The following is a 288,358-nucleotide window of genomic DNA, read 5'->3' on the forward strand; positions in this document are numbered from 1 at the left end:
TATAACAATAACCCCTTCTTATTATTCATCTTTTGTTGACTTCTCACGAAAGATCAGGTACACAGAAAAATATGCTATGAAAAACAAGAGCCACCTGCTACCTCAGAATCAATACCAGGTGCCATGGGTTTGCTGTATCACTTCTTGAAGATCTGCCAGCAGCTATATCACCCTGTGGCCTTCTCCCGCCTTAAAGCAAAGAGGGATTAAGAGCAGCAGGACCTTTTTAAGACTTGAATAGCAGACCTGCAAACAGGCCACTGCAGGAAATGGCAGCAGGTGACAGTATCTTGCCTAAATATAGTATCAGTGTCCCAGTACGGTAATGGGGGCACAATGATATAGGAGGTGCTAACTCTGAGGTTAGACATTAAACCAGAGCCCTGACTCTTTGAGGTCACTGTACTGTAGATTACTGTGGCATCTATCACCAAGAGTAAAAGTGCACACTGGTGACCAGGCCTCATTCCTTATCTGGCCTGAATAGAAAACCACTCCCTTGTTTCATACAGTAAATCATATTGGCTTGCGATTTCCGGTACATATTGTATTATACATGGGAAGCTTACTGGAGCACAGTCCCCAGGGCTGACATATCCCAGTGAGCTAAACGGGCTGCTGCCCAGGGACCCCACACTTTAGGGGGCACAGACTGGCCCCAGAATGAAAATGAAAATGTTATTAATGAAATAAAAGTGTTTAAATCCAGACTCAGCAATGTGACACCATATGCATTACCATTGTTTCCCTTTAGCATTTTTTGCCATAGTACTAGCAGCTTGTCACTGAGAAAGAAATGTGAAGAGTGTGCCACTGAGCCACTGTGTACTAACTGCCATAAGGTAGCTAGCAAAATGTCAGGACCAAGAAAACTGTGCGGTGCGACATCCACAGAGTGCATTTTTATGACCAAAAATAGTAGGCTATCAATTCATAAGCAAACAGAGATTTGTTTTTTGAAAGCCCAAAGTGGCAAAGGATATGCAAAGGATAATCAATGACTTAGTGTGTGATTATTTGATTTGGATGGCAGGTATGCCATCCCGCCAAGTTATGACTTGGTGTGGGGGCGTGCCCCATACCTGTAAAGCACAGACAGTTTGGCACTTTACGGGGTTCCCCACAGAAAAATCTTCAACAGCCACAGACTTTCAGCCCTTAAAAATATTAATTTCTGTACCTTCTGACCTCACAGAATTCACACATCCACACAATAAAACTCTGCCTGGAAAAGAAATGAAAAAATGAAAAGACCACATTCTCTTCAGATTGTAAAATGGAAAAAACACAGGGCCAAGTTAGGAGAAATTGGGTAGCAGCATTGCTTTGGAATGGCCTGTTAAATTTGTATGAGCTAAGATATCCAATATTGCTCCTTGTAACTTGGCCTAATTTTGATGTCAATACTTTTAGTGGCCGGCCTAGATATTGCAAGTGTGAATGGCTTATTGACAGGGCTTTGTATGTGTGAGTAACTTGCCATTTTTGCACGTTCAGATTATGGTATACCTAGGACTGAACAATGTCGTTCAAACCATGATAACGCACCAAAAATTTAAATGAGAATATTTCTGTCAAAGGTGTCATTTACCTGGCAATACATGAGGGTCAGACTTGGTTCACTGTCACTCACGTAACTTAAATTTAAAACACAATTTGATTTTAGGTCAAAATGGTCTCAGAAGGTAGGCCTAATATTACACATATTCACACCACACTTCTTAGCTAGCTCAGTGTTGATATAGCAAGATGTTCAATATAAAACAAGTGTTCTTTATCATACATTTCAGCTTCTGCAATCACAAGTGGATATTTTTTTGTATTGATTTATCTAGCTAGCATGGTGCACACACACCACAATTCAATGCAGTTCTCAAATTAGGTCATACTAGCTAGTTAGCCATCAACCACAAATGAGCCGCAGCAAGACGCAAGGGAAGGTCGCAATGAATCTTTCAGCATGAGCAATGGGCATTCCAAACTGAGAAGAAAAGGGGGAAGGAAGAGTCTTCCCAAAATAATAAATAAATACTCCTGACGCAAACCTTCAGACGAATGACTTATTGTTTTTTCAAAAAACACTGACAATTGGAATGATTCAAGCTCTTATTTCAGCATTCACAGTTTTGCATAACAGGTTAAATGCCCATCTAATGCATAGTAAGGAGGGGAAGATAAAGTGTGTCTTAAAACGAATGTAAGAAACACTTTTATGAACGGTCTTCATCTGTGAGGATTCATGAAACAAAAATAGGGTCTACTTAGGATATAGCCTACTCACCAAACACAACATATTACAGTTCAATACTGCAGATCTGCAACAATGGATATCCTCTTCTCCGCACTTAATCTTTTAAATTGTCACAAGATGGCTGAAAATGTAGATTTAGCTGAGCATATCAATTGTCTGCGGACCCCGAGGTTAACACTATTAAACTGATGGATTTAAATGATTCGCCTAATTTAGCCAAGGTCCTCACGGCATTCCAGCTAATAGGAGTACAAGGATACAGATGGTGCTAATTGACACCCAGAGTGGCACAGAATATTTTCATTACAGCAGTACGCTTACTTTTGAATCTGAGGGGAAGCAAAGGTGTAATTAGTTTCACAACTTTTAAAACACCTCACAGAGGGCAAACTGTCAAATCATTTTTTGTTTAAGTTTTTATCATTACATTTTTTGGTTATTGTTTTGACAACATGTCTTATGCTTGAATGAGCCATCTTGGTTCGACTCCTTAGATTATACATATTGCTCTACATAGAATCAAAAGAGCTCTAGTGTGGCTCCTTTGATTCTCTGTAAGAACAAAGTAAATAACTTATCACTGAAATCAGGGTCGTGTTATGTTAAGTGATACAGGCCAAACAATTGTATGCATTGTATCAATGAGCAGAATCCAACATCATTTTTTATATTATTTATTACATGCATAACATACAACGTATTCCTCATAATTATGGCTGTGCAGCAGCATGTCTTCAATTTCAATAATGAAATACTTATGGCGGTATAAAAAATCTGAATTTAAATCTACGTGAAACAAGAAATCTGAAACACATGAGAATTGTTTTCTTCATTTCCTTCCTTGTCACTCACTCAGTGTTCCCTGTCATGTATTAGAGTACATTGTTCTTGTTGTCCCATCCCAACATTCTGCTCCCACAACTAGGAAACTGCTGGGGTACATGTACGTACTATTAACAACCTGGAAACCACTGGGTACATGTGAGTACTATTACCTGACAGAAGACCACCAGCTCCTACCAGGTCCAGCCTCTTTGAGGCCTATTTCTCGACTATGCAGACCAAAGCCCAGATTCACTCCTTAAATCTGCGTAATGAATTTAAGCAATTTCATTCTCAAGAATTTCCGGATATTTTAGCAAAGTCTTTTTAGGATTTCATTTCAGAAAATCAAACTTGTCACAAAATGTGTGCAAATGCAACACTTCCTTCCTAAGTGCTGTTCAAAGTTAAGAACAAATCCCATACAAATGATATTCAAATAAAGCCCAAATAAGGATGGTTCTACAGAATAAAACAATACCTAAAGGGTTTTAAGCATAGGACCATTCTCCAGTATTCTTCTGATTAAAATATGAAAGAATATATGCTTTAATTTTATCTTGACTTTCACTGGCAGATCCTCTTTCACAGACTCGTATTGAGAAAAAAAATTAAGAAAAAAAAAATGTAAGTTTTTATTCATTTTATAACCCTTGGGAGATGTATGGTCTGACCGCAGTAATGTTAATATGTCTCAGGTGAAAAATCACATATACGTTCATGGCTACATATTCTAGCTGACATCCACCGGCAGAAATGCAGAGGCAGGTATCTGATTGTCCAGAGTGGTGTGGATGTGTTTAGCTTGATGGTAATCTTCACCCCCTCTGGCTGAACATGGCAAACATAAACAGTGCCTGAAAAAAGTGTGCTTGTTTCCCTGACTCAAAGCTAAGATTCCCATCTCCTGTAATCCTGTTTGGACTGGTTTATATTCTTCTGCACTCCGTCACCCGAGGAAGTGTAATTGATGTTATCGTGTCCATCTGCTACGGATTTCCTGGGAGGCTACCTCTCTGCGGCAACTGACCCCCGCCCCACCTCTCCTCGGGCTCAGCTGGTCCCTGTCTTTATCGGTCACAGCCACAGACAAAAGCACTGACACACAGAGACGCCCTGCGCTTACTGCGCTAACTCTGCCCAGCACGCAGTGTTCAAGAGATGGGACGGTACTAGAATTTTTGTTAGGCACTGAATGGATCTGCTTTAGGTAGCCTATGAAATGGGGCGGGGAGCACGATACATCTTCCCTACTAAATTGAAGGAATATCAACCCCCCCCCCGCCCCCCCCCCCCCCCCCCTCCCGCCCCCAGTACCTAGAAGCAGATCCAAAAAACAGGTGGACGCTGGGGTGGTGGAGGGCGAGCGCAATTCTGTGAACGGCTGGAGGCGAAGCATTCAAAATCAGCGCAGGAGAGATCTGAATGTCGGTTTGCAATGGTCGGCTGCGGCGCGAGTTTCCTGACTAAACTTGCTCTGCGCATTTCATTTGAGCAGCTTGTTTAATTAGGAGATTGGTTGGAACCAAAACCAGTATACACAAGCGTTCTCCAGGATACCGCATTAACACCAGGAAAAGGCAATATCTCCAGTCCTGACGAAATCTATGTCAACACAAAATAAAAAGTGAAAAAAGTTCTGAGACTAAGAAAATCTTCAGGCAACATGCTACTGTCTTATAAACACACGACTGTACACCATCACATTCACCACAAGTTCCCATCATGGATCATGGATCAGGATTTTACGCTAGCACACACACTACTCATCAGCAGAGGAGAGAGAGGGATTTATTTAACAAATTGAAATGGTTGCTGTGTGATTAGATTGCCAGCGTGAAAATTTAGCCAGGAAACTGGGGACCCGTGCACTTGCGATAAATGATATAGTATCTTTGATACTACCACTAAGTCAGGAACTTGGTTTGGCATCGGATACAACAGAAACAGCTAGCTATCCTTGGATTTATGCTTGCTGAAACTGTACTTGCAACTGTATCTCTTTTGTTTTCAATGCATTCCAGGTGGAACCAGGTTTATGTTATGTTACGGAACAAGAATGTTGAAAAGGACTTAATACCAACAGTAAATGTGATGGTGGCTTTGCATCAATGGGTTCTGGAGCTCTTGTTAAAAATAAACTTGGCCCCAGATGGATCTTCCTGCAAGCCAATAATCCCAAGTATATCTCACAATCAATCCGTAATTGATTAATCAATAATTAATCAATAACAACTGACCACAAAATTGCTGTTTTGCAAGTGCCATTTGAAATGCACAAAAAGTGTGGTGGAAATTGAAGAGGGCAGTGCACATGCACAGTTCAAAGGGTGTTGAAAGATTCTGTCTGAGAGTCTCCAATTATGTGATCACTAATCTCATGTAACAGGATCTTGTACAAAGTACGGAGAATAGGGGTACCGATCATTTTGACACCTTTTGGGGAAGAATATTTTTACTAGTTAAAAACAAATCTTCTTTTCTGAACAATTGTATTAAAACTAAAATATACACTTCTCCCATTTTGAGCATACAATATACAGTACCACACAACTGTGATGCATATTTTATGCAGCCTTTTTGTTTTGGTCATATTTGTCAAGAATTCCAGTTATTCTGGACCTAATTGTACTATTAATCAATGGACAAGTTACCTAGCACTATTTTTTTTTTGGAACTGAGTAATTCTACCTGATCACATGACCACAAAAAGATTATTTCTATTATGAGTCATTGTACATATTATGTTAGCACTGGCACTTATAATAGCTTATAATCGCTAATTATTTATAATTAGGTGTTGGTTATAATGAAATGCCAAATATTATTCTGAAGGTAATTTTTTGTACATTTGCTTGCATTGAGCTCTGTTTCATATCTCAGTTTTGTGAAGTGATCCTTGCTATCCCATGTTGTTTCTTGTTCCTTCAGCATCTTTATTAAATTAATAAAAATATGATTAAGCCTGAGTTTGTTGAGGTAGGCGTTATCATGTAGCTTCTGTCCACATTTCATTAATTAGCCATGGATGGCTCATTGGTGATGCAAGAATGAATGAATGAATCAATCAACCAGTGCATTTATATAGCACTTTTCCGAACACTCAAAGCCCTTTACAGTGATGAGTGGGAACTCACCTCACCCACCACCAATCTAATACCTTACCTGCAACTCTCTGCTGCTACACTTAACCTCAGTCATATCAACATCAATTCCATATGTTGGCAATCATGTTAGAATATATCGAGAGAAATTGTATTAAAAAAAAAATAACACACTGTATTACCCGTAAACAAATAGCAAAAAAAAACAAGCAAGTGGAAAAAAATGCAGTTTTGGCATTAAATATGCTCTCCATTGAGTTAAAAAAGGAAAATAAGATCCTTTTTTCGGTATTAAAAACCAACATTTACAGTCCCTCAGCTCCCGTTCTTATTTTTTTTCTGAAAGTAGTCTGAAAACCCGAGCCGGGTGTAGATGTGATGCTCGCAGTTTTATTTCGGAACTGCGTTGCTCATCGCAGGGCATCTGGAAGCAAGCTTTTCTGCCATAAGCAGCAAAGTGGCAGGAAAGCATTAAACTTGTATCTCTGCGGTAAATCATCGCATTACAACTGTCCCTGCTCCAGATGGGCTCTCCCGCCCCACAGCAGGAGGGGACTTTCGTGAGAGTCCTTGAGCTAAGGGCCCAGTTTATCATTCTGTCAAGGGACCCCTTTCCACTTCTTTCTAAGCTGATCTGGCCATTTCACACTGTGCGCATTTGTACACTTGGCACAATTAGTCACCGCGAGTGCGAATTTGGTTTTAGCGAAGCCTTTGGAACAAATGGCATGTTTTTTGGCTGCTGAGTGCTACCTTGACCCTCTCTTATCCTGCCTCTTCTCAATGGCTCAACGTTCACTCGCTGACGAGACACCACTCCACCCAGGCGGGGGCTGGTGTGCCCATATTTGGCTTTCTTGTTCACATGGTCATCTCCACTTCTGAGAATGAATTGGAAACACAATTGTGCGCATAACAAAGACTTATGTGTATCGCACTCAACGTAAAAAACACCATTCACCTTGAGGCTTAACTACTGCATACAACTGCTTTTCAGGAAGTAGAACCCAGTGAAATTATCCTGTGACTCACATAACCAGTAGCTCTCCTGTGTGAGCACCCGGCAGGAACATGCTGTTCAATACATTTCTCTCTCCAAATTCACCAGTTTCTTTCCTTTGAGTGGGTTGTGACAGCACTGACATAAATAGGCAGTTGGACAGTAGCAGTAGAGATGAGAGCAGTCTCCACAGGGCAATTTGTGAAACAAATGATGCAGGGGAGTTTTTGCATTACTCAAACTGATATTCATCATCAGCAGGAATGCAAGAAATCAGGTCACACTTAATAAGCAGTTAAATTGATGCACATTTGGAACTAGCTTGTCATGGCAAAACTAACCATATACTGTATATACTAACTCACAGCAAGCTTCACAGACAAGATCACCGCTCAAGGAGCCTGCCAGTCGCATTTCTGAGATGCTGATTCACACCTTTGTCACATGAACCAGTGACACCCAAAATATTTTTGCGTTTCAAAACTATCAAATGAAATTTGCTTTGCATGTCCCCAGGAATCGATTGGTGGATTGGTTTGTCCCACAGGTGGGTTTTTTTTTTTTTTTTTTTTGGGTGGGGGGGGAGGGGAGGGAGAAGACAGAGGTCACAGATCCTAGTTTGATCACAGGTGACTGCAGGGCCCCCTCAAAAATGCCTTTAAACTAACCAAGCATAGGAAAGAACAATTAGACTCAAAATACATAAATACTATTTGACAGTATAACTATAAGAAACACTGCTATGTTGCTGTTAGACAGGTGAATTCGCTTCAGTTTTTCCTATATTGTCGCTCTGGATAAGAGCATCTGCTAAATGAATGTAATGCAATACAATATTCCTCAGCAATATCTTCGCAAACAGAATGTTCCATCACAGTGGGGAGTCCCCCCAGGCAGGCTGCGGGGATTGTATTTGAGCTGTGATTGGAGAATAATAATCTGGCTTTAGAGGAAGACTAACAAGGCTGTTCCCCACCCCATGCAGAGCCGAGCCAATGCATAGTCAATGAATCTCATTGCCATTGTTAAAAATAATGGGGTAGGGCAGATGCTAGCCCCGCAAAGCGGTGGTAATCATTCGTAATCACATGTATGTGCGTTTGCAGCAAACAGAAGCAAAATCTGTAATCGATACAGTCAATTGGCTGGAGACGCTACCCCCTTTCCCATGAAGCAGACGCTTACATTTCCTGATCGCCTAATGCGTTCACAAAATCAGTTTGCAACATCAGCATTTATTTGTCTGTGCTCAGTAAAAAATATTCTCTGTAGATAGAACAAATAAGGAAGGCAAAACCACTGAGATTCAACTATAGCTATTGTAGCACATCTGTGATTAGAAGGTACATGTTACTGTTGCTGATCCTCCAGGTACATGGCAAAAAAATTAATAATAAAGTTTTTGGTTTTTTTTCGAAACAAAATAAATGGTAACATAGAACTTTTACAATATTCATGCAACTGTTAATGTTTCTGATAAATCAGATCGCTATGGTATCACTGCAGTGAATATAATGATCTACATGTTCACTGTGTCAATACTGAATTTAACATTAACAATTTAACAACCTCTTCTGTTAGAATACCTCCATTTTTATTTTTGCCTGTCTTCATTAGGAAAGCTTACAAGAGAAAATTGTCTTGCATTTATTTCATTTTTTATGAGTATAATAACACCTCTCATTCAGGAAATATTAATTCAAGCCTAATGTCATTGAGAAAAAAATTAAACTGATTGATATAATGTAAATGACACAATTGTTCTTAACATTTTGCAGTAAAGATGAGAAGAACATTACAATTCAAAATTGTTCCACATGCATTAAGAAGTTTTTCAAATACCATCATACTTTCTATTCTAAAATATTTTTTAAATCATTACAGAATGTAGTTATATTGCAGGTCCTTTAAGAATAGCTAATGAGGATATATTGCAAGGATCCTGTAACTTTAATCATTGGTCATTATTTTGTCAGCACAAAATACAGTAAGTATATTTTTTTGATTCCTGATTTTACTTACTGTACTGTAAGTAAATACTGCCCTCTAGTGATTTATTTCAGACTTCTCAGTCTGTTATTCCAAGTTCAGATGTTTGCGGTGTCTTTGAAATATTTGTCATTGGAAATCAGCCTGTGGATTTGCCTACACATATTTGGTGTTGTAATACCTGCAATAGCATGAGAAAGTTGTGATTCCATTAGTATTCATATTTCTACATAATTTTAAAATAATTTTATTTTCACTTTTTAGTGTACAATTTTACAATGTTCACAAAAGGTGACAATTATTCATATTTTTGTGATAATGAAATAACCAAAGTGATTATATGAATAATGCATAATAGTAACAGTTTCTACACATTTGACCTGAAATGAATTAAAAACTTCAGCTATGTCTTATTAATAGTGAAAATGAACCTCATTAAACAACACAAAAATGATACACTTTACTTATTTACTCTTTATTGCTCAAATTCACTTTCTTTGGCACAAAAAGAATATGAATCTCTAGGTTAATCAGCTCAGTTAAGGGGGTAATAGGTGCCACGTGTTCCAATCAATGAGATGACAATCAGGTGTTTGAGTGGCCCTGTCCTACATAAGTATCATAATTTGTCACCATCCGAGCCCACTCTTCATGACACATCTACAAAATCAGGGTTAAAAAAACATGTCTAAAGATTCTGGGGTCCACCAATCCCCAGTCAGACAGATACCTCTGAACAAGAATGGTGTGCATGGAAGAATATTAACAAGGAAAGCAGTGTTTTCCAAGAAGAACATTTCTGCCCAACTGAAGTTTGCCAAAAACCACTTGAATGAGCCAGAGGGCAGTTGGAAGATTGTTCAATGGACAGATGAAACAAAACTGGAACTTTTTGGAAGCTGTAGTGTTACCCCTGGCTCAGAACCCCAGCTCAGTCTATTGAATTCCTTGGTTAATCTCCTGCAAACTAATTGGTCTGAGCCAGAGGTGAACCTTTTCTAAGCAATTAGAAGAACCACTAACAAAATTATTTACAAAACAAATTGCTTTATTAAAGCAATTAGTAAAACCATTAACAGAATCAGTTCCATATCCATTGACAAAACAAATAGTTAACGATTAACAAAGTCATTTGCAAGTAGCTCAATAGATAGCAACACACACAGCTCAGCAAGTCATAAAACTGATATCATTGTGCAATGCAAGCGAAGACTGAGAGACTAACACAAAAACTACATCACCCCTCCCCCCCAAGAGATAGATTATAGTTAGCTGTCTAAGGCACCATCATTATGTGGAACTACCGTGTTTTGTTTTTCCTTTTCTGGCTTTCAGGAGGTACTGCTGTGTGTTCAAGAGAGGAACTGCACACTGCTGTAGTCGGTCATTGAGCAGAATTGCACTGGAATCCAAATGATTTCCCATGAAGCAAAGGTATCCCTCTTCTTCATCTGGTGAAGTTACCTGAAATTTACTTTCATGTATGAGCAGAATAAACACGTGATGTGCAAATATCACTCAATACCTTTTTTGCAGTATTGAGTCCAATTTAATCCCTTCCTAGGTGTCAATCTTCAGGAACATCAGGACATTTTATGTTCCCCTGCCTTTACGTATTGAGCTTAACAGGTCAAGCATTGCTCAATGACTGTTATTGAAAAAGAAGTGACATAGCAGAAAGAACAAAGGAGAGCAGAAGACACTGACGTATCTCTCCATTGTTATCTCCGCTATTCGATTTTTATCAATTTATTTTTTTTGACTGCGCCTTCGGGGAAAAGAAATTCAGAGCAGTGTCAGGTGGAATGTGAAAACAAGACCAGGTTAAAACCTAGTATACGGCTGGACCTAACACACTTGATCCGGCCGACCAATAGTGTAACTTCATCACTCAGTCACTCGGTCAGTCACAGACATTCGCGTTTGTAGGGCTGGCCCCGCTGTTGCGGTCCAGCCAAAAATATCTTACAGAGCAGTTGAGGAAGGTCAAAGCAGTCCCTGTTCATTCAAACCTGTGCGGCTGGGAAATGGGTGGAGTCTGTAAATATGGTCTTTTTTTGAAGTGGTCACACTGTAGTGGAATGCACTGAAGTTATAGTTGTTAGAAGTGGAGCTGGTTGTGGCTGAGACCGCTAGTTCAGCAGTCGCTACGGCTAGCAGACCTACACTCACTCGTGAAGCCATGCCTCATTTCACTGTGGTTCCAGTGGACGATAACACACGGTCCTGCTATGACAGCCTTGAAGAGATCAATTGTGTGGACTACAGAGACACAGGGCAAGGCTATTCTGGACATTATGACACTGTCAGCTGTGATGGTAAGTTTTAAAACAGTTTGCCCACTGTGGTTTTGATTAGAAAACACCACCATCTTTATTCTAAAAGTTGTTGTAACTCTTGCATTAGGGGTGGGAGTGTTTTAACTGTTGTATTGGAGGATGGGGGTGGGTGTAGCAATTGAGGGCAGCGAGGGTGATGCTTTGGTACGTAGCAGTTATGGACCATGGAACACCACCAACTGTCATGCAATGTGGTTTTTTATTATTAAATCCCCCCCCCCCCCCCCCAGGCTAGTTCGATCCATGCGAATGATTTCCTGAATAAAGACAATCTGTTTTATTTGGGACTGCCCTGTCCTTGAACTTGAATTGACTCTTCATCTTGCCATACAGTAAAATAATTCTGATGTGAGGTATCATTCTGATGCAATGCCAACAGAAACCGCTGAATCTTTCTTGACAGAGAAATTATATTGTGAGTATTAAGGGGTTCTAAGTGACGTTTTTGTTCAAAATGAGTTATAACGGAAAAACTACCACTGCAAAGCAAGGAAACGTTGACAAACACCAAAGCATATAACTAGATTTCCTCCACTTCTGTCAAATGAAAGAAGTGGGGAAAGAGCATTCTCAAAGACTGTGGATTGACTGGCAAGACAGGCATAGAAAAGCATATCACTAAGAAAGTAGGGGACAGGCAATCCTAAAACTGACAGTCTTCAGCTGCATGCCCACACATCAGTTGTACACTCACTTTGCTTTGAGTGCCATTCTGCTGTTTAATAGTGAAGGAGTATAAATTTTGGTCAGAAAATATGTGGTTCACTTGTGTTTTTAGGGTTGAAAAATGTGCATACACCCCTTTTCTTAGCAGGGTTGAAGATAAAGAGCACTGGGGGTTTGGGGGAGGTTTAGAGTAGAGAGGGCTTTACAAAGGACAGGCAGATTTTCAAGGTCAGGGATGGATGTTGGACAAATATGATGCTACAGGGAGGTGAAAGAGGGAAAAACATTTTCCAGATAAAACTCTGATGTAACAACATGTCCGTATGCCAAAAATATTATGTCAATTTTCAGCCTGAGAAACGACTTGTTCTCTGAATGAAGCAGGGAAGATGAAGGAGTGGACTCTGGACCGGGGGATGTTTGAGTCTGATAGACTGTGTGTGGGCACTCTGCCTCCAAACACTTGTAACAAGTGTCTATTAAGCTGAAGAGCCTGATGTACAAAGGGATTCAACTCAAAGCATCTGAAATCTCCTTTTGTGGGATCTGCCTTTCACCAAAAGTATTTGAGGGTTGAATCAATTGCAAGCCTGCAGCCCAGGTGCTTGTTTCACAAAAATAGCGACATGCGAGCTGCAAGATGCAATACATATCTCCTGCTCTTTTTGAAGCATTTCACTTAGAAATCACAATTTCAAGCCACGGACACATGTAGCAAACGCGTTAATGAAGTAAATCGGCTATCGTTCTCATCTGCCGGCCTCATTTTAGTTTTGTGTCATACTTTTGTGTTTGTGCACAGCATTTTAGAGCTCCTCTGCTATACATGGGCTGGCCATGGGTGTCAAAGGCCATGGTTTCGAGGGGTGGAAAAATTCAGCCTGCAGTCAGGTTAAATTTGAATTATAGGCCTACATTGTAATATAAAAATGTCGTTTTAATGATTTATTTTATTTGAACTAATATAGTCTACACTTTACAGTAACTTTAGGCAGTTTGCTATTCGTAATATCCAAATTAAACCTACCCACTGACATCTATAAGCCACTCATCAGTAATGTCACCTGTGATGAAACGGTTACACAAATCACAGTTACTCCAAATGTAGCTGCGGTGCGTGCTCCCAGGTTATCTGCCTACGGAATCTAATATTTGGTAGTATTGTATACTTATCCAACTTTCCTAGTACTGAAGCTGACATGTCTAAATAAAAAAATAAAAAAAACTTTTTTACATTCCATTGCTTGGCTTAAAAAGGGTTGCTACCCTTGTAAATGAGCATTTGTTGAAAGATACCAGTACAGATTGTGGTCATTCTAAAGAACAAGGTCATGTATCTTATATTACTTTGTCCCAAGTTATTCTGGAATTGGCACTGTGCAATCAAACATGCTTTTTGTAAACATCCTTTGTTCTCCACCAGGGAAGGGGAGATTCCTCAAATGATTCATTTTTTTGAATTTGAATACTAAATAATAGTTCCTCATCATGCAAGTCATTATGCAAATTTGTTAATTTCCCATCCATAAGGTTCTTAGATTTTCTTTATGTGAGAACTCAAACACGTATGCTTCAAGGTATGCAAAGTCGATTTCATGCGTTGTTGCATTCGAAAACGTGCCACCTGAAATTATTGACGAAACGCTAGCATGAGCTGCAATGTCAAGTGTCGCAGCGAAGAGCTCTATAGCAGGCAGCAACAGGATAAAGCTACCTTCTTTGATTAGTGTTTTCTTCCGCAACTGTCCTCGATCGCCCCCTTGAGTACTTATTTTTTATTACCTCCGCAGGGACAAAGAACACACGTTGAGTATGTACAACTTGGCTGTGCATTTGCAGAGCGTCAGCCCAGTGTCGTCATTTGTTTTTGCATACTTACGAAGGGTATGTTTGGGGCCTAATTTCTCCTGACTGAAAACAAACGTCTCTCTCAATGCCTGTTTCCCTCTCCCACTAGGTCATGGAAACCATAAAGAAGACAGTCCTTTCTTCAGTAATACCAATGCAACAAAGAGGAATGACTTCTACGAGAGGAACTTGGCTTTGTTTGAGGTTAATCTTGGCTTTAAAATTAGTTAAGCATTCACAATTCACAGTCACTAGTTCCTCATTTGAAAGGATGCTGTGCTCGTCTCATCCTCTAGGAGGAGCTGGATGTTCGGCCCAAAGTTTCCTCATTCCTCGGTCGGTTGGTCAGCTACACCAGCATCACACAGGGAGACATGGAGCACGAGGAAGAAGAGAATGGAAAATGGTGCTGGAAGAACACAACAAGGGTGTGTTTACCAGAGTGACAAAGTCTTTGTGTTTCTCAGCTACTATGCAAAGGTGTATAGACTCAATCTGGCCCTCGATGAAGAAGAAAAACATTTATTCAAGAAAACTGAACTATTGTGGTTTTCTGTCTCCTGAAGGCCAAACTACACTTGGATTGCAATTGATACCAACATGACAGACAGCAATGACTGGTTGGCTGGATTGACATGGCCCTGCTGATGACTGCAATCTGGTGTAGTTGCAAAATCATCACAGATTAATTAAGATATAATTATCTTGATAACAGTATTCCTGCCTGGCAAAGGACTGTTGGTGGTATTCCAAACAGGGCTCTGTTCTTGGCAATGTTAGTGGCAGGTGGATCTCATCCAGTCTCTAATTTGGTGGTATGCTGTGGTGACTTCTCTCTCTGGACGTAGACACCGGTTCCCTGCAATGCGTCCATGCAGATTTACAGGGACCTCAGTAAAAATTGTAAATACATTTTTAAAAGACAGCTTAATTAAAACTCTGCTTGGTTTCCAGATCATTCAGTCTCTGTCTTAAACTAAGACCGAAAGAAAGATATTAGTTTACGATCACATGTCCCTAAGTGACCATTTTCACAGGCAGAAAACAATTTGGCCTGAGGGACACGGTTCCTGCCTCAGTGCATTGTCCATATCCTGCCCCCGGTGGCAGTGTGATGTAATTGTCAGGTGTCTGCTGTACCGGTTCCTCTGCATGTTTCCCCCCAGTACCCCAACAGGGACACACTGACATTCAGCTCTACCCATTTCCCTGTGTGTCCCCAGTCCACCGGTATGAGCACCCTGATGGGTGTCTACCTGCCCTGCCTGCAGAACATCTTCGGCATCATCTTCTTCCTGCGGCTCACGTGGATCGTGGGCAACGCTGGTGTGATGCAGTCCTTCCTCATTCTACTGATATGCTGCTCCTGTGTAAGATTTCTTGCACCACAACACTGTGTGTGTCACAGTATTGTCATTACACCAACATTTTGTCTGTGGTACCAATACAAGCAACATTATGATTCCTAAGCTAAAATTTTACCACTGAAAAAGGAAAAACATTGTACTATCCTGGATAGTAAGGTGTACAGTGATGGAACAGAAGTAGCTATTGGATTGAATTGGAATTAGAAAATGATGATGGCGGGGAAATTTGCGAAAGGCACGATTAGGCATTAAAAAAAATGTAACCACTTTCATTATTCCTGAACTGCTTTTTCATTATTAACAATAGACCCACTTTGAATAACATCACACCAATCTACTCATTATTTTAAATCCTTGAAGAGGTTAGAATGCCTGCCACTTAAATACGCAACAGTAGTGTCGAATGACACATGCAATTTTCATATTCCCCTCAGATCAAAGAAAATATGGTATGAGACACTTTTGGTGACACAGTACACTGCTTATTATGAGGGAGATTGGAGGCCTTGATTCAATCAGTTTTATCTTTTAATGCAACATTATTGTGTTCTTTACTCACTATAAAATGTGTGTGTTCCAGTGTTTCTTCACAAAGAGTTTGGTGAGCTCATTTTGTTCATTGCAGAAAAAAATGAAACCTCGGTTTTACTTTTCAGTTTTGCATTGTCACCCTGCTTCTTTCCTTCTGGATTGTCTTTAGGATTGTGTCATAGGTATAGCTGTTTAAAGATGGGTCAGCTGTATAGTGGTATTTACTTCTGTTTACAATGCTAATTGATGGCTTGTTTGGCTAAGTTCACACTTATTGATTATAAATAGGCCTTTTGAGGCTTCTTTGTGATATTTTGTATTCCTGAGACAAGCACTCATGTTCTCCACTTTATCTGGCCCTCTGATTAAGAGCATATGCTAAATGATTGTGACAATAAGTACATTATACTGTATATAATAAAATAATATTTGGCATTTGGTGAAGCAAAGTGCACTTATTTAGCATATTTAGCCTTTAAATGAAACATTGAATGATTTTTAACTATGCAAATCTGAGTAAAATGAGTCATACCAAAAGGCTCAGTAGAATCATCATGTTATAGTCAAAGGGAAAACACAGCTATATCAGATTGCATCAGATATGGTCACACTTGATGGTTCTATTGCTCTGTTTGCAGACGATGCTAACCACAATATCTATGAGTGCCATTGCCACAAATGGAGTTGTCCCAGGTATGGAGTTTGCATGTCCTTGTATGACATATGGCTGTGCAGACATAAAAATAATCATATCATGTGATATTATAAATGAGAACATGCTGCTTCCTAATTGTATACCTGTACTGACCAGTCTAAAGAAACAGGTCAACAAAGTGTGTATTTAGTTTACATTATGTGTAGTAAAAGGTATTAAGATGTAGTTCGTTTACCCTGTTTATAAGCTTAGGTTTATAAGTGAGAAAGCCTCATTCTCCTAATTGATGACACAAGTCTAGGTCGATCTATGATTGGTTGATTACTGTAGCTATGCTGATGCTCAGTGCACTCAAGTTCTCCCGTGGCTTACAAGACTACAAGACCAGTTTTGAGTCCCTTTGTTTTCAGTTGCTCAGCTCATTGTCATGTTTTGTTTTCTAGCTGGAGGAGCATACTTCATGATCTCGCGCTCTCTGGGCCCAGAGTTTGGGGGTGCCGTGGGGCTGTGTTTCTATCTGGGGACAACCTTTGCTGGAGCCATCCACATTCTAGGTGCCATTGAAATCTTACTGGTGAGCTCTGCTTAAAAGTTCCATGTGTCATTAACATCTTCACTATGAAGATCAGCCCTTTTACTTCTATGGTATCTGAGACAGTTGTTTGCTGATTTGCTCACAGTATTTAGTTGTGGATTTATTAGCCTTAAAATGCATGTTAGACTGCCACTCTCCATTAAAATTACCAGTTTCTGTCTGTATTTTGTTTCTTGTCTGCAGAAATACATTATCCCACAGGCAGCCATATTCGACCCCTCTGGTGTACATGGAGGGCATGGTGCCATGCTTAATGACATGAGGGTCTATGGCACACTCTTCCTCTGTCTCATGGGATCTGTAGTCTTTGTGGGCATCAAATATGTCAACAAGTTTGCTTCCTTTTTCTTGGCTTGTGTCACTATATCGATTGTGTCAGTGTTCATAGGAACTGTGAATTCCATCTTTGACCCCCCAAAATTGATGTAAGTGGCCATTTCATGAATGGCGTGTATTGGACATTAGTGAAACAAATTTATGGATTATAATTCCCTTTGTGTGTGAACTTAACCTCTGTAAAAGGAGAGAGATTCTCTAATGACAATTAGTGTTATTACTAATTTTATAATTACTATGTTTTTTTAATGCATCAATTTTTTATCATTGAGAAGAAATAAAGTGATCATTATTCATAATGTTAATTTATAGTAAAATGATGTGTTAAATCAACACCAATTCTCATAAACTACATTATTGGACTCGTAGTGACTCTTGAGGTAGAATTAATGTTAAAAATCTTACTGTGTGGGATATTAGGATTATGCAACTGCTTTCAACATTTTTTATGTTTTCTACCTTTGACTGAATACACTGCCTGGCCAAAAAAAAAGTTGCACACTCTAATATTTTGTTGGACCGCCTTTAGCTTTGATTACAGCACGCATTCGTCGTGGCATTGTTTCAACAACCTTATGCACGGTCACAACATTTATTTCCGTCCAAAATTGCATTATCTTGTATTGACAACGGGAGAGTCAAACTACTTCGTAAAGTCTTCTCCAGCACATCCCAAAGACTTTCAATGGGGTTAAGGTCAGGACTCTGCGGTGGCCAATTCACGTGTGAAAATGATTCCTCGTGCTCCCAGAACTACTCTTTCACAATTTGAGCCCGATTGTCGTCCTGGAATATGCCGTCAGGGGGGAAAAAATCCATTGATGGGCTAACCTGGTTATTCAGTACATTCAGGTACTCAGCTGACTTCATTTTATTGCCGCATAACGTTGCTGAGCCTAGACCTGACCCATTGAAGCAACCTCAGATCATAACACTGCCTCAAGAGGCTTGTACAGTGGGCACTGTCCAAAAAAATCCAAATGGCAACTTTTTTTTTGGCCAGGCAGTGTATATAACTGTTTGAAAGATATCACATTGCGTGTTACATAATTTCAAGTGTGGAGGCCACGGGTGTTCATGCTTATAATATCCCCTCTTTAGGGTATGTATGTTGGGCAACAGGACCTTAGTTCGAGGGTTATTTGACACCTGCGGAAAAACAGTGTTTGTGGGCAACACCACCATTCCCAGCAAGCTCTGGGAGAATTTCTGTGGCTATGAAAATATGAGTGAATGTGATGAGTACTTCACAAAGAACAATGTGACTGAAATCCAGGGAATCCCAGGGCTGGCCAGTGGAGTTATCAGAGGTGAGATTTGCCCATACCTTTCCTGCTGGAATTATTCCCATAAACCAGAGAAGTGTCCTTTTCCTGGGCCTATGTTGAGAACAAACAACATTGTTTATTGTTTTGCTCTGAGAAATTTTAAATAATTGCAATGCAATGTGGTTTGCTGTTTTGTGAAAAACCAAAACATTTATGGTAAAAGGCATTTTTGAGACAAAGCCATTCTTTTTTTTTTTTTTTTTTTTTTGCATTATCTACCAAAAATTGAATAACCTGGGTCTGCATCTTTATGTGTCATTAATGTGACTCTTACACTGTGAGGAAGAGAACATGTGGAGTGCCCACCAGGGGAAAGACAGAATCCTGGAGAAGGCTAGCTTACCCTCTCTGGATGTCCATGGCTCTGCAGAGAACTTCCTCATGTACGTATCGGCTGATATGACCACCTCCTTCACAGTCCTCGTTGGGATCTTCTTCCCTGCAGTTGCAGGTGAGATGTGTTCTTTTTGCCTTCACAATGAAAGCAAAAACACTTTTTGTACTAATGTTAAATCACAGCCATGTCTTATGACAGGCTATTTTGCATTTTTTATTATACCTGTTTTGTGTAATGCAAGCACCTGAAGCTTGGTGGATGTCACAATGGTGGCTGGGAGGGTTTGGTATGAAGGAAACATTGGCTCTGATTTAATATAATTCTTTTTAAAACCTCTGCGAAAATCAGCCTTTGGTGTTGAAGATATAGCCCTCCCTCACTGCACTGTAATGGAACAAGGAAATTAAGGCCAATTAGTTGTGACTGATGGCTTTCCACAAGCAAGCTTTTCCTTTTCCTTAGGGATCATGGCTGGCTCAAACAGATCCGGAGATCTCAAAGATGCCCAGAAGTCAATCCCTTTGGGGACAATCTTAGCTGTAACCACAACATCTTTAGTCTGTATCCTTTTCACATCCATTTTAAATGCCATTTAATATGATTAAAATATATGAATATATCATATGAATGTAAAAACCATTTAGTTCATTTTCCAGGTGCATATAACTCAGACCGCAATATATTTTGCATTGTTTCCATGATTTTTAAGTGACATGTTGATCTTTGACAACTTTCTCCAGATTTCAGTTCAGTGGTGCTGTTTGGGGCTTGCATTGAGGGGGTAGTTTTGAGAGACAAGTGAGTGGTTCTTTTTATTACTCCGACAGAGCATCCATCCAGTCAGGTGTATCACAAGGACAGAATCCTCTGGAAATTTTACTACTTATTTATTTAGTAGACATCCTTATCTAGCTTAAATTTTTAGACCCCTTTTACTCCAGGATATTTATATATTTATTGAATCAATCCAGCATCAGCAATTCACCCACTTTGAGTAAATCTGCAACCCTTTGGGCAACAAACCTTAACTTTTATTAGTTACTCAATAATGTAATATATGTCAATTTGAAACTGATATGGACTAACAATTACAGTTTGGCATTCAAAATTGTGGGAGTAAAGAAAATAGGGGGAAAGTGCTGTTGAATAACAAAATGTTTCTTTTTTTGTGTTGACAATCTTCAGAATGAATGGTTAACTATCAGAGAACTGCCATAGTTCCTGTTCCTGACCACCAGATGCTGCCATTTCCCCAGTCCTAGTGTCTGATTTTCATTTAAACAGGCTCATCTTTTGATCTGCTTCACCACATTTATTGATTACCTGTTTCCCGATATATTTAAGTTCCTTGTTCTCTGACTGTCTTTGCTTGGTCTTAAGTCTTTTGTTTGCACGTTACCACCAACTGCTAGCTACTCTGTGTCTAGCTTTATTCTTAGTGTTATGTCGTGTTCTTTTGTTTTTGTTTGCAGAGTTCCTGGTTTCTGTAAACTGTAAACTACTTCTTTGTTTTATGTACCTCCGTTTCCCCTGTTTGCCTGGGTCCTAATTCTTCACTGTGATAATAACAGCTGCGCCAATTTTAGAGGGTGAGCAAATGTTCATGAGCACACAGATTCTCATGATGCTGCACCCTGCAGGTTTGGAGAGGCAGTGAGCAAGACCATGGTGTTGGGGACCCTCGCCTGGCCGTCACACTGGGTCATCGTCATCGGATCCTTCCTCTCCGCAGTGGGAGGAGGGCTACAGTCGCTAACAGGGGCACCCCGCCTCCTGCAGGCCATCGCCAAGGATGACATCATGCCTTTCCTTAGGGTGCAAATCCTCTGTCTTCTGCACCAATGTTCTCCCCCCGTGTTTTACCATTCCCACTGATGTGAAAACATTCTGCTCTTAAGAATTTGGTTTAAGAAATTCCTCCTAAATTGTTTTACAGCAATAATTCATTATTTGTGAGCTGAAACTGAATTTCAGACTTCCAGTAGCATGGAACTATAGATAGAATGTGCCTCATTACCATTTAATTAATTAAATTAATGAGGAATTTTAGTGGAATTATACCAAAGCATTCTACTATCAATATCTGTGACTAAATATCGAATAAACATACAATCTTACCATTCGTTTTACACGTAAAGATGTCCCTTTCAAAATTCAAAGTCTTTAATAATCCGTTTGAGAAATAAACACAGAAATAGAAAGTGGCGGTATTTACAATGACCACATGCAAATCCCCAGTCAATATTTACACTAAACTTCTTTCTGTTCTGATTTGATTTATAAATCCCACAGGCAGGAAAATGCGTATTTTACATTTATTGTTCAGTGTGTTTTTTTCATTTTTTATCACTTAAATTCCCGTATTTTTTCTGTTTTTAATATTTTATGACTGTTCTTATACTAAACTGTGGTCCCAGGAGTACAGTATTCCATTCTTTTTCTTACACCCACCTGTAATGAGAAGACTGACAATGAGGCAACGTGTACTTTAACAACCTTTTAGTTTTTATTATGTACCTGTTGTTAAAATGAATGTGTGCACCGCGATGGACCAAAAACAACATTCACATGAATATTTCAACAAAAAAAAAACTAATCTTCATAAAAGCCTCTTTTTTGAATCAATCTTAGGAGTTGAAAGATTGAGTCGTGCTAATTCAAATATTTTTTTTACCCCATATATCATAGCAGATCTCTATCAGTATAGCTTATATTAGTTGTGCTTTTCTTTATTTCCTGTTGCAGGTTTTTAGGCAAGGCAAAGCCAGTGGAGAGCCAACATGGGCACTGCTGCTGACCACAATGATTGCAGAGCTGGGCATCCTGATCGCTTCACTGGACAAAGTGGCCCCCATTCTCTCCATGTAAGCACCCATGCCTCGCAATGCATTTAATGCACTCATTTTACATCGGCAATGATATGTGAAAACATATATTTAATGCTGATGCTTCTCCAGGTTCCTTAGTGATTACTTGCTTGTTCCAAGTAATTAATTTGGTTGCAGTTATTCAGTATATACATTTAAGAACAGATGTAATCCTTTTGAACTGTGGAGTAAGTAGCCAGATTTAATTAGCTATGTTCTAACACTTTGAAAAATAGTAATATTTTGCAAAGTGTTGAAGGATAACAGCAGGCTACACATATGACCATGCTAAATCCAATTTATCTTTTAAAATATGCTTCATCCTCATTATATGTGTGTATGTCCGTACGCACATGCATGCCTTTGTGAATGTGTGAATCCATGGATGCGTACATGCGTGCATGCGTTCTCCTCCCAGGTTCTTCCTCATGTGCTACCTGTTTGTAAACCTGGCCTGCGCCCTGCAAACTCTCCTCTGCACTCCCAGCTGGAGGCCCAGGTTTAAATACTACCACTGGTGAGACGGCAGGAATGCACTCCAGCTGAACGAAGCGCCGTCTGCAGACTCCCAGCTCAGGGAACGTTATCTAACCTCATATTGACAAAGGCCGGCTTAAGGCCTCTCAGGTCTTGGGTAATACAAAGCCGCGTTTCCACCGCAGGAACTATACCCCGGAACTAGGAACCTTTTGAGGAACTCAGTGCATTTCCACCGCAGGAACTAGGGTCTAAATTTAGTTCTGGGGGCTTTGTTTTACCCGCCAAAACGTTCCTGCTCGGGGGGTAGTACTTTCCGAAAGTACAGGAACCTTTTGGGTGGAGCTTGCAGCGCTGAACATTTCTGATTGGTCGAGTACTCGTAGCATTTGTGTTTTTTGTTTTCAGGCGCCATGTTTAAAAATAAGCAGGCACAAACCAATTTATTTTCATAATAACTTCAAATCAAACTTGTATGTTATGCGGCACAGTAGCCTACTTTTGGTTATAGCCTGCCAACGTCTTGGAATTATAACGTGTGCTCTTCTGCTCTTTTCTTGCTTTAGTATTCATTTTATAAAATGCTAAGCATTCGTGCTGGGACAGCATATTACGTACTAAAACATTCAAACGGATTAATTCGGTTGCTGAATATTTTCTTCCGGATTTTCTTTGTTAGCCCGTTGTAATTGACTCAAAACGTTTGATACAGTTACGTGAGGTATGCGGTAGTTCTGCGTAATTAACATTGGTGATACAGTAAAAGCACACTGGAAATCACCTTCCGCACTTTTTGTCAGGGTAAAATAAAAGGTTAATTCTAGTAACCGTCCCTTTAGCTTTTTCAGACTGCCGTAATTTTACTCCATTTTACTGCCATTCTTCAATTCCACGAAAAGACCAGGAAGACTATGGACTTATTTATGGTGCATGGTTCGCATCTGGAGGGCACACTTCGCTGCTCGGCTAGCAGTAACTTCGAAGGAAAGCAAACGGTGGCTGTACCACTACTAATTTACATTTTCACGCAAGTCCGAGTTTTCGTTCTATTCTTGTCATTTTGCGATTAGCCTATATGGAATTGACGACGAGAAAGTAATCAAACAGCAAATTGTTTACAACGTGTGCATGTTTTCTGCTGTTGTTGCCAGCTATACATATAAATGTGAATGCATTCTGTCGCTTCGGATGTCAAGACATGAAAGCGAATGTTCGCATAAAAACATAATGAATGTGTTTGAGAGGATATATGAAAATCAATAAATACAAAAGTAACCATATATAGTCATTTTTGGTAACCCGTTGTATATAAGTGGAATAAACCCCTCCGGGCTGTCCCGGTTATTAGAAAGTAATGTAGGCTACTTCGGTGGTAGTATGGGGTTACAGAAGAAATCATATGACAGATGGACCGACAACAACTTTTTCATACGTCAGTGGGCTAATTTGCCTAATCTTCGCGGTACTTTAGACCCCGGTGGAAACGCAGACAACCATTGGCTGAAGGAACCTTTTAGTTCCTGGTAAAGTAGTTCCTGGGACTGAAAGTTCCGGGTAATTTTGGTGGAAACGCGGCTCAATTCTTCTGACAAACCAATCTTTGTAGTGGTATCTTGTTGGCCTTTTCTTGTCAGCATAGCTTGTATAGAGTGCTTAGCTTTTTTTGTCACACAAACTTTTCATAACCAAAACTATTTAAATAAACATTGAGCAGAACAGGATGAAGAGCATTTCGGAAATTAAGGAAATTACATGCACAATGTATACTGGTAACCTGTGATTACAAAACAGAGGCAGATCATGCCAGTTGGAATCCTGTTTGTGATAGCCTGTGTGTTAGTGTGACTTGTGTCATGTTAGATGAGAATTGCACAGACACACACTGGTTTTAGTGACCAACAACAAGAAATGGGAGTGGTCTGGTCTTAAATATTGTGTGGCTGCCCAACATTTTGATTTAACAATGTATATTTGTACACAGTACCTGTAAAAGTCAGAAGAAAGCATGTGCTATATAATACTCTTCACTGCATGAAAAACTGAGTTTCAGGAAAATATCCAACCTTTAAATTTCAGTGAAATTTGGGGTGTGTCGTGGGTGTGAGCAGTAGTTTGCCTGTGTCAACATGTGTACACTATATGACCAAAAGTATCTGGACACCCCTTGGTCTGGGGCTATTTATCATGGTTTGAGATAGGCCCCTTAGTTCCAGTCAAAGCAAATATTAATGCTACAGCAGAACTTTTGCAGCATCATACTCCAGTTAGAGCACTAAGGTCGGCCAACCAGATGCTCTTGGTTGTTCCGAGATCCAGACACAAAAATAGAGGCGACCGAGCCTTTGCGGTAGCTGCCCCGAATCTCTGGAACAGCCTACCTTTTCATATAAGAACTGCTCAGACCCTAGAATCTTTTAAGTCGCTGCTGAACACCTCTTCTTGTTAGCATTCAATTCAAGTTGAGCTTGTCACCTTGTTTTTATCTTCTATATAATTATTTTATTACCATGTTTATTGTTTCCTTTTATTCTTATTTTTATTACTTTTATATTCATTTTTGGTATTTTAAATCTGTGCAAGCACTTTGGTCAACTGTGGTTGTTGTGAATCTGCTATATAAATAAACTTTGACTTGACTTGACTTGACAATCACATTCTAGACGATTATGTGGTTCCGCAACAGTTTGGGGAAGGCCCTTTCCTGTTTCAGCATAACAATGTCCCCGGGCACACAGCAAGGTCGATATATAAATGGTTTTGTCAAGAATGGCGTGGAAGAACATGACTGGCCTGCACAGAGTCATGACCTCATCCCCATCCAATACCTTCAATTGGAAAGCCAACTGTGAGCCAGGCCTAATCGTCCAATCAGTGTCTGGCCTCACAAATGCTCTTCTGGCTGAATGGAAGCAAATCCCTGCTGCTATGCTCCAACATCTAGTATAAAGCCTTCCCAGAAGAGTGGAGGTTGTTGCAGCAGAAAACGGTAGACCAACTCTCTGAACAAGAGTTTAATATCCATAATTTTGGATTAGATATTGGGTGACAGGTGTCCACATACTTTTGGCCATGTATATTCCCAATTAATTCACGGACTCTGCCCACACTGAAATTTCACATGGTGTCCGTAGATATGCCATGCCTGGTATATTTGTGCCAAGTGTCTGAACAAGAACATCTCCGTGTATGAAATTATGTCCGTTTCCAACACTGAACTGTGCATTCTGACACTGACACATGCCGGACATGGCACAGAATGTGTCCGTTTTTGGATTTGTGTCCTTCCCGTCAATGCACATTTTCATGCAGTGATATCATTATAATATATTGTAATACCATATAATACCATTTCCTGGTACACTACACATACACGCATTGTGCATATGCATGTTAGTCTGCTACCTGTGTGTGATGTTACCCTGTACCTGTACCTGACATTAGCTTTGTGCCTCACTATTAGGTCTTTATCCTTTGTGGGCATGAGCATGTGTCTGGCACTAATGTTCATGTCCTCCTGGTACTATGCCATCGTGACCATGGGCATCGCCGGCATGATCTACAAGTACATCGAGTACCAGGGGTAAGGGTTAACACACTTCAGTCTCTAAATCCCAGATGATCTCCCAGTCTGAATCCATGAGTGTTGGTGTGTCTCTTTGGTAGAGCGGAGAAGGAATGGGGGGATGGAATCCGGGGCTTGTCTTTGCGTGCTGCCCGCTACGCACTTCTCCGATTGGAGGGGGGACTGCCCCACACTAAGAACTGGAGGTAAGCACTGCACCTGACACATCATCCATGGGAAGGTAAGATGTAGATATAAAATGTTTCTCTATGCTATAGGTGAAACCCTGCCTTCTGGTCATATTGGCAGGCTCAATTACACCAGGGAAGATCAGTAAAGCACAGAAACGTATTTGAATCCACAACAAATAGGTATTTCACCCAGATCTGCACGATTTGAACACCAGTTCTGATGGTAAAATGGCAGGCTTAGGCACGATATCAGGAATGTCAGGGATGTTTGAAAGGAAGTCTCAACAATCCGCACCAATAATCATAGCAGTAATGTATGAAGTTATGGCAGTGCTGCTACTTATACATTCCTGCTGTATGATCTTCAGACCACAGTTACTGCTGCTGCTGAAACTGGATGGGGACCTCCGTGTGAAATACCCCCGCCTGCTCACATTTGCCTCCCAGCTGAAGGCAGGGAAGGGCCTGACCATTGTGGGCTCAGTCATCCAGGGCAACTTCCTGGACAGTTATGGGGAAAGCCAGGCTTCTGTACAGGTAGTTACAACCATGTTCTACTCAAACTAAACAATGCAATATCTCTTTTTGTTGTCGTAATGAATTCCGAGGCACCATTTATCAATGCATGCACACAAATGTCTGTGCACAGACTCAGCTTTATGTCCTAAAAAACCCTTCTGTCCTTTTCTGAGTAAACCTGTACATTCATGAACATCTCAATCCTTTGAGTAGGAAAATTTATTTTAATTTAAATGATGGTTCTGCTGAGAAGAAAAACATCCTAAATTACATGCTGCGTTGAATTAAAGTGGTCTGCTTTCCTCCACCAGACAATCAAGGATATAATGGAGACTGAGAAAGTGAAGGGGTTCTGCCAGGTAGTTGTCTCAGCTAAGGTGCGAGAAGGCATTGCCCAGCTGATCCAGTCATGTGGCCTAGGTGGAATGAAGCCCAACACGGTGGTGATGGGCTGGCCATATGGCTGGAGGCAGAGTGAGGACTACCAAGCCTGGAAGACCTTCATCAGTAAGCCATGACCCATTGTGGTCTAGACAGGGTTCACTGGTGGGTTAGTCTCTGTCAACAGTCTGGGTACCGATGGTGCTTTTTTTCGGGCCTTCCCGATCATTCTTTCAAAAAAATACACTGCTTCTAAGGCTTTCCCAGACAAAGATTTTTTAAAACACTTTCAATAGATTAATTGGTTGGTTGATTGGTTGATTGATTGACTGACTGATTCATTGGCTAGCTGAGTTCTGAGGTAGTATAAAGAGTGAAAGGGTACATAACTGCTGAAAATAACATTTTAGAAATGTAAGTCATTCAACTCACCTTATTCAACTCCTTATTCAATTCCTTAAACACACAGGATACATTTTACCCAAGAAGGTCCTGTAGTATAATTTTTACTCCTTATGTGGATAATTGCAGTGGAGCATTCACACAGGATAAAAGAATCCCAGGTTTCTAACCCCAGTCATTGACCATGTTTTGGATGTGAATGTGAATTACTGCTTTTTGAACACAAAATTCCCATCCATTTCTACTGGGAGTTCCTATACAGTATAAAGCAACCAGTCTACCAAATGCAGAAACACATACAATACATCTCATGCATTTGGAACATATTCTTCTTCTGAGAGCCTCTCCTGTAAACTGGTTCTGTTAGAATCCACACCAAAACAGCAGAAGTATCTGAGTGGGGAAGGAATGTAGTAGACTTACCTGGTGCTACTGGAACAGGCTTAATTTACTGATACCCTGGTTATCTGACTCAAATATAATGTTTAACCTTTCCTCTGTGCTAACTGTTACACATAGAGGGAGACTTCAATTGAGGGGCTATAGCAGGGGTGCACAACTCCGGCCCTGGAGGGCCGATCTGTGTGCTGGTTTTTGTTCCAACCGATTACCATTTCTTACAGCTCTATAAACTACACTGCTTCATTCCTGTGCTTGAGCTCAGTACAATCTCTAGAATACACTTGCAGTCTGCAGCTGTAGCTGGTGCTTATACATGTCAGATCAAGATATGATTGGGCTAATTGAATAAATGTTGGCAAATGTCCGCACAACATCCTGAAATGGATTGGCCCTTGTTGTGCACCCCTGGGCTATAACCTCTTTCTGCCAGTAGTGTGCCTCTATATGGATCACTCACTATATTGGTAGAGACAAACGTGCCTCTGTCTTGTGTAGCCTACAAAGATAATTGTGTATCTTGCGACGGCACTAGTGTATAGGCAAGTGATTATTTGGTACAGATGAGTTCCTGAGCTCTATGTGTATGTTAGAACCTTAAAATCGCTATGTGTGCAGTGGTAAGAGTCAAAGAAGAATGCCAGGTTAAAATGAATGCAATTTATTGTACCATGTGTTCAATAATGGCAATACCCAATGGTGCCAACAGTGAACACTTGGTTAGTCTTGATACACGGTGCTGTAGTAACCTTTGGTGTCAGTTTTCATAAGTATTTTCTCTACTGCTGGCCATCTTTCCCGTTTCGCCACAGACACGGTTCGTTGCACGACGGCTGCTCACCTGGCTCTGATGGTGCCCAAGAACGTGTCCTTCTACCCCGGCAACGATGAGCGCTTTGATGACGGACACATCGACGTGTGGTGGATAGTCCATGATGGAGGCATGCTCACGCTGCTGCCATTCCTTCTCAAACAGCACAAGGTGAGAATCGACTTTAAAACCAGCCACTTCAAAGCTGACACATCAACATATTTATTTTCTCGTTTGCTTGAAGGTTTGGAGAAAGTGCAAGACGCGGATTTTCACCGTGGCCCAAATGGATGACAACAGCATTCAGATGAAAGAAGACCTGGCTGTGTTCCTCTACCACTTGCGAATAGAGGCAGAGGTGGAGGTTGTAGAAATGGTAGGAACAAATGCAGTAAAAAACATCACATACATACCTTGAGCTCCATAATGTTTGGGACATTTTTTTCTTGATTTAGCTCGGTACTCCACAATGTTATATTTGTAATCAAACCATGGACATGTGGTTACAGTGCAGATTCTCACCTTTTATGAAATGGTATTTTTACACATTTTGGTTTCATCTTGAATAAATTGGGCATGTAAACGACACACGTCTGACTGTCAACTAGTTGCTGCTTGAAACCAAATTTGAAAACCTTTTACCATGAGATTTATCATGAGATTAAAACATTTAAAAAGTAAAAAAAAAAAAGCATTTCTACATTTTTTTCCAGAATGATTGTATGCTGCTTCGCTCAATGCACAGATTAACACATGGCCCAATCTTCAATGAAGTGGCAAGTTATAGTCACGTAAGACTCAGTATAGTTAGTGCTGTCCACACAGATGGTTCACATTAATGTCGCACTTGGAATGGTACTGAGAGAATTGGCTGTTTCACTACATTCAAGTTGACCTGTGATGGTTTTTGAAGTATATTTGGGCTCAACAAGTGGCAGTAGGTCCCTCTTTTGTTACCATTTTAGCAATAAAATCTGTTGAGGTTTCAGCTGGAAAGCTGTCACACTGATGAGGTCTCATTACAAAGTTGCTTGTTTGCTGTGATCCCTGCATCACTAAAGATACTCAGCACCTGTTGATGTCTGTGTCAAACATCAAGCAGTCATTGCATGCACAGGATATGCAACAAAGTGCTAAACATAACTACTTTCATTTTACATAACATTAATATGTCCCAAACATCACGGTGTCCTGACATAGGCAGAGTATATATAAAAAGTGCTGTAATTTCTGCATGGTGAATCCAGAGTATATAAATACCCTTAAATAAAACCTGAGAATGTGCACTTAAATCACAAGTGAATTACAACTCAAAAACTGTGGAGTACAGAGTCAAATCAAGAAAAAATATGTCTGCCCCAAACATTATGGAGCTCACTGTATTATACATACCAAGGGTTAAAGCTCACACTAGAAATGCTTTAAGCTACGAATCTCATGGGTGTCATTATTCTTTGTTCTAAAACAAAAAAATATGTTCTATATACCACAGAGAGATTAAGTGGTTTAAATCCATAAACTTAGTTATGAGTTATAAGACCAGTTCCCTAAACGTTATACTACTCTACCAGGGATTACAAATCACTCTGGAAATGTATCATCATCATTCTCTCCATTCTGTTTCAGCACAACAGTGATATCTCAGCGTACACATACGAGAGAACCTTAATGATGGAGCAGAGATCTCAAATGCTAAGGCAAATGAGGCTCTCCAGTGCTGAGAGAGACAGGGAGGTATGTGTATATGGAGGCATCGTCCCCCCAACTGTCACACATCACGTTCCAGCTTCACATGAATGTTCAAAAACGAATTCCTTTGAAAGAGGATACTTGATGAGGGATACTCATTTAGATTGGATGGAAAACCTTTGGATCCAGAACTCCCCAAAGGACTAGACAAAAATATATCTAGTCCTTTTCGAGAGAGGACAGGATGAAGATGTGTTTTCATGACAACTTAAGCTTTGGAGAGCATGGAACTGACTGGTTAATAAACAGTTATGCTGTTTCTCTCAGGCTCAGCTTGTCAAGGACAGACACTCTATGGTCCACCTAGGAGGCCTCTACACAGACAAGGAGCTGTTGGAGCAACCAGAGGAGATAACGCAGATGACATGGACCAGGGATGACCACAGCACAGAGAGGGGAAACGGGAACAAGGGGCCTGAGAGCTTCTGCAAACTTATCAGCGTCAAGCCGTAGGTCCAAAAAGCTAAGCCACTCACTTTCAAGTTGATAATCTCATACCCTATCTTTGTGTTGAAAATATTAGACCACTATCTACACTCTGTGGAGCCGACTAACCTATCAGGACACAGGTTCTTTTTCTGGTGCACTCACTGAAAATTCAGTCCCTGTACACTCCGAGCGAGAGCTGTGTTTACACTTGGCATCAAGTCAAGCTCATTCAACGTGGGTGTTAGGCTCTGCCTTTGTCTCCCCTCCAGGTCCAGGTATTCATGGACAGGATCTCAAGGTGTCGCCAAGATCTTGATTGTGTCTGGTTGGGGGTCATAGAGGTGGCATCTCTGCTGTTTATCGATGATGTTCTTTTGGCCTCATCATACTGTAACCTATGATGCACACTAGAACGATTTGCAGCTGATCTTGATGTGGATGGGATGGGATCAACACCACCAAGCCTGTGGCCATAGTCCTCTCACTGAAAAAGATTTTGTTCCCTTCAAGAGAGGGGGGAGCAACTGCCCCATTTGGAGGAGTTCAAGTATCTTATTCACGAGTATATACAGGATCGGGAGATCGATCACCGCGTTGGTGCAGCGGCCACAGTAATGTGGGCATTGTATCAGATAATGGTCGTGAAGGAGCCAAGCCAAAAGGCAAAGCTCTCGATTTACGAGTAGATCTTTTTTTTTTTTAGAATATTTTCAAGGTAAAAATCCTGCATAGTATGCTTTTAACTCTTCTGTCCCTAAGCCTTCATGAGAACCGTTACCATTACAAGAATAGTTATTGTGGTCTGTCTCACAGTCTACCATGTGTAGTTGGTTTGCATGGCATTGTTTCTCCATGTTGCATGCCCCACTCTAAATGGCTGTAGGGTTGGGTGTGTGTCGCAGGGATCACTCCAATGTGCGGCGCATGCACACGGCGGTGAGGCTGAACGAGGCCATCATCAGCAAATCCCATGAAGCTAGGCTGGTGCTACTGAACATGCCCGGCCCACCTCGGGACTCAGAGGGAGATGAGAACTGTATCCTTCACAAGCTAATCAGTCGCTCATTCATTTAAACTGAAGTAGATGAGACACGTCTTTTCTCCCACAAAAAAGCATCGAGGGCCAATTCACTCAGCATGGGCTGGAGTGCGCAAAATGGAAATGCATTATGATGGATTCAGTCAATTCTGTCATTACATGCTTAATTTTGTGCTCACAAAGATTGGTTAGTTTGCATATATCTGCATTGCAATTGGCTAGATACATGGCACCCACATACTGTAGGGATTGGCTAGCTTAATTATGTCCAATTAGTGGTTGATTAGTTGACTTTTATCAATACATACGTTCCCAAAAGAAGGAAAACTTTGATATCTTTCTTTGCTAGTGAAGAAGGGATCATTTTCTCAGGAAACAAACAAGGGCAGCAGCATGGTGATCGATGGAGAGTAGAGAAACAAGCGGCAAGTAGAAAAAAGGTTGAACAAAGGAGAAAACATTTGGATGAGGTAAAGGGAATAGAAAGCAAGCAGCGGCAGCTCAGGAAAGGTTCACTGTTGATGGTATACTGATTGGAGAGAAGATCTGGAGAACATTATTGACAATTCAGACATTCAGGACCTGAAGAAAGACAAAATTATAATACAGCTGGTTCGGCTTCCCTGACCCCAGAACAGACATGGAGTTCCTGGAGGTCTTAACCGAGGGGCTGGAACGGGTGCTGCTGGTGCGAGGGGGAGGTCGGGAGGTCATCACTATTTACTCATGAGGAAACCTCCAGCCACAGGGAGGCGTCGTCTGAAAATTCATACAACCCACCTTAGCAAAAGGACCACCCACCCTGCCGGGAGGACAGAACTACACAAGACAGTTTAAAAAAATAATCGTCTGGATTAATTCTTTGATGGTTTTGCAAGACTTTTAATGCATCATGGAAGACAGTAGTTGCAAGTGCAACTCTAGTGTAGAATGTAGAAGAGCATGGCACATTTATCCAGGTCACAGATCATTAACACGAGAGCTAGCTGCTTTCTTTCGCTCAGTGAAATAATAAATAAAGAGTTTATATAAGCTAACTCATATGGGCAAAATCATTCTTAATATATCAGAAAAATCCACAACTATATATTGACACGTTTGCAATGTATAATGTAAAATGAACAGGATTTGCATGATTTGTGCGCAATACCTGAAGATAGCTGCTTATTATTTCAACAACCAACTGCAGTGATGTAGTCCATATTTTTTTATAGTATCCCTTAATAGAGATGTGCTCCATTAACATCCATAGCTGTCCAGTTTACTCAAATATAACTGGCAATCCTTCACATTAATGTTCCTGCAATCACTATGCCTATGGCCCACTGTTAATATCTGTAAATAGTGGTTCTATTAAATTTTTTTAGAATTATCCAACTGCACTGTTACTAAATAGCAAGCTGATAAGCAAATCAATTACAACACGTTGTTGCAGTTATGGTGACCGTAAAGACGTAAATGAAATATGACATTGAAAATGAAAAACTGAATAATTACGTTGAATATCAATGTTGGTGTTCATGAATATGATGGATATGGATGATTAAAATGTAATGTTTCATGAGTCTGGTGGTACGATTACTTATATTTACTACTTTCAAATACCTTGTACTGCAGTGTCCAGATCAAGAAAAATGCTATATATATATATATATATATATATATATATATATATATATATATATAAAGAAAACACAGTGATTTGGAACACAAAACTCAGAATAAATCTCAGTGGTTACGAATGGGATGTAATCAGTTCTGAATAAGTTTTGGTGAAAACCATCATGGGTATGACTCCTAATTAAATGTTCCTTTATTTAGAGTATGGGGGAAACAGTCACATATTTATGATTCATATTGTTTTTCTTCATAGTAGTGATATATACAGCTTAAAACTCATGGAAAGTAGGTGCACAATTGTGACGTGATTATTGAAAAACGTTTGCTTAATTTACATGTAGTCGTCAAGTAGATCTTGTTTTTAAGTTCTTGGAAACACTTGGGCTGTTGCACTACACATTCTTTAGAGTGACCAGATGTTCCGTTTTTCCGGGACAGCCCCATCTTTCGGTTGCACGCAAATCTTGATTTGTCCTATATTTCAGTCACACCGTAATTCAATTTGTGACTGCAATTGACATTACTGTAGAGAATCTGGTCACCCAATCTATAATCCAGCTTTTTGATCTACACCTTGTAAATCATAGCTGCAGCAATCAGTTCAAATCCATTCTGACCTGTGTCTATAAGGGTTGTCCATAATTGTCACTAAACTGACCTTGCTACCATTCGTTCATTCTCAGAGCATATCAGCAGAAGGGCAGTAAAACACCATTTTTCCTGAATTTGAAACTGAAATGACGTAACATTACCTTGGAAAAGTATGGGGATATATGAAAGCCGTAACTGCTAGCAGCTGCTGGTCAAACACATTATTTTCATATTTGCATGCGCAAAATTTGAGCCCTGAAGATAAAAGTTACAAAATGACTTTATATAATTCCAGGTTTCCATAATGTACACAGGGTTATAAATACCAAGACCAAGAAAGAAAGAAAAAAACAAAAAACAAATGCCAAGTATGCTTAAAAGCTTCTATAGTAGCTCAGTTTTATTTTGTACAGTAATTTCACATCTATAATACAGTCTTCATTACAAAATTATTTACAAAATCAGTCATTCATCCACTACTGAATAGAGGCACAAAATGATTTGTGTGTATAAAAAGCGATCCGATAAATTACTCAAATTTGTATATTAATTGTTACAGGTATGAAACCAAAGCGCACTCTTAATATTCAAAATGAAGGACGTTCAGATCTGGTGGACATTAATGATATTGCAAGGTGAATAAATACTGTTTAGAGGTGTGACCATGCAACCAAAGAACAGAGACTGCCTTACAATCCCATTGTTTACAGACACGGTTAAGACCGACAAATCATGTGTCTGCAGAAAGCTCCTTGGAAATACGTGTAACATGCAAAGTCATTCATGAAATTTACCACCACCCCCCACGCTCCCACCCCAAAGCTTCTCAATCTGGGTATGTGCATAGTCAAACCTACAAAATTCCCAAAACAATAATGTGTTCAAAAAATACAAACTGCACACATATTGCAATGCAACTGCATCAAGCACTAATGGTACTGGTATACACAGTTCCTGATATCCGGTTTTATATCAAGAGTCATATCAAGTGCTACATGTGACCAATATGGGGGACCGTTTTGTGTGTGCTAAGCAGCCGCTTCGTTCCCAGTGACACCTCAATATGAAAGGTGTTGAGGGAAGCGGGGCACTGTATGCGAGACCTGAATTCCAGACTGCTTGTGTGCACGCAGGCCTCGCAGTTGGTTGACTGCACGGAGTTTGCTCTTGCCGAATAGTACCATACTTGACCAACTGTTGGGAGCCGTCCCACCCTGCTACACCATAGCTCCCCACTGTTTTTTTAAATTGATTACTGGCTCTCAGGGGAGGGGAGGGTAGGATTGCATCCTTCCCCTCTCCCAATATAACAACATAATCAACTCAACATGCACGACTAACCTCTTAAAATGTTACAGATGAAAATGTGCAACTGAACAAAAACGGCTCACTTAAACTACATACATTTTATCATGAATAGGCTTACAAGGATACAGGTTTTGCTTCGATTTCACCAATCATATTTCATTCCTGATATTTTGAGATTTATCGGGTGCTCATCTTCTGGATTATGCCATACAATCAGGCTCCTATAAATAACCGATAATATAAATAACGAATCATAATCTTGCACAAATTTTAAAAACGGAGTATTCCTTAAACAGATAAAACAGAGCAACCGTCGCAATTGTACGTCTAAATCTTAAGCAATACTTGCCCAGAGTTCAAATAATTCCAGAGTTCAAACAATTCCACTTGGTCAAATGATGTATAAATCACTGACTAAAGTAATTTCAAAAGTTAAAGACCAATAGTTAAGAACTTCTTTCCAGTCACATGATGCTATCAGCTGAGCAATGACTGAAATTTATTGATTTAAATTTTTTACCTGTTGTGTCTTGCATGTGAGACAGTAGGCTGATAAAACCTAAATCCTGATAAGCCTAAGCATATGTTACAATACATTAAAACAAAACCTCCCCGAACCACTACAATGAACCGATTTAATAAATTAATCATATTTATTGTATACTGCCAACTGCCCCTCACCCTAAGAAAATAAAAAAATTGAAAAATAAAAACAAAATGTTTTACACAATATCAGTGATTGCATAACATCCTGGCTCTAGATGCTGCTACTTAGCTTGGCAGACCAGACAATCAGCGGTAGCAAAAGTTTCACAAGCCACACAAGTCTTGAGATGGTCTTTTTGTAACAGCAAACAATTACCTAAATCTTTTCAGAGTTAGCCTATATGGATACAACAATGATTTAGACTGATGTAGCTTATTAAACTATTTTGGTGGGGTGGGGGGGGGGGGGGGGGGCACTGCTACCTTGTGGCAGGCTATAACGGAAATAATCACTTGCAGACTGCTGGTGAGGCGACTACCATATAAAAACGAGTCTGCCTAGAGTTTGTAAAAATGGCAAAGTACGAAAACCACTCAAATCCTAAAACCGGTGTTCTCTAGAGCAGTGGTAATCAACTCTGCTCCTGGAGGTCTACCGTCCTGTTGGTTTTCACTTCAACCCTGATTTGGCACACCTGACTCTACTAATTGGTAGCTCAACAAGCTCTCTAGCTGTTGAATGAATTGCGCTTTGTTAGGGCTGGAGTGAAAATCCACAGGATGGTAGATCTCCAGGAGCAGGGTTGGTTACCACTGCTCCAGAGCAAAGGAAAACAGCTCTGCTCTCTAGAGTATTCAAACGGTAATGGGAACCATTAGAACCGGAACCTACACCACAACAGGAAGGCCAGCAAGACGAGAATCGTCGTTGCGTCGGACTAACAGGAAAAAAGATCTATACTCCAATGGACCCCAAAAGGATCCCAATACTCAAAATCTGACTCGCACCATGTTTTAATCATGGTAACTTCTTTATAAGCAGGGTGAAGCTCACTCTTAAAAATAGACTTAAAAATATAGACAGGAAATATGCTGAATACTGACTACTGCACTGTAAATACAGTTCCATTTCATTCTTGTTAAAAGGCAGAACCGTAAGAATGATCTTCAAACACAAGTGTGTGTATACATGTATATTTTTACACATATAAATTACATTATATACACACACACACACTCACACATACACACGCACACTCACGCTCGCGCTCGCACGCATACACGCAAGCAAGCAGGCAGGCAAGGACGCGCACACAGCTGACATGAAATGTTGCTCTGGGACCGGTCCAGTTGAAATGTATTAAGCATGTTCTCGCTCAACAGTTAATACGAAACAAAATTTCATCCAGCTTTTCCCAAAGTCACTGCTAAAACTCTTCAACCTGAACTAAAACGAGTAACACATTTTATATTCTCCGTCGGTTATTTTTCCTGTTAATACAACATGTAAATACAAAACCTGAAGCCAAACGAGCACGTTCGCGCTCATACCGCCAGCATGCCGCGATGCTCGTGCAAACTGAGCACACGTTTGTTTCGAGTAAACTCGAGCCGCTACGAGCACGGTTCAAACCCGCGCCCTTCACAGATGCGAGAACTCCAGACGAAAAGGAGAACGTCCGCTCTGAGCTCGAAAAGCGGTCGGGAATCGTTCGCCTCTCGCCGACGTGAAACCTTGCAGACGAATCAAATCAGAAACGAAGCTCAAAACACTATCGGAAACGACACTGAGGCTTCAGCGGGTTCTCGTAATAATAATTTCAGACGCTGTGAAACCGTAGATTTGAATGCCGTGCGGTTTCTAGTCAGGTTGGGGGAATACGGGAGAGAAACGGATTAAAGCTTTGACCTCTATGACATACGCAAGTCCTTCGCGAAAAAAAGGTCTCTTCTTCCTAAGGCAACGTAAAACACCACGCGGCAGAGTCAGCTCAGCCAAATTCCATGCTCGCGATGCGTTAGCTTTCTCTGCAGATTTGATAATGCTGGAAAACGAGACGAATTTTCCTTCTCGCTCAGCAATTCTAAGATGGAACTCCAGGTGGGGCGAGAGGGACAGGAGGGAGGGGGGAAAGGCGGGGTCCGTCCGGGCTTACGGACACAAAGGGAAAGGGGGAGGGGGCCAGGCCCGTTCCCCGGCCCGACCTCACGGGGCAGGGTCCCACTGCCTCTGCATCCGCCGTTCGGCCGCGGCGGCCAGCATCCGGCGACGCAGCGTCATCGAGTCCGAGGCGGGGCCGTCCTCCTCCAGAGAGGGCGGCCCGTCGTCGTCCTCCTCGTCGTCCATCTCCTCCTCTTCCTCCTCCGGGCTCCGGCTCAGATAGCGTCTGAGGGAAGACGTGCGTCACAGCATCAGGCTATGCTTCCTGAACGATGAGTCCACCAAACCCACTATATGAGCAGACGTATTTACGGTGACCCTGGCTCCTTGTTAAAATAACCTGTTGTGTGTGTTCAGATACTCCGGCCTGGGCCTTTCTGTGTGGAGTCTGCATGTTCTCTCCGTGTCCTCGTGGGTTTCCTCCCAAAAATTTTTTTAAGTAACAGCAGGTAGGCTAACTGGAGTCTAAATTGCCCACAGGTACGAGCGTGGGAGTGAATGGTGTGGGGGGCGGCCTGTCCAGGGTGTATTCCTGCCCCTCGCCCAATGCAAACAGGGATAGGATCCAGCAACCCCCGTGACCCTGCCCAGGATAAGCGGGTACAGATAATGGATTGGATGGATGTTCAAGTATGGCGTTTAACATTTCTAACATGCAAAAACATCTGCGTGTAACTAGTGCAGTATCCCATTTGAATTGCGTGAACTTTGCTGTGGGGCAATTTCGCATTTGAATTTCCTTTTTCGTGTCCTCTGCGCTCATTTCTCACAGGGGCGTGAGGGCATTGCTTCAGTGGAAAACAGCGCTCGGTGCTCTGCGTAAGGGGAAGGGCGTGCTGCCCGCCTGCAGCCTCGCTCAAATTTCGGGAACAGGATGCACTGTGACTCACGCTCTAGGCGTGGCGGTCTGCTCGCTCTATGGTGAGCCAGCCTCCCTCCCTCCCTGTTTTTCAAAGGGTCGATTATTTTTTTTTAAATGTAAAAACCTATTTGACGCAGGAAACCTTTAAGATGTTTACCTGATGTTTGCCCGTACGTTACTGTGGCCAATATTCATTTCAAACATGAACTTGGACATATACTGCATAAGCTGAATTAACTTAAATTTGAATGTAACCATGTTCTCTCATGGATACAAAGAGAATATACCAAAGACCCATTTTAATTGATATTGTGCTTTTATCAATATAAACCAGTATGGGAAAAAAAGCAAGCTGAAACTTTTCCTCGTGAAAAGTACATTCAGGAGGTATACAACAGGATCCAAGTTTAGTCTTTATATAAGCAGTGCGTTTTACATTACCGCTCCACTCAGCATACGTACAGGCACCTGTTACTTGTCATAAAAATTATAAAGGGGTTAAACCAGCAGAAATGGGCTTAGCCACAAGATGAGGGTATAACCACAATAGTATGATTATGGAAACACTAGTAGCTTTTGTTCTAATTCATGCCACAGGCCTAACATATGTAAAATGAACGCTTATGCAACAGGACTCAACCCAGTCAAACTCCCGCTGCCGGGTAGAAAGCACTCTGTGTCCCTCTGGGATGGCGCAGTGCCGTTTCTGAATATACTCTATACTCCAATTCAAAGTGTGGAACTGAGAAAGATTTTTCTGAAATAGTGCAACTAGTGTACGCATGAACAAAATATTTTTTCATTTTGGGTATCGTGAATTTCTAGTCACAGTTGTGAATTTGAGAATTTCTAGTCTCACAAAGTCAATGAACTCATAAAGTGAGCCCCTGTATTGAATGCGGATGTAAAAAGCTTGCTGGCTAGCCAGGACAAGGAAGCATCAGCAAACAAAGGCTAACCTGCATATTAAGCCTATAAAGGTTAGAGTGGTGCGCAAGTGGCTAATTTTCTTAAATTACTTGTTGCTATAAAATAGTGTGCTAGAGAGAAAATATTTTGTTTTTGGGTTTCCAATACAGTTGAAAAACAGTCGATGCCCTCCCCCCTGTTTAATTTGCTTTATTCAGGTAGGCAGAAAGCAGAGACTTCTGCACTGGCAGACATGTACCATCGTGCAGGGTGACCAGACAGGGAATGTTACATGAGTGCTTCCTGGGAGGGTGGGACATGTTACCTATATGCTTGTTCATTGGTTGGGGTGGGTTACCTGCATGTTTGCTGATTGGTTGGGGAGAGATACCTGCATGCTTGCTTATTGGTTGGGAAGCGTGACATTCATGCTTGCTGATTGGTTGGGGTGGGTCACCTGCATGTTTGCTGATTGGTTGGGGAGAGATACCTGCACGCTTGCTTATTGGTCGGGGAGCGTGACATTCGTGCTTGCTGATTGGTTGGGGTGGGTCACCTGCGTGCTTGCTGATTGGTTGGGGAGAGATACCTGCACGCTTGCTTATTGGTCGGGGAGTGTGACATTCGTGCTTGCCGATTGGTTGGGGTGGGTTACCTGCGTGCTTGCCGATTGGTTGGGGAGAGATACCTGCACACTTGCTTATTGGTCGGGGAGCGTGACATTCGTGCTTGCCGATTGGCTGGGGTGGGTTACCTGCGTGCTTGCTGCAGCAGCTCCTCCTTCCTCTGCAGGAGCATTCGCTGCCTCTCCTCGGCCGACTTGGAGAAGCGGCTGCCCCTGACCTCAAAGTCCTCCGGCTCTCCGGGCGTGGCCTCCGCACCCCCGCTGGCTCCTGCCGGCTCGTCCGCAGCGGGGCCCCCCAGCAAGGTGGGGCGCTCGGTGGGCTGTGGGGGACGAGTCACAACACAGGGTTTCAGTACAGCTCCCGTGCGGCCTATCCCATAATGCAACACAGACTATTATGTCAGCTCGGGTAATGCATCCATTTCTCCAAAAATTTCATCCATTGTGGCTCAGTTTGGTTTCTCTTATTTTTGTCCTCTCAAATTTGTTCATTGTCATTTGTTCTTCCTGAGCTACTTCTGTGCCATCGGCACCCTTGCAGAAGCAGAAACCCCCCCCGAGCTCTTCTGCACAAGGCCAGGCAGAACTACAGGACACGCCTCAGCCACGAAGCTCTTTTACTGAAAGCAGCTGCTAGCCTTAAGGTAACCGGCACGCCGTGCGCAACGAAAGTATCAGTAACCCGAGGAATCCTGCCGCAGGCTCCTGATCATAGCCAACAGCGAAGCCCGCATCCCTTTGACGGCAGGTCCCGTGCCCTATCCGATGGACCCTGTCCACAGCGCCCCCGTGTGGGCCGGAGGGTGCGGGGGGGGGGGGGACGCTTGCCTGGAAGGGGACCTGGATTCGGCCCTCCAGGATGTTGTCGGTGGTGATCTCCACGGAGCGCGTCAGCTGGAGGTCCTGCAGCACCAGGTGGTAGGGCACCTGCGGGAACATCTCCTGGATCTGATGGGCCTGCGGGGCGGAAGAACGAGCAGCGCGACACGCGGCCAGCCGTGAGACGTTTCTCCACACAGAACAAGAGCAGAACAGAACTGCGTTCCCACAGTGTGGCAGCGCTAGTTTAGATTTCGCCCGTACCACTGCTAAAATAATACTCTTAAAGCGGTACCAGTGCCTAAACTGTGCTAGAACAAAATACGTTCGATAAAATAAAGAACAAACAACAAAATAAAATAAGTCTTTTTTTATTGCAAAGGAAAATAAACTTTATTTAATTGTTTTGTTTAAATTACTGTTGCTTCTAATAATTTACACCGTTCTGCTTTTAGCATTTTGACCGAGTTTAACGTTAGCTGCTTTGTTAAAGGTGCCCGCTGTCACAGAGTTGACAGAGCAAGTGTAACATTAGCTAGTGAAGGCGTGTGTCGCCAAATTGGTCAGGCAGGTACGGGTCACACGGGTACCCAACCCAGGCACGAGCTGTTCAATGTTTTGCTGAAAGCAGGCCAGCATTGGGCAGCTACGCCGCCATGATTCTAGCCAGACCTGACACGGCTGGGAATTCTACACGTCGGCAGTGCCAAGTCCTTCCCTGCGGGCTTGGTGCGTATCAGAGCGGGCGCTTTCATAGCAGCGCGATTTGCTCCTCTGACCTTTTAAGCGATGAAAATGGCGGCTCACCATAGCATTGAGCTGGGAGTTGTTGGCCTGCGCTATCCCCATGATGTTTGTGGTGTGCATGACTTCCACTGAGAAACTGGGCAGCCAGCTGGCAATGCGGGAACCTGCAGAGAAACGAAAGGGGACAAACCAATGAAGCTTTCCAACTGGCCAGAACATTCCCTAATAAGACACCTTACAACCGTTTGGCTGAAATTACTCAGGAAATGCTAAAAGATAATCTGCTAAGCAGCAATCTGATTAAGATGTGCTTTTTATACACTTTAGTTCTTGCATTACACGCTTTACATATCTGACACAGTTATGTAGACCAAAATGTAACTCGTATCCAGTAATAACTTTCCGAATGTGGGTGAAAACGGATACTTCTAAACTGACAGGAATCCACAGGGGTTTTCCCCAGTGTCTAAGGTACCGGAGGGCAGAAAGCGTTTCAAACGGCCCAGATCCGGTCGCAAACACGCCTGACCGTGTGAAACATTTCCGCGTATAACGCTTTGGCATTCTTTACCGTCGAAGTGGAAGAAGTGGTTGTGATGGTTGAGGTGGGGCCGGGCCTCGGCCCCCGGCCCGGGGCCCATGTTGTCGTCCAGCGGCTCCCTCTGGCGGTCGTCGCGGGCCCGCCCGCCCTCGCTGATGTTGAGCGACATGCGGCAGGTGGGGCAGGAGGTGTCCTGCTCCAGCCAGGACCGCAGGCACGAGCTGTGAGCGAGCGAAAACGCGCCGCGACCGCGCGGTCCAGTTCTCAGACCGGCTCCTTTCACAACCTCACGGTCCCTTTTTAGAACCGGCTCAGAAAATCTTACACTCGGGGTCATGTTTATTTAAAAAAATACAATTAAAGACACTTTTTTTAAATCACTTTCTTTCCTTGAAGTTAGCGTCCAATTATCAAATCAAATCTGTAAAAATGGAAAATATCTAAATTTTATTTTGGATGCAAAGCGTGTTACTCCTTTTACTTCTAAAGTATGTTCTTTCTAAACACAAGGTCTGAAGGTCTGCCACGCTGTTCTGTGTGGATATTCGGTCTGGAATAGATCTGTTCTGTATGGATATTTACTTCAAGTTACAGTGTGAAACTCCTGAACGCAGTCCCTTCTCTATCATCAGCATAGTGAAACTGTGGTTTCGTTCATAGCTGTACAATCCTGACTGAGGCGGCGGCTGCAATGGCGGGCGTGTTTCAACGCTCGTCGGGCGCTCACTTGTGGAAGAGGTGCCCGCAGGGCAGCTTGCGCGCCGCCTGCATGGAGTCCCAGCAGATGGCGCAGTCGTCGTTATTGGCCGCCAGCTCTTCCGGGGTGGCCACCGCAAACCTGCGGGTGGAAACGGGGATACAGAGCAGCTCAACAGCAGGCCCACGCACCCAGGTGTTTAAGTCTAGACTAAAAGCCCGCTTTCGCAGTCAGGCTTATAATTAGCTCTAAGAGTAAGACATTAGAACTGGTCCCTGTTGCTACCCAGTAGGAATCTTCCCTTATTGCCTCTTCTTCACTAGTGGGGGGTGCTTGTTCCGAGTCCCCAGCCACCTCCTGGGCAATTTTCTTTGCCTAGGATTGCTTTCGTTGGGGGCTTTGGTTCAGGGTGTGCTGTGAGGTGCACTGTGAGTAATGCATTGTCAACTGTACTATATTAATAAACACGCGGTGATTTGAATAGAAGACCGGTTTGCTGTGGCACAAAGAAGAATGTGACTCGCACGTGAACGCTAATGTTTCTGAGATGCCTGACGACTGGAGCGCATAGGAAATAATAAATAACAAACCAATGAAACGTTCCGATTTCATATCACGTGTTACACGGGCGCACGGTCCATAAGCAACACGTCACCCGCTAGCAAGGCGAAACGAGGCCGCGCACCTGGCCTCCATGTTGTCGATGACGCGCAGGTAGTTCTTGTGGCGGCGGATGCGGGTTTTTCTTTGCCTAGGATTGCTTTCGTTGGGGGCTTTGGTTCAGGGTATGCTGTGAGGTGTACTGTGAGTAATGCATTGTCAAATGTACTATATTAATAAACACGCGGTGATTTGAATAGAAGACCGGTTTGCTGTGGCACAAAGAAGAATGTGACTCACACGTGAACGCTAATGTTTCTGAGATGCCTGGCGACTGGAGCACATACGAAATAACAAATAACAAACCGATGAAACGTTCCGATTTCACATCACGCGTTACACGGGCGCATGGTCCATAAGCAACACGTCACCCGCTAGCGAGGCGAAACGAGGCTGCGCACCTGGCCTCCATGTTGTCGATGACGCGCAGGTAGTTCTTGTGGCGGCGGATGCGGCGCTGCACCTCGTGGAAGAGGTAGCGCAGCTGCATGAAGATCACCAAGCTCGCCATGGAGAGCCAGATGTTGCCGTAGAGCTGTCGGGCACAGAGCGCGAACGTGGTGAGCCTGGCGAATGTAGTACCAGGCAGCCCCCCGTAACGGCAATGCTCCCTGACCCCCCTTAAATATCCTGTCTTTTTTTCCTTCTTTCCTTGGATACACTTAAGGGGTAATTTTATGGGTATATAGCTGTGTATGATAGCTGTTAGCGGTCATCTGTCTAATCGCAGCTTCTTGTTACAATACAACTGTTTGTTAGGTAAATATCACACTTATAAATGGGCCTCTTTACCGTCTTGGTGATACTGCACTTTTGTGAGAGAAGCACTAATGTTCTTCACTACAGTTTGTTGCCTGCCAATTGATTTTGATGTAATGTAATGTACCCTTCATAGTGACACACTCATGACTCGACTACGGGGAGATCATTGTCTGAACAGCGGTGGCGAGGCCCGTGTGCGTGGACAGTTCTGACAAGAGCCAGGCCAGCAACCCAGTGCGGGCAGGGCTCTCTCACCAGCATGTGGATGTGGTGCATGAGGTCCAGCGACAGCAGCACCAGCTCCATGACGAAGTCCGTGTAGTACACGTAGGTGCCCTTGCTCTCCCAGGTGCCTTCGTGGTTCAGGTCCCACAGGTGGATGGTGTACCTGCGGGGGGGGTCAGACACGGGGTTCGTTAACTCCCGACCGCACGGGAACACCCGAACGCTGTTTCGGAAACTCTCTCGGGGGCTCTCCAAATGGGCTGAATGAACGTTTTGGCACACTTTGACCAAGGTTATCAGAATACTGATTTGGATAGAATATTCCTTAATTGCAACTTTATTCAACATATTTGCACAGCAACACCACTGAGCATCCAGCAGAATCTTTAGATTTTTCAAAAAAGGTCATGTGACCACAGTATAACTTTACTATGAAACCAGAAATACCGCCTCGCGGTTGTATGCCTCCGCCTTTGACCACCAAAATCTAATCAGTGCATCCCTGAGTCCAAGTGGACGTTTGTGCCAAATGTGAAGAAATTCCCTCAAGGCGTTCCTGAGATATCACGTTCACGAGAATCGGGACGGACGGGCGGACAGACGGACAACCAGAAAACAATGCCTCTGGCCACGGCTGTGCCGTCACGGAGGCATAAAAACAAGGTCAATTCTATATCAACTATATTGACACTTTTTCTACAATATAAATATGCTAATTTGGGTGTCAGTTAATGCCTCCAAGATTTCAGACTTATTTCATGGGATACAAAAGGGAAAAAGAAATGCATTGTGGGAAATTGTTCTTTCAATAAGCAGAACAGGATGTTGCAATGAAAAAAATCAATTTTTATTAATTTTAACTTGAATAATTCTTGTATCTGTAAAACAATAAAGAAAATGTGTATACCAACAATGTGTTTTCTTCAACATTTTAAGAATGTTTATAATTTGTTTATAATTAAGAATGCAACATAGTTTTGAATAAAACATGACATTTCTTACACAAAAAATTGAAATGTGTATCCCTGACAAAAAAAAGCAGATCAGTATTCAATTAGCAGCTCTATCAGGCACAAAGTAAACCTAAACAATAACAAACTGTCTTCCCAGCACCATAATTGAGTAACGTGTGCCCAAATCATATTGCCGGACTGCGTGGCTTCTTCATCAGCTTAAAGTTTTAAAAATAAAATTTTTAATTAACGAGCCCTGCTTCTCTGACAGCTCAGAATAATCCTAATCCACACCCCCCCCCCCCCCCCCCCCCAACCACAATGCAGCCCTTTCTGTAACGGCTGCATGTAGGGGAAGGGGATCTCTCTGGTTTCCTGCGTGACACGCCTGTGGAATTACGCGGGCCGGGCGGGGGGGGATGGGGGGGGGGGGGGTTCGCTGGGGGGACTTACCGCATGATGACATGGCCCGTGCGCACGGTGACCAGCAGGCACTGGAAGAGAAGGACCCAAAACGGGGGGGGAAACGTCACGCCGTGCTTTCAGATAATCACCTGGCCGTACGCACGCAAATACAATACTGAACATTACAGTTTTCAGCCTGGTGTGCATTTACTGCGCTGTTCTGTACCAGTTGATCCTGTGATGGGTATTTAAGAGAATTTGCATGGATGGGTTTGTGCCCTTGTAAGTGAATGCCAATAAATAATGGTTGACATTCAGTGTACATAATAATAAAAAAAATCTCTAACTTTAAGACTGAAGAGTGTTCACATTACAGACACATTTGCTACTTTGTCTACAGGACTTCATATGAAAAACGGCGTGCTGGTCATAATTTTAGTTGATAAATGTTACTGTGAACAGTAGCGCAAAACGATGAGCTTCTCCAACAATCACAGGCCTCCCTTCCCACTTTAAAGTACGGCTGGGGGAATAAACCCTAGGGATAATAAACCGTAAAGATTACACAAAAGCTATCTGGTAGCGCTCCTCGTGATTTAGGGTTGTCCCCACTTTAAAGGGAGTGGGGTGAGAGACGGCAGGCCGAGCTTCGGCAGCGCGAGCTCCCACCTCGGCGGCCATGAAGGACACGGTGTGCATCCCGTGCGGCCGGCCCGCCATCCCGCAGACCAGCGCCAGGCCGCAGCAGCACAGCAGCATGGACACCAGCAGGGACAGCACGCGTACGTGGCTGCTCATCGGCGTGGTGGGGGAGAAGGAGAGCTGAGAGGACCGCACGCACACAGACACGCACACAGACAACAACATTTCACTTTGTATGACATCACTAATGTATAAAGCTACTCAAAAGTACAGCAGTTGAACAGCAGCATGGACACCAGGGGAGAAAGTAGCATAGCATGGACACCAGGGCAGTATCACAATTATTATTAGGGCTGCAGCTACTGAATATTTTAGCAATAACAATCAATTTGATTAAATAATCTATTTAAAAAAATTAAAAAAACAGGTCTTTTCAAACAACGCTGGAAAATGTATTGACACAGTGATGGATCTGAAAAATGCTCTGGCCAACATTTCATTCCAAGACACAATTTCTTTGTTTAGCTTCTGCTATGAAGCAAATTCTATTAGACGCCCACCCACCCCCCTAAATAATTAGCCACTTATCTGCAACAGTCGTGCTGTTCTAATCACTTCCCCAGTGCAATCAGCAGTGCTCATTCACTGACGGACACTTTGGGGGATATTATGCTCTTAAACGGCTATGGAAGTTAATATCAATGTCAAACTGTTTTCATTTTTATCCTTGCATTATTTTGTTGATTAAACCTATTGACTAGATCGTTGCCATTTATTAACGCAAATTTCAAATCGTGAACACACAAAAGCCTGCTTTTGCAATATGGGAAACAAACTTTTCTTTCACCTCGAATGAACGTGACTCGAATACATGTTCAGACGACTGCATGTGTTTTTTCAGTGTTCCAAAGTTGCTGGGTGAAACCGGGAGCCTAAGACTGTGCATGAATGCGCGGCTATTATTAGCGCGGGCTCTGAAAGAGATACGGGCCTCGGTCATCGCCGGAGTGATACGAGGTGATCTCATTAGAATTCCGGGAAAGTACGCATCCGAGGCGTATATAAATGCGCTAAATATTACATTACACGTGAGCTCAAACTTGGGGACGCACGACCTGTGCCGAAACGGAAGCGTTCGCCCTCCGGCCTTGTTTTAAGACCAGTATAAAGACCAGTATAAGTGCAGTCGTAACCAGCACTGACAACACAGTTACAGATTTGTACGGACAGATCGGTTACGTGGCAACGTTCTGAAATTCTTGCAGCTTCAGCATTTTCCGCAGCAGTACCGAGTCCGGGCAGGCCGTCTTGAAAACACAAGGCCACTCCTGGATAAGCAAATTTGGTGTACGTGGAAAAATGTACACATTTAATATGGTAATAATGACCTGTTGCCCGATCAGCTGACTGACAATGTGAAATCTCAGGCTACCAAATAAATAAAAACTCCTACCCTAGCAATAAAACATAGTATGCAGTAATTAGGACACTAGCTTGTTAATTAGTTAGATTGTTAAGTAGATTGCACCCTCCCAAACAATATTCTATTTTGAAAACTAATATGTTTAATATGGGTTTCTCCACCAAAAAAAAGTTTAATAAACGACTGAAATTGGCTCAGTAGCATCACTACACTGACAAAGCCAGAATCAACGAATATAAAAATTCACAATGCTTGCTGCAGTGCTCCTGGGATATATATAGTAGGCACTATGACCGGATTAAAAATGAATTTCTTTGCGATACCCATTGCCAGTCAGATGTAAAATGTGTGCTACAAACAGAGATTCCCTCTATGCTGTCAGGTACATCCACGTGATTTTTATAAACACATTCCGCCCTTATTTGTTTAAGAATTGGGCTCCTTCGGTAATGTGTGGAATGGAGTTCCTCCCTCAGGACTGCATCCTAAAACTGCACGGTCGAACATGTTAAACACAACAACTGTCGCAACAATGTCACTTTCTGTGCACCAAGGTTTCTGTTAACCACATTGCTCTTCTTTGCATAGCGGGCCATAGGTTCTACATATATTGGTGATGTCACAAATTTTGCTCGTATGTGCACGTTTCAGGTTTCAGGGAAGCACAAAGGAGCTGTCGGTCTACAGTGGAAAAATGTGCTCTGGTGACAAGTTCTGCATCGAAATTAATTTGCACGGCGAAAGGCATGCTTCCAAGAGGAGTTAACCATTAAAAAGACATATGTAAAGCGATATGGAAAATTAGCCATTTAAAACCTTCAAACTTTTCATTTGCATTCAAAGTTACACAGATCAATATAATGCCAAGTGGAATGAGCCTCACTTTACTATCGCTGTCACAACAGAAGACAATGTTGGTCAGCGACTCAGTTGAATCAGGACTCCCAGTTCGGGACACCTCAGTTATAGACCTTGTCCCAAGGCCTTTGTTTCCACATTTCATCACAATCGCCAAACCCATGCCTATCTCCACGAGGCACTTGGAGGCCCAGCATTACATTCAATACCGTGTCCCAAACAAGAGGCTCATGGGCCCCAAAGGGGAAAACCAGGCTAGTCCTGCAGACGCTGCGCGCACACACACGCCTTGTGAGGGACTCACATATTCAAAGCGGTCCTTGCAGAGCTGGACCATGAGGTGCAGGAAGACGAGCACGGAGAACCACAGGCACCACGTGACCACCTCGCCCACGGTCTGCACGTTCAGCACCCCGAAGATGAATATGAACTTGTAGAAGATGAAGTTCCAGAACTTGTCCTTCAGGTGCTGAGTGACACAGAAAAGCCTTTAGACTTCAGCAACAACCAGGCCTGTTCTCTGAACAATCGTCACCAGCTCACTTTGCAATCATTATTTAACACGGACGACCAATCACAGTCATATTAGTATATACATTTACCCATTAGGAATAGAATTTACGAGGCATTTTTATTACTGCTTGTTAAGTCCAACCAAACTTTCTCGCAGAGCAAACAAGGATGCAGTGTAACAAAGCATGTAGCCTACATACGTTGTTCAATATTTGACAGCATCATTTTTTTTTAACAGCAGAAAGTACAATGAAAACTCCTACTCTTAGTGTGAAACAAACTGGGAGGTTAGAACGAATGTGATGCAACAGCTGATCTTCACTCAGTTGGTAAAGAAAATCATTCAATGTCATCCTGCAAACATTCCCAAATTAGCCCACTTGTATCATGAATGAATATTTATGATGCATGGAGCAAATATTTGGTAGACGCCTTTGTGCAATCTCATGGTTTTATGACATTGATCGTGTAATCTAAACAATTATGCTCGATTAATTATGCTAGTCTAATTTTAAACCTCACCTGTTTTTCGCTGACTCTAAGGGGTCCAAACACAATGCACTGGATCGTCTTAGCAATTAGCATCAGGCAACAACAAGCTGTATTCACCAGCACCTGAGAGATGAAGGAAACACGAAGAATCAGTGCACATTAACTCTACACCACACATCTCCCGCAAACTAAATGGACCGTACTACATAATGCAACATAATTTATAAAACACCGGAACTGAAAATGAATTTCCCTTAAAAAAATTTTTTTTTTTTTTTAAACTTACCCAAACGTAGAAGTTGTCGGACACGAGGTGCTGGAGCACCTTGGTGGCCACTCCATTACCGAGGTCGAAAAATTGAGATTCCGCTTCTTCATCGTGGGTTTCTACGGACTCGTCTGTCTCCGTGGCGAAACTCGGTTCAGTCACAGTGGTATAGACGCTCAGAACACTCCCGACGAGCAATACAGCGCTCAGAGCCGTGTAGGTCTGCAAACTGGGCCACGGAAACCTCTCCAAGAACATCAGCGGCATTGCAAAACCGGAGAAGATCGAGCAGCCCAAAACGAAATTAACTAACAAGAGTAGCAAGCGAACTACAAACACGCGAACTAGTTACTCCCCACTATTTTTACTATAGTTTAGCTAACAAACCACATGTATCTAACGTTAAATAGTTTGCAAGCTGATCTCAGTCGTGTTTTTCTGGTTGGCTCAATAGCTGACACTCGGCAGTTCAGTTCTCGACATCCGTACTCACTTAGTTGCATGCAATTAAATCGTTTGTTTGGCAAATTAGCTAACGTTAATGCTCTTAATACTCGACGTCACTTTGATTATTTACCGTCAACACAAGTAAGGTTAGCTAGCTATGTTTTCAACTGGTCCAAGGTGCTTTACTCCAGCAAGGTAATAGCAATAACGTTAGCTATAAACCTTAATCTCTCGGGTAACTGCTGTTTTTCCTCACACGTCTAACTGTCTGACGACTTTCATGCTTTTAAATAAATTTAGCTGACATTCCTTACTTGTACCGACAGTGCACTAACTTATAAAGTATTCTTTGCTCTCATTAGCATGCTGGCTTGCTAGCTGTTACAACGTCAACTTAACTATTTGTTAGCTCACTAGCTAGCTAGAGACGATTACAATTCAGGCCTAAATCTGCTATTTATCCGCCACCTGGGCGTACGTTACTATTAAGCAGCGGTTTACGTTATTCTCTAGATTTTCTTAATGTTGTTTCATGTCTCGCTTACTTCCAAAGCTATTTCAATTCCATACCCATTTGCCAGTGTAATTACTCCAGCCGTCAGTTCTAGGAGTTTCAGTTTCGACAGGTCCATAACCTTTCCGGTTTTGTCTGACGTCATTAAAGTTTTTCCGGTTATTACACCATAGAAATCCAACATGTAACTGTCTAAAATTGAAATTGTCTGCCGTGTGAAATGCTCAAGCGCTTCTGTTTTTCTTTTAGCCTATTAAATCCACTCATTTCTAAGATTTCGCGGACTGCATTTGAAATTGGCAATGGAATAATTAAAGGATTACTTCCCTTCTGTTAATATTATTTCAGTTCTAGTTTATGTTTTCAATATAGATGTGACATATTTAGAATATTCTGACGGCAACCATGGGATTTACATATCAGGTCTAAACAACTCCAGAGGAGCTAGCCTACACAGCTGTTTCATTTAGAACCTATGCACATGAATAAATTGATTTTATGAGTTATTCACAATTTAAACAAATGTCTGTGTTTAATATTGTGGCGACTGGGTCGCTAGCCTACTTTACTTTCCGTGAGCGTAGTGGTCTGGGGTTGCATTGCGCCATAGGACGTAGTTCCAACCGAAAATAATATTAGGCGTAAATGTATTATTTTAGAAATAAGCAAATAATGTAATTATTTAGGCTTTGCATCGCTATAGCCTACAATCTGCGATAGAGTTATGTTAAGTGTCCCCGCTCTATGCAGAGACCTACAGCCATAGCGGAACTGTTGTCATTGCTATTCCAAATATCAAATATTTTTTATGGCGCCCGAAACCAATCGGAAATAGCCTACACCAAACGGAAATATTTATTTAACCCCCACGAATTGAACTATCCCTTTAAAAATAAAATGAACTTCATATCACTAGCCTTGAACAAGAAAAATCTCCATTTGTGGTTTAATTTGAGGCAAAACAGACTCTACGCACCCAGTGATTTCAACCTGTCATCGTCTTTATCAAATCAAATGTATTTTTGTAACACATTTTATAAACATTTTTACTACGCCTTCCCTGGCCAAAATCCTCCACAAAAGCAAATCTAACGATGGTGGCAAGGAAAAACACCCTGGAAGGGACCAGACTCCAAAGGGGAGCCCATCCTCCACTGGGCCAGCCTAGGGTGTGGGTTTTAATGACCTAGTAAGGTGCACACAACTTAAAGTATGTGCAAGATAAGTGACAAAACGCTTCATATAAATATGGCAAAGGGGCAATGCTTTTATCACCTAATTGTATTGAACTTTTTCAGCATTTTTTTTTTTTTGGCTATGAATAATGCAGTACATAACATATTATCCACACAATTACTGTAAATCAAGCGCTGTGTGAATAAACAAACAAACAAAAACAAAAAAACAGGCAAAATAGTGGAAGTACTATGATACTGAACAACATCCATGTGATGTCCCTTGTCCCATATACATATTTCATGAGCTACATTCTGTGCCCACCAAAATTATTTGAAAATAATAATGGAAATATGAGCAAAAAAGGCTATAAGAATGTAGTATGACCTTACACAGGAAATATGAGAAAAATGCCATTTTTAATTTAGGAAAAATTATTCAAAGAAGGAATAATTCTTCATTAAGAAATGTTTTTTTTTTTTTTTTTTTTTTTTTTACCCTCAAAAACGTTATAATTAATGGCAACACCAGAAATAGTTACATACAACACCTAATTGCCGTATATTCCCATTCATATGTTACTTTTTTAAGCACACCTGAGTCTTTATGGAGCCATTATGTGGTCGTTCTCAACTTCCTTTCTTAGTGGGGTATAAATATGAGGTGACACACAGACCAAAACTCCTTAGTCATCCATCAACATGGGGAAGATCGGAGAACTCACAAATGAGAAGCGACAAAAGTTTGTTGACCTTCATAAATTCGGCAATGGCTACAAAAATAGCTTCATGTCTGAAACTATTTCCAGCATGAGGGTTAGGATATAAGAGGTTCAAAGCAAGCGGTGCTGTGATGAACCTGCCTAGAGATTCCGGAAGTGTATGCTTCACACACAATGAGGAGGGCGGTTTTTCGTGAGGGGGAAATTACTTCCAAGGATCTCCGTCGGAGAATTGCATAAGTCGGGTGCATCCTGGGGCCACTAAGTCTCAAAAAATTCATTTAGATACCATCTCTATATTTCCTTTGTCTCATATTACATTTTGTCTAAATGTAGTTGTCCAGAAAAGAGCCTTATCCCAGCTGTGAAGTACAGTGGTGGATCTGGGCTGTTTTATTCTCCAAAGGCCCTGGGAACTGCGTTAGGATACATGACATCATGGACTCCATCACATCCCAGGAGATTTTATACCAAAATCTGGCTGGCTCTGCTCAAAAGCTAAAAGCAGGTCATGGTTGGATCTTCCAGCAAGACAACGATACAGTAGCTCAAATGGCATACCTCAAACCTGATACAAAAATGGCTTGCTGAAAACAGAATTAAGGTTTTGCAATAGCCATTCCAGTCTCCTGACCTGAACCCCATTGAAGACGTGTGCGGTGAGCTTAAGAGGACAGTGCACAAGTGAAGAACAAGGACTCTGAAGGGTCTGGAGAGATTCTCTATGGAGGAATGGTCTCTAATCCCTTGCAGTGTGTTGTGTTCCTAACCTCATAAAACATTACAGGAGACGACTCCGTATAGTTATCTTTGTAAAGGGAGGGTGCACAAAGTGCTAAATACAGGAATGCCAATAATTGCAACACATCATCAAAATAAAAATAAAAAATTGCAATTAGCATTAAATATTTGTTTTTGAAAAACAAATATTTAATGCTAATTGCAATTTTTTATTTTTATTTTGATGATGTGTTGCAATTATTGGCATTCCTGTATTAGCACTTTGTGCACCCTCCCTTTACAAAGATAACTATACGGAGTCGTCTCCTGTAATGTTTTATGAGGTTAGGAACACAACACACTGCAAGGGATTAGAGACCATTCCTCCATAGAGAATCTCTCCAGACCCTTCAGAGTCCTTGTTCTTCACTTGTGCACTGTCCTCTTAAGCTCACCGCACACGTCTTCAATGGGGTTCAGGTCAGGAGACTGGAATGGCTATTGCAAAACCTTAATTCTGTTTTCAGCAAGCCATTTTTGTATCAGGTTTGAGGTATGCCATTTGAGCTACTGTATCGTTGTCTTATCAATGGAATCAAAACTGAACTGTTTAATTTTATGATTTTTCTGAATGTACCTTTGTACATTTAGTCCTGCACTTTGTGCTCATATTAATGGAGGTTGCCAACAATTCTGTTGGGCAATGTATAAGCATGGACACCACACATGCGTACATGCACACACATATTTGCATACAAACTAATGCCTGTTACTTGCTTGTATATAGCCTATTTGTTTATGTCTGCTAGACAAACATATTTTATACATTTCTTCATGTGTCATTTATCACTTCACCTTGCTTCAGTTTATCAGTATATACAGTACACTGTACATCTCAGTTTTCTTAAAGTGATGCAGCCACTTATTCCTCTCTTGTGACACAGAAATAAGAGGGATGAGTCACCAATTCTCTGCATTGAGATTCCTCCCTAAAATGTCCTTCCTGTTCTTTTCAGCAGTAAAAAGGAAGTGGGTGCATGCTTGTTCTTGAGTATCCTCAGTCTGCATTCACAAATGAAGAGGTGACAACATGAATGGCTCTAGCACATTGCCAAGCGAAGGGACTGAGCTGGAGGTCTGGGTCACAGGAATGGCGGTGGCCTGTGTGATCCTGGTGCTGTCCTTCCTGGTGGGGGCTCCAGGGAACCTTCTGGTGATCTGGACAATCCTGCGACACGTCAAGCAGCGCTCGCACACCCTGGTGCTCATCCTCCACCTCGCTGTCGCCGACCTGCTGGTGTTGGTCACCCTGCCTTTGTGGATCTACTCCTTAGCTCACTCCTGGGTCTTTGGGAAGGGCATGTGCAAAGCGATGGTCTACGTCATAAACTCCTCCATGTACGGCAGCGTGTTCATCATCACGGTCATGAGCGTGGAGCGGTTCGTGGCCATCCGGTACCCGTTCGCCTCTGTCAGCTGGAGGAAGAGGGACCTGCTGAGCAAGGTTCTGCTGGTCCTCTGGGCTCTGGCCTTCCTTTTCAGTGTTCCCATAATCCCCACACAAGCGTTAGGCGAGGTGGAGGGAAGAGAGCAGTGCCTGGTCAGGGAATACACCTCCAAGAGCCAGGAGGTGGTCTGCTTGCTGCTGGAGACCCTGGTGGGTTTCGTCATCCCCTTCTCCGTCCTCGTGGTCTGCTATAGCTGCGTGTGCAGCCGGATCGCCCAGATGACCATCAAGGCCAAGCAGAAGTCCACGCTCCTGATCACCAGCGTGGTCGTCGTCTTCGGCCTCTGCTGGACGCCTCACCATGTGGGGAATGTGCTCTCGCTCGTCGCCATCGCCATCGGCGAGTGGCACCCCGGCGCTGCCAAGAGTCTGGAGGAGGCCAGCGCCACCATGGCATTCATTGCAGGCGCCATGGCCTTCATCAGCAGCACCGCGAACCCTCTCCTTTACATGTTTGCCGCGCGCACCTTCCGAAGCTCCCTGCGTGACACCGGGATGCGAAAACTGTTCCGCCACATCTCCAGCTCAGCTACGGGTGAGAGGACTAAGGAGTTGTCCTTTGTATCAAAACGGCAAAGCTTGCAACAGGAGCCTGCTTTGTGCTGCACAGATTCGAAAATACAGGATACAGATGCAGTTTTGTTGAACTTATATGAACACGTTACCCCCTAAAGTTTTATGTAAGGCATTTGCCGTCTGTCATTTGAAAGGTATGTTGTTCTAGTTCTAGATGCACCTTGAGTATTTGTATTGAAAATCGTGTTATATTATGTCAAATTCATTTAATACTAATTTATGTGTTGAATTTGAGAACTGGATTATGAAACCAAGTGTTGGTTTTCTGGACATTTTAAGTATGTACAAGGTTTTGACTCTCGAGAGAATGTTCCTTTGCCTTTCATAACTGTTGATCAGAGAGGAAACTGAGGAAGCCTGCGTCTCGAGCTGCTTATCCAAGAGAGTGGTTGCTTAACCAGGTTTATTTTAGATCCTGCTGACATGGTGAGATAGGGTTTCACACTGTGCTCTGGATTGATGATGATGACAAGGAATTTTCCGTTTAAAAATCACATAAACTTTTACAATGAGGCTGAACACCTGCTGTACAACAGAATCTTTGTTATTAATATAACTGGTCTTATATTTGTTTTGTATTTTCCATATTCATGTATAGGCTCTGTCTTTACAGTTATTTTACATGGTATGACAGTATAACAGTATGATGCAGTATGAATCTTCAGACAGATTTATTGTGAAATTAATATTTCAGACAGCTTAGTCTGCCTCACAGTTAACACACCATGCTACAATTCCTTGGTTCACGGGTTTCACTTCCTTTTTTGATGAATTGCAACATACGGGGGGTTTCAAAATGTGCTTAAAGCTTTTTATTAACGATACTGAAAAATAGTAGTGCTGGGCTTTGTTTACCACATTCTTATAATGTCAAAGGGCAGGTTTTGCTTGACTGGGAACTTCTGTCAATACAAATCCTTTTTTTTTCATTAAAGGTGCCATTTCTGTAAATGTTTTTTGGTTTAGTTCAAAACCTTTTCTAGTTCTGATTGTTTCTCGTGTATAAACTTCATAAATATAGAATCTGTATCTATTCTGTATGACCAAAACAATAAAAACTATATATTAATATATTTTTAGGTTGATATGTTGGCCAAACTTGAAGCCATGAGTACTTTTTTATCATGAATAAGCTATCATCGTTGCTGAAACAGACAAGCTCCTGCAGGAACACAAAGCTAATGTTCATTTGCTTATTGGAAAAATATACCCACCTGCTGCAGTGGAAACAGTAGGAGGTGACAATTGATAAGGCTGGAGCTAAACAACAAAGTACCACGGAGTGTCTTTGCATCAGCAGCCTAGTTTTAGTGACTTAACTGTATTATCTGCAACCTGACTGACAAAACACAGGTTGCAGAGCAAGGTGTCTCACTCTGCATCCAGTTTTAAAGAGTCAGCCACACAAAACCACAGGAACCAACTGTTTTCATTCAGTTGTGTAAGTGTACTTAAGTAATTTATTTTGTATTGTTATAACATTTGCGATGAATAACCCTTGCTTGCTTGCTACAAAATTATTGTTGAACAGCCTTTCAGAAAAATTTTGTTAAGAATTTCATTATTTTAAATGTTTCTATGTCTATGCCCGGTGCCTTGAGAAAATAGATTCTTGCCACATATGCGTTTACCACACATAAATCACTCCATATTACTGGGAGCGCTGCCCATGCTGGTCACATGATGTAATGAGCATTCTGCATGTTATCCTGTCCTTAACATCAGAAGTTCACTGTACACCCATCTCATGTGCATCAAGTAAATTTAAAAATGTCTCTTCACAGAGATACTGTGTAGAATCTGAGGTGAGTGCTGAGTTGCAGAGGGATTTCTGACCTTTCCACTGATACAATCTTTGAACTTCTGTAAAAGACTGTAAATGGGAAACAAAAAATGTGTGGTTTTTCTTATAATTACTTCAATTGTAGCATGGTGGGATTTATATGTGGGAATTTATTTTGTGGACATTCTCTGTTTAAGAATGAACTTTTTAAAAGTTAATGTTAACCAGAGAAAATAGCATTCAGAATGCCATGTAGTAGGCTGGACAGGTATTCTCTTTTTCAAAGACATTTCTTCTTTTTGGGACTGAAAATATGTGTCCATGTGTGATTTCTAAAGTCTTAAAAATGTAAAAATCAAAAAGCAAAACTAGATTTTAATACCTGTCATTATATTTATAATCCCTTCGGGCCCCTGGCTGCTTTTTTGAAATTCAATGTATGGTCACCCTACATATAGTGCACTAGATCCATATATTTGTTGTATGACTCATCGAGGTTGTCAGTGAATTTCCACTTTAATTGACTGAAGCTGTGTTCATTTAAAATGGAATCCCTATAACAGAACTTTTGTTATAAGAAATGAACGTTTAGCGGCAAAATGACACTTTCAGTTTACATACTGTATATATTCAGTAGGTGGCTTATGCCATGCATTGAACCTTAGCCCATTGGTACAAATGTTGTCTTATACCCAGTATAGGAGTGACTCTCTAACCCATGAAAAAATGAAAGCGCTTCATGAAGCTTCTAGGCTGATCTTCAATTTGTTCATCCCTTTCTGATGCTGTTCAAAGCGACACGTATCAACATCTATTTTAGAAGTGATTATTGACCGGCCGAAATTCATCTGAACCTGCATTGTGTGCACATAAACATCTCTGTTTCTATGTGCTTATGCAATTGTAGGGCGGGTCTGCGTGCATGGCTGCATGTACGTGTATTACGGACTGTGGGAGAGAGCTGAATTTGTCTCTGTCCGTGTCGTAACAGTTGCAGCTCAGGGACGCGCTGAGCTATAGTATCAGGTTTCACTTCTGTTCCTCTGATCTTTCAACATTATAATGAATACTAGTCCTCCAATTAGAAGAGCTAATCACCAAATAAATGTCCTTCCATTTATTGGATTGTGTCTGCTGTTCACTTCTCTTCACTCACATGCTGTATCTCCATAGTACTCTGTGTGAGACCATACCCATTCACACAACATGAAATTGTGAAGCATTATTTCCTTTAACTCCTTGGGCCTTTTCAGGGAAATACTGTGAAATATTGAGCAAAATTGCCAGTATTATGAAGATTGTACGAGGTGACGGGAAACACATTCAAAAACCTCAGAATCCCTTTGTGTGAGGGCTTCCCCCTCCGATGGGGAAGTTGCTGTCACGATATGAAAAAGAACCAAAACAAAACCTCAGGGTGAAAATACCACATTGGGGCTCCCCTCATGGTGTCAGCCCTTCACAGTTTCCTATTTCATTAACTGCTCTACCGAAACAGCCTAGCCTCGGATTAGCCCAAAGTGCGAGGTTGACAAAGAGACACAGCTCAATATAGTATTTCTCCTTCACTTATGACTATCATATGATCATATCACTCGGGAAGGATCAATATGTTCTACCTGTTCTTCCAAATTAAAGAAGTATAACACTACTACTAGGTATGTGGTGCATGTTATGCTTCTGTTCTGCTCCTGAACTTTAAAAATGGAATAACTTTGAACATTCATTTCATCTACAGCAAACATATTTCAGTTGTTTACCTGTCATGTTAATTGTTTATGCTGCAAACATGTCAGATGTAATGAAGTACATATAAATAATAAAACTTGGCAATGTCCACAGAGGTGTGTGGAGTGAGATTTAAGAGAGCTACAGGTTTGGCTACAGGCTAATTAAATCCTTTGGAGGTTGTTATTTTCAGGTCTGGTTCTCAGTTGTTGAGTGGCTCGCAGTGAGAAAAGTGGTGAAGTAAAAAAAAAAAAAGGCTTTTGGCAAAAATGTGGTTCATAGGGTATTCTAGGATGATTCTAAAATATGAAATACTAAAGGCAAAACTGTTGAAAAACATGATTGTGCTACACACAACTACTATTACTAATAATAATAGCAATAATCATTGGGTAGGTATCACCTGACCAAAGTATAATAATAATAATAATAATAATAATAATAATAATAATAATAATAATAATAATAATACGTTTTAATGCAATAGACTGTGAAATCCTAATGCTGTTCTTTCTGGGACTACTCATTAATTAGAAACTGTAACTTAGTAACACAAAAATAAATAGATGGAAAACAACAGCACATGATGATGATTGCACAGACAGATCTTCAGCAAATTATTATGGTTGATGGTTGTGGCCAGGCTTGAAGTTGACCTGCTTGGCTCCGACCCTGCTGTAGGCCTGACGCTCCTGACTTTTATTCAGGCTACGTTTTCTGTGCCTGTTTTCTAAAAACTCATAATTAATGCATGTTGTGCTAACCTGTAGCACCACACGTCTCCTTTGAAGTTCATGGACGTGTGGCTAACATCTCTCATTAACAAATGTCTCTTCCTTTAATTGTCATTAATTTTTCATAGAAAACATCCTACTCTCACCTATTTTCAAAGCACACATTTAAATAGATGCAGCATAGGAGTTACCAACAGACTAGCATCTTGGCTATTTAATTGTAAATGTGTCTCATACTTTCCCCATCAAATTGCAGAGGAATCAGGGGTTAAGAGGAAGGATGTTAAGTGCACTGATGTCCTGAGGTTACAAAAACAAAGGCTGAAAAATCAACCCAGAAGAAAAAGGAGCAAACTTGAATATTCAAAACATTTTAAAATTAGAAATGAATTGTTCATTAGAAAGGTACAGGCATGAAGAAATTGTTGTACTTTTAATACTTTATATACGTACCACTTTTAATCAAGGCATTTTGTGAAGAATGCTATACCACTAAAGGAATTTATTTTTAAGAAAGTAGCACAAAAGCAATGTACTGTAAAGCATTTTTAAGAAGTCTTCCGCCTGAACAATAGACAGATAATTTATAGAAAATCTTTTTATATGACATTATCTATTATAATATAATCATTAAATATACAACAACTTATGCATTATTATTATTCATTCATTTATTTACTTTTTGATGTTGTTGTTTTACGTTGACTGATACATAGGGAAAGTGATAAATGTACAGTGCACAAGGTAAATGGTAAAAGCTCTGAGGTTTCCTGCTCTGCGATAATGGATCAAACTTTTAACAATACCGCACGTTGCTGTGCTGTGTTAGTTATTACCAGCAGCGTACAATGCCCGCAATGAAACGTTAAAGTTCACTAAATTAGAAATCACACATAATATAGGCTACGCACGTATTCAGGTGTATAAGACCTTTAAAATAGGTTCCCTCTGTGTGCGAGAGAGAGAGAGAGCGAGCGAGAGAGAGAGAGGTTGAACCTCTGTAAAGGTGAGCAGAAGAAATGCTCCTATCTCCGACTACTTCCTTTGAACAAAAGACCAATCAGATCGAGTTACATAGGTGTTGGAGCCATCGCGTCCCTCCCTCACCTTTTAGAAGCAGCCAATAAACTAACTCCCTAGAGAGATTGACTTCTAGTCAATCTGAGGCTGAGCCAAGCGCAGGTAACTTAGAAAAAAAGAGTTGTTGGCTTGTTATGGTATTGGCTTGAAAGAGACCCGGATTCTCCCCCCACCCTCCTTTACCAGTTAGACCAGTAACTCAGGAAAAGGCAAACACTCGAGTACTGGATCAGGTACAGTCTCTGGTCGCAAACTTTTTATTGTGTCCTCTTTAAAAATGATCCTCTTTCCTCTCGTTTACTTCAATTGAATTTCCATATCTTTTGTTTGTTTCTCTTATCACGTGGAAAAGGTGAACCCTCGTGCTACTTTATTTGATCTTTGCTTTTAATTGTAGTTTTTACCCTTGTGGTCCCTGATGGCTTCGCACAGTGATACTCTGGTGGTGTTCTTTGGGGCAACAGCTGGTGCAAATGGGGGTAAACTGGGTTCGGATGAGAGGGAAATAATTCTCTTGGTGTGGCAAATTGTGGATCTACGTGAGAAAAAGGTACGGACATGACCCGATTGAGGTTTCCTCTTGGAAATAATATATGTATTGTCTAGTGACGTGATATTCAACGCATTAAAGCTTGACAGCAGACAATTATCAACAAGGTACCCTTTAAATAAAAGTATTTCCTGAAATAGTTCGAACAATCTGCTTTTGGGGACTCAAATGAAGGGCGAGAAACAATTCGTGCTACCTTCATTATAGTTTCAAGAATTTAGCAGTGGCCGAAACAAAGCGTACCTTATTGGTAATACGTCTGACATGTGGGACGTGGTATAGTTCAACGACCCCGCGTTGGCAATTACCTGCTTTGCAACTCCCGAGTTTGTGTAATATTGTGTTCCAGTTTTGAAATCGATTCTTAATTTAAAAAATAATCAGGTGTTTTTGGCCTCAACGGTGAGGGTTCTACGACGCCCCACATCGTGTTCATCAGAACTGGAAACATCAACACTGCGTACGATGCTTCTCTTAACAGGTGGGGAAGCTTCAACGACGTCTCGTAAAACCAGACACTTTGGAATTGACAGATCAATGTAAAGAGGAGACCGGTTTAACTTTAGACGAACTCTGCAAAGCAGAACCTTTGGACCGAATTCTGCAACAGGTGAGTTGCATTTAAGTGATTATTCCTATTAGATGGCACAAGGTGCTGCAAGTATCATCCCGTGGATTAGGCCCACAAATATACACACTCCCCAGCAAGGCGATGCTCATTTTGCTCGCAATGAAAACTAGGAAGATGGGGAATCGCAGCGTCTTAATATGCATGCGAAAAATCGAACATTTTCTGAGGGAGCTATACGATTTTATTCTATGCAAAACAGAGGAAATTGTACAAACAGAACTGTCCATGTGATAGGCCAGAAACCAGTTATTTGCAGTCGGGCCTTTGCAGTCGTTAGTTTTTTAATTTTTTTTAATTTTTTAATTTTTTTTTTTAACAAATTCTTGTATTCTTTAAGTGACCCAAGACTATTGAAACTTAATCTACACTTTCAATACCATTTACATTACCATTTTGTGCTGTAAATACGCTTTGTGCAGAATTTGTCATTCTGTAATATGAAATATTACCAAAGTCTGGGATAATCATACCTGTTAAAGTTGTGTTCCAGATTTGCACTGCCTGATGTGGCTTCACAAGTGTGACTTGAGGCAGAATTATCAGTGTAATGACTTGGTGGGTAATGACTTGTCAGTGAGCTCCAGTGTATTAAATTGGGGCTGGCTGCAAAGACCAGCAGGTCGAGTCTTGTCACTGACTGATGTGCTCAGCAGACATTGTGGAGGTACAGCATTAGCCACCTACCTTTTTAATGAGGACCAGGCAGATGTTTACTCGAGGCCAATCTAGTCAGTGTGCTTTCAATGGCCATGGTGAGTTTCCCCTCCAGCTTTTTAAATACATGTGCAGATACTTTTGGACAAAAGAGTTTTACAAACCTTATTTTCCTCCAGTGAGCAGAGGAAATTGTGAAGTAGTTCCTCTCTGAGCCCTTCTGATAGGCATTGAAAAATGTCAGCATAACCATGAATATTATTATTTTTCTGGCTGGTTTGATGGCACCAATTGCTTGTCTTGGAGTTTCATTGTACCTGATGATGTATGGGTGTGCCAGAGACTTTGTCAGATGTTGAGCTTAACACTTGATGACTTGAAATTATATTCTTGAAACATATTAAGAACCACTGTAGTGCAGAAGGATAAAAATAGGAGTGATGTTTCTTATGCATTCTTGCACTTATGATGCAACATTTTTGTGATAACTTTCGAATCCATAACAATATTGTCTATTGTTGCTTCTATGTCTACCTGTGGTTTTATTATTGCTCAGTCATTGAGTCACATGACTGGTACCTGCCAATGGACTGCAGGAGAAAATTAGTTTACTGCGGTATAATGCGTCAAATGGTAACATTTAAGTTGAACATTGTACACTGTCTGTGACATAAATGAATAAGATTTCCCTGTCAGTACTCACAGAATAAACATGTCCTTGTTCTGGGATTGTAAATGTAAAACACCCAGGCAGGGCCAAAATATGGGCAGTGCTTCTCATGCCTGCTGCCACCCTCGCTATAGAGATGGGACATGTGTATGTTTTTCTCCAAAGATTTTAATTTAAAATGTCTGCATAATAAGCCCCAGTCACAATTATTTTCATGAACTGACGTTTGGATTTGTGTGCATGGTGTCTTGCAGGTAAATAATTGATTGAAATATTTCCAGGTGTGTCTAATTGTGGGCCTATTTAAGATCAGCTGTGCCTGCTGATGGGTGGTGATCTTTTTGCGATTAGGTTTGGGAAATTTTATTGTCACACATTCGCGGGACATTTACATTGAAGTCTCCGTGCCTGGAGTTCTGGCTTGCGGGTAAATAGACTTTTTAATATGTTTTTGAGCTCTGGCCATTTTAAAAGTCTTTGGTCGCATGAAGAATTGGCCAGCTTTGTGACAACGTTAAACTCATTTTCTTTTTTCTTTTTTTCCCTCCCCCTAGAGAGGGTTCTCTTTGTGCTTTAGTAAAGATTAACCAACCAATTCGATCCATGCTTGCTCATTCGTTTGGAATGCTTTCACTGTCTTGGGTTTAGGCAGGGGTCGGTCTGTCAGTTCTCTTGGATTGATCCTGAGGCGAGAAGGTGCCCACTGCTGTCGGACCTCTGGTTTCGGTAGCGGACGCTATGTTTGCTGTTTGCATGGCGGAGGATTGGAGCTACATCACGGGAGATACAAAACAAAAAAAAAAACCCAGAGATTAAATCTCACTCGTGGTATCAAGGACTTCTGCCTGTTTTCTTTGGTGAACTATTAGTACGAGAAGAGGGTACAGTGCACTCCCATTTGCCCACCAGGCATTGGTACATAATGACCAGCCTAGTTTAACTGTTTGCACGGAGAGTGTTCTTGTCAGTAGTTGTCATTCTACCCCCCCCCCCCCCCCCCCAGGGAGTAGAATGACACAACGTCGACGTGTAGGCAAATCGGACCTGGGGGCTGGCATGGCGCAGGTCCAATCCTGTCACTCCGTGACTCTCTGAACAAGGGTGGGTGGATGGGGTTGTGTGTGTGGGAGGCCCCAGCACTTGCTTTTGAACTGCTGACTGTCTCCCGAACCAGCGTTCAGTTGTTGGGCAGGATCGACAAGTGTGCTGACGTTAAGGTCACGTGTCAGAAACGGTTTGCTTTTCGCTTAATTGGGGGTCACGTTGCCCTCACATTTGTAGCCTTTGTGCGCTTCACGAATGTTAAATACAACTGCGGTCAGAATGAGTTAATGTAACTTCCTTTTGAGATTAAAATGACGTAACGCACAAGTATTTAATTTGATGTATTTGTACATGTATAGATTGGCGGCCTGTCCAGGGCGTATCCCTGCCTCTCGTCCAATGCACGCTGGGATAGGCTCCAGCACCCCCGCGGCCCTGCCCAGGATAAGCGGGTATAGATAATGGATGAATATTGCATATATGTATGCTAAAGTATACATGCAAAGGTAATGATACCAAGTTGTTACAGGGCATTAAAAAAAGAATTGCCCATTTTGAGTTGGAAATTTTGGAGCAATCCCTCTCGTGCTGTACAGCGCCTCCTCTCCCGGGGTGTGAATGCAGCATAAACTGAAGCACGTCCCTGTGACTGTAGCGGCCCCGGAGGGCTGCCAGTGGCTCCTTCTCACGTTATCTGTCCCGCCCCGCCCCCTCCCTCCCCCCTCCCCCCGTCCTGCGTCCCGGCCTCGCTAAGCAAACAGGCCAGCCGTGCTGCAGAACGAATGGCCCCATTCCAGGGACGGCGATCGATACCGCTGGGGCTAAAGATCGATTCGGCCCAGCCCCCACCCGCCGAACACTGGTTTCTCGGCAGAGGCCGGAACTTTGTCTGGGAGAGCCGGGTTTCTTCACAGTGAAAGGGAATGCCTGAAGCAATATTTAGACTGCCAATTTGCATTCTGGAATAAATTACCAGAGTTGGATGTTTGGAAGTTTTTGTGGTTGTTCTAATTGATGTTTTCTTCTCCTTAAGGGTATGAAAAAAGGAAAAATATTTTTGAGGTGCACCTACTCCACAGTGCAGCTTGACTGAAGTGATGTTCTAAGAAAAAAAAAAACACTATCCAAAGCATGTTCATGACAGCCCTCTGCAAAGTGCAGCTTCTCAGGAATTCCGATTTGTTTATCGCTGGACTTTATTAAACCACAATATGGTGCAAGTGACCTGCTCGATATTTTGCTAGCCGTGCCAGATACTCGACATTTGCATGGTGGGTGTCACGTGACGCCGTGTAGTTTTTACAGTGCAAATTCCACCTGGAGGGAAACGCATTGTTCTCTGGGGTTTCGCTTTTAACTGGACGTTGGACGTGTTGAAATACCGCGATCGTCGCACTCTGTTTTCGTTTCATATTCCCGGTTGTTACGTTGACGTGAGCTTCTGTCGCGTGGAGCTCGGTGCAACGTTTCTACCTCGGTGTTGTTCAGTCATCCTTGAATGTGAAGCATTAAATGTAGGGCGTGGCAGTGCGACATTAGGGCTTGTGAGCAAGCGGCAATTGTCAGGTCTGCTAGCTGTCACCCCCAGTGACGCATCCTATAATGGCTGCTCCACTTGTTTGTCCTGATGGAGCACAATTCATCGCACTTCAAAGGGCAAACCTCAAGAGAAGCTTGCAGACTGCCTTTCTCTGGGAGGGACGTTCCTGTTCTTATTGTGCGGTTTCTGAAGAGAAACACGGGCTTATGTGCAACTAAAAATGTTTGTTTGCTCAAGTAAAATGTAGGCAATAAATGTTGACGTTCAAAAATGTATTCATCTGCAAAGTATTCCAGTTTAACAAAGAGACACAAATTTTGAAATGAGGGAAAACAATGGTAGCTGCTAAAGCCTACTTTTGTGTTTATAAACACAAAAGATATGAGATACACCTATCTCCAGGTAGTAGCAGTTATCGCCAGCAGCTGTTTTTTAGGAGATGTCATATTTCTCCAGAGCAATGACTACAGTTAACAACCCTATAGATCTCCTGTTTCTCTAAAGAGCGTGTTCGGACTCGCAATGGGACCTCTCGTATGTTGGGGATAATTATTTATGGCTAGTGGCCATCCGAAATGACGTCTCCCAATGAATTATGGGCAGTTGCTTAGCCATATCCTGTGGTGGATATCCCCTCCTTGGATTTTTAGAAGCTGATTATTTCCCTACATGGTTTGAAGCTTATCTACGGAGATGAAAGTGGAATTGACTTGAAGCCTCAAACCTTTTTATTTTGAAATGAAATACTGTAGCAGTCAAAAAGGTAACCTGACAGAAGGATGTTACAAATATTGTCCCCTTTGGGGACAAAGTCTATTGCTTAAATATGACCCGAGGAATCACTGTAAATTAGAGCAATGGATTGTAGAGGGAGTTGTTATATTACAAGAAAAACAGTCTGAAAAAATGGCCCTCATAATGTTTAATGGTTATTAATGCACACAGGAATGCGTAGTTTTACCATTGGCTCAGCACACTCAGGAGTGTGTGGGCTCTGTGTTGGTGTATTTGACACAGCTTAATTTTCATTTGTGAACTGCGCTTGTCTCTGTTGCTTGATGATGCTGTTTGCTGATGATCTGTGCAGTAACTACCCAGTCAATATTTCCCCCATTCTGCTTCGACCAAAAACCGGTCTGACTAGCTCTCCCTGCCCTGACCACAGTCACTGTCACTCCATTACTCTGTCACTCTGTCACTCAATCTACTGACCTAGTTTTTGAATTCTAATGGGCATTTCCCCCTATAGCTTTCCTGTTGATGTATTCTAAATTCTAGTTATTTCTTTCTTGTAGGTTAAACTATTTTTATGTTTAGGATAAACTATTTTGATTATTATGGCACTGGCAGAAAAAGCTGAACTGTAGATGGTTCTAATGAAAGAAATGCTTATTTTCTATAGAACGTCTTAGCTAATTTGAGGTATCTTGAATGGTGAAGTTGTAGTGCTTTGATGCAGGCCATGGTCAGACTGACTGTCTGTCATATTCGAGCTGCAAGGGCCACAATTTTGAGCTGCTGGACCACTTAAGGGTCGTGATTGCAATCCCCCCTCCACCCCTACTCCCCTCCAGGTTGTCATTGAAATCCGCGATTGCGGAACTAATGGTAGCTCTGCGCTATCATTGTGATATCGCATGCATCTGAACATGCCCTCTTTCCCCTGAATCCCCAAACACTGTACTGTGTGCCATCATTCAGTTGCGCTCCTATTGGATTTTGCTTTATCACTGTTTCTGAACATCATCTCCTGCCCAGGGATCACAGCTGGAAAATTAGCTGCATAGCTAAATCTTAAATTTAGCATTGACACAGTTGCTGAAACAGTTGACTGTTCTGCAGTCACATAAGTAAATGAAATAAGTGAAATAAATGGTGCAATTGTAACCCCCCCCCCTCCTCCTCCAAACACAGTTCCAGCAGGCAGTCTCCAGTGAGCTGAAGGCTCTGGGCAGAAGCTCCTACACACTCTGCGTCGACGGGCCCCTCCTCATTAGGCAGGCCTTCCATCCAGAAGCTTCCAAAAAGGTAAGGGACGTGGCCGCAGCAACCGAGGTTAACCCTCGCAGTCAAGGGCCAGTAAAATTGCGGTAGGATTCGCAAAAAACCTCCATAGGTTCTACATTTCCCTCTCTTCGGGGCCTGGTCTCCCGGATTTTTACCTCTAGCCAGTCGTCGCCCAGAGCGGTTTTGGCGGTCTGAGTGACTGTGCGGCTCGACGGCGGCACTAGCGCCGAGCTGTACGTGTCATAATCCGCTCTGGCATGTCAGGTATTCTGAGGAATGACCAGGACCTCGGCTCTCCCGCTTCCCTTTTTCCACTCTCATCTTGTTCTCTCCTCTCCCATGGTTTCATAATTCTTCCTCGATCACTTGAAGGGATGTTTCACGGTCTAAGTTACTATGTAGGCCCTGTTTCTTAACCACCAGGTTACAGTGACACCAAGTTTCTTGTCCAGTTGACGGATGTTTGCAAGGTCGATTGAGGCGTTGAGGCGGACGTTGTTTGAGTGTGTTTGTGTTAAGTGGAAAAACATTGTAATTGTAAATTGGTTATGGTTATACACTTTGCTGTACGTCGCTCTGGATAAGAGCGTCTGCCAAATGCCTGTAATGTAATGTTATGTAATGTAAACCCCCTGAGCGCTGCTGATGCATTCGCTTGTCCGAGCGGTTGCGGCAACATCAAAGACCGCTCGTTCCGTCTCTGTCCCAGAACTTCGTCCTCCCCGACTGTTTCTTCTCCTTCGTGGACCTGCGGAAAGAGTTCCACAAATGCTGTCCGGACGCCGGCTCGGCCGAGGACCTGACCGTGGCCTCCATGCTGCAGCGTATCCTTGCTCCTCTGCGAACGGGCGGCGGTCTACGTCGCGCTCGGAACATTCCGCCCGCTGCGCGCCCCCCCCCCCCCCCCCCCCCCGTGTGCGCGGCGCCTAGCGTAGCCAAGGCAACCCTGATGACGTTCGGAAATCTTCCATTGCCCTTAACACCGCTCGTTCAGATGTCTGCGCCCCTCCCACAGACACGGAGCAGGTCGCCGGGGTGCGGGAGGTTAAGGGGATGGTGCTGCTGACGTTGCACCTGTTGTCTGATCCCTACAGTAAGTGCACCCGCCTGTCGAAGTCCCCCCTTGGTCACCCCCCCACCCCCCCCCGTGCAGTTTATCCCCTCCCTGTTTCTCTGTGCTCATTGTATGGTGTTAATTGGAATGCAGTGTAATGAAGTGATTAGTGTCAAACACGGTGCACACGCAACACAAAACCCTGTTATTGATATGCGTTTCTCTTCTCTCACACACACACACACACACACACACACACACGCACACACACTCTTTGACCCGTTCAGAGAGTGTTCAGTATCTCGTCCTTGTTTTTCCACTGTAAAGTGAGCGAGAGGGCAGGCATGTCAGCGAATGGGTCTGTTTTTGCATCTGTGTCTGCGCCCATATCTGAGTATCTGAGTCTTTGTTGTCCCAATCTAAAAGCAAAGCCTGAGACCTTGCGTAGTCTGCAAGTTTGTTGGTAACTTTTGTTTGAACTATTTTACAGATCACAAATTTACCGGTCTTGAAACCGTGAAGTACAAATTTGAGTCCGGGGCATGGTAAGCGTTATTTTAAAAAAGTTATTTTGTTAATAATTCCACTGTCTGGATTCTGCTGAATTCAGGTGTTGGAGTAGGTTTACAGGTAATTACCCAGATTACAGGGTGTCTTTCCCACAAAGATCAAATTTGCTCTGTCTCTTGCTGTCTCTTGCTATAAGTGCCCTGGGCCATCTTACCATTCAGTGTGGGATTTACTTCCCCCCCACCCACACTTTCAACTCAAGTTGAAAACCATCTCCTAATTACTCTTTCCAAATATTAGGCTCCATTCACTATTCAGTAGACATCTTCACTTAATCTTGGGGTCAGTTATAAGTTTACCATTGGTGTAGCCATAGCACGCTAATAGTCCAAAAAATCTCATACTTAAAGCCTTCAGTTGGTGCCTCGCAATTTTGCATTACCTAACCAAAAATTTAACACCCATAGAAAACCTTAAGCATTACACCTTCCAAGTCTTTGGCCCAAATGAATAGGTTTTTATGAAGTTAGCGCTCTCCGATTAGTCTACCTTTTAAGTATGCCAGAGGCTTCAGAGTCCAGTGCTCACCTCTGATATGTTTGTGTCTCATAGAGATTGTATTGCGCTAGTGCATTTGTGAGCTTATTATAGTGGAGTGTGCCATGTTAAATTAACTCATCTTTCCTTGCAGCAGTAAGATGGAGCCGGTGGACAGCGAGACTGTGATTCGAGCCAGGGGGTTGCCGTGGCAGTCGTCTGACCAGGACATCGCCCGATTCTTCAAGGGGCTAAACATCGCAAAGTAAGAGGGCTAAAAATGGCGTGATAAGTGTGCAGATATAAATGGTGTTAAGTACGATATGACATTTTAAACTAATGATCAAACTGATTGTTAGCCCTCTTTAGGAACGCTGGAAACGTTCAATACAATGCCTAATTTTTTAGCTGTTCAGAAGTCACGCGTGATGCCGTGCATTCCTCGTCCTGAACACCTGAACACCTCAGGTTCTGAAAACCTCCGGTTTAATCCCTTAGACCACAGAACTGCATTACATCTGGAACAGCTAATCCTTATTTCACAGATTCAGATAGCCGTTCCAATTGTAATGCACTTCTGGGGTCTAGAGATTTAAATCTAAGGGTTGAACTCCAGCTAAGCACACTGTAATTGACCCTCAAAGTTCTGTATTTTTCATTAACTTGTGCTTGTGTGTGTCTGGGCATGTGTGTGTGTGTGAATGTGTCTGTTTGTCTGTTTGTGTGTATGTGTGTGTTAATGTGTGTGTCTGTGTGTATGTGTGTGCATGTGTGTACTTGTACGCGTGTCTGTACGTCAGGGGCGGTGTGGCGCTTTGTCTGAACGCTCAGGGCCGGAGGAACGGAGAGGCCCTGGTGCGCTTTATAAACCCTGAGCACAGAGACCTGGCCCTGGAGCGCCACAAGCACCACATGGGAAACCGCTACATCGAGGTCAGCCATTTTCTCCTCTCCAGATACGCACTTACCCCTGAACCCCCTCTTAAACAGGGGGTTAAATGCAAACTTATTCCCCTAGTCTTACACTCTGTGTACACTCAAGAACACCTCCATTTGTCGGGTTTCTTTCATGCATTTTTTACTTTAGTTTTTTAATCAATTAAAAATTTTCTAAGGAAATCAAAATCAAGCGGTCACTAAGCCTACTGATGAGGAAATGCTTGATTTCTTCATTCTTGTTATGTTAGCTTAATTATTTTAAGATTCATTAGCTCCTTAAATGCATCCTCAACACACTGCCCTTTTTGTGAATTTATCTGAATTTTAGCACTGTATGCTGACTTCAGCTGCTGTTATACTTGCCTGTTTATTCTTTGCATAAAAGCATGGTGGGAAATGGAGTACAGAGGATGCTCTAAATGTGTTCTCTACCTGTGATTCCAGGTGTACAAGGCGACGGGAGAGGAGTTCCTGAAAATAGCTGGAGGTTAGACATTTAAGACATCTTAATTTCATACGTCTGGCTGCAACCCGGTTAATCGTTTCCGTTAGCATTTGGCTTTCCTGTACACGACCGAATGACAAAGTCTCCAATGCACTGTAGTCCCAGACTCGGTCTGATTCTGCGCCAGACCATTCGCTCCCTCAGCCCCTCTCATTGGAGTGAATGGCGCTTTGTGAGAGCGTTCGCTTGCCTCGAGGAAACCGTAGCCCCGCGAATAGCGGTTAGCCCCTTCGCTGCGGCCCTCCTAACTACAGCCAGTCAACGGGGCCGATACGCAGGGCATTGCGCGGGCAGGCGCCCAGCCCAGAGGTTTTTACGGCTGACAAAGAGCATAAAGGCACAAAAGGCAAAGCTGAGGGTTTCATCACATCTTTGAAAGCAACGGGGCCTTCGGTGAAAATGGGCTCAGGGGCGATAGAGAAATCGGTCTTTAGACTTTGAACGTTGAACAGACCTGTTAAGATTGGTGTATGCTGGCCCCAAAGGATGATGTGAAAACAGCGGGAGGGAACTAACTGTGCGTGTCTGCGAGTGTGTGTGTGTGTGTGTACGTTCTTGTATGTGTGCGTCTGTTTGTGCATGCGTGCGTACATAGGTAGGTACACACGTACATACGTACATATATACATGCACTGAAGAAATTCTAAGCAATTTGTTTAGCAAGCAATGTAGTTTTACTAGCTCAAGTGTGATTTGAAATTGAAGCGCAAAAAAATATATTGGAAGAAGTTTGTTGTCAGTGTGGTGAGTAACGCCCCTCTCCACACGCAGGAACCTCGAACGAGGTGGCCCAGTTCCTGTCGAAGGAGAACCAGGTGATCATCCGCATGCGCGGGCTGCCCTTCACCGCCTCGCCCGAGGACGTGCTGGGCTTCCTGGGGCCCGAGTGCCCCGTCACCGACGGCGGCGAGGGGCTGCTCTTCGTCAAGTACCCCGACGGGCGGCCCACGGGCGACGCCTTCGTGCTCTTCGCCTGCGAGGAGTACGCCCTCAACGCCCTCAAGAGGCACAAGCAGATCCTGGGGAAGAGATACATAGAGCTGTTCCGCAGCACGGCCGCCGAGGTCCAGCAGGTAGAGGGCCCCGCCTAACCCCCCCTGACCAATATGGCCGCCTTCTGCCACTTTTCATCAGCAGCTGAGCCACGATTCTGTATGACCACTGATTTGGGATGTGATTTCCCCGTTTGGATCAGTATGCCCACCAAATCTGAGACGCTTTGTGATTAGACGTACATAGGAATGTGTATTTCAGCCAGCTTTTATATATGATGGCTTCCGTCTGCTCTGCGACCCCGCACTCCAGGTCCTGAACCGCTACATGTCCACGCCGCTGATCTCCACCCTGCCCCCGACCCCGGCCCCCATGGTGCCGGTCCCCGTCATGGCCACGCCCCCCTTCCTGACCTCCAGCAGCAGTCGGGACTGCGTCCGGCTCAGGGGGCTGCCCTACACCGCCGCCATCGAGGACATCCTGGAGTTCATGGGCGAGCACACCGTGGACATCAAGCCGCACGGCGTGCACATGGTGCTCAACCAGCAGGTAAGAGCCGCCCGTACCATTAACAGCAGTTTAGCCCAACTAGCACGTTTAGCGCTCTTAGCGTATCACGATTAGCATCGCTAGTAACTTCTCATATCTGCTCTAGATTAGATTAGCCTAGCTGCCATATTCTCGGGTCTGAAACCCTGCCCACTCCCGCCGCCGTTTCAGGGCCGTCCCTCGGGAGACGCCTTCATCCAGATGAAGTCGCCGGACCGCGCCTTCATGGTGGCCCAGAAGTGCCATAAGAAGATGATGAAGGACCGCTACGTGGAGGTGTTCCAGTGCTCCACGGAGGAGATGAGCTTCGTGCTGATGGGCGGCACTCTCAACCGCAGTGGCCTCTCACCCCCACCCTGCAAACTCCCATGTAGGTCACCTGACCAACCTTCGACTTACTGACCAAAATAAAACACCTTTTATGAACAGGGAGACCTTACAATTAACCTTACAAGCTTTGATCAAAATATTGTGTTGTAACATGAGCTTTAAAAGGTTACATTTTGGTTTGCTGTCAGCCTGTTACTACAGTTATGTTGTCTTCCAGGCAATGCTGCAGATTTACGTAGATCATATTCTAAGAGTCATGGTACTGCCTTTGAATTATTTCAGATAAAAAGCACAAAGACAACAAGTGCTTAATGCGACCCTGTTTGTATCTGAGAGTCTGAACATCGTTGTAATTGTAGTGTCTGCTGACCTCCAAATTGGGTCAGATTTAACCCACTTGGGTAAAAATATGGGTGGTGTGGTGTGGAGGGGGGAGGGGTGGGGGAGGACACCTGCAGTCTGCAAAGTCACCTTTGTGTCGAGTCAACACCTTTTCCTCCTGGTCGGGGATCAGGGCTCCCTCGGGCTGTTCGTGCTGTTGCCTGTTTGTGTGTAAACATCTCCTGAGGGCCTGTGCTCTGCTCTGGCGTGTTTACACCAACCGCAGAACCCGCAGGTCAACGGTTAGCGCGTCAACGAGGACGGCCCCTGCCGCAGCTTTGCATAACGCGGATAAGACCAAAGGCTCGGCGGTCGGCTCCTATCTAGACACGGGAGATAAGCGGGGACAGCGCTAACGGCTGACACATCGCTAATGGTCGACGTACCGCTAACTGCCGCCGCAAGGCCCGTAGCGGGCGCTAACTCTCTACTCCCGGCCCCGCAGGCCTGTCTCCGCCCACCTACGCCGCGTTCCAGCCTCCCGCCGCCATGCTCCCCGCCGAGGCGGCCTTCTTCCAGCCCCCCCTGCTGGCCACGCCTCGCGCCGCGCAGCCCCCCGCCCACAGCGCCGCCCACGCCCTGGCCTACTACCCGCCCCAGGCCCACGCCCAGCTCTACATGAACATGAATATGAACTACACCGCGTACTACCCCAGGTGAGCCCGCCACACTGATCCGGAACTGCTCACACTACTAAACTATAGCAAAGCTTTTAGTGTTCCTCTGTCGCTCTCAGCTACAGTGCTGCTGTGTTTTATGGGTAATTCCTCACTTATCCCTTAATCCTGACAGAGAACATAACCAATTGGGCCATTAAGCCCACATAAGCTTGTCATTTTGCTAACTGTCTTGAGCAAATCTTCCTTTTGTTCATTCATTTTGTGTATCTGCGTTAAGCTTGAACACTGCAAGGCTAGTTGAGCTGATCCGTGGATTAATTATATAGACCTGTGTGGACAATTGATTTCTAGATTCTGTGTGAAATTTATTTGGCCCTTTTTCCGTTCTCACTCCACCAACTGATTTTAAGAAATCCACTTTAATAATGAAGTTCTTACCTTTGTCAAACAAAAAGCAAAGAATAGCAGCTGGAATTTGCATGTAACTGTTTTTATAGATTACAGATTTGCTGTGTATTGAATCACACCGCACATAAAATCCTGATGCTAATGACAAAGGCTGTTCGGTCACTATTGGCGTTGAGACATTTTACAAAATGGGAGTTTAAAAAGGAAAACGCCGATTTCAGTGACGGGGCAGGAGAGGACGGTCTCTCACGCGATGGGGTTTCGTTTCCCAGCCCCCCCGTCTCCCCGTCGACGGTGGGCTACTTCGCGGCCCCGCCCGGCGCCATGGCCGCGGCTGTGGCGGCCCCCCCTCCGGCCCCCATCATGCCCCAGACGGGAGCCCTGGTCAGGATGCAGGGCCTGCCGTTCAACACGGGCGTCAAAGACATCCTCAGCTTCTTCCAGGGATACCAGGTCAGTTGCCGCCATTTTGTTCCAACCCTCCTCTCCCCTCATGGGAGTGTGTGCACTGTACGGTGCTTCAATCACCTTGGTGTGCATTTACCTGTAGCCGTTTAGTTCTGCCATTTCCCCTTCCTGTCCAGCGAGAGGAAAAGCCAATATCCCCGTTTATTTATTTATGCGTTAATTTATTTTGCCGGATGACATTTGTTTCCAGGTTCATTTGCTTGCAATGGAGATGTGTACATTTTTCTGTCAGGTTTCCATTTGTTTTCCTGCCCTGGCCACAAAAAAGCATTTGAGTGAATCTGTAATCCTCTATTTATGTCTTTCATCAGTGATATGTCCCCCTCAGTCTCACCTGCTTCGTGCTATTAGTCTGTGGGGAGACGACCTCACACAATTTCATCTGTTGTCCGTTTCCTCACAGTTTTCCATTGAATTTCTTTGTGCCCTGCCACTATACCGTAAGCAGAAGTGTGTTATCTGTTTCTGTAAACCTTAAAATGAGGAATGTTTTATTACTGTTGACCAATGTGTGCTAATGTGCTAAAATAGTTAGCCACAGCAAGTTACAGGGACACGGTACGGTGTAGAGGTATGATATTGTGAAGCTTTCTGAAAACGCGGTGAAAAAAACCCGGTGGAACTGTGGGAATTCAAACCCTCCCTGTTTTTGTGCATCTCCCCTCTCCGGCCTACCCCCCCCAAACCGGCTGATAAACGCATAGGCGGAACCTTCCGTGGACGGTACTGTATGACCTCCAGTTTGCTGAGAGGGGAAAGGGGCTCCAGTTCATTTTTGGTATTGTCTGGTGGAGTGTGATTTGGTGTGGGGTTTTATTTCCTATGTTTTAAAATTCTTTGTTGATTTTTGAGTGGGTTGGTACATTAGATGGGTTGTTTTTTTTTTTTTGGGAGGGTGGGGGGGGGGCTGGTGTGGGGTGTTGATTGGCACTGGCACGGAAGTTACATGTCACATGGAAGGTCTAGCAACTGTTAACTGTCACGGGCAATAATGTGCTATGTGTCTGTCACATACTGCTTTTTGGGAGATATTAAATGAGTCGGATATCCGATTTTTCTGTGACCGCTTAACCATAGACTGAATCGCTGAATTGGTACTTGAAGACAAAATGGTCACCATTTATGGAATTTGTTTTTAATACTAAATTTCAAATTACAAAATGCTTTCAAATACTTTTGTTTAACCTGCTATTTGATATATCTGTAATTGACATGCAAGCAGGTTACATGCCAGCTGGCTTGTTAGCATTCTGTAATTTGCATGGTTTGTGCTGCTCCCCCTTATCTATATCCAAGCAACCAGTACTGTGAGTTATTTGCGGTCGTGGAGTACAGTCTGTACATAAGTTCTCTCTTCCAGATCCTTCCAGTGAGAGTTGAAACTCAATTCAAAATCCTGTATACTTCCGATACATATTTTAGTCAGTGCTTTAATATATTATGACAAAAAATGTCATTGTAAATATTGGCATTAATCTGTGTCTGTATATGAAATTACATTCGCAAAATCCCCACATAAATTCAGCAATTGGATAACAAGGTTCATAAAAAGTGTCATCCCAGTTCATTGGCCTTTTATGAAGTGGATTTAAAAACACATGGAGTGTTTACCACATCCTCTGCATTTGTTCCCTGAGAATTGCCCTAAATATCTCATTTTATTTTGGTCTCGCTTAAATATATTGGCAACTTAATAGTTCACAACCTAAAAATAAGAATGGGAGCTTGCAGGGATAGCAACTGTTTCAATGGCTCCATTGGGCCATGTACTTAATTGTCTATATTTCCATCTAGTGGTAAAGCAGAGGTACTGATATTTATTTTGGGGGAGCAGCTCACCATTTCCAGGGTGTTCCTGCTGCGGTCAAAACTAGGAAAATCGGGTACTCCCTGAAGCTCGTCTTTCAAGGAACCGTTGTAGTCACATCAAGAGTCAGTTTTAACCTTGGTTCCCACATATTACTTATGACAGTACAGTCATCGGCTGCTTTCATAAGTTGCTGAACTAGTGTGGCTATTATCGCCCCCCTGTGGAGAGCATGGGGAATGCTATGTATGAATGCTATGGCCTCGTGCAGTGGTCTCCAACCCTGGTCCTGGAGAGCTACAGGGTCTGCTGGTTTTTTGTTTTTACCTTAAAATCAGCACCCAATTGAGACCCAAGACACCAGGTGAGTTGAGTTAGCTGTGTAATCAACTGCTCTAATTGATTCATGATGTGCAGAGTCATTATGAAAACCAGCAGACGCTGTAGCTATCCAGGACCAGGGTTGGAGACTGCTGGCCTAGTGCCACCCATCCATCGCGAATAGAAAAGGCCTACTCTACGCGCAAACCGGCATGTGCTGCAGGGGGTTGGATAGCGCAGTGTGGATCTAGGGCTGGGGCGCTATGTAGGGGGAGTGGTGTTTGTGTGTGTGTGTATGTGTGTGTGTGTGCGCGCGTGTGTGCGGGCATGCCTGTGTCTGTGTGTGTGTGCGTGCGTGCATATGTGTGCGTATCTCTGTGTGTGTCTGTGTGTGTGTGCGTGTGTGTGTGAGGGCCTGACGCTGACCCTTGCCACTTGTGCTGTAGTACGCTCCTGATGACTACGGCAGCGTGGTGCAGCTGACTGATCAGGGGCGGGGCCTGATTCAGCCCAAAGAGTGGCTCTGTCTCTGACGAGCCGAAGGAGGTAAGACCCTGCATGGCGTTCTCTGGCTCGAACCCGATGGGGCTCGCGGGCGATGCTCTACTGAACTCCCAGAATCAACGGGGCCTTCAGATTGGGGGCCGTCGTCATCGTCTTTTCCTCTTTGCCTGCGCCCAAAATCGCTTCGCATCCGTTTTTTTCCCCCAGAATGCACTAACCTGGTTAAGGCTTCTCCTTTTTGTTTCCTGTAACCAGTCAGAACTGTGAATGTTGAGCGGTCCATCCTGTTTAACCCTCTAGCTTAAACCCAAGAGGATGGGAATGAATCGTTATCAATTGGGAGTGTTGTGGTTTAATCACTGGGGAAAATGATTTCCTGGTGACAAAATAGCCAGACTCCCAGTGTACAGACCAGCTTCAGCTGCTGTATTTTGTTTTATTTATTTTTTTTAACTCTGAGGGAGAAGTGGAGTGGCTTCCTGCAAATATTTGTATGCTCCATAAGAAAGATAAAACAGAATTATTTTTTTTTCCCAGTTTGTAATAAGAATTCTTTAAAATGAAAAGGAAGTTCCCCTGAAAAAAGAAACATACAGTATTAACCTACTTCTAAAGTAGGTTTCAAAGCATTTGTGGTTCCACCACTACTAAAATATTGCATCATAAATGTTGTCTCCATAAATACCAAAACCAAGAATACACCTTCCATTTATAAAAATAGACTCAGCTTGGGTGAAGTGTTGATGGTTTTCTGTATATAGCATACAAGCTAGGCAGCTGCAGTGGCGTACTCAGCAGAGTGAATCTGTCCAGGCTGTGAAAGAACAAAAAACATACATGGTTGATTGTATGTTTTGAGTCAAAAAAATATTCTAAAGGGAGCCACTTCGTTTCATTGCATTGTTTGCATAAGTATTTATGTTTTCTCTAATTATATCGACGCTTCTTTATTTTTGAGCGTTACGTTAAACATTTAACATTCTTCTACTCTATTGTTAAATGTAACTCTGTCCTTTTTGCAACCTTAAGTGTGTCTGTCTTTGCTGTTTGTTTTTGATTTCCCATTCCAAAATCATGCTTGGTTCTAATACTCTGCCAGAGGTGATGCATACTTGGGGCATACTTCCGCATACTACGGAACTTTTCCTTTTTTGACAGAATGCGTTCATTTCTCTCTCATTGATGCATGACTTCTGTTTATGAATAGCTCTGTTGGCTCCGCCTTCGAGGCTTACGGTAAAAGAGGGGCTGGCGCTCGACGCCCCGGTGACGCTGTAGCCGTGGCGACGGTAGTCAGGGCCTTTTGCTGTGCTGTGCTCTGTCGGCAGCTCCAGGCGGACGCCGTCCTCGTCCTCTACAACCTGAGCGGCCAGCGGAGCGGGGAGGCCCTGGTGACCTTCCCCAGCCGGGAGGCGGCCAGGCAGGCCGTGGCCGAGCTCTCCAGCCGCCCCCTCTCCGGACAGCCCGTCCACCTGACCTGCTGCGACTGACCTGGCAACCTGGCCAGGGGGCGGGGACAGCCCCGGCCCCTCCCCCCTCCCCCCCGCCCCCCCGCCCCCCCCCGCTCTCTGTCACTACGGCAGACTGACACGCCCCACGTGGAGGACTACAGGGAAAAAAGAAATGCTGCACACATTTAAACGTGTCATTCTGTCTCTCTCGGAAGTGCCTTTGTTTTGTACAGTGCCTTTGTTTTGTACATAGGAATATCTGTGTGCTCTTATGCAAGTCAATAAAAAAATGAAATGTGTATATAGACACTAAGCAGCTCAGTCCCCTGTAGATGTGAACTCAAATGGAACAACCACTCTAATCTGAGTTTGCCTGAACAAAGCCCTCCAATGGAAGAGCTTCCTGTCTTGAAAACCCAGCTTGTATCCAAAGTTCTCTAGGCTATGCATTATATATATAATTAAAGCCATATAAACTGCTTCTACCTTCAGCTGCCAATGGGAGTTAAAGGGAAGACAAATGTACTACTACTGATCAGTGAGTGTTCCTCGTTTATGCCAACGTGCTGTAGGAGTTAGGGCCAAGATAAGATTTAGCATTTGCTTTGTTATATGAACAGACCTCTCGCCTCATATTTGTTTGCTCTTAATGGACAGAAAATATGTGCAATTACTGTAATGACTTTCTTTTGGAATTTTTTTTTTTTCTTTACTCTTGTCAGAAAGTATTGTCTCAGCAACACCTCCACAGTAAAACTAGAATTACACGGCTCACGTTGATTTTGTTTAATCCACCAACGGCGAAATCACTTTGAAATGGGAAGAGGTTGTAGGTTTTATTGAGTTTTACTCAAGACTTGTCTACGAACCGTTTACACTGGAAAGGACTTCACTAGGACTTTTTTACTACTTTATATTTCTAAACCGTTCTGGTGTCTGCAGGGTGCTGTATATGCAGCAGTATTCACTCTGTCCATCAAAGAGCCTTCACCCTAAAAACCGACAAGTGGTTCTGACCCCAAGGAGCCAGGCGAGCGGAGTTCACCTCTAGCTTCTTTAACTGATAAATTATAAGGACCGGGGGTCCTTAAGGGCGGGACTGAGTACCGCAGCTGCAGGTTCTCATCGGACGCGTTCGTTTTTTGATGTGACTGGTCTCCGCAGAGAGCCCCAGCGGGTTCGCTTTCTTGTCTTCGTGCCTTCGTCAGAGTGCAATACCGGCAGAACAGTGGGCAGGCCACTAGAGAGGTGGACGTTTTTTTTTTTGTTTTGTTTGTTTTTTTGTTTTTTAATAAACAAGTTTGAAACTTGTATGACTTTGGAACTATGTAGCTGTTGTATGTAAAGAAAATTGATGTATTTTTTTTTTCCTGTATAGGAGGAATTGGTAAGTCGGGTTTAACTTGTGTATTAAAACGGTTTTACCAATTCTACACGGGCAGCCGCTGCCTTAATGATTTGTGTGTTTTGGGGCGATGCTACGTTGTGCGCCGAGCTGGCGAGCAATTATTCACAAAAATCACAGGCATCTGAAATTTGGAGTGATTCACCTTGAAACTTTCCTGGATAACACAGGTTGTGCATAGTGTAAAAGCTTTAGTCTGAGATGTCACAGAATTATTAGTTGAACAAAACAACCAGTAGGTGGAGCTGTTGCAAATGTAATGTTACCTTTAGCAAATTCTAATGGAAAGGCACTAAACCTGTATGCATACTACTACAGTTCAAAGTAATCTAACTACTCTAACTACAGTATCCGTGACCGCACAATAACACGTAATGAGCTCTGATGTCTCGGCGGATTCGTTCGCACGAACGTGGTGAGGACCCATCTGCAGGAGGGGAAAAACACTGCCCTGAGACCACAGGATGAGGTCTGTGGTTTCACTTGTGGGAGCACTTTCTACTCCCACTCTGCTCACAGGATAGCAGGCAAAGGCACAGCCACCACCTCCAGTACCCCAGCGAGGATTACGCCCTCATGCAGGGCTTACATTTGAACATACGCTTTTTAAAATGAAAGGAATAGTAATTCCCTTCCTACGCATTAAAATGTTCAGTGTTATACATCTACTTTTACAGAGTACATCTGGTCTCTATTGCACATACTGTTGGTGAACTAACACTGGGCTATTGGTTTTGATGGGTAGGATCATTTTTCCTGTCCCTCAATGGCAATTGTTGATGATGCTCCTGGGAGTCGACGTGCAAGCTCCTCTGTTCTCGCCCACGATCCTGTGACCGTTTGCGTTCCACACACCACACAGTGCTGCAGGATCGAGTGTGCAGTTATCAGTCCTCCACCTGCACTTTGGTCCTTTTGAAACCGCTTAACACAGCCAGTGAACATTGGCTCTACCCTTAATAGCTTTCCAATGGCACCCAGACACAGAAACCCACACCAGAAGCTGGTTCAGAATTTTGCTTTTAATGATACACTATTCAAGAAGACCCTAAAACACAAGGTATTCCCTTTGAATATCTCCAACAACAAAAAAAAAAGCACTGCATTCTTAAAAATTACAAAATGTTAAAATACAAAATGTACACCAAATTACAATACAAGGCTGTGTAAACCTCAGCTAAGTATACATTTTTCCCTTTTATTTTACAAAACCTTTTTTTAAAAAATATTTTACCGCACACCGTTAGGAATGACATCCATCTTAGAGTATCAAAAATAGAGTTCAACAGCAAGCCTTTCCGCCCTGTCTGAAAGTGTCAAACGCGTTGTTCAATCTTTGGTAACAGAGAAGCGCAGTGGAGCGTGCTGACAGGAAACCTTTGTGTCGTCCAAGTTCCTCAGGGCTGTGGGCCTAAACAGTCTCCACCCCGCTGTCCTACCTCAATAAAATTTTCACAAAATCTTTCTAAAAGAATCGCAAAAAGGGTTTACGTACAATGAGCAGTCTTTACATATATTAAGGCATCTCTACAGTATATTGTTTTAATAGTTTAAAACGAATGACCGTCAAGACATCGAAAAGCGCAATATAGCATCACTTTTTTTCCTCGTAAATTTCTGCATAATACAATCGACGTGTGAGAGAGTGAGCTCATATAAATAAGTACCTGCCAAATTTCACACCGTGTCGTACCCTCAGTTTGCATAGTCCAATGCTACCGTGTGCTTTTTTTCCCATTGAAATTCAACGAGAATTTCTTTTTTTCCAAAGAAGTCAAATCTACAATTTATTTGGAACACACACACCAATGTGCGCAAATATATACAAATATACGATGCACGTACTGTATCTTTACAAGGCAGATATTCCTTTAGAAGTGTAAGTTCTTGAGTATGTCTTGTGTATTTTTTATGTTAATAAGAATCTACACTTATGCTGTACGTCTGCAGGCATCGAGGTTCTTTTGAAAGGCATCAAACAGGTTCTGGTGCATAGTGGAATTCACTGTGATTTTGACATGACTGCACAGCATCAACAACCTTCCATTTTGGAGACTTGCAAAGCCTAAAATGGCCATGACGGATTATAAATGTAATGACAAGCAAGCCTCTTCATTGTCAATTAAAATGGAACAGGTTAAGGCAGAGCTGATGCAAACCTGCAAATATTAGTTACACATATTACTATGCCGCAGTATATATTACTGAGTCCCTGCTCATAATTCATCATGTCAGGCCGTAAGCAAATACGTCAGCTGACTATGGCTTGGATTCACTCGACATTTGTCCTCAGTTCTGACTTGCAAATTGAATGGAAGTTCCTTCTTAACCAACACTTTGACTCGCTCAGTGATCATGTCAATATTTCTTGGGCTAATTTTCAGAGCTTTCTTCTCTGTCATTTTGCTTGGTTTAGAAACACCCTACCCCCCAAACAAATGCTGTCAGGTACCATTATTCCATACGCTTTCATTTTGCACAATATCCACCCAAAATGCCTCCCGCATAACAAATGGTTAATGGACTGCATTTATATAGCGCTTTTATCCAAAGCGCTTTACAATTGATGCCTCACATTCGCCAGAGCAGTTAGGGGTCTTGCTCAAGGACACTTCGACGCGCCCAGGCCGGGGTTTGAACCGGCAACCCTCCGACTGCCAGACAATCGCTCTTACCTCCTGAGCCATATCGCCCCAAACAACTGTCTGAAGAACAGAAAGCGGAATCTGATTAGAAATGCATGGATTAATGTGAACCCAAGTGGCCCACACAGTTTTGCTTTAAACTCAAACGCAACGGCGAAGATCTGTGCCTTCTCCACAATCTGAGACTGAAATGAGACATCTAGGAGTGAGTTGTGGGATAGTTTGTTCTTTATGCTAAGGTTTAACCTTGTTCACTACAAATTAGATATATAGTTTCTTGTTTGGTTTCCACCAATTTGTGTCATGTCCCCTGCAAAAAAAATGTAGGTCGTCAGTAATCTTTATAATTTATATTCAGCTTGTAAATATGTACATAATATAGACATTTGTAATTTTAGTCGAAAAGGCACAAAGAGGCGCTTGTATATCAGCAATGCAGCAGGGCAATGCTCATCCTTATGGCATTATATGGCCCTCTTCAACACAATCCACTTGGAAAAACATCAGGTTACTTTAAACTCACTCTTCAAAAGGTGGTTAGACATCTGGAGATAAACAAGCACATACGAAAATGTTCTATTCAGACAAAGTGTTATTTGACAGCTGCATTTTGTATGTAATACATTTCTAAAAAGCTTCAACTTTTCTTCCCTCAGTTATATCCAAAATCAACTATATAAAACATTGAAACTTCCAATGAATCGCCTTTGAAATCGTCTACAGCTATCAAACATTTATAAGGCATTTGTGTAACCTGAAGTGGAAGAAATTATACACAGTAATCTAAGTTTAAAAAAGTGTTGGAATGTTGCAAACTACATTTCCCTTGAAGCTCCAGGAAGGACTGGCCTATTACTCCTAACCCGAGCCTAACTGATTTACTCCCTAGCGCTTAGTAGGCAGAATGGGGTGTTGTTCTGCGCGTGAGACCGTGTCATCGCACGTCATGACGCGTCGTGATGTGTTGGCGACCCCTGACCCTGGTGACGGGGTCAGGCGCCGGCGCTGTGCGTTTCCAGGTCGCTCCGGATCGATCCGGATCGATCCGCGGCAGAATGAGCTAATCCCATTTAGGACCCGTGTCGCCCTGTTATGGCAGGACAGGGACGCGCCGGCTATCGCGGCGGCCTGTGGGCGTTTCTCCACGATACCCAGGTCCTCTTCGCTCTAGAGAATCCCTCAGCCAGCTTCAAGCATACATCGGCGAGCTAGAGAAGCAGCTCCGTAACATAACAACGAGAAATGCGAAAAAGGATTGCGCTACCTATGAAAATCGAGCGCCTCGAACCACTCTTTTTCTCTCGAGGCAGTTGGGACTTTCTGGTGCATAGTACCTTCCGGAGTGTCCTCAAACTTAAACAGTCGTACCAACACGAAGTCCATTATATACAATAGCCATTTAATCCCTGAAAAAATGGGGGGGTGGGGTGTGGCAGGGACAACCTGCTCGTTTTATCACAGTCACACTTGCAGTACAAAAGAATACCCACGACACTGCCCACTGCCCGCCCCTGTGAGTGGACTTTGCCCATATCCTATTCTAGACCTGCTGGGTCTACAGAGAGGTTCATCTATATACACTTTTCTGGCCGTCCTCTCAGCCGCGCGTGTGTCTCTACAGCGTACGTGGATCTTGTTCTCCTCTGTTCTTGCTGGTGAAGGCAACGGTGGAAGTGCAGAAAGAGGGGGAACAGCGACGCGGTGACGGGCCCAGTGTTCGGAGAGAGGCGACGGGGTGAGGGGGGAGGGAGGGAGGGCCCTGGAGGCAAACCCCGGCTACAGACGTAGCTAAGACTGGGGCCCTGGGGGGGACATGTCTCTGCCGATGATCTCGTTCACTGTAAAGAAATAAAAAAAGGGAACAGACATAGAGACGTCAGTTTGCAAAAACACTGTGGGAGGGGCAGAATTTATAGGCTGGAATAAAGTGTGCAATTAAAACATACTTTGATGACGTGGGATTTTGAAAAAATTATGAAATCCATTGGCTCCCTGTGTTCGTGTGGGTTTCCTCCCACAGTCCAAAGACATGCGGGTTGGCTAACTGGACACTGTAAATTTCCCATTGATATGAGAGTGTGAGTGAATGGTGAGTGAATGGCGTGTGTGCCCTGTGACAGATTGGCGACCTGTGTGTTCCTGCCTCTCACCCAATGCACGCTGAGAGGCTCCAGCACCCTCCACGTCTCCGACCAGGAATAAGCAAGTATAGATAATGGATAGATGGATGGATGAAATCCATTGGCTCATCCAGATATGTTATAGGGCTAGGCTGGTATCACATTTTGACTATGCCATTGGCGACTTAGGCCAGGAGCCATGAGAGGCAGCGTGCGACTGTACAGTAACCCAATAAGGTAGGGAGTGACCAGCAGCACAAGCAGTGACCAGAATGAAAAATGGCAAAATGGGGTTAAAGCTTGTTAGGGACCGTGTGCAATCACTTTTTCTTGCATCTGATGTGCTAATTAAGCCACAAAATATGATTTTTTTTTACTTTTACTTTCAAATTTACACAGGAAAAAAACAAAACAAAAAACTAATTCCCTTTCGGTGTAAAGAATCAGAATGTTGTTTCCAAATATGAGTGCTGAAGATCTGACATGTCCATCCTGGATATTCACTTCAAATTCACTCCTCATTGGCAGCTCATTAAATGGTCACCTTGCTGATTGGCTAAAATGATCAATTCCATGTCAATTGCACAGTAAAAACAGATTCCAAATGACAAACCAATAATCTACCTTCAGTGGACCATACAATAACTTTGTTGCTTTCAGAATTAAAAACAAATTCAACTAAATTAAACTGGATTAATATCACAAATGCTCTTTGTATGTATAATATATATATATATATATATATATATAGTTATTTAAAAGGATTATTTTAATTGCATAGGGTCTTAAAAATAAGGGGAAAATTACTGATTGAACACTGATTGTGTTCCCCCTTTCAGCCAGCAGGGGGTGATATTGCAACAGCCTTGGAGCTCAAACTCTGGTTGTTAATATTCAACCAATTGCAAGAAGTAGGCTAAGGATGAATGATGGTTCATCGCCACACACACGCACACACACACACACAAAAACGTCTGTTTGAAATGAATAAATGGGCCAAAGGGGAGAAGAGAAGCACTTTCTCTTCTGCATAGCAATTTTTAAAATTTATTTTGGTACTGTACACTCCGTACTGTACATCTAGCACCTCCGCTTGGTACATTTGCTATGGGCATTTGTTATTCTGAATGACATTAGTTATTTTTAGCATTCTACCTTTGTTTGTGCTCTTGACTTTGAACAATGCCACTGTGACTGACATATTAAAACATGCTTTTATTATTATTATTATTTCTATTATTATTAGTTTTTCCTCTCCATTAGATATTGTGCAGTTCCGTACGGGGCCATCAGTTCCACAACTTTCACTGCATCATCCTTACAATAATGTGCAGTCGCACATAGACTATACATTGCCCTTTTTTTATTTTATGACCTGCAAATGCGACTGGTTCATTACTTTTTAATGGAGGGCGAGAACATTTCCGCAGTGCAATTACCCATTCTGTGAGCTTTGTGAAACGTGAAAGGCCTGAATGAAGCAAATCCATTGTGCTCCTATAGGTTCTTTTCCCTGGGGTGGTGCTTTTGCTATTTCAGTAATTACTTTGGCGGCCAGGTTGCCTGGCATAATATAAAGAATATGGCTGCCGTTCTAAAGTTTTTGTCCCTCGGAAACGCGTCCGACAGAAGCCCAATTGTCTGAGCAACGCTGTGCGGATTTTCTCCACGCATTCGACTGGCTCTGTCGCAGCAGGGTAGCCTAAACTGCGGGGAGCCAGTAAACCCAAACTTAATTCATAACACAATTTTCTTTTTTAAGTCCACATGCGCCTTATGCCTAATGTCAGGTGCTGCTGACTGCACGAAAGAAAGGAAACGAGAAGACCAATTCTGCATTTGTGGAAAAACAAATATTTTCCAGCGCAGCCGTTGTGGTTCGTAACTCTTGACAAGTTTCTACGCACCAACAATCTATTAATAGATTTACAGTGAAAACAGCGCAACTGGCCAATGGAAACGTAGCATTAGGATTAGCGACTTACTGAACTTTTTAAATGACGTGGAAGAATCTTGCGATTTTTGAGTTTCTCTACACTTCTGACATCAAATCTGAATCACAGGCCCAATGTGGTTTCTCAGTACCAATTAGGATTGCATATATTAAGATTGCATTATAATAAATTAAAAATTTAAATTAATAAATGTACTTTTATAAAATGAACAAGATTCTACAAAAACTGAATGATCATACAACAGCAGTCTTTGAAATACAAAAGTTTCTTTAAAGTGCCTGAAAGCGATGGCGGTTCGTGTTTCTGTGAGTTTGTGTTGCTTCTACTGATGATGTGAGACCGCTGTGGCAGATCATCCTGTTAGTGTGGGCGGCTTCCTTTCTGCATCGGCCGGTTTCTTCAAACGGAGAGAAACCTGCCACCTTGAATAGATTTTTCCAGGTTTACTCACCACCACGGCGACACACATTCACGACCGCGACCGTCATAAGCCATGCCCCGCCTGGCCCCCTTCTATCGCTGTTGTTCTTTTCTCGCACTTGTGTTATGAGCATTTCTTTAACCATTTCTTTTCCGGGTAAGATATGCGTCATGACTGGTTGAAATTTTCAGCACTTTCGTAATTTGTCACATATTGATGCCTCCAAACAAATCATTTCAGACTTAAACTTTAAGAAGGGTGCATGCACCCTACATAACATAAGCAGTGATGGGGAAGCTACTTTGAAAGCATAGCTTTGCAAGCTACCAATTACTTCACACTGGAAGAAGTTGCACTACAGCAAAGCTACCCTAGGGAGAAATCTAGTTTGGTTAGTTAAGCTACTTAGAAAAAGTAGTTCAAACTACTTTGTAAAAAAAAAAAAAAAAAAGATCAAATTTACAATGCACGTCATACGAAATTATTACAAAATATAATACAAAAAAGTCACATGCCAGCAAAAAATGGCACTCAAATGAGTTTATTGCAAAAGGTTCCCACTTGTTCACAGGTCATACATAAACCAAAAAAATAAAATACCACACTATTCATGGGAAAGTGCAAGGAATGTCAGCTTTGGTTTTGTATACAATGTCCACTGGTCAGACACCTGCCTTCCAGAAACTAGAGTCCAGGTGGGGGTATTGCACCAAGCAGGAGTACTCAGTTAGCCAGGTAACTTCTAAAATAGCATGCAACAACTTCTCTGAACATTTGTTAATAAATAGCAATAATCAATACTTATGACTAATTTCACACCTAATATATTCAAGTTTAGTTTTACAAATTCAGATTCAAAACATTAGAAACTATAGCCAAATATTTTTCACAGGTGAGCTGAAAATCCAGCTTCCTGGAATACCCCTGAGACCTAAACCAGGCCTAAACAAAACAATCCCATCTGTGCTTTTCACAAGGACAAAATTGCAAGGAATGTTATATTTTTGTTGCAAACAAATCTGGATTTTGTATTATCTGACTACAACTAAAACAGTAAAGAAAATATTTTATATTTTGTTTGTAGTTTCAGTAGTTAACTACATAAAAAATGGCAAAAAAGTAATTTAACTACTTGAAGCACTATGCAAATATGAATGTAGTTGAACTACCAGCAAGCTACTGCAAAATGTAGTTAAACTACTAGTTTAATTACATGTAGTTCACTCCTCCCCAACACTGAAAATAAGGGTACACATGCTCCTGCAATTTAACTTTAACACAAGTAAACAAGCTCCTCTAAGTTCACTTGTGTTCAGTAGCCTATCTATGCAAGGAAATTAACACTATCAGGTGACCTTACATTGTGTATCTTGTGGACATACTGCACGGCATATTTCAGCCATGCTGTAACTGGCCTGCCTTGTGTTCATTAAGCTGGCATACAAAACAAATGTCAATCCATTCAGTACAATATAAACTATCAACTTACTCCATCTCCATACTCCATATTTTCTATGATTTGGAGAAAACTAAGATGATAATGATAAGTTTACAGATTCATATATAACTATTTGAAATTTAGGTTCATTGTTAGGAATAAAAACTGGCTTTATAACAGAGAGAAAAAAAAATCTTCCAACTGCTTTTGGATGGCAAGTTATTTCTGAGCTTTGAACATCCGTGTAGAAAACTGTACACCATCCCTGTCAGATAATGAGAGTAAATACATGAATAAAGCAGGTGCTTTGGGTGAATTAAGTTCCCTGAGTCTGTTTTGGTTGTATATACTGGTGCAGAGAGATTCCACACACACGCGCGCGCTCGCACACACCCAGGGTCTGTCCTGTACTCGGTTTTTAACACGTGCCGTTGAAACATCGCCGGTGGTTGCCTCTCCGCCGCCTTGCTTCGGTAAAATTTTACGCGCTGTCGGGAATTCCCCATCAGCCGGACAGCGGAGGTCTTTAACAGCACCGGCGAATTAGCGCTTGACTTAGTCTCCGCTACACGCACAGCTCCGTCGCTTTAAACAGCAAAAAAAAAGAGAAAAAAAAAACCAATGCGGGGTGAATCATTTCTAAACTCGGAAGGCGGCAGAATTCTCATGCTCCGCTGGTTTTCAGAACTGAGTGTAAGTGGAATGACACTAACGTGTAAAATATTTGTTAAGGGAGGTTAAGGCACCTGCGGTCTATCACTCATTTAATGAACAGAGACCCCGAAAGATGATGCGGAGGGGACACCCCGAGATTATACACACTGCTCTCTAGAACATCTGAGAAAAGCTGAAACAGAAAGCCGGCGCTAATGTGTCTCAGTCACATACTTATCTTCTGTAGTCTGGCCACCGGTACAGGATTGGTAAGTCCCGAGATTTACACAGAGCACTTCAAAGCTAAGCGCTAGGGTTTCTGTTCAGGCTCTAGATTTTAGAAACTATATTTAGTCCCTCTTTTGGGTCACAGTTATAGGCCCCCGTACCCCCTCCTCAGAGAGGATCGGCGAGCTTATGATCATTATTAAAAATGATGTGACGCAAGTTTGGGGAGGAGAGAGAACTGCCTGTTGGCTTTCACGCTACACTGTGGAGCCAGTGGGCCAAGGACGTCGCTCTCTAATACCAACAGAGCTGGCCCTCTGTGAGCTGTGATCCCAAACTGCTCAAACACAAATCACTAAATCACATTTTTTTAAATGTAAAAAACCTGAATTGTGTGGCCCGGTGATGGTTGTGGCCCTAAATGACTGTGCTGAGAGTTTCTGCCAGTGGCCGGCAGCGAATGCTAATCATATCTTTCTACACTTAAATTTGTGCCCAACCGAATTAAGCGTTAAGACTACTGTAATTCCCTTTACTGGAGTGTAAATAGTCTCTTGTTACCGTGCCAGCATCTGGTACAAAATGGCAATGCGCTAACAAATAAGTGCAATCAAGCCACTCGGATCTTAGCCTCCTTGCACTGGCAGAATCCATTTAATTATTATCGTTATAAGTATTGCTATAAATAAAATGATTTTAAAGTGCCTTTAAAGAAAATGACAAGAACTTTTCATTTGCCATATTTGGTCCAGCATGCCGGGTTGGATTGTTTCATTAATAAAATATAGCCGAAAGCAGCGACTGCTGGGGTCCAAGCACAAGCACAGCAAAACCATACACATCATTTCGAGCTCAAGCAACAGCGATAGCAGTCCTGGGATAATACAAATGTCTCGTTAAAATGTATTCAGCCACCTGGTCGGGCATTTTACTTGTTCAACCTTCATTTGGCAATATCCATGTAACATACAGCCCAGTCATAATATGCACAGTTTCATCATAACAACTCGAGTGAGATTAAATAAGAAACTGCAGGTTAACGGTCAAAGTTCACTTGCCTGTGATGGGTATGTTTTTTAAAAAAAAACTGTACCTTGTGGTAAACATGCTCAATTTGAAAATGTCTGTTACAGAGTTTTATGATGAATGAAATACAATTTCATAGAACAGACATCATGACCCTACACTCTTGGTACAAGTACTTGGTACAGGCACTTGAAGTTGAAGTCACATATTATTTAATAATACTGCAACCACTTTCCATAATTTTATAAAGTAAATATATTGATTAATTTATTTTTTCAGTGTATGCACAAATTCTATAATTGTCTAATTAAGCTAACTTTTGACCATAACCCTGGAAATGAAAGCCATAAATTATCATTGTAGTGCACACCATTCATAATATGCGCAATGTCATACTGATAAAATAAGAACAGGTGCTGTTATTTAACATTGCATGCTAATCCACATATATTAAAATGTGATTGGCTGTCATTTTTCCATCATTGAACATAGAAGGTTTTCCAGAAAAACTTTGGTTAGGGCGTTGAACAAAGAGTGTCCTGCACTTTGCACCAATCAGCAATAACCCAAGCTGGCCATATTTTCACACATAAATGTTTGCTTCTCAATTCAGTTAGGGACTGTCACAAATATGGTATGTACCAATATTCATGCCAAGTGGACTTAAAGTTCATGATAAGATTTTAAAAATAATTTTCCAAAAAATTTATATTTTAAAAGATCTGATGGGGGCACAATGGGGGGATTGAAATCGAGGGACTATGTACAGTATAAAGGGTTCTGTCATTTCTGCAAGGTGAATGCAAAATTATTATTATTTTTTTAAAAACCCTTTAATAAAAGCTAAGAATGTGCACAAGTGAACTGTTCGATTACAAATCTAAAATTGTGAAGCAGAGCCAAATCACAAAAAACAAAACTGTCTTTGTCTCAAACATTGTGGAGCTCACAGTATATCTTGCAGTGTTTGCCATCCAGCCAAGTTTCAGGACTTTTTGCTTAACTGCCTAGGAGTTAGGGGTGTTTTAGCTTGAGAACAAAACAAATAAAAAATGGAACAATTATAACGGGGTTTCCAATAGCTTTGCTGCTTGGATCCCTAATGTGATAAATCAATAGACAGGCAGATACCTCAGAAAACATCTTTCATTAATCTCTCAATGAGTAAAATGTTAATCGTCAACAATTTTTAAAAAAAAGCCACTGATTCACAGGCTTCGTTGGAAATGTGACTTACGGCATTAAAATGATTCACCACAGAATCTCCCATCTGAAGTTGGAGCCATTAGTCTGTTTTGCTAAACAAGTTGGCCATCAAAGGCAGTTACTATGGAAATGATATAATTGCCTTGGAAGTATCCAAAGGGCAACAGACATTTTCTGCTATTGCAGAAGATCGCTATAAACAAAGAAAATACCATAGAGATACTGTAGCCTGGCACTGTTCATCCTTCCACTAAATGAAGGAAACGTGTTCAATGGAAAACATTTATGTAACCAATGGGCAAGATGAAGTTTGATTCCACCACACGGTGCCAGAGTTTGCTTTCGGTGGAAACTCTGGTTTCTACTTCAATTTCCGAATTTCCTGCTTATGAGCGTGCGCTATTCGCTCTGCGGAAAGCTTATAAACAATTTGTTTAACCTAAAATTTGTTTAATGTGACCGCTAACGTTTACTAAATATGAGCACGTGTAGCCTAACGGATTATGAATGTAGAATCTGCCCTGCTGTGCTAGTACTGTAAGGTACTGACGAAGGCGTTCACAGCCTGACTGTGTTCACTGATGGTCTGGCACTTTCATTTCCTATATGAACAAGCCAGACTAATAAAGGTAAGGTTTAAAGCAGCCGCCTGCATGCACTTAAGAGAACACGTGCTACTATGCTGAATAGTGCGCTAATATGACTCAGCATTCCAAACGGGAAAGCGAAAATAAAGCATGAAGTTGCAACAAAATAGATTATACCTCCTTGATTGAATAAATAAATAAATTACAACATCCACTCTCACACCTGACTAAATTCATAGGCCTACGTATTTATGCTACGTATTGCAGTCTTCATTCTAACATTCTGCACTCCATTGACCACTGGCTTCTGTGTAGTCGCTCTGCAATGGGCGCACTTCTAAAACCCAAACCCGAGTGAGCGTCGGCGAGAGTGCCTGCCTGTGCCTAATGAGGTAGATATGTAGCCGCACTCTGCGTAGCTTAAACTGGGAACTCGATGGTCTCAGTAAATCATTGTAGAAATTCCCATCTTAGGTCACCGGCACTGATTCACCGAGGCTGCTTTTGATTGACGCCACCGGGCCCCCTTTGCTTACAGGAAACCGACGCTAGCAGAAGGAGGGTGAGGTGACTCAGTAAAACCCGTGGCGCGTCGATGGCATTTCTGCTAGACGCCTTGCTGCGCGGTGAACAGGAGTAAGCTTCAGGTTAATGTCCATCTCCCTCCTTAAATGTGACTGTAAATCATTCTACGTTGGTAGAATTCTACTATGTGGTACACCGGTTACTATTTCTCAGTCAGTGGCAAGTCACTGAGGTGGCGCTTTAAGACTGATATAATAAACATAAAGAAAACTACAGTATTTAAAAAAGAAAAATATATATATAGAAAAAATGATTTGGGACCAAGACAAAATCCTAGAGTTCATATATATGTACGAGAACATTTCCTTTCTCTTACAGTAAAACAAGTTACTAAAAATATTTTTTCAGCAACATGACAGTCAAAAATACTTTGTACCTTCAAAGTACCGTGAAGATTCTTATCACTCATCTTTGTTCTCTATATCTTGACAAATGAAGCAGAATGACAAGAAAACTTCCCACTGAGATTACCATCATATTTCTACGGTGTCAATACTTGCAGGAATATTTAAGAATCCGTGAGCCGGTTCTCCAGCCGTTTGGGACATCAGGAATGTTTGGGATTGTGTTCAACGAGCTACATCCCTCTTACAGTAAGAGCATTATTCTACCCGTCCTGTTTCTTTTTCCATAGAATTGAGCGTGGAGCTGTGTCATTAATCACAGCTGGCTCAAGGCCGCCGTGAACAGTGACGGGTCTGGAGCGTCACGCCATGACGTCAGGGAGCTCCGTCGCCCACGGGCGAGCCCGACGGGCCGGCCCCCTACAGCCGTCCCTAAACGGGCGGCGGACGTGGAGCTCGCGCACTCATCCCGCCGTCGATTCCGTGAAGCGATCCGGAGGAAGTTCAGCAGAAGACTGGGGGGGGGGGGGGGGGGGGGGTGGGGGGGGGGGATTCGTCCGTCCGGTCTCCCCGAAAGCGCCGAAGACTCGAGCCAAAACCCGAGGCGAGAAACTTTACCGGAGCGTGCCGCTTTCTGAAACGCCGCGTCGCGTCTACACGAAAACCAGATCAGAGCATCCGATCGGTCCGAGCAAGAACGCAGTGCGCCCAAGCGAGGCTCCGTGGGGCGCAGAGACTTATATGGCGCACCGCCGAAATTCGTTCAATGGAGTTCATCTCTGGACGTTGAGTCTTCAGTTTCGGCTACGCTTTGCCCCAGCGGTGCTCAAGTCATCGGTTGCTGCAAGGAAACTTATTTGGTACTCAGTTCTGGGTGCTGTGGCCATAGGAGGAAGAGTTTAAAAACGAAAAAAAAGTGCTGCAGGTAAAAGTTCAAGGGCTTCTTCCTTCCAAGCGACTATGGCGGGCTGAGGCCCCAAAACGAGCGTTCCGGCTGGGCGGACGGCGACAGCTGTGCCGGGTTCGGGGGGCCCCCGCCACGGCGACGGATCGTATATTTAGCCTCGCCTGTGACGGCGTTAGTGGCGTTAGCGCCCTGCCTATTATTAACCGGGAGCGCCGCGCTCGCGCCGGGGCGACAGCTGCGGGTCTCCGCGGGGAGGCTCGGGCGTACGGCGGGCGTATGTCGCGCTCCACCTGGACGCCCCGTCGACCGGGGGGGCGGGTGGTTAATTAAACGCGCGTGTCCGCGCCGCCGGGGGGCGCTCGCGTTTGCCGGTTAGGGGCGTGTCGGTGGGCCTGCTCGAACGGAGAGCGCTGACTGATAACGGGAAGGTGGCCATTCGCGCAACTCAAAAACCCGACAAGTTCCAACTGTGACTCAATTAACTTCACACATCGGCCTATTTGCCTGTATTGGCTGAAACCTTGTGATTTGTTCAAATCAGCCAATCATCACTGTAGCTCCCCCCATGAGGTGGTCCATAAAACTGGGTTTACTTCTGCGGTATAACACATGATTATCAGACAGATAATCTTGGGCACAAACACACTCCCTGAATAGTTGCAGTAACAATAACAACCACAAAAAAATGAAAAACAGGAGCTGTTTTGACTGGCGACAGCAAATACCACATCAGACAGAAAATGTCCCCAGTAGTCAGTATGCTTCTCCTTTCTATCAGGTTAATCTCCACAGGGCCGAGGCAGTGCAGTAGTTAGAGCACGGGGAGCACACGGTTTTGAATGACAGCTAGGGAATTCGGCTGAGCTGGGACATTATTTGGTAGACAAATCTGACCAAAAACACTGAGCCAATTACGCAAGGAAAAAAGTGCAGGGGGCTCAGATTCAAATGGATACTGCTGTGGTTTCCACCGTAACCAACACATGCAAACACAAGCGTCTGGAGAAGTTGTCATGCACTGTAACCGACCTCTGTGGGCTCAACGTGTGCTCAACAAGTTGTGCAAGTTGTCTCTATATACGAGCACGTGCGTAGTGCGCAGACCTGGGTCAAACACGTATTTGTTTTGGATTCAAATACTTTTCTACGCTTTAGTGATCTTGTCTGGTGTATTGGAACCAATGAAATACTCTCAAAAAAACTGCAAACCCCACCTTGTGGTCATATTGGCAGGCTCAACGATACCAGGCGCAATCAATAGAGCACAGAAAAATATTTGAATCCAAAACAAATACGTATTTGACCCAGGTCTGGTAGTGCGTAAATAATTAAACGGGTTAGTTTAACCTTCCGGTCCACGTGGAGTGGAGCGAACACGGAAACTGAACAAGGCACCAAGAATTTCTTCCCTCACCCCTGTGATGAACAGCTGATTAAAAAGGCAGGGTTCCTCATCTTATTTTACACAGATCTTAGTTTATACAGTGCTATACTGAACCAAAAAACTGTTTACAATGGACAGGTGTACAGTAGGTAAAATTCAAGTCCCGAGACACAACTATGAAAAAAATGGTGTAAATACATCGGAGTCGCTAAATTGCTGAAAAGACATAAGAACTTAAGCTGCCTGTGGTAGTGCTCGGTACGGCAAAGGAAATCAGGGCAGTCCGCGACCACGCCCACTGGTTAAGTGGGCGCAAGCACCGGGCTTGTGTTCGCTGATCAGCCCGAGCTCTACGTGCGCATCTTTTTACAGTGGGTGTCTGAGACCGGAATCCACATGCTGAGAGAGCGAAACCGAGAGAGGAAAGAACCAACAAACAAAAAAACCTGGCTCAAAAGCTTTCGTTGCGTTTCGGTTGATTTTCAGTTTGTTATTTAAGCTCATTATTTTTACGCAGAGCATGTGAAGGTGGACAGATACGATTTTCGTTTGTTTATTTTGTTTTGATTCGTTTAAGCGGCACGTTCTCTCCCCGACAATAAAAACACGGGTGAAAACCGGAATTACCGGATCTCCCTGCGTCCGGCTATTCTGTCCCTCCCGATGGTGTCGCCCGACATGATGTGACACGGTTAAAATCAATAATATCAATAGCATCAGTGAAATCAACATCAATTCACACTGCCTCACTGACAAATCTAATTTTGTTCATTAAAGAAAATGTGTTATATGTGGAAAAGAATGCAACTAGTCCTGAAATGTCTACTATTGCCACTGTAAGTATCATACTGTTCGATTTACAACAGATGCATAAAACAGAGCCATACATTTTACTGCTCACCATCTGATGGGATTTTTTTTCTCACAGAATAACTTTGACTTGGCAGTTTTACAAAATCAAGACAGATTTTATGAATCAACTGATATGATTAGATAACTAATGGGCTAGATAATTATCAATGAACGTAAAGACCGCGTTATTAAGGATCTTAGTATTAACTATAAATAGCAAAATGAGACAAAACAAAACATTGAGTAATTTAATGCAGCCTACCCTCTCATGTTGGAAACAGATGCTAATTTTCTTAATGAACACAGCAAATGAAATTCAGACCTGCCAACCTAGGAAAATATTTTGAGTACCACAACAGTCAGTGTAACGCTTAGTTCACATACTTTCGCACCACTTCGCTTCGCACGCACACACAAGCCTTTCTTCATAATTCTAGTTTTGACTGTTAAAGTGATCTTTTTTTTTTTTTTGCGTAGTTTCAGCTGGCATTTCGTACCTGCGTATTTTGACCAAGAATTGCGTGGTTGGTACACAAAATGCGTGCAGGTTGGCAGGTCTGGAAATTGACTGATACATGTGCTGTATTAAAGAAAAAGAATAGTTAAAGGTTTGCGTACCTGAGTACCTGATCAAATTTCTGCTGATTCAGCCAGTTGCAAAAATGTGCAAAATAATGGTGTCCACTGAATAGCTTCTGTATTAAAAACAAACAATGCATCAAAGCAGCCTCAAGCCATCTGCTTGAAAGCTTTGGGACTCCAGAGACCTCCTGGGTTCTGGGGCAAAGCTTTCATTTCAAGTGGCGGCATAAACGCTTATATTGTGTGCACAGTCATCATCCGTTACAAACCCAGCTCAGAGAGGATTTGGGCCTGATGTGACATTTTCGGAAATCTCTGTACTTCGCAAAATGACCGCATTTTGAAGGGTGCTTCAGGGTATTATTATTTAACGTTTTAATTAATTCAGAAAAAGAGGATATGGATCTGTTCTGTTGAGTGTCGCGAACGCTTCATCACAGATTTCGAAGTGGCTTCTTTTCAAGCACAAGTGGAAATGACCCTTAGACAATACAGAGCTACAGGGTAATTACAGTAAAATACACAATGACGATGACATTTATCAGCTATTCAAATGCCCCTAAGAAATTCTGGTGCATTTAAGCTAAGATCACTTGCCACTAAAATGCTGTTTTTCAGTTCTTGCCTGCATCTAGATGCCTGCCTTCCAAGTTCATGCATTTAAAGTCCTTCCGTTCGTGTATCCCACAGCTATGATAACACACATATAATCAGGGTGCAGACTGACAGGGGGAAAAGGGAGACCCCCTTTTCAGAGCTCAAGTCGTCCCGTTCTCCGCCTGACAAATTGCCATCTTGTGTCCCATTCTGAATGTGTGTCCCAAACAACAAATAAAAGTGAATACTTCTATACTTATGGTTCACACTATAATGCTACTTTTTAGATTTTTTGCCATTGGTCTCCCGTTGTTTATTGGTATAACTCCCCCCCCCCCCCCCAGTTTTCTTCACAAGTTTCACCCTGCACGTAACACACCTCACACAAGACTCTGAACCTTACACCCACACACACAACGCTACAGTGAGAAAGCAGAGAATGGTTTGCTTATTCACTTGCCAAATCTGACTTGGCACTTCAAAGAACCCTGCTGCTGCCTGAGGCATCTGCACGCCTAAGCGACCGTAAGCACGGTCACCAGTGGCTATGCCGCCGAACCGATGACCACGTTTTTCCCACACGAGACGCACCACAGGAAGTGCTTTCTTAGCTCTGAATCTACGTCAGGAGTAAATTAAACTCTCTTTTCCTTGCTTTTGTCTTATCGGTCCAAAGTAAACGCATCAACGCTTTGCACACCACTCACTCCACAGATAGCGGAATTCATTCAGCTGGAATTCATTTAATGGTATCAAATAGCAGACCTGCCAACCTTAGGAAAATATTTAGAGTACCACAACAGTCAGTGTAACGCTTAGTTCACATGCTTTCGCACCACTTCGCTTCGCACGCACAAACGCACACACAAGCCTTTCTTCATAATTCTAGTTTTGACTGTTGAAGTGATCAGGCAAAATTGTATAATTTGACCTGATTCTAAAATATCACTTGCACTGCACTGGGCTATATTATGATATACTTGCAAGTCAAAAGTTTGAGTACACCTGCTTAAAACAATTTTTTCATGATAAATATTTCATTATATGATGTGTGTGCTTATACAAACTGATAACCATAAGTGAAATGCATTCAATTATTTAATAAAAATGGAAATAATGTATTTTGTATATTGTAACATGTGTTTTCATTTTCAAGTATTTACAGAAACTTATGCGATGTAAAACAGTCAATTATGAATAAAACCAAGTTTCTGTTCATGATTTCTATTTTTATTTAATAATTAAATAATTGAATCAGCTTATATAGGCACACATCAAATAGGCCTAATGAAAAAAAAAGTATTCAATTGAAAAATTATCTAGGAATGTAGTAACTAGAGGTTTAGCTAAATTATTACCTGAAGCTCCTTGGTGGCTAATGTCAAAATCATAATTGCACAATGTGCAGAATGCATGATGCGGAAGTTTTGAGGGGCGGAGGCACGGCCATTGCTCCTGATATTTTGCGAGGAACTTCTGGGGGGCATGAACTCGCTTCTTTTTAATAGGTCTGCTGCTCTCAATTTCAATTTTTCAATTTAAATTGCTTTATTGGCATGAAATACAAATGTGATTATTGCCAAAGCATACATATATAATATGTAAAATAATAATAATATTAAAATAATAATGATAAATGTAACAATATATAACAATAACAGCATTGACAGCAACAGAAGTACATCAATAAATATGTACAATGCTCTCTCTCTCTCCTTGTTAGTATTCTCGTCATCTGACGTCATGATTATTTTCTAACTGCAAGGCTGGTCGGGTGACTGGCTGCAATAATAGGAATTATTTGCTACGTTAGCAGTCTATAGTCAAACACCTTTGCAATGGTCACTTTGCTCCAACAGAGCTTGCGCGATTCAAAGTTTGAACAGGCAGTCTTCGTAGCGTTTGAGTTACTGCAGCTAAATTACTCCATCAGTTATTCACACGTCTCGTAACGAGGCTAAATCGTATGCAAGCTACTACTACGGCTAACTATATACACACATTTATCTCATTAGGATATACCCCTTGAAATGCATCATCTCGTAAAGTTAACGAACATGTTTTAACGTTTTATATGTTAACATTGCGGTCACATTTTTGTGCTTGATTATTACTCCCCACTTCCCATTTTACCTCAGCAATGCAGCGCTACCCCTCGGTGGATAATAAAGTACCGCTGCGTATCAGTGGATGTTGAGTGGGTCGGGGAGGGGTTACAGAACCTCAAGCAGAAGGTCGTAGCATCTGGTTCAAATCGAGGGATGTAGTTTAAATACCGAATAAATGTACGGTATTGATTTGTATTAATTGATTGTTTTCCGTAATTACATTACAATAATAATTTTTTATTTTTTTTTGCGTAGTTTCAGCTGGCATTTCGTACCTGCGTATTTTGACCAAGAATTGCGTGGTTGGTACACAAAATGCGTGCAGGTTGGCAGGTCTGGAATAGTTTCATTTATAAACTAACATTATTTATGACGCAAGACTAACAGACTGCTCGAGCTGCTAAACCGAATGCCTATTTGTAAGCACAGCCAATTTGCTTTGATTGATTTTTTAGAATACTTTACGCTGACTTGCTCACGTTGTACACTGGAAGTGGAGCCTGCTCCTGCACTGACAGTGTTTACCCTGGATAGGATCTCAAACGGTCCTCGCGTTGCAATCTCCTGCCCTCCGATTGGCTCAGTGTTCAGAGGGACAGCCAACCGACGACCTGCATGCAGACCTAGGGAAACGGCAGCACGCCGCGACCGTCCACGACCGACTTGCGGCGCAGCTGGTCTGAGCCAGCCTTGCTGTAGGTCATCGCCCGTTAGACGTTTGAAAACCCTCATTCCGCAGTGTTGACTGATACATGTTGACTGTTGACAAAAGACTGCTGACAAACTGATGACGGTTGAGTACTGTGAAGCATGAGGGGAAAGTCACCAGGAACCCTGAGTGGGAAGGGGGGACCTTACCGTCATCCAGCGTGATGTCCTGCAGTCCGATGGAGCGGAAGGTGGGCTCCTTGTCTTCTGGCTCCTGTTTGATGCTCGGTCGCTCCCCATCGGGGGCGAAGGGAGGCTGAGGGGCCAGGGTGTGCCCCAGGGGGCTGACGGCGGAGGGGGAGGGCTGGTGCATCAGGGGGCTGCTGGGGGTCGGGGAGGGGGTGGAGCCGGTGGGGGACCTGTACGGGAGCGAGTGCAGCTGCGGGGAGGAGGGCCCGGAGCACGAGGACAGCCCCATGGGGAGGGGCGAGGTGGTGGGGGAGGGGCAGGAGGCGGAGCTCTGGGAGCCGGAGTGGTAGCCCACGGAGTGCTGCATCTGGGAGGGGGGTGGAGCCATGGGGAGGGGCGAGGTGGTGGGGGAGGGACAGGAGGCGGAGTTCTGGGCACTGGAGTGGTAGCCCAGGGAGTGCTGCATCTGGGAGGCGGGCGGAGCCATGGGGAGGGGCGAGGTGGTGGGGGAGGGACAGGAGGCGGAGTTCTGGGCACTGGAGTGGTAGCCCAGGGAGTGCTGCATCTGGGAGGGGGACAGAGCCATGGGGAGGGGCGAGGTGGTGGGGGAGGGACAGGAGGCGGAGTTCTGGGCGCTGGAGTGGTAGCTCAGGGAGTGCTGCATCTGGGAGGGGGATGGAGCCATGGGGAGGGGCGAGGTGGTGGGGGAGGGACAGGAGGCGGAGTTCTGGGCGCTGGAGTGGTAGCTCAGGGAGTGCTGCATCTGGGAGGGGGATGGAGCCATGGGGAGGGGCGAGGTGGTGGGGGAGGGACAGGAGGCGGAGCTCTGGGAGCCGGAGTGGTAGCCCAGGGAGTGCTGCATCTGGGAGGGGGGCGGAGCCATGGGGAGGGGCGAGGTGGTGGGGGAGGGATAGGAGGCGGAGCTCTGGGAGCCGGAGTGGTAGCCCAGGGAGTGCTGCATCTGGGAGGGGGACGGAGCCATGGGGAGGGGCGAGGTGGTGGGGGAGGGATAGGAGGCGGAGCTCTGGGAGCCGGAGTGGTAGCCCAGGGAGTGCTGCAGCTGGGAGGGGGACGGAGCCATGGGGAGGGGCGAGGTGGTGGGGGAGGGACAGGAGGCGGAGTTCTGGGAGCCGGAGTGGTAGCCCAGGGAGTGCTGCAGCTGGGAGGGGGGCGGAGCCATGGGGTGGGTGGGGGAGGGGACCTGCGGCACGCCGTGGCAGTGGTAGCCCAGGGAGTGCTGGTGAGGGGGCGTGTGGGAGTGCAGGGATTGGCCGGGGGCGGAGCCGGAGGCCATGGTGGGAGGGTGATACACCATGCCAAGGCCCAGGGGATGAGAGGCGGCAGGGTCGGGCTGGTAGGTCATCCGTTCGTAGGCCGGGGATGAGCCGGCACTCATGGGAAGACTGGACTGGCCGTTGTACGCCAAGTTGTGCTGCATAGGCTGGTACGAGGGTCTGGCGGGCGGGGGCAGGGCCCGAGTGGGGGCGGGGTGGAAGGCGGGGGGCGGGCTCATCAGCTGGCAGTCGGAGCCTGGGCTCAGGCCGTGGCCCTGGAGACCCGGCAGGTGCTGGAAGGAGGCGGAGCCTGCGGGAGAGTAGGCGGGCTGGGGGTGTGTCAAGCCGGGGACCAGGCCTCGGGGGGGACTGGCCAGCAGGCTGTCGTGCACTTGGCCTGAGTCAGGGGGAGACAGCTGGTTCCTGAGCAGGTGGAGATTGGGCTGGCTGGGAGGCGGAGCCACGGACATGGGCGGGCGCATGGAGGGGGCGGCGGCCACATCCTGTTCGTCTCTCTGCTCCTGCTTCACCAGAACTGCAGGGAGCAAACAGGTGGACAGGGAGACATGTCACCCCCAATATGTTCACATGAATGAATGGCTAGTCCAGCTAGTATAATTACGAGACCTGATGTTTGACTATGAGAAACCATGGTGGTCCAGCAATGTGTCTCTCCCAAAGTTGGAATGATGAGCATTCCCTAAAGTACATTGCTGATAGGGAGGTGAATACCACTCCAATTGCACAGCAGATCGGTCAGTCCGGATTTTTTTAGAAGCAGGTTAGCATACCACCAGCAGGCAACTTCTTCTCAGTACACTACCCTGCTTCTCCTAAAACCTGGCATGGCTCAAATGGCGATGTTTCCACCCCTGAAGCAATTTTTGCAACATTAACAAAACAGCGGCCATTGGAAAGCCATTTCTTTGACATTGTAAAGCTACCTTTTCCACCGGAAATAGATTTTTAAAAACGTGGCTGCTTAACAGAAAGAAAACCTAGTTTTATGTTTACTTTAAGAATACTCTAGGGAACCAGACTGTAATAGTACTAATAAAACAACATCACGTATCCCAAGGTAATGTTAAAATCCTCAAACCAGAGAAATTAAACAATTAAATCATTACTGTGCAAGCAGTCTCACTGCACAAGGGCTAAAAATGACATATTATGGATGTTTCAGCATGTAATACCTGTAATACATTATAACCATGAAATACAGGAAAGCAGCCATGGAAACCAACCCTGTTCCTGGAGATCTACCATCCTGTAGGTTTTCATTCCAACCCTAACAAAGCACACCTCATTTGACGGCTAGAGACCTTGTTGAGCTGCGAATTAGTAGTCAGGTGTTCCAAATTAGGGTTTAAATGAAAATCTACAGGATAGATCTGCAGGAACAGGGTTGGTTATCACTGGTACACAGTAAATGTACATTCAGAAGTCACCTCCATTGCCCCTATGCTTTGTTGAAGTACTTCATGTGGACAGATTTGCTTGCAAAGTGAAGAGCACTTTTTGTGTTTCATCTCCAGTTTGGGAAGAGGGCACCGCAACAGTAGCCATTACCCGATCGGTAACCTATTTACCAATCTGGTGCTCGTCGGACAAATGTTTCGGGAGATATTTTTATCGGGCGATGGAGCCAAAAGGGGCATATGCTGTTTGTCCTTGCGCCATGCGAGGCAGATCACCCCAGAGCCACCGTAGCTTAGCAACAAACAGGAGGGGGAGAAACAGGTTTGGAACCCCCTGCTCCGTACCGCAGTTTGCCAGCTGGATTGCGAGACTAGCCTTCCGCAAAAAAAAAAAAAAGAAAAGAAAAAAAGAAGTCACCGGAGGACACGGGGAGCGCGTCCGCGTCCGAGCCCCCCCCGTTTCCAGGGCGAGGGGGGGGGGGGGGGGACGCGGCCGACCGCCGGGGATCGGCGATGCGCCGGTTATGGAGGCCGAGCGGGGCTTTCGTTGTTTTCGTGCCGCTACTGGATGCAACCAACCTCGCCCCCCCCCCCCCCCCCCGGCCATTCCAGGGCCCCCTCGCTCGGCGCTCTCCCGAGACGTGGGGGGGCCTTCGTTCTGAACGCTTCCTGAGCACGTCTCGCTGGCCGCGGTTCGAGGCGGCGGGTTTTAAGGCGACTCTGAAGCACGCCTCTGTTCCAGATCAGTAGGCCTGTCGACGCATGTTATATTGTATATTTAGTCAATGGCCACACTTATCCAGGCCAAATGAAATAGCTCACATTTCACATTTTGCCCATTTGTGCAGCTGCACGTTTGCTGAACCGGTCCAGAACCCTTGGCTCAACGGCAGAACTGCCACATCCCACCCGGTACTGTAACTTTGTAGATATGCATCCAGTTCTCCAAACACGGCTGCTCGATTTAAGATTAATTTCAATAAATACTACAACAGCATTTTCTTTTTTTGCAAAAACACCCCCCAAAAAACAGGAACGAGGACACATTGCCCATATACTCTTTCAAACCACCCTCATACTCCTCTTGGAAAGAAATGCAAATATATATAAATCTGTATGTATATATTTCCTTGCAGTTTATTTTTGTGTTTATTCACTATAAACAGAGAAGTTTGGATTGCATTCCTTTTGTATAAAGACTACTGGCAGACTATGTATGTAGAAATAAGCTGTTAAAAGCTCAGATTTCCCAAAGGCCCTAATCTGTATTTGGGGTCCTCGTTTGCCCTTACAGTACACATGAGTACACCCCTGCTACAGTATATAATCCTGCCTTTAACGTTTCTGAGCCTGGCTCACAGAGAGTACGCAGCGTCCAAGCAGTTCTAATGCAAAGTCCTACTAGATCTTCTGAAGCACAAGTTAAGGTTTCAAAGACCTTATCTGTAAATGAATTACATTATTCCGGACATTAAACAAAATTATAATTAAAATAATGAAATTAATATTCACAAAATGGAATATACCACATTCATAATAACCCACTTTCATGGTTTATCAAAGACCTGTTGTAACTTTGGTAATATTAATAAGAAAAGAGGTAGATAAATTATGTAACTTTGTAAAAACTTTATCAATAAGACAGGAATGAGAAAGACCTGTGGAAGCCAAATGCGTGTAATGGCATATGACGCATTTCCAAAAGCAATGGGAGAATCTCTCAAGAAACGAAACACTCCAAATCTCCATGTATGCGGGTAATACTCCATGCTTCTAAGCTTGATAACCTGAATGCGGAATGCCTGACATCATACCGGTTGACAGGGGAAAGTTTAACCACCAGTCAATGAACACATCGTCAAATGTCACACTATGGAAATGGCAATATGTCATAATGAGCCGTGGCAGGTGTGAAGTGAGCCCATGATTTACGCTACCTGACAGGTAGCTGAAGCGCTGGGACTGGCTTCGTTTCCTCTTCCCGTTGCACACGTAGAACTGCACCTGGACGGCCGACGTCACCGTCTTGCTGTGGTAGGGGGGCACCTCCACCACGATGTTCGCCTGCGAGGACGACGACAAACCCACACTGATCCCGTGCCGAATGCAAATTAAGTTACGCTGATGTCATTGGCTTCTTCTAATCTGCATCAAATGATCCTTATGGTCCAATCTGGTCTAATCTGGTTCCAAATGGTCTTCACAGAGAACAAAGTACAGTCGCTAGCGTTTTTGCACAGCCTGTTTCCGAGGTTACGGTTCGGTGGCAGATTGCGTCGTACTTACTCCTTGGCTCTTCTCCCGTATGATTTTCGCCTCCACTTCCCATTGAGGTCGCCCATCTGTAAAAGAGGAAAGGACCCCGGTTTAACTGCTGAAGGGCCCTCTCTCACTTGACCTCCTATGCGACCAGGTGTGAGGTACATACTAGAACATTCCAGCCCCCCCCCCCCATCCCGCCCCCCCCCCGCGGACACAAGAGCCTGTTTAAAAACCGTCTGACCCCCCACGAACTTCTGCGTGAACTGTAATTAGGCCCGAAATTTCTGAGTCCGCGACCTGCCGGACTGTCTGTACGCATCAGGAAAAATTCTTCGCGCCCTACCGTCCAACCCATTAAATTTTCAGTCCAGCCGTTTAGCAGGCGCTTTCATCCAGAGTGACTTGCGTGCTTTACAAAACCATCCATTTAAACGGCTGGATGTTTACTGAAGCGAATCAGGTTAAGTGCCTAGCTCAAGGGTACGATGGCAGAGCCTCACCTCGGCACTGAACCTACAGCCTCGTAGTTAACTGCTATGCTACAATACATTTTGATAGAAATTTGAGTCGTGTGTATAACACAGACTAATCTTAGTAACATTATACTATCACTGCAAGAGACTTAAAATACTCTGGGAAGGTGACTGGCAGCTTTGCTGCAGAGGAGGTGAACATAATTTCATCAAACTCCAAAAAACCAAGTCCTTCCAGAAGCACATAGGCCTATACAGTTACAATGGCAGAGTTAAAACACCATAATTTAAATCCATTACTTTCCATATAACATTTCAACAAATACCTAATGTTATTATAAGTGTACTTCCTTTTGGAAAAAAAAGTCAGCATCAGACTATTTTCCCCAAAAATTAAAGGTCCAGTTTCAGAATGGAATTATGCTCCTTCATCCACACTGCAGAGATGGTTCTCAAAAGCTGAAAGCACTTATGTATAACTTTCAGCCCCACTATCAAACAAAACCACTTCAAATGGCGGAAACTTCACATTTACAATATGACGGTACCATGAAAATGAATTCTAATTGTTTAAAGTTCCAAGGTTGAAAGTATATAGTGCAGCCCTCTTATCTGTATAGTGTATTTTATGGGGGACATACTGTAAAAGAGGCGTATAGGGTTGAGCAAAGCCCGCAGGCCGTCTTATAGCCTGCGTTGTTCCAACAAGATCTTTTTCCTGGAGCTCGATCGTCATCGTTTCTTTTCACGGAAACCGCACACATTTCCACAAACGGAAAGAGCTCGCTATTGCAAAAGCTTCTGCGAGCACTGGATTCAGCCAGCACCCGGATGTAAGTTACGATTGACGATACGTGTTTTTCTTCGTTTTTTTTTCCGGTCGATTAGGCTATGTCCCGAAGGAGAATGTGTTTTCAGCCATTAAAAATGAATCGGAGTCTGAAAGTCCCGCTGTTTCCACTGCAGTTAACGTTACGGAAAAAAAAGAGCCAAACAATTCCATTTTTCATTCCGACACATCCTTGACAGATTGTTGGCCAGGCAACATTCCATAATGTTCCATTTTCCAGCACCATCTAATTACCAGGCTATGAGTTTTGAGGAGCAACTTTGAAACATGCTTCAGAAACACAGGCAGGGAAAACACCGACTGACTGCCAAGCGGAAAAGGCATTACAGTTAAAATAATACAATAACACTAAATGTATATTTCTACTGGAGCAGCGATTTCCATGTTTATATTTTCATGCACAGCTACAGTATTATAAATATGTTTTTTTCTCTACTTGTTGAACTCACAGAATAGGAAAAAGCTAATCTTGCCAGCTGGTTGTTTCAGAAACCCTAAACCACGTGCAACATTTGGTTAAAACCTTCCACCACCTTCTATCACCAGGGCTCCCTAAAAGATAAGTATTATCCCCACTTCCATAAGCCAGCCAAGAAACACTAATAAGATGCTGGTTCTCCAGAGCTGAATAAATGATTAAATGACTGAACGAGTCTCCTACTTCAGTGGTGATCTCAGTAGGTTTTTACATGATTTTAGCGATTGTGGGACGATCACGGACACTCATAAGTCTGTAGCACATACTGACTTCAAGTATGCAGTACACAGAAGAGCCAGAGTAAACTGGAAACATGCCCAGACAAGAATCCCTGAGCAACCTGCACAAAACTTGCAGAGTGTCAAAAAACCTAGAGAAAAGCCCAGTGGAGAGTTCATATGCACCGTTGACTCATGGAAATGTCAGCTGAGGAAAAATGTTGAAGTGTGGACTTGTTATTAATTTACTGCCAAGCAATCATTTATCAACACTCTCATGCGAAAAATTCTCTCCAAGACAAGTCCCTGCTGAAGGTAATGGATTAATACAAAACCACCCATTATCCTCTTATGTTCATCCGCCTAGAAGAAGCGGTAGCACAAAAGGCGGGGATATTGAGGCAAAGAAGGTCAGGCCTAGGTCTTAAATGTGAAGTCACTGTATTTCCAAACAATGAAAAGCAGGAAGAGAAATAAGATTAACACATTGCCTTCCTCAGAACACGTTTACAGTACTGTGTTCAGCTCGTCACCACGTTATGAGGGGGCGGAAAACTTCAGAAGCTAAGCCGACAAACAAATATAAAAGATCTTTTAGTCTCAGCAAAAAGAGAACCAGTTTAACTGATGTTAAAGTGACAAAAAAAGTTCCATTTTAAGTTTAAGAATCTATTGTAAGTTTAGTTCTGCCAACTTCAGAAAAGACAGCATAGATGGAAATAAATTGTAAATAAGAGTCTGTGCTAACACAAGGAACACGTTTTTTTCACAGATTTATTCATGTTTGGAGTAGATTATCGGCCCTTAAAAGCTGTGACACTCATGGAGTTCAAGTTTGACAAAGTGCTTGATGCACCCTAACAACAAGAGGCCAAGTTGTTTTTCCGTATTGAACTTTCTGAAGTTTAAACATTGTTTAATAGTTTTCATTACATATGCGCTAACCTGCAGTCCGAACAACGCCCGCCTTTATGCACACGATGTTCCATTCCTCATCCCCAAAACAGTCCTTCAAGTTCCCTAAAACGGCTCCACTCATACACAAAAACCCACCCAACAGCCACCTGCGTGTCCCAGACACACATAATAGCAGTCTGCCATCCACTGAAGCCAGCGTTTACCAAAAGCAATCAATCTCTTCTTAGAAATCACAAAAATCTTTTCTTTCTCATTGGAATGGGGGAACGGAGTGTAGCACAGTGGGTAAGGAACCGGGCTTGTAGCCGAAAGGTCGCAGGTTCGATTCCTGGGTAGGGCACTGCCGTTGTACCCTTGAGCAAGGTACTTAACCGAAATTGCTTCAGTATATATCCAGCTGAATAAATGGATACAATGTAAAATATGCTATGTAAAAGTTGTGTAAGTTGCTCTGGATAAGAGCATCTGCTAAATGCCTGTAATGTAATGTAATGTAACTGATACACAGTCTGCAGTTATACAATATTTATGCTCAGAGCAAACAGAAAGAAATGACTGGCCGTTCTTCAACAGTGCAGGGGCACATGTAGGAGCGGGTTGGTGTCATACACACCCCTGCGTTACACGTACACGCGCTCGCATTCAGGGGCGTCTTATCTAACACCAATTAGCAAGGCAAGCCTTTTTTTTTATTTTTTTTTTCCAAACCGCAGCAGATGCACTTTACAGTTACAGGAAATCACTGTCTACGTGAGTTCAAACCCAGGGCCCCATAACACTCCGGGTGACACTCGTCTCTTCCTGGAAGGCGGACACCTTGGCGCGGCGCAGTACGGGCGGCGTGAGTCCAGTCCCCGCGCGATAGGCTTCCTGCAGGTTTTTTAGTTAACTTCAAATCGCCAGCAAGGTGCCAGCCTGCGGGGGGCCCCGGGGAGCTGACTTCCTGTCCCTTCATTTCATTTCTTTTATTTGCTTTACTAGGAAATCCTCGTCAGGTCATAAGCCTGCTTTCCAGGGAACTCTGGCCTAGACCAAAACAGGCCATCGCGCGAATATGCGCACGTATGCCACAAATCACTATTCAATATTGGCTACACATACCATTCTGTTCCATTTATGCTAGTAAAAAAGCATTTGATTACAAATCGGGAAATGGTTCATCCACCTCTGCACACCAGCACATTGCACGTTTGGTCCACTGAGGGCTAGGCACCTGCCTTCATATCAAAGACAGTTTGTTCCATATCTGGGATCCACTGAAGACTACTGATAAATGATACAGCATTAGTCTGTGATACGTTCAGTCAAAAGAGGCCCAATTTTTACAGTTAATTACAGTTGGCTTGATTATTGGTAAATTTAAATTTTGTCTAAATGAGAGAGATCAGAAAAACGTTCATTTCCTATGCTGTTGCATCTTAGATGTCCCACTATACATGCATATATTCATGACAGTCTTAACAGTCTTGTGTGATTGTCTGCCCCATTTGTTCCACGTTCGTACGTTCTACATTACAATTAAAACGTGATCTTGGCGGTTGAAAACTACAAGCGCATTATCCGACACCAAACGTAACAGCAGTGAATATATATATATTTTTTTTAATCGAGGCAGCCTCTATCTCCCCACCCAACCCACGCTGACGCAAACAGCTTTATTCCAGACCATGACACCACCGCACTGGGCAAAGATGAACAACGCAATTGCAAATGGACGAAAACGGCAGATTCGCACCACAGCTGTCACCAAAACAAGACCCAATGTGTTCAGGGCGGGGCTTGGCCCCAGCAAAGAGCCCTTCCTCAGGGGAGGAGAACTTCTTTTTGAACACGGCCGACATAAGGCACGCAGTGGGGAACTGTTAAAAAAAGACAAGCGCGTCGCGTTCGAGCCGTTCGGTCGGCGGCGCGGTTCTGGCCCCGGCGAGGTACGCCGTGGGCTCGGTTCCCGCGGCGAGCCCCGCGGCTCCGCTCGACAGCCTGTCCGGCAGCAGTGCGCGCGCGAGGGGTCCAAATAGCGCGCCGGAGAACGAACGAGCCCGTGTCAGAGGGACCTAGCGCCGCGCTTGGCCTTTCAGGACCGGAGTCGCGGTCGGGTTCGCTTGTGTGGCGTGCTCGCGCAGGTGAGCGAACTGGCGCCACGCTACGCTAATCAAACCTCTTATGCGTGGCTGACCCTACGAGGAAAAAAGCACACGATTCCACAGATCTCTACGGCCTTCGCCGCTGCTATTGAGCCATTTGTTTTGACGAAGTGCGTGAGCAAGCAGAGTCGGATTTTCGCAAATCCCAGCCCCGCAGCAGTTTCCCTACTCAGGAACGCGAGGCCTAATAATACTGCTGGGTGCGGCTCCTTCTCGAGCTACCTATGCAATGCAAGCGAAAGTTTCCCCTTTTCTCTCGCGTAGCGTGGGCCGCTGTTCACTGTGGGGCATAACGGCGTGGTTCCGTGCCCTTCCACTCGCTGCCTTTCAGCTGGAATCGATTCCTAGGCGCTAAGGAGACCGTGGTTCCGGTCCGGGCTCGGATAACGTTCCCCGACGTTAGCAGATCGGGGAGAAGCAGAGCGTCATTCGTTAGGTTGCGAACCCTCGTAAGGACACGCACAGACCGGTTAAAATGCCGCCTTCACAATGCTTCCCTCTCCGGGCTAGCCTCTACTTGCGTTCACTTGGAGGAGGGGAGCGACTCGAGATTAATTCAGCAGGGCTCTGGGGCACCGAAATCCCTAGAATGAACCTGGATCGGTTCACGGAGCGTTTCTGTCAAAAAAAACAAAACAACAAAAAAAAAAAAAAACTACGCGCCAAGTGAGTCACAGTGAAGCGTAATCCAAAAAAAAAAATAAAAAATAAAAATCATCTCAAACAAACAAGCGAGTGAAATCGGAATCTCGGTTCGCCGGGGGGGGGGGTGGCGCGAGACGCGGGTGACGCCGGGCGAGCGAGGAGGAGGCCTCCCGCCGTTTTCCACCGGGCGCGGCGTGCCTGGCGTGCGTGCGGCGGACGCAAGGCCCGAGCGCCGGCGGGGATCTGGAGCTGTCGCCGATAATTTACGGGGCCGTTTGTCTGAACGGAGCTGAATTCCTGGCTTTTTTCGGGGGAAGATCGTAAAAGGGAGTAGTCGACGCTTCCACCGCCATCGCCGTATCGCACGGGACCGGGTTCGACGGTTAAAACTGGACGTGAGTTATTACCCCGGCGCTTCGTTTTTAAACGCGGGGACGGTGTTTATCGTAGCGACGCGGCACAACAGCCCCGTGGCTGAGGGGGACAGGGGGGGGGGCGGGGGCGGCCCGGGTGTCCCGGGGGCTTGTGGGAAACGGGGCTCAAATACCAGGTGTTACACTGGCTGGCTTCTGTGCCCTGAAGCGAAGCGCTTTCCCTAGTTAAAAAAAAAAAAAAAAAAAAACAGCTGTCTGAATAACGAATGAGAACCACTGTTTTATGAGAGTGGCTGTTTTGGAGCAACGGAAACCTATTCATTGAAAAGACGGACCGTATAAGATCTTCTGTGCTCCTGCTCCACATCTCTAAAAAAGAACCGTGACGCAAGTTTCACCACCTTGTTTCACAGACCGACTTGATAATGAAACAAGGCTTCTCTTTGAAAAATGATGTAACACTAAATCAGACTGAAGAAGTCAAAACATTTATTTGTAAACAGTTGTTTATGACAGTTGGCCTTGCTCAAAATAGGGAAAATAGAAAAAAAAAAAAAAAACAATACATCAAACTGACGAGTTATACTTGGAAACGTCTGTGAGATAACATCACCTTTTCCGACACTGATATTCCACTCTGTCAAAGCTTTCTTGCCTCAGAACTATTCCCTCTGACTATCATGCTTCACACATATATCTTGTGAAAAAGTGCTGACCCTAAAAGGAGCGTGGAATACACTCAAAATAAGTCAACAGGTGTGTCATTGCTCCTAATACTATTGTGTATGAACTTTCTTCCCTTATCCACACACTTCTCTTGGGCATTTTCTGGCCTGGATACATGGTTTAAGCCTGAGCCTGGTCTTCCGAACATTTCGGAGGAACAAGAGCTGTAAACAAACTATAAATGCTAACAAGGCAGAGCAGATATAAATAATAATATAAATGTGTTGTTTTATGCACTTGCTGAAAGCTGGACTGGAACAAACCCTTCTCTAAAACCATCCCAATTTTTCACAAAAAAATGTTTGTCATTTGTCGGAGGGATTTGGTCACATGACGGTGGCGTTTTACATGCTGCGAGCCCTGTGCATGTGAATGTGAAACTCTGTGGCCGAACGTAAGAAAGTAGAAAGAACGTCGAAAGTTTTTTTTTTTGTTTCTTACCGGGTCCCTTCTCCAGGAACACCACTTTGGACTCGGGGCAGAAGTTGGAGCCCGTGATGGCCATCTCCTCCCCTCCGTTGACGGAGCAGCTGGTCAGACTGCACTTGTCCACCTGGGGCAGCTCTTGAGCAGAGCGCTGGGCTACAACAGCAACGAAACAGAGAGCAAGTCAAGCGCCGTAGGTCAAAAAGCACGCCGGCGGGCAGAGAGTCGTGACTTGTTCCGGACCGTTCCGAGGGCACGGAGTTGTTCATCGCTCAGACCTTTTCCACAGGCACTGAGTTCTGACTGTTCCGGATCTTTCCGCAGCATTTTGCACAGTCGCCTGCCAGTTCTCCTTTCCACCATTCGGGGGTTAGGGTTTCAGCCTACGGCCCTAGCGTCCCGCACACCGCACGACCAAGATCCCCCTTGGCAAGGGAACTGACTGCACGCCACGCTTCGCCGAGATCTTCCTGGATGAAGATGCAGAAGGCCTGAAGCTGGACCTCACAAAGTCATAATGGCTCTGCCTCTCTTCTCAAATGCGTCTCTGTGATTCCAGGAAAACGTCAGGCGGTCCCCCCCCCCCCCCCCCCCCCCCCCCCCCCCGGCTTTGGCAGTACGTTCGGCGCCTCCCTCAATAACCAGATCACGGGAAACTTTGTGACTGGCCTTGTTTTGTAGGTTTCTGCTCGGTAGCATTAGAACGTCCGACCGTTCCTCGCCACCGAAGCGGCTCGGCTGCTGGTCATCTGTCGCTACCACCGGGGCATTTCAGCTCTTTTACAAATGAGGCTACTCCGTCATGGACACTCAACCCATTCATCACATGTAGCTTCTGGCCAATCAAAAGGCGGAACTCATCCAGTGAATAATTAGGCTAGACCCTGAGTGCCACGCCAACCCTGGACACACCTTCCTATCAGCAAATGATCTGCACTCCAAGCCCATCTGTTTGGTTTCCTCACTGGTCGAGCCATCAGAGTTGCTGACTGAGTGCCAAGCCGTGACCACGCTGTCCCTGCTCTCCTGCCCAAACAGCCAGGCTTCTCACACGTTCGCTATTTAACATCCATGCTTGCGGTCACAGGGAACCCTCTCTGCCGCTCCACGTTACTGGGAACAACAGTCATGCCATTGCAGTGTGCGTGCGTGTGCATATGTATGTATGACTGTATGTATGTATGTATGTATGTATGTGTGTGTACATGTTTGTGTGCGTGTACGTGTGTTTATATGTGCCTGAGTGTGAGTACGTGTATATACGCATGTGCGTGTGTGCATGAGTGTGTGTGTGCATGGGTATCTGTGTGTGTGTGTGTGTGTGTGTGTGTGTGTGTGCATGAGTGCATGTGTGCAGGTGTCTACATGTGTGTGGTGTGTGTATACGTGTGTGTGTGTGCATGAGTGCATGTGTGCAGGTGTATACATGTGTGTGGTGTGTGTATACGTGTGTGTGTGCATGAGTGCATGTGTGTGGTGTGTGTATACGTGTGTGTGTGCATGAGTGCATGTGTGCATGTGTATACATGTGTGTGGTGTGTGTATACGTGTGTGTGTGCATGTGTGCATGTGTATACATGTGTGTGGTGTGTGTGCATGAGTGCATGTGTGCATGTGTGCATGTGTATGCACGTGTGTGGTGTGTGTATACGTGTGTGTGTGCATGAGTGCATGTGTGCAGGTGTATACATGTGTGTGGTGTGTGTATACGTGTGTGTGTGTGCATGAGTGCATGTGTGCATGTGTATACATGTGTGTGGTGTGTGTATACGTGTGTGTGTGCATGAGTGCATGTGTGCATGTGTATACATGTGTGTGGTGTGTGTATACGTGTGCGTGTGCATGAGTGCATGTGTGCATGTGTATACATGTGTGTGGTGTGTGTATACGTGTGTGTGTGCATGAGTGCATGTGTGCATGTGTATACGTGTGTGGTGTGTGTATACGTGTGTGTGTGCATGAGTGCATGTGTATACATGTGTGTGGTGTGTGTATACGTGTGTGTGTGCATGAGTGCACGTGTGCAGGTGTATACGTGTGTGGTGTGTGTATACGTGTGTGTGCGCGTGGGTGCATGTGTGCAGGTGTATGCATGTGTGTGGTGTGTGTGTGTGCATGTGTGCATGTGTGCAGGTGTATGCATGTGTGTCTCAGGCACGCACTCCTTTTTCGGGACACTCACAGCACTCCACGGGGATGGAGGCGGCCTGCAGGGACAGGACCTTGCCCCCGAGCTGGGGGATGTGCACGCGGAACACCACCCGCACGCGCGTGTTCTTGCGCCCGATGTCCGTCTCGCCCTTCCGCAGCTCGATGTCCGAGTTGCGCAGCTTCAGGATCCCGGCGCAGTCGATGCTGCCGGAGACAGAGGGGGGGTGGGGGGGGGCACGCTCAGACACAGGGGCTGACTTTGCTTCCACACACAGGTACCGTGTCATACAATACCGTGGATTCTCACAAATGGACATTAAACTAACCCACACTCTACTGTTCCGGAAACGGAGCAGCATGGGATTTTACAAGCACTTTTGGCTGAGTTATTTTAAGTGTATTTTCTTGCTTTAGACCATGAATCCCCAAATGTCCCAATACCTGCCATTGTAAAGCTGGCAGGTTGTCGGAGTATCTAAAATATCCCTCACCGCATACAAAAACTGTCTGGGCTAATATAAAACATACATTAAAATGAAATATAGCAATAATATATAGAATAATAGCAAAAAACTACAGCAAGTCGACTGTCACTTTAACAGGGGCATGCGCTGAACCAGCAGGGGTCGCTGGTGCGTGATGAGGAGCTGTAATCCCAGTCAACTAAAGCCCTTCCATCCCCTGGGCAATGCTACAGCCAGCTGTACAATGCCCTGTGGGACTGCCAGCCACGGCTGTAACCGGCGCGGTCCGGGTACGATACCAGACTGCGGGGTCCAACCACGCACTAGAACAGCACCTCAACAGGGCCATCCAGTAGCCCCTGTGTGTCCGAATAAGTGTAAAAAAATGTCCTTTTATTCTTCAGACTGACATGGTCTGAAATTCAGTTTTTTTTTTCCTTTTGGACTCACTGTACTGTTGGCTTGAATGAAAAAATGCATAATTCACTGTGTAAGGCATTAATGTCCCAAGTGACTATAAATTATTTTGAGCGCTGCTATTTTAGTGCTTGCGAGCAAAAAAATCGGTGGCACGTTGAAGAGAGAATAACGTAACCCCGAAGCGGTTAAGACAAGTACCTGGCTGACATGTTGTTTTCGGGAAGGAGAGGAATCTCGAGGACCTTCGTACTGGTGATGATGATTTCCTGGCTCGGGGTAGCAACCGTTTTCCCGGTGATTCTGTGCACCTGGTAGAAGGCGTGCGGTCTCAGGTAGCGGTCGTCGGCGGTTCCGATGAACATCTGCAGGTTGACCGGCTTCTCGTTGTAGCCTAAGAGCTGCAAAAGAATACGCCTTTTAGCTCACGTTCACCTGTTCATGTTCACCCCATTCGAAGTCACGCTGAAACCATTAGTGGCTCGTAGGTCTTAATACAAGGGAGTCAAGGCCCATGTAGAGACCCATGTAAAAAGGTTGAAACTCAGCAAACATGAACTGAAATGGTAATAATGGGCATACAAATAAATAAACTGGGTTCATTTTTTTCCACTCTTCTCTCTCAAATTTGAGAAAGCATCGTCCCGCTTGCCTCCTCTGACCAGACGGAAAGCCAGAAAATTCCGGAAAAAGGCCAACAGGGCCGCATCTTGCGCTGCGGCCTTCAGCAAGTAGCCTATCTATTACCACGTTTCTCCCGTATGAGCTTCCACAAGCACGTAACGGCTTCCAAATCCCCACCGTGATCCGTAATCTCCGAAGTTGGCCTCGCCTTTCCGAGGGAAATCCAAAACAAACCCCTGCCACCGCGAGGCCGAAGCCAAAGGGGATTCACTTTCAGAACTCGAAAAAGAACCTCTAAGGAAACACGGCAAAGGGAGCCAAGGAAATAAAGTCGTAAAAAATCGGCTCCGAGCTGGAGCGGCCAAGTCCGTTAAACGCCCCTCGACGGCATCCTCCGCTGTCAATAAAGCGTCCAATAAGGCGCCCTCCTGCCTGTCGAAGCCGAGGAAAACGTTTCAGGGTTAGCAATGCTACCGGTTGGACTGCGGCCTATCAGTTTGGGCCCCCGGCGGCCAGGTGGGCCCGCCTCCGGCTCTTATTCAGGCGAGAGCACGCGAGCACTGGGGATAATAAATAGGCATCAATGTCTACAGTAACCCACAGACCCTCTAATCATAGCATGGCCACAGCATACCGAAAGTTTATAAACGACAATGAATTCCCTGGACCAATGTCTTAAAAATACCGATAAACCCAGACACGGATAATGGAGTTGGGGGGGGGGGGGGGGGCGGAGCTGGTTGCCGAGGGGCGTGGCCTTTCCTGCCCGGGGGATGGTCGCCCGTCCCTTGCGGGAGGAGGAAGACCCCCCACAGTTCGGCTCGGGTCGGAATGTTGCGTGTAGCCCCGGGCGGATTCCAGCTTTCGCGCGGTGCGCGCGGGTCGATTAGCAGGCACCCCCCAGCCCGAGCGAGCCGCAGCTGCCGCTGTAATCTGCGGCCTTCGCCGTCTCGCTCGCCTTCGCGGAACGAACGCTCGGAGCGGCGGCGTAGCCGGCGAAGGTCAAGCGCGGTCACCTGCAGCTGGCCTGGACCGTCTAAATTATTTCTGGAAACGTGCGACTGACGTACGAATTTCAAACCAAATCCTGCTCGGTTTGAAAATATTGACTTTTTTTGCCAAACTCAATTATGAAGAAATAAAGTTTTATTCTGACATGCCGACTTTCCTTTCGGCTCGGAAAGGTGACGTCATTTTGTCTAGACTGAGGCTGGCAGGGAAAGCACAGGAAAGCACTTTTCGTCGGTTTGACATTTCCAGTCGACCATCTGCGGTGTCGACGCCGCACACACGGACTGGGAGGAAGCCAGCGGCGGGTTGGCCAAACGGGTCAGGGACTGGGCGCGGAAACCGAGCGCTGGCGCGCTTTGGCCGATCGCTTCAAAACCTCCCAGATTTCCCACCGTGCCTTGCAGCAGAGATTCAGGGCAGGCGAGGAGAAACGATAGTCTAAAAAAAAGGTAGCAGCATGCTGTCTAGTGAGAGCATGTTTCATTGTGCAGAACAGGATATTCTGCTTCAAACGACAGTGTCATCACAGGTGTGCGTGTGTGCAGGTAGTTCAGACCACACTTTGCCTGACAAAGACCTCGGTGTTTCGGTTCGTTCCGCAACATAAAATCTGTTCCTGTCAGGGAGCTCTCTCGTTATTAAGTGAATCTAATTAAATGTGCACCTGTGAGTGCTCTGGATGTGGATTCGGGCCTTGACTGCGACTACGCACACTAAAGGCTGTGGAACGTGGGCCGGTCAGATAAGTGCTCTGAGATCTGAATGGAAACAGGGGAAGGGGGGGCCCGGATGCTTCCTTCTCGCTGGAACTGGACTTACTATCCCGCATAGGCCCCGGCATGGCGAATCGCGGCTTGTTGGGGTTGGGGGGGGGGGGGGGGGACGGCAGTTCCCAGGCGGGTGCGGGCGTAGTAAAGAGACGCTTTTCTAACAGCGTACAAACGTCGCCGTGCACACAGCGCTCGCCCTGCTGCGAAGGAGACGACGTAACTCGACGCGGAGGCCCGCGGGTACGCAGCTCAGCTCTCTGTCGTTAGTCACCGGGGCGCGAGGGTACGGTGTCCCCCTTGGCCAAACACTCTTCCAGATTTAGGCTTTATTTCCTGCAATTTTCTTGTGCAGAAATGACTGTCGCTGCAAGTGGATTTGTATGCACGCTTAAAAAACACAGTAAATTGCTATTTAAAGAGGCTTTTACTCAAATGGAAATGACCAGATGACCCTGAAAAACCTAATGGAACACACAACGAGCTCTGCCTTTAAAACACAACATACCCGGTATAATAGAAGAAAACGCACAATGTGTCATACGTCCTCAGCTCCTAAGGGTTAATAAGGGGTTAAAATGGCTTTACATATAAGGCAAATGATCCTGGCAGCAAGCTCAAGGATAACGATCATTTAAAGCTTGTGCTGCTAATGGCAACAATAACAAAAAATATGATTCGTCGAACAACATAGTTCATGAAACACAAACATCATTTCGTTGTTGCATATTAGAATTTGTGGCTGGACAACCTGTCGATCTTGTCGAACTACACTCATCTTTTTGGCAGAGAACAAAAAAAAACATAAACATAACGAAATAAGTAATCACCTCAGAAAGGTGCGCTCTGCCGACTCAATGCTGTTTAGAGCAGAGTCCCAATCAGGAAGGACGTATTTGCTCAGTGGCCAACCACCACCACCGCCACCCCCCCCCCCCGTCCCCCGTCCCCCGTCCCATCAAACCGAGGGATTCCGTCTGCACCGTACCGCCACCGCCCCCCCCCCCCCGCCGTCGCTCCGGGCCGTTTGCACCTCCGTCATCGTTTTGCCAAAACCGAAACCCGTCGGTCCGCGCGAGCGTCAAAAACATTGGCGGCGGCGGCGCCCACACACGACCCTGTGCTCGCGTTTTTAAAAAAAACACTGCGGAGCGGGAGAAACCGGGGGGAGTTCTCTTTAACTGCCTCTCTGGCCAGCGCCAGTCAGCAGTTGCCGGTTTTTTTTGGAACCCTAAAAACCGAGCAGATTAAATATTGTTATTCCTCCATTGCCCTCGTAAAGGCACGGTTCTCGCTCGCTCGCTGCTTTACGTGCCAAGTTTCAGAGCAAGCACTGAGGATTTCCAGTGGGTTTAGTAATTCGGCATTTCGGTGCATTTGACTTATTGGAAAATAAAGTTCAAGACCTCCACAGGAACAGAGTGCGTCTATGGCACTGAAACATTTTTTCTTCCAATGGGTGTCTGGAGACAAGAACGGAAATATTGTGTCTGAAATCGCATTAGTCTTTATTTGGTCCATAAATTAAATACATGTACTGTATAATGCTATTACTCAAATGCATTACTCCTCGAGTACACTTAAATTCCCCTCTTTTCATGTTACCTCCTCTGCCAATTTCATGTTACAGCTACCTCCATCCAGCACTTACTGTACCTTGCATCATTATCTTCATGTTGCAGCTTGTCATGCCTCCTAGTTTGACTTAGCACAGGTTAGGTAGAGTAATGTTTACTGTGTGAACAGGACTTAATGTGTTCACGGCTACGAATACCTGTAACTGTACAAAATGAGTATTGTACCTTAACGGACCTGTGTTTTGTATTTGCTCCAACGACCTTCGGTATGCACTTATTGTACGTCGCTTCGGATGAAATCGTCTGCCAAATAAATGTACCGTAATGCAATGTAAGAAAGTTATACAATAGCCAAGCATGACAGACAATGACTTAAGACGATTAGCAACGATAACGGTGTGCGGTAGCCATGTTCCTGCTGCGGTAAAAATGAATGGTAAGACTGTAACGGTAGCCATGTTCCTGCTGCAGTAAAAATGAATGGTAAGACTGTAACGGTAGCCATGTTCCTGCTGCAGTAAAAATGAATGGTAAGACTGTAACGGTAGCCATGTTCCTGCTGCGGTAAAAATGAATGGTAAGACTGTAACGGTAGCAATGTTCCTGCTGCGGTAAAAATGAATGGTAAGACTGTAACGGTAGCCATGTTCCTGCTGCGGTAAAAATGAACGGTAAGACTGTAACGGTAGCCATGTTCCTGCTGCGGTAAAAATGAATGGTAAGACTGTAATGGTAGCCATGTTCCTGCTGCAGTAAAAATGAATGGTAAGACTGTAACGGTAGCCATGTTCCTGCTGCGGTAAAAATGAATGGTAAGACTGTAACGGTAGCCATGTTCCTGCTGCAGTAAAAATGAATGGTAAGACTGTAACGGTAGCCATGTTCCTGCTGCAGTAAAAATGAATGGTAAGACTGTAACGGTAGCCATGTTCCTGCTGCAGTAAAAATGAATGGTAAGACTGTAACGGTAGCCATGTTCCTGCTGCAGTAAAAATGAATGGTAAGACTGTAACGGTAGCCATGTTCCTGCTGCAGTAAAAATGAATGGTAAGACTGTAACGGTAGCCATGTTCCTGCTGCAGTAAAAATGAATGGTAAGACTGTAACGGTAGCCATGTTCCTGCTGCAGTAAAAATGAATGGTAAGACTGTAACGGTAGCCATGTTCCTGCTGCAGTAAAAATGAATGGTAAGACTGTAACGGTAGCCATGTTCCTGCTGCGGTAAAAATGAATGGTAAGACTGTAACGGTAGCCATGTTCCTGCTGCGGTAAAAATGAATGGTAAGACTGTAACGGTAGCCATGTTCCTGCTGCGGTAAAAATGAATGGTAAGACTGTAACGGTAGCCATGTTCCTGCTGCGGTAAAAATGAATGGTAAGACTGTAACGGTAGCCATGTTCCTGCTGCGGTAAAAATGAATGGTAAGACTGTAAACACGGCTTCCCCTGAAACAGAAACTTGCTGCGAAGCAGAGGTTCCGTGTTAAAACGAGTCCCAGCTCGCCGCGCACAACGGCGTGAAGACGGGTGGGCGGGGTCAGACAGCAGCGGGCGCGGACGGGCGCAGACGGGCACGTCGAACCGGTGCGTCAGAGCGGCGCGCCGGGGCTCTCTCTCTCTCTCTCTCTCTCTCTCTCGCCGGGCGCCGCGCGTCAGACGCGCCGTATGGCTCGCCGCGGAGGGGGGGGACCCGGTCCGCGGGCCAAGTCGGCTCGCTGCCGGGGGCGGCGGGAGAGGCGGAGCCCCGCCGGGCCCCCTCACTCGATGATGACGTTTCTCCCATCTGTGCCCCGCTTGCGCCCGACTGAAAAACGCACCTGGAGAGCTGCGGTTAAAAACGTCTTTTGTGTTACATGCGAAGGAACGCAGGTTAAACAGACTGACGTTTTCTTACAGAGGTTTTTATTAGGCTCCTCACCTGCACTAAAAACAGCTGTTTGTTAAGGCCCTTAGGTTCAGAGCCTACCGCTCTGACGCAGGGGGAAGTGGGCCTGCTGTGGGCATGGGATAGGGTCTGGGGGGAGTGGCAAAAAAAAACCAGAGGCTGCTGGGAGAATCAAGCGAGCCACCGGTTCATGACTCTTGAGCTTCAACCTTCACCCAGATAGGAACAGCAAATGCTATTACATTACATTACATTACATTACAGGCATTTAGCAGACGCTCTTATCCAGAGCGACTTACACAACTTTTTACATAGCATTTTACATTGTATCCATTTATACAGCAGGATATATACTGAAGCAATTTCGGTTAAGTACCTTGCTCAAGGGTACAATGGCAGTGTCCTTACCCGGGAACCGAACCTACGACCTTTCGGTTACAAGCCCAGTTCCTTACCCACTGTGCTACACTCCGTCCTCCGATAGGAACAGCAAATGCTATTAAATGGACGGGCGTGGTCTGTAAAGGACTCGTTTGGGCATACCGCATATACGCAGCTGTAGCGATGGTTAAAGCAATGAAACACCTGCACGATTGCCCAAACGCACTTTCTGAGATGGTTCGCGCGTTCTTTCGTTCAGATAAGCCTCGCTCATTCGACTTCCCCTCAGCGACAGTCCGAACAAAATATTTAAGAACAGAGCGCTACGGCCGTGGAGAGCGAAGTTAATACCTCCTCAAAGCCCTCTTAAACCAGAAGTCAAAAGGGCTGATAAACAGGCGGTTATATTAAACTGATGACATTTATACCGGGCCCTGCGCGGCGGTCGCCGGGCCGGTGTGACTCTGAAACCGTAAACTCGAGCTAAAATAAAACCGCTGGATAACGTTACATACAGGAGGCTCTAAATAAAGCCCGATAATTTTAGTCTGCATCTGTTCCATTGATCCGGTTATAGTAAAGCAAAAAAACCCGACGGACTGACCGACAACAGGGAGACATGGCCGGCGGTCCTGGAAAAAGAAAAGTTTCCGGAAGCCTCACGAGCTCTGACGCGTTCGGGAGGGAATTTCCACGCGACGCGCCCCCGCCGCGCCCCGCCGCTTTCCGGCAAAGGCCCGGGGCCGAATAGTTTCCACGTGTTTCTCGGCGGTTTCCATGGCGTGCTTTGGGGGGGGGGGGGGGGGCGGCGGCGGACCCGGCCCCTCGCTGGTCCCATGGGGCCGTTACCCGAAACCGAGCCGGAGGGCCCCCCCCGCCGTTCGAGAGCGCGGGCCGTTGGTCGACGCGAAGAGAGAACTGACCGCCACTGCGTTAGGCTTCGGGTAAAAGCGCTATACAAACGCAGTCCATTTACCATTAGGCTACATTACAGGCGCTGGGCAGACGCTCTGGAGTAACTTCTACTTACACAACCTGGTACACAGCATTTACACAGCATCCCGCTGGACATATATTGAAGCAATGCAGGTTAAGTACTGTACCTTGCTCAAGGGTACGACGGCAGTGTCCTACCTGGGAATCGAACCAGTGACCTCTCGGTTACGGCTGACCAGTGACCAGTTCCTTACCCATTATACTACACTGCCGCCCAGCGCTATATAAATGCAGTCCATTTACCATTAGGCTACATTACAGGCGTTGGGCAGACGCTCCTATCTAGAGCAACTTCAACTTACACAACCTGGTACACAGCATTTACATAGCATACCGCTGGACATATATTGAAGCAATGCAGGTTAAGTACTGTACCTTGCTCAAGGGTACGACGGCAGTGTCCTACCTGGGAATCGAACCAGTGACCTTTCGGTTACGGCTGACCAGTGACCAGCTCCTTACCCATTATACTACACTGCCGCCCAGCGCTATATAAATGCAGTCCATTTACCATTAGGCTACATTACAGGCGTTGGGCAGACGTTCCCTATCTAGAGCAACTTCAACTTACACAACCTGGTGCACAGCATTTACACAGCATACTGCTGGACATATACTGAAGCAATGCAGGTTAAGTACTGTACCTTGCTCAAGGGTACGACGGCAGTGACCTACCTGGGAATCGAACCAGTGACCTTTCGGTTACGGCTGACCAGTGACCAGCTCCTTACCCATTATACTACACTGCCGCCCACTGCACCTGCTCCAGCTCCTATAAGGCCAGCGGGACCTGATTCTGGGCAAAGGCTGCCGTAAGCAAGGCTTCAATCAAAGCGTGATGTGGCCTCGTCAGGTTTACATTAAATAAGGACGGAGTGTGGCACAGTGGGTAAGGAACTGTGCTTGTAACCGAAAGGTCGCAGGTTCGATTCCCGGGTAAGGACACTGCCGTTGTACCCTTGAGCAAGGTACTTAACCTGCATTGCTTCAGTATATATCCAGCTGTGTAAATGGATACAATGTAAATGCTATGTAAAAGTTGTGTAAGTCGCTCTGGATAAGAGCGTCTGCTAAATGCCTGTAATGTAATGTAATGTAAATAAAATACCCAACTTTACAACTGCTGAGTGAACAATCAGAACTGCAAACTGTACAGCTTATCCCGTTGAAGTCAAATCTATTAACATTTTCACAGAGATTCTGGATGTATAGTAACTAAATTTAATTTATATTATTTCAAAATATAACCGTGACGTGAATCATGACGGGTGGGCGGCTGGAAGTGACGCATTTGGGAGATAAGGCGGAGTTGGGTGACACGAAGGCTCGGTCGTGTTCAAGCCCTCGTGGGAGGTTCTGGGAAAGCGCGCAGGGGGCGCCGGCGCCGCTGCTGCAGGAGCGACGGAAGCCGGTCGGCCTCGTCACGAGAGAAACATCACCCCTCCGTCTTTTGGGAGACCTAATCAGCTCCTGGAAATCCCTGCGAGCAGAAAACCTGATCTTGTTTACGGCTTTTCGGGGAAATGAGAAGTGCGCGCGCGGTACGCACCATGGCAATTAATTAAAAGTTTATTTTTTTTGGAAAGTTGGCGCAATTGTATTCCGTGTGGGGCGGGGGGGGGGAGGGGGGGAGGGGGGGGGGGCGTGGCGGTGGGAGGAGGCTGCTAAAAGCGGCGCGGTCTTCAAAGCCTCTCACGAGCGTTTGCGCGCGCGCGCGGCCCACCTTCCAGACGCTGCTTTCTCTTCGTCGCGGCGCGCGGGTTAAGCCGATTAAAATGCCCACGAGGGGTGGCGCCGCCAGACGGGCTCGCGGGTCTCCTAGCAACGGGCGTGACGAAGCGCCCCCCCCCCCCCCCACCCCCCGCTCCCCGAAACGCTAACCCCCCCCAGCTGAGGTGCCCGCCCGCCTGGCCCGGCATGAATTTAGCGCTCCCGCGCTGGGAGTTCACCGCAGCTGAACGTGCTGCGCGTGGAGCCGCCGGCGCGAGCCGTATCTACTCCGCACTATAGACCTGGAGGGCTGCTCTGTTTTTATTCATTTAAGCTAGCGAGGCTTTCGCTAACGTGGCTTTCATGAACCGTTACAGGGTGGGTCCCGTGGATTTCATGGAATTATATCATGATATATTCATCTGTTGATATTCCTAGGCCCTTGTGAGGCTAATTCTTTTCTTTTTTCTCGTTCTATTTCCAGACGTTGTACATGACGTTGACAGGCTTGTGAAAGATTAGAACACTCGTTGAGTGTTGCTTGTTGTGTGCTGTTTGTGAAAGAAAAGCACAAAAGCATTATAGAAGTTGGCACATAAATGTAAATACTGACAACCCTTCAGAAGCCTGAGTTTATCAAATTATGATATGCACAATATTCTTAACCTTATTGCACATCCAATGAAACTGGTACATCAGTATAAATAAACAAGGTATCACCCATACCTAGGCTGATATAACAATAAATCCACCAGTGTTTTACTCTTTTTGAAGAAAGTGAAGATCATTACATTCACACGCTACACAATCCATTTTCTCCATAAACCATATACCAGTCAGGCTTTTTAGGGGTGTCCCTTAACCGCGGGGTCCCAGGCCGTCTGACCCACCGGATCAGATTTACGGCCGACCGGCCCGAATTCCACCGCTCCGCCACCTCGGCCCGCGGCCTCCCGACCTCCCTCCGTCTCGATCCGAAAACCCGGAGCGCCGACGCCTGCTCGTTCCCGCTGCCCGCGAGCTCCGCATCCGCAGAGCCGCCGAGGGCCAGCCGCGGGTGATTAAACGCCTTTAGCGGGGGGGGGGGGGGGGGGGGGGGGCTGGGCCGAAATCCGCTCGGTTCGAGCAGCCGCGTTCCTCTCGCCCGGACGACGTGAACGGAGGCGTTTAAAAACGACGGCTCGTCTATCGTCTCTTTTTATTTTCGTCCGGTGGCTTTGAGGGCAAGCCGGGACAAAGCCGAAGGCAGGGCGCGAGGCCTTCGCAATGAAGGAGGGATGCGCGTACAGTGCGTGCGACGCTCACGCGGAGACCGACCCGGAGACCTTTCGCCGGGTTCAGAACTCGGCCAAGCCACAATTTCAGCGCGATAAAGACGGCTGATAACCGTACTCGTCCCCACTTCTCTAAATACAACAGAAACCACAAAATAAAAAAAACTATCACAGCACACTATGGCGCAGTGCAGTCAGGCCCTTCTAATGAAATAAAGATGGCTTAAGAGCCATTTTTCAGAAAGTACACAAAATAATGATGAGACGACACAGACTGGGGCATAAATAATGCATTTCAACACTCGGGGGTAGCTCACAGACAGAGCGAGGGCAAGGCCTCTTTTCCAGCTTCACGGTCTCTTTGTTGCAGACCATATTGTAGTCTGTTGTAGACTATAAAATGCAGTCACGTGCTTTCAAAACGCAGTTAAAAGCCACATCAGGAAGCCTGGACCAGGCCCGACCGGCTGTGCTGTCACTTTGCGATGTCACTTGCTTGACCTTTGTGAAAGATTGTGTACTTGTTCAATTGGTGCTGCAGCACCACCTTGAACAGTATGTAGAAAATGCACGATTCTTCATTGCAGATAAACATTGTCCAATGAAATCACTTTTCAGGTTCTGGCGAACTCTCGTCATTACTACGGGGTGTGGTCACAGCCGAGGTTAGGTAAAAACAAAAAAAGAATCAGGCATAGAAAACAGAGCTCCAGCAATCACCGCAATCAAACGCATTGCTAGAACAGTAGAACAAAGTCGACGGTGATTGGTGGATGCTTTATGGCCGTACTTATAGCAGCATTATATGAGAAACCAGGAAGTAGTGTCATCTAACGACCATCAGTGCAGATCGACTGGTTAACAATGTACCTTGTGTTTCTACCTACTGCCTTATTCCAATTTTATTATCTCTGCTCTGGAACAGAATTTCGGAAATGATTACAATCCTTGAGGGAAAAAAAAAGTTGAGGTTGCTTTGAATCTATTGCATGTTTAAACTAAGGAGTTTCCGCGACAACAATTAGCTACTAGCCAAACTGAGAGACTGATTTGTGAAAGCAGACCTTAAATGGTGCATCCAGCAGACCATAAGCAGTACAGAAAGGCACAATCAGCGTTTGTACACACCAGACATCAGTAGACCGGAAGGGGCCCACTGAGCCAACAAAACCACGTTATGCAATTCAGGCACTTGAGCAATATGGATGTTACATTACATTACATTACAGGCATTTAGCAGACGCTCTTATCCAGAGCGACTTACACAACTTTTTACATAGCACTTTTTACATTGTATCCATTTATACAGCTGGATATATACTGAAGCAATGCAGGTTAAGTACCTTGCTCAAGGGTACAACGGCAGTGTCCTTACCCGGGATGTGTTACTCAACTGTCAGGCCCCTGGACACCAGACCTCCCAGCTGAATGAGAATAATCATGACGCATTGGGCTTACAGTTCAAAACTACGGCGGCTCACTATTTTTATTTGAAGAAATTCACAAGGTGAAGTGTAAAATCAGACGGCTTCCGGAGAGTTCCGAATCAATCCTATCTATGACTCCTGGGTTCTCAACCGGGGATCTGCAGACCCTTTGGGGGTCTTTGAAGGTAGTGTAAGGGCTCTCTGGCCAGACTTGATATGCAATGATTATACTTATACCTATACAACTTATGGATTTGGGAAAATATTTCAAAATATACATTTTTGAATAGAATTTTAAATATAAGCCTTCGAAATTTACAATTGCGGACTCCTGGATGCCTTTGAGCCTGGCTGGGGGGTTCCTGGATCAGAAAAGGTTGAAAAAAAACCCTGCTATAAGTTCAATTACGCATCTTCTCACATGGCAGGGAGAATCGGGAGAGGCGATCATAAGAGTGAATCATTAATCGTGGCTGATTTCCAAACCGGTTTATCAGGCGCGGGAACTCTTTGGAGAGCACAATAAATATTATATAATGACATGGAAACACTTTGAGATAAAACTGAAAATCAAGTCCAATTAATATGACGAAATGGCAACTTGAACACATCTAGGCCATAGCCTAAGACCTGGCAATTAATGTTTGTCCCCTGTAGGGGACACGAGCCTCTGCTCTTAATCGTAAGAACCCTACATTGCATATATGCCATGTACATATATACTATGCTGAAATCTACACCACAAGGGAAATTCAATTTAATGATGTTTTTGAAAATTTTCACTGCAACATGTAAATGGTTTTTTCATCCATAATACTTGTATTATGTCAAAATTTTTAATATTTTAACTTTTTTCTGCTGGGGGGTCTGGGTTGGATATACAAACTCTGGAAGTCCATTTAACTATGCAAATCTTCCTAATCTAAAATAAATGGCCTGTGATTTTGCCACCAATTTCAATACTGAAATTATTTTAGAGATTTTCATTTTAGAGTTAGTGGATTCACGTACTGAACAATCAAAATGTATCCTACCTGACAGTTTGGCCACTCTATGCAACCTCCGATAATACCCTCAAAGTATTTACTTCTTTTCCTTTTAAGTGAAAATTCATCATTTCATATCAATCTTATATTGTACAAAAATGTCAGCAGTATTTAAATCCAACCTGATGCTTGCTAATGTAGTCACAAATGATGCACTTACTAAATTCATCATCACACTTTCTCCAAATTCATTCAGTCACACTTTCACTGTACATTGAAAATGTAGCTTCACATGTTTAACTATATTATAACAACCCTATTGATAAAAAGTGAGCAAACCAAAATGTACAGATCGTAGTTTTGTTAGACAGGACATACATGCAGATTTAGAGCAGCAAATTTATCTTCAATTCAACCATGTCAAAGGTCAAACACCAGTCAAGACTAGGGCTGCCCAACCCTGTTAATGCAGATCTACCGTCCTGTAAATTTACATTTCAACCCTAATTTGGTGCACCTGGCTCTACTCATTAGCAGCTCAAAAAGGTCCCTAGCTGTTGACTGAGGCGTGCTTTGTTAGGGCCAGAATGAAAGCCTACAGGATGACAGATCTCCAGGAACAGAACTGGGCAGCCCTGGTCTAGATTGTTGCTTTAATGTTCCCTAGAATTTTAACACTTGCATCACGTGCAATTCCAAGCAGCCATGCTTGTTTTATGACTAATGCTTGAGTCTGACTACTTTTGGCCATCCCTAATTCAGAGGGAACTCACTGTTACAGAGCAGTCGCTCTCTGAATCACCGCGCAGAGACACACGATGAAGATTCCGCCTTTGTCAGGGTCTGTGCTAGATGATGTCACAAGATGGCCGCCGGACAAAAGGCCGCGCTCTCGTCGCACCATGAAATATTGAACGCCGCGCCGCGCCACGGACGTCCGCGGCTCCCCAGTGAGTGACAGCAGCGAGGCTGTAAATACGGCCACCCCTTCTGTCCCTTCTCCAGTGACAAAACAGAGGTGTGCTTTCAACACGTCCCCCCCCCCCCCCCCCCCCCCCCTCCCCCTTCGTGCGGCAGCGGTTCACGTGAAGCGAAACACAAGCGCCGGCCGCCGTACTGTCGGCGAAGCTTTTTTGGAGAGCGCGGCGAGCCGGAGTTACAGGCGGCATCGAAGCTCGGCTGCACGGGATCCGTAAATAACCGGCGCAACGTGCTACGAGCTACCCGCTAAATTAGCTCACCCTTTACGCCGACTTCGCTTACGTGCTCGTTAGCATAAAACGGTCTCACCTACGCGGTAAAAATAAATTAAACAATTCAAAACACTTTTTTTTTTTTGCTGAAAAGCGGGTCTTAATTTGCACTTTCCCGGCTACCTTCTGGTGATTTTAAGCAGAATAAAAAAAAAGTTTTAGTGGAGACAAAAGTGGAGACAGTTGACAGTTTCGCGTTAATTAGCAGTTTGCTTGTTTACGTCAGTGTTTCCCAATTACCTTTACATTCCCTTCAGCACAAACATAAAGTGCAAGCGACCCTGCTCACGGAAGGATTGCAGAAAAGACTTCGGTTTTAAATTTCTGCTTTAACCTCCACATGGCTCTGGTTCTCACAAATGCCACTGGAACTAGTTACATTATCAACAGGTCCTAGTAACGGTCCTACAGCTGCCTCTGATCTTTGCTTATTGTAATAACCTAATCACACTGAACCAGACATTTAACTTGCCTTTTGAAAACAACACTATTAGCAGATAATAAAGTTAGCAACTGTAGTCTTGTAATGAAGATTATGATGGAGAAAGGGCGCAGGCCCCGACGGCCTGGCATCGAATCCGGACCGGGCCAGCGGTAGCGCTCGGCGTGCGATTGGCCAGAGCTGCCCGAGGACAGAAGGTGACTTAGGTGCATTAACTGTCTTAATTACTACTTGTATTTTTTCCATAGACTGCATTGTTGCCGTTCTCGTTGTGTTAGTGTTAATCAGTTTAACCTTCAGGGTCCAAGTTGAACTATGCGGTTGTTCCCTGCACTTGGACCGGTACTTCTCTCTAGGGGTTTCGTCATACTTGTTCCTGGTTATGGTTTATACACTTTGTTGTACGTCGCTCTGGATAAGAGCGTCTGCCAAATGCCTGTAATGTAATGTAATTATTTCAATCCCACTCGCTGCACACCAGTGACCTCCCTCTGGCCACACCACCTGCACCAGCTATACGCATACATGCGTTCTCTTCTGGTTCGGTGTGTGTGTGTGCGCGAATCGAGCCAGCGAACCGTGTGGTGAAAGCACGCCTCGGCTGTCTTCACGTGTTAGCGCGCGTTTGTCTGCGCTCCTATAAATTTACAGAGGGGGGGCGTTATAGTGATGAGCACAAACACACACACACATTGAAAGAAGAACACAGAAAAAGCATATGAAAAAAAGGTGGCGTAAATAAGACTACATAAATAGACCGACTAAAACTTCCCGCGAAAACTCTTTTCGATTCCCACTTGGGAAAGCGGTGTTTTCAAGTCGCAGGTAGCAGGTGCCATATGCCAAGCGCGTAACAAAACAGCCGGGTTTTTAAGAATCAGCGAGCTTTCGGGCTTCGAAGTGATAACAGCTAGCGAAGCCCCGCGCCGCGAAGCCGCTATGACTTCACGGCGCGGAGCCGTGCCTAAACAATTTGGCAGGCGTTTCTGCTGAGGCGAGGAGTAAACCTCGGGGGAAAACAGCTCGGCCGCGAGGTCATAACCGACAAATCTAATCTCGCCGTCGTTAACGAGCCGCTATCCGAAACAAAAAAAAAAAAAAATTTATCAGTAAATTAATCACGCCGTGCGATCGGACCCGGGCTGTAATACGGACGGTCCCTCGCTCGATACAGCCCGGCTGCGTCTGACACAATCGCTCGAGGCGAGGTCACGGTCAGTTACGTTCCCCTCTTGCTCCATCTTCCCGCCGTTTACTTTTCACACTTGCTAGGTCGTCGTCTTCTTCCCCTGACAGGGTTGACAGTAGGGTCAATATTTCGACACGCTGATTCTTTTTAATAAGCCCATATCGATATTGACGATACGACAGTTTCACTAATATTGATATATTGAATATATTGAATACAGCTAATTTAAGCGAATGCTTAAAATGGAATCTAAGCCAATTCATCCCAATATAAACATATTGTTTTTCCTATTGCTCAATTTATAACCTCAACACTTGGACGATTTACCCAAGAGACTGTATTTCGCTTTAGCTGCACCGAAGCACAACGGGCTCAGTGACAATGATTGGCGGGTACACATTATTGTTCTTCCGTTCCTAAGGCCAGAATAAAACAGTCAGTGACACCGTGCATAACAGAGTCATTTTACAGGCCACCGGGAGGGTGTGTTTTATGCTTCGTCCATATTCGAAAATGAACACATTCAATCAATATTCAGAGGGTGCGTCACACTTGAGCTGCACAACAAGACTGACGCGGTTTTGAGACAATGTGCTTAAAATGTGCTGAAGCCTGCACGTAATTCCCCAAGTAAGGATTGCCCCCCGTATTATCAAATGTTACGTCACAACACAGTTTTTTAAACTCTCTCTGGTAACTGTAAAAGTGGGAGGGGAACATGATAGTAAAAGACAAAGTATGTGATCAAGTCAATTGCTACTGAAGCATGCAGTGTTTTATTTCCAGCACACGTAAGATCACATGCCGAGGTTAGTCATAAAATATTGAACGTATTCAATTATTTAAATATGTAAATCTGCTGAATGACTACCATAGAGGGCTCAGGACGCAAAAGAGGTCACCGGAGGCAGCAAACGCGAAGCTGGCAAGGTCACGTGACCCCGGTGAGCGAGCGTAACTGACCGACCGACCCGCGTAGTGAGACCGGTTTCGAGGCGCTCGCCCCCGGACGCGGGCCCCGCCTCACCTTGACCACGGGGTGGGCCCCGGATGAGGCCTTGACGGCTCCCCGGCTCCCCTCCGTCTCGTAGTGCGCTCTGTGGTGGGCCCTGGGGTGCACCTCGATCTTCAGCTCGTACTGGCCGAACTGGCTGGGCAGCGGCCAGTCCAGAGGAGGCAGCGATGACGTTCTGATGGGGGGGGGGAGAGAAAGGGGGGGGGAGGGCAGGAGGGAGGGGGGGGGGGGGGGGCGGATGACAAGGAGAGAGGGAGAGAGAGAGAGAGAGAGAGAGAGGGAGGCTCTGACCATCACACCGGGAGACGTTTCGCGCCGCGACTTACTGGCGCATTTTACGCGCGCGACTGAAACGAAGGTCACAAGCGGCAAAAAATACAAAATAAAAGTCAATGGACCACAGAAAAAAAAAAAAAAATTCTTGTAAGCAATTTAACAGAATATCAATTTAATATCAATTTAATTTCCACGGCATGTTCGGTAATCATACGAGGTCACGTTGTCGGACCGAAGCGCGTTTGGCCGACGCTACAAAAGCTGTTGCACTCGTCTGCTCCGGTGAGAATTCACAGAAACGGCATCCGTCCGCTTCGGCTTTTCGAAACGGCCTTAAAACGCATCCAGGAGAAGATTTTTTTCTCCACGAGAAGGGGGGGGGGGAATCGTTACATAAACGAACCGAGGGGAAGGGGGCGAACTCAGAGGGGCCCGCGCCGCCGCTCCCCCCCACCACACTGCCTCCTTTGTGCGGCTCTTCAAAAAGCCCTTTCTATTTGCCGAAGCCGGGTCTGTATTTGAACAGCTGCTTTCGGGAGAGAAAAGCGAAAGGCCGCACTCCTCCTCTCCCGACTCTGAACGACGGCCCGCGGTTTCGCCGTACATTCTGATGCACTCTCTTTGGCGCACCTAAAAAAAAAACGTATTTTTTAAATAAACCAGCATACAGCCAACATACGGCCTATAAATATACTCAGCCGCAGCTACGCGGTGCTCGATATGATATCAGGTGTTGTCTATTTGAGCCTAATGTAGCCGTGAAAAAGCTAAACCTGCTCGCGGAGAATGAGGCAAAACGAGTCACGATCTTTAATTAGCAAATGCGTCACGTGCGCGTGCGCTCGGATGACTCATTTTAATGCATGGGACAGAGTCATTTTCTAATCGATCCTCATGCGCTGTGCTGGTATGCATTGTGTATAAATTGCTGCGGGTATAAACTGTGTCGAGCGTAACGGAGTCTCAAACGACAACCCGCAGGAGTCGCTGGCGTTTCCTCCTGCTACGACGTTTCCTCCTGCTACGATGTTCCCTCCTGCTACGACGTCCCTCTGGCGCGACGGGGCTGGCGGCGCAGCGCAGAGGCTAGGGAGGCTAGGCTAGCGTTAGCACGCATTATTAACACGGCCCCCAGCGGTGCAGCTAGCCCCGCATTTCTAGAACCTTCCTCGAAGCTTCGATGCCCCCGTGCAGGGCGTCGGCGAAACGCCCCAAAACGCGAACGTAACGCTGCGGTATTGCGTTAGAATTTCGCTGGAGGGGGAACCACCTTCACAGAAGTTCACAGAAAAGGGGCACCTCTAAAAATATCCTAACCCGAGAAGAACCGGCGTGTGTGTGTGTGTGTGTGTGTGTGTGAACTGCGACGGCGTCTTAAGGTTTTCGAGAGTGTTGCGCTTTGATTGAAGTCGACATCTGAATTCAGACATCGATTTTTTCCCCTTCCAGGTTTCCAGGAACCGTTTGGGGCGCACCGTAGTCCCACTAAGTGAAATGTACTAGGCAAGGCGCTCGTTTTTGTTGGACCGCGTTCACGGTAAACGGTGCTTTGCTGAAAGGGGATGCCCGGAGGCTGGCATTTTCAGAGGACTTTCGACGATTCGGCGATTCCAGTTTGATCGACGCTCGCCTGTTCGCCGCTGTTGCTGAACATGGCTGCAAATCTGTGAAACCCCCCCTACCGCGTCAAAAAAAAAAGATTCCCTCCGTTTTTAGCGATCCCTTCCACTTTAGCGCCGAGCCGTTTCTGCGGCAAACGATCGACAGCGCCGCGTTTAAAAGACCAGAGCCACGCGCGCGACGCTACAGGACTGACGTAGCCCAGGAAGTGCGCGTACGCCCCTGCCCCGTATTATAAACGTGTGTTATTATTATTATTAACACCCTCCCGGCTGCGCAGCCGCCCTGCAGTCTAGAACCTTCCTTTGCAGGTTCACTGCACTCCGCTCGGCTAACGTCACGCCCCACACCCCAATTACATTACATTACATTACAGGCATTTAGCAGACGCTCTTATCCAGAGCGACTTACACAACTTTTTACATAGCATTTTACATTGTATCCATTTATACAGCTGGATATATACTGAAGCAATGCAGGTTAAGTACCTTGCTCAAGGGTACAACGGCAGTGTCCTTATGCGGGAATCGAACCTGCGACCTTTCGGTTACAAGCCCAGTTCCTTACCCACTGTGCTACACTCCATCCTATTACTCCCCCCCCCCCCCCCCCCCCCCCCCCCCCCCCCCCCACCCCACCACCACCACGTGCCACCCATCACTCATCGCTGTAACTTCCACGGAAAATCAGGCCGGCTGTAGCTTAAAAAAAACAGACGCGCAGCATTCTGGCGCGCGTTCGTTTACGAAACCCTTCCAGGCCAAAAGGCGCCCTTCGGCCGCAGCGTTTTTCTGCACCGAGCCTTCGCAGCTTCCCCGCGTAAAACACCGTTCCTTGGAAGTCGAAGTGCGTGCGTACGGCCTCCCGTCGAGCGGGAAACGATAAACAGGGAGCTCTCGACACGAACACGAACCCGGAGGCTTTCGCGAAAGCCGCCGAACCGCAGGGAGGTGTCGTTCCGGCACCAGCCACCCGCAGTCTGCGAGAGGACTGGGAGACGTCGTCGTGTGGCCCGCGCGATCGCTAGAGGATCGCCGCGCGCGAGCGATCGGACGCGACCGACGGCCGCCGAGCCGTTCGCTGGAGTTCACGCCCGACGACGGCGGCGGCGGCCCCCGAGGTCAACGCGCGGCCGCAGCAGCACGGCCCCCGCCCGCTGAACGAGGAGCGCGCGGCGACGCCGCGGTCACATGTCCTCACACCTCACTCGAGCGCCGCGGGAGGCGGCGGCCGCAAAGCGACGCGGCGTTTCCATCCGCCGCCCACGTCCTTCGAGGTTTCGCCAGTTCCAACCGTCCTTTTTCTCAGCGAGTTCGCCCGGCGGCGCGCCTCCCGCGATCGACTGGCGAGGAATCAACTCCGTCTCTCGCGCGTCAGCCCGTTCGCACGGACGTCTTAGCTCTTCGCTCTGGGCTTTACCGTTTAGCGTCGCTTTAAAACTAAATTTAAATTCCGATTTTGGAACTGTTACGCCGAAAATGAAGCCGTAAAAGACTTTTAAAAAAGTTTTAAGAGTTTGAAGACTGGCATGTTCCATTCTCCTGTCATGACAGCGAAAATCCAATTTCCAAAAAAATCCCCCTCTTCTAAAAAAAAACACCTCCCACCTCTCCCTCCTGCCTGTTACTGTGGTCTACACTAATAATATCCACTGACTCACTGCTTTGATCCTGACTTGACTATCCACTGACCTGGTAACATTTGACTCTCTATTCCACGCTCTTAAATAACCAGACAGGCTCTAGAATAACCATCAGGGCTTCCATGACTTATGTTGTCTGTGTATAAAATTGCAGCCCATGGTACCAGAGACCAAAACTTGTATTTAATAGCTTTGCCCTGAGGGCTTTTTTGGCATGTCTGTATATTTGTCAGCCTGTCTGTCTGTCTGTCTAAACAAAGGACAGATAGTAAGGACATTTTTACCACGCAAAGTTAAGGCTGCATAAAAGGAGCAAGGGTCAATCTCCGATTGAACTTTATTGATGTATTAATATCTCCGATTGAACTTTATTGATGTATAAATATCTCCGATTGAACTTCATTGACGTATTAACTGTGATTGTTTTATGCCGTACACTAAAGTACAGTCAAAAAAGGAGAGCTTGTAAAACATAAAACGTGGAAATACTGGTGACGTACCGGAAGATCGGCGTATGTCCCGGTTTGGGCTTGTTCCAGGTGAAATGCGAGGGGACGGAGAGGAACTGCTCGGCGGACCCGTCCTTCCTGAGGCCGTGGCCGCCGCCGCCGCCGCCGTCGTCGGAGAGGGGGGTCTCCCGCGAGGGCGAGACGCTGCCCGGGTCCTCCAGGCCCGCCGTGTCGCCCGTGCCCGAGAGCGGCGGCCGGTCCTGGGACGTCTTCCTGGTCTTGGAGGGGACGTCCAGCTCGGCGGCCGAGCAGCAGTGGAAGGGGGGGGGCGCCGCCGCCGCCGCCGCCGCCGCCGCCGCGGAGGAGGAGGAGGGGCTGCCGGCCCAGGTGTCCTCCGTCACGCTGCCCCGCGGGGAGTGGCCCGGCGTGGGGGCCGGGGAGAGGCGCGGGGAGGCGGAGCCCGGGTAGCAGATGTCGGCGCTGGAGTGGCGCCTCTTGCCGCAGGGCGAGGCGGGGCGGGACGACGGCTGCGACGGCGGCCGGGGGCTCAGCCAGTTCTCGTCGGTGACGCTGGCGCGCGGGGAGTGGCAGGGCGACTGGCGGGGGGAGAGCTGGCGGGGGAAGGCCGGGTGGCGCTGCTGCTGTTGCTGCTGCTGCTGGTGCTGCTGGTGCTGGTGCTGGTGCTGCTGCTGCTGCTGGTGCTGCAGGAGCCAGGGCTCCTCCCCGGGCGAGGCCAGCGGGGAGCCCAGCGTGAAGCGGGCCGCCGCCTCGTTCAGCTCCGACTCCACGTCGTCGTACGCCTGCGAGAAGGACTCGCACGACGAGGCGTCCGAGAACCAGCTCCGGGACGAGAGGCTGCTGCAGGGGCTGGGGCTGAGGGACGAGTCCCGGTACGAGGGGTCCAGCGGCAGGTACAGGTGCCCCCGGGACAGGCACTGGTCCTGGCCCTGGCCCTGGCCCTGGCCCTCCCCATCGGGCCCCGCCGCCGTCCCCCCCAGCCCGTCCTCGCCCGCCTCCATGTCCTGCGGGCAGCTGGGGGAGATGGAGGTGATCTGGATGCTGGGGCACTCGAAGACCCTGTGGCCCGCCGCGGGGCCGTACTCGTACCCGGGGTCGTAGGCCTTGTGGGCCTGCAGGCGGGAGGGCGCCGAGCCGACGGGGGCGTGGGTCTGCAGGCCATAGCGGGGGATCCCGATCGGCTGGTTGACCGCGGACTGGGGCTGGCCCACGTTGAGGATGTAGAAGGACGAGTTGTCGTCAGGCTCGAGGTCTGGGAGGAAACGAGAAGGAGAAGAGAAAATACGCTGATTATTTAAAAAAAGCTTCACTCACTTTCAGCTGTTCTATAACCATGAGGTTAGGTGTGCAGGTGTGCATTTTAAAATATGTCTCAGAATACCCTCTGCTGCTAACTTCTACATACGAATTCAGCACGAGGTAGTTTACTCATTTGACCTCATAGATGCAATATAAATTTACGCCAACATTCGTGATATACCGTGCCATACCATTATTATTGTTGCTGTTATTATTTCTATTATTAAATAGCTTTCTTGTGTATGAACTAATGATGCAAAAACATACATCTGGCCAAGAAACAGTTCAGCAGCCAAATGTCCAGTTACTTTTGCTCCCCTAAAATGGGGGGGGGACTCTGTATAAAGGGGGCTGTAATTCTTGCAGGGATCACCTGATGTGAATGAAAAATACCCACAAATTAAAGCTGACAGGTCCCAGACTTAAACCTCATATGCATTTGTTTCATTTCAAATCCAAATGCTGCTGGAGTACAGAGCCAAAACAAACCAAAAAAAAAAAGTCACTGTCCAAACACTTGCACGTGTCTGTATGTACATAAATATAAATAAATAATATGCACACATACTGCATGTATCAATGCAGTACTGATCAAATAATAATAATAATAATAATTATTATTATTATTATTGTTATTGTCATTATTATTATTATTATTATTATTATTATTATTGTTATTATTATTATTATTAAAATGTAAATAATACACAGAGACCTCTCTAGTGAAGTAGTGATCCCTGTCTCCGGCAGCTCGGCGGCGGACGCAGACAGGCGCTTGTGAAAACGTGTTCACACGCCCGCGCACGCTCGCGGCTGTCGGCGCTGCAGCGGCGGCTCGCTAATAATACCGCCCACGCGGCCGGCCCGCCAGCGGGGCCGCGCGGTAACAGCCGCCGGCCCGCCCGCCCGCCCGCCGTGGGAGGGGGACGCTGTCGGCGACCGCGCGGTGCGGGGGAGGGACGGGCAGAGACGGGCAGAGACGGATCCCTCCCCTGCCCCCCTGGACGGGCAGGAAGCCCTCCTCCGCACCCCCCCCGCGTTAGAACGTCACCGCAAACCCGACTGTGCAAGCGCGGTGCAGCGAAAGTGTGTTCGCTCCCTGTTCCTGACGCCCTGAATGGTTTCAGCTCTTTAGACCAAAGGTGATATTAGACAAAGGGAACCCGAATAAACACAAAACACATTTTTTTTTTAGACTGTTCTTTGTTTACTGAAAAATGTTATGAAACACCTATATCACCCATGAGAAAAGGTCATTTCCTCTTTAAACACAATAACTGGTTTCACCACCTTGAGCAGCAATAACTGTTATCAACTGCTTCCCATAATTTGATATCAGTCTTTTCACATTGCTGTGGAGGAATTATAGCCCACTCTTCTTTGCAGTACTGCTTTAATTCAGACAAATTGGTAGGTTTTTGAGCATGAGCTTCCTGTTTCAGGTCCTGCCACAGTACTTCTATTGAGATCATGCCAGGACTTTGACTAGGCCACTCCAAAACCTTAATTTAGTTTCTTTTCAGCCATTCAGGACTTGCTTTGTTTTGAATCATTGTTTTGCTGCATAAAATGATTATGCTTCAGCTTCAGCTCACTCACAGATGACTGGACATTCTCCTTGAGAATTTTCTGGTACAGAGCAGAATTCATGGTTCCTTCAATAATGACAAGTCTTCCAGGTCCTGAGGCATGTGAAATGCTGTATTTGCTTTACAGCAGACAAAACTAGACCTGTGCCATTCAGAAAGTTCCACTTTATACTCATCTGGGATTATCCAGGTGCTTTTTTGCAAATGTTGATTTTTCTGGTTAGCAGTAGTTTCCACCATGCTACTCTCCAATGAATCCCATTTTTGCCCTGTCTCTTTCTTATTGTGGATCATGAACACTGCAGTTCTTCAGATGTTCTTCTGGGATCGTTTGTGACTTCCTGGATGCGTTGTTGCTGCAGCCTTGGAGAAATCGTGGCATGCCAGCCACTCCTGGGAAGATTCACCACTGTTCCAAGTGTTCTCCATTTGGAGAGAATGACTCTCACTGAGGTTCGGTGGAGTCCCAGAGCCACCAAATTGGCTTTGTAACCCTTTCCAGACTGATATATTTCAACAGCTTTTTTCTCATGTCTTCTGGAGTTTCCTTTAATTATGCATAGTGTGCTTGTAGAGACTTTGTGGTGCCTACTTCACTCTAGTGGTAAAGTTCAATATGAGTGAGGTCTAGATTCAACTGGGTTGGCTGCAATCAAGTCTGGCTGTGTTCATAAAGCTGAATATAATAATCAATTAAATATGGATAAATAGTTGACTGAGTAACGAAGGGGGAAATGACTTTTTCACATGGGTGAAGGGTAATATGGGTGTTCAATAACATTTTTCATTAAATCAATTAAATGAACATGTTTTGTCTTTACTCAGTTTCCTTTTGTCTAATATTACATTTCCACTAAAGACCAGAAACCATTCAGTTTGACAAATATGTAATAACAGAGAAAATCAGGAAAGGGGCAAACACCTTTTTCACGGCACTGTATACAACATAAACAGCAGTATAACGGCAGCGTGGTAGCTTTAAAGGCTCCTGTGCTTAGTCATCTGTTTAAATCGTAAAAGTACTGGCAGCATACTCCTTTCCTCACACGACCTCTGGAAAAGACCAAATTGAGTTAGCGAATGAGCAAACGAGTGAGTAAGTGGATAAGTGAGGATGTTAAGTGAGTGAGTGAATGTGTACATGAACGAGTGAGTCAGGGACTGAGTGAGTGACTGAGCGCATGAGCGAGTGTGCAAGTGAGTAACCGAGCAAGGGGACAAAGTGAGGAAGTGACTCAAACGAGCAGGGGAAGGATTCAGCGTGCTCTCGAGCCTCTGACTGAATCCTGTTATTTAAATACCATACAAGCTGAGCTAAAATAGCCAAAGTCACGCAGCACTCGACTGCCAGTTCACCCTAGGGTTGAATCAATGAGATGTCTGACCGGCGCAGAACAGCCCAATGTCGGTGCCAGGACTGGGTTGTGGATGAGTGGGTTTTGAGTGAAGCCTCGGTTCTTTAACGGAACTGGACCCACTCAGTGTCACTTGCAGTGCCTCCCAGGCTCCCACTCCTATAAATGAAGCGGGCTGTCCCCCAGGAGTGGGTCACCCTTCGGGAGTGGGGTGCCCCCCCCAGGAGTAGGTTGCCTGTCAGGACTGCATGTTCCCAGGATTCCTCCACTAACTCCTTTATTAATAGAAACTCAACACGAATCCAGCGTGTCACAGGATGCATGTCCTCTCGCTGCAGGTTCTGAGTCACAGGAAATAGAACTGCAACAAAGCCAGTCACAGCAGCAACTGAACACGACAATAAAAAAAAACCATGAACTTCAATTTCCTATTATCGCTATGGGATTCATTTGGATTTCACATCCTTGCAATCGGGATGCAGTCTGCATCCATAATAAAGGGTTCAAAAACAGCCATCATAACATTGGAATAAAATGAACGGTGAAAAGTAGGCTGATGATTTTCTCCTTGGTAGCAAAAGAGAATCAGTCAGCAGTTCAGTATTCAGTCAGAACTCAGTGCAACTTTATTTAGTTACACCAAACTAAATTAAACTCAAGAAACCGACGAAGCAAAAACACTGGGGCTAAAAAAATGAGCTTTCCAGGAATCTCCAACTCTCCCAACTGAAAATGACAGTTTCACCTGTGACAGCACTCAAGAAAATGATTTTTGCTGACAATCCGCTTTTCTCTAAGAATTCTACATTTCATTTAGGCACGGAATCAGAGGGTAAAAATAGAAAATGCATCTCAAAGAAGCATCCATCCTGTCCGTGGACTAAGAGTGCCCTGCTACCACAGTACAAATATGACACAAGCAAACCCATCGGCCAATGAGCACAGACCAAACCACCATATAATTATTCCCATGGTCTTGCAAGTGGCCTTCACTTAAGTTAACAGGCTAAAGCTAATACCCTACCAGTATGCCTTATATTATCTGACTGTAACCACCATGCAACACACTGTACTGTCGGAGGCCTGTAAAATGGATGTGGAGATGCCGAGGATGATCTTACAATGAAGGGAGCCCTCGCCGTACTCGCTCAGCTCCTCCGTGGTAACGCTCGACATTTTCTCGTGCGGGAGTCGACGGAAGACCTTTGACGGGTGCTCCCACCTCCCCGGCGGGTCTCCGGGTTCAAAGCCGTGAGTGCTGAGGCCGCCCCCCCCAGAGCGCCGCGCCGCCTGCCGCCCGCCGCGCGTCTCGGCACGGGAACCCGAGCGGGGAATCTCCCTGTCACAGCCACCCCGCGTCCACCTGTTCTCAGAAGGCCGAGACGCCACCCCCCCCTTCCCCTCCCCTCCCCTTTCTCCTCCCCTCCCCTCCCCTGCTGTCGTCAAGGGGACAGCTCTGAGAGCCCGGTCACAAGGTCAGATCCCCAAATATATACCGCGCAGGGAGTCTACGGGCCAATCCGAGGCTAATCGTGCCAGGCCGATGCTAATGCGGAGGATTAATGCCATTACGAAACGGTGAGGGCGTCACGTTTAAGGCTCTGCTGTAGCATGCATCTGAAAATACGAAATAATAAATAAAACAATAAGCATATATGCATAGCTACATAAAATATGCCTATACATACATGCCTCCATTCCTTTCAATGTATTTATGCCTGCCTCTTATGAAAATCACTAAAATATAGGCTACCTGGAGTAGTACATTGTAATAACAACATAACACACTTAAATGATTTTTTTAAAAATAATTATTTTGCTTTGGGTTCAAAAAATCAGAGGTAAAACAGGTTCTCTCATTCTTATCATGGTAAGCTTGGCATACACTGAATTTCTTACTGCAAATTATATTACATGAAAAAAAAAACAATGAAATACCTCCTAGTAAAAACAGAAGCCAAGGGTCCATTCATAAAGTAGCCTACCCTGATAAATACAGATTTGATGACTTTCATGCATAGTGTAAGGCAAAAATGAGAGCTGTAACTGCAGCTGCCGAAAGCAAGGCGCACAAAGGATTATTCGTATCAATTAGGCTAACCGTTAACAATCAGAACGAACTCAGATGTCTGTCAAGCACAGTTAAGTAATTGTTGTAGTTGCACAGTAGATAAGAGCCCACAAGGCTATGACTGGCTTACGGGTTAGCTTGCAAACAAACCGCCAGTTTATTTTAACATTACTTAGCCTACAAGACCTGGAAAAACACTACCTATGGAGATGATTTTGAAAGCAGTCATTTTCAACTTGAACTGTTTTTTCCATTGATAAACAAAAAAACATTTTTCACATGACAGTTAGGTAATCGCGTGTAATTATAAACAGCACTAATGTTAGAAGTACCGGGAGTAACAGCAGCAATAGTAGTAGGGTAAATGTCCCTATTAAGCCCACGTACCATATAAGCCCACTTGCAACTTCTGAGTCAAATTTAAAAAAACTACATTATCATTTTTTGCTGTGTGATGTTTTTTCAAATTAAGCTGCTTGTTACGTAAATGACACTTTTTATTGTAAGTCAATCACATTTATCGATATTGAGTTATCGAAGCACATGTGTGGCATGTGCCTGCTGATCCCAGAATAAGTTGCAAAAAAACTTACAGAAAATAACATTTTTTGTATATTTCTACTCCTGTTTTTGGAAAGTACTCACTTGTTATCAAAATTTAAGTGATTAGTGTTTTGAATGAGACATGTGTTAGAATATTACCTGAATTAGAAATATTGTGTCTTTTGAAATCAAAATATGAGTTTTAGCACGCTAGCAAACAGACCACATGCTGCATCAATACAGTAGCTACATAGTATGATTCATTGCAATGACATAAAGCATGATAAGCATGTATAGTTTATATTTTTGTATGCAGTTTATATTATTATACTGTTAAATAGACAATAAATGTGTATGTTTATCTTTATTTATTTTTTAATTAACATTTTTACCTGGTGGGCTTAAAGGGGACTCTAGCAAAAAAATCACACTGACTGAGGTGGATGTAAATGAGTATAGCTAATTACTTCTTTACATGATCAATTAATACTTTTCATATTATGTTAGTGCACCATATATAGATTTATTTCATATAGTTGTTTTTTAATGTCATGTGACTAGAATAAAATATTCTGTCTTTTAACCATAAATTCACTGATGTTCCCTTTAAGCCCACCTGTTCCCATTAAGCCCACTTTACTGTGTTTCAGTGGGGATTTTCTCCCTTTTGGCCTTTGAACCATTTTCCTCCCTAATTTTGACCTCACCTGATGAATCAGCTCCATAATTCAGATAATTAATACCCACATTTAAATATCAGTGATATTGCATAGGTCAATTCATTCTGGATAGGCCTGTGTTCTATCTTAACATTAGCAATAATTTTTTAATCTTTACTTTTCAGATGAGTTTTAGTTTAAGATGACTAAAACACAAAAGAAATACAGTTCATGCCCACGCATGATAGAAACGCAAGTTCATCCTCTGCAAAGCAGGGCTGTAGGGACCTGGACCATTCTATTTGCGCAATCATGAGGTCATTGAAAATCTACAAAAACAAGATGAAAGCCATGAATGACTTGTTAGCGTAAGACAAAGACAACCACAACGTGGGCAAAAGACTGAAACAAACAAATAAAAGAAAGCTTAGACCACCCTATAACCTATGTTATGTTACACTACTAAGATGGCGCATGGAGCAAATGATAGCCTTACTAAAAACGATACAATCACCTCAAAGAGCATAGGCCTACGTTTAGTCTAGGAGAAAGTAGAAATTGCAGAAATGTTGACATCTTTCTTGTTTATTTTGTTTAAGTTATAGGCTAATGATACATGAGCTTCAATATGTTATGCCTGATGTCTCCTCATAATGAACTGTATGTTTTAATGTTACTCCACAATGAACTGAATGGTTTTAAAATGTGTTTTTACAATGTTTTCAAACTACTATCCTAAATGTGATTAACATTTGAAAAGTTATTGTTCAATTGTAAATCCTGAAATTGACTCATTTACTATCCTTAGAACATTAGTATTGAACCTGAAATTGTTTTTCGTTCAGTCAGTCGGTCTTCAGAAATCTTCATAAAAACACCTGCACTTTCAACCAGCTGACTGGACCAGAAATTTTGGCCAATTTCAAATGCCAAAAGCACACAGTAGGATAGAGATACAGACAAAATGACAACACATATTGAAAGATGAAGTATTGAAGAGTAATTTCCACTATAGTTTTGATTTTGTTCGTAAATAGTTTTTTGGCTACATTCCAAAGAAGACATGTTGTAAGTTTAGCTTTTTCTGTCTTGACAACACAGCAGAAAGGCTGGTCATGCCTATTTCAAATGCCATTTACAGGCCATAGTATAGGAGTGGAGACAAAATGAAAATAGCTATTGAGAGCTAAGAGATTACAGATTTGAATAGAACAAGTTTGTATTGTTAAGATTTTTTTAAATATATATTTATTTATCAAAAATCATGAAGTGGGCTTATTTGGAACACCCATGGGCTTAAAGGGTACGTTAGGTACCCATTAAGCCCATGCCAGACTTTTGACATATTTTGACAAATTAAACAATAAAAACATTAGAAATTGGTATAAATGAATTATTGACACTTCAAATGAGAGATTAGACTTTCATTTTAACTAAAATGTTCTCACTTAAATTGGGGCAGTATACATTAAAAATGTCTGAAAAGCGGATTTGGTGGGCTTAATAGGGACGTTTACCCTATTAGTGACAGAAACAAAAGTCGTATTATTCTTCATATTAGTACAACTCACATTCAAACACCTATAGATAATATTAAATAATGTTTATTACTTTAACATTAAATTCTGATTCTATTAAATTGCATCAATTAATAATTATTTCACAGCTACTTTAACAGACATGTTGAAAGTGTATGCATCTTTGACTGTGTTATAGCCTATTTGATTAAGTTTCTTAAAACTAGGAATTGAAAAGTTGGAAAACGGTGAATAGAAGCTCACTTCCTCTTTAAAAACTCTCACATCCAGGCAAGGCACGAGGGATTTCAGGCCACACCTTTCCCTCTTTCTAGGATTTTCAGTCCTTAAGAGCATAAGGGTAATCCTCGTGAGCATGAGAATAAGATGACTGAACAGCCTAACATAGGTAGCGTCAGTGCTGAATCCACCACAGGGCTAATACAAGGCTTCAGGCTATGGACCACACAATGAATACATTAGTGTGATCGAAAGTCCTGCATTGCTGAATTAAAACTGAATAAACCTTTGCTAACAGCAAATACTAAATGTTTCCTCCCCACAGCATACACCGTGCTTCAACAGAGTCAGTAAACGCAAAGACAAATACATTCAGATTACAGACGGACTGCATGATAACGCTGGATTCCTCATCTGGAGCACCTTGTCTGGTCAGCTGGCAGGAGACTTAACCAGCAGCGTCGTCCTGAAGTGCCCACATATCAGATAGCTTAGATGATCTGGTTAAATAAAGAACCCAAAGAGGCTTTGCGGGGCTAACGTTAGCCAGAAATGGCTCGGCGGCGCCATGACCCGGGCCGTGACACACTCACCCTGAAAAAAAAAAGCGCCAGAGGTTTCACAGTCAGAAGGTCTCCAAAGGGCTAGGGCAGGAGTACTCGAGGATTCGAGTGCACCCAAGGAAAAAAAATGACTACGGAATAAATTCGCGTGAACAGAACAAACGAGTTTAGTTTCACTTTTTATTTTTACGTTTCAGCTTCAGCGGTTTTTTTGCTTTATGGGTAACGATGTTAGTTTCAGGAAAAACTTGCTCCGTAGCCTGTAGCTAATTCGACAGGTGTTGTGACTTAAAAGTGGCGGAGTTTTCAACCTTGTGGGCCTCACAAATGATACAAACCCGATCAGCACCAATGTTCCTTGACTGCAGTCAGCGATTCTGAGCAATTTTGAGCGTTCATTCGCTTTCGAAAATTACACAAAAATGTAAGTTTAAAGTCAAGCCAAAATTGTGCATCAAATTAAAACTCCATGTAAGGATTTTTATCTACAATACGTTTATTTAAGGTTAACAATATTTAAAAAAATATTGCCCTGCCTATTGCTACATTTCCCCATTTTGATTGCCTACTATAATAGGCTATATACAATAAAAAATATTGCTTAACACAACCGTGGGTGCGGTATGATCTAATGATATGTCTAATGATTAAGGCTGAGTGTATGACACAGAAACGATAAATAGCCTATTGGCTAAACTTTAGCCTCTAAAGTCACTGAGCGGTCATGGCCTTCTTCCTTAGTGCGGCTTTTAACATTCTCTGCTGTTGGTTCATTTTTTTACGCTTCTGTTTTTTTACTCTGTAGCACTTTGAGATTTATGTCTAATGAAAAGTGCATTACAAATGAAATGTATTATTATTATTATTATTATTATTATTATTATTATTATTATTATAGTAAGGTTGTTGAAAATCACGGTAAACTGAAAAGAGTGGCAGCGTTTAAAAAAATTAACAGATCTCATACGCGAAACCACTGAAATAACATGCGCAACACGCGCAACAGTAGCACGTGCGTTCAAGTGCACTGTAATCCTCTGAGCTTCTGTAAACTAGATGCCCTATGTGAGCGTACGTGTTTTTGACCGTCTGTGTTACACGTCATTTCGCAGGCATGCGCACCATAAACGAGCGGGCATTACCACCTGACGGCACACGGGGAACGCAGAGCTTCATCTTTCACACGTTTCCGTCGCCGGGCCCCGCCACGCGGGTGCGTGTTTTCCCCTCGCTGGTCTCGCGCAGGGAGGCGCGTGGGCGGGTGGGGGAAGCGTCGGGGCCTGCTCAGGATGTGGCCGTGCCGCGGGCCCCGGGGCCCCTGCCGCTCGCTCGCTCGTTCGCACGGAAACTTTGGGCGGGCGACCGCGCGCGGCTCGGCCCCGCCCCGCTCTCTCCGAGGCCCGCCCCGCTCGCCCGCCGAGCAGGGCGCCCGGCATTCAGGTCTTACCGGCCTCGTGTTTACTCAACAACACACCTGTGGGTATATCTGGCGCGAGCGGTTAAAAATAATCACCACTTCTGTTTGTTTACATACACCCGCCGGTTTGCCGCAGCCATACTGCCGTATTCACTGCCAATTCGAACGGCTGCAATGACACAATGCAGCCCAGTCATGGGCTCTCAGAATAAATAGAGGCGCCTTTTCCTTTTTGATTCATCAACTTGAATAATTAAACTCTTTCGCATTTTCTAGCATTAATCGGATTTTCATGTGAATCATATACACATTTTCAATCATCACTTAGTCACAGCCGTATCCACGCAGCACTAAGTAGGGTCGGTGGCGCGTAAACGTGAAGTAGTAGCAGCACAGCGCTTCACTTGTGTCTGTACAATGGTCTGTTTGCCTTCCAGCACATGCAATCTTTCTGCAGTGGGCTTCCCAAAAGGCTGCGTTTCTCACGCGGTTGTGTTTTGCTTCAGTCATGGGTAAGACGTCATTTGTGGACTTAAATTCCAAAGAAGTGCAGATTTTGTAATTGATATCGCTCATTATATTTAGATTTTATCACAACATTACTTAGCCTACAAGATACAACAGTGGTTAGTGGATAACTTAACAAATTAATGCATTTTCATCAACAGATGCAGCTGTTTTTAATGTTGTGTGCATCATCTCATATAGTCAAAAAGGCCTTCGAACACTTGAAAAGAATACATCCTAAAAATTAAACGGGCTGGCAGCAACAGTTGAAAGTTTCGATTTGACTTCCTACATTTCCAGCTCACTAACCGTAGTGATGACTCTTCTTCTCTTCACCTCTACGCTCCTTCATTCGATCAGCACTTCTTGCTGTGTATTTTCAACATGGCCCTGCCACCTGCACCAAATCTGGAAACAGCTGCCTTTTTCCAGAGATTTCATTGTAATTGTTTACTATAATACAAAATCTATTCTTGTTGACCACAAAGGGTTTTTTGAGAAACCGTACCAAGGTGTCTCAAAATGAATCTGATCCCACAGATTCCTGGTACAGAACTTTCCAGAACTGCTGGCGGCGCGCCATCCACTCTGAGCGGTCTCTGACGCTAAGCGCACCAGACCCGGTCCTCGGTCGAGTTCGGAGCGGTCATGGGAGAAAGAGCTGGAAACTTGCCGTCATGCTCTCCGAAGCGTCCATCACAACAACGGCGGACAAGGGCGCACCACCTTAACCGTGCTGCCCGAAGCAGGGGGCGGCCATCTTCCTCGAGCGCCGTCTGAAGAGGAAGCGCTCGCGGCCGCGATCCGCAGCGGCGCGAACCGGCGGTTCGTCTCTCGTTAAGCGGGAGAGATCGCGTCGAGCCCGCTCTGACAAAAGAGGCCGGCCGTTGCGTCATTTCTGGAAGGGCCTCCCGCCGCACTTGCAGGCGGTTACGTCACGGGCCGCCCCGCCGACGTCCGCTAGCGAAAGCGTCGCCACCAGCCAACATCGACATATGTTTGACTTCTAAATAAAGCATCCAAATGAAGCGCGTCACGCCGCGGTGACGGCGTGGGGCGAACAAACTGCACAGTGTCCTTTCACACGTGATCTCTTCTATTCTTATGATTCAAGTATTTTTAGCTTGCTGTTTATCGCAGATTTACTCTAATAAAACGACTTCAAATTTTGAACTGTCGTTTGAACAGGAAATGAAATGGCATCTCAGCTTGTTTTTTAAATGTTTTTTTAAGCTATTTTTTAGGATAGTAATTGCCTTTCACAAAGAAATTAACAGCCTGTGAGCTACCTTTAACAACAGAAACAGTTTATTTCAACCAGATTTTAAACAGTAGTATAAGCACACTGCCTTGCCAGTGTATAGAAACAAGAGTCTCTTGAGGAGAGACTCTCAAGAGTAGGCTGCTTGTGTTCTGGTGTTTATGACAACAACACGCTGTAATTTTTTTTTTTTTTTTACAAGGGTCATCCACTTTCCCAAGTGCGTAGATCAGAAAATCCGTCCCGACGGCCATCTGCAATAAAACCTCAAATCGCAGATAACGTCCAAGGTTACTGCGCTAGCACGCTGGGTGACATTTAAGCAATCTGTCAAGGCCTCCTGTGCATCTGCCGACGCAGGTGGGGAAGGCCGAGGGAGGAGAGAGAGCGCCGCGGCTCGTTAGAGGGAGATTAGGGATATTTGGCTGGGCTAGAAACCCGGTCAAAAAAGCGCTTCGGATAATTGCGCGCTGGCTTAACGTAGCTCATCGCTTTTCCTCCCTACCTTAAGGTGCCATGTCGAAAACCACTGACGATGCACTCAATGTCAGTGGTTTCAGTGTATTGTATTCAGTCTTATTGTAGGCCCTCACTGCACAATAATGACTAAAAAAACCTACAGTTTTGAAAGGCAAGACCACTTTATAATAAACCATACCTCCATTAGCATTATAACAAAGCTGAAATACTGCCAGCGTTCACTCGGTGCTACGAAAGGCAGTACGGATATTTAGAGACACGCCTGATAGGCCGACGAACAGTGGCGGCTTGTTGGTCTGTGTTCTCCAAAATCAATCAAGAGAGGTACAATGATGAGACAGGCCAGAAAGGACTGAGCAATCAAGTAAAAAAAGGATAGCATCATTTTATTTGCATGTACAGCTTTAATAAAAAAAGTACACAGATTGTGGACATTTGATTGGATGCCTTATATTTGACCGCTACACTGGAGCAGCTATGATGTTTGCAAAAGCCCCACATCACCTCATTAGTCAAGCGAGGACAGTCAGCACTCTGCTTGATTATTTCGATTCATAACCCCAATTTCATTTCAGTTATCTTGCCCATAAAAAAATGCATGTAGCAAGTGGTACATAAAAAAAGTGTTTTGCAAATTAAGATTCACTATCGAGCTGCAGTGGTAATGAGGTCCGTGACGCCCGTTGTCATGTTTCAGCCTGCGCGAGCTATCTCCGCGAGTAGGCTAACTGTCACAGAGGACCGGCTTCCCCAACCAGGGTCGTCCGCCCTCCCCGTCCACCAATCACAGTTCGCCCCGCCCCCGCCCTTCCCTGCGCAGGGCCAATCGCGCGGAAGCGGCGCGGTCTCCTGGGGACGCCGCGCAGCTGCGAGTGGGAAGCGTGAGAAGTGGAAGGGGTGCGACCGGCCCGACTGCCTTCGCCACCGCCTGCTCACGAAAACTCCCCCCGGGCTTCTCCCCCTTGAAAAGGCCAACCGACTCAGACACAGACACCGGGAAGCACCAGTTTTCAAATTTGCAGAAAGTGGGTGATGGGCCTTTTACTCACAACGGGCCTCAATCACAAAACTTTTCTTAAAATTATTCTTACTTTTGTTCTTATAAATGTTCCAACGAAAAACCGATATGGGATTCATGACACGTGTGCAGACCTTTTGGTTTTGATGAATGCTAACTGTTTGTAAATTTTATGCACGATCCTGTTCATGTGATTAGCATAAGGAAACAAGCCACGAACAAATACAGATAAGAAAAAAACGATGAATGCCGAAACGTTCACGGAAACGTTCTTATATGCAGTTTACAATCAAATGTGATCGTACGCGTGCTTCGTGAATGAGGCCCAATGCGTTTAGCAAGCCCCTTAATGCGAACTTAAAGGTCAGTTTGATAGAGGAAAAGCTCATATCCTTGTCTATAAATCAGTTCCGTCAACGTGCATGTACAAGTATCCTGGCATCAAAATGGAAACGGGAGCGCGCACACGGCAAAGAGAGCGGTGAAGGCGGCTCTCTCCATTTGGGCTATCTATTACAGCAGCACACAGCGAGATGTGCGTTTAGCCTATAAAAGGCCTGCTCGAAGCATAGCAGGGCCTTCTGCCGTCCTCCATTGATTGGACCAATAAAACCTATAGCCTAAACCTTCCCGCGCACAAAAAAAAAAAAAAAACAGCTCGAGTCACAGCAAAACTTCAGAACGGCCGAGGCCTACTCCACCATTTTACCTTTCCATTTTGGTGCAAAATGCAGGCCTACTCTCTCGAATATGACCACTCATGAAATAAAAACAGGGCTGAGAACCCCAGTAAAAAAACTAACTAACTTTGTGATTCATCCAAAACAAAATGCCCCTTCAAACGAAACTGGAAAAAAAAAAAAAACAGGGAGTGACCGGCCATTTCCTGTCGCGGTGCTACCCATCCTAACCGTGGTCACGCTGAGGAAAACAGTAGATTCAGTTGCACTAAATTTAAACTGGACAAATGGCACGCATGGCTGCTCATGCTTTAGCCAGGAAACAGACCCTTGTCTCATTAGCTCTGAGTACTGGGGCCTCTCCATCTCAGCCAAATGTAGCGTATGGGGACAAGGGCTCCTGGGGGCCAAAGGGGTGGAATGGAGGGGAGACAGGTGGCTGTGGTAGGAATGCTTTGCTCTCTGAGGGACAGAGGGGCATCCCAGCTGTCTGGCTGCTGTGGGTTGGCCCGGGTTAAATGTTACCATAATACGTCAGCAGCCCCTTCAACTCAGATGACAGAGCTTTATCAGCCCCTTCAGCTCATACAACAGAGTGTCAGCAGCCCCTTCAACTCACACGACAGCATCAGCAGCCCCTTCAACTCATATGACAGCATCAGCAGCCCCTTCAACTCATACAACAGAGCATCAGCAGCCCCTTCAACTCATACAACAGAGCATCAGCAGCCCCTTCAACTCATACAACAGAGCATCAGCAGCCCCTTCAACTCATATGACAGCATCAGCAGCCCCTTCAACTCATACGACAGCATCAGCAGCCCCTTCAACTCATACGACAGCATCAGCAGCCCCTTCAACTCATACGACAGCATCAGCAGCCCGTTCAACTCACACGACAGCATCAGCAGCCCCTTCAACTCATACGACAGCATCAGCAGCCCGTTCAACTCACACGACAGCATCAGCAGCCCGTTCAACTCACACGACAGCATCAGCAGCCCCTTCAACTCACACGACAGCATCAGCAGCCCCTTCAACTCATACGACAGCATCAGCAGCCCCTTCAACTCATTAGACAGAGAATCAGCAGCCCCTTCAACTCATACGACAGCGTCAGCAGCCCCTTCAACTCATATGAGTGTCAGCAGCCCCTTCAACTCATATGAGTGTCAGCAGCCCCTTCAACTCATATGAGTGTCAGCAGCCCCTTCAACTCATACGACAGGGCATCAGCAGCCCCTTCAAATCATACGACAGCGTCAGCAGCCCCTTCAACTCATATGCCAGAGAATCAACAGCCCCTTCAACTCATACGACAGCGTCAACAGCCCCTTCAACTCATACGACAGCGTCAGCAGCCCCTTCAACTCATATGCCAGAGAATCAACAGCCCCTTCAACTCATACGACAGCGTCAACAGCCCCTTCAACTCATTAGACAGTGTCAGCAGCCCCTTCAACTCATACGACAGAGCGTCAGCAGCCCCTTCAACTCATACGACAGCGTCAGCAGCCCCTTCAACTCATACGACAGCGTCAGCAGCCCCTTCAACTCATACAACAGAGCATCAGCAGCCCCTTCAACTCATACGACAGCGTCAGCAGCCCCTTCAACTCATACAACAGAGCATCAGCAGCCCCTTCAACTCATACAACAGAGCATCAGCAGCCCCTTCAACTCATTAGACAGAGTGTCAACCTCGCTTTGGATAAAAGCGTCTGCTAAATAAATGGAATGTAATGTCAACAGCCCCTTCAACTCATTAGACAGAGCGTCAGCAGTCCCTTCAACTCATTAGACAACGTGAGCAGCCCCTTCAACTCATACGACAGAGCGTCAGTTGCCCTATCACCCATTCCCTAGCAGCACCATCCCAGGCGATGTGGTCTTACACAGCAGGTATGATGGTTTTTAGTTATTAGGTATACTGACAGAATACTTGTGAATATGACTCTCAATCACAATCTCCTCAATCGTTATAACAGAAGTTGTGCTAGTTTACAGAAATTAGCATTTCCAAAATGCAGGCCATTGAAAAATTATTATTATTTTTTTTTTTACCCATTTCACATGCATTTAAAGACTGCCATCAATAGTTATCTGTGAATTTGACTGCCTTACAGACTCTCTGCACTACAGAGATGCATTTTCAACAGCACAAATATTCATCAAAATTCAGCTGCTCCACTAAAAAGTAATAATTTCACAGAGACCATTTACTATTAAAGCTTTGAATCCTAATCTACAGCAATACCACACTGTGCTAAACTGATATGCTGAACATAAGCAGTGCCAACATGGTAAACTCTTGGGGTGGATTTCACAGATTTATTATCTGCGGTTAAAGTGGGTAAAAAGAGGAACATGGTGGCAAGCCAGATAGCAGCTTGTAAGTCATACCTTTTAAAAGTTAGTTCTAATGTACATTCACATTATTTTGTGCTCAGTAATATTAAACTAAACTGACTCGCACATGAAGTTTAAATATGAGTTCATGAACTAGCCAGCTAGCCACTTCAGCTAGCCATCATACCTTGCTAATGTTAGCGACACAATTTACGACATGGGTGAGAGAAGTACCCATCTCCCCGATGTTTGTTAATTTGTTGCATGAAGTAGCCTACAGTGTACGATTAGCACAACGTCAGCAATATGGAAGGGTACATTTTGGATAGTTCAGCTCTAAATTACAGAAGGCTCTGTAATAAGGTAGCTAGCTAACTCTTGTGCAGGTCTTATCAGAATCAGACCACAAAATCAAGTTACCTCTAGCACTGTCCAGATTTTCAGCATTCTTCAGATCATTGCACTTGTTTTATTTAGGCTCTATGCCCTCAGTCAAAACTGAAAGGCGTGCAAAACCAAAAGCTTGCGTTTTGTTTACAGGATTATTTAATGCAAACCATGTCAATCCCTATGCTTCCCGGCTAATAGTACACTCAAAACATTACAAAAAAGATAGCCTAAGAGTTTGCTCATGAACAGAGACATCTTTCAACTTGAAACTGAACTGAGATGATCAATACAGCAACAATCCTGCATTAATATGACTGGAATGACTTGTGTGCTAAAATTATACAAATTTTGCAAACAATCTTTCAGTAAACTCATATACAGTAACACATTAATATTTCACAAAAAGAAAATAAAAGTACATTTTTTTATCAATATTTTTTTGGTAGATTGTTTTTAACCTAAAAAAATCTTCCAAATAACCACTTTAGAAAAAAGAGGAAAAAAAGAGGCCCCACAGTGTGGGAAAAAGAGGCCCCATAGTGTGGTCACTGTTAACAGTCTGAAGGTTAAAAGTCTTCACGTGAATTGAAAAAAAAATTAATATAGTGTACAGCCCGAAACTATCAAAGGCGGTGGAACATTCAGCTATACTTCTGATCAAATTAAACAAGCAAGAAACATTTTTAAAAAAAATGAAGAGCAGGCCCAGGAGTCAGAAGTACTGAAGCAGGCTATAACCCTGTCCCTTTCAGTGACGTGAAAAGTAGAAAAAAACATTTCATTCAAAACTGAGCAGGTAAGATAATAGAACAGACCCCCGATCAAACTTGACTGGCACTGCTCTGTCAAATCCAGTTTCACCAGCTTTTAAAAAAAAATGTTTTTACCAGTTTTACCAGCTGTCAGAAGACATTCGCTTCATGCTATTTGCTACGCCATTCGATCAATTTTTAGACCTGTGAGCTTTGCCTAGTCTACAAGTCTATCACCCAGATGAGAGAGAGAGAGAGAGAGAGAGAGAGAGAGAGAGAGAGAGAATGAGGAATGAGAGAGAAAAGGTCCGCTCACCTTGTGATGTGACACACAGCATTCTTCCACTACAGCTTCCTGCCTGACAAAGACTCACTTCAGAGACGCTCCTCGACGCCTTGTTTAACAATATTATAAGACTCGCCGTCTCCTTGCTGGCAGTCTCCTAGAGAACTCAAAATAGTCCACCAGGCCGGCGATGTAATTTCAATCCTTCCATGATTCGTAAGTCCAGATACGGAAGTTTCTAGACACCACTTTTTAAAGGCATAAAATGTGATGCCTATAAAAAAAGCAATAAACTAAACAGTCCTTGAGTTCGGCTCCAAACTGTATTTCATACCTTTTTTCTAAACTATTCGACAGCCCGAGGCAGCCTTAGATTTGGTCATCTATAGTTCTGTTTTCAAAAAAAATGTACAATCTAATTTTGAGAACATGGGACATTAAACCGTAGGTGTTGTCTAGCCCGTTTTGATCTGCAGACAACGCAGAGCGGTTGCCGTCTGACAGACAGAGAGAAAGAGAGAGAGAGAGGGAGAGAGTGGGGGGTGGTTCACGTCTTTTTTCTGCTCCTCACACCACGGGGAAGAGGCTGTTAACTCCCCTCTCCTTAAATTCCACTGCCATCTGAAGCGCACATGGCATGCCTGGGCAACATTTGACAACCTGGACGCTGTGTAAGAGGCGGGGCTCGAAATCCAGACGCCTCGGTCTGCTCCTCTCCGACCCGAGGCGGGGAGACCCTCCCAGACGGCACCTCCTCCGCCACGGCAGAGCCTCCCGAGGGGACAGTGCCACCGTCTGGGAGACCGCCCCCCCCCAGGAGAACATCCCCAGGAGCCTTACCCTGGAAAACCCGCAGAGATGGGCCAGCGTACGAGGACACTGACACAGGAACTGAAACATCAACCTGCACATCTCGCCTAAGAATGCACGCTCATTGTGCCATTAAAGCAGGCCAGTGGAAAATCCTGTTGAACATACTGTAAGGCAGGCCCAACTCCAACAGTGTCTACACTAACCCCCAAAGACAAGTCATTCGCTTCAGATACGCACAACTACCACACACAAAATTATGTGAATCCCATGGTTACTGCTTAGCTAAAATGATACTGCAGCACTACCAGTTTAGGGAGAGGGAGAGAGAGACAGAGGCTGGATAGAGGACAGAAAGACAGATGACTATTTAAAACAGCATATGCCTAATCCAATTACTAGGCTTGGACTGAGAATTGACAGCTGCATAAACCATTGCTGTACATCAAAACTCAAAACTTAGAAAAGTTGGGATAGCAATGGAAAAGTAAGTTTTAATCACACCTTTCAAGGGCATCATTATATAATTACAAAAATGACAATAACTCATAAATGGTACCTTGCCAGTAGGGGAGTGCATCTTTACCTCTGAGAAGATGCTTTATAGTGGAGGCCTCTTACATTTTCTCTATTTTGAGGAAAAAGCTAGCTCTTGTCCTGAAATATAGTCCAATCATTTTCTTTTTTTTAATATTAAGATATTGGTATTGCTCTGTTGCTTTAAAGTCCTTGATAGTCCTTCATACTGTGCATTGAAAAAGAAGCTTTGACAAATGATGACTAATTTCCAGCTCGCTCCCTTGAATTTGCCGTAAGATACACGTACGATTAATCTCCACAAAGCATATTTTTATGATACAAAATGCACACTCTGAAGTGACTATTAACCACTGGCGTGCACAAATTGGTTATGGCCTGACTCGAAGGTGTAGCTCGTAAGCGTAATTCAGAGGTCATTCAAAATGATGAAATGAGCACCTCCAAGCACATGCAAAATAGCCTAATTGTAGGCTACTTGTCGATGGGCAAACGTTTGTTCTGTACAATGCTCCTACATACCAATTTGATAACCACAAAAAGAGAACAGCGAACCATGTATGTAATGTGGTGTAATTCAACTAGCCTATCTCCAGTGCGAGCCTAATCAGTGTCAATACCACAGACTCAAACCTCTTGCACTGCCTTGTTGGACAATGCTTAATGCCTAAGCTGAAAACCATTTTACTTAGATCAGCCTTTTAAGTTCAGTCCAACATTTCTTCACACCTGCTCCATTGCATCAGGCACCGCCCACAGTACTAGCATTAAAAGTAAGTGAGTCCCGAATCTGAGACCTCTCTGTTGTGGTTAAACATCTTGAATTTAGTCCTGGCAATTTAGCACTGAAACACGTCACCCCAGAACTCCGGCCAAGATCCCCAGTAGGCTGTTGCATTGAGATAAATATTTGGATGCTCCAGTAACAATATTCCTTTAATAAAAATCATTACTTTGAATTGGTTCAATTCTATGAATTGGGACAGTAAGCTGTTCCAAGAAGTACTGAAGAGATGCATTTGCTTGTCGTTCAGATGACCTCATCTGTGGCTCAGCGTCTCCTTTTTTAGCCATTTTGAGTTCTGCAACATTGTTTGTGCACCAAATTAAAAAATTAACCCTTGCTTAAGTACAAAACTAAGTATGACAAAAAACCAGCCTTTTATTGATGCATTCAGAGATAACTTGTCAAGAACCGTTTTTTAAATTTTTTTAAATTGTGCTCAGCCAACTGAGACGAGGCAATTTGGCCCGACCCTCCCTCAAAAAATTAGCCTATCTCATGGCCAAAACATCACATTTCACAGCTTAAAAAATGCCATATTATTGTACTTGTGAACTGTGATCGCTAACTATTTGGGAGTGGTTGCATGGTTACTTCATTTGCATCAATCATTTTGTGAATTTGCCAATAGTGTATGGATAGTGCTTGCAGCCGTTGCACAATAAGCAGCGTGAAAGACGATCAATATTTTTTTCTCAGTGGATTTACCCCTGAGTCATGGCCTGGGGGCTCTAAGATTTACATAAAGCAACAGTTTCACTGATCAGTTAAATAGTACCTTCACCCTAAATTTAAAAGTCTGTCACATACCATGGTTTTTGCCTATAGCTGGTGTCCATATCAAAAAGGTTATTTTGTTGCGTGTGTAACTAATAAAGCTGATATGGAATAACCTTTGTCTGCATTCGTAATTGTCTTTAAGCTTTCTAACCCTAACCCTACAGTAAGGCAAAGATGAATTATCAACCCTCAGCCTGACTAGCAAATCACATTTGCAAATCACTGTTGCTCATTATTTTTACGGTAACATTTTTATCACTCCAAAACACAAGCTTCCGACACGCACCTAAACTTCAAATATAGTCCACTCATTATAGACTGACATTTACTTTGTGGTTTGCGCTTTAGGCTATTTTGTGGAATTTGAGTTTCCATTTTAGCTGCGTACAAATCCCCATGCTTACAGGCCAATGAGGCCAAGTTAACAATTCAATCTGGTAAGTGTAGACAGACAAGAAGGAAGTGAAATTGACAGTTCTTGTTTCAACTCAAATTATAGGAAATACAAGAATTTCTAAACAAAATAAATGAATGAATAAATAAATAGCGGACAGCTTTAAATCTTTCAGAACTGCCACCTGTCGTGAACCTATAAAAACTGGGGAATTTATAGTAGCAGTTGCAAATCAAATGGCCTTAATAAATCATGCTTTAAACACGACTGTAAACCTAGTTGATTTTCCTCTTAACTGTAAGTCTGGGGGCAGCAGCAATGCCATTGTTTCAGCGTTTATATACACCTGAAATTAGCTTTGCCACATGAAGCCTGAATGGTACAGTAACTGAGATGGCTGACCATTGATGACAGGATGAGAGCACCATGTCAATACTAGCACATGGAATATGACAGCCATTTTCAGCATTTTATTGGCCGATGCAGCAGGAATAGACAATTCCTTATTGGCTGATATAGCTGGCTGGCTGATACAAAGATGGAGCCCGAGGATGTAGACGCAGGGGTGAAATGAAATGCATTCCGACATTGCTAACCTATACTCTGAGACAGTTTGCCATCTGTTTTGTAGCCTTCCCACCAGCTGACAGACCTTGAATCTTCAGGCAGGGAAACCATTTTTGTCAACCACAACCTATGAAGGTTGCTATGTTGGACACAGAGCCTTCCAATGCAATTCCCACTCTAAAATAACACCATTCGATAGGAACACTTACATACTTCGCACCGTCGTTACTTCATAAACAGATTAATCTTAGTTAGGCCTAAAACGTTCAGACCGCAAGCACACAACCCCAGTGAGAAGCAGATGTTGAAAGGAACACGTTTCTAGAAAAAGACAAGAGAGGAACACCCGTGTTGAATTTGGGATAATATCGGGTGATGGAAACCCCTCGTTCCACTGGATCCGACGTCCTTCTCTGTACCCCAGTAGATAATAAGGGCTGATTAAAGATCAGCCGAGGCAGTGCAGCACAATGGGATAAAACCGCACACATATTGACGCTGTTATTCCAATGTCGCATCCAAATTCGCTTTTTCCCCGGTCCTTGGATCCAAGTCCCAATCCTTATTTTAAATTCAGGAAAATTTGATCGAAGAGGCCAGTTGCACAAACCGTAGCTTTTGTCCCAACTGTCGTGAAAGCCATAAAAAAGGGAAGGTGTGAGCATAGGCTAAATGAAAAGGAAAAAATCTAGCTTTCAACTCACTGGAGGTCATACATGCTGTTACATGCATAGACAGCCTAATTAAGCAGGCTATGTTAATGTTTACACTAGTAGACATTACACAATGGCCAATTTTTCTGTTTCTTGGATATACAACAGGCAGATACAGACAATCACATCAGCAGGCTACATGCTCCACTGAGAAATTAAATTGCGGTTTATGAAATGCAAACGCTGCCACACATCGATGTGCTCTCTGGAAAAGACAGATTGCTAGGCCTGCTATTTTTTGGCCACAGTAATTTTGCCTGGAAGTCAGCGTTGTCCTCATTCAAACCACTGATCTGATGTGAACTACAAAGGGAGTCCAAATACCACATTTGACAATCTGGACTGTTTTTAACCAGTTGGTTGCTTTCACATAGCCTATATTTCAATCATATGAAAGGGATAGGCTAAATGTAACCATACCTAACTGATTTCCGACAGGACTGTCTTATGCACATGTGACAGTAGTCATCCATTCAGATGCAGCAGTGATAAAACAAAATTCACTATGATGACTGTATCTGAGGATAAATTACATGGCCTGTGCCCCTAATAACATTCAAATGTCCCAATAACTGTACCTACAGTAATAGCGCTCCTTCACCGGGACAGGTAGCCTAAGTGGAGAGAACGTGACCTCCCGTACGTGAAAGAAAGGGCGCGTCTCTTAATCGAGTCCGGGGTGCTGCGCTCCAAGAGAAAATGAGAAGACAGACCCGGCAGATGCACTGCACTCACACACAGAAGCGGGGCACGACGCATCACCAGATGACATTTTATTCTCCCCTTCAGCGCGACGCGAACGCCGTATGACACATGCCGGTATCAGTAGCAGCAGACAGATATTAGTGGGCACGCTTATGGTAAACCGTGCGTAATCCGCGCCGATGATTAAAAGGGAGTTCGGCCGCGCGCGCAGGCCCGAGTACGCTAACGACCAGGGACCCGTGAGGGGAATTATGCGCTATGATTCAATCGCTGGGGAATCAAAGGCACTTTTTAACCCCCCCTTTCACCAGCAAAAAGGGTTTGAGCTTTTTCACAATGTCCACTCACGAGCACACCCACACCCCCTGCCTTCAATTAGCTGTGACTTAAAATGGGGGGTTTTTCGGTGTTTCAGTTGGGGCAGAAGCGAGAAGCGATCGTTAAAACTATTTGAATAATTCAAGAACAAAAAGAAAATCATCAGTTGTAACAGATGAATATGTCTTAAGCTTTGGAAGAATTTCAAGCTGCTGCACACTCATCTCCCAAATTTCAGGCCTACATCTCATTGTTGGTTTAAAATAATAATGATAATGATAATAATGATAATAATAATAATAATAATAATAATAATAATAATAATAATAATAATAATAATAATAATGAGCTGCATACTGCGTAAAATTAGCCTGGCACAGCAGCTGAACATGTACGCAAGACCATTTTCAAGCACGGCAATTATGTTTTCACTGGCTGGGATCCAGATAATGTTATGTTATGTTATGTTAATGTTAAGTCTACCAATTCTACCAACGACTGAACAAGCTTAGTTATCCATGGGTATTAATTATTTTATTTTACATACAAAGACATTAATATCATTACAATGATAAATTATTGATGATATTTTATCATTGATGTTTTCTGCAGTGAAGCCTAAACTATGACCAGCTGATTTGCCATTCAGCTTCAGTGGCCAGCTAGACAGTTATGCTAGTCTTCAGTTGTGTATAATCCATTATATCTACCATTGTGTTTGGGTTACATAACCAAGCGAACCTTTGGAACTGTAATTGAGCCGCTAACCAAAATGTCCATATGAACAGATATCGTGATGAATATTGATGAAAATATATGCTCCTTTTAAAATGGTCAGTAATTTAGAAACTGCACTAGTGTCTAAAGGGTTAAAGAATGTGAAACAATCATTAGAACCAGTTTTATTCCCCAACAAGGAAAATAAATGCACTGCTCATTTACCAGGACTGTGAAATACATGTTAAATATTTGCTGGTGATTCACCGCTGTCGATCACTCACAGAACTCTGAGCATCACTGGATCACTCACAGAGAAAAACAAAAACAATATCCCCATTTACTTACTAACACTCCTTTTTAGTTTATGGATTTTTTTGCAATGGTTTTCTTTTGTTCAAACCGTTTAATACTGTCTGGTTGATTGCTTTAATTTATGCTTTGTTGTGCAGATTTTCCACAATATTACACCAAGGTTCACTAGCCTTTCAAAATCCTACAAGACACATAGTGCAAACTTTCGCGGTAAGTGCAAAACAGCATTACTAAGTGCAATGTCTAAAACTGATTGTTGTTACACCCTCGCACGAGAGAGCATCATGCACAAAATAAAACCTGTTAGGAGGAGATGTACATTCTTAGCCAATTAACCCTCAGCAGTGGAAACCAGTCATACCCACTAAATTCACTTTAGGAGCTGAATCTTATATCCTGCATCAATTTATTTATTTATTTATTCATTCATTCTTACTCATGTGGACATCACAATAACATTAGCAGCATGCAATACGCAGCAAACACCAGATGAAGCAGAGTGTTTGCAACACCCTAAAAGGCTCGCCCATAAAAGTTGATTAAAAACATACAAAGTAAAAGAAGAAAAAAAAACATAACAGGTTCAGGTTGACACAGTAAATCATTATCGCTTAGCTAAGTTACCAACTTGGGCAATTCAGGCTATGACACAGTTCACCAATCTGGACCTCTGTGGGTATGTATGCAAAATCTGACTTCAAGTCGTTTACACACAAAACAGGATATGTAAGGATCTTAAAACAAACAAACAAGTAAAAAAATGTCAAAGAAGAAAATGCTGGGGTTATGATCCGTCCATATCCATATCCGTCCTGCAGTCTTTATAGACAACATATTAAACGTTTTTTTTATCCTAATTTCTCAAATGAATGGACATATTTGTATTTTCTGAAGTGCATTCTTAAATACAAGAGTTTATGTTTCATCACGGCAGGTGAAAATGTATTTCACGCGGTCAGAATTTTAACCACAGCTCAACTTGTCCAACTGAACATGCTTGCGAAAGGTAATAAATGTATACAGAAACTTTCAGGCATGTAATTCACCAGTAGCATTGTTTGCTACAAAACGACAAAATATAGCCTATTCAGTCGGAATGCCAGCGTGCTTGCCTTGAAAGGCACTAGAATATAAGCTAATACAAAATAGTTATGTACTGCAAGATGCTCATTTTCCAATAGTGGCATTTATTACGCAATGAGGGTAGAAGGACACTATAGTGTTGTGAGAGGGTTGAAATGTAAGATAACTGTGGTGTATAGCTGTTTACAAAATAAAGAAATATACGGTTTAAATACGTTGTCTGTAACCTATGAAAACACTGCCTTAATTTATAAACATAGTTTTAGAATAAACCGCTGAAATCCAACATATTCTCGATGATTAACACCCACAAAAAGTGTGAAGAATACCTAATCAAGAATAATACAAAAAAGTAGCAATTTGGTTTATACAGCAATAGCAATGTTCCAAAAAAGATATTGCCCTGCCCACAATTAACAGAATACAAAAAGAAAAAGAAAACACTCTTAATTGCTATAGATTTCAACAAGAAGCTGTCACTTAGGCTTTCGGTATAAATTCAGTATTATGTGAAAGAAGTCCCGGCAACTAATGATCTAAAAATTATATTTAAAACGCTCCATTGAACCAATTGCTCATTTATATCCCAGCCTTGATTCAAATCGTGAACTGCGCGTGCTATGCTGCAATTGCTCACAAGAACGCTCTGTTGGCGACGCAAGTTCCTTGCAAACTACCACAATAATTAAATATTTCTATATTCTAATGTAATTAATGCAATTAATTGGCCAAGCAGAAGATAAACGTGCTTTTCTAGCTATAGCCATATAGTTAGCGCTCTTGCTGCTTATCGCTTTGTTACAATCGAAAGTGAGTTGGTAGCTTGTCAAGCTAACTCCCTATTTAAGTTCCAAGTTTCATTGTATCTTCCTAAGGTTAGCTAGCTATAGCATGCAGCTCGCTAACTCAAAACAACGCAAGCAGGCCGTCCATATACTTTAAAAGTTAATTTGACGTAATAGTTGTGGGTTAAATAATTTTACTTATAATGGGCTAATGAACGCTTCCCCAGCTACACAACTATCTGGCTTTTGTGCCGACAATTGGTACAGTTCTCGCCCGATGTGCGAAGGTGAGCAACGTCCACAAATGTATTTTAGCAATAGCGACTGTAGGCATATAATTTGCTCACCTAGCTAGTTAGCGACACATATAGACACGGCAGGGAAAAGGAGACACTGCCCGGCAAAGACACGAACCTGCAGGGCCTAGCGACTGCTGTTGCCCATCCTCCCCGAAAATCAGTCTGAAGTCCAGCTCCTCGTTACCGCTGCAGTTTGCAGTAGTCATCGGGTTTGACAGCTCGGGATGACCCGTCACTCTCTACGCCGGGACTTGCAGGATCTTCCTCGCGCTACCGCATTTAATTTAACTTTTCACTTTGCCGGTAGCTAATTCTGTAGCTACGAGTGACCAAGAGCCATACTGCATGTGTAGCCTTCACAGTGACGATTATCCGAAGTGGTATTTCCAGAGTTTATTGCTATAATTTCTGTGAGTCTAGTTTGCCTTTATTGCATACGTTTGTGTCCGAGGGATGAGTTGTGAGTTTCCGCTTGTTGGTATGGATACGACCGTGACAGGATCGTCCGTGGAACAGTTGTTTCTCTGACTCGAGCTTCTATCCCAACTTTTACTAACAGCGCGTGACAGGGCAGCTCCAGGGATGACGTCAGCAAAACCGGCAGACAATATTGAGACACGCACACGCATTTACACACGGGTGCACACTGTACATATACACATACTGACAGGAGAGAGTATTCATGGGAATTGAAGTTCAAGAAACAGATAGTGACGTTATACCATGAAGTGTTTCTAAATTTGTTTTCACTTGTTGCTCGCGAAAATTGCATACCTGCATTTGTATGCTGTTTAACGAAAACAATATGGACTTGAAGTTGTCCGGTGTCTGATGGTCCTTATATGCAACATCTTGGACGACATCAATCTGCTACCGTTTGCTTTACTTTATGCTCATATAACTCCTAGAGGTCCAGAGAATTCCACACAGAAAATACACCTAAGATTAAGATAAGTAATGTTTTAGAAACATGCACAGCAACTTCTGTGTGCTCTCTTGCTGTGGTAGCACCATCTTCACCATATCCAAGATAAATAAATATAAACCATTCATCTCTATTATAAATACATATTTCAGATTTTAAACAAATACACCTAGCGGTGCTAAAAGTGCTCATGACATCATCCCTGCTGTTCTCAATATTGTTTTCATCGCAGATGAATGTAAAATGACCTATAATTTAGGTTTGCACAACCTGTCCTTTTAACCAATTAACAAGTAGGCCTACATCACAAAGCTGCATTCTCTTCAGGAACCATAACAATGCACACAACTTGGTATAATCTCCATCAAGACTAATCTTAAACTATTCTTCTCGAGACGTTGATCTGTACAGCTACAGCAACAAGGGTTTTGGCCATTCACAACACAACTTCAGACTTCACACAAGATTCTTCAGAACTGCACCGGTGGCCATAACTGTTAGCCTCCACCTACTCAACTGAAAAAGGCACTCGGTCATCACTGCCTCATATCACATTCTTTTTTAATTCCACAGGCATATACTGCTGCCCACAGCCCTGCAAATAAAAGTGAGAATTCACTACTTTAAATAAATGGTCATTTATAAAGACATATAAATGACCTAAAACCCTCAATCGCAAGTCCAATCAGTCAGCTCAAATCTAGCCTTTTAAACCTTTATCATTTGCTTATCTAAACTTCTCGTGTGATTGGCAGTTTGGCTTGTGCTAATGCTTCCATATACTCCTGCTCCTGGTGATGATGGCAAAAAGCAAATAATAGCCAAGTGATGCTCTGTAATCACTGCGTTAGTGTCACACTGGTTCAAATGCATTTGGGTAATCTCCAGGGGCTACACAGGGGAAAAATACTAAATGTAATGAGTTATGTAGAGAAATGTAAAACAATTGTGAGTCAATACTGATTCATGTCATAATCTATAAATTGCACGACGGGGCTGGTACCACGACAAACCATCCAGGGCATTTTATTATGTGTGCTGGGAGTAGTAAATGGAAAAAGTGGGCACATCTGTATAAAGATATAAATGACAAGGCTTGGCAATCATCCAAAGTATAAAAGTCGATATTCTAACCGATAGGAGCAGACAACTGCACTCAGAACTGATGAGTAGGCAACTACATATACGGTGCCTAATTCAAAGTTTGCTGGATATGAACGAAAAGGAGCAAGTACACCACAAAGTTGTAACTACTGGCGCAAAAAACAGATCAAGAGGGCATGATGTTTCAACGCACCTGTAATAAAGTAATAAATTAATTTGTGACACAAAGTGATGCAGTATTTGTGCCGAATACTGATATGTTACAGATAACAGATTTAAAAAAAAAAGAGACCTTTTTTTGTTCAGCGACCGTGGGCGTTTCAGTTCGGTTTCGATGCAATAACAGCCTCACGTTTCCTGTCGTCTGAAATTCTTTTTTAATGCATTTACCCAAATCAGCAGCGCCAATATTTAAGACAGTCATGTCACCGGTCCATTTGCACAGACTGTACTAATCAACTCAGAGCAGTGCAGCGGAGCTGCCACTACACTGCCTGCCGGACACACCTCTCTGGGCCCTCTGACCAACAAGTTCACTCACGCAAAACAAATAGTCAGTTTGGACGACTTCACCTAAAAGTGAGCTTACAGCATACTGTGCATTCCACAAAACTGCTGTGTGCGTAAAACATCACGGAGAAAATGACTACCAAGCTCTTTTTTCCCTGTTCTCTTTTCCCTGTTGCTGCAAGCATGTCTTGACTCTCACTGTTTACAATTCAGATTAGCTCAGTGCCTTATCTTCTCTGATGACCTTTAAAAGGTGGAGATAAAAAACAAGATATCCGCAGATTGTGTAGGAGGGTGTTGGTGTGGTTTGCGACCGTGTTCTCATAAAGACAACAAACAGTTGTGAAAAGGGAAGAAAGCCACTCTCGTGTCAGGTTTTTCTTTCAAGGACTTAACCTTTGTTATACGCATCGCTTACAAAGACCTGCAATCTCCCTTTTTGGACAGCCATCGCAGTTTAGCCGTGGGGGCTGACTCACTCATGGCAGTTACACATCTAGGAATGAAATGAGAAAAAGGTTGCCCATCTCTAGCTTTGACTCACTTTAAAGAGTTAGTAACATTGCATGCAAAATATTTCTCAAAGTACATTGAAAAAGAAGAGGCTGCTAGCACACTGCAAAAAATAAGATGTTCAGGCCTAGCAAAAATAATTAATCAACTTGTGTAAATGGTGCTCAATTAAGTGAAATAGAAAAAGTAAGATGACAGCAAAGGTTACAGCATCAAGCTCATCAGTGCCAGATAATGTAAAACTTCAGTATATTTGACGTTATTTCTTCAGTTATTAGCCAGGTAAATAAAACCTTGTTCTTCTCCTTACTGGTGGTGTGAGGCTGCACTCCAAACAACCTTAATTCCATTATCATAGAGAACTCTGCAGTATGCCCTGCACCACATGCTCAATGCATCAAGTGTTGACATCCTCTTGCTGATTGGATGGTGCACAAAAAAAAAAAAAACACACAAATACTGAATATTTACCAGGAGGCTTGGCTGGACTAAAAACATACAGAGAATGTACAAAATGCAGTGTCCTTTCACTGTAGTGAACCATTTATTTTAACTGAAAAACCTGCTCACATAACAGAGGGCAACTTCATACATCACTTTATCAGCAGGCAGTTTACAAGCAACTTTTCAAACTGCATCTGCATACACACAGAGCAGGGCTGCCTGCTCCTGGAGCTCTCCTGTCCTGTAAGTTTTCATTTCATCCCTAATTTCACACACCTGATTCTACTAATTAGCAGCTCAATGAGATCCCTAGCTGTTGAATGAGGTGTGCTTTGTTAGTGTTGGAGTGAAAACTTGCAGGACGGTAGATCTCCAGGAACAGAGTTGGACAGTTCTGACATACAGGGTAGTTCCTTCTGCAGCAGGTGTTCCCAAACTCGATCCTGGTGCCTGTGTATGCTGGGTTTTCGTTCCAAGCAGTCGCAATCCCAGAATTTTAAGCAGTTATTTTTTCTTAGGTACTTTTCATGTTTAGAGGGATTATTTACCCTCTTAAGCCACATCGTTAGAAATAGCTATCCATGTCATAAAGAATAAAATTGTCACGTTCATATTGTCCTTGTTGTGTAATATTGCAAACAGTTGCATAAAAATAGGTAAAACTTTGAATGAAAGACTGAGGTGAATCAATAGGCTCCTAATTGGAGAAAGTGTGAACACCTGGCCATTAAGACTAACCATCTGGAAGATGATCAAGAATTCAAAGACAAAGCAAACGATGATGAGTCAAACCTGCATCGTGTTAATAAATTTATGAAAAAAAATATGAAAGGAATTAAACACGTGTTCAGCAACCTAATTAGGAGCCTAATGATTTACCCGTATTTCATTCGATCAAAAAAAAGTTCCCTCTTTTTATGTAATTGTTTGCTTGCAATGTAGCACAATCATCACAACGTAGTACAATATCAACAAGTGAATTATATTCCCTGTGGAATGCAAAGCTATTTCACAAAATTACGCAATATGGTTTAAGAGGATAAATAACCCTTCTAAACACGAAATTAAAAAATTAAGAGAAATCATCAGTTAAAAATGACGAGATTGCGATTGTGGTCAGAACGAAAACCAGCACGCACAGCGGGGCCCCAGGACCGAGTTTGGAAACCACTGATCTATAGGCGCAAAGCACATTTTCCAGTATTCGTTGGGTGTGTAAACACACGGGGGGGGGGGGGGGGGTTACCGAACACACCGGCCTCCCTGGTTCTGCGAAGGGCCAGGCTGCTTTGTCTGTGGCAAAATCTGATCTCGCTGCACTCACCCCTGACAGGGAGGCAGAATTTTGGCTCGTTAGGCAGAAGTACTGGCTCCAGGCCGCCGTCAGGCAGACACGCCGGTTTCTGGACTCCCCTCTCGGCGGGCAATGTCACGGGAAGGTCAGGGCCACCGCGGCTCAACCACGCTGAACGCAGTTTTCCAGAATGTTCCATAAACCATCCATGAAAGAGTTTTTTATTCAGAAACTTGTACTATAATCTGCTCTTGTATCTTCAAAATGATCAGCATACAGTATCAAAAATCACTGAGCATTTAATTATAAATATTACCTAGGATTTTATACGGGTGAGAAGTAATTCTGACATCAGGCGCAATAATAACCAGAGTTATTGGATTTAGAATGAAACCACAATGTTTTATTAAGATTTGACAGTCTTCTGCAAACGACCCAAGGAACAGACTCCCATATACCATTAATTCCAGTTTAACCCCACTCCTCTGAAATGTAGTACTCCGAAACCCTACCATGCTCACCTTTTCACCATCATAAAATCTTATTTGAACAAAATAAATATCTTTCTATACATGATGACCTTTTTCAAACAGTTTATTATCAATACAGTTATGTATGTTATTAAGACGCCAGTAATCGTTGTATTTTCTCCATTCAATAGTGGCCTATGCTGCCCTCATCTGGTTAATACCAGAAATGCAACCTATTATTGTAGAGAAATGAATGGAACCCAAAAAGGTCAAGAAAGATAATGAAACTGTGACATGCACACGTTAAGCACAATTCAGATGTCATTTCATTTCCTGGCAATGGCATGCATTTTTTTTTCCAAGGAATTTTTTGCACCTTTTCTTTCAGTAGAGGGGGAAAAAAATCAGATTGGTTTTGTAATCCTTGTGCATTTGTTACATTAAAAGAGTATCAATGCCAGCATCCAGACTTGGATTCCCTTGTTAGATGCCCCTGGTGAAAACATGCTCCCTGGGTTTTTACTTGCGGACGCATACTGGTTTTAGCATTTCTTTACAACGTGTATCTTTTCCTCAAAAAATAATTCCCGGTAATGGACCATAATCCTTCTTTGAGCAAAGGGGGGGGAAAGTATGATTAGAAAACTCAAAGGCTCTTGGTTTATTAAAACACAAACATGCTTCCTGAAGACATAAAATCAACACCCCTGGGTGTAAAACTACCTCGAAAATGAACCCGAAACAAAAACGATTGCATGTTAAAAGAAAACAGAGGAGAGAGAGGTCTTAAAATCTAGACTGGAGTTGTGACCTGACCGGCTCTGACGCTCACTGGAGGGTATTCCCAACGGCTAATCCACCTCTTCAGCTCTGCAGTCCAGAGGGCCTGTGGCCTGGAAGGAAGGTCAACCTGCATCGGACAGGCAGAAGCACCCGCCCCCCCCCCCCCAAACTCAGTCCAGTCCCAGGCGTCTGATCGCAGAGCGCAGGGTCTTGTTAATGAGAACGCAGTCAACAGACTGCGCCGAAGAGCCCGGCGACGAAGGTATCGGAGTTTCAGGAGTTCCAAGGCCGGGCTGAGGTGGCGGTTCGGTTGTACTGTTCCCCCCTGGGCGTTTGGGACCGAGGGGGGGGGGGGGGGAGGTGGGGGGAGGGCATTCGCTCCTACCCCTTCACCTCCTCCTGCAGAGTCTTTGACAGGTGCCTCTTCCTGCAGGCGGAGTCGGGGGCGTCGGGGACCCCGTTGGAGCTCTCCTCCGATTCGCCGGTTCTCTTCTCCTCCCTCTTGCGCTTGCTGACGAGCCCCGCCTCCGGCTCGCCGCTCCGCCCTTCCGGCACGCCCAGGGCGCGCAGGCACACGATGGCCGCAGCCTGCTCCGCAAACTTCTTTGACTTCTCCCTGCGCGGGGAAACGCGAAAGAAAACACACATAGGTGTGTGTGTGTGTGTGTGTGTGTGTGTGTGTATGTGCATGTGTGTGTGTGCGTGTGTGTATGTGTGCATATATGTGTGTGTGTGTGTGCGTGTACACGTGTGTGTGTGTGTGTGTGTGTGTGTACACGTGTCTGTGTGTGTGCGTGTGTGTACACGTGCGTGTGTGTGTGTGTGTGTGTGTGCGAGTGTATGTGCATGTGTGTGTGTGTGTGCGTGCATGCGTGTACACGTGTGTGTGTGTGTGTGTGTGTGAAATACTCACCACAAGGTAGACCTGTACTTCTTGTCACCCACTGTCACAGTAGATTGGAACCCCCTGTCAAGTGGTCGCTGGACCTGTTCGTAACATACACATAACACACACAGGCATGCGTATGCGCACGCGCACACGCACACACACACACACACACACACACAATTACATTCGACGTGGGGCACGCTTTCAGCCGAATCAATTGATGTGCATTTAGAAGAGAGCGTGCCGTTGCTTGTCAATAATTTGCCTTGGGCAATTCAGTACAGTCATCAAAGCCCATCAGTAATTCTTTACTTTCAAAATGTGAATTACAGAAGGCCCAGTTACAAACAGCCTAGCCTCTGATTACTTCCCAGTGACAATCTCAAAAAAGTGTGCGAAAATGAATGAAAGACACGGTGGCGTACAAACTGAGTGCCCTTTAAACATTCTGTGTAAAATGCACACTGTGCATAAAATTCAATCTTTTTTTTATAGTTAAGCACATTTATGGTCACTTTCCTGATTACGAGAAATGCACTGGATTGAGCGCTATTGCGATGGCCTTTTTTCTGCTTTCTCAGCGCAATCATATTTCAGCATTGCCGAGAGAAACCTAGACAGCCAACGCACTTCAATTAGCTCTTCAAGTGTTCCTATACAGCACTCAAGACTCATTTCATTTCAGTTTAGAATATGCATGTTTGTTGAGCATTTACGGTTTAATGCTTGCAAGTATTTAGCATATTGAAACAGTATATACAAAACGCAACGCAGAGGACTGTATGTTCAGATGTGTATTTCCGGAGAGTTCTATATAGCATGTCGCCAGTGGCTTCTCCTGTCAGGTTTGTGGCAAACGTTGTATTTCTTTTTTAGGAAAGAAGTTCTCTGGGCCAGGACGGGTCAGACCTTCAGTGCGGTGTTTCCTAAAGTGTGGGTCAGGACCCATTGACAGGTGGTGGGAAAAGTTACGCTGGGTTGCACGACAAGTATAATTTACCGTGTATCGTACAACTCCCATTGATACTCGCATACAAATTAAACACTTGACTTGCTACGTGCTCTGTGCTAGTGGGCATACAGCCAAAGCATTAAATCCACATTAGAATGTACTGTATAACATAGCATAATATAATGACGAGAACAGGCCATTCAGCCCAACAATGTTGCCATTTTCCTAACTAAATTAGTGCTCTGATTTCCTACAGACTAGTATCTAACACCGTATCAAGCCAGGTCTTGAAAATCCCCAGAGTGTCTGCCTCTACTACATAAATGGTAAATGGTAAATGGACTGCATTTATATAGCGCTTTTATCCAAAGCGCTTTACAATTGTTGCCTCTCATTCACCAGAGCAGTTAGGGGTTAGGTGTCTTGCTCAGGGACACTTCAACGCACCCAGGGCGGGGATCGAACCAGCAACCCTCCGACTGCCAGACAACCGCCCTTACCTCCTGAGCTATGTCGCCCCCATACGTGACCTGGCAGGCTATTCCACACATTGACATCTCTCTGTGTGAAAAAGTTCTTCTTAATGTCTGTTTGGAATGCTATGTTATATTTCACTCGTAGCTCAATAAGAGACTGGTGAGAGAAAACGCGTTTCCTCATTTAGCGGACTGCGTACTGAAAAAGTTTGGCGAGCGCAGCTTTAGCTCATGCGCGCCCGTAGGGGGCGTGGCTTCGCCGCACGGCGTCTCACCGTCTCGTACGCCGGCTGCTCCAGCTTCTCCCTCCGGCTCCACTCCAGCAGGTGCATCTTGGGAGTGATCTGTGGCGGGTACTCCCTCCTGAAACGCACGCGTCGCGGTGAACCCTGAGAGCAACGCGTCCTCTGCCCCCACCTCCCAAATTTGGACCCCATTCGCAACAGAGTTCCCCGCTTATTTACCAACCGTCTCCTATACCATTTGTGTGAAAACTGGCAGTGTAGTATGATGGGTAAGGAGCTGGTCTTGTAACCTAAAAGTCACAGATTCGATTCCTGGGTAGGACACTGCCGTTGTTACCCTTGAGCAAGGAACTTAATCTGCATTCCAGCTGTATAAATGGACGCAATGTAAATGCTACGTAAGTCGTGTAAGTCGCTCTGGATAAGAGCGTCTGCTAAACGCCTGTAATGTACCGTAAAGTAAAATCCAGCATACTGTTATTCGCTTTAATATTCCAGGCATAACACCCCAAACATTTCACCCAAAACCCCCCCTCACCCCCACCGTCCCTCGCCCGCGGGACTGACCTGTCGAACCGGACGGGCATGGTGGCGACGTCGCCGTCCATGGTGAGCCGGTCCGCCAGGCAGGGGTCGGCCCGGAGCGCTTTCCGCCTCGCCAGCAGACGGGCCTGACTCTCCTCGTAGAAATCCTCCAATCCGAACACCTCGCTGCGGGGCCCCCAGACACAACGGGCTCAGCCCAGTTTCCCTCTCTCTCTCTCTCTCTCTCAGCCTCCAAGGTTCCATAAAGCACGACGGTCACCGCCGCAGGAAGGCTGAAGGCCAGGCTCAGAACGCCAGCGGCTGTGACCGGGTCACTTTGAGCCGCTGGGCGGCCGCGGACATTGGCCGGTTGTCAGTACTAAGTCGAGCAGGACTTTTACCAGAAATCCACCAGCAGAGGGCAGTCACGTGCCGACATCAGCGTTCACGCTCTCTCCAGGTTAAAAAAATAAATAAATCTTCTCAGAACAATTATTCTCAATTTCCCCTTTAAAAGTGGCATTTAGAAAAGGAATAAAACCACAAATGTATGTTAAACATACTCCTCATTCAGTATATCAGTATAAAATTATGTTAAATTACCGTTCTAAGTGACACTGAACAAAAGAAACACGAGGACGATCGACATATAACGGTAGTACTGTGACATTTACTTGATTTAATAAAGGCTGCTTAGAGTCTGAGTGCAGCAAAAACAAAAACAACTAGAATTCTTTTAGCGTCACAGCATCATGGCAAGTGTCAACACGCCACCAGCAACGGGATTGGATTCGAGTGAAAAGGCAAGACCACCTGACTTTCTCTGGATCGATACATCGCGAGCTCAAGCTAGTAAAGAGCTTCTGCACTTAATGAGTTTCGTTTGTCATCAAGGCAGGTACGGTATGGGTGTCCAAGGTTGCATCTACGTGAAAACGACAATAATGGGCTCGTAAGCGAGCCGGAGAGATGGAGGGAGCGGGGGGTCAGAGGAAAAGAATGAGAAGGATAGGGGGATCCCCTGCAGAGAGAAAGATTGCACGCAGGGGCCAGTGACAGACTGCAGAGGCCTGTGAAACACAGGTGAGTGAGATACAGAGAGGAGGAGGAGGAGTGCGAGGAGGAGGAGTGAGAGAAAAGTAGAGATGGCAGGAGCGTGATAACGACAGAAGACAGGAGAGTGTGTGCGAAAGAGTGCGAGAAAGAGAAAGAGAGAGTGAGGGAGAGAGACAGAAGGAGGTGGGGGGGGTGTTCATATTACCCAGTTCAGAACAAGAGCGTGTATTTGTCTGTGTGATTAGAATAGATTAGAGGGACAGGGTGTACCAGATCTCCGCGCCGGTCTGGGCTGCGTGGAGCCGTTTTCCCAGGGGCGACTCCACCCTGTCTCTCAGCATCTGACACAGGCAGTACTTGGTATTGGAGGGATGGTTGTCATAGCGCACAGCCTGCAAACACACAGCAGTTATGGCAGCTAGCACAACCCAGTGTCCCCCGCTACCAACAGTCACATTCATACAGCACAGCCCAGTGTCCCCACTCACAACAGTCATATTCAAACACCACAGCAGAGTTTACCCACTACCAACAGTCATATTCATACAGCACAGCCAAGTTCACCCACTACCAACAGTCATATTCATACAGCACAGCCAAGTTCACCCACTATCTACAGTCATATTCATACAGCACAGCCAAGTTCACCCACTATCTACAGTCATATTGATACAGCACAGCCAAGTTCACCCACTATCTACAGTCATATTCATACAGCACAGCCAAGTTCACCCACTATCAACAGTCATATTCATACAGCACAGCCAAGTTCACCCACTATCAACAGTCATATTGATACAGCACAGCCCAGTGTCCCCACTCACAACAGTCATATTCAAACACCACAGCAGAGTTTACCCACTACCAACAGTCATATTCATACAGCACAGCCAAGTTCACCCACTATCTACAGTCATATTCATACAGCACAGCCAAGTTCACCCACTATCAACAGTCATATTCATACAGCACAGCCGAGTTCACCCACTATCAACAGTCATATTCATACAGCACAGCCAAGTTCACCCACTATCAACAGTCATATTGATACAGCACAGCCAGGTTCACCCACTATCTACAGTCATATTCATACAGCACAGCCAAGTTCACCCACCATCAACAGTCATATTTTTATAGCACAGGTCGATTCACCCACTAGTAACACAAAGTTCTTCAGCATAGCACAGTTCACCCACAACAAGCAAAGTCAAATACAGTTGGACTCAACTGCTGAGTGAACAAAAAAAGAACATTTTTCCATTAAGCGCTTCAAGTGACAACTGAAGACTCACCTCTTCAGGCTGCACCTCTCCCCATCCAGCCCCACCTCCCTGTAATCTCTAAATTGACTGTAAGCTTAGGGTTGTAACTAGGTAGCTGTTTCGTAGTTGACTTAGTTAATGCGCTCGTCTTAACTGCTGCTTGCATTTTTGCATAGACTGCGTTGTTGCTGTTCTTGATTGCGTTAGTGTTAATCAGTTTAACCTACAGGGTCCAAGTTGAACTATGCGGTTGTTCCCCGCACTTGGACCGGTACTTCCCTCTAGGGTTTTCGACACACTTGTTCCTGGTTATGGTTATACACTTTGTTGTAAGTCGCTCTGGATAAGAGCGTCTGCCAAAATGCCTGTAAGGTAATGTAATGTAATACGCAATGTTTACATCATCAATACAGAAGTGGAGATAGTCAGGGACAACAGTAACGGGCCCATGTCACGCTCGCGATGGAACCTGAGGCCGCGGCAGCCTGCAAGCGGAACTCACGTATCGGATGTAGTCCTCCATGACGCGCTCCAGCGACAGCGCCCCCTGGCTGCGGAACACCGACGGGTTCCACATGGCCGCCCTCGCCAGCATCACCGACGACGCCCCGGCGGCCTCCCGAAACGACCGGATGTCCCCGTGGCTTTTGACCAGGTCCAGAGAGCCCCCGCTGCAGGAGGGAGGGCGGGGGGGCGGGCGGGAGAGAGAGAGAGAGAGAGAGAGAGAGAGAGAGAGAGAGAGAGAGAGAGAGAGAGAGAGAGAATAAGAATAAAAGGGAGGTGGGCAGGTAAGAGTTAAAAGCAGACGATGAAATACAAGCATTCTTGGCTGAACTCAGAGAGGCTGACATAAAGACATGGTCACACAAACAAACAGGGGAAAGAATCAGATGCACATGCAGCCTCTGCTGTAGAGACAAAGGCACCTGATTACACACACACACAAACAGGCACACACACAAAAACACGCACGCACACACACGCCTTCGCTGACTAAAATTATCGACCACAACATCAACCTTAAGGCCCTTGTGATGTAGCAATGATTTTTACTGATTTCCTAGTGAATTGAAGGATACATTGGACAACCTTTCCAAGTTTTCACATAATCTGAATGAATAGTGATTTTCAATTCCATTTTTTTTTTGCAAAGTTGGAGCTGTCTAGCACCACCGTGTGAGCTGAGAAAGCCCACGCTATGGCCGTGAAATCCAGTAATATGAGCAATCATGTCAACCCAGTTGGGTGATATTTCATCAATCCGCCTCGAATATGCAAACATGACTGTGAGAATGCACAACCGGGTGCAAGTTTACGTAAGTCCCTAAATGCCTGTAATGTGATGTTTGTTAAGTTTGTCTTTCGATCATCCTTGGACATAACCACAAGAAAAGTAATACCCGTACAGGCTTACATTTTGTGTGAATCAGTCAATATTTGTTTGCGGAGATGCATTTTAAGTCCCCCCAAGAAAATGGTGGAAAATCCGATGTGCAAAAGCTTTTAGTCTTTTGGAGCGAACGTGTTCCTGAGGAGTGACCCATGTACCAACTTTTACAATTATTTGCCAAACGGGGCACATTTTTGTTAATGCGCACTATAGCTGAGGCAAGAGTTCTGCCATCCAAACTTGCCTACCAAGTTCGGCATGCTTCCGGCAAAACAGCTAAAATGTTATGCTAAAACGTCAAAGCCAAGAAATAAATAAAGAAAGAAATAAATAATCCAAGCAAAGCCCATAGGGTTTCCAGCCACTGCTGCGTTTCAACCCCCTAATTAGCAATCAGTGTGGCTCTGAGTGGAGACTTCGCCCAAATGGATGATACTGTCAGCAACAACGATCCCAAACACATTACGGATGTACAGAATCAATGGCGGCAGGCTTATCTTCGAAACAAGCCGCGACAAAACATCTGACTAAACAATTTGGGCTTGTGTGACTGCTGGAACCTGTCCGCAATTAGGCTTGATTAACTGAAATAGGGGCCGACCTCCCTCTCCCTGCCCCAAATACCTCTTCAAACGAATTCCCCGGGTAGATAAATCGGCTTAGAAGTGAACTGGCTTAAGCAAAAATGAAATAATGTCTCGGTAAGGAGGTGAAAACCACAGAGCTGACAGCCTAGAGTCTGCCTGCAGTTGAAAAAGTATGGGTTACCTGCTTTTAAAAACTCATATATGCTTCCAATCTTTTCTCCCACTAAGGTCTGTTACTCTATAACGCTCCAAGTGTGTTTTTCAGGGTGGGAGTGGGGTTAACCATTTTGTGAGACCAGTGTTTCAGAGAGGCTTTGAAAATCCTCTGTTCATTCAGACAAAAGCACATCATAAATTTGAATGCAGGGGCAATGAGAAACTCAGTGACTACAAATACGTCATTTTGGGTCTTAAAGTGGTTAGTGGACAGACAGTGACCAACTTCAATGAATGAAATTGAAACATTTTTGCTTTATAAATGTACTGTGCATGCTTTAAGATGTGACAATGATTCCTCAGAAATACGTACATATACAGGTTAAAACCACAATTTATTTAGTGACGTCTGTTTAAGGTCCTTTAGCAGACCATCACAGGTGACATATGCTAACAGCAAGGCATTGTGGGAAGACTCACTTGGCAATGACGGGAATGGACACGGCTTGAGCCACAGCCTGGATGGCATCACAATGGACAGGGTGCTGTGGCCGCTCCTCTTTGGTCCTGGGAGAGGAGACAACAGTCAGACACATTAGGATCACTGTGTATTATCACTACATGCAATCCTGAGGTTGTTTTTTAGTTTTATGTATTATTATTATTTTCTAAAGATTTTTGACATCCAACATAGAGCCGTACTTGTCCAATTCCCAACCTAATTTGCAATGTCCAATACACTATTTCCTACTGCAGCCATGTTCAGTGGTCCCTATGGCCCAATCTACCGTGTGAAGACATCCGCGGTTCTCCTCTGAAGCGTGTGGTGTGACCAGCCTGCTTCTTTTCACGCCGCAGCCCACAGCTGAGCTCGCAGAGAGCGAAGTCGGGGGAAGGCCCATCACACGCGGCTTTGGCCCTCAGCCCACTGGCTTCCGATCGGCCAGCACGGGGGTGCCCGGAGAGCGTCGAAACGAGGACCCCTAACCGACCGAACCCTCCCGTACCCCGGGCGACGCGATCCTCGGCACAGGTTCGGCCGACCCCGGCGAGGCGGCGTCAAAGTAAAATCGCCCAACCTCGAACCCGAAGCGGCGGCATCTGTCATCGACTCGTTCTGCCTCGCGGGCGGCTCCGGCGTTCCCGTCCCGCACCTGTGCGGCAGGCCGGATCTCCCTCCGGAGCCCCCCACCTCCCACCCCCCTCCGTTTCTGGAGTTGCGGTTTCCCCCCTGCGGGCCCGACAGCACAGCCATCAGAGCCAGGCAGGCCCACCGCTGAGCCAGTCATCTGCGTTCCCGTCGCCCGCCAATCACAAACCCGGCGCCGCGACCGCGGAAACCCGTTTCAGGCCATCTCCCCACAGTCTGGCGAAGTCTTGACACGAGGCCCGCCCGCAAACAAAGACGGAGTGTAGCACAGTGGGTAAGGAACTGGGCTTGTAACCGAAAGATCGCAGGTTCGATTCCCGGGTAGGACACTGCCGTTGTACCCTTGAGCAAGGTACTTAACCAAAATTGCTTCGGTATATATCCAGCTGTATAAATGGATACAATGTAAAAAAAAGTTGTGTAAGTCGCTCTGGATAAGAGCGTCTGCTAAATGCCTGTAATGTAATGTAAGCGCGTGCAAAATACGACGGCTTCGGGTTCGAGACCTTTTCTTTTTTCTGATCTTCCCCTTTTCGGTCAGTTCTAGCACTGAAAACTTCACCTGCCATTAACGGCAAGAACACAAAAAAAGGTGTCACACTAAAGTGTGAACACTTAAATGGAAAAGCCGGGCAGATTAAATTAAAACTATTTTAATTTAACAATTTAACAAGTTCGACTCAATAACTTCTTTAAAAAATAAGACATATATAGAGGAGTTATGACTCCACTTTTTTCCACATCTCTGTAGACCAGTGCCTATGGTTTTCGCATCACTGAACTCTTAATGTGGATTTGTCTTTGTAATGAGGGGTTTATGCACTGCAACCCAACTATAATATCCATCTCTACATATGTCGACATACTGTTCTTGCTGACAGTCTGATCACGTCCTGCATTGACATTCTCAGTTACCTGAGGAACAGTTGCTCTTCTGTATTTCCTGAAATATCACACTAATGCACGACAATCACAGACACTGAATGTGCGTTTTCAACCACAATGCCTGACCCTATTTACTGACATTTTTCCCATAGATCCAAATGCAGATGTCACTTTAGTCACTGTTCCTATTGAAACACTAGCCAATTGAGCAATCTTTGTGACTGCCATCCATGCCCCAATAATGAACCCTCTTTCAAAGTCGTCTTGATCCAAAAATCGAGGTTAACTGGGCCTGCTCAGTATTGTTATACATGCCACAGGGCATGATAAAATGTTATTTGCTTCATTATAGCATGCAGTGCACTTGTATGGAAGCATCTGCATTCGTTATGTTTCTTCACTCAATTATTCAGGTTTTCCATGCATTTGTCACCCGTCTGTATATTAAATGTAAATTTAATATGTTGGTTTAAAATTTTACAGTGCGTCATTAAGAAAAATATACATGTATAACCCAGCTAGGAATCCCATTCCCAGAAGAAAAGTTCCAACAGCTGAGACGTGGCAAGCTAGCAACTTGACAAGCAGCACTGGCTCAGCCCGACTGCTGGCAAGCTCGAGGATGCACCGCACTTCCTATTGCCAAACATAAGACCATCACCTGCGTGCCCATCACTTTCCAATCACAAACACAGCACCGTGACCGGGAAACTCGTTTCACACCACAAGCATCCAGGCATAAGTCAAAACAAAAACCCCAATCCCTAAACAAAGTTTCAAAAAAAAAAAAATAATAATTCAATGGCTTTTGTTTTAGGCTCAAAATGTCCCCTTGTAACTCGGTCAATAACAACAACACCTCGCATTCCCTCTCGTCTACCAGCAGGACAGTCACGGTGTTATCAAACCAATTCTAGGTTAATAGTAGACCTGTGCGCTTCATACAGCAGGTCTTCAGCCTCCAATTCGAGAAACGGCCCTGCAGTGTTCTGTGCCTGCCTAAAGAACACTCCAGCAATCACCGAAAAAGAAATTGTTGTTTTCTTTGTGTTTTGAAAAGAAACAAAAACCTGAAGGCCGTCTGAAAAGGACCGAGCGTAACAAAAACTCATCACGCGCGGACGGACGGGCAACGAGTTTTCCCTCGGACGCTAAATACAGACCCGAAAACAACATCGAAATACCAAGGCTGTGAGGAAAACAAGAGTTCTGACAGCCAGGGTTTCTCCTAAAAAAATTCCTTTTTTTCCCTTGAATGAACACATGGACAAAAGTCCAGTCAAAAGCTGTCGCTTTCAAACGGGCCCGATAACGCAGTCGTGCAGTCTGTTAATCAGCGTGCACTGGTGTGTGCTTGGTACGCAAACCAAACAAACCTGGCAAAGCTCAAATGCATTTTGCTGGAATCCAGGGAGCAACAGGGACCCAACGAGTAGCATGCAACGAACCGAGATGATAAAAAAAAAAATTAAAAAAAAGGACGGGTTACCTGCCGTGAACCGCGATGGCAGCCACGCCTGTCCTCTCGATCCTCCGAGCCAGGTCGACGGTGTTCTCCAGCTGAAAGACACGGCGCACGGTCACATGGTTTCCCTGGGTCAATCCCAATGCAACCGCAGTCCGGGAGAATGCATGCACATGCGAAATATTCCAACAGGTGCAGGATTAAAAAAAAAAAATAGTTAGTAAGAAGACGGAGTATATCTGCACACTGTTTTTTTCTGCTCCCAAAGTGATTTAATGGTACAACGTTTTGACCTCAAAGGTCTTCGTCAGGCACATCCAAATCCCAATGCAAAACACAGGTCATTAAAAATCTCAGAGCAGCCATGTTAATTTGCAACATTTTTTTTCTCTTTTTGGGTAGGGCAGATTAAATCTGAAGTACCGCAACTCAAATAACTGAATCGGCCTCTTGGGCTCCTTCCCGAAGACATGGTTTTGACTGAATGCTGCCATTTATAAATATTCACCCAAAAGTCCCGTTAAATAATAGACATTCCTTATCTTTCTGCTGCATTATACAGAAAAGATGAATAATTATCATTGGGGAAATAATAATGTAAATTTAATGGGCTTAAGGCTCAAAGAAAAAAATAGTCAAATAAAACCAGCATGGAATGGCATATGCTTTTATGCAAATGTATTCAGAAATTCTAGGTCACATTGTTTCAGAGGCATAGCAGACCAGCTGGCCTTTCAGGGGGTAGTAGTCCCATCCAAAACCTTGCCAAAGCACACACATTCGGAAGGAGGGAATTAAAGACAGTCAAATATACACACATACCTTATAGACAGCGTAGTGAAGAAGTATAAGCTCTCTATAATATTTGTACGTATGTGGCATTGTATCTATACATATGTTGCAAAGTCAAGTTAAAATATTAGTTTTTCTACTCTAATAAAAGCCCCCTAGAATGTCAAAATGAAATAAAGAATTTAGAAGCCAGATTCCATTTTCTTGAGAAACCACACTAAATAAGCTAACACCTATATTGATTTTGAATCCACCTATGTTTAACAGCATAAATATTCAACTGCAGGAAAATATCACTGACTTTGTGAGGTCTGACAGCTGATCAGATCAGTCTCGCAGTTACGAAGAGCAAGGAAGTGCCCACAGAATTTTGAGATGAGGTTGTAAGGTTATAAAAAGATTGGTAAAGCTTTGAACCTTACTAAGAGTAATGTTAAGTTCATTATAAAAAAATAAAATTAAAAAAACACAAATATATGGAACAACCCAACCCTACTAAATTGAGCAACTGGTTAAGAAAGGTAATTGCCCGAAAAGTGGCCGGGAGGCCAGCTACAACACCGACATGGTTGCAAAGCTCATTGCCTGAAATGGGAGTGACTGTCCAAAGATCAGCTATCTCTTCAGAGGTTCACGGAATACTTCTGAAGAAAAAAAATAGAATAAAAATATTTTTTGTATCATAAATGTGTTGAATTTACTCTGTTTACATATAAACAACTGATGAATTGAAGACACCCTTAAAAAAAAATAAACTAAACTGTTCAAAGTGCTTAGTTATGGACCAAGGGCTTCATGGTTGAGGACGTTCGTAACGTATTGCACAAAATGGCAGGATGGTAGCCGATAGAGGCCGCGAGGAACCATCGGCGAGAGAGGCGGAGAAACACAATGGCTACGGCCGAAGGCAAAGTGAGGGGCAGGGGACTCCGCGGCTGTGTTTTAGTGACCCCCTCACCCAGTCCACCGGGACGGTGGAGCCGTCTAATCTGCTACCGGGCAATTTGAGGAGGAGGAGGAGGAGGAGGAGGAGGAGGAGGAGAAAAGGAAATGAAACCACAAGCTTAGACCCCGTACGGGAGGGAAAATCCTTCTTAAGAAAAGGGGAGGTCAAGGCTGGCCGGATCGCTCGAGCACAAAATGGCAAGAGGTTTAGTGCCATTGTGAATGACGTCGGGCTTGCCAGCAGTGTCTACAGACTTGCACTTTTTTTGAGGGCGATACCTATGGCAAATGGCCTAAACTTTTGTTTGACCAACACTCTTGAGTAATTAAACTGAACCAGTATTACAGCAGGCCATTCCTAAGTAACAAAAAAAAAAGCTCCTCTAATTTATATTTGAATGGATAATAGCCAAGCAAGTTGTGTCTCTGCCTCTTGCTAAGCATGCCAATTAGCTAGCTGACAGTGCAACATCGATAAAGCAATACATTCTTAAAAACAAAAGTATTCACTTTTAAATTAGCTTTTGCCCGCCTAGAACCAAACTACAAATTAGATTTGTACAGCCAACAGCCATATAAAACCATAAAGCATGCTATTACGATCCTAAAACAGACATAAACAAAAATGATTAGTGGGGGGTTTCTGAAAGTTCAGGTCTTTGTTGCTGTAAAAAAGCTGTTATTACGCCCCGGGGGCACTACAATTATTCCCTCTCCGTTTTTGTTTCTTTGCAGGCTGGTGCGATATTTGACAGCAGGCACACAAAAGGCACGAGCGGCGGCTGAAGCGCTCCTCGGACGTCATCCCGAGACATCAAAGAATACGGCCGCGAGTGAGCTCCATTTCGGGCAACGTCAAATTAATTTCAACTCGAACTTGCTGTCTTGCATTTATAACAGCTGCTGTGTCTCACATTTAGCCTACCATCACTGTGGTATGAAAAATCACCAAAACCTCCTGAAACACAGCAGTTCCGCTTCAAGCACGGAAGGATGAAACGCATACCGAAGGCCGGCCTCCGTTTCTCTGTCCATATTTTCCTACAATGGCCTTAAAATACAGGATTACATTTTTCTACATTAAGTGGGACACTACACAGCAGGTGCATTGGGGGGCAGCTTAAAGCAATTAAAGACAATTAATGCTCCTTCTTTCAGTTTCCTGGATGATCTCCTCTTAACAACAGCGCTAGCAGGAGCCTGCCGTGTGTAATGCGATTTTATCGCGTCGGAAAAACTCTAGCGTGGCGTGTTGTAAACATAAAGGGCCTGCAGGAAAAATAGTTTGGTCTAAATAGCTAAGAGTAACTTCCAATTCTGGACAATTCTGAGCAAATTTTATCTTGAGCTGGCTTTCTTGCATTTTAATGGCTGCTGTGTCGTCTTACGCTACTTATCTTCTTTTATTTTATTTTTAGTAACCTGAACTTCTGTGCAGATTTACATTATAAAGGTTGTAATGTAGCATTTTCAAATGTATTTAGTAACTTAAGACAGTTTGGAAAACACTGAAGTTAACAGTAAATAATTCACGTAATGAAAATATTTGTCTTCTTATTCTTTTTGTCCTTGCCCAACCCCATCACCCCCAGTTATTGTAATTTCTACACATTATCTGAAGAATCCCTCAAGAAAATTTGTTTGTAAAAGTTACAAACCCGCTAACATCAGATCTAGGCTTGAAAACACCCAAAATAACAACTGAACCGTAGCGCATTCACTAGTTCTCATTGACTGCCAATTGTCAGTAAATTTCCACAATTTGTGGGAGATGTTTTGAGAGAAGCAGGGAACAGAGGAGAGCGAGACTGATAAACAGATGCTGATTTCCCTTCCCCCCCCCTGGGCTCCACTCCTCATAAGGACCGACTGACAGACACTCACCGAGGGCAGAATTCGGATTTTACACGTCACCGGTTTGGAAACTCCTTTGACCAGGGTGTTCAATATCTGGAAGAAAAAAAACATGGGGATCACAAGTTTTACATTTTTTTCAAACGTGTGGTTCGCAAATCAGTATTTGAATGATTGGAAGCCACAGCAACCACATGCTTAATATCAAACAGATCCAAGAATACAATCTGGACAACGATCCTCCACCAGTTCAGCGTAAATGTTAAAGCAGTGGTAAAGTAGTTCAACAGAAATACTGGGTACACCAGGGAACAGCGCCATAAATAAGTATGAATAAGTTGAGCGATTAAAAATAAATACAAGGTAACAAAGCAGTGCTTCTATAAATGAGGGAACATAGTCTGTTACTTATAATAGCAAATTAAATGAAGTGTTCCTGCTTCATCTATAACAAGGACGACATCACAAGCACGTTTTAAACAGCAAACAGCCTTGGCACTGTCACTTGAAGCAGAAAATCTCAGGCAAGGAGACCCAGTTTACCACCTCTGGCGTACAAAGCTTTCCTGGATTTACAAACTCAATATCCTCTCCCCAGCTAAATTTAAATGAAGGCTTTGACCGGTCCTACTTCCAATTAACTAGCAGTTACAAATTTCCGTGAAAACTTTTATTTCTGCTGCATTAAGTACAAAAGATTTTCACACAGGATAAAATAAAGTTGCATAAAGCACTCGTATCATGTCCTATGCAAGTAGATGTCACTCATTCTACATGGGAGCCTTGTTCTTGTTCGACTGCAGCTTTTGTAAATAATCTACAGTTTTAATAAAATATGACCAGACTCAGAAAGTAATTACACTTTCTCTACATTCATTAATGCCGTCCAATATATACTTAATTTTTGTAATAAACTTAAATAATGACCGCTAAGCATTTAATTATTTATGTATATCTGTACATAAAAGAACAATTTAATAAAACATCATTAATATTATACAGTGAGTTCCATAATTGTTTTGGACAGACACCTTTTCTTGACTTGGCACACATTTTATATTTTTTTTAATCAAACAATCCACAAGCAGCAGAAGTACAGATTTTCAACTTTTATTAAAGGCTATTTTTATACATTTTGGTTTCACCATGTAGAAATTAAAGTCTCCCGTCCGCACCCCCCACCCCCCACCCCTCACTCCAGTTTCAGGGCACCATAATGTTTGGAACAAATGGCTTCACAGGTGTTTCCAATTAGTCAGGTGTGATAAATTGCTTCCTCAGTGCAGCTGCAAGACAGCTTTCAATATCTAGTTTTGATTCTAGGCTTTTGATTGCCTTTGGAGTCTGTTTTAAGCTCCAAAAGCAATCAAAAGCCTAGAATCAAAACTAGATATCAATATGAGGACCACAGTTGTGCCAATGAAAGTCAAGAAAGATATCATGAAGCTGAGAAATAAGAAAAAAAAGAGACATAGGCCAAACCTTACCAAAATCAACTTCTTAGAACATCATTAAGAAGAACGAGGGCACTGGTAAGCTCAGTAATCGCAAAGGGCCTGGCAGGCCAAGAAAGACCTCTACAGTAGATGACCAAAGAATTCTGACCATAATGAGAAAGAAAATCCCCAAACACCTGTTTGACATAACATTAGTACATCCCAAACATTATGGTGCCCTGATATGGGGGGGGGGGGGTGTATAAAAAGTGCTACAATTCCTACATGGTGAAACCATAATGTATAAAGATATCCTTAAATAAAAACTGAGAATCTGTACTTTAACCACATGTGAATAAAACTGCTGCAGTACGGAGCTATTTTGTTTCCAAATCATATTCATCACATACATACACTAATTTCAATGGTGAGATATACAACATAATCCGAAATAAAGGATTGAAAAATTGTGAAAATCTACAAACAGCTCAATAGATCTGCATTTCTCCCTTTTAGAACTCCTTTTTAACGTCCTACGACACACATGGACTAATTTAAGTTTATGAGTGGAGAAATTAAAAGAGAGGTTGTTTTCAACTAATATGGCTTCAGCTTAGGGAATCCTTCAGTAAACAAAATCCTGGGAAAAACACAAACCTCTCTTAAGATTAAGAAAGTGTGAGCCAAACTGTTATTTCCCAAACAGCAACCCTGTCCTTGGGGTCTGCTCTTGCTGTCGTGCGCCTTACTTACTTGTGTGTGATTCAGAAAAAATGAAGTGAATTAGGCTGCTTTGCGGTAGCCGGGTAGGAATCGGCATCCACTGAGTCTGACCCACACAAGTGGATCTAGAAATAACCGTTCTCTCCATTGTTTGGGCTTTTCAGCTCAGGGTCTCTCTCACTTGTTGCTAGGGTTCTTGTGCTAAAAGGCAGAAGAAAATGCTTCTTCTGACAAAAATAAATAAATAAATAAAGTCGTTCCTCGTAAAATCCAGTCCGTTTGGTCAAAACTCCATCGGGTGTTCTTGAAAAATTTGCACTTATCTACCGCAGTTCTATTCCGTAAGGCTTTTCAAAACAACACCTTTTCTAAAAGACCTACGCGACAGAACAAATATTCTAAAACGTGTCACTCATGAGAGAAATGTGAGAAAATGCTATCCCAAGCATTGACACAATAGGTTTTCACCCAGGATTTACATGTGTAACATTGTAATTTAAAATGCTATTGCTTAAAAAGAAAAAAACTATTTCAATGTTCATCAACCAGCACTTGGTATAATGTGCGAAGGCCTCCTGTTTGTGTTGGTGAATCTTCATGTGCTGAGAGCCCCTAGGATATCAATATCAATACAATTCAACCTGAATGGGTGAAAAGTGTCCATTTACTCAGCATTTGACTACTGGATATTTATTCAGCAATACAATCAGGTTTCAGTTCAGAAACTGCACTTATGAAGAAATGTTTATCTTGTGTAACCCCATCCAGTATTATCCAGGATTCTGTAATGGAGCATGGTGGAGAGGGGCTGGCTTACAGGATTATATATAATACATAAATGCTTTAAATGGGTAGAGAAACATGGATATCTTTTATTCTGTTCGTTTGTGGTGTCTGACAGAAAGCAGGTTCTTCCTAACAATAAACCTATGCTGGTGTAGTTGGAGTGTTTATATTTTTCGTGGTTTAATATTAATGCTCGTCTGACATTTTGAGACAACTTCAATTTGAATTTAGACACCCAAGGCGTGACAAAGTATATAGACACTTCTTATTCATAGATATTTTTTTGCAGCAGCCACTAACCTTTCTCTTTGCTATGCCAAAAAAACTATGGAAAAGGAAAACAAAAAAAAACGTGCATTTAGTAGTGCACACGCAAAAATAAAAATAAGTACAATGTTGCAATACTGTCTGACACTTCTTAACAAACAATAAATAAACAGACAAAACAGATAAATCACTGGTTGAAATATTCAAGCATAAAATAGGCCCCATTTCCAAAAATACAGAAACAAAAATACAGCACAGCTTAGCTTGTGGCTATTTCACGGACAAAATTATGGTCAACTACATTTCCCAAGAGTACAAACGGCAATGGCCCACCTGAGTTCCGAAACTGCAACCAGTTGCAAACCCACACCCAAAATTACCTCACAACTCAGCGTCAGTTCAAAAGTTACAAATACACATTGCCTCTAATACGAAGGACATTACAATTAATGCATTTTCTCTCTGCTACTGTTACTGTAAAATACCAGGAGTAGTGGAGGAAATTACAACAGCAACATTCCGTTATGACAAATTAGAGCTGACAAACCTCTCACCAACTAGACTGCCCTTTACTCAGATTATAAATGAACACACCATTCATCTTGTGGACCGGTGGTTCTCCGAGCAAAAATTACATTCAGCTACACAGAAATGAGAAGAGTAATTACCTCTCATCAAATATTGAATATAATATTGACTGCAACCACAACCCATCCGAACTAGTCATCTCAAAGACAACATCCACCGTCAATACGTAGAGACTGGATGGGTGAGCGACTGCCTCGCTGAGAACGCGCATAGCAGAAAGAGAGCTGTTGCTGTTTTCGGCTCCCCGCTGTGATGTGATGATGGTGTGAATGCGAGGGAGGGGTTTGGGTGGGGTGGGGGGGGGTGAGGCACACTTACGGCTTCGATCTTGTCTGGGGTAGAGAGGAGAGCGGCCCCCATTCCTCCCTGCGAGAAAGACAGGAGACGACAGGTGACGCGGCGCATAATGAACATGACCCCCGCCTCCCCGGCGGGCTTCTCATCAGGCCTCTGGGCCCTCGTCGTTAGACGTCCCGAGAAGGACTCATCATTAACCGTGAACTTGGGGGCTCATCATTAAATGAGGACTTGAGGGTTCATCATTAAATGAGGACTTGAGGGTTCATCATTAACTGTGGACTAGGGGCTCCACCATTAACCGTGAACTTGGGGGCTCATCGTTAAGCGCGGACGAAGGACTTTACCGCAGGGTACGCGCAACTTCGACTCTCGGAAGCCTGTACGTTTTGCCATTCCTGGGGTCTACCTGCAGCTGACGGTCCCAACGGTTTGGCCGTGTTTCAAAGTGTAGGGTAGAACAAGCACAAAACTGTCCAGACCCACGGCGCACCAGTATAAAGTGTCATGAGTAAAACCTTGCTAACTATATAGCTTGGTAGCTATGGCATGTCCTCACCTCCTATAACGTTATTTGTTGTCCTCCGTGTGTCCATACATCTGTATCGGTGGTACGCGCTAACTAGGTTAACTAAAATAGGCGAAACGCTAACATGTTAGGGTTAGCTAAAGTAATGTTAGGCGATAAAGCTGTGCTTAAAAATCTTGTGCCGTTCGAAGTGGTGATTTTGGGAGATGCACCTGCGCATGCATCCTACTAAACGAAGCATCACCTGCGCATGCGTACCACCAAACGTCCCCCTCAGGTCGTCCATGAGTGAGTGAGTGACCACAATTTGCCATGCATAGCCCACGCCGGCAGGCAGTCGTGGGAAAAAGAGCGGGCAAAGAGCCCGTTCAGTTTGCCATTCTTGCACCAAAATACGTGTAAATGGAATTGTGTGTCCTATAACATCCCACTTCCCAAAGCTTGGCTTGTTATTTGCAGTGCCGAAAATATGCTCAAGCAACAATGGTGGCCGCACAAAAAGCATCGCTCGAGTGCGAGACTGACTGGGACCTCGTATCCAAAGAGGACATCAAAAGCCAATTTGAAGGAGCTGGAGCAAATTGAAAAGGATAAATGGGCAACTGCGGGCGAGAAAACTTTCCCTCGCACCGCAGTGGATGAGTGTGTCCGAACTACTTCTCACAGCACTCGACGTCTTTACAGAAAGGGCTTCATTAAACACAGCTAAGCAATCTCCAGACGGGAGAATTTGTTTAAGCTGCTGCCAATTGTAATTCCTGTTGGCAACACAAATAAGCCAATAGAAAAACAATTGTTCCAGTGAGTGGTTGAAGTTAATCACCGACTAAGTAAAAAGGAAGCGCATTTCTTTGTTTTATTTTTTTTATCAGAGCTGCTAGGTGGGTCATCCCGTTAAGGCACTGTTCTAACTCAAGGACAGGCCCCAAAGTCTGGTATCGATAGGCAATTGAGCAGTAACACAGCAGTAAAGTCAATTTAGTCACATATTAGTTGTTATGGGACAGACTGTTTGCTTCCTAAATGGCAGTGGTAATGCATGGATCAAGAACCTGACATTGGGAATTTGAAGCATGGAATCAATTCTTTGCATCTGTAAAATATAGCTTTCAGTGATAATTGCGAAATTGAACTGCATATCCCCATATTAACCCTGCTGGGATTAGAGGTTATGTTGGATATGTGAAAAAAAATCAATTGTGTCAATTCAGGCATCATTCGTTGAATACAGTGTAATGTCGAATTGTCGCCAAAGCAATTTGACATTTTAAAAGCCTAACGCATTTCTGAACTCCATTCGCTCAGGCTAGCAGCAACAATACTGCACTTCAGGAGTGCACGGCGTCTCCGCCTACTGTTCACCATTCGCTACATAGCTGGAGTGTAGCAGAACAGAACCCTTGATGAAGGTTTATTGGTAGGTGCTCTTTTTTTTTTTTTTTTCCGGTTGCCATGGTTACCATGCTTTGAACGGGCCCTGGATGAGTCAGCTGTGCTACTGTACCTGCCGTCACACACCGTTTTTTTTTGTTTTTTTTTTGTGTTCAGTTTGCAAATGGCCAGGGTATTAAACACCTAAGGTGTTTCCAATTTGGGAACGGTGAAATTTTGCACTGCTTTTACACTATGGAGTACTGTTAAGATTCAACACAGTCACTGCATGCACATGAGCACACGGGTTGGTGTGAAGACATTATTCAGTTTGTGTTTGTTATGGGAAAAAAAAACAAAATAAATGCAGGAATGACCCCAGAATGACAGTATGAGATATTTACATTCCCTACATCAAAAAGAACAAGAACACTGCAGTCATTTTCAAGATAATGATTAGATGTGCATGGAAAAAATAATGAATGTTATGTAAAATGATTTATGTACTTTGTAATGTAAACGATCAATACATGCTCTGTGGTTTCTCTCGGAATTAAGTAGCCCCATATTAAGTGTATTTGCAAGTTTATGCTTACTTTTGTTGTTATCCATTTCATGTTGAAATTGGAAAAGTAAGTGAACACTAGCCAGGCCATTTTAATGCGGAACAATTCTTCAATTTAAGACATACATAATGCAATAAGACTCCCCAGTACATTTAATTGAAAGGAAATTAATGCAAGAAATTTTTTTTTTCTTTCTTTTTTTTATTTTTTTATTTGTTTGACCCCTAATATATATGTCAATGAACCCAAAAATCTGGACTGGCTATTTTTCTTAAATTCAGGCTACAATTCCCACAAAATCTGGCCTTGATTTCTTTGCTCCTTTTTTGGCAGATCTATCATTTGCAAACACACCGCACAAATGAAAAACACTGTTCAGTTCATTTCTGAAGCGTTAATTGTACTCCTCAAATGCATCTAACGCGGCCAGACCTTGGCCTTTGGACAAAATGTCGGAATGCGGCGGAACAGAACCTTACCTTAGTAGAGTACTCTTTTGGACAGCCCATGTTCACATCAATGGCAGCTACATCATTCTCGCTGATCACAACAGCGAGAAAAAAAAGGATAAGAGGGTTAGACGCAGGAGATGAATCGGTCTCGGTGACAAAGAATAAATCCAGGGCCTTAGCGGCGATGGAGCAGCCTCGCTTCAAGCCGTTTACTGGCGTTCGATAAAGCACACAACGTGAAGGAGAAGCGGAGTAAGAGCCCGGATTGAAAGCTCAATGCCTGTCATTAACAATCCCAATTTGGCCATCCCGAAATTGACCATCGCTCTTTATGTATCATCAAATGCTTTTGACGATAGGCTACATAGGCTAATCAAACCATCCCCTTAAGATCATCAGTCCTGGCCAATTTCATGATTAAAAATCAGAAAAAATCAGGTTAAAAATCAGAAAAAAAAGAATAATCTTGTGCATTCGCCCTGTCCAGTCAGTTGTGTTTTACTGGGTTTTCACCATGAAACAAAGCAGATAAGTGGTACAGACACTTACAGAAGGCAAAGGAAAGACAGCGCAAGACGAGGGAAGGGGAGAGTGCTAGAAAGAGGTAGAGAGAGCAGCAGGGGGGCTGAGAGAGGTGACGGGGAGACCAGGAACGAGAGGAAGCGATGCAGACTCACACAAGCCGGGCGACGGTCAGCGCTCTTTGGGGGTCTGCGGTGCCCTGTAAGACAACCACACAAACGCAAATGAATGGAAACCGAGGCGGGCGCTAACGCTAAATTCAACCGCCTCGCTGAAGCCAGCACAGGCAAAAGGAACAGAATGTTAGCAGGAACAGTGAATGTGATAAGAATGGCTTATAACAATATATCATTATACAGAGCAACTTACCCAACTTTTTTTTTCATAGAATTTACATTGCATCCATTTATACAGCTGAAATGTCTACTGAAGTCTGCTGCTGGTTAAGTTCCTTGCACAAGGGTACAACGGCAGTGTCCTACCCGGGAATCGAACCTGTGACCTTTAGGTCACAAAACCAACTCCTTACGCATTATACCAAGCCGTATTAACAGACAGCACGGCTGCTGATTTAGAGGACTAATGACGCGAAACCGATCGTAGCAATCACCCAGGGACGGAGGCATCCAGTCGGCGGGACGACTGCGTTTCGTAACGCGGCATCCAACCCCTCCGCGAGCCGGCTGTGATAAGATAAGCTTCCCACAGCGACTTCCTTATTCACGCGTTTCAAGTGTCCAGTTCAAACTGAAGCTTATTCTGCTCCGTTTTACCATAGGCACTTTGTGTGCCTGTGCACAGTTGGAACCTTTAATTTCATCTGTGCATTCATTCACTAATTACATTTATTAATTCCAATTATTTAGGACTGCGGACATTCAGGAGCCTTTTGAAATTATACTCCGGGAATGTCTGTTTTTGTTTCAAGCAGTGAGAAATTCAATGAGAGCAGTTATACAAGGTAACTTGCACATGATTAGTTAAATAGCATTGATGAAAACTAGTTTGCAGAAGAAGTGCATAAAATGAATCAAACACCCAAATGTTGCTTGTCAACAGTAACGTCACGGTGGTAACTGCAACATCAGCATTGGTGACTGGAGTGGTGCAATCGGGATAAATATTTTACAAGTGGCTTGACATTACATTACATTTATTTGGCAGATGCTTTTATCCAAAGCGACGTACAATAAGTGCATACCTGAGGTCGTTGGCACAACTACACTGACCTTCGGTACGCACTTACTGTACGTCGCTTTGGAAAAAAATGTCCACCAAATAAATGTAATGTAATATAGTACAATATAATGCAGTTACCACAAAGTAAGCATAGATGAAGAGTGACGTTAATGTTGACAAGAGACAAAAAGGTTATGGCCCCCTTGTTGGTGGAAGTTGAAGCACATACGAGAAAAGATGAATAGAAACTGTTGGCCCTAGCAATAAGACCCAGTCATCCCAGCCAGGTAAACCCTCCCTCCAGCCAATGCAAAAACAAATTATGTATCACCCTGCTAGGTAACCAGCCACAGTAGACTCTGGAAGGCTCCAGACACGATTCCAGACCGTGGGGCCCATCCAGGCTCTGGAATGCTGCCTGAACAGGATGAGCCTCCCAGTTACCCAGAAATATTAGGCTACACAGTCTTAATCAATAAAAATTGCCCCTGAAACCGACAAGAATACGAAACACACAAATGTTAGTGATGGAAAACAGCGTGTGAACAAAGCGGAGCTGACGGTGAGTGAGGAGTGGAGCCAAATTCAGAGTCAGTCTTCTCCCACTTCATGCATCTCGAACAGTGTATACCCACAGCACACGCTCGGCTAGCCCCATCATGGCTCTAAATAAACTTAAATATCCTTTTCAAAGGTGGAGGTCCCCAACTATTTTTACCAAAGAAAATGACAAAAAGCATACGTACATAATAAAGGCTGACAATGGAAGGGATGGTGACTGAGAATGTGGAGACGCCGTTTCCATCAAAACGTAAATTTTAAGTAAAAATATCCATTTTTGAATTACCTTTTGCATTACATAAATAATACAGTCCTACTACTGCTCACTGTCATGCCATGTTGAAAAGCTTGGGCGGTCATTTAAAATGGTGTGGAGCCAGTGAATTCTGATAGCATTTTTTACACGTACAACTCCAGCGGATGACAGCTTCAACCGCTCCAGTCAGCGAAAATCGTCAATAAGAAAGGGTTCCAGTCAGACTGTCTCACTAGAGTGAAGCATGCAAGCAGGACTCGTTGTTCACTGTCCTGTTATTTTCCCTATCTGCAAAGCTGGGGTGTGACTCGTCACCAGATCTCTAACATTTCCCATCAGAGCTGCAAACATTTTTCAACCGGCCAGAGTTGCCAAGACAACGAGGAAATCATACTATTTAGAGACCTTGCTGGCACATAACCACCTTGCTTTAGTCACTCTTGCTTTAGAAACCCAAAGCCAAGTGTTTTTTTTTTTTTTTATGACATCCCTATCTACAAGTAAACAACAGCAATGACTAAGAATAATACTGACTATTGCAAACACCACAGCTTATGACAAATATATTTTTTGTAAGTTAATATTTACCCACATCAACATGCAACTATACATGGTCCCCTGCAAATATAACGGATACCTCTGCTTTACAGCACAGGCCCAGAAATACGAGTGCAGTGTTTATGACAAAGAGCACAAGGAATTTGAAACATTCCAATGTGGGGAAAGTAAGTAGAGAAAGCGAAGGTGTTTGTCAACAACAACGCGCTTTTTACATTTCATTTATCTAGCTGGATTGGTCCGTATTATTGTGTTCTGTCGGCGGGCCACCTATTCATTCACCCAGAGTTGAACAGAAGCGATGGGCCATAGAAACTAGGAGGTCACGGACTAGCTTTACCATCTGGAAGACGACGTGATCCTTCTCTCTCTGGCAGGTCCGAAACACCACTCTATCATCCGGAGCCACAAAGTCGACGGTCTCCAGAACGTCTGAAGAGATAAAGTAAAAGCATGTATTCAGCACAAGATTCATGGATTTAGTGGGCATTTTCTTCGAACTTTCACACCGTCTTATTAAGCTGGATTCAGCAAAGGAAGAGCCTTAATGGCACTTCCAGTGATTATAGGAAGAAAGACAAGCCCGCGGAACTTTCAAGATATCAACAGACCCTTGTATAATTGACAATGCTAACAAAGACTTGAAAATAATCCAAATCATTCAGCCTATAATTAAACCCTTTTAAAGTTAGACTTTGTGAACATCTGATTAGGATGGGTTATTTCACCAAGTGCTACTTCAAGAAGGAACTGTGAATAAACCTGAGGCATTAAGGCTATGAGTATCATCTACAATGTGTTTGTTAATCCCCCCCCCCCCCCCCCCATTCTGCATGCTTCTTTCATTTTCTCCACAATTCACTGGTTTTTTTTTTAGAGTGCTTTCATCCTGTTGTTGTAGGTAATGAATGGTAACTACGATTATTTGTAACATTACCTGGCTTTTATGGAAGATTTATTTGTACCAAAGTCACATAACTATGCAGATTAATGACTGAAAGCTTTTAATTTAGACCTTAATCATGCATGCAAATTGAAAGATTTCGTTTCTTCTTTAAATTGAGCGTGTGTGTGTGACACAAAATAGACAGAGGTCTACAGCTTTCTGGTTTCCTCCAATGAATTGATTCTCCACACAATTGCAACCGTAGTCTCGCCCGATCAATGCAAGATCCTCCATCAGTTCAGGATGGCAGGGACAAGCATAGGTGGAGTCACAGACGACACAGGCGGACCACAGATGCCTGAGTAAGGAGAATGGGGACACCCTGCTGACTAAAGTTATCTTTCAGTGGGTAGACTGAAAGCCAGCTACGCACTAGGGCCTTGGCTGGATGCACAACCTGACCGGCTGGCCACATTCCAACGCTGCCTGGATCGGCCAGCAAGCATATGCATGAAAAAAATTAATTTAATGCATTAAAAAGATATGCAAATAAATATGTAAATGAGAACACTGAAAAGCAATATGTGCCTGACCAATGAAAAGGAAAATCAAATGGAGTCATTAGGTAGTAGGCTAACTGAAAAAACTGAAAATCAAGGATGTCCTACATACCATACATTTCATCTTGCATAGGATCATTAATGACTAAAAGCCAAAGTTAATATATTCTATGCATTTTAATTATGGCAAAAAAAAGCTTCCATACTTGCTTGTATAATAAAATCTGAAAATTATACATAAAAAAGGGTTTATGGATCATTATACACTACACGGCCAAATGTATGTGGTCAAGTCCACCCCACCCTTTGTTGTAATAACAATCTCCACTTTTCTGGGAGGGCTTTATACTAGATGTTGGAGCATTACTGCAGGGATTTGTTTCCATTCAGCCAGAAAAGCATTAGTGAGGCTGGGCACTGATTGGGCGATTAGGCTTGGCTCGCAGTTGGCTTTCCCAAAAGTGTTGCATGGGGTTGAGGTCAGAGCTCTGTGCAGGCCAGTCAAGTTCTTCTACACTGTTCTTGACAAAACCATTTCCTTATCGACCTCGCTGCATGCCTGGGGACATTGTCATGTTGAAACAGGAGAGGGCCTTCCCTAGACTCTTGTGGAAGCACACAATTATCTAGAATGCAATTGTATGCTGTGGCATTAAGATTTGCCTTCACTGAAACTAAGTGGCCTAGCCCAAACGTTAAAAAACAGCCCCAGACCAAGTGGTGTCCAGATACTGTTGGTCATTTAGTGTATATGAGGTATGGTTAGTTCTCATTTACCATTCAGAACCCTTGTGCACTGCACCATTTTGATGTCAATCAGCTCCTGAAGAGAGGAAACAAAAAATAAATAAATCATATGGACTTTGACAAGATATTTGTTTTTCCAGGAAAAGGAACCGTTGCAGCATTCTTGTGAACACAAGTCTTCAATTTCAGTTCCTTCCCAAATGGAACTGTGCAGAATTGCCTATCCATGCATCGTCAAACTCTGTCAAAACAAATCAGAGACAGCCCTTAACTGCTTACTTTGTCAAGTCAATAACAAATTGACATTCTTTGTGCGCTCTGAACAGCTTGAGCAATTGTAGCAGAACTGTTTAAATCAGGAGCGGTTTAACAGGAGAGATCTTCGCATTCACCGTGGGACTGCAAACTAAATGGTCAGGCGGTGGGCAGTCGGTTTAAAAGAAACCTTTCGATTTTTCAGAAGCTTTCGGCTTTCAGGGATATGGCAGAAGCCACGCAGGCAATGAGAATCACAGCTCAATGCGCACATGCTTCTTAGAAATCCATTACCAAGGCCTAATGCCTTCTATGCTGAGACAAAAGAGACGCACAAAATGTCACTCGGGCGACCCGAGCCTTAAGTAGCCTTCGTTCAGAGGCAGACAAAAAGGCTTTGACGTATTCGCTGCCAGCACACATCCTTCCAGCCTTGGCCCCATATACGCTGTGGTGCACTGTAAGCTTGGGAAATGGCAAAAGTCACAAAGATTATCTGAACTAATGTGGGAGTACCAAACATACCAGCTTCCATAATTCTTTTTCCCCCAAGAAGTAAAACAAGCAATGTGTCCACAGGGTTCAGGAGAGATGCACCCAGAAATGTGTGCATCTGGCGCAATAAATGACTGCCATAATAATAAACATGTTCTTGTAATGATTTCAAATTGGTCCATTCATCATCGTCAGCTATATTTCTGTTGAGATGCACCCCTTTCAGAAAGAAAATTACTCCACAAATTGCAATCTCTCTGTGCCCAGAGAAACAATTAGGTTAGTTGTCGTGAACACACAGACATGAATCAGCCATCATAGTCACTTCTCTGGGGACTTAATCAAAAGAAATAATCAGAGATTCACACAAAGTGCACATTAACTAGTCATTCTGACACGCATAATAATGGTAGAGACGATTGGGTCATTCCGTTCGTCAGTGGTTCAGCCAAGGAAGCAAACATTTGTTGCCGTGTCTATTTTTCACGGAAAACTGCGAGCCCACCAAAGTATGAAAGCGGGATTTCGAATTGCTCTTCAAGCTTTAAGCTAGCAGCTGTCATCCTGTAATGAAAATGATGACAACAAAAAAGCAGTCAATTTAATAGATCGATGGAGTCAAAAAAAATATTACTTGAAACATATGAAATAATGTTAATTAAATAATTAGGCCGGTATCCATGATTTTTGCAACAAAGTATTGCAATTATAACTGATTGATGAGACAGTAATTTTAATTACTTTAACATTTCTTTAGAGATGCCCAAAATCTCAGTGTAGTAGAGGATGGGAATTTATAAGATTAAGATCTACATGATTAAATATTCAATATATTTGCAATACTGTGTTTTCACAAGTTAACATTAAAATGTTGCAACAGACATTAAGCAGCTGAGCTGGAGACTCAAGTGAAATGATGTGTCACTAAATCAACGGAGCTGTAATTTTTTTAAATGTAGCTTTAGCTGAAAAATGTCTCAAACGGTTGAGACAGAAAAATAATAGAGCTGCGTAGTCTGAAATTCTGAAGGGCGAGTCTGAGCCACAGGGGTCCAATCAGGTTGCATGGCTAATCAGTGCGATAATGGAGTTCATGGTTAAGTCATGCAGGGAGGAGAGAGTACTTTCCTCTAATGGCCAGGTGACACTGACATGATGAACAGTGATAAACAGAACCCTCCACTTGCATTGGCGCCTCACAGTGAACACATGTAACTGTGTTCCCATCTCCAAAACTTACACGCATTGATGAGCTTGCCAGTTAATTGCCTTAGATGGAAAGTTGTTATTTGGTAATCCAGTAGCATTTGTTCAGTGATTTCAGAGACAGATGTCTAACAGGAAAATAGCACACTCGTGGTTCTTCCACAAACTTTGACAATGCGCATCTACAGCAAAGCCAAGTCTAGAAATCTATTTGGGATTGCTTTATTGTGTGAGTGAACAAGTATTATGAATGTATGAATACTGTATATTCTCCAAACCAGTAAATAGTGGTCAAGACTATCAAGACCCACTGCAATTCCCAGAGTGACCTCTGTTCTATCTTACATTAATGAAAATTTGAGGTTTTGACATCATACCACTTTTGAATTTACTGTGCCAAAGATCTTAAAGATCAACCAGATGCTCAGTTCTATATTGAAAATGAATGCAATGTCTCTACTTCTAAAGGTTCTAAATTCATCTCAAATATATGAGTTATGTGCTTACATTATAGGCCTCTGCTCTCTGAATGACACAGCAACATAAAATTATCTTTGAATGTTGAGTGCTGGGAGAATGTTAACTTACCTCACAGTATACAATGTCAGCCCCATAATCCAAGGCCAGAAGCCTCATGGGTAATGTGCCCACACGAACCATTGGTGCCAGTGCCGTTTTATCACAGAAACACAGCCTGCGCACTGTCTGTGCCATCCTATCTTCTTTTGTTGTTTGTCGAAAGAATGAATGAAGTATCAGGACAGGCTAAGAGGCTGCACAGGTCTTGGCCAGTCGTTCTTCATCCTGAATGAAATGCATGTCGAATTGGACCAATAAGAATCAGTTGCACAGTGTGTTCTTTTATTTTCCCCCTCTTCTGACGCTAAACGGGGAGCTAATGAAAAAAAGACAGAACTTCCGATTGTGAATATCTCTCACTCACAACAGCTGGTAGCCTGTGGGTGCCTGTTAAAGTCAAGCTGAAGGACAACAATTCAGCAACCACAGACAATAACAGCTGACATATTTCTGACCTTGGTATGACTCAGCTTTACAGCAAGTCTGCACATTCCGTATCTGCTGGATTAAGAGGAAATGTCAGCACTTCGCAACCCTTTGCAGACTTCACATTTGCACAACAACAGGTATGCTCTTGGAGGGAGTACAACAGAACTGACTGAGTGCTGAAAGCTTTGAAAGCATAAAGATTAATTTAGGGCATGTGCACGACCCCACTGAATTAGAAATTAAAAATATGCACACCTGAAAAAAATGCTTATTTGGAGGTGTTTAAATATCATTGCGATTACCCGGACAGGGGTGATTCTGATGAACTTGCAGGTGTACCGGTCCCAGAAGTTTTGTTGTCCTATTTCAGCCTGGACCATCAATCTTACCGTGTAGTCAGTTTCATTAGCCTAAAAACATGCCTGAACCTCACTTCAGTTTTCTTGTGTACCAACTATGGATTCTCCCCTAAATTTTATGATGGAGTGGTGCTAGGATGTCAGGCCTACTACTTGAATAACCAGTTTTAGGCTGAAGCGAACTTTGACAAGGTGGACCCTAAAAAGTTTTACAAACAATAATATAGCATGCTTTCTTAAAATAAGAAAGTGTACTTGGGTTACTTTTTTAACTATTATACACCTCAGGAAAATATCCTTAGGCTTATACTTGAACTTCTTTGCAATTTTAGCAGATCAAGTATATTCAAGTAGGCTAAAGAAAACGATACTAAAATACTGAACTAGTAGTAAGCCATGAGTGCTCACTGGATGTTTAAGTTACTTTTGAGTTTTATTAACTAAAAACTGAGCCAGTTTAGTCTCAAAGTCAAACTAGTGGGTCTATATTTAAACGTCATAGCCTAGAGTTTTCTTTTTTTCTGTAAGTTGGTACCGTGCTATGATGGCATTAAAAACAGACTGTGCGGGTGATTGACGAGTGTTTGTTTCTTATGCAGGACAGGGTTTGATGATCTAAATGCACCGACAGCCTTTTCCCTCAAAGATGGTATTTCTCGATATAGGCTAATTGTTATGCAGTGGTAACATTTCTACGCTTGAAGGTCAGGCACTCTTCACGTAAAAGAAGAAATTTTAGGGCAGTGCTGCCGATATTGCTTGTGTCGAAAGTGCTGCGACAGAAACAGCGAAAAATTTACTTCTGCCGTCACATCTGTCCAGAGTGCAAACAAGTAAGGGATTCTTCACTGTAAGAAGAAATATTACGCCAACGCTACCTGCTGAAAACGTGTTACCTATTATAGCCAAACCTATTAAAGCAAACACTGTACACCACTAAGATAAGTTTAATTTAAAAAACGAATTCAGTTATGAGTGAATAAGAAGTTCGTGTATTTAAAATACATTCGCGAGCCATTCCTTTATAGCAACTTTCACGAATTGGCTATATCCAGGTGCGAAGGTGGCCGAATACAGATAGATAACGTTACATGGAACAAACGATTTTCACATGTTGTGCGCACGCCCTGTACATAGAGCGGTTGCTCATTGTACGAGCTAAATTGTCAACTCATATTACCAGTTCTATCTGAGACAACCCAGGCTAGTTTACCAATTGTGCAACTTTGTTAATGTAGCTAACGTACTCTCTATAAAGCCAGTGTAAGACGATGATGGAATGTATAGAGCCAGCGGAGCAATGGGCGAGTGTAGCTAAATGGAGAAATAGCTTTGAGCATAAAGGTTTCCACAAAATGATACTACCTCACTATGTGGCTATGTCCACGTAAAATTAAACACTTAACTGCAGTTCAGCCATCTCACCGAGGATCAAAGAGAGTATCTTCGTTTTCTTCACCGGTGTGTTGTGCTGATAGAAACATGTGTAGTGTTCAACTTTCCTATGCGACGAAATATACGTCATCAAACACCGCCGGATTGGCGTTCCGATTTGTCTACAAAACTGATTCTGGATCATTTTGAGGCTCATTCACTCAGTGGTTTTCTTTGGAATAAGCACTGTATAAACTGATTCCAAATCGGCTATAGGGAGCAGGAAGTGCCAGATGGAGACATTTCAAGGAACATACACGTGAATGCTATCATTGACTGTTAGTGGACGGATTGCATTTCAAACGAGTGGTTTCAGGGTCAGTTTGCTATTTAGGTAAGATTATTTATTGTCTCAAGCGTTTGACTATATCATGGTTACTGGCCAAGAGCTAATTACCAATCAGAGACGAACGTTTAGTGGTAGGGTTTTTTTAATACCTAGCAAGTTAGTTATATTGGAACTAGAATATTAGCCACGCTTAAGTATGCAGTTTTTAAGGATTGGTTACAATTCCGTCAGCACCTCCGGAAAAAATATTTTGTCTCGTCATGTTAGGGACTCCGTGTGCTCTCTTTTTGCTTTTCAGTTTACTGCCTTAAGCCACATGTCAACCTCTGCAGAGCCAGTGGTTATCAGGGTACCCCGGAGAATGCAAGAACACATTGAAAATGTTAAACAGATGAAAGGCAGAAAAGCTGAAAAGGTCAATACAGTCAAACCTGGGAAACTTCTAATAATGAGCAAGAACTCTCAACTGAACCAGGCTTCGGGCTATACGCTTGGTAAATTTGAACAACCGACCCTTGCTTCAAAAGGATGGAAACACAGTAAGTCATTTGGGGACTACTTTGTGATAAATAAAACACGGGACGTTCCACCTTGCGTTAGAGAAGCTGTACCGGAGGAGAACTTAAAGACCACAAGCAAAACGATAACATTTAAATCTCTGAATCTCTGTACAGATATTGTGGAAATCCTGAGACGTGATAATATCCTTTACCCTACGACTGTGCAGCTGCAAACCATCCCCAAGCTTCTCCGTGGTTGCAATGTCCTTTGTGCGGCTGAAACTGGAAGCGGAAAAACACTGACTTACTTGCTTCCTGTTATTCATAAACTGAAGGGAGAAATTGGGGCAGACAACTTCAGAGTGGTTGCACCACACACAGGCTGTGTGGTCCTCGTGCCATCCAGAGAGTTAGCAGAGCAGGTGACATCTGTTGCTAAGGCCTTGTGTCATCCCTTTGGGATGAAGGTGAAAGTGGTGGGAGGCGGAAGGGGTGTAGGTAATATAAAGCTTGCATTCGCCAGTGGTCCTCCGGACATTTTAGTTGCCACTCCTGGTGCACTGATCAAAGCTCTCCGCAGACACTGTTTGAGCATGACTGAGCTTAGCTTCTTTGTAATCGATGAGGCCGACACCTTGTTTGACCCGAGCTTTGCAGACATGGTGCAAACCATTTTAACCCATGCCCACATAGCGTCCAGCCCTTCGCAGACGCAAGGCCCAGGCCGTAAGGCTCAACTGGTGGTGGTGGGGGCAACGTTCCCTGGCGGGGTTGGAGATGTGCTCAGTCAGGTGACTGACTTGGGCAGTATCGTCACTGTCAAGAGCCAGATGCTCCACTTCCTGATGCCTCACGTGAAGCAGACGTTTTTGAAAGTGAAGGGCGAGGACAAGCTCCTGGAGCTCCACCAGGCCTTGAAGGCCGCAGAGCAGGGCAACTCGGCGGTGCTGGTGTTCTGTAACAGGGCGTCTACCGTGAACTGGCTGGGATACATGCTGGAGGACTTCGGCGTTCCCCACTCGCGCATTCAGGGCGAAATGCCGGCGACCGTAAGAGCAGGGATCTTCCGTTCCTTCCAGAAAGGCCTTGTGAACGTCTTGATCTGCACGGACATCGCCTCCCGAGGCCTGGACACGCAGAGGGTGAAGCTTGTCATCAACTACGATTTCCCAGAATCCCATGCGGACTACATCCACCGGGCCGGACGCGTGGGCCGAGCAGGGGGCGGGGGCGGGGGCGATGGGGCCGTCCTCAGCTTCGTCACTCACCCGTGGGACGTGGAGCTGGTGCAGACCATCGAGACCGCCGCCAGGAGAAGAAGCGTTCTGCCCGGAATGGAGTCGGCCATCCGCAAGTCGGCCCCGAAACCAGACACCGATAAGGACCCTGAAAGCTGAGCTGGGTGTGCTTTTTTTTGTCCTCCAAAATATTTATATGAATGAACTTTCCCCTTCCAAGGTGTTGCTTTTTTCAATGACCTTTACATGCGTAAGCTTACATTTAAGCAAAAAGCCTCCTTCGTGTCTTGTTGATCGCTGTGATGCCCAGTCAGAGCTCACTGAACTGCTCACTCAGTTCAAATTAGGTTAGGGTCCGTCCAGATTAAATGCAGTTAGTTCAGGAAATGAATTTCAACTCATGAATTGAAATATACCAATAATGTTGTAAATGATTCTTAAGTTCATTTGATTCATTTAGTTTCCAGAGTTGACTGAAGAACCTGGCCCAGATATGGTAATATTTTTCAGCAAGTGTTGTGTAAATAAAAATTGGACAAGGCATAACTTAATTAGATGTTTAAATGTTGCGCATGCATGGAGACGGTACATCTGATTAAACTGAATCCATTTTAAAATGCCAGGTTTCAAAAGTGCTGTGTCCTGTTCATTCACCAGTTGTGTGGAGGTCATGGCAATGGTTTGTGTGTGTGGCCTTTCCGGTTTCAGAAAAGAGATAACATACAGTAAACTGATTCATTAGATTTCCACAGTCACGGAACTTGTAAGTAAAGGGCAAAGGGGGTTCTGAAATTAAACACCATTGTAAAGGGCATCCATCACTGTTTGGTGGTCTACCCATGAGGGTTATTTTTTAAAGCTACATTTATGCAAGCCCCACTAGTAATTTCAAGCAAGTTGTCATAAGCAAGAACACAATACCGCAAAGCCTGTTATTGGCCTTTATTGTTAACTGGAAAATCTTACGTAAATATGTTACATTGCACAAAGCGTGACCACAATGCTTTTGATTTTATTTAGATGTAAATGTACAGTAGGAGTGTAACCCATGTTTTCTTAGTGCATTTAATGTATTGCTTTTGCTGGTGGGTTCTGACTTTTAGCCATATATGGTGCCTTGCAATTAGCAACTGACCTGTAAACACCTTGGCTGGTGTCGCCATATCCAGCAATGTTAAAATAATTAAAATAAAGGGTACTGCTTATCTAGTGTAAAAGATGACACAACACAAAATATCCAGTTTACACTTAAATTAGGCCTACTCAGTTTCATTTTTTTAAACAAGAGTTGACATGTTTCTTACATTGTTACAACATATTACATTATATATGACTAATTACAACAAAATAATTCATAATGCACAGTGATAAAACAGAAATGAATATTGTGCACGGTAATCCTTAGGCTATATGCAGTTTTTGTAATGGCAAAATCTGTACAATGCAATAGATAACATGGCAACAATAGGTGTTAGATTCAGATTGGTCATAATATAAGCCTGTTTATAAGCCAGAAATTGTGAGAACAGTTGACCAGTGTAAAGATGTGACATACCCACCGTGCTGCTTGCATTGTAGAATGTGGGTATATAGTGATGGCGGCAGGGGGGAATGTTGTGTGAGACAGCCAATAAACACCAATAACACCAACTATTCGGTCTGAGAATAGAGTGGGGAGTGGTTTAAAACGGTCAGTCTCTGAAATTCTACATGAGCCAGCTGTATAACAATAACGCATAACAAACACAGGATTTGCTGTAACACTGACTAGGTTTTCATTTGGCAAAGTGCACAAGCAATGTAATACTTTTATAGCATGAAGAGAAGTGTAGTGTTTTGGCCAAGGCTTGGAGAATACAGTGCGCCTTCAATGCTACCTTTCACATTTGATCTGTATAGTTTTTTTTTATTTATACAAAAACCCCAGGATGACACACACACATTTCAGGTTCTCTCAGTGTTGATTCATTCACAGCACATGAAAAAACAAATTCCATAGTGAGCAGAATGGCCTGTCAGTGGTCACCCAGATGGACTCCAGGAGGAAAATCGGAAATTGAATTTCATCCTGCCTGCTTTTTGACACCAAAAATTACTGCGATGTCCGCAGCTGGGCACAGGTAAATTCTGTTTGCAGCCCAAAATGCTATAATATATGGCCCTGCAGACAAAGGTCTCTTTTTGGTCCCCTGTTATGTTTTATGTTGACTCCCTAGGTGCCCATTCATGTTTCTGTGGTAAAGAGTGATGTGGAGCTGTTTGCACTGATTTTCACATTGATTGACATTTGATCGTTTGCTTTGACATATAAAATATCTGAATGGTAAATGCTACATAGTTTGTAATATTTACAGCATCCTTCAATGACCAGCCATAACTACTATATGTACAATAAAAAAGTTAGAGTACATACTATAATAGCTGTTGAGATTTGAACATCCTTTTTCTGTGATTTTCATTTTGGATATTATACCCACATACAGAGATCATGTGCCTCACCTTTTTACCGCAACTCCAAACATGGGTAGTCATGTTTTGAATATTTTTTCTACTTTTTTTTTCCAAAACAGTTGTTTTTTTCAAATGAACAGTGTGCTATATTCACTTACTCGTGCAAGTTCTTATTGGACCCCCATGGGCCATTTAAATTAAATATTGGTGTCTAATCATTTTAAACAAACGGAAACACATTTGCAATGTGTGTGAGAGTGTATAAAATAGAGTGTGTACAGAATCATGTGCTTTATTTTCATGTATAATAAGTTGACATGTTCTGTCAACTTTATGATACTTCGTTATTTACACTTCTGTAACAATTTGTAATTTATCATGGAGGAAAAACAATGTTTTCCAACTGATTCAATTAAATCAGATTGATTTAGTTTTTTTTTGTGAACATGAAAGGTTTAAGCCAGGTTTCAAAAGATAGCAAAATACCAGTTACTTGAGTGTTATAATACATATTTGCTTCAGGTTTTCCCCCCATAATCTTGCCAAAATTGGACTGATGTGAGAACAAAAGTATAATTTTGGCAAGTGTACAACTCAGCTGTTTTTTTTTCTAAATTTATATACATATGACCACATACATGCAGAGTATTTCTACTCATGGAAAGAAGCACAGTGGTGTGACTTAAGATGTATTCAAGGCCCTCTGTGTAGTGCTTTTGAGCTCATAAAATAGATGACACTCATCCATTAAAGCCTATCTTTCATACTTCCTTTGGACTCGACAGATATATAAGGTAGTAAGTAACCTTCATACGACATCAGAACAGATTCTGTGGCTTTAATCTACGATTTCAAACCAAGACAAAACCCGAGTTTTGTTTCATTTTAAGAGTGAGAGAGATGATGCTCATTGTTGACCAAATGCATCATAGTGCTCAGTGCTGGGTTTTTTTTCCATTTATAAAGAGCTAAGGAATACAATAAAGCCAGATAAAAGAACATCACCTATATTTAGATGCCGATAAGGGGTGCGTACGAAATGAAAAATGTGCTTTTTTTCTGGCACAGGATGAAGGGAGCCTTCCTGCTTCCCTTGTGGCTCTACTACACGTTAGTGGTGGAGTGAGTGGTGGAGAAGTTCTCCAGGCGGATGCGGACGACCTTCTCCACGGGCGGGGGAGGGAAGAGGAAGTGGCAGGTGAAGACCTGCTGGCAGGCCTTGCGGAAATTCTCGGAGAGGAACGCGTAGAGGATGGGGTTGACGCAGGAGTTGCCGTAGGCCAGGCAGTGCGAGATGATGCGGAAGGCGAAGGAGGCTTCGTTGAGGGGGAAGGCGCCAAACTCCGCCCACATGGCGATGATGTGGTGGGGCATCCAGCAGATGAGGAAGGCGGCCACCACCAGGAGCACAGTCTGAGCCGTCTGAGGGGCACAGAAGCAGAGACCGTAATCAGCACGTTGGAGGGGCGGCGGAAACCAATGTAATTGGCACCATCCGGCCCATGTGGGGGTGATAAAGGGAAGTGTTCACCTCTGTCTGCGCTTTCTAAGGATGAAAAACTGATATACAGTAATTGCAACTGTGTGGAGGTACCGGGGGGAGATACAGCATAATCACAATGCCCTGACTCCCACATCAGGATTTTATGTACTACAATAATAGCAGTATGAACACCGTTAACTTAAGTGGCTTTAACGGTGCTTTTCCCAAACACTTGAAGTACTATATTTATTCCAGTTGTGCAAAGGGCACAGATGCAGCTTTCCTGATTCTACATTTACTTTTGTTTCCCCCCTTGTTCCAATGTCTTGGATTGTTCATTTTAGTTTTTTTAAAATTCCCTCTTGACAAAGGTCGTTGTTAACCACACACTGTGCAAAAGCCTGTTTGTACTAGTGTGACACAAAAATCTGATTAAAGTGTGCAATGCATGTGCATCCTTTCCTCAAAATGAATTCATATGCAGGCCTTTCAGTGGGGAGTGAAGACTTTAATGTAGCAACATTATAATAAAATATTTTCATTCAGAATCAGTCCAGTTCATTATTCTGAGGTGACTGTTTACCTGCATACTGGTACATAAAATATAATTTTTTCCTTAATGTTGTTGTTGTTATTATTATCATTACCATTAAAAGAAAAATAAATCAGTCATTTGACATCTACAAACTATTTCTGGTTTATAAGATAGCTCAGTCCATTTTTAATGAGAAATGGGGGGAAAACTTGACCAGCGGACATCCGCCAAGCTCTGTACAGTACATGAGCAGGCATCGGTCTGAAAACGTTCTGAAGTCACCTGCAGGCCACCAGAAAACCGAGGAGCAAAATGCCCGTAAACCGCTGGCTGTTCCTGCACCCATACTTTGACAGTGCCTTTAGCTTGCTGTTGAGCTATTGAGAGTTATCAAACTGATCCAGCTGATGGCTATTCAGCTGTCTATAATAAACTCAGTTTCTTGGTTTACTTTGATAGCAAAAACATTTAGATGTAGCATTTTTTTTTTTTTTTTTTTGGGGGGGGGGGGGGGGGGGGTGGCATGCCTTGGCGGGGTGGCATGCCCCATACCTATATAGCACTGAGAGTTTGGCACACAACCACAATGACCACCGCCCTCTCAGCCCTTAAAAACATTGACTTCTGTACCTTCTGACCTCATGTCAAAAGGCAGAATTCACCAAAAAATCTTCACACGTCCACACAATAAAGCCGCAAACATTTAAAAAAGAGGATTTCGCTTTTTTCTTCCTTCTTTTTCCTGCCAAGTACATCCCAAATCCTCCAGGCCCACAAAGAATATGTTTCTCCATTGGACATTTAGCTACTTCAGCCAATAAAAATATTGACACGCAAATGGACATATGGAAAAGTGCACACGTTTTTTTCAACAAAAAAAAACTCATATTTCTGAAATCAAATTAAAATACACCCACACTTTAAAAGTTTTGCTTTCAGAATTTTGACGAGTTTAATGTTAGCTACACTACATGGCCAAAAGTATGCAGACATCCGAACACCACACCCATATGTGGTTTTTGAACATCGCATTCCAAAACCATCGGCATTAATATGGAGTTAGTTCCCCCTTTGCTGCTAAAACTGCTTCCACTCTTCTGGGAAGGCTTTCCACCAGATTTTGGAACATGGCTGTGGGGGAATCGCTTCCATTCAGCCACAAGAGCATTTGTGAGGCCGGGCACTGCTGTTGGGCGATAAGGCCTGGCTTGCAGTCAGCATCCCAATTCATCCCAACAGTGTCTGATGGGGTTGAGGAAGGGCTCTGTGCAGGCCAGTCAAGTTCTTCCCCACCAAACTCAGCAAACCATTTCTTTATGGACTTCACTATGTCATGCTGAAACAGGAAGGGGCTTGCAAAAGCTGTAAGCACACAATTGTCTAGAATGTCATTGTATGCTGTAGCATCAAGATTCCCTTCACTGGAACTAAGGGGTCCAGCCCAACCATGAAAAACCAGACCATTATTCCTCCTCCACCAAACTTTACAGTTGGCGCAATGCATTTGGGCAGGTAGTGTTCTCCTTGCAATCGCCAAACCCAGATTCGTCTGTCAGGCTGCCAGATTGTGAAGTGTGATTCATCACTCCAGAGAACACTTTTCCACTGCTCCAGAGTCCAATGGCGGTATGCTTTACACCACTCCAGCTGGCGCTTGCTTTTGGGCATGGCGATTTTAGGCTTGCGTGCGGCCTATTGCACCCATATCACTAAGCTCCTGACAGTTCTTGTGCTGACGTTGCTTCCAGAGGCAGTCTGGAACTCGTTAGTGAGCGTTGCAACCGAGGACAGACAATTCGTCCACGCAATGCACTTCAGCACTCAGCAGTCCTGATCTCTGAGCTTGTGTGGCATACTGCATCGCAGCTGAACTGTTGTTGCTCCTAGACATTTCCACTTCACAATAACAGCACTTACAGTTGACCGGGTCAGCTCTAGCAGGGCATAAATTTGACAAACTGACTTGTTGGAAAAGTGGCAACCTATGACTGTACCACACTGAAAGTCACTGAGCTCTTCCGTATGACCCATTCTACTGTCAGTGTTTGTCAATGAAGATTGCATGGCTGTATGCTTGATTTTATGCACCTGTAAGTAATGGTGTGGCTGAAGTAGCCAAACCCACAAATTAGAAGTGGTGTCCACATACTGTTGGCCATGTAGTGTACCTTTTGAGTCAACAGACCGAGTGTATAATGTTAGTACGGACAGCTCAGAAATTAAGCACCGAAATCTGCGTTGCGATTCAGTCCTGTGGGGAACAAAGCAATGTTACTAAATGTTCCCTAAATTCTTTCAAGTAACTTGGCCCTGTGTTTTTTTCATCTTACTATCTGAAGACAATGTGGTCCTTCAAACTTTGTGTCACATCGAATTGTCAAATAACAAAAAATTGCCTCATGGAAGAAGATATTTGAATGAATGTATGAAACCGCTGGTGAATACACTACAGAAAGTATCTGTTTATACTTCGTTGTCAAGTTAATTTTACAAAATGTACAAGTGTACAAGTATACTTGCATATTTGCAGATTAAAATAAATACTGATTGTAAAATAAATACGTGCATAGAGTATGTCATTATGCCCAAGGGGACATTTCATAGCAGCATATAACATTCACAATTACAAACAGATATTTATACCAAGAAACATGCAACCATGCACACTACAAAATTGTAAATATTGAAGGCTATTAAATGAATATTAAATCTTACAAACATATCCAGACATGTTTCACCCATGTACTGTATGCTTGTACACACAGGGCCAAGTTTCTTGAAATACTTTAGGAAACACTGGGTACAGTAGCATTGCTTTGAAATATAGCTTGTTTAATTTGTGTGTTATATTGTTTCTTGTACTGTAACTTGGCTTAATTTTGATATAAATACTTTTAATGGCATGCCTAGAAGTTTGAATTAATGATGTATAGACAGTGCTTTGTATGTGTGAGTAACTTGGCCTTTTTGTCCCTTGAAAGTGTGTTTTTCTTCTTTTCTTCTGAAATTTACCACACCGCACTGGCACGCACCCTCGAGAGTAGCTGGATATTCTGTTCTGTTAATCGCCCCTAGTGAGAGTGGGCTCTGCATACCCAAGCAAGATGCTTGAAATAAACTAAATGGACCCACCCACACTGGTCACGTCTGATCCCTAAATGTGCTGTCAAACTGTGTTTCAAACTCGCATCATGCATCTGCCCATAGAAAAAAGTAGTAGAGTGGGTGGCTTCAGGTTGCATTAACGGGGTCAGTTTTGCAAGCCAATCACACCAATTGTTATTGTGTCATTGCTGAAGGTCTACTTCATGTTAAATAAAGTTTTCGATTTATGCGACATCATTATAGTGGGCGTATTTTTATTTTTCAAATGGCCTGGCACATGAAAGTTCATGGTAAGCATGCAGACAACTGAAACATTGTTTTAGAATGGTAAGGCTGACATTCTGTCAATTATTATTATGTAAAAATCTAACTTATAGTCTTAAAATGAATTACTAATGGTAAAGAATTATAATTGAATGAAAATTAGTACATATTCTTATCCAATTTTATGAAAATCTGGTTTACAGTTCTGACAGTGTTAGATAAAGTGGGACACTATTTGTAAATAAAAAAACAGCAAAAAGCAAACTTTTCATCAATAAAGATGCTCAAAACAAATACATTACTACTATGAATTTGTTATTAAGGTGAATAAATACATAAAAATGTCCATAAATCCAGGCAAGGTTGTAACAGTAGCTCACATCTTAAATGAATTACACAATAGAAGGCACACACACAGCAAGAAAAGGGAAAAAGAGAGAGAAGGTGTAAGTGATAGGGGTATAAAGAAATTAAAGAAAGGAGAGTCGCATATCGGCAGGAAGAGAAGTGGAGGGAGGAAAGAATGAGAGGAGCTTCATATATATATATATATATATAGAGAGAGAGAGAGAGAGAGAGAGAGATTAGATATTTGACAAATTCTTACTGTTCTGCCATTTAGAAATGCAGCATATTATTATTACTGTGTTGCCATTAGGCTGATGAAGTACTTTCTAAAACCATTTTTGTGGGTGTTAATTCAATCAAATATGTTTTCAATCTTTTAAATTCAATTAATTTTAATCACTTTTCAGAGCTTGTTGTTAATTTGTTTCTGGAACATGTTCAACTTTTGAATACAATCAGTTCATTTACATAATTGTGATTTGATGCTTTGATGCAATTTGTTATGGAACTGTATGAATATTTTTTGATATATGAATAATAATAATTTTTTAAATATGAATAAACGTTTTTATCAAATGACCGATAATGAGTTTTTAATGATGAAATATTTTCCCATTTTTTCCACAGATGTGTCCCACTAAATCTGAAAGTTACACTTCTGGAAAGAAGGGTGCCAGATGGTGTTTAAAGAGATATATCATTTATTTAGAAACAAATTATTAACTTTATTTCGCCATGAGAATGTTCATAAGGCCCTATTTAAATAAAAATATATCATTTGAGTGGGTCTTGACTCACTTTGATTGTCAAACAGAACAATTTCCCCCGCCATAGATTGGCAGCCTGTTCAGGGTGTATTCCTGCTCCTTGCCCTGGGATAGGCTCCAGCACCCCTCCAGCACCCCTCGTGACTCTGCTCAGGATAAGTGTGTATAGATAATGGATGGATGGATGGATGGATGTCCCACTTCACCATAAAACGCCTCCGCAAACTCCAGGTTTGCAAGCCCATTTCTATGATTGTATTTGTTTCTATGTTTATATATCAGTCCTCTATATCAGCCGCATGTTGTCCTCGTTTACCATATGCAAATTCTAGCCCAATATGTATTGGTCGGACTCTACTATGCAGTAAATTAGTGCCTTGTAAATTGTGCTGCCTGATGTGAGGGCAGCATCTATCGAAAGTGAGAAACTTTTAATACAGTTAACAAAATGTAACACACTCCAATGAAAAAAATGGTTAAAACAGATATATCAGAATGCTGATTATATAAAAATCCAATACAAATCTTCAATTCTTTAAGCTGTGATAGATTTAAACATTAGGCTTTGAGTTGACCTTGTCGTATTTCAGTTACCATATGGTTTTACTGACATGAAAATGAGTGACGTGCATGAAATGCACACAGCAAGTTTGGTCAGGAAACTCTTGCTAGAGGCGACCACCGGTTGGCCTCAGTAACCACTTGTTCTCATACACAACCAATTGCATACACACATCTCTGCATATTCTTGTACTCAACCAATCGCATGTACACATCACTACCTGTTCTCATATTCAACCAATCACATACATACCTTTCTACATGTTCTCATTCTCAACCTATCACATGCACACATCACTAATGGAGCTCCTTACTTTAACCGACAGTCAGACCTCTTACGTGCTCTCCCCTGCTTTTTGCATACTAAAGTTCACATAATTGCACTCAATGAATTATTGCTCTAACAATAGAGCGCTATATACAGTACTGTGCAAAAGTCTTAGGCACCCTAGATTTTCCAATATAATATATAGTATATATTTGATCTTAGATGTTTATTTTTTGTTTTCTGCATTAGTGTGTCAGTAGAAAAGAGCAAATTTGAGATTTACAAACATGAATTTTCCAAAAAATTACATTTTACAGATACATTTTTGTATTTTGTTAAATAAAGTAATATTTTAAGTGACTCAGATAAAAACTTGATCAAGGGTCTCTGGGATTACCTGGAGAGCCAGAAGCAAGTGAAACAGCCAACATCTGCAGAAGAACTGTGGCAAGTTCTCCAAAATGCTTGGAACAACCTACCAGCCAATTTTCTTATAAAACTGCAGGACAGTGTACCTAAGAGAACTGATGTAGTTTTAAAGGCGAAGGGTGGTCACACCAGTGCAACCAGTTATTAAGTTTAAGGGGGAAATTTTTCACAAGGGTGATATCGGTGTTTGATAACTTTTTTTAATTAAATAAATGAAATAATAATATGTGTTTTGTGTTCACTTAGTTTTTCTTTGTTAATACTACATTTTGTCTGAAGATCTGAAACCATTCTGAGTCACAACTATGCGATGATACAGGAAATAAGGAAGGGGGCAAACTTTTTCATGTCACTGTCACTTTCATTTAAACATGTGAGTTGTCCTAGCTGAATTGCTGTTATGTTGTTCCTTTTGTTAATACTTTATTCACAGCAATACATTGTAATCAGCATGGATAAATATTCAGTGTCTTGTTATTGCATAAATGATTCATAAATCTATTTGTTTATGAGGATGGTAGAAAGCAACATCATTTGCAGTGTAACATCTTCTTAATGCTGTGCTACAGAGATGAAACATTACTTCATCTAGCATGCCAGGACTGTGTGTCCAAAACAGACACACTTAGCACAAGGAGGCAGGTATATTTGCTACTGCCTGGCCAACCAGATGCAGCATATGGTGTTACACATCACTCAGTAAAAGCTCACTTTCATCTGCAAAAACCTTTTACTTCTCATGCCATATTGACATGCAATGAGCAAAACAGGCTATATTAAGATAAATTCGCCTGGGAAGGCTTTTTCCGGTTTGACCGAATTGCACAGGCCCAAAAAGAGAGCACAATTGATTTATTCATGCCGTATGTTTTAGAGAGACAGACAATCTGTCCTCATTTCATATTTTTTGCTTTACTCAGAAAGCAAGGAAGCAGAGAGAAACAGATAGAGAACGGTTAACAGCTCAAAAAGTTATACGATGGGTTGAAATCTCCACCTGCATGGCTGCTGTCTTACAAGGACTGTGCCAAACACCTCACCAATTCACCCCACCATTATGATGACACTGTATTAATCCGGTAATTGAATTAATCTGGTTTGGAAAGATATGTTTTTAAGACATTAGACATTTGCGTAAAACAGGCAGTGAAACAACTATCCTGACAGATTTGGGAAGAACATTCCACCACTGGGAGACAAGGGCAGGGAAGAGTCGGGACTGTGACAAGTGGCTGCCAGGCGCTCAAAGAGATGGGACAGCCAGCTGGCAAGAAAGTGCCATACAGAGAGGTCAGGTTGGAGTTTATTGTGTATGTATTGTCTGACAATTGGAAGGGACAGTATCATTCCCAGTTTGGTATGCCAGTGTGGGTGATTTGAAATGAAAGCTGGAAGGCTCAAGAATCCTCAAAATCAGTGTGACAAGTAAACTTAGACAGGTTGATGATAAGGTGGGCAGCTGCATTCTGGACCGGTAGCATTGGCCTGATGCCACAGGCTTTTAAAATGAGAATTACTGTTCCATAGAATTACTATAGTCTAGAAAAGAGCTTATTAGAGCTTGCGCAAGTAGCTGTGCAGCCTATTGGGAGAGGAAAGGGTGGATTCTCCTGATCCTCTGAATGGAGAACCAGTAGGACTGGATGGTTGTTGCTGAGCGTTCTGAGAAGCTCAGCTGATCATCCAGGATCACACCAAAAGTCCTAAGAAAGACATTGCAGAGGCAGCGACAGTGATTTAAGCATCAGTCCTTGGAGAAATAGGAGTTCTATCACCTCCAGGTTGAGCTTCGTGTGGTGGATGGACATCCAGGCTGTCAGCCAGGCATACGTTTGTTGCCACTGCAAAAGCCTCAACCCTCTCCTCTGTCGTGATCCTCCAAGACCTGCAGCATTTGACATGGTCAACCACAAACTACTCATCTCCACTTTGACTGACATGGGCATTTCTGGGACTGCCCTCTCTGAGTTTGTTTCCTATCTTGCAGATAGGTCCTAACAGGTCACCTGGATGGGGTGTGTCTCTGCACCTCACCCCTTTGTTACAGAAGTCCCACAGAGATCTATACTGGGGCTTCTGCTGTTCTTTATATACACCACATCTCTTAGCTCAGTCATTAATTCACACAACTTCTCTTATCACTGTTATGCAGATGATACACAACTCTTCTTCTTTTTCCCTCCCATTGTCTTACAGGTCAAAGAGAGAATATCTTTCTGCCTGGCTGACATCTCAGCTTGGATAGCCAGGCATTACTTGAAGCTCAACCTCAACAAGACTGAGCTGCTGTCCATCCCCTACAAGACCTCCCTACTATGGGAGCTCTCAATCATGGTTGATGGCACCACAGTGACTGCCTCTAACTTCGCAAAGAGCCTGGGGATGGTCCTGGAAGACCAGCTGGACCTCAAGTAGCACATCAAGGCAACATCACGGTCCGGCAGATTCCTCCTATACGACATCAGGAGGATTCGACCATACCTGACCACGTACTCCAACCAGCTACTTGTCTAGGCTATGGCGACCTCCCAGGTGGCAGTGTAGTATAATGGGAACTGATCTTGTAACCTAAAGGTCACAGGTACGATTCCCGTGTAGGACACTGCCGTTGTACCCTTGAGCAAGGTACTTAACATACATTGCTTCAGTATATATCCAGCTGTATAAATGAATGCATTGTAAATTCTATGTAAAAGTTGTGTAAGTCGCTCTGGATAAGAGAATCTACTAAATTCCTGTAATGTAATGCAACCTCCTATCTTGATTACTGCAACTCCCTCCTTGCAAACCTGCCAGTTTGTGCCATATGGCCACTACAGATAATTCAGAATGCTGCTGCCTGACTTGTCTTTAACCTTTCTAAGTTTTCCCACATCACTCCCCTGCTGCGGTCACTCCACTGGCTGCTGGTCGCTGCCAGGAACAGGTTCAAGGACCTGACCCTCGCCTACACTGTAGCCAACAGGACAGCCTACTTACAGGACATTTAATCCTACACACCAGGGTGGCTTGCACTCCCTGGCATCCAGGTGAATAGTTCTCGCTTTTCCCTACTACAGAGCCTCTCCATTCACTGAAGCAGTTCTGTTTCAGTTTTTTGCTCAAGGGTACAACTGCAGTGCCTCACCTAAAAATCGAACCCACAACCTCGTAGTCACAAGACTGGTTCTCTACGGATTATATAAACTATACTACAATGAGTAGCATTTATTAAGTGTTTGTCATGGATCTCAAGGAACGTTCCTAAATTGCCCCACTCTTGGGGTTCATCTACTCCCTACTATCAAAAAAACTACATTTTTTAATGTTATGTTTAATCCCAAATTTAAGATGTTCAATTACAACTATAAGCCAATCAGTGTTGTAAGTGTTGCACTGTCCAATCAACACTAGCACATTCCAAATTAACTCCTGGATCACAGAGCACATCGTTGCACAAACGACACTGCACAAGATGGGCCATCTGGGAACAATAAAGAGGTGTTTGATACCTGTAGTACAGTACTAAATTGACTGATATTTTAGGCTGGAATATTTAAGCCTGAAATAACAGGCTTATACCTGCTGACTCAGCAATTGCATTGAGCAAGGTGACTAAATCAAATTCTGTACTACAAGATACAGATGTTTAAATGGGTATGAAAAAAAGTCATCTTATTGGATATTTGTAAAAAGGTAAATTATACAATTGCATTAACAATACAAGCAGTAGTCGTAATGCTTTGAGTAAAATAATATATATACCATAAAATTAAGATTAGCATTTATTATAAATGAAATGAGTAAAATGATAACCATAATCATCCCAATGATCTTAAGAATCTATGGTAATAGTAATAAAGGTTATAACAATCGGGGTTCAACGTGTTTGTATCTGTGATAGGTGTCAAGTGGCTGCTTATAATGGGATGTAAATAAGAGAAACTACCATTATACCTAATTCACTCGTAATTGCTATGAATTCCAGTGACAGGCTAAGCGGGTGTTTCTATGTAATTGGCTCCGGGCTCAACACAGTTTATTTTCTAATTAACTGCATGGTAAGTATGGCATTTAGCCTTACGTTGTCTGCTTTAAGGCCTATGTCCTGCTTATTAGGCCCAACACCAGAAATGTCCTATTGATGTAGTGTATTTTCTAAATGTTAATTTCTGTGCTATATTTTTGTTCTTCAATAAGAAAGTAGAGGCAGCGCAAGCCTGTCCCTTCACCATTAGAGAGGATAGGCATGCCCTTAAAGCAGAAGGGACAGTCTAGGGAAAAGATGAGCTATTACATGGAACAAAAGCCATGGTTAATGGAAAACTTTATGGTTTCAGAAACAGGAAAAGAAGAAAAGATTGCTACAAGGCCAGTATGATGCCTCTTGACAGAATTTGTATATAGCAATCCTGATCCACTTTAAAGTTCATATCTCCTCAGACAGAGGTGTTTGGTAGAGTGATCGTTGGAGTGATGGGAAAAACGGAGGTATTATGGGTAGATGACTGAATATATACCAACCTCGTGAAATACTACAGGATACTTAATGTGCTCTTTTCAGTTCGGAAGGACCATTTTCGCTACTGGCCCCGGAAATGGGACATATCTTCAACACCTTGATGTCACTGTGAAATCATGGTAAAAAATGGCGACAGCAGCTGAATGCCCCCTTCATTGACAAGCTGTCAAAACCAGGACAAGGGCAGGTGTGGGGTCAGGCCTATTACAAGTGGAATGTCTTCACATATCCGTGGATAATGAGGCAGTAAAAATCCAGTCATTTAGGACTAAAACAACATGAATCAATTTTATTGGAAAGGTTTCCAATCAGTGTGTTTGCTCATGGCATTGAAAACAACCATCAGCACATCCAGATCTATTCTAAAAAACTGTACTATGGCTGCCTGCACTTCTGAGACCCTTGTAATTTTGTTTTTCACCTATCTTAGTTCCTTAGATCAGTGGTTCTCAAACTTGATAACCTGAGGGCCCCTGTGTATGCTGGTTTTCGTTCCAACCACAATTGCAATTCAAGAATTTTAAAAAATTGTTAATTTGTCTTAATTAGGTGCTTTCATGTTTTAGAGCAGGGGTCAGCAATCTCATCCAGAAAGGGCCAGTGTGGGTGTCGGCTTTTGTTCCAACCAAGCAGTAACACACCTGATTCTACTAATCAAGGTGCTAAACAAAAACCACTCTAGTGGTTGATTAGTAGAATCAGGTGTGTTACTCCTTAGATCAATCTAAAATACATCACTAACTCAGTTGAGTGAGAGCAGAACCCAAGCAGTTGTCATTGCTGATAGAAGTAGATGGGATCTCTTTAAAGACAAGCTCCCCTGATTGTCATCAGCCCCTTTGAGTACAGTAAGAATTGTCGTTAAAAGAACTGCATCCTGAATGACTGGAGCAATGATCTTGATGTAAGCACACTGTATGTGCTACTACCAGATAAAAGGATGAATTCATTGTAAATGCTTTTGAAACTGTGCGAGTATGATGATCATTAACGTGACAAAAACTTTTGTTATTGTCAGTTGTCGCCAATGGACATGTCCATGAACTAGTGACTATTTTTCACATTACATTACAGGGATTTAGCAGACACTCTTATCCAGAGCGATTTACAAAATTTTTACATAGCATATTTTACATTGTATCCATTTATTCAGCTGGATATATACTGAAGCAATGCAGGTTAAGTACCTGGCTCAATGGTACAACGGCAGTGCCCTACCCAGGAATCGAACCTATGACCTTTCGGTTACAAGCCCAGTGCATTGTTATTAACTTTTGTGTACAATGAATGTTTACACAAGTAATGGTGCTTATATATATATATTTCCTTTTCTAAGCTTGACGATAATGCAGTGCTGTAACAACCACCGTCATTTCCCTCAATCCAATTCTATGTTTATGGCTGTGTCCATAAGTCTAGGATCAGATCCATTTAAAATATGATTAATATGACCCATTAGGTATTTGTGGTTAGCTGTAAATGTACGCAAGTAATTATCCTTTTTCCTTGAAAACAAAAAGTTATTTTTGGGTTGCGTGTCTGTTCCTTTAAGATGATGTGACCGTGCCTCACGGATGTGGGCGGCAAGATTGAATTCCAGCGGAGATAAAGGTCATCTGTTACGGCCACCTCAAAAAAATTGAAATTTGAGATTTGAAATGATGAACCTCCAACAGAGCAGTATGTGAGCAGCCGAGAAGACTGAGCGCTACCAGAGTATTGTTGTTTATCCTAAAGGAACAACGGAATAATGAAGATGCTCGCAAAAAGGATAAATCCTATGGTTGCTATTTTGTCCCTAGGGACACTGTATGAAGCGTTGGGCACGGCACATGGGTTTTTTGTGAAGCAATGAACTTAAAATCTCCTAGACATAAAACGGTGGCTTATTGACGTCTTTAATTTGACCTCTTGTGTGTGTCTTTAACACTGTGTTACTGTCTTTTCCTTATATCCATTCTGTACTTGCTCCACCTCACAAGAAAAGATGTTTTGCCAAAGCAAGATGAATATACTCACTTACAGTTTTCCCCAGCAGTGCCCTTATTGGTTTGCTGCAATGTTTTCAGGAGCTAATCATTTGATTCTAAGTGGAATAACATTCCCCACTTAGGAGATTAAATGGTTTATTAGCAAACAGGAGGCGCACTCCCCCCACCACCATCACAAGCTGTTATTTATGTGCAATGAACAGCAGTGTAGATGGGCCTTATTAACAGTTACATGTTTTCTTTCTGCCATCAAATATGAAACTTGAATATACGGTTAAAAATTAAAAATTAACTGTCAGTGCAAGTGGTTTTGCTATTGCAGTCAGAAAAAAATGAGCCCAGCAGTATGTTTCTTCAGTTTAACTTTCTTTTATAAAGGCTTGTTCATTAAAATTTTAGTCAGTTTTCAAAAAGTCAGTTTTCCATTTGGTTTTACTTGAGTACAGTAAAGGAACAAGGCACATCACCCTACATTTGAAATACACATGAAATAAATGCCTACTGTGGAAAAATACCATTAATTAATTTGAAAACGAATTTGCTCTACAAGATCCTCAACTAAAAAGTGCATTTTTACTTTCATATTCTTTGACACATTCAATACACATTTACATTTTAATGCAACAAGATTAGCCTCAAGATTTTATCTTTGAAAATTCTTAAGAATGAATGAAATTTTTAAAAATTCAAACTGCTTTTGATCTGCGTGGCTTTGAGCATTAGAAAAATCCCAAATTAGGCCATGTCTAATTTACATTACGTATTTTCCTATGAACATGCTGCTGTTTATTTAACCAAAAAAGTAAACTTAGCACTGTTAATGAAGGTTTGGTTTTCAAGCTTTCTGAGCTTAACGAGCAATACATTTTCTGTGACCTTATTCATAATGTAGAGTAACATACCGTATGATAAAATGTGTTTTTTTAAATAGGAACAATCTGGTGCAGTTTCTAGGGCAGCTGATTTTCAAGCCGTATATGAATCTTCCTGCATGGTTGGGGGTTTGATCTCCTGCCAAGGCAGCTATTGAGCGGTCATTACCCTCTCTACTCTCCCCCTGTCTGAATAAAGCAAAAGCATAAAAGGAAGATGGACTGTCTGCTCTCCCCACACAGTGATTTAAATTATTTCAGCATTTAAACAGACTTGTCAATGTAAATATTATGACAGTATTTTGTTGTTGTTATTGTTGCTGCTGTTGTTTGTATTTACCTCAAGACTCACCTCAGTCCCTCTTATAGGCCCATGGCAGTATGTCCCTACCCACAGTTCAGAAACACAACAGCACAATTTTGGTAACAGAAGGGCAAACAGGTTTCTCTCTTGACAGTGCAGGAAGAGATGTGATAGTCTGCACACGAGGTCCCCTAAGTAAAGTATGCAACCAGATTTCGACAGCTATGTAAATAGGACACAGAATTCACCAGCCACAATATCCCTAAATTCACTAGCTTCTTTAGTAGGTCAATATCAGGCACAAAACAAGTACTATGTAGCCTTATACAGTAATTGCCTAGCTGCTACAATAGCAATGTGCAGAAGTACTAATTGCTGCAGAGCACCTAACATGACTGGCTTGCAAGCTATGAGGGTACATAACATTCAGCTTATTTCTAGCTGTCTAATAGCAAAGCTACCAAATTTGTTTATTTCCAACTAGTCAATGTGGCTAGCTAGCCTCTGAGCTATGATGCTAATGCTTTAATTTTGATTGTTCATTAATATATTAATGATTATCAACATTTAAGATAATTTTATAACTATTTATTGGACGTGGATGACTAACCACCTTGTCCGGTCTTGTGTGCATACTTTACATCTATGTGAGATTTCAGCAATGAACAAGTTACTAATTAATAACTGTTGGAAAACAGGAGAAAACTTGTCAGGCAGAATAACAAAACAAACCTATAGAAATAATACCACACAATAATTCTTTAATGAAAAACTGACAGCGTCAAATAGCACTCTCGCTCACTTTCAACTCACTCACAGTATTTACATATTATTACAGTTTTGGCCTGCATTCAATGAACATTTGTCCTCATTTGTCTTAATTAAGTGCAGGTGCTAGGTTTATTCTTCACAAATCCTGTGTGGCAATCACTTATATTTTCCGTTCACTGATCTTGCCTGGTGGAAACTGAAGAAAGTACACTTAAATTGAATCACTAGCCAAAGGTAAAAAGTTGATTCAATCCAGGTCAGTTTAAGGTGTGTTTCTCCTGGATCTACCTCCAAAGCAGCTGTAAAGAATGCATGTTAACTTTTTTGGTTTAACAACAATCTTTCAAAAAAAACTCTCATCTGTTTGACTTGTAGTTGACTGTTGTCCAGGTATTAATTGTTGTCTTTGTCTTGAAAAGTGCTATTTGGTACAGCCAATTTTGATCAGAATTGATAAGCTGCATAAAGGGCAGTGTTAACAAGGATTTGAGATCATTATATGAGCAGGGAAATTCATGTATCGAAATAAGAAATGTACCTTTGATCAAAGTTTGTTATGAAATTGAGCTTAAAATGAAATGTGGTAAGGAGTCATTCATTTTCACTATTTTTTATATTGATATTTACAAAGTAAACAAAAATTGTTTATATATTCAATGTATGTTTTCATTATAGGCATACAGCAAGTGCAAGTCAATAACATATTCTTTCTTTTTGTTCCCAAAAATGTTCCCCTGTTTGTAATACACAACCAACTTCAGGCCAGAATGTCAGGAGCAATTTTATTCTCATCCCACTGCTGCAAGGTCCACCATTGGTTCTGGAGGGCAATGACCAGCAAGCGTGCCCTCTGACAAGAGTGCAATCAGAAGATCACATCTTTTAACTCTTTGCCAGCTGCCAACCAAGCACCCATATCCAATGCAACGGAGAACTGTGCATGGTTACACCACAGGCAGATTGCAAATGGCCATCTATCAGGGATGATGAGGCATTATGTTATCTCTTTGACTGCCTCGGCAAAGATAAAAGAATTACCATGGCCAGTTATTCATTGCTTCATGGGATTCCCCCCAGTTGGAACTGGTCTGGACTCAATCTTACAACTGCACTGCACATGTGCCTAAAGAAGAAGAAGAGACAGTCTACCCCATTTTGCATCATTCAAACTAAGGGAAAGCTGAGAGGGTAACAGACAGAATAGGGATCACCATGCCATGACAGGGGATAAAACCCTCAACCATGCCAAGGTATTTGTATACGACTTATGCCACCCTATGGACTGTGCCAAATATTTTGCCACGCTTTTCTACATTTTGAAATCCCTTCAATGTTCTTCAGTGGAGTGGGAAGGCTCACACCAATTGCCTTTATGCCACATATTGTTGAAAATATATGGTTCAATTTGTAATGGAAATATACAATGATGAGATTTTATATGGCTATGTGTGGTACATTATTGTAATCTCACGATGCAATTCCCTGTGTTGGAGATTTTACTCCCATATTAGTAGAGCCCGACCGATATATCGGTTTGGCCGATATATTGGCCATTATTTGACTTTTTTGACAACATCGGGATCGGCAGTTATGCAGCCGAGGTGTCCCGATTTTTAAATAAGTATAATAAACAAAACAAAAAAACATTGATTATTTATCCGTACTTGTCTGTTCGAACGTTGTAATTGCTATTTACTAGAATTATCCAGTAGAGGGAGCTCTACTACAAGTGTGAACTGCAGCAGCACACGCGCTACTTCTGTAATAAGACGTTTGTCACATCCAATAATCTCCACTGCAAGACTTGCCTGCACAGATTCGATTGCCACAATAAAGGTATGTATATTTAGTGAAAGTTTTTAATTAAATGCGTTTATACGCCCACTATGGTTATGAATCGTCATTATCAAGCGAGCGATCTAGCTAACATATTTGGTTCACTTTAGCAAGCTAGCTGGCTAGCAAGCCTTTATGAAGTGGCAGTGAGCACATAAGCAGCGTAGGATCTACATTTCCAGAGGACATCGCTGTATTCTCAAATAAATAACCAGCCAAAATAAAATGGTGATTGAATGCATTTTTGCATGCACATTTGTTTTTTTATCTGAGATAATGATATTAGCTACTATATGATGCTGTGTCAATAGCCAAAACGCCGATAAAACACTTCTAACGTGGATCATTTTAAGCCATGTTATCTAGCTTTGTCGTGATAACATGAGAGAAAGATTGCTGTTGGAGAAGTGAATCAACCAACAGTTAGTGCGGGTAACATGCACGAAAGCGCATTGTAGTTTTTCTCACGTATTTCATCCATTCAATTTAATTTCATCTAACATTACACTGAATTCACTCATTAGCTCCGCTAGATAATGTCTTACTCTTTGAGATCATGTAGTAGAAATAAAATAAGAAAATATAATTCATTTAACTTACTGAGAATATATAATAAGAAAGAATGAGGCTGTGTCAATAGCAAATGCGTTATTGCGAGCGAGTGTGTCATCTAGTCACGCGTCAGAGCGAATTGTAGTTATTTTCCCCACCGAATTCTTATGGACAGGGAAGCTCGCTAGATAAAGTCTTACTCTTTGAGATCATGTAGTAGGAATAAAATAAGAAAACATAATTAATTTACTGAGAATAGATACTAAGAAATAATAACAACAAATTAATAACAACAACAACACTAATAATAATATTCATAAAAATACATGTTTTAAACTGGAAAACTGATTTTTTTAAATTAATTTTTTAATGATGGCTGGAAAAGAAAGGAGCAAGGTGAGGAGTTATTTTGATTTCACACACTTAAAGATGGTGTTAATATATATATTTAATTTAATATAATCTTTTACATCTAAAAAGTTCTTTGTGTGTTTATTTTTATTTTTATTTGTTTGCTTGTTAAATGTTCTTAAATATATAAACTTTAATAAAATATGTTTTTCAAATTGATTTGAAAATGTTGCACTTTTTGACAAAATATCGGTCAAAACATCGGTAATCGGTGGGCTAGGACTCTCCAAAATCGGGATCGGCATCGGACCCAAAAATCTGGCATCGGTCGGGCTCTACATATTAGTGACTTATTGCTTTAGTTACTGGCCTCTGCTTTATATTCCAGTAAAAGGAATGTCACTCAGTCATACTAGAGGCCAATGTCCCATCATAATTATTATAATCAGTCTTCCATTTTCATTTTTAAGTCTACTACATTCGAGGGGAGGATATTTCTCTGCGTCTCTCTCCATGTGTATGTACAAGTGGCTATTACAGTTTGGTTAAAGCAAAATTATTTTCTCCATTTTCATTTTTGTAGCACTAACACTGGTCACTGGTTTTTACAGCTCTTCTATTAGAGTGGTGTCTATATCAAAAGTCTTTTAGCCAAAGAACTAGGAGGCCCACTTAGAGTTAAGTTAAAAGTCTTGTTTTATGCACATTTTACATATTTTATGCACATTTCACACATTTGAATTTTCAAAACATGAATTAGAATTAATGTTCGTCCAGTTCTTCTAGCAGTACTAGAGTTATTATATATTATATGCATCAGTCCATAAACATCACCTCTAGAATCTCTTGCGTTCTAGTGTGCGATTTCTGAGTTGACATTAATACTATGTGCAAGCAATAGTCTTTGTCTTTGTTTCTGGATTCTTACAGAAAGGCATTTACAAATATTAGAGTAGGCCTGTCACATAATTTTAGTGACTTTTTAAAGTACTACTTTCACTAAATGGCCAACACACACATTGGGCCTCATTCACAAAACTCTCCTTAAATTATTATTACTTTTGTTCTTAAAAATGTTCCCACAAAAAAAGAGATTCATGACACGTGCAGACCTTTGTTTGTGTCTATTTCCCTGGTGTATGGGATGATGAATTCTGGCTGTTTGTAAATTTTACGTGCAATCCTGTTCATGTGATTTGCAGAAGGAAACAGCCATGAACAAATACAGGTAAGAAAAAAATTATGAATGCCGAAATGTTTTTGGAAATGTTCTTATACACAGTTTATGATCAAATGTGATTGTACGCATGTTTCGTGAAAGAGGCCCATTGTTTGTGTATTTGTGTATGTGTGTATGTGTGCATGCGTGCGCTGGCATGTGTGTGTGGTGTGTATGACCGAGTTATTACCCATTTTATACATACAGTAATTAGCCACACAGACAAGTACAGCTAAATGGAGAGAATGGTACTGTATTTGTGATATGATTAATAGAAACTTGCACAGCATCCAGCCAACAGGAGCCATACTGAACCTTGTGCAACCACACTCTTCACGTCCCTGCAAGCAAAATACTGATAACCAAGCCGATTTTAAATTAAATTAATTGCCGGCTTGGTACTGCCCTTCTGGATTGATTTCTCGGAAGAAATCATGGCAGGTTCGTTTCATGTATAAATTTAATTGGAATGTGTATCATTCCAAAAAAAAAGAAGCAACCGCGGGCATTAAGGCACAACCACAAAAACCAGGACTCCTACCTTTTTCTTTGAGCGTTCCGATTTCTTGGACATGTTTTTTATCTTTTTATGGAGATGGTGCAGAACCTGAAAGTAGAGAAAAAAGTGTGCACGCTGTGAACAGATTCAATTTCATTACTATTTTTCATGCCCCATTTATTATAACAACAGAGTATGCCAGTTTTCGCCTTCCACCTGGAATGACAAATGTCACCTGACTCAGTGCAACCCTTTCATCATGAAAAACTTGATTTTAGATGTTGGACAATGGCCTTGCTGTCCCACGTTTATTATAGCAGGACACAGATCCAGAACAGGGGTGTTTCTGATGTCTGTGTATTGCTAACTCCCAAATATCCTCAGATATTCTTCTTATAGTTAATCTGAGATTTGTATAAATTCTACTTAAATGTGCAAAACTTGTAAGCAGCTCTCAGTGGCACAGCAGCGTATTGTCACTCATATGAATGCTGAGGAAGCAACACCCACATTAACTTAAGACCCACAGTAGCTAACTCAACGGGCAAATTTTGCTTTTGCAACATCCTCTCAGTCGTCTCATCTAACCACACTAAGAGGAGTCAGCGCTGCAATAAGTCATTTTGCTAGATATTGCTGAATACTGCTAGCTAGAACAATATATAATCAAATAATAGAATTTCAGCATCATTTAAGGGCAGCTGAGCAGTATTTTACCCATCTCTTTTCAAGACAAGTCCCAAATAGACGTAATCCAAAATGTTTCAGCCAAATTGGCATCCAGTGTAACATTCACAGGTAAGATATCCCATAAATCTTTGCAAATACCTTGAACATGTTTATTCCCATAAAAACAATGACTCTTGGTAGCCCTGTGATTGACCAGAAAGACCACAGACAACAGCAGAGGAGTGTGTTTACATGAGCTGTGGATCAACAGTTGATGTCGTTTTGTTGAAGGAAAAAAAGTCTAGACTGGATTTTTCACAACTCATCAATGTTTCCATAAACTAGCTAGCTAGCTAACTAACAAACCAGTCATTCTGTTTTCTTTCATTCTACCTACAGAGCATATCCAAAACAGCATTTCCTTTCGTGGTGACATTAGTTTCCAGCACTGTCTTTGGAGAACTGAAAAGGATGCAGACAGTCAACTTGTGACTGAGACAAAGTCTTTCCACACAGAGAAATCTGTTTCAATCTTATTATGCAGCCATTTATTACTAGATTCTAGACTTAACCAGATGACTAGATTTATAACTAGATCCTCTTAGGTTTGCTCTCACCTGTCTCATTTCCTCTGTCTTTTTGGATCTCAAGGGGGCTAATAAGAGGGGCTAATTGAGTATTTCATTCCCTTCCCTGTCCTAGAACTTTCAGGCCATCAGTTATCACAAAGGGGTGAAGGATTGCAAGAGTTATTGCAGCTATGTCTTTCCAGAATGCTCTGCAGTACTTTTAGCAGATCAAGGAACAGAGTTGATTTATTAGTTGAAAAGTGTTTTTAGACATAGAACTGGAATGGGATCACACAATATGCATCAATATTGGATCATAGTCACTAAGGTTCGGGCAACATGGCTCAGGAGGTAAGAGCGATTGTCTGGTAGTCGGAGGGTTGCCGGTTCAAACCCCGCCCTGGGCGCGTTGAAGTGTCCTTGAGCAAGACACCTAATCCCTAACTGCTCTGGTGAATGAGAGGCATCAATTGTAAAGCGCTTTGGATAAAAGTGCTATATAAATGCAGTCCATTTACCCTTTAAGGTGGTCTGAAGAATCTGCAGAGTATATTATATACATATTCTCAAAAAATGCTAGTTCATTCCTCAAAGTAATAAAATGTAAATATCAAAATCAAATAATTGATGCAGTGTTCTTAAAGGGGGGGTGTTGCTATTCTGACCTGTTCTGTAACTAACTTTCAGCACTAAGAACAGATATGTATATCGTTTTTTAAACATGCAAATGAATGGTTACCTCCAGCATAAAATAACTTAATATACTGAATTATATCTTTTCTAATTACAAGGTGATCACCTAAATGTGAGATCATGGATGTTAACTTCATATTCATTACATTTACATAATTAAATTTAGTGTATATTTATATAATATATGTATACACTACATTGCTGCCATTTAGCAGATGTCCTTATCCAGAGTGACTAACACTCAATCAATCACGAAACAAATTACACAAACTGGAACCTCTCTTTACAGAGAAATTATGGGGTCGGTTTTTGCCATTCGTAAATACTGATATACCTAGACCAACCATCGTTACTCAGGTCCAGTTATATTGCGTTGTAATCACTGGACAGATGTGACTAATTTTAAAATAATATATTGCCTCGCGAATAGAACAAACTTTAAAATTTAACCACAACAATATTCTTAGGCTTAAATGAATCCCACCTGTCTGAAAATCTGCCTCGTACGCAACCCCTCAATAATTTATAACCCCAAACCACGGCGTCCATATGACAGGTTTCCTTTTCACTTCAGCAATTCATATCACACACCTTTCACCTCAATATTCAGTTATAGTTGCACTTTGAAATTTCCCAAACAACTTTGGCATAAACGGGCTACAAAATACTGGCGCTGTGTAAATATACCACATTTGCAATTACCTTTCTATACCACTGACATTAGCCTATAGTAATGTTTTATATTAGCATCGCCATTTAACAGCATAGCTTGCCCATTATATGTTCGTTTAGATTAAAATAAAATGGAATTAACATTTAAAAACGGTGATAACATTTCTGTTTACATTATAATAGTGCATCCCAGTGTATCTGACCCATATTACGGCAGTGCATTTCGCTATTGCGTATAAATGTAGGGAATGAGGGACAGCAAAGGTTGGACTGATTATGTAATTACAACTAATTTGATATTTTACGCCGTCATTTTACACGGTTGGGGGGAAACTTTCTTTTTGCGCTCATGCCAAATATCCGTTTCATTCTAAAACGAAATAAATCCAACACGAAATTATCCAAGACTCTAATGTCATTCAAAGCTATCGCGAACTATCTAATACTTTCATTGCGCTTACTTGCAATGCGCTCGCGGAAAACCAGCAGGCGAACCTTCGGATGGGTTCTCGTCTGTACGGATACAGAGGAAAAGACGCGCTTGTTCCTTACCTTCGTATAACAGCATGTAATCAAAACCAACGGTAGCAAATAACCGATTATCAGTATTGTCACTTTGTAAGTGTGTTTGGACACCTTTTCGGACCATTCCTCCCAGCAAAATGAGCTGTTTGGAGCGTCTTTGTGTTCGAGCAACGTTTGATGTTGAGCCACAGGCACAGCAAAGACAAACGACAGCAGCCAAATAACGCAAACTCCAACGAACGCATTCTTCTTATTACGAATCCATGGGGACTTTTTTGCATGAACTACAGCAATGTAGCGGTCCACCGACATGGCCACGAGGGTGAAGATGCTCACAAGCATGCTCACCATCACAAAGTAGTGCACGAATTTGCACAAAAAGGCGCCAAACACCCATTCGGGAAGGGAATAAATTGTGGCTTGGAACGGGACACAAAAAAGAAGGAACGACAAGTCCGCTATACTGAGGTTGAGAATAAAGATATTGGTGGTACTTCTGGAGCGCCTGGACTTGATTCTCCCGATAACGATCATAACCAGAGTGTTCCCTATGATACCCAAGAGAAATATAAATCCAAAAATGACAGGGACAATAATAACCTCCGGACCCCCGTGACTCTCGCTTTCTGTTCGATTCTCAGTCCAAATAAACGTGTCGTTTCTATTCACCAGCATGATTTCATCCATCGTGGCAAACAGGCAAGAATCTCAAATTACTAATGCGTCTATTGCTTGAAACAGAAAGAAACTGACAAATATTTACAGTCTCGCATATTTTTCGTATATCCCACACATGCATACTGTGTGGCTAAATACTATCCGATAAATTGTGGACAGCTTCACCCAGTTTGGAGGGATATCGCGTTCAGCTTTTCACTCGCGAAGTTTATAGGTAGAGCCGCACACGGTGAATATACGTGTAAGTCGGTCTGTTCTGGAACACATACCCAATTTGTTCTTAAAGTGGTATACGCGCACTTCGAGCGCTGGCTTAATATTAAACTTTTTTCGGCGTGGTCGAGTCCTTGACTTAAAACTAAGTTCAAAGATCCTTGACACTTTAGTCAAGATTCATTAAACATTTGTTCTTCAAAATGTCCTTGATTCAGTTAAATCCAAGTATGTTCAGGTCACAAGTGTTGTTTTCACATGAGGAAATTAATTGTGGTTTAGGCTACATTTGAGAAAGTCAGTCACGTGAAAATGTAGAATTTCACATGCTTTCATGTAAGTTATGTGAAAACAATTTAAAATTTTATTTACACAACAGGCGAATCACACGTGAACATGTCCTGTTCACATGCCAATTTTGTTGCATGTTCAAATTTTTATTCACATGTGAAAGTATTAAGTTCTCATGTGAAAATGTCATGTGATTTTTTTCATAAGGGTTTGGAGAGTTCGTTTTTGGCCTTCTTTAAATAGTGCTTTTATTTTATTAGTTGCTTAGGTTACATGCGTAATTGTACTGTTTTTCTTTTTCTACATTGATGCAATCATAGAAAGGCTATATTAATGATCATCCATTAATACAGTTAGCTCGATATCACTGGAAATGACACACTGCGGCATTAGCCTAACAGGTATTGGGAAATGTATCTAAATGACAGTACTGTTTCATCTTCTTGAGTGGGAAAAAAAGGGAAAAATGAAACTCTGTAGCTGCATCAGTTTCTTGTAGAAACAGGTGTTATATATATCTACATATAAAATAATAATTTAGCAGGACTATCAACAGTCAAATGCATAATGTATATCCTGCAAAGCAGCAAGTAATTGCTACTCAATTGATTTGGAAGTTGTGATTGGATAACGATGTATCATGAAACCAATATCAACTGGACAATCTTATGGTATCAATCACTTTGTGATTCAGACAAGTGGCTCGCAGTCTCAGTCCTGGGGCCCTCCTGTGTATGCTGCTTACCTGTTGAAAAATGCTGAGTGAAGTATTTCTCAGCGTTCAGTCAAGCCATCACTATAGCGACAGAACCAGAAATAGCGACCGAACGGTGTTGACGGCGTACTTACACCGGCTCTTTCTCAAATGCTCCAGTGCGCCAAAATGGTCCCCCACCCTGCAGGACAGGGTCCAGTGCGACACCACCACCCGCTGTGCCAGTGACAACACCTGCTGTTTCTTGGAGAGTATCGGTAAATGGGGATACTGCCCTTTGCCCAAGGAAAAAACACCCGCATTTGGGTCAGCTGTCTCTAAGGCCCCATCCAGGTTTTTCTCCATTTGAAGGAGCCCTTAAAATCTCTCCCCTGTGAGCAGTGACTCCCACCTAACACTCACTGGGGGCTGCCATGCAGTGGTAGTGTTTAGCATACTAGGTCATGGAAACATGTCTAGTTATGATGTCATGTATCATTCACCATGTACAATACATCCAGATGTTTAGTAATGTAAATATTTAATGAATATGATGTTATCAGTTTTTCCAAGGCTGCTTAAAAACCAGGCATGGTGTATTTTGTCTGATAGTCTGAAATATGTTCCTCATGAAATATGCAGCGAAAAATGAAATATTATTAAAAGGGAAAACATTTTACCAATTTTTCTCAGGAACCTCTATCACAGCCCAGCGGTACCCCTCCCCTCCTAACCACCCCCACCTCCCAAATTCCAAACCCCACTTTGTCAGGTCCATGGGTGTAGTACACACAGTATTTTTGAAAACAGGGCTGCACACACATTTTGGAGGGCATATGCTGAAAATCAGGCAGGACACGCTTGGCAGATTGCGATCACAAAGTGGGGGGTGGGGGGTTGGGTGAGGTGGATTGCTATCACGGCTGGGGTGGGGGAATTCTAATCGTGGACTGGGAGTACATCACAATCCCCCCGTCTCACGGTCCATGACTGCAGCTGCCAGATGGGCACTTGTGCTGTCTCTGTGCAGGTGGCATATGCTTCAGCATATGATGCAATCTATCTGTGCACATGCCTGTTGAAAGGTAAGTTGTGGATTGTCCTGGCAGTGTGCTGAGTGGGCAGTGAGCATTGTTGTCCTGCCGGGAACAACTGCGACGGACAAGGCAGGTGCACCAAGGGACACGTGACCATTCCCTGGTACGCCAAGACGGAAGCCCTCGCCAGCCCTGCCTTCCCCAGGGGTGTGCAGTGAGACTCCCGGAGCAGCTGTGCCGCCGGCTCCACGTGCTGCCCGCTTCTCACGTGGCAGTGGGGCTGCTACCATCCGGGCAAAGTACGTCCACCCATCTGCAGTGCCACTCACTTTAGGCCTGCATTCAATCAACATTCATCTGCTAGGCTGGCCTGGATTTCATCAACATGTCCATAAATTTGCCACAAATTTATTTTTTATTTTGTTCATAAAAGTATTCTGAGGAGTGCAGCAATTTGCAGGTACAGTGAGCCTCTTTAGAGCAGCGTAACTGGCGTATATACCACTGTATTGGTTTGGGGATTTTCCAAAAAATTTTTCTGAGTGGGCTTCAGTTCTGTCAATTCACAAGGTACTGTATACAGTTGTTTTGGTTGGAAAAGCTGAAAATAAAGCGTTTAGAACTGAATGAAAATAAGCCAACTGCAAATAGATATTCCTTTTCATTGTCTCTGTCTATCCACATTTGCAACATATTGGCCATTGTTATGTGAAACAAAACACATCATGTTTTTCCTCTTTTTCTCAGATTCAGCCTAAATATGGAATTTCCATAAATTTGAGTCCTTTTTTTTCAGATTTAAGGACATGCTAAATAAATGCCTTCAGTTCATATTTTCAGATTTCATTGACAAATCTCAAAATATACACGTTCACAATGAATGAGAACATAGCGTGCCACTGTAGTATCCTCTGTACAGGCCCAAATGCTGCTACTCACCATTCTGAACATATGGTGAAGGAGCATAATTTCCCAGATGCCTTTTTCCCAGATACCGAGTTTGCATTTTACTGTCAAATGCAGACACGCCAAGTTGTTTTCCGATTCGCAGATTCTGATGACCGAGAGCGCATGGAGCAACAGGTGTAACCACGGCCAAAGTTTATGGCAAATTAAATGTTGATTCCATTCTGGCCTCAATTATTAAACTTCCTAGGCTCAGTTGTAATTTTGACATGTTTTTTTTAAAATCTTATTGCATTTATTAATTAAATGTGGATCCCTCCAAGTCCTGTATTACATTTCAGTAATGTGCATTTGTCTGTTACATATGCATGTCTGGGAATGCTAAATTACACGGCCTATTCCTACATGTCCCAGGGGTCTATGTGGCCTGGATTATCTATGCATTAACAAGGTTAAATTATGTCCTGACAGCAGGCTGACGTTTTACTATAATTTTATGAATGTATCCGAAACTATATTCAATGATCACTCACCCTTCCTTATGCAATTGAAAATAACATTAAATATTGTTTATGGTGGAGTGTTGAAACAGTTTTTCCATTGTCACCTAATTTAACTGGTTCCAGTTCAGTTAAATCAGAGCCCTCTTATGTGCATGTTGAGTGCTGGGATAGAATGAAGGTCTTCACCCACACACAAGCACTTCTTGAATAAGCCTGAACACATTTGAATAAAACACTAAAAACCTTTTCTCTCAATTTCACCCTCTCTCATCACAGGGGGTGTGCTATGGGAACACAAAACTCTGATTCTCCAGTGCCTACACCTGTGACCGCACCACCGGGTTACAAATCAGGAGAGCCCCACTGGGACAACTGGCATGCCCTCTTCAGAAAGAGAAGATATTTAATTCACAAGTGATACTGAGCCAGTCTAGCCCCACCAACCTACATGCCACATCTATAATCCTATGAACCATGGCATTGGACATTGTCAATAATAATAATAATAATAATAATCTTTCTTTGTATGTCACCTTTCAAACATGGTGCTCACTGTACTTCCGGAGCTGTAAGAATGAATAAAGCATGTATTAATCAAAGTACTGCTACTCAAAAAGAAAAAGGAGCAGGCAAAGTAATAATCAAACAACATTTTAAATGAGAAAAATCTTAAAGCTTAAAAAGACTGAAAAATGTAGGGACACTGGGTGTACTTTCTTTTTTAATGGTATAAATCCTAGCAGTAATTTGTTTGGGGTTTGGGACTACGGCAGATTTTGTGCAGGTGCAATGTGGTAGGTCTTTTAAAACTTATAAATGGTTATTCCTGCTGATGTCAGGTCCTTAGCCTGAAATCTAAGCCTTGCATTTGATTTGAGTGATGAGACTCACTGAATACTGTTCAAATAAAAATTTATTTGCGATGTTACTTTAACACTCATTTTAAAATGCATACAGCTGCCTTTTTGAAGCCTTTAATTTGGTTTCAATGACTGCACTTCTGTATTTCACAGCTTTGAAAAGGCTTCTATTCCTCTATATACTGGGTCTTCAACAACAGTCCACAGATGTCGCACCCCCACCATCCATGATCAACATCTCCTCTCCATTGGCCCTGATCTCCCTCTCCGTCTGTGTGCACCAACTATTCTATTCTGTGATTTTCTTCCCCTCTTACACAAGGTATGGAGGCCAATTATCCTCAAAATTTTGTTATTCTGCACCAATTACATTTGGCTACTGTAAGTGAAAGATGGAGGTAGCAAAACACTGGTCACAGGGGTTCATTAAAGTGAATCTGGCATTTCTTAGAAATCACTATGTGCTGTGAAAAATAGATGTGCACAAAAACGGTAGCCATTTTCCATCCTAAGAACTGGAATGAGCTGGTACATTAAGTTTGTATGTGTACTTGGAAACCGGGGGAAGTCAAAGGGTTTGTTTCAGCTTAGGTCCTTTCTAGCTAATTCTTTGCATTAAATAAATACTCATGTATCATATTTCAGCAAACAGTTTTATTTACATGACATCCACCATTTTATTGATGAGAATTCCTTCTCTTTCTACAGCTATGAACCCTGGAGCTACAGTATGCACCGCCTTGGTTTTGTTAAGCAATGTTCATCAAAAATATTTCTTGATAAACAAAATATTTATTTCCTGAGCAACTGCAATCATTTATAGCATAAAGCACCATAATTTTTCCATTTTGAGCAAATAATATAGCCTATTACCTGGACAGTTTAAACACAATCTTCATTGCTCATCGTTGTCTTATGCATATCTTATGCACGAGGGATTCATACTGCATTAAAAACACTTCCATTTAAAATATGACATATACTTTCATTTATTTGGCATTCATGGTAAAGAATTGATTCCATGCCTATATGTTGCTTTCAGAATGTAGACTATGTGTGTTTGCATGCATTTATGCGTATGCATGTCTGCCATAGCCTACATTTATATATGAATTACTATTATCACTTATTCATTACAAACACAGTGTAAACAAAGAAATGATATCTGATAAAAAACACATTTTCAATGTACAAAAATGCCAAGTTGCTAACACATACAAAGCACTGTCTATAGGTAATTAATTAAAACCTGGCAAAATCTAGGCCTGCCATTAAAAGTATTGATATCAAAATTATGCCAAGTTACTGTACTACAAACAATATTGGCTATCTTACCTCATACAAACGAAACAAGCTGTATGCCAAAGCATTGCTACCCAATGTTTTCTAAATTGTTTCAACTCACTTGGCCCTGTGTGTAGAAGCATACAGTATATTAACAAACTAAACATATGTGTTGATAGGTTTGTAAGAGTCAAGACTGATTGAATAGGCCTCAATGTGTGAAATTTGTATCTGTATCTATGTATTTATCCACCCCACCTTTCTGTTGCGTGAATGATGGTATGTTGCTTTGTATAAATGTCTGTTTGTAAATGTGAATGTGAATACATGCTGCTAGAGAAATGTCCCCATGGGGATAAAGAAGTATTGTATGCATGTGTGTATGTATGTATGTATGTACAATATTGATTTTACATTCAGTTGTTATTTTACATAGAACTATAAATACTAACAAATATACAAGAACTTGTACATGTAGTAAAATGAACTTGACAACCAAGTATAAATATATATTTTCTGGAGGAATATGCTGTCTGTAGGTATTCACCAGCAGTTTTATACATTAATTTAAATGTCTTGCATGATGCAATTTTTGTTATTAGAGACTTTGATGTGACACAGAGTTTGAATTACATCGTGAGATCGTACGATTAAAAAACACAGGGCCAAGTGGCTTGAAACAATTTAGGAAACATTGGGTAGCATTGCTTTGGTATTCAGATTTAAATTTGCATACATATACTAAAGAGTCATATAGAGACGTTTGATCCGGCTCTGCACAAAAGAGACAGGATACCCTTTGCTAGAGAAACACAATCTTAGATGCTCACGCAAGAGACTGAAGCACAAATGAGTGACAGGCTTGCGGTGAGCTGAAAACGCTGTTGTCTCAGGAGCAGCGCGTGGCAGATGATGGCAGCCAGCAGCAGGGTGCTGATGTATTTAAAAGTTCTAGGAGAGAAACAAGCCGACTGTGGGAGGGAGAACAGCCAATACGCTTTAAATTATATGCTTTATATATGAGAGAGAGCGAGCAAGTGTTTGTGTGTGTGTAAACAAGGGAGTGTGCAGACCTACTCTGAATGGAGTTCATGCAGGTTTGTTTATGAGTGCACGTAAAGAAGTATGTTGGCCTACCTTAGCTAGTGTTGATGGGGGTGTATTTTTCGGATGCAGGTGTCGTGTTCCTGCCACTGTTCCGCTGTTGGCTACTACTGCTCCAAGCAGGGCGCGACCCCCCATGTTTCCACCGTTCCTCTCCTCTGCTGTCCTAACTTTCCCCACAGTTCCAGCGTCATTATCTACCGTAGTCATAGTGGTCTCAGTTGTCCGTCTTGCATGGGATCTGCTGCTCCACATTGGACCTCTCCTGCTGGGTCTCCAGCTCAGCATCTTTGTGGATCTGTCCGATGATTCTGGGCCCCTGGTCACTGTTCTTGAGGGCCCAGTTATTCTGGAAGGGGGAAGAGCGAATAAGAGACAGCTGTTATTTAATCTTCCACAAATAGATCCATGAAGTGCTGCCAGTGAGGTGGAAATTAAGAGAGGGAAAGAAATAGAGGTATGACAGTAACTATATTATTAGCCAATTAGTACTAAGGTGAAAAAACCTTTCCACTTCCTCCTACGCCCTCTCCTTAGCTCTCCCTCCAAAGCTCCGCCGTCCAAACACATGTATGCGCGCTGCCTGACATCTGAGTACAGGAGAGAGGACAAGAGCACTGAAATGAAAAGTAGGGAGAGTGCAGCGCATTATGTCCCATTCACAGGTAGAAAATAAAATGCACAACTTCATCATAATGAATGTAAACAATGAACATAGCTATAGTTTTTATTTACAGCTATGGGCTAACGATAGTCAATAACTGCAGACACAGGCATTTTTTCTTGTATGAGACCCTGACAACGTTAAGGGTGAATTGTTGTTAAAATAGACTAAACATTACTAAATGCATCTGGAACTGGAGTGTGTGATTTGCTTTGTTTTTTTTTTTTTTGTTTTGTTTTTTGCAAATCACTCAACAGCATAGGTAGCTATGAACATATTGTAGATAGCAAGCTACAGATAAGCTACAAGATACCTGAAGTACAGCATAATAACGTAAACAGTGTGCTAAATTTATTGTCTAAATAGCTAACATTATCTAGCTATGTCGGCTACACAGGTCAGGGGGATGTGGTCTTCCCATCCTTAAATATACTCACCATTTTGCTGAAATCACCACCCGATTGGGACTGAAGTAGAGTGAACATGCACACATTTTGTGTGTGTGTGTATACAATACGTGTGTACACGTTAGAGGTATAGCCATGCCGTTTGATACCTTGACATTCTCACAGTCCAGGAAAGAGCCAGTGATTGTGATTAGACAGCAAAGGCACCCCAATACCTCCTCGCTCTGGGTGTCCAAACACATTGACACACCCATGAATGACGATATCCCTCACCATGTTGATAGTTCCCCAAGGAACTTCATGCAGCCCACTGCCCACTGGTGATGGGCAACTTCTTCAGGGGACTTCTTCAATTGCTGCCTCTGGTTGTCTTAGACAAAGAAAGGGGCAAATTAAGTCAGCGAGGAAACAACATCAGTACAACGTACAGTAAAGACATTTTCATTTACAAACCTGGAGTTGTGATTATCCTGGTTTGTGTGACAGCTTACACTTAAGTAAGAATGTGTTCCCCCATTATCATCCACACATCACTCGTGGTTACCATGGCAGTGCGCTTGGATCCTGCTGTTTCTTTGCAAAAGTCTTTGCGTCGTCATGGACCTTGAAAAACTCCTTCCGGCAGAGATGAAGCAGCAGCAAACGTAAATTTAAGTTGATTTTTGGATAGTCATGACAGGGCACAGTGATCTGAGGAAAGTATTTTAGGAAGGAACGCCTGTGTATAGATCCCAAAACCTACTGAGGGACCGCATGGTAGCGGAGTGAACATAGTGTGTTCAGAAGAAAGACGGCATGTGCCTTCTTGCTTATTTATTGCGTCATATTAGAATACGAGTATCAATGGTTTAAACATAAGATAATTGCAGCAGGTCACCATGATACCAGCCAGGTTCTAAAAGGATAGACGCACACTCACTTCCTTAAGGCAGTGACACATATTGGCATAGGAGGTAAAACATTTGGGCTCAGAAATGGCTATCATTTCACAAATCACAGATTTTCAAGTCTCCCTAGCTCAGCATAAATACACAGGAAAACAAAGTAAGCAGTCTTTGCTGCAACATTAAGGAAAACTATTAATTATTAATAATTATATTATATTTCTTGCCTTTTTTCCCACAACTATTACAGATCAAATATGGAACTACTTATAACTGATATTTAAAAAAATGAAATTTAAAACAAAAATAGATAATATTCATAACACCAAGTTGTCAAAATGGCAGGTTGTGGCGGTAATGACATTTAAGTCAAATTAAGAACAGCAAAAATATAATTTAAACAGTGAAACACAAACTGTATGAAACAAGGAATCAAGAGTAAGTTCTCTTTGAATAACAGAACCTGTTCTCCAGAGAGAATAAGCTACATAATGAAATAAATGCTACAAATAGCTGTCAAACAGGCTAGGTCAAAGTGAACTACATTTCATGCACACAGATTGGTCAAAAAAAACATGTAACATGTTTAAAAGGAACAACTAAATACAAGCTTAAAAGGAAGTCAACATTTAACTGATGAAGCACAGTGTGATGCAGGTTTGTGGCAATATAAGTATAGTACAGCTATAACAGTAATATAGGTGCCGTGCAGCTATAGGTCCAAGTGCAGTGCTGCTTAACCAAAACGTGAGGAAAGTTCCTCACAGACCTTGTTTGTAAGCATCATGTGCCTTGAAGTTACAGGTTTGGGCTCTGGCACAAGACCAATTACATTGTCTCGCATATACCAAACAACATAATCTCTCATCGGCCAAAAAAACCTATTGGCCCCCTCCCTGCTCATTGTCTTAACCACAGCACAGTTCTCCTAATCAACATTTTGGATGATGCCGGGGTATGGATCATTGTCATACAGAACAACACACCATTTACCAACAAGTTCATCATTAAGTCAGAAATGGGCTTTATTGTTGTTGTTGCTGTGTTTTCTGGGGGACCCTGATTCTCTGTGTCTTTTTCTTTGGGAGAAAGGACCACACACTGTGGAGTGAAGCAGTTGCAACGATGAGGATTGGTACAGAAACAATTTAGCAATTTCCACGTGATTTGCCCAGGGACTGCTGTCTGGATTTAGAGAGGGTGTAGGTAAATCTGAAAAATTATGAGTAGTCTCCAAGATTGAATGGACATTACATTACAAAAACAGACAAGCTTATCTGTCACATCATTACTGCTAACTATAACACAGTTTAATGATCAACTACTATTTAAAAATATGACATATTTATAACAGTATTATCTTAGATTAAGTTACCAATAAAATAAAACATTTTACCAATTTTCAGTGCTAAAGTGATCACGGATATTAATTAAACTTGAAGTGATGTTTTGATGTAGCACTGTAACACTCAGTACCTGGTGCATCTTCTAGTGATCTCCCTTTGACCGTGATCAGCTGATCTGACAACAAATTGTCCGACTCTGAGATTTCTCAGATGTAAAAGATCTTCATAGCTGTCTGAACCTTTGTCAGTTCCTCATGTAAGGCCCTCCCATTGGGAATATCTTTCCCCTTTGCAACCAGGTTGCTAGCCGTCCGTTTAATAGCAGCACCTGATCCATCTGCCGGTCCCTTTCCATTCCCAGCCTCTAAAAAATGTCAGCTTACTTCCTCAAAGCCCATCTGAAATGGCTGAGTACAGAGGAAAAAGGAATTCTCCCTGGACCTGTACTGTGTTGATGGCACATCACTGATCATGTGGAGGACAGTTAAGCCAGGGTTTATCTCTCGTGGATGCTGGAGGACTTAACAAAGGTGTGCCAAATGGCAGAGGGGTCATGGTGTAAAGATGACGACAGAGAGCACAAGGAATAGGTTTGTGACTCTGTGTATGCCACGCAAGTGTGCAGTCTCACCTGCTGGTGAGAATCACCAAAGTGTACAGCTTGTATCCCAGTAGAAGTTTTGCAGATGTAATTCTCAGCAAAATCCACTTGCAGAAGTACTTTCTTTTCTGACAAATTGCCCTTTCAATTCCTTAAAGTGGAATATTGATGCTTAATATTGTGGAGATGCTTTACCATTTTTTCATGGAGCAATGTGGTGAAGTCCTCAAGTAGAATTTGGAGCATCCCAAATACCTTCTCTTTGATATTCAGATGGCCAGTGAATTTATCGACTGCTTCATCTTTTTTCTTCTTCTCCCTCTCTTCAACTTTATTCAAGTCTGTCTTCTTTGCTCAAACAACATTGTCTCTAGTGCTTTGCCTTTGCAGAGAGGGTATTCCTTGAACATGCAGTCCTTAGTAGGAGGTTTGCAACAAATATCCAACCAATTTTTTCACTTTGCTGGTCTATAGGACCCCCTGTTGAAAAAGTCTGTCTGCCATGAACTGAACATTTGCATGCAACCTAGGCATGTTTCCCTGTCCCTGATGGATGGGTTTACAATCCAAAAGGGTCGTCTCTTACAAAAAACGTTGTAGGACATCTTGGTCTCACAATTTTCCAGCTTGAATTTATTGTGTATTTTTCAATGAATCCAAGAGCAGTCGTTTTTGCATCTTCACCTGATTTCTTGTCATTGTATCCCTCTTACCTGTAGTCGCCCTACTGTTGTCATCCCTTTCTAAAAGATGTGTCACTTTAGTTTCAGATTCTTTGGTGATCATATTTGATTGAAATTTTCTGTGATATTGAAGAGAATTTGTCCTCTTTTGCTTGGCTCTGGTGATGTTTTTAGAGATTCAGAATTTTTTGTGTGCATAGTTTCCCAGACATTTTTTCTTGATGATTTTTCCGGCTCCAACTATTAAAATAGCTGCTTATCTTTAGCTGTTCTTGCAGTGTTGTATTTTAGGATATGCTCTTTAATTACTGCATTATGAAACAATACAAATTTTCAAATGTCATTGTTGGATGTTTGACTTTAGAGCTTGGCCTTTGTTCTGGGTGAGTCAGGCATCTCAGCCTGCTTTGACAGTCTTCCTGGATTTCTCAACTGAGGCCAGTGCTTTCTTCAGATTTGCCTTTGCAACTGAGAGTAAATAGGACATTTTTGACTGCTGCTTTTAACTTTATTGGGTGCTCTCTTTTGTGCAGTTGCTATATTAGGTGAGAAATCAGCAGGTCTTTCAGGTAAATTATTACCATCCTGGTGCAGACAAAAGGCCAGTGGTGAATCTGAGGGTGAGTCATTGGCCATGTATTGTTGTAATGTTTCATTTATTTTGGCTTTTGCCTGTAAATTTTGTTTATTAACCCTCCTGTTCTGTTCATTTTTTAGGTACAGCAAAAATGTTCCCGGGTGATATAAACATACAGGGGGGGTTTGCAAATACATGAAATGAACCATTTTCATTTAGAATGTTGATTTCACTAATTAAGGCCAGTAGAAGAAGTTTCATACTGAAAAAATAATTTTAAGTATTTTTCCTAGATTTTCAAACTTTAAAAAGGGTCAATTTGACCCGCAACATAACAGGAGGGTTAATTTGCCACTGCCTTCTTTTCAAACTTTTCTTCCTCTTTGTGAGTTGCGAGCCACTTTTTAACTGACCACTTTCTTTTCTTTTTTGATAACACTCTCTCTATAGTATACTATACTGTGGCAATCTACATTCGACTGCCAGTTCATTGCATCTCACATTGGCTTATTTCCTAAACATTTCCATACAATACGAAATTAATTTGTCGCTTCATCTGAGTTATTGTTTCCCAATGTCCAGTGTTCACATTGAAAAACAAATAGAATATTTTCCACTGTAACATCTGAAATCACATATCCATCCTTTGGAAATGGTTTAATAAAATCATTCATGAGTATTTACGTACTTAAATAATGATACCTGCCATTCTTATACTGTACATGTTTAGAGTCATATTTGTGTTAGCAACATTCATGTACACCTGAAAAAATAAGCATGCTTCCTGGTCTCTTATTGCCGAATCTGTATTTATGAGCCACACAAATGAACTGACATTTTGTTATGCGTTGTCTAACTAACAACAGGTACCATTACAACAGCCTACATTTTTCTTAGCTCCCCAACATCCTGAGATAGCAGTCCATAAAAACATGCAAAAGATGCAATGAGAAGCACTCCTAACACCTGGTCCCTGCACACTAACTCTTCCCCACATTCGCACTCTCCCCACCTCATTATCTGTCTTTGTCGCATGTAGTTTCCACAATTGACCCCACCTGACAAAATGAGTGGAAACAGCAGCAAATAACTGCTGTCAGTCTACACAAACCAACAGCCTCAGCCCCGTTTGAATATCACACCTGTGCTCCCGGATCTTTCAGTTCTCCCAGAGTCCAACTAGAGTCAATCAGACAGACACAGGTGAGAGCAATCAACCCAAATCAGCAAAACAATTCCAACAAGATAGCATCAACCTCTTCAGCCTCTATTACACTACCTCCCGGGTGGGAAAGACTCGTCCCCAAGTCACGACGATGACATCTGATAATCTCGAACCCAAGTAGGTGGTCTCTGCAGTCGTGCCGGTTGTGTCCCTTACTGAGGTGCCACTCCAGAAGATCCCCTTCCCTCTGAGAGGACCTGTAACAGGCCCTCTTGAGGGAGACTGAAGACGCCTCCCTCGAGCAGGAGACCAGGGATGATCCAGACCCAACAGGGCCTCCTGAAGTGCCCCACCCTGACTAAGGGACCCGTGATGACCCAGACCCAACAGGGCTTCCTGCAGTGCCATGCGCTGGAGAAGCGACCGGTGTTGACCCAGGCCCAATAGGGCCTCCTGAAGTGCCATGGCCTGAAGAAGTGATCGGTGTTGACCCAGGCCCAAAAGGGCCTCCTGAAATGCCACACCCTAGCGAGGGGACCAGTGATTACCCAGGCCCAACAGTGCCGTGCCCTGGTAATTCAGCTCTCACCCACACAACCAGCAGGGCACTCAAAGGATTTCTTTAGGAATTGCAAAGTTTGTGATGGCTGATGATGGACCCAGGTGGTGCCAAAGTGTACACTTGCCAAACCAGCCGCGGTGGTCACCTGGACATCTGCTGAAGCTGACTTCCCCCATTACATCCTAGGCCCACAGCTGAAGTTTCTGCTGAGGAAAGAATGGAAGGTTTCAGCCGGTTAAAGTGCACTCTTTGGACTCCCCTCCACCAACACTACACAATGAAGCACATCTGTAACCTTTTTCATTACCCTAAACGGTCCTTTATTACATCTCTGTAATTTGGGGGCATACCCCATGCTTCTTGGGCCTTAATCCTTGCCCACACCCATTCACCTTCGCAATAATATTGGAAATTTGCTCTGAACTCAAAGAGGCCTTATGATGGCCCAAGGCTCTAGTCTGAGGCCCCTTCATCACCTCCACCACCACAGACAATGTCTCTGTCACCCAGACCACATATTCATCAATTTGGGGGATTTATTTCTTTATTTGAAAAGGGACAATGTGCATTAATCAACATTTAAACAAATGTAAATGTACCCGAGTTAGCCAAAAAGATAGTTTTAGATGAAATCCTTTCCCTCGTATCTAAATCTCACCATATGTCTCACTATAGGGTGTACTGTTTTGAGGCCAAACAACACTTTATAACGAGTAAAGCCTGTGCTTGCATGTACTGTACACTACTGCAGTGACATAATATAAAGCAGCAGCTCATCCCAGTTTAACTGATTATCCTCCACAAACAACGATAACATAGATAGGAGGGTATGATTGAATTATTCTATCATTCTATGTACGAGACTTATGGATGTTTAGCCACAGACACAGTTCCTTAAACAAATTGGATCCTATATTGAAAGTTAACAAGCTGCTCTACCCACTGGGCTAGCTGTCCCTCGAAGCCCTGAAAATTGTGTAGCCACCAGAAAGAATTATGGTCTGTACGCAACACAAACCCTTCCCCCATGAGTGTTTAAAGTATTTAGTGAATGTGACCATACTTAACAATTCTTTCTTGTTGCATATTTACGCTCTTGTTTTGTCACAGCTCTACTAGCATATGCAATGACACATTCCCTTCCCTCATGCTCCTGAGACAACACAGCACCTGTGCCTTCGTCACCTGCGCCCATGTCAAGAAAAGTTTGTTAGGATCTGGGTATGCCAACACCAGGGCAATGGTTAGCCTCTCCTTCAAATGAACGAGTGCTCGCTGACAACCATTCACTCCACTGAAAACACCTCCCCTTCTCCCTCAATTGATGTAATGGGCACACAATCTCGGCAAACCCCTTCGTAAAGCGCCTGTAGTAAGAAGCATGCTCCACAAAGCTCTTCACTTCAGTTCAATTTTTTGGAACAGGCCACCCCTGCAGAGCATCTACTTTTGCAGGATCTACCATTATGCCTTCAGCCAAAATGACATTCCCTGAGTAGAAAATAAATTGCACTTTGATGGTTTCACTTTAAGATTCGCCTGGCACAGCTTAGACAGCACAGTATCTAAATGAACCAAATGCTCCTGGAATATACAGCCAACCACAATAATATTGTCTGAATAGACTAGGCCAAACAGGTGGTCCACTGTTAATCTGCAAGGATCAAATACATTGACCTCTGGAATGTACTTGGTTAGTTACATAAACCAAAACTCAAGACGTAGAATTCAAATAATCCCTGACAGGCGGTTGCTATTTTGTCACGATACTTGCATTTGTGGCACTTTATTTCTACCTAAATTATGAATATAATCTTATCTAAATTAGCATTGTAAATGGTACAAGTGCCTTGCTTTATTTAATTTTTCAAGTCTCTGTGATACTCACATTCGTAGTTATAAGCCCCTAAGTAGAGCACCCCCTAAATGGATGAGGATTGGCCAGATTTGGCATCTGCGCAAAGATAGAACTCGATCAGTGAAATAATGTCAGTAATTTACTGCAGTTGCATGGCTTGTTCTCTGAAACTGTGTCCACTTTCTTGGGGTTTATAGGAAATGCTTTTTATAACTGTATTGAACTGTTTGACTGAAGGATTTGTGGGTAGGCTTATGCATTTTTGTTGTCAAAATTAAAAGCACTTTTTTGTGATCAAAGATGCTAATGTATATTACACTTTGATCTTTCAAGTCTGCAGTATGGAAAATCGAATATTGTTGTTTTTGTGTTACTCGCTTTTTAAAATGCACTTTTCCTCTTTTCTTCCTATGAGCTTACTTTGCATTCAGCTGTTTACAATTCAAGTCATCCCTCAGTGCACACCAGCCAGGTGCTGCCCTAGAAATGTTTGCCTCAATTTTATGTCAATCAAAGAAAGAGGTACAAAACTACTGAATTATTATGCATGTGCTTCAATTCATAAAATTACATTTAGTAGCATTGCTCTACATACAATTTAAAATTTAGAATTATAATTCAGTAAATTTGCAGATACTCAGCCAAGGTCATTTGCACAAACGTCCATTTCACATGACATAATGAAAAGAGCTATAGAAAATTTTATTCTGCAAACAACACTCGCCGTACTCGCTGGAGTTTAGTGGGACTAATTCATGATGCAGTTATCGCTTCCAGTAACTGTATTGTTAATTAGTGATTAAATTTCAAATGGTCTTGTTACTTATTTGTTAGGTCCTTGGTTTTTATATTCCAGCTGCAGGGATCTAGCGATGCTCAAACTCAGGTCTCCAGGAAGAGGGACAGCTGCACTAACCAGTGCACTAAAGATGAATTCATCAGTAGTGGAGCAGTTAGGCAGCCTCAGGAGTGTATTGCTACACTGCTCCCCACCTTCCACAATTTGTGCACTAATGTTCGCATGCCACTCACAGGCTGCCACACCCTGAACATTGAGGCTATTTCTCAGAGGCGTCACTAGGGGGTGCGGGGGGTGCGGGGGGTGCGGAGCGCACCGGGTGACACCATCAGAGGGGAGTGACCCTGAAATGACTGACCCCCCTACCCCGTCGAAAACAAAGCTGACACCAACGGTCAACTGCACCGGATGTCACCAAGCCTAGTGACGCCACTGCCACTTCTGACAGTGGAGCGATCGCATCAAGAGACAGACCTGGTGGATCTTGGCCAAGATGAATTGCCATTTGTTAAGATGGTAAGACCTCTTCAGACACATACATGAACAGACTGAGCACTGAGCAGTGGCACAAGCCCTTTTAAGCTGCCCTGGGTACCAATGCGCAAATCAACACACACTGACATCACATGCTGCTTAGCCAATAGTTGCTACTAATGGCTACTAACATCAGCCTTAATTAACTACCATTTTGGTGGCTAGCTAGCACCATTACACTATCTCTCCCTTTAAAAAAGCGAGCAACGACCTAGTTGTGAACATGGCCGCTGTCCACACTCGTCCAGAGTCCACTAGCCAGGTAGGTGCTGTGTGATGTGCATCATCATCCTCAATCGGCAGAAGGGGGGGGGGGGTGATAAAGGCGCTGACTGGAACTGGGGGGCAGCAACTACTGACAGGAACTAGTGGGCACTGGCTGCTGACCAGAACTAGGGGGCACTGACTGCTGATTAGAGGCCAGGGACTCCTGTTAGGGTACGAAGTAATCAACATGCAAGACCACCACCTGCTGATGAAGCTGGAGGTGAACCTGGTACACCACATCAGACACGTACTGGAGGACAGTGCATGGGTGTTCCGCTAGGTAGAATGTCTAGCTTCGGTGACCGGCCCTTCTGCCAGTTGGGGTTTTAGACCCAGTCCACGCCACTTGGCTGATATGAACATCTGGCGCTGTGCAGGCCATATCAACAGGCCAAGTGCTCCCAGACCAGTAGTTGGAGGCAGTCTGGGTGGTCTTGCTGCTGGTAAACATACTCAGTGCCCAGGCAGGTGGATAGGCCGCTGTCTGGGGGACAGCTGAACACTGACCGATGTTGTCCACAACTTCCTCCCAAACTGCCATTGTACAGACTATAGACTCCTGCACAATGAATAAGTAAGTCATGAGAACCAAGGACAGGTGTAGGTCCCAGTAAAGTTGGTGGTGCTATGTAAGCAGCACTAGCTGAGTTGCTAGCATGTGGTTGAAACTTCCTCTGAGGCCATCGCTCTGGGGGTGCAGTGAGGTGGTACAGGTCTTACATGCCGACAAAGACCTGGCTCTTGAAGATTCCTCGTCTGGTCACTGTGTAGCTCTTGTGGGTACCCAAACCTGGAGAACATTCCTGAAACCAGGCGCTGTGCCACCACTGATGCTTCCTGGGAAGGAATTACACACGCCTTTGGCCACTTCGTGAAGTAGTCTATGACCACTATCACATAGCGATTCCCCCCTGTTGGCAACAGGAAACAGCCTCAACAACTTAATTTATGCTATGGTTTTGGTGGACGTCTGCAATTGGAAGTCTGTTGTATATGAAGGTTGATGTCAGTGGGCTCTTGTGGGTCAGTACCTCCTTCAGCTTGTTCATTAGCTCTTCTTTCTTTGACCAAGAAATATCTCCCTTGACATGGAATGTATCATACCTTAAATAAAATAATTGCAGATATTTGGTTATTTTGGAATTTTGGAAATTAGAGGCCGTGAAGACTTCATTGGATCAGACAATGCCGATGAATTCACTGTATTGCGTGTCGAAATTTTGCTGGGCAGTCCACTATTTTTGCACTTCATTATATGAAATCTATTTTTACTGTATACATGTTCTGAAGGCTGTTAAAATTTAATATTTGATGAATAATTTAATAGTCAATGAATGCAGAAGCTAACTTGAAACTAAAATCCGTAATTTATATTCACAGGACCCATCCCCTCTCTAACTATAGTTGCAAACATATTTTAAGTAAGGTTTGTACAGAGAGACTCAAATATATGGGAGAGGAGAGGTGACATGGAGCGGTTCAGATATGTCATGACCACAAGATCCTCATCTTGGTTACAAGTTAGTACATCGTAGGCACACCATACAATTCTAGTGGCCACGTGATTGGATCTCGTGGGAACAAGTTTGTATTTTGTAATCAATGGTTTATGTAATAACTAGAAAATTGTAATACAACATTGTTTACAATTTTATGGCCTGTGTATAAACTAAACAGCATAATTCACAAGACTAACATTTGAGTCTGCATTTCCTGTCTTTTAATCACTATTACCCTAATCATTTCACCAAATTTAATCCCAAGGGGGGAGGGGGATCATTTCAATTCAGCATCACATTCTCATTTTCATTTAGATCATTCAAGGATAATGACCATAGAACAGCAAGAAATATCAAGGATTGTGACATTAAAGATGCTTTAGGTCATGCAGAGATGACACTATTCAAGCTTCATGAGAATTTAATTCATTTACAATATAGATTACCTTCTCTGCCACAGTTCTTTGATGTTTTTCCATGTTGGCAAGCCAAAATTTTCATTCTTTCTACAGAAACAGGTGCATCATGTGTCACGGTACGGGTAGGGGGGACCCAAACGCAGATAGAAAAAAAACACAAACTCAAAAAGGGGAAAATTAACAAAGATTTTACTAACAAAAAGGCAAACAAACAGGGAACAGACAAGGCCACAATGGGCAAAAACACAAGGGCAGGTCAAACAAAACACAGGCAGGTACATACGGTCTGAAACAAACATACGTCGGAAACAAACACAAGGAACCAGCACCCGAGTCAAGGGGACAAAGAACTTAAATAGACAGGGGGTAACAAGACACAGGTGAACTCAAAAAACAATCAAACCAGAAGGAGGGGATAACAAGACACAGGTGGGAACAATGATGGAATAACGAGACAATTGAAAACAATCATACAATTAACAGGGGGGGAGCAGGACACAAAATAGAAGTGCCGCCATCTGGCGGCCCAACAAGGGAAACACAGACAGGAAAACACAGAACCATGACATCATCTGCATAATGCTCCACCGGCAAAATATTCTTCTTTTACTGATTTTGTGTCCATTTTGTGGTGAGACCTACTGGACAACAATAAATGATTTCGAAAAACAATGAATAGAGAGAAAAAAACAGTGAAAAGGTTTTAAAAACTACCCAAAACTGCACAGTTTATGTATTATTTAATAATGCATACCTACAGGCCATTTTATTAGATACACTTGCTAATTAATGCAAATAGCCTGTTCCTCTAAACAGTAAATCATATATTGAGCTGCAGCTCAATATATAATGCATGCACACATGGTGAAGAGGTTCAGTTTTTAGAATGGGCTAGATGTGTGATCTAAGCAAATTGGACCGGGTTATGATTGTTGGTGCCAGATGTTTGTTGTTCCACAAATGCTTTTCTCTGTCACACAACTACTTGAAATGCAATGAAATGCGATGCAAAGGAGAATGCGTCATTGCATTTGTAGCCAACCTTGAGCAGTTCTGCTGACTGATTTGGGCAAATGAGATGTTTGCTACAAAGTAATTTGGCCATTCTTGCAAGTGCCATTTCTAGGCCTTGGCACTCCTCATACTTTATATAGAGAAAAATATATACAAATTATTTATTGTAGTGTAGGGGAAAATACGTCTACTAATTGTAGACTAGTGAGGACAGTTACTGCTGAAAAGAACAGGAAGGATATTTTAGGGAGGAATCTCAACACGGGGAATTGGTGACTCATCCATCTGATTTCTGTGTCAGAAGAGGGGAATAAGTGGCTGCATCATATCACACTGGTGTGACACCCTTGGGATGCAGTTTCGGGAGTGGGCCGGCAGTTGCCGCATGCACCCACGCAAACACAAAATCAAATTAAACAAAAATATCTTCACCCTTCGCCCTCACGGGTTCCGGGCAAAAACAACTAAACTAAAACAAACAAAAATATACAAAAAAAAGAAAAACCCAGTGACATTTTTTCAGCTTGCCACTGGAATCTGTTGGCCAACTTTTCAGTTGACCCAGTTTTTTGTGTTTTCCGGAGCAGAAGAAAAAGGAAACTCAAAAGCTCGCTCTCGGCGTGTGCTCCCAGTCTCAGCCCTGGATTGTGGAGATGAACACATCTTTAAGCATCAGTTAACGCAGCCCAGATGTGTGTGCTCTCTCCACCAGCTGGCATTACCGAGACCTGCCGGACCGAATGCCACACATCACTTTAAGGAAACTGAGATGTGCAGTGGATGTGCTGACAAAATGGAGCAAGATGAAGCGATAACTCCCCACATGAAGAAATGCATAACACCTATCTGTCTTGTGTAGCAGTCATAAACAAATAGGCTATATACAAGCAAGTAACACACATTAATCTGTAAACATGTGTGTGCATGTGTGTGTGTGTGCATGTGTGTGGTGCCCACTGGAATTATTGGAAACCTCAGTTAATATGAGCAAAAAGTGCAGGATTAATTCAGATTATCAAAGGTCTTCTACATTCAAGAAAATTATATAGTTTAGTTGTGATACTATTGCTAAGAGGAAAAATATGTTTAATGCTAAATCATTTTTATTTTGAGGACATGTCAAAATTATTGGCATTCCTGTACTTAGCACTTTGTGCACCCTCCCTTTACTAAGATAAGAGCACTGAGTCTTCTCCTGTAATGTTTGATGAGGTTGGGAACCTCAGCAACCCACCTCTTCTCCTTGGCTTTTGACTCCTAGTAAGACAGTGACTTTATTTTATTTTATTTTATTTTATTATTTTATTTTATTTTATTTTATCCTTTATTTTATTCCTCATTTTATCCTATTTTATTTTTTCCTATTTATTTCTCCGATTGTATGACTGTTACCTATATGACTATAGCTATGATGTGTTTCAGAAAGCTATGATGTGTTTATTTTGCAATGTATTTATTTTTCTGTACAGCACTTTGGTCAGCCATGGCTGTTTTAAAGTGCTTAACAAATAAAATTGGATTGGATTGGATTGGATTGGGAACACAACACATAGCAAGGGATTTCAGAACATTCCTCCACGCAGAATCTCTCCAGATCCTTCAGAGTCCTTGTTCCTCGCTTGTGGACTCTCCTCTTGAGCTCACACTACAGGTTTTCAATGGGGTTCAGGTCAGGAGACTGGGATGGCTATTGCAAAAATGCCTTGGATCATTGTTCTGCTGGAAGATCCAACCATGACCCACTTTTAGCCTTCTGACAGAAGCAGACAGATTTTTGTCTAAAATCTCCTGGTATGTGATGGAGTTCATGATGCCATGAATCCTGACAAGGTTCCCAGAGCCTTTGGAGAAGAAACAGCCCCATAACATCTCAAATCCACCACTATACTTCACAGTAGGAATAAGGCTTTTTTCTGCATATATTATTATGCCAAATTCACCTTTGGTATTTATTGCCTAAAGCTCAATTCTCAGTTCATCTCACCATTGCACCTGGTTCAATCTAAATTCCAGTAACACTTATCTAACTCCAGCCACAGTGCCATGAGAAAGTATTTGACCCTTCCTGATTTCATATTATTGCATATTTGTCACTCTGAGTGCTTTCAGATGATTAGACAAAATGAGTAATGAGACCAAGGGAAAGTGGCAGTGTAGTATAATGGGTAAGGAATTGGTCTTATTACCTCTACCCTTGAGTAAGGTACTTAACCTGCATTGCTTCAGTATATATCCAGCTGTATACATGGATGCAATGTAAATGCTATGTAGAATGTTGTGTAAGTTGCTCTGGATATCTGCTAAATGGCTGTAATGTAATGGGAAACTGAGTAAACATAAAACATATTTTAAAATTATTATTTCATTTATGTAATGTAAAAAGTTGTCAAACGCCCATAACGTGTTTATGTTTACTCAGGTTGCCTTTATATAATATTACATTTTGTCTAAAGACCAGAAGCCATTCAGTGTGACAAATATGCAATAATAGGGGAACGGTGCAATTTCTTTTGGCAAGAAGATAGATACCATATAAAGGTGGTGTCTAACTGTACTTTTTAAGACTTAGTGACCCCAGGATTCAGCCAACTTCTGCAATTCTCCAACTGTGATTCTTGGATAAATGTTTACCTCTCGAAAAACCATCCTCCTCACTGTGCGTGGTGGCAAAATACACTTCTGGGCTTTCCAGGCAGGAAGCTATTGAAGCTATTTTTTGTAACCATTGCCCATTTTATGAAGATCCCAGCCTTTTGTCTCATTTCATTTGTGTGTTCTCAGTTCTTCCCCATGTTGATAGATGATTAAGGGGTTTTGGTCTGTGTGTCACCTCATATTTATACCCCAGTAAAAAAGTTGAGAATGACCACATAATAGCTCATAAAGACCCAGGTGTGCTTAAAGTAAAATATAAGTGGGAATATGCTTCAGTTAGGTGTTGTTTGTAACTACACTACATTTCCAAAAGTATGTGGAGACCTCTTCTAATTAGTGTTTTTGGATATTTCAGCCACACCCATTGCTAACAGGTACATAAAATCAAGCATACAGCCATGCAATCTCCATTGACAAACATTGACTGTATAATGGGTCATATGGAAAAGCTCAGTGACTTTCCACATGGCACAGTCATGATGCCACCTTTCCAACAAGTCAGTTCTCCAAATTTTTTGCACTCCTAGAGCTGCCCTGATCAACTGTAACTGCTGTCATTGTGAAGTGCAAACATCTAGGAGCAACAACAGCTCAGCTGCGAAGCGGTAGGCCACACAAGCTTACAGAATGGGACTGCCGAGTGCTGAAGTACATAGCGTGTAAAAAAACTGATGGATTGATGGATAAATTGGGGTTTGGCAAGTGCCAGGAGAACACTGTCTGCCCGAATGCACAGTGCTAACTGTGAAGTTTGGTGGAGGAGGAATAATGGTCTGGGGCTGTTTTTCATGGGTTGGGCTAGACCCCTTAATTCCAGTCAAGGGAAATCTTAATGCTACAACATACAGTGACATTCTAGAGTATTGTGTTCTTCCAAATTCTTTTCCTTTTTCAGCATGACAATGCCCCTGTGCACAAAGCGCGGTCCACAAAAAAATGGTTTGCCATTTTTGCCATTCGAGTTTAGTGTTGAGAAACTTGACTGTCCTATGCAGAGCCCTGACTTCAACCCCATAGAACACCTTCGGGATGAATTGGAACGACCTAACTAATGCTCTTGTGGCTGCATGGAAGCGAATCCCCCCAGCCATGTTCCAACATCTACTGGAAAACCTTCCCAGAAGAGTGGAGGCAGTCATGGTTTTGGAATGAGATGTTCAACAAGTACATATGGGTGTGACGTCCGGGTGTAGAAAACCGGATTGTAAGCTTAGTAATATTAGTAATAGAGTATATCAGTTGGCTATGTGGGGCTAGCTGGCTGTAGCTAACTGACAAGCGATATGATATGATACTGGTCTTTTCATATAAAATGCATTGATAATTAATCAGGTTTCAAAATGCCTTCAAAAGTATAATATTCCTCATTCACTTTCATGAAGAGCTCCAGACATACAAGGCACAGGCTAATTTGCAGGTGCTCCACAGTAAGGCTGTCAAAAGTGCCACGAAATTGAGTTTGAATATTAGCTTTTGTAATTAGTTAGAGTTCGAATATATTCAAATATCACTTGCATACAATTCACAAAAATAAGCTGCTTATTGTCGGGCGCAATATGCACGTGACGCTCCCTCTAAACTGGCCTGCGCGTTATTTTCCACAAGCGGGCAGTAGAATAGAGGACATCGGTGAACTTTCATACTAGGTTACTACATCTGGGGCCTCATTTATAAAACGTATTTTAGATCAACTGTGTGGCACGTATGTAGAAAATCACGTCAAAGTAGTGATTTATAAAATTTCAAACATGACTCGATTTGACCATGGAAACGATTGTGGCTCTACGTCAGGTCTTCACTTGACGTATGCACACGCAAGTTAATTTTATAAATGAGCCCCCTGCAGTTTCTATAGCCTAATGCACAAATGAATAAAGCACTTTCTCGTGGATGTAATTTGCCACAACTCGGCATTAATTAATCACAATAATAGGGGAATGATTGTTTATAGGAAATCCCTGTTTATTTCTTAACACAAAAACTATTCAAACAGCTAATACTTGTAGCCTAAAACAACACAAATTACTTACTTGGTTTAGTTTGTTTAAATTCTTTCATCATCCAATTTTATCAAAATCTTCAGAACAGAAAGGAAACATAGCCTGCCATGGGAACATTATTTAGCCTAAATTGTTAGCTGACCAGACCTGTTGAACGAAGTGAAAAAAGAGACCAGTAACGTTAGGTATTCATGGAGCTGAAAGTATCACCGGAGGTTATTGGCAAGGAAAACCAGACGATCAACTTGCTCTGGGTCCAGGGCAGAGCATTTTTTGCTGACAGAAGAAGTAACGTTAGCACAGGAATTTAACTTTGCGTGCATGAACATGATTCGCCGTATGAAATTAAAGCCTGTATATTCATGTTAATTACAAAAACGCGGGATCCAAAACTAATATTCGAATGCTCAAATTTAGGTTCGAACTTAAAAAAAAAAAAGATTTTCGAATATTTTTTGAACTTCGAATATTTTTTGATAGCCCTACTCCACAGTATAGGTTCACTGAGAGTTTGCTTTCTTTCCTGTCTTGTTAATATGCATGTCTATGGAGTTATCCGAGCAGAGGTTTGGAAACCACTGCCTTATACTAATCACAGAAACAGGCGTGTGCATCCAAAGTAAATTTGTTTGTAAAACCACTGCCCATATTGATTTTAATGAATCCCACATAGATTTTTTTGTAGGAACTTTTCTTATGGACAAAAGTAAGAAGAATTTGAGAAATGTTTTGTGAACAAGGCCTTTTGTGTTTTACTCTACAGAGAAAAATATTTTGATTGGATCAAAACAAGTCAGTGATTAATTACACTGACATTGACCTCTCCAAATGATTGCGTATTTACAAAAACCTTTTAAAAAATAAAAATAATAAATTGAACATTACAAAATCTCAGATGTTATGTTTTCATTAGTTTTCTAAAACTACTGTGAACATGTGGTTAAGACGGTCTTCACATTTGCTCAATGAACACATTGTATTTTCCAGTGTTTGTTGGCGCAGCACTTTTTTCCAATTCTCAAATTTTGCTTATCTTTTTATTGTCCAGAAGATGGCAACGCAGTTGGTATTAAATTGTGTTCTAGTATGTAATTTCTGTGCAAAGTACTCGCCCTGGTCATTCCTCAAGAAAAAGATTTTTGTATTGATTTATTTATGGCCTATTCAACAAACACTCATGAATGCATAAAAAAGCACAAAGTAATACATTTTTTCAAATAGAAATCCAATGATCACAAATAAATAAAAATGATACAAAAGAAACACTGATTACTTTGCTGTGGATTCAGTCACTCAGGACGCAACAGCAGCAATAGAACGGTGGTCAGAATGTTCCTTTGAAATGGACTTCACTGTGGGGAACAGTGTCCAGAATATAGAAACCCTGTAGGATACAATGGGATAGGGGTGATATGAACGACCACCCACAGTAAGAACTCATTTATGCGGGACACTCACTTTTTTGACCCAGCAGGATGTTCAGAAGACCTTTCCTACTCCCCATCGTGCAGCACTCTGAGCCAGCGCTTTTTAAAAGTGTGAAAAACAGTGGCTGCTTGTATCCAACATGCTTCTTCTAGGCTTGTGGCAACAAGTTGGAAAAGATTAATCAAAGTTTTCAGGTGTAATGTCATCCATCCAACTAAAATTCTCCCAAAAATTGTGATCTATCGATCAGTTTTCTCTCATCTCTCTGAATGTGGCTTAGAAGGGTATTGAAACACAGCTGTATGTGTGACGTAAATTAGTTACATGCAGAATATTTGAGACGAAGACCTGTTTTTTTCTAGATTTGGCTCTGTACTCCACAATTTTAGATTTATAATCAAGCCATTTTTCAGTGCAGTTTGTGTTGTGAATCGTCCCCCAGGGCGCTAAGGATCAGCACTTCATAACACAGACGACCATCAAGAAACGTCTCTCACAGCGATAAGTGTTGCTGTGCTCTTTCACTCCAGGAGGTGGCGCTTCTCACAGTGTGGCATTTGGGACAGGATTTACCTTTCTTAAGTCACACTGACAGCTGAGATCAGACCAGCTCTATGAGACCGACAGCCCACAAGGCAATTTCAGCATAATACCTCCAATACATATTGCAGGTGGTAGATCAAGAGCGTCGCAACAGAACAACCCTGCAGAAAATCTCTGCACAAACATTAATATATACACAGATTTTAATTACTGCAAGATGAAGATTACTTACAAATTATCTCACATTACTTACAAATTATCTCTCTCGCGTAAACCCCTCAGAGTGAACACCAATGTTAGCTAATTCTCACACAGAGGCTAACGATTATCATTCAGGAAGTGTTGATGAGGAGCTCAAACGTTTGAAGTACAAAGATGGAATGCACTAAAGGAGAATATGGGCATGACTCTATGAAATGCACTTCAATAAAACATACAGGGAAATTAAAGTGCATTTATGTAATACAATACAAACAGGAAAAAACCTTACCAGATTATTACCTGTATGCTAATAATAGTGAGGGTCTTGTTCTAAAGAAGAGGTTCTTGTCAATGAAAATGAGCTTTTCCTGAGAAATTGACAGAATGGATTTTATCTAGTTGGCAACAAGCTGTAAAAATCATTACACTTTTTTGTTGGTAGGTCTGTTTGGGTTGTGTATTTTGAGCAGGTTGCAAAACAGTGTTTACAGCTTTGCTGAAAGGCCTTAGGAAGATATCACACCTTGGGGAAATAGACAGTTTCTAATAAAAGTTAATGACAGAATGAAGGAATAACCCCTTTTGACTGTTATACTAATTGTGCTGCTTGGAACGCATTGAGGATGACACTTAATCTAAGTGAATATATTTGGTAACTACAAAGTGGTCCCACTTTGGTCCAGGTCCGAATCCACAACAAGTTAGAATACGGAGTTGCTGCAGCCCTACGCCTCTCCCTCCCCACAATGAATTGCAATGACAAACTTGCCTGTAATGACTATATAATTAAAAGCATTTGGCTTACACTAGGTTGTTAGCCCAACTACAACTGGGAAACCATATAGCCTATGGGTGCATGCTCTCTGATTTGTGTTATGTAAATATTGTGGCAGACGGCAGGGAGAGGTGAGGGGAGTAGTAATTGAGGGCAGATACGTTGCCGCCCGCTGGCTCCACCCCCGAGCCTTATATGGACTTCCTGCTCCAACGAGGCAAGCCTGGGCCTAATTAAGCCATTAAGGGCAGAGGGATAAAAGGGGAAGTGAAGTGAACAAACGGCGCAAAGTACCGTGAGGGAAACGCGTGTGGTGGAGAGTAAGTGAGAGCGAATATTATCTGTGTGATTACCTGTTGTGACCCGGACTGTTTGACAAACCCCGCTGTGTACCGAACTGTTTTGGCTGAGGACCTGGTTTTTTGGATATCCCTGGATTACGGAAAAGGACAACGAGAACGGATTGTGGACTTTGGATTGGTTGCTGAATTTCCCCTTCCCCTCCTTGTGTAAATTTTCCCTAAATAAATCCCCCCTATTTCACTCCAGTCGTGTTTCGTGTGATTGTTTGGTTATTGAATTGGTGACGTGGAAACCCCACACCCGTGAGCCTGCCACATATGGTGGAGAATGCGGGCACTACCCAAGCTCAATAACTAAACAGACACGGAGCATAATGGAAGCCTTGGTGAAACAACTAGTGGAGACCAACATAGCGCAGCAGGCTATGCATCGGGAGTTGCTGGAGGAACAGCGTCAGCAGACCGCTCTCCTGCGAGCTGAACTCAGCCAGCTAACAGCCGCCCATGCTGCCGTGGCCGCAGGCGCAGCAGTCTCCCATCCTAAACCCAGTATGTTTCTGCTGAAACTAACAGAAGCGGATGACATCGAGGCTTACCTCCAAGCCTTTGAGAGGACGGCGGCTAGGGAGAAATGGCCCCATGAGCAATGGGCCAGCCTGCTAGCACCCTTCCTGTCAGGCGCGGCACAGAAGACCTATCAGGATCTGACGGCTGAACAGGCGACGCATTATGAGGGGCTGAAAAAGGAGATCCTGCGCCGCTATGGTTACACGCTGATCGGCCGGGCGCAACGGTTCCATGATTGGACGTATGATGCCACAGCGTCCCCCCGATCCCAAATGCATGATCTGATTAGGCTGACCAAGAGCTGGCTAACGGCGGAACCACTGACGACCACGCCCCTCGAGAAAGTGGTCATAGACAAATTTCTACGCTCTCTCCCATTTGAAGCTAAGAAGTTGGCAAGCCAAGCTAACCCACAGAGCGCGGATCAGCTGGTGGAACTGGTGGAAGGTCAACAGGTGGCTTTGGAGGTCCTGCGCAGCGGACGACCACTGAAGGCGGAACCCTCCACTCGCCCGAAAGAGCGGAAAAGGACGGAGGACCAGGCCTGGACCACGACCAAGGATGGAGGGACCCCGAGGGTCAGCTCCCCGAGGCGACGCCCCTTCCTGAACACAGACGGCAGGAAGTGCTACGAGTGTGGTGAGCCGGGACACATCGCCTGGAGCTGTCCAAACCGTGATGTCCAGATGCCTTTGGCCTCGGCCAGTGAGGGAGCCACCGGGCGTCCCTGCGGGTTGCTGATGGCATGCTGGGCTGAGGAAAGTAGTCCTACCCCTGTTACCCCGGTAAGGGCCAATGGAAAGGACACCACAGCACTTTTGGACTCCGGGAGTATGGTGACCCTGATCCGCCCCGACTACGCCCAGTCCCCAAACCTGACTGACACCGTGGCCATCACATGTATACACGGGGAAACGAAGAACTACCCTACCACACTCCTCCACCTACAGACCACAAAGGGACAACACACGGGACCAGCGGGAGTCGTCCCAAACCTACCGGTGCCGGTCCTTATCGGGAGAGATTCCCCGATGTTCCGTCCACTGTGGACCAGTATGTCCGGAGACGTGGGGAGACGAGGGAACCAAAAGGGAGGAAGCCGGAGAGGCGGGAGGGACACCAGAAGGGGTGATAATCAGATGTGTGGATTCCAGGAAGTGGACCCCCAGGCGTCAACAGAACCCCTCTCTGAGGACGATGCAGATGATGCAAGACTGGAGGAAGGTGAGGCGAGTCTGGACAGCATATTCCCAATGGATCACGAGGTGGCGCCAGAGCCCGCCTCTCTAATGGGCCGGTTTGGGACGGCCCAGTTGGAGGATTCCAACCTGGCCAGCGCTCTCCAGCAGGTGACAGTGGTGGATGGAAAGCCTATCGAGGGGGTAAGTCAGATCACATACCCTCATTTTTCGATAAAGAAGAAATTGTTGTATCAGGTGGTGAAGAAAAACGACGAATGTTTGGAATTGTTGTTGGTGCCCCGACCCTTTGTACAAACTGTCCTGCAGTTGGCGCACTCCCACCTTCTTGGGGCCCACCTAGGGGTGGAGAAGACCTTAGACCGGATCAAGGCACGATTTTACTGGCCTGGTGTGAAAAGGGCAGTGGAAGATTACTGCCGCAGTTGCCCGGAGTGCCAACAGGTGGCACCAAAACCGCACTTTCGCAGCCCCTTAATTCCCCTACCCATCCTTTCAGTCCCTTTCAGCAGGATCGCAATGGACCTGATAGGACCTCTACCCAAGAGCAGCCGAGGTCACCAATACATCCTGGTGATTTTGGATTATGCCACCAGGTACCCAGAAGCCATCCCCCTGCGCACCATGGCTACCAAGGGAATCGCACGGGAGCTAGTCATGCTGTTCTCCCGAGTCGGCATCCCCGACGAGATATTAACCGACCAGGGAACCCCGTTCATGTCGCGAATCATGAAGGATCTCTGCAAGCTAATGAAAATAACCCAGTTGCGCACCTCAGTGTACCACCCGCAGACCGATGGATTGGTGGAAAGATTCAATCGAACCCTAAAGCAGATGCTGAAGAAGGTGATGGAGGCGGACGGGAGGAATTGGGACCAGCTACTACCCTACCTGATGTTCTCGATCCGAGAAGTGCCCCAAGCTTCAACAGGTTTCTCTCCCTTTGAACTCCTGTACGGGAGACGACCCCGAGGACTACTGGACGTGGCTAAAGAAGCCTGGGAACAGCAACCGTCGCCCCATCGAACCATGGTGGAACACGTGGAAGACATGAGAGACCGGATGGCAACCCTGTGGCCCCTGGTACGAGAACACATGCAGGAGGCACAGGAGGCCCAAGCGCGGGTGTACAACAGAGGGGCGCAACGCAGAGACTTCCAGCCAGGTGACAAAGTGTTGGTGTTGGTCCCCACCACAGAATGTAAGTTCTTGGCCCGATGGAACGGGCCATATGAGGTCCTTGAGAAGGTGGGTGAAGTTAATTATAGGGTCAGACAGCCAGGGCGTAGGCATCTGACCCAGATTTACCATGTGAATTTGTTGAAAAAATGGAATGCACGTGAGGTACTATACTCTATTCCCCCGAAGAAGACTACTACAGAGACCAAGCCTGTGGAGGTGCCACTGGGGGAGCAGCTGAGCCAAGCACAGAAGCAGGAGCTGAGGGAGTTGGTCGGCCAGAACCAGGATGTGTTCTCCAGTGAACCGGGACACACCGATCTGGTACAGCACCGCATCATCACTGAACCTGGGAAAAAGGTAAAATTGAGACCCTACCGCATACCAGAAGCGAGGAGAGACGCCATAAGGGACGAGGTAAAGATGATGTTGGAAGCAGGAATCATCGAAGAGTCAAATAGTGAGTGGTGCAGCCCCATAGTGTTGGTGCCGAAACCAGACGGCACCATTCGCTTCTGTAATGATTTTAGAAAATTGAATGAAATCTCGAAGTTCGATGCCTACCCGATGCCCTGAATTGATGAACTAATAGAACGGCTGGGGACCGCCCGGTTTATCAGCACACTTGACCTGACAAAGGGTTATTGGCAGGTGTCCTTAGCTCCCGAGGCACGGGAGAAAACTGCTTTTGCCACCCCTGATGGGCTGTTCCACTACAGAAAGCTGCCCTTTGGATTGCACGGGGCCCCACCCACCTTCCAGAGGTTGATGGACCAGGTTCTCCGTCCCCATCGTGAGTATGCCGCAGCCTACCTTGACGATATTGTAATCCACGGGAACGAGTGGGAGATCCACCTAAACCAGGTGAATGCGGTTTTACAGGCCTTAAGGGGGGCGGGGCTAACAGCTAACCCAAAAAAATGTCGACTCGGCCTACGGGAGGCTGAGTACCTGGGGTACACGATCGGGAGGGGATGTGTAAAACCCCAGGTGAAGAAAGTGGAGGCGATTCGGGACTGGCCACGCCCCCGCACCAAGAAGCAAGTACGCACGTTTGTGGGGTTGACGAGCTACTACCGGAGATTTGTTCCCAACTTTGCCTCCCGAGCCAGCCCCCTGACGGATCTGACCAGGAGCCGTCTGCCCGCCCAGGTGATATGGACCGAGGAGGCGGAGAAGGCCTTCCAGGACTTAAAGGGAGCACTGTGTTCTGGACCCGTGCTGGTGACTCCAAACTTCTCCAAACCACTGGTGGTGCAGACCGATGCGTCCGAAACAGGGGTGGGGGCCGTCCTATCACAGCTACAAGAAGGTGAGGAACACCCAGTCGTATACATTAGCCGGAAGCTGTTACCACGGGAGCAAAGATATTCCACTGTGGAGAAAGAATGTCTAGCGATCAAGTGGGCCCTGGAAACGCTGAAGTATTACCTATTGGGACGGCACTTCACCCTCGTAACGGACCATGCACCACTGGTTTGGATGTCACGTAATAAGGACAGTAACGCCCGGGTCACCCGCTGGTTCCTATCCTTACAACCCTTTGCATTCTCTGTCATCCACAGATCAGGTGCAGCACATGGAAATGCCGATGCCCTCTCCAGGAGGGATGCTCTAGGGAGCTGGACCGCCCCTCCCTCCCGGTCGGAGCTGAGGGGGGGGGTGTGTGGCAGACGGCAGGGAGAGGTGAGGGGAGTAGTAATTGAGGGCAGATACGTTGCCGCCCGCTGGCTCCACCCCCGAGCCTTATATGGACTTCCTGCTCCAACGAGGCAAGCCTGGGCCTAATTAAGCCATTAAGGGCAGAGGGATAAAAGGGGAAGTGAAGTGAACAAACGGCGCAAAGTACCGTGAGGGAAACGCGTGTGGTGGAGAGTAAGTGAGAGCGAATATTATCTGTGTGATTACCTGTTGTGACCCGGACTGTTTGACAAACCCCGCTGTGTACCGAACTGTTTTGGCTGAGGACCTGGTTTTTTGGATATCCCTGGATTACGGAAAAGGACAACGAGAACGGATTGTGGACTTTGGATTGGTTGCTGAATTTCCCCTTCCCCTCCTTGTGTAAATTTTCCCTAAATAAATCCCCCCTATTTCACTCCAGTCGTGTTTCGTGTGATTGTTTGGTTATTGAATTGGTGACGTGGAAACCCCACACCCGTGAGCCTGCCACAATATTAACATAGCTAATTAATGTTAATATTTTCTTGTTGGTATTTTAAAATTAGCACTGTAATATTTTCTAATTGTAATATTTCTTGTTTGAATTTTATTTTAATAAAATAAAACTAAAACATCTGTCTCACCACCTCTGTCAACAAATATTGAGACATATACTACGTATAATGTAAATGACATGAAGGTGAGTAACATTTTTATTCACTATGAATGAATGCTTTGAAGCATTTGCAGATGCTAGTTTACTAGCTGAGTTGGTTTTAGAACTTTTGAGACAGTGATTCCTAAAAAAATGCGAAGAATATGGTGAAGAAAGAAGCGGGTGGGGTTGCTGATTCTATTTTTTACTGCTGTGAGTTGAAGGAGGAATTGATCAAGATGAGGTGTTTTGGAGGTGAATCTACCAAATGCAGTGCTGTGCATAGGCTAGCCTACTTGCTGTTGGATTGTCGGATATGATAATATTTCGTAAGGAATTACGGGTCATAAAAGATCTTAGAGGGGAGAGGGTGTAGCTGGTAGGTATAGCGCCTGAGTTCTGCCTGATTGAATTTGAGATGCTGAGAGAAATGGCTGTGTCTTCAGCACAGCAGCACAGCAGTGGTAGGAAAATCAATTACTGAGCCAAGAGATTTACTGTATTTGACAATAGGCCGAGAGCAGACCCCTGAGGGACTCCTGCAGCAAAGCCGTGATACTTTCAGATAGAGCCCTGCCAGGTTACTTGAATAGAGTAGTCAGAAAGGTTTGAGGACAACCAGTTGTGGGCATTGCCTGAGACAACCATTTCAGTCATTTTGGGCCTGATATTCAACTGTATCAAAATCTGTAGAGAGATCAAGTAGGATCAAAGCAGATATCAAGGATTCTGCTTTTGCAGATTTGAGAGCTTTCATATGGTAGGGAGAGCAATCACTGTTGAGAGGTTAGATTTGAAGCCAAACTGATTGGACAGAACTGTTCATATGGCCTGGGTGGGAAATGGAGGACAACAATGTGCAGTCTGGTAGGACTGATGTTTACTGCATGATGTTTCTGGATGATATGTTTAGCTGGGTGCATCCGGCATTGCAGTATTGTTGGACAGATACAACTGTCAATGAGAGAAAGGAGTTGAAGTGATTGATGGGAAGTGTAGTCTGAAATGTCAGCTGAAACTGCTGGCTATCAGAGACTGGAATTGTGTAGAGAGTATATTGAATTAGTGTGCAACCTGCCCCCTGGAATGGTTATTTTGCAGGGTTGTGTGGTAGAGGAGCAGACTGTGATATTTTGCAGGATCATAATTACTTTTAGTGATGAGAAATCCAGAAGTGTATTTATTATTATACAGCAAGCTTTTACAAAAGCTGTTGGGTGTGATCTCAACAGATTTGTAAAACAGGCAAAGAGCCCAGTCTAGAGTCAAATAATGTTCTGTGTTCCATGTACTTCCTTATGGATCCTGCAGATTGACTCCTTTATGCAACAAGGCTGAGAAAGCAAGACAGCTGCTACAGCTACCTATAATACAGACAGATTATGTAACAATTCGCACTTTACATGCTGAGGGTGTCCTATCACTGTGGTTTTTTATGGAAAGTAATATCAAATTGCTAATTGTAATATCAAATGTTAACATTCTCAGTTTAATTATATTTTATTTGACATGTGCTTTTTACAGAGATGCTATCACAATGATGCTTTACGAAGGTAACAAGAAGGAACATTTGGCAAATCCTGGCCTGAACCCCCCAAAAAGCAAGCAACTGAGGTAAAAATAACTCCCCAGTGTGAAGAAAAATGCTCAAACAGTGATGAGAAACATCTCACCAACTGGAAGAAATTTTCAGAGGAACCAAGAGATAGAAGGGAAGCCCATCCTTCGCTTGTCGGCCCGGTGTAATAGTTAAGATAGACTGAATGGTAACTGAAATATAATGAGGGATCTATCAAAGCAAATGATAAAACTAGTTGGTAAAAAAAAAAAAGTTGGTATATTTATAATCTGTTGCCCTGTTATTCATTTTCATATAAAATGATGACATTTTTCAGTTAATAAAGGTATATTGTACTGTATATATAGAGATAGGAAAATAGGTTGTGGAGCTCACTCACACCTCAAAAAACTCAAGCCTCCCTGGCCAGTCATCCCAGTCTTGAGGCCACACCCTTTACTCATCCTTGAATCTTCAGTTCAGAAGCATTAATAACCACTGAAGAGGATCCTTATGGCCACAGTCTTTGTTTAATTGAATCCCCGAAAACCTGTTTGAATTGCATATGCATGGGTGCTTGATTGAATAGCCCACCAAGCATGGCTAACCAGCAGGTGCTGTTTCATAATGTCTGTGTGTCTCATAATGTCTCATAAAGACAACATTCCAATGTTTGGTGTGGTATCCTGACCATGCACGTTGTCAGCTGTGGCTTCCAGATCTGCGGGATGTATTATGAAACAGTGTAGGGTGAGCTATGACCTCAGACACATACATTACAGTCCTACAACAGTACTGCCCTCCAGCAATACCATCCATGTAGAGAAGAAAGGATGCAGAGCTGTCATATGTCAGAATCACCTTTGATGTGCCATAGCCTACCTTCTTCTGAGGACAAAGGATACTATTGGACTCAATCTGTTAAATTGATTCATATGTACAGCAGCGGATTTCTTTTGGTGAAATGCACGGGAAGCACTGTGAAGACCCACCCCTTTTCTGCCTATTTATTTTTGGGCTATTCCAATGTTTGCACATTTTGGTGCCAGCTAGCGTGAAACAACATTTTTGTCATTGTATTTGCTACGGTTGTAAAATTCCATTGCATGTATCTGATTCCAAAGTACTCTATCAGAAAAAAAAAGTATTAAAAATTGCCTATACAGGTACAAAAGCTTGTGACTGGAGTGGAACCCTATATGTATATAAAATTGTGCCCTTAACCAGCAATACATAATTAATTTGGGCTTTTGGAATTATTGTACCTTCAGGGTACATTTGTCAAATTTGTTCCCTAAAGTACAAAATGTATTTCCACTGTAACTTTATTTCTGTGTTAAGTAGGGTAAAGTAGGCTTAATTGTTGTTAATTGTGTTTTCTAATGTGTGTTCTTGAAATCGCATCAACAAATCAGGCCATGTTTGTTTGAATTGTGCCTGCTGATTTGTTGATTGAGATTAAAACATGCTGCATGCGTACAAGACATGTCAGGTGTTTTATTTTATTTTTTAGTGCTGTAACAGTAATTGTTTAATGGTTCCTGGACTTCAATAAACATTTGTTTCTGTTGCAAAATGTTATGCCATTTTTTATATCGCTGCCTCATGAATAAAGCATGTTTTTCCACAGTCTGCATGATGATGATAAATAAAAATAGAAAAATATGAATTTAATGTAATCATTTAGTCGACACCCAATGTAGAAATCCTTAAACATACATAACAGGCCAATGTATTTGTTAGAATTATTATTATTATTTTTTTTGTATTGCAAGGTAGAACAAAATTAAAGAAACAAAATGACAATACAGTTATTAATTTAAACGAATGCGGTTGGTGAACAAAATTATTCCATATATTGGGTATCAGAATATTGGCTATATGTTGTATCAGAATACAATTATGCCTCCAGGCAGGTCTAAAAAGTATGATTACAAAAAGAATGAAATAAATGGTGGGCAGCCTTTAGAGACTGGTAATACATATCCTGCTGATCAAATCTGCCATGATGTGAGGGGGCCTCCTTAAGAACTCCACTGTGAACATGAATTATTATTATTATTATTATTATTATTAATAATTATATTTTTTAAATGGAAAGAGATGAAACAGTCTAGAAAGCAGTAACACAATAGAATGCATAAATATACCTTATTGAATATCTTTGTTCAAAACTCAACTGAGAAGCTCTTCAGACAAAATAATAATGCAGCCCTGCTTGAACCAGGTTCCTGCTTCAATTGTGATGTATGACTCAGAATTAAAATGCATTTTCATGTCACAGATGCACTTAAAGGAGTTCTGTGAATGAATGGACTGTCTTTTAAATAATACAGTTATCAAGAGAACCGTGTCTTCAATTCAGTAGTATCCTCTGAGAAGGAACATGTTTTTTTCATTTAAGCACGATAAGTCTGTGAGCGGAGCCCAGAGGTTTGTTATCTCGTGCTGCAGTTGTTGGCCGGCGCCGTCCTCAAGACAAGCACTTCTCTTTCGGGCCTTACAAATTCCCGTTCAGCCGCATTACCCCTGCTTTCTGATGACCTTCGGTGCTCGCTTTTCTGAAGCGCAGCGAGGATTCCTATCTGGCTCGACCTGCCTCGGCTTTATTGAAATCCGGCCCGGCTTCACGCAGCCTATTTGCAATGCTAATTCTGCAGCCTGTGTGACGCTTGACAACGCGGGCGATAACACGAGCTCATTAAGAGTTCAGAAAGGCGGCGTGGCTTAGAAATCTAAACAGGCCGGACCGACTGCCTCAGTGACATGGCACACGGCGCAAACAAAAACACAAATAGTTTCTCCAACAATGGAGTCTAATTTTGGAATTCTGACGTACAGAATGTGAAATTCCTTCTGACTCAGATTAGTGTTTTCATGATACCATGATAAGTACATGATAACCATTTTCAGCCAAATACCTCACTGAAAAACTATTCTAAACACACTTACATGTGAGTTGCTGTTACTTATTTGTATGATATGGTTTTATGTGCTGGGCAATTTTATCTAGTTTTATGGAATATAGTTGTAGTTGTATTATATCAGCTGTTGAAATGTTGAACTTTCGAAAGGGCATTATTTGAAAATGGCAAATACACTCATTTACTGCTACTGTTTCCCAATGCCAAACTCTCATGGAGTTGAAACAGTGAATCACTAAGTAGATGGATGTTGATATTGTAATAGCTCAAAAAAAGCTGTGCAAACTGAAGATAATAAAATATTTATACTATGAGCTCCATAATGTTTACGACAAATACATTTCTTTTCTTGATTTAGCCCTGTACTCCAGAATTTTTGATTTGTATTCAAACAATTAATATGCTTTTAAAGTGCACATTCTCAGATTTTATTTAAGGGTATTTTTATACACTTTTTTGTTTTTCAGTATGTACATATTACATCACTTTGATACATAGTCCTCCATTTCAGGGCATTATAATGTTTGGGACATATTAATGTTATGCTTATGAAAGCAGTCATGTTTAGTACCTTGTTGCATATCCGTTCCATGCAATGACTGCTTGGAAGTCTGTGATCTCTAGACATCACCTGGCGCTGAGTATCTTCTTTGCTGAAGCTCTGCCAAGGCCTGTACTGTATCCATCATTAGGTCCTGCTTGTTTCGGGGGCTAGTTGCCTTTAGTTTTCTCCTCAGCATATGAAATGTATGTACAATTTGATTCATGTCAGGTAAATGACTTGGCCAGTCAAGAATTTTCCAGAATTTGCCTTTGAAGAACTCCTTTGTTGTTTTGGCAGTATGTTCTGGATCATGGACTTGTAGGATCATGTGCCATCCTATGAGTTTGGCGGCATTTGGTTGAACTGAAGCAAATAATATGCTTCTGTTCACTTAAGAATTAATTCTACTGCTGCTATCAGTAGTTACATCATCAATGAAGACAAGTGAGCCAGTAACTGTGGCAGCCATATATGCCCAAACCATAACACCCCAGAACCATGTTAACAAATGAGGGAGGTGCTTTGGATTTTGGCCAGTTCCTTTTGGCCTCCACTATTTGTTCTTGCCATCACTCTGATACGAGTGAATCTTGGTCTCATCTGTCCACAAGATCTTTTTCCAGAACGCAGGCTCTTTTAGGCACTTCCTAGCAAACTGAAGTGCGTTGATGCCCAAGAATGACCCGTCCCAAAAAAATGGCCTGAAAACAGCTGCGCGACTTGCAGAGGCGGCTCAGACCGCATGTGCACACATAGCGCAAGAGGGAGAGGGAGTGAGAAAGAGAGGAGATCAGGAACGCGGTGAGATTGACCAAACACACATAGCCATGATCAAAAACTCTCGAGGATGCCCTAAATAAAAACAACATGCTTTATATTAAAACATCCACATGGCCTGATATTAATTATATCGTCATTTTATCTGTTTTGAGCTTTTTAAAAACTGATTTGTTTATCATATTTTAGCAGTCTTGGCCCGATGAAACCGATTTTGCCAAAAGCAAGCAATTGTATTTTTCTCCTCGTGTTTTTTAAATTTTGCTATCATGTCATAAAATATTTAAGATGTGTTTTTCATTAGAACAGGATTAAACTTGTTTATTGTCATGTGGTTTGCTTGTCCTTGATTAATCCCTGTATTCATATGGTAGTTATTGGCCTATTATCATTATTCGTCACAAAGCACCCGACACTTGGCTGCCACCTATCTGACTTCCCCTTCCCCTCCTGAGAGATTTTTTTCTTTTTTAGTTCTGACTCTGCATCCATTTTGTCTCATCCCCCACCTCCACTCTATTCCTATCATAATCCACAATCCATAATCGTGTGCGCAGTGTGCAAAAATCGATTTGTGCTAAAGCTGTATATTTTGCCGTCTCGTTAGTTGCATCAAACAGGAGTTGGGTGATCAAAAAAAAAAATACTGAAAGTCTGAGTGTTTGATAACTCAATAAGTAGCAATCAGCACAATGGACTGTGCTCACATATAAAAATGTGTGTTAAATACACACAGACAGACTTTTTTACTGAACCAACCCTGGTCAATTATCATAAAGTCTTGGCCCAAAACTGGCCCGAGGGATAGGGCGGGTTTGGGTCCCAACGGGCTCATGCTGACTTTGACAACTCTGCTCCATAGGCATATGTGAAATCTATATCTGCACTAAGGAAGCAGTTTTGCACACCTGACTAATCAGCAACACCCATGAAGTCCCAAACATTATGGTGTCCTGAAATTGGGGGCTATATATAATAAGTTCTGTAATTTCTATATGGTGAAACCAAAATATATAGAAATACCCTTTAAGAAAAGCTGAGAATGTACATTTTAACCACATGTTAAGATTACAAATCTGACTGGCATACAGAGCCAAATCAAGAAAAAAATTATGTCTTCATCCCAAAAGTTACAGAGCTCACTGTATGTGCTGTAAGTCTACAGGACTGATACAGGAGTGACTTGTTGGAATTATGTTAAGCAACCATGCCATTCAATGGTTTTTTCCATTATCTGCCATATGAAAATCCTCCTGGGGTTATTATGCTGGACTGGAACATTTGCTAAGATGCTCTTACCTTAAATGAGATGAGTGGGGGGCAAGGGAGACATAAGAGGACAGGAGATCTTGTTTCTCGTATGACTTTGGCACTTTGTTGGGAGAGGGGCGCACTTCAACCTCTTTCAAGTGCTTTCAAGGCTAATTGAGTTGGAAGGACAAAGTGCTTGAAAAGAAATGCAAGAGATGCTGTGAATGTCAATCAGTAGCAGCTAAACGTGACCAAGCTATAATGAAGTGGAAGAGCAGGAGCAAAAGATAAGCAGAAGCGCAAACTGTTTGAGGAGAATAACAGTACTCAAACGCCTTGCCCTCTGATCGGTGAAAAGGAGTCCAGTCCTTTTCAAAGAATTTCACACTGGGCAGACATACATAATTAAAACAAATTATTATTTGATTGTGAAATCAATCTGTTTTCTCAGTTTGTGTCCTGCATCTGAGCGCTTCAATGATTTGTTGTCATCATGTTGCTTAAGTTGATATAATTAATTAGATTATATGACCTTTTCCTCACTCACAGATCACAAACAATCTGCTTCTGAAGGCAATTTTTTAAAAAGATCCTCCAAAGCTACTTTGAAACATTCATCACTTTAAAAAGCAGCAGAAACATCAGAACTAGGAATAATAAATAGTAAATTCTTGGCTAGATGCGCAACATTGCTTTTGATATAGGAGATCCTTTATCTTTATAATACTGATGATGTACCAAGCTTTCTGAATCTCCCATTGCCAATTTAATTGGAGTCATTAAAGATTTCACACAACCCCTTAAGCAATTACCTTAACCTCCTACACCCAGTTCCCCTGCAGGTATAAAGAGTCAGGTACCTCCCCTCCCTTGTGTTCACTGTTTCAGTCCTCCGTCCTCCTCCTCGTCCTCCTCCTCCTCATGTTTCCGGCATGTTGTATGTCATGTTATAATTTGTCATCTATCCCTTTGTCCAAATGGGAGAGTTGACAACCTAATCCAGTGGCCTGGTGATGTTGTTCCCTGCCTCCAAGTACAAAATGCACAAACGTGTTGAATGTTCACTATACCACTACTTCCAAATGAATACCCATTGTATGGGACTTTATTCTACTGAATTATTATTTTAGGTGATTAATAGCTAACCAATTGCCTTATCATCACCGGTGGCCTCAAAATTTGGCGTTATTATTTCTTCTAAAATGTATGAATTCATTTACAATGCAAATTTAGTATTCTTGCATTTTAATTTCAAATCACGTCATGTAAAAACCTTTAAAAAGTATTTTCTGTTTGTACCAGGTGTTATGTCTTAGCGTCTTGTACTTGAGTACTTAGGAATGTAAATAGTATTACACCATAGCAAACCTTTTCATAAATTCTGTACAAGAAAGCTGAGTGAGATTGATTGAAAGTATTTCTAATATAAATGAAGCCAAGTTTTGTCTGTCATGTTAGAAACAGAGTTAAACAGATTTTGTGTTTACCTTGACTCAAAAAATGATAACCGCAGCAGCTTTGCCACGAAATTAATCTGCTTTTGTGTTTTCATTTGATATATTCAATAATTATGTCAGACTAATCTTGAAAAATGAGTCCAAGATGTGAAAATGTTACTTTTGGGTAAACAATTCAAGCATGCCAATCAGTGCTTTAATGATGTTCCTTCTCCTTTGGTGTTTAAATAAGAGGGACATGGGGGTGAATTGTAAGGACTGTAAAGTCAGATAAAGTAAGGGAGTTATTGTTCTGACCCAGATAATGGTTTATGGCAATAATATTCAATAATGGCTCAATCATTCAATAAATGTTCAGCATAGTCAACACATGCACCTCAGATATCTCCTTAAAGGCATACTTAGCACGTTGAAACCTTGAAAATATTATGAAATACCTGTGCTTAATCATATCTATGATGCACTGGCAATCCCTGTCTTTGTACACATTTGTCAAATTTGTGCTCCTCTGGCGGTAAGATGTGATTGGGACATTTCTTGGTGTGATACTATTTCTGTGTGGGGAGGGGTGGGTGTAGCTATAGACCCTGTGATGTGGAACCAGGTTTCAGTGGAGCATTTGTAGCACAAGTACAGTGAAGCAAAGTGACAAGCCGAAAGGGCTCATTCAAAAACCAGAGTCAATCTTTATTAGATGTAGTCCCTGCTATTCCCACTGAACCATATAAGAGGGAGAACACATCGTCATCTTTAAAATAGTTAAAATGACAACACTGTCATTGCTAGCTAAAATTATTTTTCCTGTTTCACGATAACTTTGCTCTCCTGTCGTCTTTTCCACATAAATCAATCCTCACATTCCACACTATGACTGTTCCGCATACATCTCACCCACAATATTACAGTTTCACACAGTCGCTCCCATTTACAAATGAATATGGATGACTGCTCTCTTGGCACTACCAAAATGTCTATTACATTTCATAATTTTCATATCCAGATGTGTTTTTTCTGTTTCATTACATTCACGAGGGCAGCTCAAAGGTTGCATGTCTGTAACTTGTCCGTAAGAAAAGCTTTAGCCGCCAGGCTTTTTCCCATGTTTCTGTCTTGGCACAAAATTTGGAATGTCGTTGATGTATTCAGTGGCTTGTCCCATCACAGCAACAACAAGCATGCATTTCCTCTGTATTTTTCAAAATACAGAGCCAAAACCTCTTTTCAACCTGCAGACCCCCAAGGTAGCGCACAGTACTCATCCACATTGTGACAGTGAAAGAAGAACACTATATTTACAGCTGGCATCAGCAGACTGCTGCTCTTGACACCAAGAGTATAGACTCTTTAGGTCATTGAAACGGCTTTAGAAAGACATGCTTGACCTCACTAGAAACAACTACTGTCACGTAAAACTCCAAATGCCAGGTAGCACGGTGTTGCTATGTGGTATCCTAGCATGTCACCAAGCTCTGCAAAAAGCCTATTACATGCCACCCTGCACATCTGTTGATAATAGCTGGAACTGGGAGGGTCAGATTTGATTCCAGACTTTAGGGAATTGCAGGACTGGCAACCACTGCCTTAGCAGAACAAACCACCCCTGGATAAAGGTCATGCTTTATTGTTCTTGCACCAATTCACATTAACAACCTCTTAGTAGATTGTATGCATTCTTATTGCCGAAGTATTAGCCTAATCCCTAGAATTAATGTCCGGGACATTTGTTAGTTGAGAATTAAATTTTCTTCTCACTCTCAAAACAGCCGTTTTTTCTTTCTTCAACAGAAGAGGGTCCTCACAGTTTGAGTGTCTCGTCACATTAATGGCCACCCCGCACTCTGCTTTCGCTGGAGACAAGTGCATTATGCATGCTCACAGCTGTTCTCGCTGAAAGCCGGTTACTCACTGTCGTCTTTGGGATCTGAAGTACGGTGTGCATTAAAAAGACTACCTGGAGGATGTCGTATTTTTTTATGTTACGAAAATGAAACAAAACATTGTACGAAACTGGGAGCGAGGGGGTGGTGGCTGAGGTAGAGATGGGAGCGCTCAGTTCAGTTCCTACCACCACCCCCCCCCGAAATTCCCCCAAAGTCTGCCTTAAAATTTGTATTTGTGACAGACAGCTTTATTATGACATCACAGCACAGAATCAATAATCATATACAGTGCGTCCCCATAGGATACTCTGATGCCTCACCCTGCCAAAAGAAAACAAACAAACAAATAAGCAAACAGAAAAACAGCTTCTGGCTATGGGCCTGTGTTTAGTATAGTGATTTATATCAAGAAGATGATAAAGGAGAATTTTGGAAAATCCAACTAATTAATTTATTAAAAAAAGGCAGTTAGCATGGCCCCTGGGCTCCCAAAAGTAAAATTCTACTTGATGTGCATCCACAAATTGGGAACCACTGAATTTGATCATATTTTGTCAGATTCAGTGTTGTTCATGGTGGTGGTGTGTTTTATCATGGTGGACTTTAGTTTTGGAAGTAAATACCTGAAATAACAGTTGTTTGTAGTTTCCCTCTGTGATTTTATAATTGTGATTTTTTAATATGTTGATATCCATGGTATTATGACAAGTCTGCTGAAAATAAACAAGGTTTACTACCCAAAATGACAGTATATGAATTGGTGAAATGTGATGCACTTATGTGGAAGTCCATTCATCTATCCATTATCTATACGCGCTTATGCTGGTCAGGGTCGTGGGGGGTGTTGGAGCATATCCCAGCGTGCATTGGGTAAAAGGCAGGAATACCTGGAGAGGCTGCTGATCTATTGCAGGGCGCACACACCATTCACTCACACACTCATACCTATGGGACATTTAGAGGCTCCAATTAGTCTACCTGCATGTCTTGGGACTGTGGGAGGAAACCAGAGTACCCGGAGGAAACCCACACGGGCCACCATGCTGCCCTGCTTATGTGGAGGTGTTTCATCAATTGTTAGTTCACTCACATGATGAGGAACTTCATACAATTTAAGTTTCAACTGACCATTCCCCATAGAAAAAATGTGTTTATCAATTACAGTACCAAGTTAACAAAATTGTCCAGCATATCCTATGCCAAGTAGGCCACTCTGTTTTGCTTGTTCATTCAGTTCAAAGGTTTTTTGTGGAGGTTTATTTTTTTGGATTTTAATCTTGTGCTTGCACGCGTTTGCCTGTACTTTCATTTTGTTTTAATTTTATGCTGTATTTCAATGCCATGAATATGACCATTTGATTTATCCTGGATATATTTGTTCCGATAGAACATTGAATAAAAACCAGGAAAAAAATAATATATATGTAAATAAAAGGATAAAATTCAATGAAGTCATCAAGCTTAAGATTAAAAATTTCAGAATGATGAATAGCATTCGTTCTACTCCTTTTTTTCAAATGCGCAATTGGAAAAATGGCCACAAGAGTGAACAAGAAGTTCTGAGAATTGCCTACGCAGTATGCACCTTAAACAAATTCAGCACGTTTTAAATAAAATCATATATTCTGAATATTTAGGCCCATTTATGATGCCAATGGGACACAGGGATGCGGTATGCTGCTGTGATGTGGCACAGTAACTCGCATTGTACTTTCCCCGCATTATGAATGACATGTTTTATCTGCGAAGCAGTATTCCGGCTTATTATGCATCAGGGAAAATAGTACAATAAATGAGGAGGGAAAAAAAAGATTGCGAAGACTGCCAAGTTTCATTAGTTGTGTCGTCTCCTATGCATGCCCCTCTGCGCAGCGTCTGCTCTGAAGCACTCCGCTGAGCGATAAGCCAGCGGTACATTTTCTTCAAAGGGATCGGGATGTTGCTATGGTGATCCATCTTGTGGACAAATTAGTTTCATATGAGTAGAGGTTCCTGGGGTTTAAAATAGTCAACAACATCCTGCTATGATCTCAGCTTGTCTTTGTTTTGTTCATTGGAAAATGTACCTGTGCTGATTTTGCACTGATTGACTGTCCCTTGTAACATGTAGGAGAAAATAAACAAACTTCAAGAAGACAACTGCTAACAGAATTATTTACTAACATATTGAAATTTCACCAGGACTGTTGTTTGTACCTTTTCATTCATGGTACACATAATATGGCTAATGTTTCTTATGTTAATTATTATTTAAATGGCAAACAACCTTATGATTATCAATCATATGATATACATTAGAAAGAGCTGCAAGACTGCTCAAGGGGTTGGTGAACAAAGACATGACATTCCAATTAAACCACGCTCTGTGTGTTGTATCAGTGTAAATAAACAATAATCAGATGACTTCCAGATTACTGATCCCTTTTCTGCCTTTTTCGCAAAGCAGAATTAAAAATACAATGTGACAGATGCATGTTTTATATTTAAATGAAATGTCAATATTTAAGATTATTATAAAAGCATTACTTTTTTCACCTCAGACTTGTGGCTTAAGAAAAACACAGGCTTAGCTGGGTGAATGCCTGCAGGCACTTTTTATGTTTTGTGGGAGATTGGCTCCCCCTGCTGCTGCTTGCAAATCATTAACTTTATGCCAGGGTCATGATGGTAAAAGTCAAGCAGCAATGTACACTCACGGTGGAGTTACTTTTCTCAGCGATTTACAGACAATGGACTGCAATTAATTGTATTTAATGGTTATTTTGCATATCTGAGTATCTTGCACAGCTACAAAGAAAATTTACAGTGTTAATTCAACACTTAATAGATAACATTGAGTTGAATTAACAATTGTAGAGTTGAATGAACACTTTTAGAGTTGAATTAACACTGTTAGAGTTGAATTAACACTGTTAGAGTTGAATTAACACTGTTTTCGTGAGTTGTCTGTACAATGCAGTGCTGTGGTGGTGCTCCTCAGTTGGCAGCCAGGATCTGGTCCACCCATGAGCGCAGGGCGGTGACCCGGGCGTAGACCGCGGGGGTGGTGGTGCTGCAGCGGCTGCTGCCCCAGGAGACAATGCCCACCAGGTGCCAAGCGCCTTCCTTCTCGCACACCAGGGGGCCTCCAGAGTCACCCTGCAGCAGAGAGAAGGGGCTGGTGATTTGGAAAAGGCTGCTTGGTGGCAAAGTTGAATGGCTTGTTTGAGTGCATCATGGTGAAAACTGAAGGCTTTTGAACCCACGTTACAGGATCTTTCTTTCAATGTGGAAGACCTGTGCAGCGTATTACTGCATGAGTACAAGTGAAAATGGTCAGCGTTAAATCAACGTAGATAAAGAATACTATAATATGATGGAGCACGTGAAATCCTTATTCTACTCAAATAGTGTGTTGGTGTTTAGCGTGTTTACTGTGTAGGAATGGAGGCGAGTTATACTACACAACCCGGACAAGCTTGTATCCTCGGGCTAGTTTTAAAAATATTATTCAAGAATGAGTATCTGCTGTTAAAAAATTGAAGAACCAGATGTGACCAGGATGTGAGGACTTGAATATAAGAAGACAGCTACCAGATGTGAAGAGCTGCAAACAAGGAACTGTGCGTGAAGTGCTGGCTGTGAGGAGTTACATTTTAACAGCGGCATGTGTTGAGCTGGATTTCAGGAGAAGGTGGCTAAGAGCAGGGGCTCAGGCCAAGGTCAGGGTGTGAGGAGCAGGATGCCGAAAGAGCAAGAAGGTCAGGGGACGAGCAGCCGGACGTGAGGGGCGGCTCCACTCACCATGCAAGAGGAAGCACCGTCAGCGCCAGCGCAGATCATGACGTCGGAGATATTGTCCCCCCAGGAGGCCATGCACTCCTCATTGGACAGCAGGGGCAGGGCGGTTTGCTGGAGCTTGTTGGGAGTGAATAAAGCTGGTGGAGAAATGAGACCGTCTGTCCATCACACAAGTCCTGGGGAAACCCTGAACATGTATTGCTTCATACAACTCCATGCTCATTTATGGTCCTTTCTTTTTATGATTATACTATACATTACTGATAGGCTACAGCAGCAGTTTGTCTTCCATGTTGCCCTAAATAAGCTGTTTCAGGAAGATTAGGGACACTTGTGAAATAAACTGGTCAAGTAAAATTAGAGTGCTAGTGTTGTTTGAATACTGTGGGTGATGCAGTCAAATTGCAAAATGGCTTGGTGTTAACGTTCAGCAGCAGTTTTATGTAAGATATTCATCCTAACAATGCTGATGTTTTCCTGCTCTGATTTGAAATTCATGTAAAGTGACACAGACAAATAACACATTCTTCTTTCGTGAAAATTTTAACCGCAGCACCCTCGCTCTCTTTAACAAATTATTGGTCAATAGTTCGTTGTCGATGTTAAAATGCCAGTGGTGGTCAAGACCACTGCTCAAGCCCACTGAACTCACCATTATGACGCGTCAGACCCCAACCAGAGGTGACACACGTCATGCCGGGGCTGTAGACGTCGGAGGAGGCGGCCAAGCACACAGGGGACACGTAGATGTTCATGTCGACCGGGGTGGTCAGCTTGATCAGGGTAATGTCATTGTTGATGGTGCTGGGGTTCCACTCGGGGTGAGTGAAGACCTAGACCGAGACAGGAAGTCATTCATTTAAAAAAAAAAAGCCCAGGTCCTTTCATTTGGTGGATTCATCCTAACAATCCTTTCAATGAGAAGGAAGCCCATTTCCACAAGTAAACATCAGTTTGTTTTTGCAAAATGTGCAGTGCTACAGACACAAGATTACGATGATATCTTCCGCTGTTTCAGCCCAAATAATGGGAAAATGACCATAGTGAAGCGTGATTCAAAATACCAGGCTATTCAACATTGCAATTTGGGAGAGTTTTCAGAAAGTTCTTAGCACCTGTGAGAAATTTCATTTCCAGGCATAAAAGTTGGACCAAATTTGCGTCACAATTTTCGCACACTTAGGACTCGTCTTCTGCAATGAGATGCCTGATAAAAATGAGAGGCATGTGCAAATGTGAGGGGCACAACAAGGCTCTAAGACCCTACCTTCTCCACCTTCATGGTCTGAATAGCTTCAATGGTGCTCCTCTTGTCATGCTCTCCCACAATGACACGATGGTTGGTCCTAGACCGGAAAGAAAAACGTAATAAAAGAAATGAGAGAAATGGGATAAAACAGTGAGAAAAAAATAAGGGAAATCCAGTGAGAAATAAATGAGAAAATAAGATTTGATCCACCTCTCAGATCAGTTTGAGATTCCACCTTAATACGATCAAAAACTTTGGTGCCACATTCACTTTATTAGTATCATAATTGTGTAATTATGTATTTATGAATACTGCTGTACAAAGACTTACCGGACCCCGCAGTGGGCAGCTGTCACAACCCAGTACTCGCTGATCAGTGATCCTCCACAGAAGTGGAAACCAGTGTAGTCCTGCAGCCCAAGACCATCACACAACCATTGACAACCACAGACAACAGGAACAAGAAGCAACAAGAACAACGGTAAATAATATGAGTTTGAATTAACAAGAAACTGTTTGAGTATCCATGAACAACATGAACGCGAAACAGCTGTGCTAACCAATACTGATGCCAGAAAACGGCATCAATTCTACCACATCACAATGGCATTCTACCAATTCACAATAGTTTAGACAGTGGTACTGTGATGTAAAATGTGTGATTGTAACCTGATTCCTGAACTATTCATTAATACATTTTTTCCCACAGCTCATGCATTTATGATTTCGCTGATTACAACCCTGACCAGACAGAAGAGAATTCCTCATCAGTGATGAAGGACACTAAGGCCTGGATTCAACTGACATTTGTGCTTAACATTTTTCTTTACGAACACTGTTCAGCAATTACTAAAACTAATTTGCCAAAACAAGTTTGTAAAAAAGTATAATGCCTACATCATACACAAGCATGCGTTTAGAACATCTTAGCTCCAGTCAAGGTAGCGATGCAGTACCTGCAGAGACACCTGCCAGGGCCAGGAATGGGGCACGGCCTCCTCCCCATTCACAATGCGGGCATAGCCACTCACGACTGGCGCAACGGAGGGAGTTCCACAGCCTGCAGGAGAGAGAGAGACAGAGAGAGAGAGATGGGGTGAGGCAGAGGATATGAGATAAAGAGAGAGAGAAAGAGAGAACGCAAGAGAGACAGAGAGAGAGAGAGCACGCACGAGAGAGAAACAGTGGTAGGGGGGGTCAAGGCTGAGCCACTAGTCCTGTACTTCTGCCTACAACCAAGGCGCAATACCAGCAGTACTACATAATGCTGACTCAGACATTTGTCGCTCAAGTACAAAAAAGGAATCTCGTACCAAATTCCCAACAATTCTTTCCTTAAAACTATGTTACCTGCCCATTTGTTTGCCATGACTATAAAGGCCACTGTAACGGTCAATGTGTCATCATATATGCTGGAAGCATGCTGTCCTGAACAAAGAGACATCACAGTTTGGGCTGAACCAAAGCCATTACCCACCCAGTCAGCTCCCTGAAGTCGTATTGTGCTCTTGTTGTGTTCATGATGTGTTAAGAATTATCACATAGTAGACAGCACTGAACTATTTGTGATCTCTGATATGCATCTCACCTCAGCTCTTAACTTCCCTAAGTACACAAAAAGTTGATGTAAAAAGCTGAAGAATATCATTGTGTTAAAGACACTGCAGGCCAAAACCGCTTCATTAACTCATTGTAAATTTGCCCTCGCATGGAGTTGCTCGCTGCTCTTCTACCTGTGTCATATTGTGCACACGTTCAAGGCAATTGAATGTTATTTACCATAAGCAGCGCTAATGAAGGCGAAGCAGGACACCAACCACAGGAAAGCCATTGTTCAGACTATGGGATTTTGGGGGCTTGTGTGACTTTATATAATGCTAATGCGTTCTTCATTTTCGAACCAGTGGCGACCAATGAGAGCCCAGTTCACCCCTCCTTCATCCCCTGCCCCCTTTCACAGGCAAACAGGTCGTGGTGATAGAAGGGAACATCTGCTTATCATCACCGGGCAACCGGACAATTCCCAAACCCTGTCCATGTGACATTGTGCATATCACGCTCTGGCGCTAGACACCCGTGTGCACAGAGACGAAAATAGCACTGTTCTTCTGACTTTTATCAGCCCAACGAGGGGATCATGATCGCGTGTTCACCGCTACAGAATCTGTGTTCCGTCCCACGCTGTGGCACCTGTTCGCTCAGGCACTTACTGCCACCAGGACAGTAAAAATAATTGGTAAAGTCATGCGTACATGTTGCTTTGTTCAGGATCCCATACTTTGAGCACTACCGGTAAAACTGTGGCATAATCTTTAAGTTTGAATTTGAATTTTTACATTCAACAAGCACTCTGAAAACCACTAATAGCATATAATTTAGTTTTAATATGTTTGCCTTAAAGATCGCTGTTAAATATATTCAAACGGAGAAATCTCCATATGTGAGTTTTTTTCTTTTTTTGCATCTTGCAGTACATCTTTGAAATACATTTTCAGCTAACAGGAGATTATGCAATTAAAAAGATGACAAAATAATAATTTTAAGTGCATAGCACCTTTCATATATAAGTTCTCTAAAATATTAAAATAACAGGAGTTGTAATGCAACTACAAAGTGCATGCTAAAACAAAATCTTGTTTCTTCCATTTCCATTTGTCTGAACCCGTCGAGTAGGCTTACAGTATGAGTAATTAGGCTACCTATAGTTTTATATAAACTTAAGGTAGATAAGATTTCAGTCAATATAACTACCCTTCCACCTCCCTCCCACTGCTCCACCTCCTACTTTTCAAAATGATTGGATAGTCTTCCAATAATTTGTTTAATTGTAATTAAAGCCACATGATGCTATTTTGAGGAAAGTTGTGCCTAAGATTATTTTTTAGTCAAATTAATCTTTGCATAATTGTAGGTAGAAATTGAAAAAACAACAAACTTTGGTTTGTATTTCAATAAATGTGCATAAATTAACTGAATTATTCTCTACCTGAGGTTTTTTAAAAAACCACAGGCGGCCCAATATGTTTGGCCTGTACTGTATTTGCATAGGACCATGAAAAATGCATCAGAAGCTTACACAATGACACATTCATGCAAACAATCAGTCTGCTTGTTTATGTCTTTGTTTAAATATCTGTTTTGAATGTAAATGTACAATTGCAATAATCCTGAAACGCTCAGCAAATATTTTCAATGTGGCAATAAAACCTCCAAAGTAAACATAACATACAGTCCAGTCAGACAATTATGTATACATTGACATCCACTCAAAATCAACACATTTTCTCAGAGAAGTAGAAAACGCTTGATTGAAGCCCCCTCTCTGTTTCGCACAAGCAAAACATTTTCAGTTTCATAGACATTTTTTTTTGCATTGTTTCTCCGAAATACATGCAATGATGCCTCTTTCCTTCAAACACTGAATACAACAAAGAAAATTAATGAAAGCAAATTTGATTTGTATTGATTTCACAGTAATATTCTAATTACATTGTGATATATTATTGTTGGACACTGTAAAATCCAAATAACCAATGATTTCACAGTAAAATGCTGATCACACTGTTTCACTCTGAAATATTATTGTTAATTCTTATAAAAGTCATTATTAACATTACACCTGTGACAATGTTTGCAACATTTTTGTAATATTGACAAAGAATACAGCTTGCTTGCTGTCTTGCTTACATATACTATTCTGTTTACTACAGTTATGGTACACCATATAGAAATTTGCATCTGGTTCTGTGGTGGTGGTGTAACTTTGGAGTAACAGAAACAGAACAGGCTACTAAGCTTGCCATATATGAAATAGCGAGTGACAAACAGTGACTTAGCAAAGACTATCAGTAGATATTTGCCATGTAGGCAGCGCCACCTGTTTTTGGTTGCAAGCTATCTAACTACAGAGAACGATATCAGACCTTTGGATTTAGCAATGTACTTGCTTTCAATCGGCTATAGAAGCTAACCATATACACATTTAGTTAGTCTCTAGTAATAATTAGCAAAAACAATTCTGTGGTATTTTTCTAAATTCTGACACATAACAGTAGATTTTAATGAGGAAGAAAATTGTCATTGTTTTATCATTTTATCTCTGTCAACGTGCACCCACAGTTTGGGGAGTTCATGTTTACAAAGTCAACCCTGGCTTAGAACTGGAGTCTGTATACAGGGTGTTCAAAAAGATGAAATTATCGAGATTATATTAAAATAATGATCAAAATGACCAAGAAAGAAATGACCCTAAAAGCATAAGACAACTTTACAAAAGAGATTAAAGGCCTTGGCATGCCTTTCTCACAGAACTTTCCTACAGTAATGGTTTATTTCCATAAATTTATGCAATGAATCCTTTTCACAATGATAACCTTGTGTGTTCTTGCACACAGCACTCATGCAAAACCAGATACAGTATCTTGCTCTGAACACCTGTGGCCTTCGTGGTTTTTCCCACTGCCTTATCTAACAAGGATTATAGTTGTTGTTTCATTCACAGATATTCATTTTACAGTTTATTATATATAACTGATAGAAACAAATATTTTAGTGTACATTTCTACATAAAAAATTATGCAAAAATCTCCTAAAGACTATACCAGCAATACATACAGAAATACACCCATATCTGAGATATATAATCAACCCCTTCTGTATTACCAACTGTTTTAAACACAAGCCTGAAAATGACATACCCAAGATAAAATGGTTACTATTCTTGAATCCAATTTGACAACAGGATAACCCTGGTCTCTACTGAAAGGTAACCCTTAGGAGTCTGTTTTCCATGAGTCAGAATTACTCTAAATGTTTCTGAAAGCAAGTAACAGAAGCTCAAACACAGTGGAAGTGGACTTTTTTTGCTCACCTAAAAGATGAATGCATACGTATACTTGTGGGTGTGCCTGGTGGGTTTAGAAACACAATGGAGCCACAGCATTGGACAAATCCTGGTTCAAAGTTTATAACACAATACAACCGAATCTGAGCGTTCTGCATTGTTTTTTCTAAGCTATGTCTAGGCAGGTTTCCAATAAGGAAGACTCCAAAAGAACACTTGGTAACCAAATGATACTGTATTATGGATGTTTGGTGGTATACAGTACTATATATTGTTTACTGCATGCTAGTTGAAAATGTTTGTGTAAATTGGTTTGCTTTCCCCCTGCCTGTCACCCTTTCACCTCTGGCAACAGCAGGTCCAGAAGATTTTAGAAAATAGCTGTACATTAGCTTACTAGTTTACTAATCCATTGATTGAAGCTTTCATCAAATATCCCACCCCAAACCACAATTTCATATGCCATATTTATTATTCAAAATAAAGAGGCTACTTCTTATTTATATGCATGATGAATAATAATACATATATTTTGAGAATGTATATGCCTTGTGAATGAATGATGTCTTTTTAAGTCCTTCATTGTGCATTCCCTGTACTGTGGAGTCAAAGCTGCTTTCACTGTCCTCAGACAGTGGCCTCTTCTAAGGCCTCCATATTTCAAGTGCATATTTTTATGGTATAAAGCCTCAAGAACTTTTCTTTTGCCAGTGTGTAACATTTTCAGCTTGTATACTGAAAAACGTATGTTTTGTTCATGCAGATGAAACAATAGGTGTCCTTTCATGCAAGTCTAACAAACTATACAGCATTCAAAATGTGATTTAATTGACTAAAATGCTTTTCAGTTGTCACTATAATATCATGCCACTGGCTGGCTGTGTATGGGGCAGAACTTGTCCGGCTCGAGTCGTTACTGGTGTTCGGTGGGTCCCATCGGCTATACTGAGGGACTGCTTAGCCAATACTCATCAGAGAAGCTAGTAGGTGGGCTCATCTTGTATAAAAGAACCTATCCAAACTGAAGATAATAACATTCATACGTCCACAATACTTTCAGCGTGTTTATAACAGGACAACAATAATTCCTCTGGATAATTGCAAAGAGAATTGCAAGTAAACAATGGACATTCTATGAAAAGCTTTTCAGAGTTTGCACATTTTTTCTTTTTTACTAATTACTGGATTTTGTTAGCTGGATCCTTAACATAGTTAAAACAATAATTGTACAGTTATTCATGTCATCTGTGCATTTCCAAAGTGAATAGAAGATGAGGACCCCAAAACTCGTTTTCCCACCCCACAAAATAGGGAACCGCTGTCGCTAAAACTTTGGCACCATAAAATAGTTTAACGACATAGAACCTTTTAACACAAACGGTATATTATGCGACCAGACCGATTGAAAATTTTACAATAAAAAAAATGTAATGAATGCAAATAAACCAAAACCAGCCTGAATACTGGCCGGTGCAACTTAAGGGGTTAACCTTTATTTTTGTACTTTAATGGCGACCATGAAGAAATGTTATTTAAGAATATTGTGAGAACATTTTGGTCTTTTATATCAGGATATTTTTCATGCAAAACATATTTTTAATGTATTTATTGCACATTTATTGCATATTTATACAATATATGACCAAAGGTATCTGGACACTCCTTTGTCTGGGTCTGTTTTTAATAGTTTGGGCTAAGCCCCTTAGTTGCAATGAAAACTAATCTTAATGCTACAACATTCAATCACATTCTATACAATTCTATGCTTCCCCAACAATTTCGGCAAGCCCTATCCTATTTCAGCATGACAGTGTGTCCGGGCACACAACAAGGTCCATATAAAAATGATTTTGTCGAGAATGGTGTGGAGGAATTTGACTGACCTGCACAGAGCCTACACCATTGGTATCAATTGGAAAGGCAACTGTGAACCAGGCCTAATCGCCCAAAGAGTGCCCGACCTCACTAATGCTCTTCTGGCTGAATGGAACAAATCTCTTCAGCAATGCTCCAATGTCTAGCATAAAGCCTTCCCAGAAGAGTGGAGGTGGTTATAGCAGCAAAGTGTGGACCAACCCCATATTAATATCCATTATTTTGAAGGAGACGTTTGGTGTCCACATACTTTTGGCCATGTAGTGTATTTTCACAGCATATATTTACATACATTTCAAATATACTGTGAAAATATAGTTAAATATCAAAATTCTAAATTCAAAAAATAAAAATGGGCTGTTTTTGCCTATCTATGGTATGTATTTACATATATACATATATTTAAATATATTACTTTTCCATATGGGTTATGCTTGAATTCGGCAATTTCTCTTAATTTTCATTACAAGTACATAGTTGGAGAAAAAAAAAATTAACTTGAGACTCTTGAAGCAAAAAGCAAACCGTTACATTTAATGGTAATTTACATTTTGATTTTAACTTAAATTTGAGTGATTATTATTTCTAAAACTTATAACATATTTATGTATAATTGTGTTACAGACAAAGGTAATCTTCCCTGTCTTTAACATTCATATGAATCTCATAGCCTCTGTGATCCTTTTGAAAATAACAGCTTTAATGCCACAAGTTTTAATGCCTTTCAAGTTCCTTTCCCTGATCCAAAGAGGTTAACCGATAGCG

The 288,358-nt window shown here is 43.1% G+C and overlaps 9 protein-coding genes across 19 annotated transcripts; 4 read left to right on the forward strand and 5 right to left on the reverse strand.

Moving 5' to 3' along the window:
* Positions 1-11,305: 11,305 nt before the first annotated feature.
* LOC118227990 (solute carrier family 12 member 4-like) lies at positions 11,306-33,631 on the forward strand. The gene is made up of 24 exons (XM_035419143.1): positions 11,306-11,484; positions 14,129-14,223; positions 14,316-14,447; positions 15,243-15,389; positions 16,556-16,610; positions 17,016-17,146; positions 17,351-17,592; positions 18,605-18,813; positions 19,118-19,282; positions 19,631-19,729; positions 19,909-19,966; positions 20,809-20,983; positions 21,914-22,032; positions 22,454-22,552; positions 25,973-26,092; positions 26,176-26,280; positions 26,634-26,802; positions 27,096-27,291; positions 28,779-28,948; positions 29,022-29,153; positions 30,404-30,511; positions 30,794-30,975; positions 31,858-31,991; positions 32,633-33,631. The coding sequence occupies exons 1-24, from the start codon at positions 11,349-11,351 to the stop codon at positions 32,722-32,724; spliced, it is 3,270 nt and encodes a 1,089-aa protein (XP_035275034.1). The 5' UTR covers positions 11,306-11,348; the 3' UTR covers positions 32,725-33,631.
* Positions 33,632-34,574: 943 nt separating this feature from the next.
* Positions 34,575-52,271, reverse strand: LOC118227698 (E3 ubiquitin-protein ligase AMFR-like). The gene is made up of 13 exons (XM_035418471.1): positions 50,580-52,271; positions 50,324-50,416; positions 49,593-49,757; positions 47,035-47,187; positions 46,414-46,454; positions 45,038-45,170; positions 44,422-44,555; positions 43,391-43,501; positions 42,694-42,884; positions 42,183-42,286; positions 41,385-41,513; positions 40,686-40,876; positions 34,575-38,386 (listed from the first exon to the last, which is right to left on the reverse strand). Exons 1-13 carry the CDS (start codon positions 50,826-50,828, stop codon positions 38,206-38,208), a joined length of 1,875 nt encoding a protein of 624 aa, XP_035274362.1. The 5' UTR covers positions 50,829-52,271; the 3' UTR covers positions 34,575-38,205.
* A 2,872-nt stretch (positions 52,272-55,143) lies between these two features.
* On the forward strand, positions 55,144-57,295 carry si:dkey-148a17.6 (uncharacterized protein LOC108190685 homolog). The gene has a single exon (XM_035417002.1). It carries the CDS (start codon positions 55,230-55,232, stop codon positions 56,316-56,318), a length of 1,089 nt encoding a protein of 362 aa, XP_035272893.1. The 5' UTR covers positions 55,144-55,229; the 3' UTR covers positions 56,319-57,295.
* Positions 57,296-61,638: 4,343 nt separating this feature from the next.
* LOC118226690 (epithelial splicing regulatory protein 2-like) lies at positions 61,639-80,114 on the forward strand. Of its 5 annotated transcripts, none has more exons than XM_035416472.1 (17): positions 61,639-61,780; positions 61,945-62,097; positions 62,579-62,707; positions 68,551-68,664; positions 69,353-69,467; positions 69,638-69,736; positions 70,188-70,242; positions 70,899-71,009; positions 71,545-71,677; positions 72,128-72,170; positions 72,960-73,261; positions 73,494-73,730; positions 73,902-74,100; positions 74,887-75,097; positions 75,691-75,922; positions 78,512-78,611; positions 79,898-80,030. In XM_035416472.1, the coding sequence occupies exons 2-16, from the start codon at positions 61,966-61,968 to the stop codon at positions 78,596-78,598; spliced, it is 2,199 nt and encodes a 732-aa protein (XP_035272363.1). In that variant the 5' UTR covers positions 61,639-61,780; positions 61,945-61,965; the 3' UTR covers positions 78,599-78,611; positions 79,898-80,030. The 5 variants fall into 5 exon arrangements, with proteins under 5 accessions (XP_035272363.1, XP_035272364.1, XP_035272365.1 ...); XM_035416473.1 differs by having other exon boundaries at positions 75,742-75,922; XM_035416474.1 differs by lacking the exon at positions 79,898-80,030 and adding an exon at positions 76,642-76,660 and having other exon boundaries at positions 78,512-78,596.
* A 2,315-nt stretch (positions 80,115-82,429) lies between these two features.
* On the reverse strand, positions 82,430-166,071 carry LOC118227870 (nuclear factor of activated T-cells, cytoplasmic 3-like). Of its 3 annotated transcripts, none has more exons than XM_035418853.1 (10): positions 165,581-166,070; positions 137,716-138,934; positions 133,690-133,852; positions 117,341-117,540; positions 116,290-116,462; positions 114,123-114,263; positions 106,880-106,935; positions 106,531-106,657; positions 101,923-103,710; positions 82,430-85,908 (listed from the first exon to the last, which is right to left on the reverse strand). In XM_035418853.1, exons 1-10 carry the CDS (start codon positions 165,669-165,671, stop codon positions 85,859-85,861), a joined length of 4,008 nt encoding a protein of 1,335 aa, XP_035274744.1. In that variant the 5' UTR covers positions 165,672-166,070; the 3' UTR covers positions 82,430-85,858. The 3 variants fall into 3 exon arrangements, with proteins under 3 accessions (XP_035274744.1, XP_035274745.1, XP_035274746.1); XM_035418854.1 differs by lacking the exon at positions 165,581-166,070 and adding an exon at positions 156,689-157,392; XM_035418855.1 differs by lacking the exons at positions 106,531-106,657; positions 106,880-106,935 and having other exon boundaries at positions 165,581-166,071.
* A 4,565-nt stretch (positions 166,072-170,636) lies between these two features.
* Positions 170,637-203,255, reverse strand: dus2 (dihydrouridine synthase 2). 5 transcript variants are annotated; one of them, XM_035418245.1, is made up of 17 exons: positions 203,170-203,240; positions 201,412-201,454; positions 200,966-201,181; positions 198,452-198,497; positions 196,569-196,660; positions 193,830-193,873; positions 193,180-193,240; positions 190,256-190,303; positions 186,168-186,233; positions 182,571-182,641; positions 179,527-179,613; positions 177,416-177,584; positions 175,922-176,043; positions 174,638-174,781; positions 174,101-174,188; positions 172,422-172,495; positions 170,637-172,124 (listed from the first exon to the last, which is right to left on the reverse strand). In XM_035418245.1, the coding sequence occupies exons 3-17, from the start codon at positions 201,089-201,091 to the stop codon at positions 171,890-171,892; spliced, it is 1,473 nt and encodes a 490-aa protein (XP_035274136.1). In that variant the 5' UTR covers positions 201,092-201,181; positions 201,412-201,454; positions 203,170-203,240; the 3' UTR covers positions 170,637-171,889. The 5 variants fall into 5 exon arrangements, with proteins under 5 accessions (XP_035274136.1, XP_035274137.1, XP_035274134.1 ...); XM_035418246.1 differs by having other exon boundaries at positions 201,412-201,457; positions 203,170-203,231; XM_035418243.1 differs by lacking the exon at positions 201,412-201,454 and having other exon boundaries at positions 203,150-203,255.
* Positions 203,256-203,342: 87 nt separating this feature from the next.
* Positions 203,343-209,687, forward strand: ddx28 (DEAD (Asp-Glu-Ala-Asp) box polypeptide 28). The gene is made up of 2 exons (XM_035418242.1): positions 203,343-205,369; positions 208,725-209,687. Exon 1 carries the CDS (start codon positions 203,664-203,666, stop codon positions 205,362-205,364), a length of 1,701 nt encoding a protein of 566 aa, XP_035274133.1. The 5' UTR covers positions 203,343-203,663; the 3' UTR covers positions 205,365-205,369; positions 208,725-209,687.
* LOC118227609 (galanin receptor type 1-like) lies at positions 207,883-232,354 on the reverse strand. The gene is made up of 3 exons (XM_035418248.1): positions 231,468-232,354; positions 228,355-228,420; positions 207,883-209,078 (listed from the first exon to the last, which is right to left on the reverse strand). The coding sequence occupies exons 1-3, from the start codon at positions 232,125-232,127 to the stop codon at positions 208,761-208,763; spliced, it is 1,044 nt and encodes a 347-aa protein (XP_035274139.1). The 5' UTR covers positions 232,128-232,354; the 3' UTR covers positions 207,883-208,760.
* Positions 232,355-277,986: 45,632 nt separating this feature from the next.
* LOC118227062 (chymotrypsin B-like) lies at positions 277,987-282,760 on the reverse strand. The gene is made up of 7 exons (XM_035417164.1): positions 282,655-282,760; positions 281,832-281,935; positions 281,206-281,285; positions 280,894-280,972; positions 280,279-280,459; positions 279,630-279,763; positions 277,987-278,984 (listed from the first exon to the last, which is right to left on the reverse strand). The coding sequence occupies exons 1-7, from the start codon at positions 282,704-282,706 to the stop codon at positions 278,823-278,825; spliced, it is 792 nt and encodes a 263-aa protein (XP_035273055.1). The 5' UTR covers positions 282,707-282,760; the 3' UTR covers positions 277,987-278,822.
* Between the last annotated feature and the right edge of the window lie 5,598 nt (positions 282,761-288,358).

The sequence above is a fragment of the Anguilla anguilla genome, chromosome 5, assembly GCF_013347855.1.
Source record: "Anguilla anguilla isolate fAngAng1 chromosome 5, fAngAng1.pri, whole genome shotgun sequence".
Lineage (NCBI taxonomy): Eukaryota > Metazoa > Chordata > Actinopteri > Anguilliformes > Anguillidae > Anguilla > Anguilla anguilla.

Coding starts and splice junctions, on each gene's coding strand:
- LOC118227062 (XM_035417164.1), bottom strand. CDS start 282,706: ATGGCTTTCCTGTGGTTGGTGTCCTGCTTCGCCTTCATTAGCGCTGCT. Junction 281,936..282,654: donor CTTCATTAGCGCTGCTTATG/GTAAATAACATT, acceptor TCTCTCCTGCAG/GCTGTGGAACTCCCTCCGTT. Junction 278,985..279,629: donor ACGGTGCTTCCTCTTGCATG/GTGAGTGGAGCC, acceptor TCTCTGCTGCAG/GGTGACTCTGGAGGCCCCCT.
- LOC118227870 (XM_035418853.1), bottom strand. CDS start 165,671: ATGACTACTGCAAACTGCAGCGGTAACGAGGAGCTGGACTTCAGACTG. Junction 133,853..137,715: donor GGACATACGCCGATCTTCCG/GTACGTCACCAG, acceptor CCCCCCCATCAG/AACGTCATCGCTGCCTCCTC. Junction 114,264..116,289: donor CTCCATCCCCGTGGAGTGCT/GTGAGTGTCCCG, acceptor TTGCTGTTGTAG/CCCAGCGCTCTGCTCAAGAG.
- ddx28 (XM_035418242.1), top strand. CDS start 203,664: ATGCAGTTTTTAAGGATTGGTTACAATTCCGTCAGCACCTCCGGAAAA.
- dus2 (XM_035418243.1), bottom strand. CDS start 201,091: ATGGCACAGACAGTGCGCAGGCTGTGTTTCTGTGATAAAACGGCACTG. Junction 177,585..179,526: donor TCCATTCCCGTCATTGCCAA/GTGAGTCTTCCC, acceptor TCCCTCCTGCAG/CGGGGGCTCTCTGGACCTGG. Junction 172,496..174,100: donor AGCAGCCGGCGTACGAGACG/GTGAGACGCCGT, acceptor TGTTACGAACAG/GTCCAGCGACCACTTGACAG.
- LOC118227609 (XM_035418248.1), bottom strand. CDS start 232,127: ATGGATGAAATCATGCTGGTGAATAGAAACGACACGTTTATTTGGACT. Junction 228,421..231,467: donor TTACATGCTGTTATACGAAG/GTAAGGAACAAG, acceptor CTCTACTTTCAG/GTTCTGCACCATCTCCATAA. Junction 209,079..228,354: donor CGGAACGCTCAAAGAAAAAG/GTAGGAGTCCTG, acceptor TGTGCCCCTCAG/ACGGCTCAGACTGTGCTCCT.
- si:dkey-148a17.6 (XM_035417002.1), top strand. CDS start 55,230: ATGAATGGCTCTAGCACATTGCCAAGCGAAGGGACTGAGCTGGAGGTC.
- LOC118227990 (XM_035419143.1), top strand. CDS start 11,349: ATGCCTCATTTCACTGTGGTTCCAGTGGACGATAACACACGGTCCTGC. Junction 14,224..14,315: donor GGAACTTGGCTTTGTTTGAG/GTTAATCTTGGC, acceptor CTCATCCTCTAG/GAGGAGCTGGATGTTCGGCC. Junction 30,976..31,857: donor AAACTTATCAGCGTCAAGCC/GTAGGTCCAAAA, acceptor TGTGTGTCGCAG/GGATCACTCCAATGTGCGGC.
- LOC118226690 (XM_035416470.1), top strand. CDS start 61,966: ATGGCTTCGCACAGTGATACTCTGGTGGTGTTCTTTGGGGCAACAGCT. Junction 69,468..69,637: donor CGTGGCCTCCATGCTGCAGC/GTATCCTTGCTC, acceptor CCGCTCGTTCAG/ATGTCTGCGCCCCTCCCACA. Junction 73,731..73,901: donor ACATGGTGCTCAACCAGCAG/GTAAGAGCCGCC, acceptor CCGCCGTTTCAG/GGCCGTCCCTCGGGAGACGC.
- LOC118227698 (XM_035418471.1), bottom strand. CDS start 50,828: ATGCCGCTGATGTTCTTGGAGAGGTTTCCGTGGCCCAGTTTGCAGACC. Junction 50,417..50,579: donor CCGACAACTTCTACGTTTGG/GTAAGTTTAAAA, acceptor TTCATCTCTCAG/GTGCTGGTGAATACAGCTTG. Junction 38,387..40,685: donor CTGCTGCAGCAAGCACGCAG/GTAACCCACCCC, acceptor GTCTTCCCTCAG/ACGCTATCTGAGCCGGAGCC.